At 48.1% G+C, this 236,841-nt stretch overlaps 6 protein-coding genes, 3 long non-coding RNA genes and 1 other non-coding gene across 33 annotated transcripts; 8 read left to right on the top strand and 2 right to left on the bottom strand.

Annotated features, from left to right (window-relative positions):
• Window positions 1-3,981: 3,981 nt before the first annotated feature.
• On the top strand, window positions 3,982-28,701 carry SEPTIN4 (septin 4). 15 transcript variants are annotated; one of them, XM_024980305.2, is made up of 14 exons: window positions 5,288-6,944; window positions 7,588-7,632; window positions 8,827-8,834; window positions 21,776-22,069; window positions 22,453-22,546; window positions 23,222-23,308; window positions 23,779-23,902; window positions 26,841-26,975; window positions 27,089-27,206; window positions 27,297-27,398; window positions 27,598-27,694; window positions 27,788-27,950; window positions 28,110-28,209; window positions 28,474-28,696. In XM_024980305.2, the coding sequence occupies exons 1-14, from the start codon at window positions 5,369-5,371 to the stop codon at window positions 28,531-28,533; spliced, it is 3,003 nt and encodes a 1,000-aa protein (XP_024836073.2). In that variant the 5' UTR covers window positions 5,288-5,368; the 3' UTR covers window positions 28,534-28,696. The 15 variants fall into 15 exon arrangements, with proteins under 15 accessions (XP_059734155.1, XP_059734154.1, XP_024836073.2 ...); XM_024980312.2 differs by lacking the exons at window positions 5,288-6,944; window positions 7,588-7,632; window positions 8,827-8,834 and adding exons at window positions 16,818-16,906; window positions 18,583-18,806; XM_059878174.1 differs by lacking the exons at window positions 5,288-6,944; window positions 7,588-7,632; window positions 8,827-8,834 and adding exons at window positions 16,818-17,381; window positions 18,583-18,806.
• A 1,688-nt stretch (window positions 28,702-30,389) lies between these two features.
• Window positions 30,390-55,216, top strand: MTMR4 (myotubularin related protein 4). 5 transcript variants are annotated; one of them, NR_198899.1, is made up of 19 exons: window positions 30,390-30,438; window positions 31,600-31,638; window positions 35,542-35,631; window positions 35,982-36,098; window positions 36,602-36,684; window positions 39,454-39,614; window positions 39,707-39,803; window positions 40,006-40,119; window positions 40,924-41,120; window positions 41,361-41,492; window positions 41,991-42,102; window positions 42,603-42,798; window positions 43,035-43,220; window positions 43,297-43,467; window positions 43,617-43,771; window positions 49,195-50,596; window positions 52,343-52,453; window positions 52,594-52,735; window positions 52,958-55,216. NR_198899.1 is itself a non-coding variant. In NM_001435087.1 (19 exons), the coding sequence occupies exons 2-19, from the start codon at window positions 31,636-31,638 to the stop codon at window positions 53,133-53,135; spliced, it is 3,594 nt and encodes a 1,197-aa protein (NP_001422016.1). In that variant the 5' UTR covers window positions 30,390-30,438; window positions 31,600-31,635; the 3' UTR covers window positions 53,136-55,216. The 5 variants fall into 5 exon arrangements, 4 of the variants coding, with proteins under 4 accessions (NP_001422016.1, NP_001422017.1, NP_001422018.1 ...); NM_001435087.1 differs by having other exon boundaries at window positions 52,647-52,735; NM_001435088.1 differs by having other exon boundaries at window positions 30,390-30,981; window positions 52,647-52,735.
• Window positions 55,217-56,131: 915 nt separating this feature from the next.
• On the top strand, window positions 56,132-108,962 carry HSF5 (heat shock transcription factor 5). The gene is made up of 6 exons (XM_003587377.5): window positions 56,132-56,821; window positions 63,943-64,317; window positions 72,873-72,970; window positions 77,477-77,998; window positions 79,830-80,007; window positions 106,688-108,962. The coding sequence occupies exons 1-6, from the start codon at window positions 56,203-56,205 to the stop codon at window positions 106,756-106,758; spliced, it is 1,863 nt and encodes a 620-aa protein (XP_003587425.1). The 5' UTR covers window positions 56,132-56,202; the 3' UTR covers window positions 106,759-108,962.
• A 3,265-nt stretch (window positions 108,963-112,227) lies between these two features.
• RNF43 (ring finger protein 43) lies at window positions 112,228-178,927 on the top strand. Of its 2 annotated transcripts, XM_005219941.5 has the most exons (10): window positions 112,228-112,736; window positions 113,788-114,424; window positions 161,428-161,550; window positions 168,038-168,112; window positions 168,224-168,355; window positions 168,919-169,023; window positions 171,538-171,699; window positions 172,603-172,705; window positions 173,533-174,888; window positions 177,529-178,927. In XM_005219941.5, exons 2-10 carry the CDS (start codon window positions 114,173-114,175, stop codon window positions 177,570-177,572), a joined length of 2,352 nt encoding a protein of 783 aa, XP_005219998.2. In that variant the 5' UTR covers window positions 112,228-112,736; window positions 113,788-114,172; the 3' UTR covers window positions 177,573-178,927. The 2 variants fall into 2 exon arrangements, with proteins under 2 accessions (XP_005219998.2, NP_001178123.1); NM_001191194.1 differs by lacking the exon at window positions 112,228-112,736 and having other exon boundaries at window positions 114,173-114,424; window positions 177,529-178,251.
• Window positions 178,928-180,444: 1,517 nt separating this feature from the next.
• On the top strand, window positions 180,445-186,211 carry SUPT4H1 (SPT4 homolog, DSIF elongation factor subunit). Its single transcript, NM_001034792.2, is given in 5 exon segments — window positions 180,445-180,542; window positions 180,951-181,057; window positions 184,106-184,161; window positions 184,439-184,492; window positions 184,927-186,211. Coding segments are annotated over 5 exon segments (354 nt in total). The 5' UTR covers window positions 180,445-180,473; the 3' UTR covers window positions 184,995-186,211.
• Window positions 185,959-191,596, bottom strand: LOC132343000 (uncharacterized). The gene is made up of 2 exons (XR_009491635.1): window positions 191,018-191,596; window positions 185,959-186,934 (listed from the first exon to the last, which is right to left on the bottom strand). It is a non-coding gene; the product is annotated as an uncharacterized lncRNA (long non-coding RNA).
• Window positions 191,597-198,221: 6,625 nt separating this feature from the next.
• LOC132342998 (uncharacterized) lies at window positions 198,222-199,561 on the top strand. The gene has a single exon (XR_009491633.1). It is a non-coding gene; the product is annotated as an uncharacterized lncRNA (long non-coding RNA).
• Window positions 198,222-228,147, top strand: TSPOAP1 (TSPO associated protein 1). Of its 5 annotated transcripts, none has more exons than XM_059878388.1 (30): window positions 198,222-203,017; window positions 203,804-203,911; window positions 204,198-204,326; window positions 204,881-205,060; window positions 205,617-205,802; window positions 206,930-207,007; window positions 207,093-207,176; window positions 207,421-207,510; window positions 207,677-207,799; window positions 208,032-208,136; window positions 209,742-209,792; window positions 210,102-210,122; window positions 210,827-211,031; window positions 211,611-211,786; window positions 213,001-213,116; window positions 213,360-213,469; window positions 216,814-217,644; window positions 217,813-217,964; window positions 218,356-218,733; window positions 218,826-219,065; window positions 219,397-219,537; window positions 220,134-221,042; window positions 221,696-221,795; window positions 221,880-222,034; window positions 222,639-222,807; window positions 223,183-223,254; window positions 223,958-224,061; window positions 224,145-224,216; window positions 224,423-224,533; window positions 227,037-228,147. In XM_059878388.1, exons 1-30 carry the CDS (start codon window positions 202,688-202,690, stop codon window positions 227,214-227,216), a joined length of 5,706 nt encoding a protein of 1,901 aa, XP_059734371.1. In that variant the 5' UTR covers window positions 198,222-202,687; the 3' UTR covers window positions 227,217-228,147. The 5 variants fall into 5 exon arrangements, with proteins under 5 accessions (XP_059734371.1, XP_059734370.1, XP_059734369.1 ...); XM_059878387.1 differs by adding an exon at window positions 225,147-225,208 and having other exon boundaries at window positions 216,814-217,964; window positions 227,037-227,127; XM_059878386.1 differs by having other exon boundaries at window positions 216,814-217,964.
• On the top strand, window positions 199,130-199,216 carry MIR142 (microRNA mir-142). The gene has a single exon (NR_031362.1). It is a non-coding gene; the product is annotated as a microRNA mir-142 (primary transcript).
• Window positions 216,154-216,834, bottom strand: LOC132342999 (uncharacterized). The gene is made up of 2 exons (XR_009491634.1): window positions 216,744-216,834; window positions 216,154-216,566 (listed from the first exon to the last, which is right to left on the bottom strand). It is a non-coding gene; the product is annotated as an uncharacterized lncRNA (long non-coding RNA).
• Window positions 228,148-236,841: the final 8,694 nt, after the last annotated feature.

Raw genomic sequence — 236,841 nt, 5'->3', positions numbered from 1 at the left:
GGCGATGATTTTTTGGTAATGACACCAAAGGCACTGGCAACAAAAGGAAAAATAGCCATGTTGGACTTAATGAAAATGTAAAATTTTACTATCCACAGAGTAAAGGGGCAACCCATAGAATGGGGAAAATCCAAGATACCAATGCAAAAGTTACAGTGTCATTATGATCTAGTCTCAGTAACCACTTATCATCATTTCTGTTATATTCTACCAGTCACACAGGGAAAGCCCTGATTCAGAATGGGGACGGGCTGCTGTAAAAAAGCGTAAGTGCTGGGAGGTGAGGATCCCTGGAACCATCTCAGAGACTGGCTGTCCCAGAACCAATTAACCAAGTGGCCATCCCTGAGCTCACTACATGTCTTCATTCAAAATAAAAGAGTATATTATAGCGTTTACACCTGTCTCATCGCCTCTTACCTTCATACTGCCAGTAGGGAGAGCAAGAAAAGTGGGGGTCATCCTCAAAAAACCCATCTGTGTATCAGGCTAATAGAAGCAAACATTTTGTGATGAGGAAAGTGTCAAGATTCTGTGTTGTATCTTGCAACATTTTTGCTAAAGTCACCCTTTATCTTCACTTGTACCTAAATTGAACACCAAAAGGAAAATATTTATTTCTCCAACATTCAGTTCAGTTCAGTTCAGTTCAGTCGCTCAGTCGTGTCCAACTCTTTGCGACCCCATGAATCACAGCATGCCAGGCCTCCCTGTCCATCACCATCTCCCGGAGTTAACTCAAACTCAGGTCCATCGAGTTGGTGATGCCATCCAGCCATCTCATCTTCTGTCGTCCCCTTCTCCTCCTGCCCCCAATCCCTCCCAGCATCACAGTCTTTTCCAATGAGTCAACTCTTCGCATGAGGTGGCCAAAGTACTGGAGTTTCAGCATTAAGAAAATGCAAAAAATTGTTCAAACAACCAAGCTGATTTTGGTAAGATCAGAGAAGTGAGAGCACACAATGTTACATGTTGATAGGGAAATTCAAATTCCAAACGTGCAAAGAGAAGTATAATCTTCCTAGACAAACAAGTAACCATCATATTTAAAGTAAAATTTCATGAGAAAGCTTTATTCAAGTCAACCAGTCTCAATTTTATGATATGACAAGATATCAAATAAGCATAATCAATAACTATCTTCAATCTGGTTTACCCTTAGGGGCCTCAAGATGGCTGACTTGTAAATACCCTTACACTTCTTTTCTATAAAACAAGATCAGTTCAGTTCAGGTCAGTCGCTCAGTCGTGTCCGACTCTTTGCAACCCCATGAATCGCAGCACGCCAGGCCTCCCTGTCCATCACCAACTCCCGGAGTTCACTCAGACTCACGTCCATCGAGTCAGTGATGCCAGCCAGCCATCTCATCCTCTGTCGTCCCCTTCTCCTCCTGCCCCCAATCCCTCCCAGCATCACAGTCTTTTCCAATGAGTCAACTCTTCACATGAGGTGGCCAAAGTATTGGAGTTTCAGCTTTAGCATCATTCCTTCCAAAGAAATCCCAGGGCTGATCCCCTTAAGAATGGACTGGTTGGATCTCCTTGCAGTCCAAGGGACTCTCAAGAGTCTTCTCCAACACCACAGTTCAAAAGCATCAATTCTTCGGTGCTCAGCCTTCTTCACAGTTCAACTCTCACATCCATACATGACCACAGGAAAAACCATAGCCTTGACTAGACGAACCTTTGTTGGCAAAGTAACGTCTCTGCTTTTGAATATGCTATCTAGGTTGGTCGTAACTTTCCTTCCAAGGAGTAAGCGTCTTTTAATTTCATGGCTGCAGTCACCATCTGCAGTGATTTTGGAGCCCAAAAAAATAAAGTCTGACACTGTTTCCACTGTTTCCCCATCTATTTCCCATGAAGTGATAGGACCGGATTCATGATCTTCGTTTTCTGAATGTTGAGCTTACTTCCACACCAGTTGAAGAAGTGTATGTGTACCCACGGAACTCTGCTCAATGTTATGTGGCAGCCTGGAAGGGAGGGAAGTTTGGGGGAGAATGGATACATGCACATGTGTGGCTAAATCCCTTTGCTGTCCACCTGAAACTATCACAGCATTGTTCATCAGCTATACCCCAACACAAAATAAAAAGTTTAAAAAAACTGTATGTGTATCAAAATGGAGAACTTGACCAATTGAATACATCTGGACTGGTAAGCTCTTGATAGAGTTCATAAAATGAGTTTGGGAGTTGTATACAGTTGGATTTTTTGGAGAACTTTTTACTTCAACAGTTCTTGAGACTCACCATATTTTTGTCTTTCCTGAGCTGTTTCATTATTAAGCAGTCCAATCAGCTTCTCTTTTGCTCTTTTCTCCATGTTTCACAGGACTCAGCACTTCTCTCACTGTGTACTTTTTTCCATTAACCTATTTTGCATTTGATTAACTTGCTTTGGGCAGCCTTTCATGAGTCAATTTTTTGACTGTTTGGAGTATGCAGTTACACCCTCTCCTCTAGTGGAAAATTCCAATGACCTTAAAGGTATTCATTCCACTTGTGTTCAGAACTGTCTTGAGCACTGATAGTTTGTCTTTTCCTCATATTCATCATATGGTGAGTTATGAGTGTATGCCAAGTACTAGGCTATTTCACCTGTTCCTTTGTGAGCATCCAAGTTGATAAACTCTTAAGTCCATTATGGCCTTTATTAGGATTTTCCAGATACTGTTTGTGGTTCTCAGTGGGACAATACCTGTAGGAAAAGCCATAATCTGTAAGATAAACCCTATCTGGATTTCTGTAACCCGGAAGTAGATTCACTGCTTTTGTATCACTGTGAGCATATTCATTTTCATGTATATTTTCCAGTATATCCAACATTTGGATACCTAGCTGCAAGACAGTTGCCTTTTTTAAAGTACCATTTTAGTCTGAGATCTTCTATGAGTTCACTTCCCCTGGAGGAGGGCATGGCTACCCATTCCAGTACTCTTGCCTGGAGAATCCCATGGACAGAGGAGCCTGGGGGGCTACAGTCCATAGGGTTGTAAAGAGTTGGACATGACTGAGTCACTAAGCTCAGAGCACAGTCTTTCCATTACCATAAATCTGTAACTTCTTCCCTTGAATTCCATAATACCAGATCTGTAAAAAGAGGAATTCCTAAATAAGGATGTAGTTTGGTTCTATCCACCTTTTGATAGTATTTTGGGGGGAGCTCTTGAAAAAATTTAAATTCTTATAACAGCCATTTTCTTGATATTCTGCTTTTATTATGTATATCCTGTATCTGGTTTACTTGTGCATACACGCTCAGTCGCTTCAATTGTGTCTGACTCTTTGAGACCCTGTGGACCATAGCCTGCCAGGCTTCTCTGTCCATGGGATTCTCCAGGCAAGAATACTGGAGTGGGTTGCCATGCCCTCCTCCAGGGGCTTTTCCCAACCCAGGGATCAAACTGATGTCTCCTGTGTCTCCTGCATTGCAGGTGGATTCTTTACACACTGAGCCACCTGGGAAGCCCAATTTCTTTGTGGGGAAAGTGAAATATAGCAAACCAAATTCTCCAGAGCCAGTCATCTTGCTCAGTACCCATTGTTCTCCTTCTATGTCATACAGAACCTTGCCTTTTGGAAGTGGAACAGGCATTTGTATCTCCCATTTCTTCTTGGTGGCATCACTTCAACCACGGAAGCAGGCACCAGGGCAGAGCATGGTGTCTCACTCCGGTGCAGCTCCTCCCTGAGTCTGGGGCACAGGCAGGCAGCAGGGACCAGAAGTGAGAGAAGGACCCGGGACTCAGGAGTGAGAGAGGGCCAAGCAGTCCCTTGGGCCCCCAGCTCCAGGGGCCTGGCAAGTTTGAGGACCAGAATTTTATATTCTTGAGACCTGTGTGACTAGCTCAAAGTTCCTCAATCTATTGAGATACCTGATATGTAAAAACGTTTTTTTTTTTTTTTGGTTTGGGGAATTCCCTGGTGGTCCAGTGATTAGGATTTGGTGCTTTCAATGCCACTGCCTGGGTTCAATCCCTGGTCAGGGAACTGAGATCCTGCAAGACCCACAGCGTGGCAACAACAACAAAAAAATTTAAATTTTGACTTTATGTCTCTAATCAATTCTGAATATAAAGATCCAGAAACTGTGATCCTAAACATCCAATAACTGTCATGACCCTTCAGAGTCAACAGTGGAATGCTGGATACCGTGGGCTCTGTCTCAGAGAGGGAGAGAGAGAACCAGCATGCGAAAGGGAGAGAAAGATGACTGTGTTTCTCTCTTATCCAAAGCCATCATCCAAGGACTTCCCTGGTGATTAAGAATCCATCTGCCAGTGGAGGGGACATGAGTTTGAGCCCTGCCTCAGGAAGGTCCCACATGCTGTGGAGCAGCTGAGCCCAGGCACCACAACTATTGAAGACTGCGCTCCCCAACAAGAGAAGCCCCCACAGTGAGAAGCCCACGCACTGCAAGGAGAGCGTAGCTACAACTCGATGCAACTAGAGAAAGCCCACAGGTGGCAGCGAAGACCCAGGGCCACCAGAAATAAATATGAATAAATAAATGGTCATCCAAGGTGGAAAGTCTTTCTGCAAATGAAGAAAGGACTGGAGTCAAGCTGATCAGGATAGCTGAGAGGAGGGGCTTGTGAGAAAGGAGTACCATGTATTGTGTGACATGCATCTACCAGGCAGTGGTTTCCGGATGAAGAAGCCAAGTCTCAGGCGAGTCAAGTAACTTGTCCAAGGTACACAAATAGCCATTTGTGATTGAAACCAATGACTGACTCCTACAAGCCTACGTGCACTCCTGGGCCAAGAATGTGTGAGAATTTATGATTTGAGCAACCTGGATTTTCACCCCACGGCCAACCAAACCACCCCCAAAACCTGTAGAAAGCTGGGATTCTATTTTGTGACTTATATTCAGTGCAGCTCCAAACCAAATTGGGACAGTTTTGCACCTTGCATCTTATTAAAATTGGGGCTAACACAGTGGGATTGATTTGAGGAGCCCTGCCTTCGTAGGATATTCAAACTGGTTCCTTCTCTCTGGATGAGTCTCTGAGAGTTCCTAGAACCTGGGGAGAGTAAGGGAGGATCTAGAGCCTTCGTTCTACACCAGGAAATCCTGGATTTGCTAAGAACTTGGTCAAAGCTTTGGTGGTGTCAACACGAAAGACAATCCACAGTTGCCGTTACTGCTTGAGAGTCTGAAGAACTGTGTCTGTATGCCAGAATATTTAATAGGAGGCTCCTTCCTTTATGACATCACCAGGCAGGTAGCTAAGGGGACTAGTAGAGACACCTGGAGAACAACAGCCACTTTTGTGGGAGTGCAAGAACAGCAGCTTTTAAAACTGAGGATAAATATTCAGGCTTTCTTAGGACCCTGAATACAAACCAGCTGGTAAAATATGGGCTCTACCCAAAGAGGCACAACGTATCATGTGGTCAAGACAAATAAAACTGGGTCCAGGGTAGCAGTTTCAACACAGAAAGGGGCCGAGGTTACTAGCATGACCCCTCAACGGGGACAGGGGTACCTTATCTCCTCGAGCCAGCGGAGTGGTCCAGCCTCCACGATCCCAATAGGCCATCGAAGATCAGAAGCTGGGCACGCCACTGCTCTCCATTTATCATCAGACTACCTTCGCTCTAGCTCCCCTCAGTCAGGGCCAGGCCCCTCTGGAGCACCCAACCCTCGAACCGAGACCCGATCCAGAACTGATACATCCCGCCAGGCCTCTCCTTCTCGAAAGCTGACTCAGGGCGAGTCGATGCTCTACACCGGTCAGGTGCAGCAGAATGTCAGTCCGTCCAGAGAGGAAGCAACTAGAAGAGGGGTTGAGATCAGGCCAGGACGCGACATCAGTAATCGTTTCTCGTTAATTCCAGAGGCCAAATCCTCTCGCCGGTTGAGTTTTGTCGACCAGAAGGATGACTTCACACTCTTAGAAGACGAGCCACCCTCCAAGGTCCAATACCCACAAGGGGTCAGAGTTCCCCGGAGGCCTTTGATTTGCCCAAAGGATGAAGCAGTCCAAACTGAGCCCATTCGAAAGAATATGACTGCTGGGGATATCAGATTGCCAAGGAGACCCCCTAGCCCAGAACGTGGCGGCAACCGCATCTATCCAGACTCTCGGTCAACCCAGAGAAGAATTCCTGGGCCAGAATCTGACACGGGCCGTCAGAACTCAATTTATGCAGAACCTAAGGCCTTGCGTAGAAGTGTGAACTTGGAATCATCCCTCACACTCTCTGTCCTTAAAGATTTGAACAGTGGACACAAGGCTTCGATGCGCCCTGAGCCTGAGCCTGGCCACAGGCCCTCTGTGTACAACGAAATCAAGTTCTCCCCAAAGGTTTTAATACCATCAGAAGTGGAGCCCAGCACGAAGCCCTCAGCGCGCGGAGAGAGTGAGGGTGGCCGTAGGGTCACCATCTCCCCCGGGGCACAGTCAGCTTCCCGCAGGACATCTCGAGCAGCATCTGAGAGTCCCCGCAAATCTTCTGTCTTGGCCACTCCGGAGCCCGAATACAAGCAATATATCGCAAAACCCTCAGACAGTATCTATGAGTTCCCACGACCCACACTCAGGCCTCCGGAGCCCTCTTCTAGAAAGCACTCTGTCCGTGTAGAGCTGGAACTGACCCCTCGGCCCTTGCCCCCTCGGTGCTTACCGAGATACGGGCCAGACTCCACGTGGTGGGCCTTACTCAGCCCTGACGGTGAAATGCCCAACAGTCGGCCAACAACACCTGATATCGAGCCCAAGTCCCCTCCTCCCCCAGACCCTTCACTGCCTTTTTTTGAAATGGAAACCAGCCCTTTCTGTGAGGATCTGATGTTCCAGAGAGAGAAGGCAAGTCCATCTCCACTATCATCACCAAAGGAGTCTCCGAGCCCGTCACCATTGAGGGAAGTGCTGCAGGCCCCCAAGCACACCTCCAGACACCCCACTCAAAGGTTTAGTGTTTTCTTCATGGGTATGTGCAGAAGCGGACTGCCCAGGTGCAGCCCCGATTTAGTGAGGTGGGACGCCGGGGTGGGAGAAAGGTCCCCCTCCTCATTCTGGGCCTCAGAGCTGCCCTCCCGCCAGTGCCAAAGCTAGACCCATCCTTGAGCCCACTGCTCCCTTCCTTCCCCACCAGCTTCTCTGAGCTCCAAGCTAATGACGCCGATGACGATGCTTGGGCCGGCGTCAGGCATTGACTCTTCCAGGCAACGCTGCTTAACCTTTCAATGGAAGGTAGTAGAGAGTGGTCTGCAGGGTGGGAAGCTACTTCCCAGGGGTGGAGACGAAGAACTGAGCTGGGTGAGGGCTGGTAAAGAGAACAGAGGTCCTCAGGTAAATATTCTGGCAACCAAGTGGAGAAAGTAGGGCGTAAATGAGCTGGGACTTAGGCTTCTGAGAGGGGGCACGAGGGAGGGGGGGAGAAGGGGGGGCAGCAGGACAGGAACGCGGCATTTGGTCTTAGGTCGGAGGAGCCTCTTGGGGAGAGCGCCAAGGGCTGAGGGCAGCTTTGGGTGGAGAAAAGTAGAGCTAGGAAGGGAGCCGTGAAGTAGTGAGGGGCGGGGGGCGCATCCCACAGAGAGAAAAAAAAAAGCAACAATCTCTGTTACTTTCAGATGTCTCTGAGGAAATGTACAATCGTGTCTTCTGGTGGCTAAAAGGTCTGTGCTTTCCCTCCCGTGGGTCCTCTTTGGGGGGCTGGGGGGCAGGAGGACAGGTGGGAGGGTGGCCTCTGAATCCCAAAGCTTGGCCTGTCAGCACGGTGCCTGCCGGGGCTCTGACCCCAGGGGCAGAGGAGCTCCTCACCTTGCCTAAAATCCTACCATTAGAGTCATTCCTTTGGGATTTGGAATCTCTTTTCATTTTCAAGAGTCTCCTTTTGATGGGAAGTAGTCACGTTGGGAATGGAGAATGATGTAAGCCCATGGCCTTTCAGACAAGCTGGTCTTAACCTATCGTGTGATTAAAAAGCAAATGTCAAAAGCCCCACTAACACAAACTGCCTGATCATGGTCTTACTCAGGACTAACTCCAAACTAATGCAGCTTGAGGGGTCTCCTTGTGTGTCTCTCTGCTTCCTCAGAACCCTCCTCAAGACCCCTACCCCAGGACCGGGGAAGTACTTACTGGCTGTGGGCAAAGCAGGATCTCCAGGGATGTCTAGGTGAAAGCCTTTAAGAACATCAGTGGGTCTTCAGCCAACTGGAGAACCCCCAGGAGCTGAGCCCACCCCCTATTCACTTTGTGCTCTTGACCTCTTTGGTGGGAGGGAAGGCCAGGGTCAATCTTAATACCGAGTATCTTAGTGCCGAGGAATTCCTGCTTCAAGTGTTGTGGACAACAGACTCTAGCCTGTGAGCGTGAGGGAGGCCAGGGCTCTGGATGAAGACATTTCTAGAGAGGGGAGAGCCCTGGGATGCAGTCCCAGTCCCCCCCAGCAGCTCTGCCCCTCAGAGGGAGCAAAGCTCCACAAAGGAGAGGTTTTTAGAATAAGGACTCGAGCTATATTACTGCGTGTGACCCCTGGTCTCTCTATTTTCTGACTGTGACCTTGGGTAAGTCATTTTACCTTTCCAGGCATTAGTTCCCCCATCTATTATTGGCTTCCTTTGAAGGTTCTTGCAAGGACTCGCTAAGCTATTACATGTAAAGCACAGTGCTCACTGTGCCTGGAAACACATGCTAGCTGTTTTTATTTGGGCCATTTTGGATTAGGAAGGAATTTGGGCCAGGTTATGCCCAAGTCCACTGGACGTCTTTAGTAAAATTCTCTTTTTCCCCTCCTGTTGGCACTCTCTGAATTCCATTTGCTGCCCCCTGGGAATGCCTGGCTTCTACTCTCTCCATTATGACAGATGAGGAGGTAAGAACGCCCCCGGGAAGTTACTTCCAGTCTTCCTGTGCTCCCCCTGATCCAAGTCCCCCTCTCACCCTTTCATGGAAGCAGATATGAAAGCAGACAGACAGAGGTGCTCCCTGTGGTTGGGCAGGTTGTTCTTTGCATGTGGGTACCTGGCAGAGAGGCAGGGGCTGAAGTGTTCCGCTTGCCAACCTGGGCACCTATGGGGTGGCGTCTCCAGAGAGACATTCACACGAAGGCACCAGAGCTCGCTGCAACACTGGAGAGAAAGAGTAGAGACCTTTTGGCAAACGACAAATCCTTCCAGGTTCTCTGTGGGAAGACTGTCTGGGGAGCCATAGGTTGGATCCATCCCCACTGGCTGTCCCCTCTCTGGCCTAGGGCTCTCCACAAAGGGGCTGCTTTTCTGGGTTACGCACTATTTGAGTCCTTAACTTGGAAAGGGACAAGGTGAACTCTGCTCTCGGCAGCCCCGTGTCCTGAATTTGGCAAAGAGTGTCCTGATTTCACAGCGTGTTGTTCCTCTAAGTACTTTCATTCTTCTTGACCCGTGTCTGATAAGACAGTCCAAGCCCTCTTGCCTTTATTCTTTCTCTTGCCTTATCTCTCCCTTATCCAAAGCCCAGCATGGCCTGTAATGGGTCCCATTCGTGGACTAGCCCAGGATGGACCGTTGACTGCAGATAGAAAACAAATGAGATGTGTGTGTATATAAAATTGGGAGGCAGAACAGCCTGAACTCTGATAACGGCACAGCTGCAGGGGAGGTGCCAGGAATGGGGTTGCCACCCCCTCTGCCGTGCTGCTTATCTCGCCCTCTACCCTGAGCTCAGCTCTGGGTGGGAGCAGCTTCTTTTAGATTATCTCCATGCAAGACAGTACTCCTTCTCTCTCTCCTGCCTTTATCCCTCCCTTCCTTCCATCAGCAATTTTTATTAGAAGCTTAGCACTCTGCTAGGCACTGTTGGGGAAACCATCGAAGCCGTACAACACGCACGTTCTTTGGCTTACTGTCTGGATGGGGAGATGAGACATGGACAGGAAATATTTCAACAACAATACAAAATCACCTGTGCTCAAAGGTCCAAAGAAATGCAACAGACTGAAGAAGTGCTCTTGGGAGGTCTTAGGTGAGAGGGAGTCAGCAGGGAATTCGGTGGGGGAGGTGGTCAGGTTACTACTCTTTCCCATAGCCAGGGCTCGGAGAGCTTAGCAGCCAGCCTCTTGATCCCCCTTTGATGCAAATCTACCTCCGGGAAGGGGTTATATTTCCCCTTATTCTGGATAGGATGCTTCTGACAGAGTCCCTCCCTGTTGGTCTTCACCCTCACCCTCTTCTTTGTGCATCTTGTTTTAGTTTAGGAAGTCAAAAGCCTTGGCAGCACGACGGCTCCTTCCCAAAATAGCTCTTATCCTGTCTCCATAATTGCAGCTCTCCAGCCCTGCTCAGCAGCAGAGCTGTCCCCAGAAGCCGGCAAGAGAAGGCTTTCCGGCCGGCAACAGGGCCTGCCAGTCTCCTCCGGACTCGAAGTGGGCGACACGGAGGTGGGCCTGGTACTCTCCCTGCAGGACACGCACAGGCGAGGCCGGCCTCAGGCTGTCCCCCAGCAGCGTGGTCCCGGGATGGAGACTCTGGGGAGCTGGTGTCCTCTGGCCCCTCTCCTCCAGAAGCCAGGCGGACTGTGGAGTCTGTTCCAGATTCCACTCCCGGCAGGAAGTCTCTGGTGGCCCCACCACGGCGCCGGGCTCGTGGACGGCAGCCTGTTGTTGAGCTTCATGAACCCTCCAGGGTCTGTAGCTGGGGACAGAGCGTGATTCTGCCTATCTGTCTCTCCATGTCAGTCTCCTCCCAGGCGGTCCCTCAAAGTTTTTATCTGAGGAGCAGGACCGACAGATGCTTCTCATCCTTGGGCTGGGACTTTAGGGATGGAGTCTTCTGGAGGAGGTTATGCTGGACTAAGAGAAACATTCCTGAGGGTTTGTTTTTTTTTGTATCAGCACTAGCAGCAGCCTAACAGGAAGGTCCTGAGGGTGCCTCTGGGGTCAGCGGGGGCTGTCTTCTCACACAGCCCTGGGGGAATTCCCTGGAATAAAGCAGTTCTTGTTGGGAGAGGCTGCCCTGGTCCCAAGAGCCTGTGTCCTTGAGGCAGCTAACTGACTTGCTCTTGGATGTGCCTTCTCAGGCTGTCAAGGGACAAGGGGGTTTACTCCCTGCCACATCCATCAGTCAGGCAAGGAATCAACTCTGGAAAACAGGCCAGGAACCAGAGGAGGCTGTTTCAGGGTTCCCTACGGTAGACTTCAGTACCTTTAGGGAGCCGTGTCATTTGGCCTTGGGGATGGGATGGCCAGCTTCCCATCGGCTCCGGAGCCGCAAGGAAGCTTTGCTCAGGTAGAGCAGCACAGGAGGCTCTGTGTTCCTGGGGATGTTAGCAGAATCCTCGGATATGGGCCCTCTGAAAGGAACCCCAGAACCATCTTTTTGCTCGCCTCATTTTCTCTTGCTAAGTACAGAGGCTCAGAGTTGAGAGGAAAGGGGGTTGTTGAGAGGATGGAGCAAAGCTGCTGAAAATGGGGCAGGACACCTTGGGAGGCTTTTTATGGCAGCCTGACCCTCCCCACCCCGCTGCTTTTCCTGTCAGATGTTACCCTGTTCATTGCAGCTACCACGGGCAGCCAAATTGAGAGCAGGGTGGGAGGCTGGTGACCTCCGGCCCAGACTCGCTATTCTGGGGACAGGCTAGGTTGACCAACTCCCAGGGTTTGCCCTGGATGTTCCTGACTTTCTCACTGAAAGTGCTGCTTCCTGGGAGGTCCCTGAGTGCTGGCCGAACCTGGACAGTGGGTCGCCCTAGGACAGGTGGTGTGGCACCTCAGTGAGCGCCTCTGGCAGCACAGGGCAGGGGGATAGTGCTCTACCTCCCGTGGGAGACGCAGGCAGATCACTTCCTCTGTCTACAAAGTGAGGGCAGGAAGATGCTCTGCCTTCTTCCCCAGCTTGATGGCAAAGTCCTTTTATTCTTATAGTTCCGCCCAGAATGAGCACACATAGGGAAGAATCTGCCACATCCGTTTTGGACTTGCTAGTGCCTTTCCAGAAGCTACTTGGTTCCCTGCCTGGAACCCATCTCCAACATTACACATTTCTGTTGGAGTGTTTTGGTGGTATTTGAAATGGTGGATTTTTCAAGGAAGATGAGAGGCAGTGGACCCCAGCCGACTAGGGAGCTTCGCTTCAGATGCCCACTTGGATGCAGAAGCAAGTCAGTAATGCAGAAGCCATCTGACAGCTGTTCAGCCAGAGGAAGGCTGCCCAGAGCAGCAGAAATGACCATGCCCCTTCCCCGCCTCTGCTCAGCTGCCTTTGGCCCAGCTGCTGTTGGTGGGGGGAGAAGCAGGAGACAGCTGCCCCTTGGGGGCTGAGGGCAGCCTGGAGGAGGGGACAGGATGGAGGCAGTTCCTGAGGGGTGCGCTGACTCCTACCCTGGGTGGGGGCGCTGGGCCAGCCAAAGCCCTTTCCTTGGCACACCTACCGCTGGCAAAATCATCTCGCTCCTGGGATCTCAGCAGTGGCTGTTTTGGGGAACTCAGTTCAGTAAGTCTGAAACCAAGACCTGTTCTCTAGAGATAGAGCGTTGGCTAACTGGAGAAGCTGCCTCCACAGTTGGTGGCAGTGTGGTCATTCCAGTGTCACTTGAAGGCTTTTCTCCCATCCCTCTACACCCATTACACAAGCATGTGCCTAATTCTTTGGAGGGAAGGCATTTGAAATAGTCACAGTTGACAGTTGCTGGTGTGGTGTTGATAATTTTGGTGTTAGCTGAGATAGTAGGCACCATTCATTTCAGTGATGCTCCCAACACTACATGCGTTGTCTGAGTAACTCTTCATAGCAAACCTATGAGGTAGACTTTTTCCTCCCTGTTTCAGAGATGAGGACACCAAGGCTCAGAGCTTGCTCAGTCTCTGGGGAGCATCTTGCCTCAAGGGTTATGTGGTATATAAACCCTTTTTCTGTAGTCACATATTCCTGGAAGATAACTGGTGATATTTCAGCAGCACCTTTAGATATCAAGAACTGTGAGAGCAAAGGTTGTAGTAGGGGTAAGATCTGTGTCTCTGCATTTGAACCGAGAGGCTGGGAGGTGGGTGTGAGCTGGGAAACTGCCAGATTAAAGGGCAGGCTATGGGTCAGCAAAGCCCAGAGCCTTGGGGCTTGTCTGTCCTCCAAAATCAGAGTGGAAACTAATCAGTGGATACTCTCAGTCCATCCATATTGATCAGACATCTCTTGGGGGCAGAGGCCTGGTCACCTAGACAGACATCACATGGCGTATATGCTGAGTGGAAATGAGTAGAGGTTAAAATAGAAAATATTCTCCTGTCCTTGAGGGGCTTGTGGTTGACCTGGAGAGAAAAGCATACAGATGGGTCACTTGAAAGGAAGTGAATATCAAAGGACAAAGTCCAGGGCAATGAGTCAGCAAAGCTTCTAGCACGGAGGCACTTGGAGGGGAACGACCAGGAGGAGGCAGATTTTGGCTCAGTAATGAAGACCTTGGTAATTCACCACCCAAAGATTGAAGGGCAGTTGTTAAGAGTCAGTGAGGGTTTGACCAGGGAAGATATTTAAGCAGAGGCTGGAAGGTCAAGGGAGGGGGGCCTTGGAGGGTTTGAGACACACAGTGGGTAGCAGTATTAGGAGGCGTGTAGGTCTCTTCACCCCTGGGCCTCCTGTGCCCTGCCCTGCTGCACAGAGAATGTTGGAAGGGCTCTCTGGCTGGCTACTGTCCCTTGCTGCAGCCATTCAGCAGGTGCCAGGAAACACCATGTTCTCTGACCTTGCCGCCTACATCTCACGCCTGTCCCAGGATCATGGAACACTGGGGAACAATGAGAGAAGGAGTGGGGCTTAGGGTGTTTTGGTTTCTTGCCTCTCTATTCAGACCTTGATGTACAGACTGGCTAAGGTTTCCTTGAAAGATACAACCCAGAGATAGATAGACCTTCGGCTCCGCCAGGGCTCACTGACTTAAATTATCACTGACTCAGCACCTCTGGGGCACAGGTACTATTAGCTCTTGCACCGCTTAAAGGAAACTGCTACCGAGAGACTAAAGTGGCCTTTGCCAGTCAGGCAGATCTGAAATCCTGATTTCTGGTGGTAATTACTCTTTAATCTTGGCTTTGAATCTGGGCCCTGCCTTGGCCCAAGTACAGCATCCCTGTTTGACATCTCTGGGCTGTGCACCCTTCACCCAGGGTTGGGCAGCAAAGATCCAGTGGAGGCGGGGCCAGGAGGTTTCCATACAGACCATGTTGGCCCGGCCTAAGTGGAAGGAGCCCAGGACAGCAGGCTGGGGCTGTTTTTGCAGATACAAGTTTCCCAGAAGAGTTACCCCCGTGCGAGACAAGTGTCTAATCTCCAGACACTTGGTTTGAATACCTCACTCCAGCAGTATCCAAGAAATGTTACTCTAGTCAAGGACGTCAATGCCTGGTGGGATATTGGATTTCTTTTTCTCTTTTCCTGCCTGCATGGCTTGCGGGATCTCAGTTCCCCAACAGGGGTTGAACCCAGGCCCCAGCAGTGAAAGCGTGGAATCCGAACCACTAGGCCGCCAGGGAACTCCCAGGATGTTGAATTTCAAGAGGGAGAGAGAGCCAGAGCCCCAGGAGCTGAGGGTACTGAGGCAAGGTTGGCCAGGCTACCTGCTGGCTGGAGGTGGTACTGAGCACTCAGTGGTCAGTGACTCGTATGAGGGCTGCTGTATCTCAGCCCTGCTTCCAAGTGTCCAACTCCACCTGTCCCGACAGAACATGAGAGTTGGTGTTGAGGGTAGAACAGTCCTCTCTTTCAGAAACACAGGGAAGGGAAGGGAATTGCAGACATTGAGATAATTTTGGCAATTATCTCAGGGACTTATTCACAGGCCAAGTTCTCACCGAGACTCCTGAATTTCAGCAGGGTGAGCGTGTGGGGTTGTGTAGGTAGAGTGACCCAAAGTCTGTCTTAGGCTTTTATTTTTGCCCAGCCCATGCCTCATGCTGGGCCTATGGCCATCAAGACCCCAAGATTCTTGGCTTAGAGATGAGTTTCATGGTTCCCAGTCTCTCTTGGGGCTTCGCTGCCTTCCAAGCAAGTGGGCACCAACATGTCTCATGAAACAGGGCTCTTTGGGGTCTGGGCAGCCAGTGCCAGAGCAAAGCCTGGGGTTCCAGCTGCAGCAGAGGGTGAGCTGCTAGCTGAGATGTGTCTGTGTCCATGCTTGGACAGCAGCCAGAACCGGGGTGGCGGGGAGGAGGCACATTATGATTGTGAAAAACAAGGCTCTGTGATGGGGCCTGTCCTCCTTGATGTAGGCTTTCTCCCTTGGGCCCAGCACCCCCAGCCCAGGCCTCGAGGGCTGAAATACTGGAGAGGTTTCCTATGAGGAGTGCAGACATGGTAACTAGTGGCTGCAGCTAGATCCCAACAGAGGGGCTTTGTGCAGCTCGAATTTGACATTTGGATCCAACGGCAGCAAGTGCTGCCGTTTCTGCAGACTTCCAACAGACACTGGTTTCTCTCGAAAGGAACTCCTTTATGTATTTGTTTTCCTGAGTAGAGCTTCATATCTCCTGATCTGCCCTGGACCTTTTCCAGGAACCTCCTATATTTTCAGAGGTTGCCTCTCATTGGAGCCAATCTGCTGGTCTCTAGCTTAGTTTAATTCCCTCATTTTGAGGTATGGGAACTGAGCCTAGAGAGGTGAAGTGAGGTTACCCAGATAGAAAGTTTTCTCTTTGACTTGCTGGCTCCTGAATGCCCTGACTTCTTTAAGGAATGACACCCCTTCTTTCCTCCCTCCCACCACTGCCAGATATTTAATGGCAGCCCCATGTTTTCTGAATCTGATCTCATCGGGGTACCCAGCTGAGTTTGACAGATCCCTCTCTTTTGCTGCGTTTGACGGATCTCAACCAAGATCACCAGGCCGTGAATCAGACCCAGAGTGTAGGCTGGCCTCTGGCACTCCTACCAATAGAGGGGACCATGTGTGGCCTTAGTTTTGTCCAAAGTGTACTGGGGCCTCCCAGTCTGTCCTGGAGGAGGACTCTTAGATGTCACAGAGGCGCATGCTTCTGGAAACTTCTACAGAAGCCTAACCAGCTCAGACCCGTATTAGCTCAGGAAATCCCCACCAACTCCCCGCCCCAAGCGTCTACTTTCTGCGAGCTGCTGCTCACCCTCCTGAGCCTCTAATGCCTCTAAAGCTGCTGGAGCATCTGTCTCCACAGCATCTCACCTGCTTGCCCAGCCTGGCCTCTCCTGAGGCCCCCTGCACCTTCCACAGCCCCAGGCAAGGCTTCACTGCCCAGAAAGGCCACTCGGCCTCTCCCTTCCACTCTTCCAGCAGATGATCCCAGGATAGTTTATGCAGCAAATCCTCTTTAATCTTTAATCTAGGGTCCTGCACGAAGGGAACCTCCTGCCTCTCCTTCACAGCTTGGCTGGAGGTGGGGACTCTCTGACGTCCACCTTAGGAGGTATACAGAGGGTATGGACGATCAGTAACTTGGACAGCAGCTGGGTTCAATTCCCACAAACCTTGTGGACTCTCCGGGGTAACTGTTTCTCTCTAACCCACGGGGCAAACTCCCCTGTCCTTCCAAAGGCTTCTCTAGGGGGTGCCAGGTGGGCCCTTCCTTTTTCTTTGGGGACCGGCTCAAGCCCCCGCGGTGCTGCGCCGCCTGGGCAGGCCACTCTTGAGGGGCTCAGGGAGAGCCAGATGACCAGCGAAGCTCTGTCTGATCGCCTCTCCGCATCCTGACTCCGGGGGTCGCGAGCTGCAAGGCCCACCCGCAGGCCAGAGTCCCCCGGCTCAGCCAGCGCGAGCCCGCGCGCAGCAAAGGTGCAGGCCCCGCCCCGGGGCCGCCCCGCCCCGCCCCCGCTGCGGGCCCCGCCCCCAGCCGGTCCGCTCTCGGGGCGGCGGGAGGGGGCTGGCGGTGCGGCGAGGTCGGCGCGCAGCTCCGGCCGCGGGTCGCTCGGGCGCTGTCCAGGCGGAGCCGGCCAGGCCCGGGCTGCAGCCATGGTAAGGCGGGCGGGCGCGGGGCAGGGCTGGGCGCACAGGGCCCGCCGCTCCCGGGCGGCTTCGCTGAAACCCGCGGCGCTGCAGCCCCGGCTGCACGGGGCTGGAGGCGCTGTCGCCCGCCGCGGGCACCGGCAGGCTCGGGTGGCGGACGGCACTGCGTCGCTGCTCCCAAGTTTCTCCTCCTGATCCGAGCAGACACGGAGTGGGCCCCGGCCCCGGGGTGCTGCCCGGTTCTTGGGCGAAGGGATGGGTCCGTGAAGGGTGGGGAGAGGGCGCCGGTCGAGACGCGCAGGTGGGCTGGGGCGAGCGAGTCCGGCAGGGGCAGAGTTGAGGGTCCCCGCCCTTGCCTGGGTCAGCTGTTACCTGGGTGACCCTTTCTCACCCCCACCTAGCCAGGGCTCAGGGACCAGCAGCAACTTCCTTTGGAAAACACACAGGAGGCTCACAAACACTGCCTGCCTCCCCGAGAGGGCTGGTGAGACGCTTGGGCCCTCCTCCCCACCGCCTGGGAAGGGGCCGTTCCTAGGCCCTTCCCACACCACCCTCTGCCCAGGGACCTCTGAGAGAGGGCGGCCCAGCCAGCACCCTACGTCCCTCTGCCCCTGAGATAAGGACCCTAGGGAATCTTCCTCCTGCAGCATCCTACCTGGCCCCCCCCCCCCACCCCTCCAAACCAGGTCCCTCTGCAGTGATGAGGGGTGGAGGGAACTCATTCCTGCCACCTGCCTGCGATGGGCGGAGAAGCAGTAACCCCAGCCCGACTCTCTGGAGACCCCCCAGGTAGGAAGTGTTGAGGTTTGACTGAGGATGCCAGCTCTTGTCCTGCCCTCAAGGCCAGAGCCTGCCACAAACACACTGTGCTGGGTGTCAGGGCCTTCAGGCCCTGTGCCAGCTTCTGCTCCCGGTCTGGAAGCCCCCTCGCCTTTGCCCTCTGCGTGGGAGGCATGGGCTGTTTACAGCAGCAGGAGGTCTGTCGCCAGCCTGTGGGGCAGGATGTTGGCTGTGGGCAGCCTCCAGAAAGGAGCTTCCCGGGCCCTGTGGAATCAGGAGCTTCCAGGTCTAGACAGGCCAACCTTTTGGTCTCTCCTCTGTCAAGCTGTGTCCAGGCCGAGGCCCAAGTCTTGGCCAGGAAGTCTGGGTGACATTGTGACCTTCCCCAAGGGGGGTTCCTGGGAGAGGCCAAGTGGTGCCTGCCTTTATCCCTGCCTGCATCCTTCTCCCCACGTGGGGACAGACAACTTATGGTACCAGGGTGGGAGCCGAGGGGAGCTCTGATTGTTCGTAGTGCCAATTGTCCCTAGGGCAGGGGCCAAGGGAGGCTTTTTCTGCCACACATTAAGTTCAGTTCAAATGAGGTCTTGGGGCTTCAACTTGGCTGAGTTGTAATTGGCCTGTTCCTCTGTAATTAAAGACACCCTATCACGACCAGAGTCCTCGGCCTCAGGCCCCTGGCCTCAAGCCAGCCTGGTCTTTAGGCTGACGTGTTTGTGACAAGCCAAACTTGTCTGTGAGGGTCTCTTTGTGAAAGGAGATGAGGGACCCAGGTGCTTGGGAGATCAGTGGGGAGAGCTCCCCAGCCTGGGAGCCTCCCAGGAGGGCTTAATTGGCATACAGAAAGAATGACCGGCTCATGTTAAAAACCATCCTGTGACCTGAGCTGTCCCTTCTCTCCCCAGGTTCAAAGCAGCTTGAGGTGTACCTGTCATCTGGGTGTCAGCCTTCCTGGGACAGGGAAGGGCCACTCACATTTGGACATTAAGGCCCTGAAATTAAGACACTGTTCAGAATCACAAAGGGTGTTTCTAGCCAAACCAGAAACACTGGCCTGCTGTCTGCCAATCAGGTGCTCCACGCGTGCACTCCCAGCCAGGTCCCTCTCTATGCGTCTCCCGCCTGATAGGTAACTTGGAAGCCTGTGGGATGCCAGCCTCTCCTCCACCTGAGGTCATGCCCCACAGAGACCAAGCGTTAGCAGCTGACTCCCTGAGACTGACGGGGGGGGGATGGAAGGGATTTGGCTGAGTTGAGAGGGCAGGTATCCCAGGATGGAAGGCGTCTGAGTGGCAAAGGCCCCGCTGCCCCTGGGGCCCTCCGCAGGGAAATCTCTGAAGACAATTTCTGAAGGTAGTGCAGTTCTCTGCTGGGAGGAACCCACAGCGACACTGGGAAGAAAAGTGGGTCCATTCCCATGAGAACCTACACGCAGGGGGCTTAGGACACCCCACCCTACTTCAGCACTGCTTGAAGTTAAGGTGAAAAAGAGAGGTCAGAATCCTTTCGGGATGATGTCTCCTGGACCAGGTCACTTTGGGGACAGGGCTCAACCCCCCGACAGGCCTTGGCGTCCTTGGGGGTTAACAAGAGAAGCCAAGTGGATCAGGAGCCTGCAGACGGACTTGGGAAGCTGGTGCTGTGCCCACCAGGGCAGGCAGCGGGCAGGCCTCATGGGGAGCCAATCAGAGGAGGATGGGACTGCAGAGGAAAGCAGCGGTCCCGCTGCAGCTGAGCTGTCCTTGGAGGGTGGGAGCCAAGGGAAGGGAGGAGGGAGGGGGTGGGGAAGGACATTCCACAGGCTTTTTTGGCCCCTGACAGAGACAGGGTGGTCAGAGAGAAAGGGAGAGGAGCAAGTCAGGACGCCGGGTTACAAAAGCATCAAGACCAGGCGTTTCTGTGCGTGAGGAACTCTGCCTGGCAGATAAAATTAGACCTAGAGCTTGCTGACAGGGAGTCTGAAGCGTGGGACATGGACCGTTCCCTGGGACGGCAAGGCGGTTCTGTCCCTGAGGAGAGGGCTGAAGCTGGGGTAAGGCTGCTCCGGGAAAGGGTGGACCTGCCTCGTCTTCTCCCTTGCGTTGGCTGGATCGGAGCTCAAAGGCAGAGAAGGTTTGGGTCTGTGGCAGAAGGATTGGGTCCGTGGCAGAGGTGGGGGCCGACGAGGCCCCTGGCGTCCTGACCCCTTGGTTGGAGCTCTGGTGGGTCCCTCCCATGCTCGCTGGAGGGAGAGTGGTGCTGGCGGCTCTCCTGGAAGGTTTGCAGGAGGCTGGGGGTCCCCGTCAGGGCCTTCCTTCCTCCCCTCCCTGCTGCCCCTCTGCTCAGTGCTCCTGGTGGAACCAGGTGGAGACAGTCCCCTCTCTCCCACCCTCAGTCTGCCCCCCAGACAGACTTCTGGGTTCCTGTAGGGTTGTGCAGAGGGACAGGATTTCCCCAAATTCCCCAGACTCCTGGGCTGCCAGAAAACAAGACCTGTCACACACACTCCGCCCGCCCTCCACCCACATCCCTTCCCCATCGCTGTATAATTAATCGTCTGAACTGGGACCCTTTTAGGAGTGGAAAGGGGCAATTCTGCTATGACAGCAAACATAAACCGGAGTGAATGGTCACCCCACTGGCCCCCAAAGATATTGTGGGTGAGAAAAAGCCAGTTGGGTCAGGCCTGCCTCAGGACAGTCTCTTCTGTCCATTTGGCCCCCACACGCTGGTTCCAGTTTCAGGCTAAACGGGCAGTTTCCTGTCCAGGCAAGCCCTGGAGACTGTGGCTCTAAGCTGGCAGGGGCACTTGAGAGGCTATAGCCCAGAAGTAGCTCTTAGGCGGCTTTCCCCTCTAGCCCCCTTCTAGTCCCTTCCCTCTGCAGAAAGCTGGCAGTGCGTAGGACTGCATCCCTCCGTTCTTCCCGCTGTAGCCGGGAACCTGCTGAAGACGGTGGCTGTCTTATCTCCCCTGACTGGGACTCCACAGTGGTCTGGGGTAGCCCCCACTAGCTTGGCCGATTCCCAGGGGGTGAGTCAGCCTGTGAAGCCGGCCCTTGTCCATTGTCTGGGGGTGGCACGTGGGTATTGTAAGGCAGAGCTGAGCCCAGCACCGCCAGGCACTCCACGAAGGGGGCCGGCCCCCAAAGGAGAGAGGAAGCTTCAGGGTCTAGAACTGAGGGTCAGAGTAAGGGGGACGTGGCCTGTCTTCCCAGCTGGAGATGGTGGGGGAACAGGTCTCCGCAGAGGAGCCAGCCACTGTCTGCCCACCCGCCGTGTGCTTCACCGTCGAGGCCAGACCCCCTCTGGTACTTCCGGCTGAAGCCTAGCTCGGGGCAGGGGGCAGGGGGCAGCCGGGGGTGCCTCCGCCTCTACAACCCTCACGGCTGGGGGCTGTCTGCAGTGTCCTCCCACCCTCCCTCACCCGGTTCCTCACGAGCATCCCTGGCACGTTTCCCCTTCGCCCCTGGAGCCCAGGCTCAGGGTCTGGAGTCAGGGGTCTCAGGTCAGCTGCTCTGCGCTCCGGGAGTGAACACCTCCGGGAGAGTCGGCTCCCAGTCCCGGAGCTCAGAGCTGCAGCGGCCGGAGGTGAGGAGCCCCCTGCTGGCTCCTAAGTTGCCCGGAGCTGGAGGCTCCCTTCTCCCCGCCCTGGCTCCCTCCCGCCTCCCGCCCCTACCCGTCCTGACGGTCTGCACTCTCCTTCCGTCCTGAGCCACGTTCTCCTCTCCGCTCTAATGCCTCTGTCTGCTCCGCTCATTCGGCCTGGCTTCCTGGCCTCTAGGGCAGTCCCTGGCCCTGGCGTGGAGGGGCAGCCTCGACCAGCACCCTGCTGCGAGGGAGCATGGAGACCGGAGCTGCTGGGTCCCCAGAGCGGCTGCTGGGGCGCCGGGGGCTGCCGCTGCTCCCTGGGGTCTCTCCTGCTGTCGGGACCCTCGGGCCGGGAGGCCTGTAAGCAGGGGAGGGTGGCGAGCGCTTCCTCTGGCTTGGCCGCCTGTGCAGCTCCTTTCCCTTCTAACCACACGTGCTTTCCTCTCTCCCTCTCGCCTTCTCCTATCTTGCTCCTTCCTTCTTCCCTTCCTGCCACCGACCCGCCTACCCCACCCCGCCCCTGCCCCTCAGATCAAGCGCTTTCTGGAGGACTCGGATGACGCAGAACTGAACAAGTTCGTGACGGATTTCCCAGGAAGCGAGACCTACCACCCACCAGAGGCCAAGACCTTGGTGCCCAGGCCCCAAATCCAGGAGCCGAGGCCCCAGGCTTCAGACCTCTGCCAGGATGACCTGGAGTTCAAACCCCCCTCGTGGCCCCAGCCCTCTGACAGCCAGCAGTACTTCTCTGCCTCAGCCCCCCTCAGCCCCTCAGCCCGGCCCCGCAGCCCGTGGGGCAAGCTCGATCCCTATGACTCCTCCGAGGTAGAGCCTCCAGCCCCCGTCTGTGCCATGGGCTGATGCAGGAGGACCTGGGGAGGGAGCTGAGGGAGCCCCAGAAGTGTGTGTCTGTGTGTGTGTGTGCGCGCGCGCGCGTGCGTGTGCACCCACATGTGGCTGGAGACGTGCTCTGTCCTGTGTTGGCCCCAGTTCTGTGGGGTCACCCCTGCGCCCCCCATGCATTGGAACCCGACAGTGTCAGCAGGGACAGGAGCCCAGCTGGTGGCCCCACCTGGGGCCTCAGAGGAGTGTGGCAGTGATCCTGGAAGGCTGGGCAAAGACCCAAGAGGCGGGGAGAAGGCTGGCATTGGGTCCTGGGGTCCTTCTGCCTCTGCTCTAATGCACTCTGCTTTCTTGTTGTCCCCCAGGATGACAAGGAGTACGTGGGCTTTGCGACCCTCCCCAATCAGGTCCACCGGAAGTCTGTGAAGAAAGGCTTTGACTTTACCCTTATGGTGGCAGGTAGAGCAGGGGCCGGGCAGAGCTGGGCAAGAGGCGTTTCAGGTGGGGATGGTCTGTGTGTGTGTGTTGGGGGGGTATATGGGTGTTAGTTGCTCAGTCGTGTCCAACTCTTTGTGAACCCATGGACTGTAGCTCGCCAGGCTTCTCTGTCCATGGGATTCTCCGGGCAAGAACATTGGAATGGGTTGCAATTTCCTTCTCCAGGGGTGGAACCCAGATCTTCCCGACCCAGGGGTGGAACCCAGGTCTCCTGCATTGCAGGCAGCTTCTTTACTGTCTGAGCCACTGGGGTATGGCCAGGGCAGGAGAAAGCAGTAAGTGGCTGTGCCTTTTTGCAGAAGAGCCAGAAGCTGTAGGTGGCCCAAAATCCATATCCTATCCAAAGTCTGTATCCTATGTGTTGTGGGGGAGGGGTCATTGACAAGGTCCAGAGAACCCTTAACCCTCAGGTTCCTAACATTTGCCTTTTACTGTGTGACCCTGGGGAATCCCTTATCCTCTCTGGGCCTCACTGGCTGGATGAGCTCTCATCTCTGCTTGCTTCCAGCTCTGCTGTGTTTGGGTTAGTCTCTTCCCAATGAGATAAGCAAGAAGCTCCTCCACACACTCGGCCCAGTGGGGTGGCCTCTTGATGACCGCTGTGACTTGGTGCCTCTGTCCTGTCTCCCCCGTCAGGAGAGTCGGGCCTGGGGAAGTCCACGCTGGTCAACAGCCTCTTCCTCACGGATCTGTACCGGGACCGGAAGCTCCTCAGTGCAGAAGGTGAGGGAAGGAGCGTGAGGACAGGCGGGCAGAGCTGACCTGGGAAATGGAGCTCACTTGGGGTCTGGGGGATACAGGAAGCTTCGGCTTCCTAGAGAGCCTGCCACATCTCTCCAGAGGGCTGTCCAGCCTGGCAGCCCACCAGCAAGCTCCCTAAAGACTTGGGTGCTGAAGCAGGGCAGGGGCCAGAATCCTCTCTGACCCCCCAAAGGATTCCAGGAATCCGAGAAAAGAGGCCGGAGCAGAGAAGAGGCTGGGGCCGGAGCCAACAGCCACCGGCATTTCCTGTGTTGGGAAATGTGCTCTTCGCTGGTTCCCAGAGAACAGACAGGCCCCAGGCAGCCCCAGGGGGCGGGGAAGGGGCAGGGTGGGTGAGGCAGCCTGGGCAGCAGGGCTGGTTGGGATGGGCCATGTCGTCCCAGTGGGCAGGTCCTTGCCCCAGCCCTGGCCTCAGTTTCCCCCTTCTCCAGAGCGTATCATGCAGACGGTGGAGATCACTAAGCACGCTGTGGACATAGAAGAGAAGGGCGTGAAGCTGCGGCTTACCATTGTGGACACACCAGGTTTTGGGGACGCCGTCAACAACACAGAGTGGTAGGTCTGACCAAGCACAGAGCCTGCCCCCAGCCCGCCCATTCCCTACGCTCGCACACAGAGGTGCAGACATATCCCCGATGTCAGGAAGCAGGGCTGTGTGCCCTCGAGCCTGCCCCTGCCCCTTACTGGACAGCTGTCTCCTCTGTCAGGTGAGAGGGACAGCCTTGGGATAGATGACTTCTAGTGTTCCTTTGACTCTGACCTACAGTTCTAGAATAGGGGTGAGGGCACCCCCTCTTTGGAGGGAGGAGCCTCAAGAAGCAAACATGTGAAAACATGTAGCAGAGGACCTGACATAGAGCAGGTGCTCAATAACGGCCCCCTTCCCTCCATCTGCTCCTTTCACCAGCAACGTTTTAGGTGCTACAAGCAAGTTATTAAAGGGGTGAGAGTGCCTGGAGGGGTGGGGGAAGGTGAGAAAGAAGAGGCAAAGGAAAGTGTGGGTGGAACTGCGTTTAAACTCCAAGCACCCTCTGGGCTACCTGCCAAAAGAAAAGTGGCTACTCGCCACTCCCCACCCCTCCGTCAAGCTTCCCTGGTGTCTCAGTGGTAAAGAATCTGCCTGCCAGTTCAGGAGATGCGGGTTCGATCCCTGGGTGGGGAAGATCCCCTGGAGAAGGAAATGGCAACCCACTCCAGTATTCCTGCCTGGGAAATCCCATGGACAGAGGAGCCTGGCAGGCTAGGTCTGCTGCTGCTGCTGCTAAGTCGCTTCAGTCGTGTCCGACTCTACTCGACCCCATGGAGCCCACCAGGCTCCCCCGTCCCTGGGATTCTCCAGGCAAGAACACTGGAGTGGGTTGCCATTTCCTTCTCCAATGCAGGAAAGTGAAAAGTGAAAGTAAAGTCGCTCAGTCATGTCTGACTCTAGCGATCCCATGGACTGCAGCCTACCAGGCTCCTCCGTCCATGGGACTCTCCAGGCAAAAGCACTGGAGTGGGGTGGGGCTAAGTCTATGGGGTCTCAAAACAGTCGAACACGACTTAGTGACTAAACAACAACACCTGCCCACCTCCCCAGTCATCCCTGACATTTTTTTTTTCAAGAACTAGAAAGATGCTTAGATAGTGGTCTGACCTAAGGGAGTAGATGAGAGGAGAATGGGGATAGAAACAGGGGAAAAGGTGGTGGTGCCTTTGTTAAGAACATTAGGTAGGGTGGCGCTGAGACTCCTGGACTGAGAACTCAGATCCTGATTCAGCATTAAGTAACTGCGTGATCTTGAGCGAATGACTGCATTTCCATTTCTTTAGTTGAAAAATGCTGGCTTTACCAGTTGATCTAAAAATCATCCCAGAAAGATGCATGTAAATGTGCATTAAAAACTGTTAAAGGCTGTGTACACAACACTCATGAATTTAAAGACGATAATTGCAGGATTAGTGCAAAAGAAAAGTGTGGGGTCCCTTGTTCAAAATGATAAAGAATTTCAAGATGGCCACAGCAGAGAGTGAACCAGGTGTGGCCCCTCTGAGCTCAGGGCCCACATGTGACTGCACAGGTCACACGCCCAGGAAGCTGGCCCTGGATGGTTGCCTCCCAGACTGATCGGAATCTTACAGATCCTTCTGTGCTCTGAACCCGCCTCACATGCTTTATCATTACAACATGAGACCTTGGCTCAGCACGCTGGTTCACCTTCAGCTTCTTGATCGAAGCCTTGAGGGGAGGGCCACTTCGTACATTCTTGCCATAGCGCTGGGCTAGTACGTAGTGCATGGTCCCCGTAAATACTCCTGCTGGACTGAGGTGGCCTCCATGTCATCACCCTTCCTAATCCAGGAATATGTCTCAGCCAACTGGGCTTGCCTTGAAATTCTAGCCCCAACCAACGCCTGTTTCCTGCTTTAGCAAGTAGCGCTTCCTCCTTCAATCGGTCTACTTACTTCCTCTGACATTCCATACTGTAGTAATAATTCCCCTCGCCCGGCCCCTCCCAGTTTACAGTGTATCCGCACATGTGCCCATTTAGTCAGCGGCAAGAATTTACTGAGCACAGATTAGGTGTCCAGCCCATGCTGTACATTTTAAGGGATACAGAGCAAGTATGAATAATCCTTGTCACTGGGAAGCTTACAGTCTAGTGGCAGTGGGAGAGGAGAGGGGGCAGGTCTCTGGCATGTGTGTCAATCAGGCAAAAACTTAGGTTAGTAAATGGGTCAGGCAGTGTAGTGGCAAACACACTGAACTAGGAGTCAGAGCCCAGGCACTTGGATGGGTAGAGAATTTGCTGGCTAAAATGATCTGCATTAAGTCTCAGCTGCTCTGGATTTGACTTCTTCATGTATAAGATGAGAATAATGATACTTACAATGTCCACCTATCAGGGCATCTATCAGTGAAGACAAAACTCAGGAACAGCAGAGCAAGAGACTTGAAAACTGAGGTTCTTGAATATATATGTTGAATATACATATGGATGATATATACCATAAATGTATATGACCTTCATGTGTGGTGAAGGGAAAGGAGAGCAGTGTGCATTGGTATAGTCACAGGAACCTTTGTGGAAGAGATGGTTCTTGGACATGGCTTTGAAGGACGGAGTGGGCTTGGAGAGGTGCAGGAGAGGCTGGACCCACTCGAATAAAGGCCCTGAGGCTGAACTGTGAACCTGACTTAGGGCTGCCCTGGCCTCCAGTTGGTTTTCACCGCATCTTGCTAGTCTTACTGCTTTGTTTGGTCACCTGGGCTCTCTTCTTCTCATCAAACTAAGGGTTTAATGACCTCTGCCCATGTGCCTAGTCTGATTTTCTATCAGGATGTTTGAGATGTACCATGACCCACCCAGGTACCTCCCTGAAGATGCGGTAAAGCAAGTCGGCGAAGAGCAAAGTCTTGCAAAGACTGCCCAGGGCGTGGACTCCTTGTAGCCCCAGAGCTCACTAGGCAGTCCTCACTTGCACAGTTTCTCTGCTTGTGTCCCTGCCCCAGCTGGAAGCCTGTGGCCGAATACATCGACCAGCAGTTTGAGCAGTATTTCCGAGATGAGAGTGGCCTGAACCGCAAGAACATTCAAGACAACAGGGTGCACTGCTGCCTGTACTTCATCTCGCCCTTCGGCCATGGGTACGGTCTGAGCCTGGTGCTCCTGGCCCCACCAGGCGCTGCCAAGGGGACAGGCCAGGACTACCCAGGGCAGGGCTGCCACTAGCAGGTGGTCACAGGTTCCTGTTCCCCAGGCTCCGGCCATTGGATGTTGAATTTATGAAGGCCCTGCATCAGCGGGTCAACATCGTGCCTATCTTGGCCAAGGCGGACACACTGACACCTCCTGAAGTGGAGCGCAAGAAACGCAAAGTGAGGGCAGCTGGTGGGGGAGGGGAGCAGGTGGGCTTCTGGAAAGGTTGGAGTCCCTCCAGAACCATGGGCCCCTCGTGTGTTTGCCAGATCCGGGAGGAGATTGAGCACTTTGGAATCAAGGTCTACCAGTTCCCAGACTGTGACTCTGATGAGGATGAGGACTTCAAATCACAGGACCTGGCCCTAAAGGTGGAGCCACCCCAGGGATCCCTTTCCCAGCTTGTTTCTTCTGGGCGGAAGAGGGAGTAGAATTCTATGCAACGGGGAGGGGCTCTTGGGGTGGAAGAGGACCCTGGTTTCCTAGAACGAAGCAGAGGAAGATGAAGACGCAGGCACAAAGGAACAGGTGAGAATGGGGGTGTTGAGAAACACCCCTAACTTCTTCCAGGAAAGCATCCCATTTGCTGTCATTGGCAGCAACACTGTGGTAGAGGCCAGAGGGCGTCGAGTTCGGGGCCGGCTCTACCCCTGGGGCATCGTGGAAGGTAAAGCTCTGAGCTTGTGACCAGGGTATCTCCTTGCCCTCCATGGGTCTCCTCTACCCATGCCCCTGGCTGACCCCTAGCCTTGCTGTGCAGTGGAAAACCCAGGGCACTGCGACTTTGTGAAGCTGAGGACAATGCTGGTGCGTACTCACATGCAGGACCTGAAGGACGTGACGCGGGAGACACATTATGAGAACTACCGGGCACAGTGCATCCAGAGCATGACCCGCCTGGTGGTGAAAGAACGGAATCGCAAGTATGGCCAAAGGCCAGGACGGAGCTGGCAGGGGTGGGGTCCCAAGCGCCACCTCGGATGAGACCAAGCCCTTCCTTTGTTCCGCAGGCTCTGGGCTCAGTCCAAGCAGGTACTGGGGTTCCCCTACCCTTACCAACCTCCTTTCCCCCTTCCCTTCAGCAAACTGACTCTAGAGAGTGGTACCGACTTTCCCCTTCCTGCCGTCCCACCAGGGACAGATCCAGAAACTGAGAGGCTGATCCGAGAGAAAGATGAGGAGGTGAGGGTAGTATGGGGTGGTAGGGGTTGCCGGCCTGAGAGGACCCCTGTTTAATCATAAACCTGTCTGTCTTGGTTTGGGAATAGGAATATCCCTGAACCTGGTACATATCTGGACCCTGGATTGGTGGATTAGTGGTTCTACCCAAGGACCCCATCACACCCCAGGGCTACCAAGGGCCTGACTGAAGGGATTAGAGGGGGGCATTTCCCTAAATCTGTAGGACTCTGAGAGGCCCCACTTTGATGCGTGTGCCTGTTCCAGCTGCGGCGGATGCAGGAGATGCTGCACAAAATCCAGAGACAGATGAAGGAGACCCATTAGCTGACTTTCAGCCCTGAATATTTAAACGCCGCTTCTTCGTCCTGCCTATGTCGGCCCCTCCCAGCACCAGCTCTGCTCAGGCCCCTGCAGCTACTGCCACTTCGCCTTACATCCCTGCTGCCTCCCCAGAGACTCAGAGGAAATAAAGTTTAACAAATCTGTAGGTGGCTTCTGGTGTCACTGTCTGTATCTTTCCCATCTCATGGAAGCCAAGATCTTAGGACCCAGTTTTGAAAGGTTGCTGGAGGAGGGTGCTGGTTTCTGGCTTTTAGTAGGGGCAGGAGAACAGGAAAAACTTTCCCCTCCCATGCCAAGAGTTCAGTCCCTGCCTAGAATCCAGCCTGGCCAGTCTATCTTCCTGACGGTATCTGTCCTGCCTCTGTTATCTGGAGCCCATCATCTTTCCCACATATAGTACTGAGAATCCCACAGACGTTTTAGAATTGATATCCGCTCTCAAGAAAACATGGTATTAATTGCATGCAGCCTCCCAACTTCGTATTTCCTCTGTTTTGGGGAAAGGATATGCAGAATTAAACTCTGCACTCTAGGAAGCCTGTGATAGAGCACTGAACACATGTTGAAACCCCTGTAATCACCAAACACTATAGTAAGTGCTGGGAATGGAAAAAGTACAATCGTCGTCCTGTAAGAATTCAGTATTCATTTAACAAATAATTTATTAAGCATCTGCTAGATTGCAGACTCTATTTTAAACCTTGGGAGTTAACAGTGAACAGAGGTATGGTTCCAGTTCTCCTGGGATTTACTAAATATGGAGTAAAAGCGCCAATGCCATTTGCAAAAGAGCAGTGAAGACATTTTGGTCCCAGGACCTGATATTAAAGCATTCAGGTCCACTCTAACTGAAGCTGTCGGTTGAGAATCTGAACCAACTGTTCTCCATTTCTGTCGGGTTGTATCTCGGGGCCAGGGCGACCTCCAGCGGCCATCCTCCGCCCTGCTGCCCGCTCTGGCTCCCCTGGGCAGAGAGGAAGGGAGGCGCCAAGAGCTGGATCTTCAGGGGAGTCCGACTCCCCACACCCTTTACAGACCAGAGAGTCGCAACTAGCTCGTGGCATTCTCAGCCCCATCTCTCAGGTGAGAAAGCTTCTCAAAACGGAAAGCACCATTCATTCAGGTCACGAACAGGGCTTGCGTCGGGCTCGCCGACGCAAAGGGAGGGTTGGAGGAAGACGTCAGGGTGCGGAAAAGGAGACTCTTCACCCCCACCAGTCGAAGACCGAGACGGAGCCTCAGGCCCAGACCGTCCCCCTTCTCTCTCAGCATTCAGAATCTTTCTCTCCCTTCTGGCTTTGCGACGCACGACCGCAGCGAAACCAAGCGGAGAACTGGATAAAGCTTAGGTGCCTCCCGGGATTTCTCTGAGGTGTAGCCCTAAGGCGGGCTGGTCACCGGAAGTGGATGTAAAGCCCGGGCCCCTACGAGGCTCCGCCCCCCCCCCCCCCCCCACTGCTCTACCGGGAGGCCACGGGCCGCCCCCACTTCCGGTCCCTGGAGCCTTCGCCTGCAGCCCCCCTTTTCTGCTCTCCCATTGGCTACCGCAGGGACGCGCTGTGATTTCCCATTGGTCGCGTCTCTACCCCGGCGCCGCACCTCCTCCCTCCAGGCGCAGCCCCGTTTCCCGGAAGCCGATAGGCTAGAGGCTGGGAGGGCGTCTGCTCCACTGGACCAACGAGCGGCGCGAAGAGCGAGGGCGGTGGCTACGTAGTGGGGGCAGGGCGGGACTCGGCGTGGCTATTGGCCAGGGCGGGCACGGGCCGGAGGTAGGATTGGTTGGGCCGAGGGGCGCCGCGGTGGGTCGGAGCTGCGTGGCCTCCGCGGCTGCGGGAGACGGAAGTGGCGAGAGCGCGGCCTCCGGAGGGTCGGGCGGACGCCGGCTGGGTGAGTCACCGTGCCCCGTGCACTGCCGGTCTGGGAACCGCAACCACCGCGTCTTGCCCGGCCCCTCCCCGGCCCCACCGGCTTTCGTGAGCCCCGCCTTCTGTCATTCGGGGCTCCACCTCCGAACCTTTAGGCTCCGCCCCCAAAACCTGGGCACCTGGGTTCCCCTGTCAGCCTGACCCGCCCCCCCCCACCCCGTGACTAGATCCCCGAGGTCCGGACACCCTGGGCCTCCCAGGCCTGTCCTTTTCTCGCTCGCCCTCGCTTTCTCTGAGGCTGCTTGCCAGTGGGCGGTGAGGCAGCAACCCCGGACTTGCCGCCTCCATGGGAAAGGGTGGGCTGTGACCATGGAGGCGGGGAGGGCCACGGATGGAGACATATCCACACAGCCTTCTTCGGGGTACTGCTGGACTGCCCCCTGAGCTCGGACAGCAGGCATGAAGAAAACTGTCAGTGAAACCTGGGCCTGGTTACCTCAGTGGCTCCCTAGGTGGGCCAAGGAGGCCCATCCTGACATTCCTGTTGCTTGGGCCCACTTGACAGGTACTGACTCTGAGGCCTGCACTTGCCTGATTCTGTCCCTGTTGTGTGGCCTCCTCCCACTAACCTGCACCTCATTTGGAGTCAAGTGCCCTCAGAGGGACATGTCCAGCCCTGCTGCCTTCTGATCACAGGTTGTGGTCCCCTCCCTCTTGGCCTCTGCTCTGGACTCTGCCCCCAGTAAACAGGTCAGGTGGGTGCTGCTCCCAGACTCAGAGGCTGGCAGAGTGCTCTTGTGGATTCATGTTTCCACCAGGACCAGAAGTGAGCCCTGGTTGGGCATCCTCCGTCTCTACAGAGCTGGCGGTTCTTTTGCTTTCCCGCAAAGAACGGGGTTCGGAGCATTTTAATTCTCTTTCTGGGATTGGGAATCAGGACTCTTGAGTCCTGCTGCAGGACTTCGTGGCTGCCTTCATGCCCTGCAGAGTCCACTTGTTGCTTTCTCCCCACGTAGGTCCCATTGCCTCTCTCTGGCATGCTGACTTGTGGAGAGGCTGGGTTCTCTGTGAGGGAGGCAGATAAGCGTTGTGGGGAACTTCGGGAGTAGTTGTGTGGCATTTGTTGATACTATGGTGATGTTAACCGTGCTCTTGACTCCTATGTTTCTCTGTCTCCTTACAGTGAGAAGCAGGCAGCCAGGACCCTCACCACGGTAGAATGGTGAGTACTCTTTCCTCAGACTGCAGTGTTTTCTGTAATCCTGGTGTCTTTTTCCATGAAGCTGCCCGCCCCTCCTGGACCTTGAGCTCCAGGCAACTCTGTTCAGCAACTAAACAGGTTCATCTGCCCTGGAGATAAATTAGGGCTTCTTAGGTTGCAAAACATCAGCTGATACACAGCACTGGGAGGGGAGGCCTCTGGAAGTCTTTTCCTGCACGTGCTCTGACGTGCTTTCCCCACTGTCTCTCTTAGTTCTTCATATTGGCCCTTGTCTTGCTCCTCCTGGTCCTTGGGTGAAGCGCTCTGCTTTGGTCTGAAAGTTAGACCTCCTTTATATCAAGACCCTTGTAGTTCCTACTGAGTCCCTGAAGTACTGTGGGTGCTACATCAGGAGTGACCCCTCTAAAACTGTGGGGCTTCTCTAGCTCCAGAGTGCTGCTCTCCATTAAGCTACTATAGGCAGCCACTGACTGAAGCACCCTCAAGGTGCCCAGAATATCACTGGGGGCTGTGTGTGTGTGTTATAATGATCCCATACATTCTCCACTAACTGCCATTCTTTTCACCTCAAATACAAGGAACCCCTTAATCCCTGAGGGCTGGGAGGAGGAAGTAGTGACTTGAGAAGGGAGTGGAGAGCTGCAGGCCCGGGTTCAGACCAGGCCCTGATTCTGGCTGTATCTCTTTAGTTCTTTCATGTGTCCCCAGTGCTTAGGGACAGGTCAGAGCATTCAGGTGAAGAGAAGACTTGCTCTTTTCCCTCCATAGACATGTGGGTGTGTGGTGTGTATAGTATTGTTCTGGTCTCTTCTCAGAAAGCCTGCTGGTCCTGGCCCCCACCCACTGATAGCCCCTGTCCTTTTTCTTCTCAGTGATACCATGAAAGGAGTCAGCCTGATCTAATTTTGAATCCTGGCACCACCACTTAAATACTTGAGGTGAACTGACTTTCTCTGTAAGCCTCAAATCTCACAAAATTCTTTCAGAGTTGAATGGTTTTAGCCAGATAATGTTTGAAACATGTCTGGCTCATAGTAGATGCTTAATAAAGTGTCAGGTTTCTCCTATTCCTCCCTTCCCCCAAGACCAAAACCCAAACAAAAGCCCTGGTTTCTGAAAGCTACCAGGCACTGGGAGTGTAGGGTTTCAAACAGTTCCTCCTGTGACTCTCAGTGACATTTCAAGCGTCTTATCACTGCCCTTATTCTCTGGCCCTCTACGCAACTCCCTCCATTCCCCTACCCTTGGGTTTTGAGTTTTGTGTTTGCATAGCTTCTGTGGTTCATAGTTCCAGCTCCTCTCTTTTAGTCTAAGAAATTTCTTAGGACTTTCTTACCCAGAAGACAGAGGATGTGAAACAAGGGGAGAGATGGAGCTGAAGGAGTAGAGCTGGGCAGGGGCCTTAGGATAAAAACCCCCGAGAATTTCCCTTTCAGGAGTGTGCAGTGACCCAACTGTCATTAGACCTGTGTCCATTCTAAGGGGCAAAAGGGGAGTGGGATTAGTGAGGTCCGGGGATTGGAAGACACTGATGGACAGGGGAATGGTGAGTGGTGGTTTTGGAGGGAAAGGAAGGAAGCCTAGAAACTGGAAAGGGCCCGCGGTGGAGGGAGGTGAGATCCATCTTGGGACTCACAGCAGGATTTTGGGGGGACTCAAGACGGAGGAGCCTGGTAGGCTGCAGTCCATGGGGTCGCTAACAGTCGGACACGGCTGAGCGACTTCACTTTCACTTTCCACTTTCATGCATTGGAGAAGGAAATGGCAACCCACTCCAGTGTTCTTGCCTGGAGAATCCCAGGGACGGGGGAGCCTGCTGGGCTGCCGTCTATGGGGTCGCACAGAGTCAGAAACGACTGAAGCGACTTAGCAGCAGCAGCAGCAAAGAAGGGAGGGCGTGGGGACGGACGTGTGAAAGAGGGGTGTGGGGTGGCTCACTTGAGAAGAAGGGGAATGAAAAGATGTAGGCGGCCTCGCCGTCCCCTCCCACGCCGTCTGGGGGGTGGGGGCGCAGTCGCTCAGCCCCTCCTGAGAGACCCCAGAAACCCCCGAGGACGCGCTCCTAGGCCGCGGAGGGGCGGTGGGGAGGGAGGAGCCGGGGCTGTGGGCGGGGCCCGGGGCGCCCCTTCCGCGCCGCCCCGCCTCCGCCCTCCCCGAGCCGCGCGGTCGGGGCGCTCCCCTCGTCGGGTTCCCCTCCCTTCCGCGCTCGTGAGCGAGGGCGGAGCTGGGCTCGCTCCATTGTGGAGCGGAGGGGAGAGGCGCGCGGGAGCCGCGCCGAGCCCCGCCGCCCGCGCTCGCCTCCTGGCCGCCGCGGCTGCACCTGGCCGGCCCCGCAGCCGGGATGCGGCGGGCGCCCGGGACGGGCGGGCAGCGCAGCGGCTCCGGGGACATGTGCGCTGGCCCAGACCGCCCGCGACCATGAGCCTGACCGCCCGCGTCTCCTGCTCCATGCTCAGCTGCTTCGTAAGTGCCTGCTCCGCCTGCGGGGGGCGGGGGGGGGCCGGACCCCGACGCCGGCTGCACCCGCAGCCCCGCCCAGGGCCGGCCCTCGAGATTCCGAATTTCAACCCATCCCCCTTCCCAAGGGCCCTGGCAGGGAGAGGGGATGTTACCCCTTTTCTTTACTGGACTTGCTTTCATCTTTGGGTGCCGAGAATTGCTGAAGGCCGGGAATGGGAATTCTGTGACCCATCTTGGCCCCAAAGCCGCTGCCCTTGACTGCAGAGCTTGAGGCCCCGCCCTGCGCGAGTACCTCCTCTACCTCCGCCTCTCGGTCTTGGTCCCGTCCGCCGCATCCTTGCTTGGGGGTGTGGGATATGGCCAGTAGGCCTTCTGGGATGTTCGGGGGCTGGTCGGGGAGCACAGGATGTCTGAGCCGTCTCCCTGGCCCCAGTCCCCTCCCCCTTCCACTACTCCACCCCTCACCTGACGCGCCAGTCTTTTCTCCTTGACTGTCCCCCAAACAGCCTCTCTTCTCCATCTTCCCTGCCACTCTGCCTCTGCGGGCCTCCGTGCCTCTGCATCATTCCCCGCCCTCCCCTCCTCCCCCTTTGGCTTAATGCTGCTTCCCAGCTTCTCCCATCTGTCCGCTCAGATGTTCCCACCCCTCCCCTCCTCACCGTCCCCCCCCCCCCCCACGCCCCCCTCCCCCATGACTGCCAGGCTTCCTCTCTCTGTCCTTGGGTCTCCTGGTTCCTCCCAGGCGCCTGATCCCCTCCTCTCCCTGCCCTCCCTAGTGGCTGGGAAAGGAGTTACTTCTGCTTGCTGTGGGATTCCTCAGGAATTCCCCTCAGATCGTCAGGCAGGGCAGGTTGCTTGGCAGGTGGAGGGGGCTTATTAGCAGTGAGGGCCTAACTGGAAAGGAAGCTCCACTCCAAAACACATCCTCCTTTTGAAAGCATCCGTGAAGGCCCTCTAGAGGCATGGGCCTGCATCCCGCGCCTCCCTCCTCTTTGTCTCCTTCACCCACCAGATTGAAGCCTCAGAGGAGTGGCCTGGGCAGCCTGCATCCCCTCCTGTCTCTGTGACCAGCTTGCACACCTGGTTCCTACTCCTCAGGGCAGCACTTCCCATTTCCCACTTCTGTCTTACCTTTCCAGTTCGCCCTTTTTTTGCTTTGTTTCCTCTCCTTTGTTTGGGCAGTTTGGGTTCTACAGGAGATTCCCTCTTTAGGGAGCACAGATTCCCAGTGACTCTGTGGACCTTGCTCTTCTCTTAGGCTTAAGAGGCTTGAGTTCCCCCTCCACTTCACTCCTCACACAGCACGCCGGGCCTCTCTCCCCTCCTCTGGAGACCAGAACCTTTTTAAAGGGTGTATGTGGGGTTATTGTGGGGAGGGGAGCAGAATGAGGCCTGATGGGCCAGGTGGAGCCTGATGACTTAGGGTTGAGGCCTTCCCCACAGGGTGAGGAGGGGCCCCCCAGCCTGGAGTACATCCAAGCCAAGGATCTGTTCCCCCACAAGGAACTAGTGAAAGAGGAGGAGAATCTGCAGGTAAGGAAGAGCTGGGGGCCCGAGGTGGGTAGAGCTCCCTGCCGGGTTCAGAAAACACCCTTCCTTTCCTCCCCCCACCTCCAAATATCTCCAAGGGGATCTGTTATGGGAGCTCTGGCTTCCTGCTCCTGGGTCTCTGGAGGGAGGGGAGTCTGTCTGTTGTGGAGCCTTGGGCCCTAGGGAAGGCAAGAGCTTTTCTGTATGGCTGTTGCCTGGTGCTGTTACCATGGAGAAGACTCTTGTCCTGCCTTGGCCCGGCTTTTCCAGAGGGGGTCTTACAAATCAAGGGTTGTAGAGGGGAGTGAAGGGGTGACTCATTTCTGGACTGAGGTCCCGCTGCCCCCTGGCAGGTGCCCTTCACAGTGCTACAGGGCGAGGGAGTGGAGTTCCTGGGCCGTGCAGCTGATGCACTCATTGCCATCTCCAACTACCGGCTGCATATCAAGTTCAAGGACTCTGTCATCAACGTGAGTTCCCGTCTTGTTCTCCCACACCCAAGCCACAATCCCTGTGAAATTCAGGGTGGGACTGTGTCAGTGCTCCATTTGGTAGTATCTCCAAAGAGTTGGGGTTCCCTTCTTTTTCTTCCTGTCTCCTAGCGGAAGGTCTGTCTTTGTACCTCTTTCACTCTCCTCCCCCTTCTTCTCTCTTCCCTTGATTCTGTTGCTGGCCCTTCTAGGGACACAGTGACTTGGTTGGAAGAGTGCCACTTACCAACTGTGTGACCTTGATCAATCACTCAGCTGAGGTGCAGTTTCCTCCTTAATAATACGGTGTGCAAATACATGCCTTGAGGTTTCTGGTGATTTTTAACTGGGGTCACATATGTGGAGGACCCAGCACAGTTACCAGGCCCTTAGCAGGCCGTCTGTAAATGTCGGTTTCCTTCCTTCTGTTGCTACATCAGCCTCTGGGCAGAGGTGGGTGAGGAGCAGGGGGATCTGAGCACCAGTCTGCCCTTCCTCTACAGGTCCCCCTCCGGATGATTGACAGCGTGGAGAGCCGGGATATGTTCCAGTTGCACATTGCCTGCAAGGACTCCAAAGTGGTGAGGTGAGAATGGCGGGCCCTCGCTCAGGTCCTCTTACCTTAATCTTGTTGAGACCGCCTGCTGCAGGGTTTCTCTGGAGCGAGAAGGGAAAAATACTGCCTCCCCTTTCCCATTTGGAACAAACAGTGAAAACCCTGTGTTAGTTGGCAGAATCAATTTTCTGACGCACAGTGTCTTGACTAAAGAAATAGGGATAATGCCCCCGGGGTTTTCATAAGGGTTAAATGAGATGACACACTCGAGAACACCTAGGGTGTTACCTGGCACAGAGCTCTCACCTTGGGATTTTCCTGGTGGTCCAGTGGTTAAGACTCTGAGCTCTCCCTGCAGGAAGCCTGGGTTTGATCCCTGGTCTGGGAACTAGATCCCAGATGCCACAACTAAGACCCAGCATGACCAAGTAAATAAATAGTTTTTAAAAAGAAAAAAAAGCACTCACATTGTTCTTGACTCATTTATTTATCCATTTAACATGAATTTATTGAGCACTTTATGCCAGGCTGTTCTAAGTTCTAGGGATATAGCAGGGAACAAATAGACATAATTTTCTGCCCTCATAGAGCTTGTATTCCAATGGGGAGATATGAGTGGTAAATATTAAGTGAGTAAAATACATTGCCTTCCCAGGTGGCTCAGTGGTAAAGACCCCACTTGCCAAGGAGATGTGGGTTCTATCTCTGTGTTGGGAACATCCCCTGGAGAAGGAAATGGCAACCCACTCCAGTACTCTTGCCTGGGAAATGCCATGGACAGAGGAGCCTGGTGGGCTACCGTCCACGGAGTCGCAAAAGAGTTGGACACAACTTAGCGACTAAACAGCAGCAGTGGCAGAATATATTAAATGGTAGTGAAAGTCGGTCAGTTGTGTCCAACTCTTTGCAACCCCATAAACTGTACAGTCCATGGAATTCTCCAGGCCAGAATACTGGAGTGGGTAGCCTATACCTTCTCCAGGGGATCTTCCTGACCCAGGAGGTCTCCTGCATTGCAGGCAGATTCTTTACCAACTGAGCTATCAGGGAAGTAATGTAAAGGTAAAAAGTATAGCAGGGAAAGGGGATATTGAGTGTTATGGGGGTGAAGGTTGTAGCTTTAAACAAAATGATCAGAGAATGGATGCAATGAAAAGGTGACGTTTGAGACCTGAAGAAAGTGACCTGTGGGTATTTGGGAGAAGTGTGTGCCAGACAGAAGGACCAGTGCGTGCAAAGGCCCTGAGGCGGGCGGGAACCTGGCACAATGGCAAGGAGGCTAGCATGGCTGGAGTGGAGTGCACGTGGGTTAGGATAGGGGGATACAAGGTCAGAGAGGTTGGGAGGGTGTCAGGCTGTCATAATGATTGGCTTTTACTTGAGGGAAGTGAAAAAACCACTGGAGGGTTTTGCACAAAGGAATGACATGGTCTGATTATGGAATCACTCTGGCTGCTGTATTGAGAGGAGATGGAAGCAGGATGGGGGTGAAAGCTAGGGCAGAAGCTGGGAGACTAATTAAGAATCTGTTGCAGTTACTCCAGGTGGGAGGTCATGATGGCTGGTCCAGGTTGGTAGCAAACAAAATGGTGAGAAGTAGTCAGAATTTTGAAGGTAGAGATGACAGGGTTTGCTGACAGATTGGCTATGAGAGAAAGAGGGATGACTCCAAGGATTATTAAAAGGATAATAAGACTGATAACCTACTCTCCAGCACAGGAAACTCTAGTAAATACTCTGTAATGACCTATACGAGAATAGAATCTAAAAAAGAGTGGATGTATGTATAACTGATTCACTTTGCTATACACCTGAAACTAACAGCATTGTAAATCAATTATACTCCAATAAAAATTAACGTTTTAAGAAGAGGACGCCCAGTTTAGAGCTTGCTGTGCACTTAGGACTGTTGGCATTCAGAACAGGAATTCGCATTGCCCTTCCCTTCAGGGAGATTAAAATCTAGTTGCGAAAGGAAGACTTAATCTGTGGGAGAGGGTCTTCCATCTACTCTCATTATAGTAGCCAGAGTGATTCTATAATCAGACCATGTCACTCTTGTGTGCAAAACCCTCCAGCTCAAGTAGGCTCTGGGAAAACTTACTGTTTAATTCTCCCAGCACATTAAGAATAACAGAGGAAGGGATCTGTGGAATGGGTTAGGCTGGGAAGGCCTCAAGGAAGAGGTGGGCCTGCAGCTATCTTCAGAGTATCTGGAGGACATGGCTAGGCTGAGAGGAGACCATTAAGTGAAGTGAAAACACCAGGAGACAGGACTTCCTCCCTGAGACAGAAGGCTTGTGCTGGGGAGTTGTGGGAGATAATACAAGGGGTAGCAGACATCCAGGGCCAGAGTTTTAAAACTTTTTTTATTTTTAAAGTCTTTGCTGATTTTTGTTACAATATGGTTTCATTTTTATGTTTTGCACTTGGGCCATGAAGCATGTGGGATCTTTGCTCTCTGACCAGGGATCGAACCCACACCTCCTACATTGGGTGGCAGGGAAGTCCCCCAGGGCCAGATTTGATAGCGTTTGGATTTGATATGAGAAACAGTCAGGCTCCACTAGAGGGGATTCTTATGTCTCAGAAACAGGAGTTCTTGGGAAGAGAATTATCACCCTATGACAGTGTCTCTGGGGTGTTGGCCAGTTTCCCTGGTCCTCCCCGGGGTCCTCAGGCCTTAGCTCCCGCTTTGCAGTCTCCTCTCCCCACACCGTCCCGGGGCTGGGTCTTTGGCCCTCCTGGCCCCTGCACACACTCTCCTCTTGCCTCACTTCATGGCTTCTTGCCTGGCAGGTGCCACTTCTCCACGTTCAAGCAGTGCCAAGAGTGGCTGTCGCGGCTCAGCCGGGCCACAGCGAGACCCGCCAAGCCCGAGGACCTCTTTGCCTTTGCCTACCATGCCTGGTGCCTGGGGCTGACTGAGGAGGACCAGCACGCCCACCTGTGTCAGCCAGGTGAGGCCTGCGGCGCTCACTCCTTATCTCCTGCTCCTCCCCCCTCTTGCCCCCGGGCCCTTGATGCTGACAGGCGCGGGGCTGTGTTGCAGGCGAGCACGTACGATGTCGGCAGGAGGCCGAGCTGGCGAGGATGGGCTTTGACCTGCAGAATGTCTGGAGGGTCTCGCACATCAACAGTAACTACAAGTGAGAGGGCTGGGGGGCGGGGAACCCAAACCCCATTCTGGACCCAGACCTTCTCCCTGGGTGGGTAGAGCAGGGTGGGCGCAGCTCCTGGCTCCCTGAGGGCGGGGGGCTCCTGGTCCCTCTCCCCACAGAGCCATCCCCGAGGACCTTGTGATCACAGGTCTCTAATCAAGCTCCATGACCCGCTCTGGTCTTTCCGCAGGTTGTGCCCCAGTTATCCCCAGAAGCTGCTGGTTCCCGTATGGATCACAGATAAAGAGCTGGAGAACGTGGCTTCCTTCCGCTCCTGGAAGCGGATCCCTGTGGTTGTGTATAGGTGAGGCAGTGGGGACCGAGGCGTCAGTGAGACGTTCTTCGTGCAGGAGGAAAGTCAGAGGTGGAGGTCTGCGGTAGTGTGGTTAACTGGGAGCTGACACTCTTCAGGAAGTGGCTGTGGAATAATTTTATAAGAAAAGCTGCTTTAGTTGTTGTTTTCTCCTAAGGATGAGGCTTTTGGGAAATCTATTCACTTTTTTTTTTTCTTTGCTCTTTTTGAGGACGTGTGTGTGTGTGTGTGTGAAATATCGCATTAAAACGGGTTGATAAACCATGGCCTGTGAACCAAACCGGCCTATAGCCTATTATATGTTTAGCCTGTGAGCTATGAATGATTTTTACATTTTTATTTTAAAATTAAAAATTTTATTTTAAAAAAGAAAACATAAGAATACGCAACAGAGACTGGCTATGACTCCCAAAACTGAAACTTTATTGCCTGGTTCTACACCAGAAAACATTTGCGAGGCAGGCTGCAGCCAGGAGGTTTGGAGCTGTTCATGCTCTGGGCTCGGGCTTGTTCCCCTGCTAGAGGTTTCTATCTGGAGCAGGGGCTGTGTAGACGTGATGAGTCAGTGTCACCGTGGGAATACACAGCACATCTGAGAAATGTATGTGACCATGCTTTGTACACTGTAAAGCTCTCAAGAGATGTTAAGGGCTTTTGGTTCCTCTTATTGTGGGCTGGATGATCGGGTGGTCCCCGCTGGCTCTGGAGATCTCGGCTTGGCCCCCTGAGCTCTCAGCAGTAGGCCTCTGGGGGCTGTGAACACCAAGGGCATGATCGTTTGTTCTGTTTTGTCAGACACCTACGCAACGGGGCTGCCATTGCCCGCTGCAGCCAGCCCGAGATCAGCTGGTGGGGCTGGCGCAATGCTGATGACGAGTACTTGGTCACATCCATCGCTAAAGCCTGTGCCCTGGACCCAGGGCCAAGGACCAGTGGGGGCTCCCTCAGCACCGGGAGTAGTGAGGCCAGCGAGGCATGTGACACTGACTTCGGTAAGGTGTGGGTGGTGCTAGCCCCCTGGGGAGTAGGCCCCCATCTTGGCCTCCTCAGCTCCCAGGGAGACCCCAGGGCAAGAGGGAGAAGAAGCAGACAACATACAGGGCGTCTGGGTTCCTGCCTTTCAGGAGGCAGGGGTGGTGGTGTGAGGGATCTTGTGAAAGGCAGTGGCCTGGGCAGGGTGCTCCTGGGCGCTAACTGACCCAGGGTCTTCCCCCTGCCCTGTGTGTATGCAGATTCCTCCCTGACGGCGTGTTCTGGAGTAGAGAGCAGCACGGCTGCCCCCCAGAAGCTGCTGATCCTGGATGCCCGATCGTACACGGCGGCGGTGGCCAACAGGGCCAAGGGTGGCGGTTGTGAGTGCGAAGGTATTGCTGTTACCCACGTCTGAAGCCAGCCTGGGTGCAGGGGCCTCGGGGGCAGCCTGTGCGTGGAAGCAGCCAAACAAGCCCGGCCTGGGATCAGGACCCCACTCACTTGCTGTGACTGTGCCAAAATTGCTTAATCTCTCTGAGTTTTCTTTTCCCATGTGCAAAATGGGGATGGAACATCCCTCACAAAGTTGTCGGACGATTAGAGGTTACACGTATAAAGTTCGTGGCACAGAGCAGCCGCTGTTTGTTGAGGATTTACTGTCCCTTGTCATTAGGAGTCGTACTTACGCATCATCGTCATTTGTGTTGTTGTTCCCACTGTTAGTATATGGCACTTGAGAGAGAAAAAGGTATTTAGATTCCCAGGCTACACTGAGCTCCAGCCTGGAGCGGCCTGCCCTGCCAGGGGAGCTTCACCCGCCGGGACCGCTCCTGTCCTGGAGGCCTGTTTCCAGGATGTCCTCACGCTGCGCTTTCCTTGTGTGTGTGCAGAGTACTACCCCAACTGTGAGGTCGTGTTCATGGGAATGGCCAACATCCACGCCATCCGGAACAGCTTCCAGTACCTCCGTGCTGTGTGTAGCCAGATGCCGGATCCCAGCAAGTAGGTGTGCCCAACTCCGATTCTGTCTGCCCTCGAGCTTCATCCCTTACCCAGTGCTGCTTGTGCTGGGAGGATCCGGTGGGGAGATGGGAGTTGTGACGTACCGGAAACTCCGGGGCCTGTGTGCGATGGGCCAGTTCCAAGAACGCTTCTTCCGTTTCTCAGCCAATGCTTTGGCGCGGCTACAGGACACTGGGTTCCTTTTATTTGAATTAGTTGTCCTCCAAGAACACAGAGAACTGGGAGGCAAAGTGGCTGGAAGCACATGTGATGTTTCCCAGATCCTCTGTTGATCGGCTGGCTAGATGTCTGCCAGCCGACAGACATTCTGTCTTCCCTACCATCTCGCTAGGTGTCTCTTGGCAGGAGGGTCCTGGGCTAGTCCTCTTGGCGTCAGCTCTTGCAGGGGACTTTGTTACGGTGTAGGGGCCGGGGCTGGCAGAGAGACTGCTGCAGCCTCGGCCCCCTTAGTGACAGATGTGACCTCTGCCCTCGCGTAGCTGGTTGTCGGCTCTGGAGAGCACCAAGTGGCTGCAGCACCTGTCGGTGATGCTGAAGGCGGCGGTGCTCGTGGCGAACACGGTGGACCGGGAGGGCCGGCCCGTGCTGGTGCACTGCTCGGACGGCTGGGACCGCACGCCACAGATCGTCGCGCTGGCCAAGATTCTCCTGGACCCGTATTACAGGACGCTGGAGGTATTGAGAGGGGTTGGGCGGGAAAGAGCAGGAGGAGGGGAATTTGGGGAGGTACTGAACCCCCTGCGTCTGCCTGGGGATCTTTCCCTGGAGAACATGGGTGGCTTGGAGTCCTCTTCCAGGTTTGGGCCTGTTCTTCTCTGAAGCTGCCAGCCCCCCTGCTTTGGGCATCCCTGGCGGGGAGCACTGCAGCCTTCCCAGAGAGGCCCTCTACTCGAACCCCTTCTTGGTTGCAGGGTTTCCAGGTGTTGGTGGAATCTGACTGGCTGGATTTCGGGCACAAGTTTGGAGACCGCTGCGGCCACCAGGAGAACGCAGAGGACCAGAACGAGCAGTGCCCCGTGTTCCTGCAGTGGCTTGACTCCGTCCACCAGCTGCTCAAGCAGTTTCCCTGCCTGTTTGAGTTTAACGAGGCCTTCCTGGTAAGTGGCGCACCCGAGGCGGGGGCAGAGGCGGGGGTGGGCGGCCTGGCCCGGTGCCAACTGTCCCGCTGTCTAGGTGAAGCTGGTGCAGCACACGTACTCCTGCCTCTACGGCACCTTCCTGGCCAACAACCCCTGTGAGCGAGAGAAGCGTAACATCTATAAGCGGACCTGCTCCGTGTGGGCCCTCCTGCGAGCCGGCAACAAGAACTTCCACAACTTCCTCTACACGCCTGGCTCAGAAATGGTGAGTCCCGACCCTTATCCCCCAGGTGCATCTCGGGGGCCTGGGGGGCACTGTCCCGAGGCAGCGGGAAGAACAAGGACCCAGAGGCTTGGGAAGGAAGGGGGACCTGAGACATCTCACAGAACCTGAGTATGGGGCTGCTTCCCTAGGTCCTGCATCCCGTGTGTCATGTCCGGGCGCTGCACCTCTGGACAGCCGTGTATCTGCCGGCGTCATCTCCGTGCACACTTGGGGAGGAGAGCATGGATCTCTACCTTTCCCCGGTGACTCAGAGCCAGGAGTTCTCCGGCCGCTCTCTGGACAGGTAAGAGGGGCTTCTCTCCCCTCTCCGCTACGAAGGCATTGGCTGCTTTGTGCCTTGCCTACATGCTGTTTTCTTCCTTTTATGAAATACTTTAAAGTAACTTCTCGAGTCATTTGAAGGCAAAACTTGGCTCAGGGCTGTTGGCTAGCTTGGAGGGCACTCTGTGTGTTCTCAAGGCCCTCTCTTAAGATAAGAGTAGTTACCTTTTTTCCAAGCTGCCATCATCCTTTGTGACACACCCAGGGGAGAGGAGAACAGAACTAAAAGGAGTGTTTCAGGAAGGTTTGTGGGAATGGTCCTGATTTATATTAACTGATAGAAGAGATGCAGAGCATGCTAGCTCCCTAATAACCTTTGCTGTGTCCAGAGCTCCCAGCAGCATCTGGCTCTCAGGGAAATGAGTATCCTAAAGGGGAACGGCCTTCACATCACTCCCTCAGAATTTAAAGGGAGACATAAAAATTAAAGTTACATTCTGGCTGACTATCTGGGGGGAAGTAGAATGGAGATTGGTTGAATTATAAGAGTAATATCTTTTTTTTTAAGCCAAACAATATAAAAGTAGAAAATGACAGTCCCCCCTGCTCCTTGTCCCCCCAGTGTTCACTGTTGCCACTTTGGTGCCTCCCAGATGTTTATCTCTCCTCAGACATATCCACACTTTCATATAAAAACATTTTTTAAAATACAATGACCGTATTTTTCACATTGTTCTGAAAATTGTTTTCCCCACTGTGCATCAGGATGTCAACCATGAAAGCACATATAAAGCTGCTTTATTGTTTTTAGTGGCTGCATAAGTCGAAAAGTAGAGTGTATGGAAATTTACATAATCAATTTTCAATTGATCATTTAAGTGATTTCCATTTTTTAATCATTATAGGGAGTGTTTTACTTAACATATATTTAAAAAGTTTTTTGGTACAATATACACAATATTTGCTTCCCCCGTGGCTCAGCTAGTAAAGAACCTGCGTGCTAGTGCAGGAGATGCAAGAGACATGGGTTCAATCCCTGGGTGGGGAAGATCCCTTGGAGAAGGAAATGGCAACCCACTCCAGTATTCTTGCCTGGAAAATTCTGTGGACAGAGGAGCCTGGTGGGCCACAGTCCATGGGGTCACAGAATCAGATATGATTGAGTGCATGTACACGCGCACACACACACAATATTTACCATCTAAACCATTTTTGTACATGGTAGTGTTACCATATACCTTGCATTTATGCTAGTGTTTCTGCCAGATACGTGCTTAGAAATGAAAATACTGGGTTCAAAGGATATGTGCATTTCAAATTTTGATCTTTGTTTATTGGTGGAAGGTTTTTAAAATTAAAATATAACTTAACATAATTGGTTGAATATTATAAAGGAAAACAAAACCCCCAACCTCCTAAGCTATAAATTTTAGGTCTTTGGAACTGAGTCCATTGTCAAAGGCCTATAGATAGGCTTCAGGAATTCTGTGATATTCCGTGAACTATGCAGAATGGGGTACCAGTTCATAAGTTTCCTTTTCCAGGAGAGGGGCCATAACTTTTTATCAGATTCTCAGCACATTCTGTGACCCATTTAACAACCACTGCCTTAAATCAATATCTAATTTTTCAAATCAATAAATGTTTTTTAAATACCTACAAGCTGCCTAGGACTGTACTAAGTTTTACATGCTGTACGAAAGACATAGCAGATATTCATCCTATTTAAGATACTTTTTAAAAACTGTGAGATAAGGCATAGGACAGCTGGAGGACAGTTCTAAATTAGCATCTAAGTGGATAAATAGAATGTGTCTTGTTCAAAGCCATTAGAGAAATGGGAAGTAAGAAATGGGTCATTTGTGGAGAAGGAAATGGCAACCCACTCCAGTATTCCTGCCTGGAAAAGTCCATGGACAGAGGAGCCTGGCTGGCTGCAGTCCACGGGGTTACATGACTGAGCATGTGTGCATGAGGGTGGAGGGTCACGGGTTGGTAGCAATAAACTGGTAGAACTAAAAAAAAAAAAAAAAAGAAATGGGTCATTTGGTGACTGTTAATGCAGAGGTTTTTGTGGATGACCAAGCAGGAACCATGGCTTTTTTTTTGGTTTAAGTTTATTTTCTTACTTATTTTCATATTTATTTATTTGCCTACATCTGGTCTTAGTTGCAGCATGTGGGATCTAGTTCCTTGACCAGGATTTGAACCCAGGGCCCCAGCATTGGCAGCACAGAGTCTTAGCCCCTGGACCACCAGGGAAGTCCCAGGAACCATGGCTTTTTAGTGTCCCTTGTACCTGGCTCAGGGCCTAGAACATAATAGGTGCTTTAGTAAATGCTTAAATGAACAAGTGAATGGAGTAAAGGGAGTTATAAGCTTGGTAACAAGGTTAGTGGAGAGGGGTCCAAAAGAATAGGATACATAAGAGAGAATTTCTTTTAAAAAGAAGCACCACCGCTTTGGAGCTAGAGCTGGCAGGGATTGGAAAGGGGCATTTTAAAAACAATATTTATTTCTTTACCTCTGGCTGGGTGTTGGGTCTTAGTTTCAGCATGGAGGGGAGGTCTTGGTTGCAGCGTGCAGGCTTCTCTCTGGTGGAGGCGTGGGCTCAGTAGTCGCAGCGCACAGGCCTAGTTGCCCCAAGGCATGTGCGAGCTTATCTTAGTTTCCTGAGCAGGGATCGAACCCGAGTCCCCTGCATTGGAAGGTGGATTCTGAACCACGGGACCAGCAGAGAATCCCTGGGAAAGGGTATTTTGAAGAATAGAAAGAAATAAACAGGATAGTTCCTTGAGGGCTTTTATACTGAGGAATTTATTTTGATTCAGGTGTCAGTAGTAAGTCATTGTGACCTAGTGACAAAAGGATTTTTCAAGAATTAACCAGTGAGCAGGGTAGTTGGAAGCACGGAGGCCAGCCAGGACTGTTGTAATTCAGATAAGAAGGGAAGAGAAAGAATTAAATTCAGATGTTGTTGAGAAGTCATTAGCAGTCTGTGGTGTTGACTGAATGTTGGAAGGTGGAAGTGAAGAGTTAAGAGACCAAAGTCAGGTCCCAAATCTCTGAGCTTAGAAACCAGGAGGATATTTGTACCATCTGTAGAAACTGAGGGGCTTCCCAGGTGGCTCAGTGGTAAAGAATCTGCCTGCAGTGTGGGAGATGTGGGTTTGATCCCTGGGTCAGGAAGATCCTCTGGAGATGGAAATAACAACCCACTCCAGTATTTTTGTCTGGAAAATTCCATGGACAGAGGGGCCTGGCGGGTTACAGTCATGGGATCACAAAGAGTTGGACACGACGGAGCGACTGAGCACGCCTGCACGTAGACACTGTAAAGTTGAGAAGATGAGTCAGTTCGGAGAGATGGAAGAGATACATGCAGGTTGGGACTGAAATATCTTGACAACAAAGAGGAGGTGTGCTGTAGGCAGTTCAAGGTGGAGTTGGATTTCATGGATAAGGGTTTTAAAGGAAATGGTTTCTCTCACAGCTGACCTGACTCACCTTCGGTTCTACCTTCCCCTAGATCAAAAACATCCTGCTCTCTTTCCTCTTCTCCATTAAAGTCCAACACATTCTTCCATCCCCAGCTCAGATTCTGTCCTCTGTGCGTAGCTGTCCTTGACCACATTTGCTGGATAAGTTCTCTCGTGGTTCCAAACTCCTCAGACATCGTTCTTGCTCCCCTCATTGTTAATTAGACCTTTGGTGCACACAGGACTCAGCTGTGGAGGACAGCAGGCTGTTGCTATTGGTGAGTCTGACTAAAGAGTACATTGGAATTCTTCATACTTTCTACTTCTTTTGTGTGTTTGAAAGTTTCATAATAAAAAATAAAACAAAGAAAAAAACTAAAAAGTTGCCAAGCTGAGATTCAAACTTGGACTATGGGACTCCAGAGGCTATGATCATAATGTTGTTATTGCCTTCTTGGAATCTGTTAACCACACTGACACACAGCAATCAAAATCGATCACAGAGTAAAATCAAACACAAGAGTAATTTTATAGAAGTACTAATAATTTTAAAAAACCAAACACTTAAAAAAAAATCAGCTCTATTGTAACTGTGTTTGAAGGATTTTTCAGTGTGGGCTTGGCTGAGTGAGGCCTCTGAAAAAGAAAGTCCAGCAAATTCTCCAGTTTCTTGGCAAAGTTTCCTCAGTTTTGTTGCTCTGAACACTTTATAGAACTGTATTAAAAATTAGGGTGGTCATTCTTTTTTTCTTCAACGTTTTATTTTATATTGGAGTACAGCCGATTAACACTGTTGTGACAGTTTCAGGTGGACAGCATAGGGACCCAGCCATGCATATACATGTATTCGTTCTCCTGCAAACTCCCCTCCTATGCAGGCTGAGGGCAGTCATTCTTGAAAATGTTGGTTGCCCATTTGGTGTACACGGATGTCTCTAGAACTGTATACTGGGGAAGTTTCCATGGTGACTTGGGCCTCAGAGGAGTACGCTGCCGCTAAATGGTTGTAAAAAGCCATGCTGGTCCCTGCTGTGATGGAGGGATAATTTATAATAAGGAAGGTTATAAAAATGAGGTCATGAGTGAGGCCTTAATAAGTTTGTGGTTGGTTGCCTATACTTTGAATCCTCATAGCATCTCGGCAAGGTAATTTATCGTCATTTTATAGAGAAGAGAAACCAAATGTCTGAGAGGTTAAATAGCTCACTTGAGTCATGTATCTATAATCAGTGTCAGAACTGGTATCATCCAACTCCAGGACCTACCATCTTTCTGTCTTGCTGTGTGTAATAGGGGCGGTTGCATGTAAGGTTTGAGGCCGAATTGTATTCCTGGCTGGAAGGGTAGATTGGAAGGCATCAGCTTATAAGGCAGCTGAGGTTATGGGAGTGGTTGAGGATTCAAGGGAGACTGTGAGGAAAGACTGATGAAAACTGAGGACAGACCCTGGGTTGGGTTCCTGAGGAGGGGGTTCAAGTCCTCCACTTTTGCAGAGCAGACTCTTTACTTTTTTGTGGCCATGCTGAGTCTTAGCTCCCAGACCAAGGATTGAACCTACACCTCCGGCAGTGGAAGTATAGCACCTTAACCACTGCCAGGGAGCTCTAGAACAGACTTTTGCAGTGAACATTGGCTATTTGTATCTTTCTTTAAAGATTGATTTATGTATTTTATTTTTTCGGCTGCAGAGGGGCTTCCTATCGCTCCAGTGGCTTGTCTTGTTGCAGAGCACAGGCTCTGGGCAAACGGCATGTGGGCTCTTCCTGGATGAGGGATTCAACCTGTGACCCGTCTCGACAGGCAGATTCTTAACCACCGGACTGCCAGGGAAACTTGAACATTGGTTATTTGTAATCTTAAATGTTATTTCTTGTGAACTCTGGCTTTGATTGCTTTGGTGACCCAATTTTGTCTGTTGGAGGTAGCTCTCAGTTCCTGACCTGGAGGTGGTGTGTTGTCTTTGCAGATTACCTAAAACGAGATCTATGGATGATCTTCTTTCTGCCTGTGACACAAGCAGCCCCCTGACGCGCACATCCAGTGACCCCAACCTGAATAACCACTGTCAGGAGGCCAGAGCAGGCCTGGAGCCCTGGCATGGCAATCCCGAGGCATCGCAGACTGCCTTCGTGGAGTCTGGGGCCGGAGGTCCCCAGCAGGCTATAGGGGAGATGGCGGGTCCTCCCTCGCTGCCCAGCAGCCAGAAAGACTACTTGAGCAATAAACCTTTCAAGAGTCACAGAAACGGTTCTCCAGGTTACAAACCGCTTGGTGCCACAGTGCCCCAGGAAACGAAGAGCAGCACTTCTGAGCCTGAGACCAAAGCCCTCACAGAGACTCAGGCCCCAGCTCCAGGCCCTCCTGCCCAGGACGAGCTGGATAGGACTTCGGATGGCACAGAGGAGCCACCTGAACGCTGTCCTGAAAAAGCAGCTATCCACACACTCTCTAAAGTCGTCTCGGACAAGCGTGAAGGAACCGGTGACTTTCCTGAGTCCTCCCAGAACCCCCTCCCAGGGGCCCTCCAGCAGGCCCAGCTGGACTCTCTGCTGGGCATGCCCTCCAGACGTGCCCCAGATCATGGTCTGGGCACCCTCTGCAACCCACCGAGTGCTACCTACCAAACTCCTCCAAACCCCAGTGCTTACGTTCCCAACCAGGACCCCCCGGGGTGTGCAGCAAGTGTCGCCAACCAGGAACCGCCTAGTTCTGTGCTAGATACGATTCACGGGGAGGAAGACACAGGCAAGAGAGGGAATCATAGGAACGGGCAGTTACTGGAGAACCCCCGCTTGGGAAAAGTGCCATTGGAATTGGCCCGAAAGCCGATTTCTCAGAGCCAGATCAGTGAGTTCTCTTTCTTAGGGTCCAACTGGGACAGCTTTCATGGGATGGTGACTTCACTCCCCAGTGGGGAGACCACCCCTCGACGGCTGCTTTCCTACGGCTGTTGTAGCAAGAGGGCGAGCAGTAAGCAGACGCGGGCACCGGGGCCCTGCTTTGGGGGCCAGTGGGCTCAGAGAGAAGGGGTGAAGTCGCCGGTCTGTTCTAGTCATTCCAATGGACACTGTACTGGTCCAGGTGGAAAAAACAACCGGATGTGGCTGTCCGGTCACCCAAAGCAGGTCCCCAGCATGAAGCCTGTCGCCCTGAGCTGCCCTTCTCCAGTGCCTCCCCTCTACCTGGACGACGATGGACTCCCCTTCCCCACGGATGTGATCCAGCACAGGTTACGGCAGATCGAAGCAGGGTACAAGCAGGAGGTGGAGCAGCTCCGCCGACAGGTGCGTGAGCTTCAGATGAGGCTGGATATCCGCCACTGCTGCGCCCCTCCAGCGGAGCCCCCCATGGACTATGAGGACGATTTTGTAAGTACTCACGGCCTGCCCCCATCCAGCCTTTCACCCGCCCCACAGCCATTCACTGGGTACTTGCTGCGTGCCACTGAGTTAGGGGGTGGGCTGTAGGATGAGAGACCTTGCTCTGCTCTCAGGGAGCTCACAGTCTATTGGGAGAGTCAAGCCCACCATTAGAAGGCTGTTCTTAAGTGACATGATGGTCGGAAGCGTCAGGTATCAGGGGCCATAGGGGAGTCAAAGGTCAGGGAAGGCTCTCCTAAGAAGATAGTGCTTGAGCCGAGTGCTGAAGGATGGGTCACTTTTAGCCACACAGACAGTGAAAAAGGAACCCCATTTCCAGAAGCATGGAGGTATTCCAGGGGGTGTAGCTTGAATAAAGAGGTGTATGTGTTTGCACATGTGCATGCATGTGTGCACACTTGTGCTGGGACTGTGAGGGAGGGAGTTAGTAGTGTGGTGGGAGGTGACATTGGGAAGTGGGAAGGGATTAGAAAGCTCAGCTTGAGAGCTCGTTTTGTGTGGATTCTACCTTCAGGGCAGTAAAAGTTTTGGCTAGTGAGTCGTAGGATCAGAGTACTGCCCCAGAGGGACTTCCCTGGTGGTCCAGTGGTTAAGATTCTGAGTTCCTAGTGCAGGGGGCCTGGATTACATCCCTGGTCAGGAAACTAAGGGCATGGCTTGTCCCCCTCCAAAAAAAAAAAAGAGTGCTGAAAAGAGTACTACCCTAGCACCAGTGTGTCAAGTGGATGAAGCAGTTGAAAACCAGGGAGGCTGGTTAGGACCTCTTGGAATAAGCCAGGTGAGAGATGACGAGGCACAGCAATCCTCAGGGAGCTTCTTGGAAGAAGCTCTAGAACATTCCCAATTGCCTGCTGCATACTTCTCTGCTGGTGGGATGGTCAGGGCTAACAACTTATTTCTTACTGTTTAGAGTGATGGTTTAGAACAGGAGTCAGCGGATTTGTTTGGTAAAGGGCCAGATAGTAAATAATTTAGGCCCTGAGAGACGTATCGTCTCTTTACAGCTACTAGGCTCTTCTGTCAAAGCGCAGAAGCAGCCATAATGACCATATGTTAATGAATTGAGTGTGGCTGTCTTCCAGAGAAACCTGACTTACAGAAGCAGGCAGTGGGCCAGTTTGGCCTGTGGGCCAGAGCTTGCAAACTCCTGGTTTAGAATGTAACAGGAGAAATATTCTTTCCATACTGTGATGCAGCATGTTGGTCAAGAGCATGGGTCTGAAGCCAGAATGCTAGGTCCAAATCCCACATTTACTGCCTATCAGCTCTTAATTCTCTCTGTGGCTTAATTTCCTTGTTTGTAAAAGTGGGGATAATAATAGCATACATTTATAAGATTGTCAGGAAAATAAGTTCCTGCATGTGATCGGAGAAGGCAATGGCACCCCACTCCAGTACTCTTGCCTGGAAAATCCCATGAGCGGCGGAGCCTGGTAGGCTGCAGTCCATGGGGTCGCTAAGAGTCAGACACGGCTGAGCGCCTTCACTTTCACTTTTCACTTTCATGCATTGGAGAAGGAAATGGCAACCCACTCCAGTACTCTTGCCTGGAGAATCCCAGGGATGGGGGAGCCTGGTTGGCTTCCATCTATGGGATTGCACAGAGTTGGACACGACTGAAGTGAGTTAGCAGCCTGCATGTGATGTACTTAGAAACGGTGCTTGACACATAGTGAACAATAAATGTTAGAGATGATGAAGGCGCTGGTGGTAATGCCTTGGCTTTTTCTTTAGACGTGTTTGAAGGAGTCAGATGGCAGTGATACAGAAGATTTTGGCTCTGATCACAGTGACGACTGCCTTTCAGAAGCAAGCTGGGAACCTGTTGATAAGAAAGAGACTGAGGTATGTCCAGGCAAATACGTGGCAGGTCCTTCTGCAACGTAGGGAGTTTTCATAATTTTCAGAGACTAGTCACATGTTCTCCCCCAGTTGACTCTCTGTAGGCAAGTAGTAGCCACCTAGACCTTGTCCTTTTCTTCCAGGATGCTTTCCTTGCTGCAGTGTTGCTGGAATTTTTCCTTTTGCCCTCTGTTAGGTGACTCGCTGGGTTCCAGACCACATGGCATCACATTGCTATAATTGTGACTGTGAATTCTGGTTGGCCAAACGCAGACACCATTGCAGGTAACGTGTTTTGTGTGATTCAGTAGGGCTTGAAAGCCATAGAGAGGGACGTAGATACGAACTAAATTGAGTTAATCTGATAACGGAGATACCTTTATAGGAACTAGTTTTGTTTTTTCCCAACTTTTCTTTTTATTTACTCATGTAAGGCCTTTTAGAGTATGATTCATTCCCAGTATGTCGGCATCTCTGATGAACTCTTCCTTCTTCATGCTTTGGCAGAAATTGTGGAAATGTATTTTGTGCTGGCTGCTGCCACCTGAAGTTGCCCATTCCTGATCAACAACTCTATGACCCAGTTCTCGTCTGTAACTCATGTTACGAACATATCCAAGTATCTCGGGCCAGGGAACTCATGAGCCAACATCTGAAGAAACCCATTGCTACAGCTTCCAGTTGAATGCCAGAGGAGAAGACCTGTCCAGTTTTAGCAGGTTTGAAGGGAGGATGTGCTTCAGGTGTAGTTTTTGAAGGTTCCTTGGTGTGGCTCATGAAATCACAGAGCTCAAAGATACAGTCTTGAGAAATCCTCCTTGGTACCATGAGACTGGAGCAGAGGAATTCCAATCTGGCGGGAGTCCTCTCCTGGTGAGACTCTCACCTTGGGAGTAATGGTCCTGATCCAGACCCAGAGTCTGGAAGCTTAACGTTGAGTTGGTGACTCCAGTTTCTTTCTCCTGGGGTCACAGGATGATGATTTCATAGATACTGCCTGGTGATGTGTGCCCTAAACAGCAATAGAAAGGCATATGTATAACCAAACTCCAAGTGATAACCAGATCCATCTCTCCTCCACCTTGAAAAAAGCAGATTATAGTATATAAGATAGGAATTCCTATCCTATTTGAAATGAACTATACCCTGTACCTCTGTGCTCTGTGTCTGTGCATGAAGGCTCAGTCTTTAGAGGCACTCCCTCTAGTTGCATTAGTTCTGTCTTTCTGTGGAGTTTGGTTTTAAAGACCGGTCCAGCTAGTGGAGGTTTTGCTGTATTTTTCACTTGGCTCATCAGCCAGCATCAGTGAACATTCAGTTTAGGGGGACAGTTTTAGGGAGTGAGACAGACCTTTTCGGGAGCAGAGAAAACTCTGCTGATGTTCAGTTCTGGCAGACATCAGTTATTTGGAGCTGTGAAGGCAGTAGTCTTTGTTACTCAGTGGCAGCTCTGGAGGTAAGCACTGTGAAGAATGAGAAGGGAAAAGCAGAAATTATCCTTGTGAAATATTTGCTGATTGTGCCCTACCCTTTGCGCCTGACTTTTCCTAGTTGTCCTGGTGCTAACACAGGAGCTACACCTTGATCCTCTCCTGGCATGAAAATAAAACAATGGTTTTTTTTTTTTGGGAGGGGGGGTCTTTGTTCCATTGCCCACTTCCCACATGTTGTCTTTCCCTTGGCTGCTGCCTCCTCTGGGTCACACTGCTTCTTATCCTGAACACTTGACATGTTGAGGGTAGAATTTTGCGTTTGGTTTTTACCTCCTAGAATATGCTGTTTGGTATGTGAGGGTTTCAGTACAAATGCTGCTGTCTATTTCTGTGCACTTAACAATGGAACCCAAACAGAAGAGAATAAAGCCTTGATACCAAAATTGGGAGAAAAAATGTGTCCATTTGGACCAAACATTGTTTTTGTTTTGTTTGTTTTCATCTTAGTATGTACCAGTGGCACTTAACCAAAAGATACAGTGATATTAGCCATGTGCAGTGGTTAGGACAGATACAGTCTCCTTGACTTATAATGAAACCACTAGGATTTCCTTATACGTTTTCCTTGATTCATTGGTGTAGAAAAGGTAAATTACACTTAGGCTCAGCCTGTTTTAAAACGATGGTAGCTGTCTAACTGCTACTTGTTCATGTTGCTTCCTGGAAAAAACGTTTTTCCTTTGAAAATACTTAGGATCTGCATTTAGAACAAGAAATGTTATTTGTCCTGACCTTTTCTTCAGCCCTACAGAGAAGCATCTGTGCTTTTTATACTTGCCATGGATGTAACCTAAAAAGTTTTGGTGTATCTAGGTCAGTCTAGCAGAACTTTTTTCGTTTAAATGGAGTTGAATAATGGAGAATTTGTGTCTGGGAAATTCCTGAATTCATTGAAAAAGTAACAAACTATTCCTTGTCTCCAATACGTAAAATAAGCATTTTCTCAGTCATTACAATTTACTGCCAGTTGTGAGTGGCTTTTTAATTAACTCGACTTTCATTGCACTTCGATTGGTGACATTTGAGGAGACTGTATCTGTCTACTTTGAATGGCTGTTTTGAGGGACTGTCCCATCAATGAACATACTGCATGGCCTTGGAGAGAGACTCTGGGCTCTTGGCTCAGATGTATTCATCAAATACTCCTTTCAGAGCTCTTGTGGGTGTAAGTGACATGATGTGGCCAAAAATCCAAACTGTGCAGTTGCGTTGTGACAAACATGCAATGTGCTGTAAAAACTCAATACAATTTAAATAAAATCTCTATATTAGTGCTGCTTTGTTGGGTCTTTTTCTTCATTTTTAACTTCTAAGAAAACTTAACACTCATTTTTTTCTTTTGACCCTGAGAAAGGACTGAAACATTACTCCATCTCCCAGCTATTTCCATGTTTAAAATGGCCCTCTCTTTTTTATCAGCACAGCTCCTGCTGTATTGTCATTTATTGATCAGATAGGCCGTTTTCCTTATGGATACTATTGAATTTGTTTCCGTCTGATGTAAGCTTTATTTCTCTTTGTCTAAAAGTTCACCAGCTGCTTGATCAGTCACACAGGATTATACTTATCTTTGCCCCGTTCCCTCCTCATAGGCTCCTGTTTTCTTTCCACCTTGGGTAAATGGTCTTGAGCAAAGCATTGGCTGAAGAGAGTATATTTCAGAACAGATAAAATGCCACTCTTTTCAATTTGTGCACTCAGGGTATCGCCGTTTTTATTTGGAGAGACAATCAATTCAACTGTTAGGACTAATAAGAGCATAGAATGTGTTTTTGAGAATGCCCGGATTTGTTATCACCCACTTCACACTTCCTGAATTCTAAAGCCCCACAGCCCCGCTGCCGGTAGCGGTGAAGTACACAGGTCTCCGCATTCCGCCGCGGATACCCCAGCGGATCTCTCTGCAGTACGGGACACCGGCCCGCGGGCCCCGGGCCCCAGCGCCTCCGGCTCCCTCGGGAGGCCGCCGAGCGAGCGCAGAGCGAGCGTACCTTCTCCGTGGTGCACGTGGCGCGGGTGTAAGGGGCGGGTCGGCTCGCGCCAAGTGCTGCCGCGCAGCGGCAACTCGAGGCCCCATTGGCCGCGCTGGCAGGCGCCGCGGGGGGGCTCGTGCGCCAACGGTCCCCGGGTCCGCGACGGCGGGGTGCTGGTTGGAGGGGGCAGGGCGGAGCGAAGGCCGCGGAGGGGGGAGGGGGGAGATCGAGAACGGGGTGGGAGAGCCAGGCTCGGCGGGGCGAGGCCCAGGGCCCGGGCGGGGCGATGGAGGAGGCGCTGCTCTCCACCCCCATCAATCCCAACAACTTCCCCGCCAAGCTGTGGCGGCTGGTGAACAGTCCCCGGTACCGCTCGATCCGCTGGGACGGCCGTGGTGAGGGGCTGCTCATCGACCAGCCGCTCTTCGAGGCCGAGCTGCTCAGCCCGCCCGGGGCGGGGGCCGGGGGCGGCGGGGCCGGGGGCGCCGGCGGCGGGGGCGGCGTCGGGGGCGCCGGGGCCGAGCCCGAGCTCTTCAAAACCACCAACTTCACCAGCTTCATCCGCCAGCTCAACCTCTACGGCTTCCGCAAGGTGGTGCTGGGCGGGCCGGGCGCGGCGGGGCCCGGGCCGGGGCCTGGGGGCGGCGGGCCGGCGGGCGACGGGCCGCTCCACCACTTCCACAGCCCGCACTTCCGCCGCGACCAGCCGCAGCTGCTCGTGCACCTCAAGAGGCTCACCAGCGCCAACAAGGCCAAGCTGGCGGCCGGCCTGGAGGTGCCCTGCCGCCCGCCCAACCGCTTCCAGAGGCTCCTCATCACGTCGGCCTCGGCCTCTGCCTCCACCTCCCCGCTGCAGCACCAGGAGCCGCCGCTGCCGCCCTCGGGGCCCCGGCCGGAGCCACAGGGTGAGTCCCGTCCCTCCTGCTCTGTCCTCAGCCAGCGGCGGGGCGCTCGGCCGTGAGGGGGCAACTGCCACGCCCGCGGGCATTTCCTTGGTGGTGTCAGGGAAGCGCCCGGGAGCCGCTGTCAGCCGTGCTTACCGAGAAGTCGGCGCGGCACTGGCATCACCCCCCTTCCCGCCAGCACCTCTCCTGGACGGGGCCCATGGACGATGAGGCCCTTCTGTGTCCACTGGCGGTCACGGGGACCTCCGCGTTAGGCTGGCTTTCTTGAGTCTTCTCGGAACCCTCGTGGGCTCCAAACCTCTATCGCCAGGTATCTTCTCGAGACCCGGTCTTTTCACAGCGAACACCTAAAAATAAGTAGGCCTTTGTTGAAGCCCTGGGTCTGGAAGAAACAGAACTGGCTCCTGCGTTCTGATAGGAAGCAGAACAGAGTTCCTCTACAGGGTGAGGATATGGCAAAGGTCAAGGTGGGAAGGAACAGTCGCAGCCGAGAGAATGTAGAACAGTTATGCTAGCCCAGGGAAAGTGGTGATCAAGGTACCTTGAGTGAGTGTCTGTCCTTGATGAGCCATGCCGTCTTCCACCCATTGACACATCTAAGAAATCTTGGAAGAAGTGTTCTCACAGTGATCATATTTTAGGTTCCGGAGTAATGTGTAGAACCGTAGGCGTTGTTTATATAACTTGAAAGCAAAAATATAATAATATATTTTCCTGTTTTTACCAGGTATTGCTCATAGGTAGAATGAATTGGCTAAACAGTTCTTTCATAGTAGCTGATTAGACCCAATGCTTATTTAAGGTGTAATGGTTAGACACAGGTAAAACCAAATTTGTGTGTGTACAAATGTCCAGTTTTGGTTTAAAATGCTATTATAAAGCTCATGTTTACAACCTTGGAATTTTTCACTGTTGGCTTCAGTCTTTCAGTTTTGAAAGAAGTTTCTATGTGTAAGTCTGTATTTTGTTGCTGTTCAGTTGCTCAGTTGTGTCAGACTCTTTGTGACCCCATGGACTGCAGCCTGCCAGGCTTCTCTGTCCTTCACCATCTCCCAGAGCTTGCTCAAACTCATTGAGTCTGAGATGCCATCCAACCATCTTGTCCTCTGTCATCCTCTTCTCCTGCATTCAGTCTTTTCCAGCATCAGTCTTTTCTAATGAGTCAGCTCTTTGCATCAGGTGGGCCAAAGTATTGGAGCTTCAGCATCAGTCCTTCCCATGAATATTCAGGATTGATTTCCTTTAGGACTGACTGGTTCTTGCAGTCCAAAGGACTCTCAAGAGTCTTCTCCCACACCATAGTTCAAAAGCATCAATTCTTCGGTGCTCAGCCTTCTTCACAGTCCAACTCTCACATCCATACATAACAGCTGGAAAAACCATAGCATTGACTACACAGATCTTGGTTGGCAAAGTAATGTCTCTGCTTTTTAATATGCTGTCTAGGTTGGTCATAGCTTTTCTTCCAAGGAGCAAGCATCTTTTAATTTAATGGCTGCAGTCACCATCTGCAGTGATTTTGGAGCTCAAGAAAAATAAAGTCTGTCACTGTTTACATTGTTTCCTTCTCTATTTGCCAGGAAGTGATGGGACCAGATGCCATGATCTTAGTTTTCTGAATGTTGGGTTTTAAGCCAGCTTTTTCACTCTTTTCTTTCACCTTCATTAAGAGGCCCTTTAGTTCTTCTTCGCTTTCTGCCATGCTGCTAAGTCACTTCAGTTGTGTCCAACTCTGTGTGACCCCGTAGACGGCAGCCCACCAGGCTCCCCCATCCCTGGGATTCTCCAGGCAAGAACACTGGAGTGGGTTGCCATTTCCTTCTCCAATGCATGAAAGTGAACAGTGAAAGTGAAGTCGTTCAGTCATGTCTGACTCTTAGCAACCCCAAGGACTGCAGCCTACCAGGCTCCTCCATCCATGGGATTTTCCAGGCAAGAGTACCGGAGTGGGGTGCCATTGCATAAGTATGATGTAATCTGCATATCTGAAATTATTGATATCTCTCCCAGCAATCTTGATTCCAGCTTGTGCTTCATCCAGCCCAGCATTTCACATGATGTACTCTGCATATAAGTTAAATAAGCAGGGTGACAATATACAGCCTTGACGTACTCCTTTCCCAATTTGGAACCAGTCTCAATTTGTTCCGTGTCTGGTTCTAAACAGTTGCTTCTTGACCTGTATACAGGTTTCTCAGGAGGCAGGTCAGGTCGTCTGGTATTCCCATCTCTTGAAGAATTTCCCACAGTTTGTTGTGATTCACACAGTCAAAGGCTTTAGCATAATCAATGAAGCAGAAGTAGATGTTTTTCTGAAATTCTCTTTCTTTTTCTATGATCCAGTGATTGTTGGCAATTTGATCTCTGGTTCTTCTGCCTTTTCTAAATCCAGCTTGAACATCTAGAAGTTCTCGGTTCATGTATTGTGTTGAAGCCTAGCTTGGAGAATTTTGAGCATTACTTTGCTGGCATGTGAGATGAGTGCAATTGTGCGATAGTTTGTACATTCTCTGGCACTGCCTTTCTTTGGGATTGGAATGAAAACACCTTTTCTGGTCCTGTGGCCACTGCTGAGTTTTCCAAATTTGCTGGCATATTGAGTGCAGCACTTTCACAGCATCATCTTTTAGGATTTGAAATAGCTTAACTGGAATTTCATCACCTCCACTAGCTTTGTTTGTAGCGATGCTTCTTAAGGCTGACTTGACTTTGCACACCACGATGTTTGGCTCTAGGTGAGTGATCACACCATCGTGGTTATCTGTATCATTAAGATCTTTTTTGTATAGTTTTCTGTGTGTGCTTGTCACCTCTTCTTAATATCTTCTGCTCTGTTAGGTCCATACCATTTCTGTCCTTTATTATTGCCCATCTTTGCTTGCAAGTCTATGTTTACTCAAACTTAAAAAACTCTCTGTGATAGAAAAGTACTTTGACTTTTAAAACTATTTTCAACTGGATTTCTAATGCCCTCCCCCTTCTTCCAGGAAGGTGAGGGTGGCAATATTTCCTTTCCTTGTTTAAAGAGTGGGTGATGTGTAGCAGCATACCAAGAAAGCAACAGGATATGATTATGAGAATTCATTCTTTACCTTCAACCAGGAGAGTAATAGAGACGTTTTCATCGTGTTAACAAGAGATTTAACAGAAAAGTGTCTGGCTTACTTTTCACTTATGGGAAAATTTTAAATATACAAATAAAAGTAACACTGTGTTCAGTTTAATGTAAGCCCAGGGTTAGGAATGAGCAATCTTCATTTGGAATTTAGAAGATGGATTAGGTTGTGTATCTATGGAGTTTAGAAGATAAGGGATTAGGTTAGAGTTCTAGGAACTAGTTGGAAAAGTAGCAGTGGCATAGGAATGTTCTAAAGGAATTCTAAAGGAATATTAAGCCACTTACTTCCATGTGATGTCCATTGATTTTTGTGGGGAATCAAATGGAGAAAGGCAGTGGATACAATACCTTGTCATTCATTTAGATACTTGTTTTTTCAGATTGTGTATCTGGTGGGCATAAGGAGAAAAGACTGAAAATGTGTTCTTGGGAAAAACAGGATCACTACTTCAAAGAAAGAAACACACATGCATACATAGAGACCAATTCTTGCTCACTTTTTCCTCTTCTCCGATTTCTTTTTTCCCTGCCCTATCCTACACCTAGTTGTAAGTATAGAGTTCATTTCAGTTGAAGAAGCACAGGGGCTATGTAGAATCTGATTTTTCTCACTTATAATTCAGTTGGTCAGCATTTTAAAGATTACTTGTTGAAAAACATAAATGTAATTCATACTTTTTTGGTATAGCTAATACATAAGTTCATATTACCTCCATTATCATAGTTTTCATACATTTCATACATCCTGCCTGTTGGTATGTATAGAAAATATGTCAGGTGTGGATTGTCCACAACATAGACTTGGTTCATTAGGAAATTGTGTTACTGACTTGGGTGGAATGTAATTCTAAGTTTAAGAATACAGGTCCAACTTTGTTTTGCTTTATCTCCATGTTCTAAGTCCTTGGTTCTCTTTTGGCTCACTAATTTTTATTCTGCTTAATTCTTGATTATATGCCTGACTATACTGCTCCTTCTTCATTTCCTTTTTGTGTTCTGTGTCCTACTGCAGCTTCTGATTTAAATACTTCTCTTTTGCAGTAGAATCCTCTGTGTTAGGACCTGGTTCTTTTACCCAGGTCCATTGAGCCAGTTGTCCTGTTCACCTTCTGAGAATGTTGTTCAGTCGGTAAGGCGCGTCTGACTCTGAGACTCTGGACTGCAACATGCCAGACTTCCCTGTCCTTCACTGTCTCCCAGAGTTTGCTCAAACTCATGTCCATTGAGTCAGTGATGCCATCCAACCGTCTTATCCTCTGTCACCCCTCTGTTGCTGCTGCTGCTGCTAAGTCGCTTTAGTCGTGTCTGACTCTGTGTGACCCCATAGACGGCAGCCCACCAGGCTCCTCTGTCCCTGGGATTCTCCAGGCAAGAATACTGGAGTGGGTTGCCATTTCCTTTCCAATGCATAAAAGTGAAAGTGAAGTCGCTCAGTCGTGTCCGACTCTTAGCAACCCCATGGACTGCAGCCCACCAGGCTCCTCCGCCCATGGAATTTTCCAGGCAAGAGTACTGAAGTGGGGTGCCATCACCTTCTCCGTCACCCCTCTGTACTTGATAAGAAATGTGAGGGTCACATGTTTTTCCTGTTTTTGTTTGCCCGCTATTGTTATCTTGTTTTTATTGGCAGTTTATTTCATAATATTTGTTAAAGCTTTCTAAACTAACTCTCAAGAACCAAGTTTTGGGAAAGAGGCAAGTTCTCTCCTGGGGACTGACTAGCTCAGATTCACTTTTACAGATGGAATAGAAAGAACAACAGAAATTCAGCCTACCTTACATTTTTAGGATCCTGGATTTAAGCTTTGCCAAATATATGTCTTAGATGTCCTAAAGACATGTAGGTGATGTTCTATAAAGTTGGTAGACTAGAACCCTGCGAAGTAACCTCTAACAGAAGAATAAGAGCTGGACGTGTTTTAGTTCTTAATTAAAAATGAAAACAAATGTCCTTCTAATTTGTGTCCTGTGTCCTTACATTAGCAGTATCTAAAATATTTAAATATTTGGGCATCACTCAGAATTTATCATAGTAGAAGTAGAAATGTATTTTAATTCAGATCTAAATTTGAATTTGAGAAATCAGGGTAGAGTATTCTTTAATTATCTATTGTTATTGACAGTCTGAAAATTCATCAACAATTTAACCTTAAAGAGGGTAAAGAAGGGTTAGTGAGCTATTTGACACTCTAGCAATATAAAGTTTTATCATCCAAGAAAGAAAAAAAAAACAAACAAGTGATGGGCAGTTTGGGACCTCACAAACAAAAAATTTTTCTTTAAGTCTTAAAGCAAAGAACTGTCAGTGGTAGTTCAAAGTGTGTATACATGTGTTTGCTAGTCAGCATAAAAACTATTTTGTATTTTAAAAGTAGTTTTTAAAAGGTGTATCATTTAAATACATTTAATCTTCTGAAGGAGAAGTTTTTTTGTCCATTAGATTTTTTTCTCCATTAGCTCTTGATTTCCAGAATTGTTTTTTGTTTTCTTATTTTAACTTTTTACTTTATATTGGAGTATAGCCAATTACCAATGTTGTGACAGTTTCAGCAAATAGCAAAGAGACTCAGTCTACATGTATCCATTTGCCTCTAAACTCCCTTAGCATCCAGATTGCCACCTAACATTGAACAGAGTTCCCTGTGCTACAGAATAGGTCCTTATTGGTTATCCATTTTGTGTGTACACGTCTGCCCCAAACTCCTATATTTGTTTATTTTTGGCATTAATGCTTTATTCTTTTTAAATTTTAAGGGTTTATTTGAGCAAAATCAATTTGAATCAGGCAGCACCAAAACAGAAGTGATTATGAGCACTTCTTAATGCTTCATTCTTTAGAAGAAATCAAACATTATAGGAATACTAGAACAAAAGATGTATAACATTTAAATATTTGGAAAAGTAGGTGAGTGCCATCTTTAGCAGATGAGTAGCACGTAAATTAGACTTTCCCTCTGTTTTATAGATTATAGGTATAGTTTATATATATATTTTATTTATATAGATATAGTTTTATAGATATAGCTTAATACAACAAAAACAAATTGAAAAGCCTTTGTGAACCACAAAATTTAATAGGTAAAATCCTTCCTAGGAATAAATTAGACTAGCTTTATCTTCAAGAACCACAGTCTTTAAAATAAGTTCAGCTTGCAACTTTTATATTTTCCTTTTCTTCATTATGTAGTATTGCTCTTTCTCTCTCTTCCTCATCTCCACTGATTAATTCCTTTCAACCTTGCAAGATAAGAAAAAGCAAATATAGGAATCTCTTGTCTTGAGTGTGTGGATTTTTAACAGACTCTCTAGGTGATTCAAATGTAAATCAATGTTTGAGAGCCATTGATATCTAGGAAGGGACTAGAGATACTCTGAAGAAAAAGAGACCATGGAAAATTTTTGATTCAGGAATGACCAAGTCAGAGTTTCCAAGCTTGACTTTTCTGCAAAGATTGTTACTAAATTTTTTTTAAAAATTGAAAGGGAGCATGAAATTTCTTACATGAAATTTCTTTTTCTGGGATAATTTTTATTTTTTCCATACTTATATCTTTCATGAATATGGTTGAGTGCTTATTTTTGTACCTATTATTAAGATTCCTAAATGATTTAAAAGACCAAATGGAATTTCTAAAACTTCTAGGAAGTACTGATAGTTTATAGATTGGGAAAATCTGGGTCAGTCGGTTGAGGTGACAGGTAAGATGACATTTAACCTTTGATTTAATTTGATTTAATGTTAGAGTTTGGCCACTTTGTCTCTTATCACAATCATATTAACAACCAAACAAAATTTGTTTGATTATTTTTTCAGCATTGTATTTGTAATTTCATGTTGTGTATTCTGAACTTGTTTTTACCAATAAATTTCTGTTGTGTTGAGAATGGCTGGAAACTCAGCATATTCACAAGTGAAGAGTAGTGTATGTTTTGTGACTTTTGGTTTACTACATCTGGTGGTGTAATATAAAATTAGTAAATGTGCTCTTCCTCTTTTATGCAGGACCAGTGGCTGTAGGACAATTTCACCGGTCGTTCCGGCGAGATAGTTTGTCTCCTTACTCCTACGTATCGACTTCATCCCACAACCACAGTACTTTTCCTCTGAAAGGTTTAGATCGGACCCCGATCCCTCCTAGAACATGGCAGAACTCTCTTGGAATGCACCCAGGACAAGTGGAAACGTCTCCTACTTTTTCAGATAAAGGGGTTCCATTTCCTGTACTACAGAGGTTTCCAACTGAGGTTACGTATACCCTGCAGCCCAGTGCCACATCTGTACACGTTCAGCAAGGTCCTCAAACAATGGTCAGCTCCTCCCAAAAATATAGTAACTACACACCCTCAGCGCAGTACTCCCAAGCCTACTATCCAACAGGTATGAGAAATTCAAATTCAGTGGTTTCTTTTAAGGTACTTGATAATGAGAACTTATATTTTTTTAAATGCATTTTTGTATGCCTAAACAAAAATAGGAATGTACACCTAAGAAATGTCAAATATTTCTCATGAATACTCATTTTTTTAACAATATGTGAAATTTCATTATGTTCTTAAAGGCTGTGAAAATTGTTGGAGCATAGAAGTGTATATTTTAGTGAAACTTTGGTATCCTCAAAATATGTTCTGGTAAGACTTAGTACACCAGATCTTGGTATAACACTGTTCTTGGTGTAGTAGTTTTTTTGGGTTTTTTCCTTTTAGAAAAAAACTACTTATATTACATATTGTTTATTTTTTAGTTATGTAGCTGAGACTACCTCATAATGAAATAATCTTAGTATCTCAGTAATGAAGTTTAATATAAGAGCCTACTCACCATCTCTTAAGACTAAATTATATTCTTTTAATAAAAATGTAATGGTGTGGTTTGGCAGTGCAATCCCTGCAGGGTTAATCTCAGCCAGCGAACAGCTGGGAGTAGCTGAGAGAAGAGCCTGACAATGACAGCTGACCTAGAGCTCCGCCAAGGGCGTGGAAGACCTGCCAGTAGAGCTCAGGCCACTCATTGGGAATCCATGTGATAGTGACCATCCATTTAGCTTCTTGGGGCCAGGGGATGTTTTTGCGGGGATACATTTTTGCAGAATGATAATGTTACCATTTAATTAAAAACAATTTATTGTTTTGCAGAAGCACCATAGAGGTGATATGTGTTTTCATTATTGTTTACACAGAGTGATGAAATGGGGCAATAGAAAAAAGTCAAGGGTCAAGGCTTTCAGAAAAGACCAGGAAGAGAAAAAAGGGGGCAGTCCTTTGCCCTTTGAATTAAGAGTGTAGGCATATTAATTAAGTACAGCTGGAAGCAGTCTCCAGAGGTATTTTTGTTAGACCACTTTTCCCAGGCAGGCTGAAATCAAAAACTAAAATGAGTGGGAGGCATGTAAATTAGATAAGGGGGTTAAATGATTGGTTGTCTTTTAAAAGCTATAAATTTGAAAACTGTTCCGTTTATAATAATGCTGGTAATATGCAACCATTTTTATTTATTATTGGCTCATTGCATTCTACCTAAATACAGACAGTAAAAGGGATTGCTTTATTTTCTCAAAGCACTTAAGTTCAATAATATTAAAATAATAAAACCAGAGGTTAAATTAGATTGAATTCTATAGATTTTTGGAGCTGCTACTGTTTTGGTGGATGGAGAAGGATAAGGGGAAGAAATTATATGGAGTAAGATGATATAGCACTTTAATTGTTTGCCTACTAGAAATTTTAAAAATCTTTTTTTTAACCTTATATATAAAAAAAGTGGAGACCTAATTCTCTTTTTTTCAGACTTTCAGCTAATTCTTTGAAGAACAAAAATATCTGGGTGATCTTGAAAGCTAGAAGATGACATTTTATGTTATATATCTTATGTATAGCAACAAATAGTGTCAGATCTTTCCTGAGGGATTTTTAATCAATATTTTGATAAATTAGGCATTTCTATCTAAATTATAATTTGGCTGCATTCCATAAATGCATAGAGTATATATATATGAGAGAGACAGTCTATATTTTTCTTATACTTGCTTTACGTTCTATAGCCCATCAATTGGACAACACCCCCGTCTCTCTTCCTTTTAGCAATGAATGTTTCTCTTTCTTTTCCTAACCTCCCTTAAACGCCCCTCCTCTACACTTCTAAAGACTCAAAAACTGGGGAGTTGAAATTTAGGAGGACTACAAGAGAGAGAGAAATGTGCTTGGCCTTCTAACTTGGAATTTTGGAGAAATTTTCCTATGTACATATTAGATATGGTGCTTAGGTTCCATATTACGATTAGTGCTGCAGTTAAGGTACGGATGGTTATAGTCTGGCTTAGGAGCCAAACTAGCCTGTATGATGATGTTTCTACGGGAAAATGTATTCCAAGTTCCGAACAATCCTCTTAGAAACTCCTAGTTCTAAATTTTATGAGAACTAGTTGTATGATATTAGAAAATACTACAAATTTATTCATTTGTTATAGAAGTACTATTTGTTAAATTATTATAATTTAGGATCTGTGTCATTTCAAAAATATTTTGTGTTAGCTTGGATTTAAATTTATAAATAAACTTATTAATTTTATAATTACATTGAAAATTGTCTCCAGGAGTCCAAGATAAGGACTAGGAAAGAGACACATTAAAAGAAGAAGTGCTGCTGATGTTTTGATAGTATAGAGTGCATATGAAATAGAATCTTGTATTATCTGAATTTTTGTTTTGTCTTCTTTGATATGGATGATTGAAATTACTGTGAAGGTTCTGAGGTTATGAGAAAAAGAAAGAAATCTCATGATTTCATAATGAATTCTAATATATAGAGTAGTTCTATGATGTAATGTAGGAAAATTGCTTTGAACATTCTGAAGTACTATAGAAATAAAAAGTTGTATTGTTAAATATGAAAGACCTTCTATGGAAGGGAAAGAAAATGCCAAAGAAATAAGTGTACAAGTACTTAATTCCTCCAAATCTTAGGTGAAGGAGGCAAGACATAGTGAGCAGTTTAACCAATATTTAGTGAATACCTGTTTGTGAAGGGCTTTACAAATGACTTTACCAAAGTTAAGTAAAATACTACTCTCAGAGGCAGGATAATAATCACTCTCAATCCGGCTTTCCAAATCCTAATAAAGTAACTAATTTTGGAATAATGATCATACTTGAATCCTTTCAAAGTGAATTATATGACTTGAGATTTGGATCAAATTTTAGTAAAAAAACAATACTCAACTTCATTTAAAAATCAGTTATATTGAAAATAAACTTGGATCTGGTCTTCATGTGGTATAACCAGTAAAATTTGTGTTTTGTAATATTTCATAAATTATTTCTCTAGTAAAGCCAAACTTTGAGACTAAAAAACTGCTCTCAAGACTGACTCATAAATGGACTCACATGAGTTGTTTCTCACATTTGCCCTTCCTCTCTTGAGGCATCTGTTTTCTTTGCCCTGCTCGTTTACATTTTTTCCACTCTTAACCCCTTCTTCAAAGGCAAAATGTTATAGGTCCAGCATCAGTGGACTCTTTTTAGTCTTGCCCTATCTTGAATTCAGTTTTCTTCTCTAATGCTGTTTTCAGGGTGCTACTATAATTTAATTTCCCTTTTTTATAAAAAAAACTTTATTTTAGACCTTTTTGTTTTGCTCATTCTGTATGTATTTGAACATACAAAAGAATATTAGTATATTCATATTTATATATAGAATCCTGTATTGAGGAATTGTTTTCCTTTGACTCATGTTGTAATGCTGAACTGATTCAAAGTTAACTTTGACTTTTTGCCCAAGTTAAGTTTTAAGCTCAAAGCAGTGATTGGTGATTTGTAGCTGCCCTTTGTCTCGTATATTTGTGTAGCAGTCACTGTGACCAGGTACTATGCTGAGTGCTTTCCAAATATTAATTCATTTAATCCTCAAAACAACTTTATAAGATAGGGAATGTAGTTATCCTCATTTCATAGATTAGAAGCTGAAGCACAGCTCAGCACAGGCAGGGCTAGGAAACAAATCTAGGCAAATTCTCTCGAGTTCATTCCTTCGGCCATTGTGTTCTGCTTGTTGCTGCCGGCCTGCTTGTAATACAGAGAGGACGTTTTGTTTGTTTTGTTTTTCTTCTGAGAGACTTTTTCCTGGTATACCTCTTCCCCAGAGTTAGTTCCTTCTAGATAGGGTAGGTGACAGATACTGGTCAGGGGGACCTCGCCTTCTGTGCTACCGACGGCAGGGCACTGACCCTGGGCTGTTGACTCTGCTCCAGCAAAGAGACAGACTCCATCCAGCTGCTAGAGTGGGACATTCAGTCTGCAGCTGTGTCTAATTCATTTCTGTATCCCCCTGCACCTGGTGTAGTGCTTGGCCATAATGGGCTCTCAGTAAATATTTATTGAGTAAACGAAGTAATTTTAGCCTCAGCTCTGCAGTTAGTCATATGATGGACATTGTGACATTCTGTGGATTATTTCATGTCACTCGGTTTCAATTTCCCTTTCCAAAAAGTGGCAGTAATAATTTGGGTCTGGGATTAAATGAATTAATGTATAGAATTTGAATAGACTTCAAAATTTAAAACACTTAAAAACTTTATATTTACATATAAAGGATAACATATTTTAAAAGCTGTATTTCAGATGAGCCTAGCTACTAACACTTTAAAGGCTGACTGAAGTGATTTAAAAGAACATATCCTTCTCACGAAGGTGCATGTGTTTTATTATTTTCTGAACTGACTCTTGGGCAAAGAAGGTTGATGATTACTGTTTTGAAGTACATTAAATTTTAAACATTTGATCTTTAGGCTTTTCATTCTACATAATGTACATAAACAAGTATAGAATATGAAGTTATAAGAACTTTCTGATGCTCTGGGAGCCTGTATTGTCAGTTTCTCTGGAAAGGTCTGAGTTTGTTCTTATGGAGAGAGGGACTTGGCGTAGATACATTAGGAGGATTTTTAAGTAAAAGCACAATTATATTTTATTTTCATTGCAGTAAAATACATATAGGATTGACCATTTTAGCCATTTTTAAGTGTATAGCTCTGTGGCATTAAATACATTCACATTGTTGTACTAGCATCACCACCATCCTTTTCTAGAACTTTTTCGTCTTTCCCCAGCTGAAACTCTGTACCCAGTAAACACTAACTTCACATTGCCCTCTCGCCGTCTTGTGGCGACTGCCGTCCTGCTCTGTCTTGAAGAATCTGCTAACTCTAGGAACCTCATGTGAGGGCAGTTGCGTATTTGTCCTTTTGTGATTGGCATCTTTCACTTATTCCGAGTCATTGATATAGTGGGATGAGTCAAATCTCCTTCCGTTAAATGCTGAATGATTTTCTGAAACTTCATATGCATGGACCACATTTTGTCAGTTGGCCTGTTGATAGACGCTGGGTTGCTTCTACCTTTTGGCTATTGGTGCTCTGAACTTGGTTCTACAATAACATGTTCTGCTTTCACTTCTTTTGGTTATAGACTCGAATACCATTTCTTTACCTCACTGTAGATGAGATGTTGGGGTTCTGGTTGCTGTCGTAACTTACCTTGAAATTAACTTTACTATTAGGATATTTTTCCTTTTAAGTATTTCTTTGCTGTTGATACTGTACTATTCCAGAGTAGCTTCAAGTCCAAAACATTTTATTTTTATTTATTTTTAAAAACGTTTAAATTATAAATATGAATTACCTACATTGGATAAAGTATATGAACTTGTTTTCCTAACCTATAGTGGATGTGAAAATTTTTACCTTTAGATAAATTTTTAGTAATCTATTTTTTACCATAAAAGATGTCATCAACTCTTATATATGAAATAGAAATTGTTCACTATTTCCAGCTTTTTATTCATTCAGTGCCTTAAATGAACACTGCCTTCAGAAAGATACTGAAGGATCTTTATGGAGATGAATGTGTCTTCATAGTGATAAACTCAGTTTTAGAAGTGTTAGTACTTTCACAGTGCTTTCCTAATACACACTGGATTAATTTTTCATGTATGAAGCACACAGTTGTATTTTTATAACTAGATTTTCATATCCAGTGAACTTATTAATACTTTACTTTGTTGTGTTTTGTTGGCTGTATGAGGTGGGACTGCTCTGGTAAGGAACTAGCCATTGAGGGGTCTTTGGATTAGCTGTTCACCTCCCTGTCTTCATGCAGGCACCTTTCTACTTCCCATTTGTAACTGGACACTTTAAAGGACAGTCACTGCTTTGCTGTTTCCTTAGATACCAAGTCAGCTATCAACTATATATTAATATATTCTTGACTTGTATGTTATATTTTATTGCTGTATATTCTATGTTATTTTTTCAAGAAACTTATTTTAAGGTACACTTTAACAACTATTCAAAATATGTAAACTGTGGCATCAGATTGATTATAGCACTATCAGAAAAATAAAGCTAATACCTTTCATTGATTTATTTGTAACAAAACACTTTTATGGTGCCCTGATGGGTGAAAAGATCCCTTGGAGGAGGAAATGGCAACTCACTCCAGCATTCTTGCCTGGAAAATTCCATGGACAGAGGAGCCTGAGGAGCTGCTGTCTGTGGATTCACAAAGAGTCCAACATGACTGAGCACACACACACGCGATAGGGGGAAATCTTACTGAGTCCTTTCTGCCACTAGGGGGCTGTTTTTCTTAGCTGTTAAAACTGGAAAAAGATCCCAGTTTTTTTCAGTTTCAGCAATCCCTGCAGACCCCTCCTTAGCTTTTTGGATTTAACTTATTTCCCAGGGTATTTATGCTTTTAAATATTCTGGGAAACCAAATTCCAATCCAAAAATTTTTTATTGTGTATTTGAATAATCTCAAAGGATATGGGAAGTGACAGCTGCTTGAATTTTATATGGCCATCCTAGTAATATCTGGCTTTTTAAACCACTGGAATTGTTAAAATTATGTAATTCAGAAAACATCAACCCTTATGTTCTTACTTGAACTAGAATTCTATCCATTATTTTTTTATTTCCATGTGTAAAATTTAATGCCTTAAAATGCACATGTATAATAAAATATTTCTCTTATACCTTTATGAACTTCTGACATTTTAAAAATCCATAGTCAGTAATGGATAAAAGGGAAGCATTTTGATGAATTTTTGCAATTGTTAGACTAATTTATTTCAAAGATTATAGAATGAGATTATTTAGTAATTTTACTACCGTATTCAGAATATGAGAAATGTGGACCAAAAATGTTGCCACCTATAAATAAAGATACCTTAAAAATATTCCACAAGTGGAGTTCTAGTCAAATTAAAGTATTACATCTTAGGAAGAAAGATTAAGGAAATATCGTGATACATTAAAGAGCATGTACTTTGCAGTTTGATGATTGCCTCTGCCACTATGAGCTTTGTGAACCTTCAGCACATTTTTTAACATCCCTGAGCTTTAATTTCCTGATTTTTGTAATGTTAATATCTCATTCAGTTGTTTGGATTAAATGAGGCAATACATGTTAAAGGACCTTGGCCTGTGCCTGGAATATGTTAGGTGCTCAGTAAATCTCATACTCTCTTTAATCCAAAGGTGTGATGTTATAACTGATTCTCATTCGTTCTGGAGATTCTCTCTCTGGAAAAGAGGAGACTCAACCAATTATTAAGGCTGCATCTGTAAGTATGGGGACTTCCCTGGTAGCTCAGCTGGTAAAGAATTTGCCTGCAATGCAGGAGACCCCAGTTTGATTCCTGAGTTGGGAAGATCTGCTGGAGAAGGGATATGCTACCCACTCCAGTATTCTTGGGCTTCCCTGGTGGCTCAGCTGGTAAAGAATCCTCCTGGAGTGTGGGAGACTTGGGTTTGATCTGTGAGTTGGGAAGATCCCTGAAGATCTCCTGGAGAAGGGAATGGCTACCCACTCCAGTATTCTGGCCTGGAGAATTTTGTGGACTATTCCATGGGGTCACAAAGATTGGGACACGACTGAGCGACTTTTAACTTCACTGTAAGTATGACTATACCAGTACAAAGAATTCAATCTTTTCAAGGTATCCTAACTATAAAGAGGAAGTTTGGAAAATGTATTTCCTTAGCTAAAATCATTAGCTTTTTGTATACTGATTGCTTACTGTACGCCAGTGTTGTTTTTAGTAGGTACTGTTATTATTCCTATTCTATTAATAATAGGATACAGAAATGGAAGCCCAAAGGGATTAACCTTACTCCAGTTTATGTTCTTGTTGTTTAGTCACTGAGTTGTGTCTGACTCTTTTTCAACCCCATGGACTGTAGCCCGCCAGGCTCCGCTGTCCTTGGGATTTCCCAGGCAAGAATACTGGAGTGGGTTGCCGTTTTTTTCTCCAGGGTGTCTTCTTGACCCAGGGATTGAATCTGCATCTCCTGCGTTGGTAGGCAGGTTCTTTACCACTGAGTCACCAGGGAAGCCTCAGGTTTATGTAGCTAGGCTCCAAAGGCAGACAGTCTAGTTTTAGGTCTGAATTCCTAACCACTTGGCTAAATGAATAAAACACTTTTTTCCATAGATTTAACTGGATGCATTGTATATACAGTAGGAGTGTTTGGAGAGTTTTTATACTTATTTTATACTTAAAAGCACACCTTCCTCCAAATGTTTGTTGCTATTAAAATGATTGAAATAATTATTTTAGAATTTTGAATATGTTCTGATATTTTCAATAAAAGGAAATTACTACTTTCAGTAAGAATAGACTTTTGATTAGAAATGTAGCAAAATATTTAGGTGCTGAAGGATTCATTTATAAAAGTAGAAATGACCCTTTCAACTGACTTTTAGTATTGCTTTATTACTGTTTGTTTTCAACAAATAATGGCACCTCATTGGACTAAATATATTGCACCCACAAAGGGAAACTTTGGGAAGTTTTTGCTCCAGGTTGAAAGAGAGGTGCGCCTTGAAGGTCGTGGGGCCGCACGTGGGTTGATAGCTCTCTGTGTCTGTCTGTTGCAGCTGTGCTGCAGTGCTGCTCGCCTCCCACCCGCATGGACGCGCTCAGTAGCTGTGTCACGCCGCCTGCCGCCTCCTACGCACACTGCAGCTACTTTCAGGTAAGAGGCTGGGAGCCATGGACAGTCTCTGCATCAGGAACAGTACGGTTGACCAGTTGACCACGCAGAGTTTCAGCGTGTAGTTTTATCTTAATGAGTAGCCAGAGGTAAGCTGTGGATTATGGCCTCAGTTTTTCTCAATTCTTAAAAAAAAAAAAAAAGAGTTGATGTAACTGTTAGGCACACTAGCCACATGTAGGCTATTTAAATAGAAATTAATTAAAATTAAATAAAATTTAAAAATCGTTCCTCAAGTCACTAGCCACATTTCAGATGCTTAATAGTTTTGTATGGCTAGGGGCTACCGAATTTTATAGCGCACAGAACATTTTCATTATTGCTGACAGTTAGTTGAAACAGTGTTGTTCAACTAACTGTCAACAGTGGTAAAACTGACTACCGTGGTAAAATAATTCATTTTTCCAGGTAAGTGCTAAAAGTATATAAATCACCAAATGACAGATCCTTCCAAGATAGCACAGATAATTACTTTTTTTTTTTAAGGAGAAAGGGAAAATGATGTAAAAAATGAGAAACCCCTGTGTTGTAAACACCACACTTCAATCATTTTCTCATTATTTATTAGGAGCAATTTATTTGATTGAAATGTTGTAGACTACCAGTTTTAGGATAAAATTAAATCCTGTTTGTATTTTTATGTTGCAGTTGCTTAAAGATGGAATTGTTTTCCTTTGATACCATGTAATCATGATAGTTTCCATTCTTAAGAAAATAACTTAGTGGCATTCCAGTACTCAAAAGAACATTCCTTTTTTCCTTTTTTTAATTTAGAAAATATACATTGGAAGTCAAATTATAATCAGATTGTTGTTTGGAGAGCACAGAATCCAATGAAGGGGACTTAGACGGACATATTTAATGGCAGATATCATCAAGCATGTTAGTCTCGCTGTTTCATTTTCACTGGAAGGACATGTCTGTCTCACAAATTAGATGATCTTATCTGTAGATTCAGGGATTCTCTCCCCTGGGTCATACTAGAGATACTCTGTTGGTGTTTTTTGATTATATTTATGTTTTAAATTTGTTAAAAGATAAGAAAACCTTCTTCAGCGATCAATGCAAAGAAATAGAGGAAAACACAGAATGGGAAAGACTAGGGATCTCTTCAAGAAAATCAGAGATACCAAAGGAACATTTCATGCAAAGATGAGCTCGATAAAGGACAGAAATGTTATGGACCTAACAGAAGCAGAAGATATTAAGAAGAGATGGCAAGAATACACAGAAGAACTGTACAAAAAAGATCTTCACGACCCAGATAATCACAATGGTGTGATTACTCACCTAGAGCCAGACATCCTGGAATGTGAAGTCAAGTGGGCTTTAGAAAGCATCACTACGAACAAAGCTAGTGGAGATGATGGAATTCCAGTTGAGCTATTCCAAATCCTGAAAGATGATGCTGTGAAAGTGCCACACTCAATATGCCAGCTAATTTGGAAAACTCAGCAGTGGCCATAGGACTGGAAAAGGTCAGTTTTCATTCCAATCCCAGAGAAAGGCAATGCCAAAGAATGCTCAAACTACAGCACAATTGCACTCATCTCACACGCTAGTAAAGTAATGCTCAAAATTCTCCAAGCCAGGCTTCAGCAATATGTGAACCGTGAACTTCCTGATGTTCAAGCTGGTTTTAGAAAAGGCAGAGGAACCAGAGATCAAATTGCCAACATCTGCTGGATCATCAAAAAAGCAAGAGAGGTCCAGAAAAACATCTATTTCTGCTTTATTGACTATGCCAAAGCCTTTGACTGTGTGGATCACAATAAACTGTGGAAAATTCTTCAAGAGATGGGAATACCAGACCACCTGACCTGCCTCTTGAGAAATTTGTATGCAGGTCAGGAAGCAACAGTTAGAACTGGACATGGAACAACAGACTGGTTCCAAATAGGAAAAGGAGTTCGTCAAGGCTGAATATTGTCACCCTGTTTATTTAACTTCTATGCAGAGTACATCATGAGAAACGCTGGACTGGAAGAAATGCCAGGAGAAATATCAATAACCTCAGATATGCAGATGACACCACCCTTATGGCAGAAAGTGAAGAGGAACTCAAAAGCCTCTTGAGGAAAGTGAAAGTGGAGAGTGAAAAAGTTGGCTTAAAGCTCAACATTCAGAAAACGAAGATCATGGCATCCGGTCCCACCACTTCATGGGAAATAGATGGGGAAACAGTGGAAACAGTGTCAGACTTTATTTTTCTGGGCTCCAAAATCACTGCAGATGGTGACTGCAGCCATGAAATTAAAAGACGCTTACTCCTTGGAAGGAAAGTTATGACCAACCTAGATAGCATATTCAAAAGCAGACATTACTTTTCCAACAAAGGTTCGTCTAGTCAAGGCTATGGTTTTTCCTGTGGTCATGTATGGATGTGAGAGTTGGACTGTGAAGAAGGCTGAGCACCGAAGAATTGATGCTTTTGAACTGTGGTGTTGGAGAAGACTCTTGAGAGTCCCTTGGACTGCAAGGAGATCCAACCAGTCCATTCTGAAGGAGATCAGACCTGGGATTTCTTTTGAAGGAATGATGCTAAAGCTGAAACTCCAGTACTTTGGCCACCTCACGCGAAGAGTTGATTCATTGGAAAAGACCCTGATGCTGGGAGGGATTGGGGGCAGAAGGAGAAGGGGACGACAGAGGATGAGATGGCTGGATGGCATCACTGACTCGATGGACATGAGTCTGGGTGAACTCCGGGAGTTGGTGATGGACAGGGAGGCCTGGCGTGCTGCGATTCACGGGGTCGCAAAGAATTGGACACGACTGATCGACTGATCTGATCTGATCTGATGTTTTAAATAAGTCATTTAAAACATCTTTAAAGACTTTTTCTTACTGCAAAGGCAATACATGTTGATTGTAGGAAAACAGAGATAAGTAGACATAAAAGGTTTATTTAAAAAACATTTTTAAATTATGTATTTATTTATTTTTGGGTATGGTGGATCCTCACTGCTTGCTTTGCTCTGACTTTCTCTACTGTGACAAGTGGGGGCTACTCTTCCTTATGGTTCAAGGGCTTCCCATTGCTGTACTCTCTCCTGTTGCGGAGGACAGGCTCTGTGCTCCTGGGCTTCAGGAGTTGCAGCACTCGGGCTCAGTACTCATGCCGTGTGGGCTTTAGTTGCCCTGCAACATGTCGAATCTTCCCGGACCAGGGATAGAACCCATGTCCCCTGCACTGGCAGGTAGATTCTTATCTACTGCATCACCAGGGAAGTCTGACATAAAATTTTTAAATGGAAAAAAGGGAAGTGTTTCAGATGCTGTTCTGGAAATAATTGAGTTAAGTTTTGTTGGATTGTAGATGTGGTGACTGTGCATGAATGATCCGTATATTGTAATGGTTAAGAGCAAGAATTCTGGAGTCAGGCAAACCTAGGTTTGAAAGCTGGCTCTGTTAGTTATTTCATTGTGACTTTGAATAAATTATAAAGTTTCTCTGAACTTCAGTTCCACTATTTGGAAATGGAGATTATCACATTTCATTGACCTCTTATGAGGATTAAATGAAATAATGTACAGAAAGCACTTTGTGTATGCCTGGCACATAGTAAGAACTCAATAAATGGCATACAGCTGTAGTACAGTAGCTAGATGTTTAAGCCATTTAGATTTATGTTATTTTGGCATTAGTGGCCTTCGAATTACTGATACAATCTTTGTAGGGTGTTTGGCGACATTGACTCACTACCTATTTTATTCAATTTTAACTTTTCCGTATCTTGTGTTTATAACCTGATACAGTCAACAAACAATTATTGAATACCTACTCTGTGCAAAGCTCTGCATTTGGCAACAACTCATTACATGTTTTGTTTAATCATTACTTCAGAATTCTGTGTTCATAGCTTGAGGTTGTTTTTCATCAGATGTAATTGTGCATAATACTGTGTATAAGAGAATACATCTTGAAGATACCGGTCTAAAAGTGACAGCTATTTTAATCAATTGTTTTAGTATTAAAATAATCTCAACAAGGGACATTCGATATTCCATCCATTTTTTCCCCAGATTATTTGGAACGGAATATCGGTATCTCCCCCTGAATCTATTGAAGCATTGGCGGTCTTGTGAGCAGCCTGTGTTTATTTCCTTACTACATTCCTAAAACAGTGTATGTTTTTGTCTGTTAACCTTTCCGAAAGACTTTGATACATAGACATTTTATCAGCAAATAGGTATTTGGATACTGTAGCTTTTTTTCGATTTTGTATACTTTAACCCTGAGAAGTTTTGGTCCATTCCAATATTAAAACTTAGCATAGTGGTTGACGTATAGTAGCTCGTGTGCTAATGCTAACAATAGAGTTAAAGGTACCACTGCCAAAAACTTGACTGGCATTCAAGTTTTCTTAGTGAACTTTAAGATTAATTTGTTTATGTTTAGCATTCATCAGTGTAAATGTTTTTGCTTTCCTCCTTAATCTCATATTTGATTTTCTATCCAAAGAATCCTATTTTCTCTTTTCCCAGAATCCTCCAATGCAGTCTTCCTATCCAGTTGAATTTCTGCCTTCTAATTGGCCTTGCAGTGCTACTGATGAAAATAAAAAGACAGAAGTAAACCTAGAGGCTGTTTTTCAGATAGTAGATGAGTTGCATTCCTCCCCTAAATTGGAGATGGTCAAGGTGGAGCCTGTTGAGAATCAGTGCTCAACATCCCAGTCTAATAGAAGCCAACATATCCTAGCTAATTCAAACAACAGCAATCCATCTTCCACAAGTCAGGCTAGCCAGCTGGAGCCACTTACTCCTGTAGGCTCAGATATTACATCTTTTGTGGTCGGAACAGAACAGGCAATTACCAGCTCTCTACCACAGTCACCTGAGTACATCTATACCATCCACCCAGCTCAGCCTGTTGAAAATACTACAATGCAAGAGTCTGCAATCAACCAGCAAGCTCACATCAAACTGAAGGAGCAGCTAAGTCATAATCCATCTGCATCTTCAGTAGTATTTGTTCAGGAAGGGCTACCATTCAGCACACACCAGGTAAGAGGCAAAGAAAAATTCCTAGTAATGTTCAGAGGTACCTGGTGCTTCTTGCTAAGGACCGTTGTAGTGGGGACCCTGTCCCAGTTTTATCTGGGTTTAATACGAGTTCATTATGCTTTCCAGAAGGATCATGTCCCAGTGGTTCTGCACAAAGCATTTCAGAAAGAAGTAACCTTAACTGTCAGGCTTGCTCTCACTATGTTATGGTTTGAATGAGCGTGTGGTATAAGACTTATCAATATTTTCATGTTAAAAACATCCTTTGAGTTTCGCTTCCAAATTTAATTTGAATGGACTAGGTGTGCCTGCCTGATTAAATTCCACTTCTCAGATGGATGGTTTATCTCATAGATAACATCAGGACTTTCCTGGCCATTTGTAGCATGGAGGTAAGGAGATGGTTGGAAGTATTTTCATACTTTGTTACAACATTACTGAATTCTAATTTGATTTGAGAGCATACTGTGTGTGAATTTCCTTGCTAATATTCTCATTCCTAAAGCGGAATTCTGACTCTGGTTTGAGAGATATATTCTGAAGGTAGAGACTAGTCCTTGATCACTGCTAGCTTATGACCAGAAAATGAATAAACTCGCATTCTAAAAAATAAAAGTATATCCAAATTAAAATCACTTTTGTGATTTTTTTTTCTCAGTCCTAGTCTGATATATATATGTTTTTCATTTTGGATTTTTTTCTTTAATGGAGTTGAAAATGTCTTCATTTTTAGAGGTTCACAAGATAATTTTTTGGCAGTTGTGTGTGTATCTTGGTCACACCATGTGGCTCATGGGGTTTTAGTTCCCTAACCAGGGATTGAACCTGGGCCCTCAGGAGTGCGAGCATGGAGTCCTAACCTCTGGACAGTGAGTGAAGTCACCTGGGCAGTTTTTTTTTTAATGCATTCTTTTCTGGCTAACTTAAGGGTCAAATGTCTTAAGGTTTCTATCAACTCATTGTCCTTTTTGAGCCCAAACATTGAGACCCAGAGTACTATGTATTAAAATAATATTATACATTCAGTATACCAAAGATAGGCCCTTTGTGTTTCAAATATGCCTGTGAAAAGACCATGAAATGTGTCTTTATTCCTTCATGGTCACATCCAAAATAGATTTCATATTTTAAAATTGCATTCACACAGTTTCTTTAAAAAAAATTTGGATATCACAGCTTTTGAAAGCTGTATTTTGAACTTCTAGCCCTACTTCATTATATAGTTTTAGTTTAAAATAAATTCATTAATAAATAGAATATTTCAGAAATTGGTCAACTTGACAAAGGGATTAGGTATTCTGAAGAAAACATAGGAACTCCAAGAAAGAAATCTATGTATCATAAGCAAGACAGATCTAGATTTTGAATTTTGAAAGCTTTATTAAGACAAAACAAAATTAGTAGAATAAAGTATTCACAGCCCCTCTGACATCATCCAACAGGATCATACCTAGGGCCATTCCAGTATCACCAAGAGAGGAAATCTGATGGAAGAGATGTTAGAATGGGAAAAGATAGTGATATTAACTAGTTATAAATTGTGTGTGTGAATTTTATTAAAAAAATGAAACTTCATGGTGAATCTTCCTCTGGTCATAAGTAAATATTTTAGCTCCATAGGCATTTCAGTGGTTTCTGTATGGGGAAATATATGTCTTACTACCAAAGATTCAGATTAGCTTAGCAAAATTGGATAGTATCATTCATAAAGATTAAAAAGATCATGTTTGTTGGATCATTATTCTATAATACAACTCCTCTGATAAAGTGTCTTAACTTTTAGTAGCTGTTTGGGGAAAATTTGGAATAATGAGTGGTTTTAATATTTTAGATGGATGCCAGTATAAAATGCCAGACCAGTCCACCTGAGAATATCTTGCCTTCAGAACAAATGGGATTCCTTATTTCAGAAATGGGGCCTGCTAGCAAGCCTAGTAAAGACATGAGTTTATCCACTCCAGCCAGATACAGAGAGCGAAGAAGCAACTCACAGCAAGGAAAGTCCCCTGGTAAGGATTGTTGTGCTCTGGAATGCTCACAGTAGAATCATAGTGTGGAATTAATTTCTGAATGCTCTTCATTTATTATTCATAATTATACTTATCACATTGCTGTTTAATATAACTGTAATTTTAACTGTTTTTTCTTAATCATCCCTGTAAAGTACAAATTATATTTCAGTATTGCATGTAAAAATATGAGCTTTTGAAAAGAGAACATAGTAAGTAAAAGCAAAAGAATTTGGATTACTTAACTAGGAGAATGCAAGGATGAAAGACAATTTAATAACTGCTTCAGATGCCAAAGACTGTAATTACAGAAGTACTTGTTCTTTTATTAGCAAAGTATAGTACAAAAGGGCATGTTCTTAAATTGTGGCAAGAAAAAATTAGATGGACATTAAAGATATTACCCTGAGCATATTATAAAGTATGACTCTCTATCAGTGGGATTTTTCTTGTGGTTTGTAGGAGCCCAGAGTTGGTGATTGTTTTAGTACAGTTGGTGTTACTCTTTCTAGAGGTATAGACAGAATCTTTTTTTTTTTTTTAATATAAATTTATTTATTGTAATTGGAGGTCAGAATCTTTTTTAAGAAAATAGTGACATCTAACAAAACATGTTTCTTACATGATCCAAAACCAAGTCATCAAATTCTTCAGTAGACAATGTGAATATTATTAAATTATATGCACGTCAGAGGTGTGCAATTCAGTGAATTAAGCAATCCGGTCAAACAGTCATTTTAACCTATAAAAATCGGAAGAATCTTGGGAACTTCTGGAGAATTTTCCCCAAAAGTAAGCTAATAGTAATATGATCGAGGTATTGTTTAGACTCACAGGGTTCTTTCTGCAAAGTGCCATTTAGACCATGTCTCCCTGTTCATACTCTATGCTGAATGCAGGGTAGGCAAGGTTTGAGCTAAGAGGTTGGAAGAAAACTGAAGGAGCTGTAGGAACTGCAGCTATTTCTTCTCTCCTGGCTGGTACAGTAGCCATAGCAGCAGACATAACATAACCTCCCTCAAGGGCTTTCCAGGTGGAACTTACATATGCTTACAGAACAAAAGTAGTCCATGGCCAAGCAAGTACCTCATGATACACATGCTCGGTGCTATCCAACTCTTTGCGACCCCATGGACTGTACAGTCCACGGAATTCTCCAGGCCAGAATACTGGAGTGGATAGCCTTTCCCTTCTCCAGGGGATTTTCTCAACCCAGGGACTGAACCCAGGTCTCCCGCATTGCAGGCTGAGCCACAAGAGAAGCCCCATAAATGATCTCAGTTGTTACATAATCATTATTCATGAAACGTGGGGTGAGAGAGAGCGTGAGGAGAGAGAGCATGACCACCACCATCTTGGCTTATTTGCTCTTTCCCTACTGACCAAAAACTATCTGGACCACTCGTCTTATTTGGTAAACTTAACTTGTACAGTTGCTTTTAGTTGAGTATATGATCCAATCTGTAATCAGAGATTAAGATTTCTTACCACTGAAGATGTTCAAAACAATGGCATGGACTTTAAAGGCAATTTCGAAAAGGACAGTAGTGAATATTCACTGCATGCTCATTTTTATGCCATACTACAAACTTGATGAAAGTGGTATTGTCATCTACTTAAAGATCAGGACACTTAAGCTTGAAGAGGATAGGGAACTTGTTCAAGATCACATTAATTTAGCTAATATTCTGCTCACAGTCCTTCTGTTGACTGTGTCCTTTGATGCACAGAAGTTTGTAAGTTTGACATTCTCCCGTGTGTCTAATTTTGCTTTTGTTGCCTGTGTTTTTGGTATCGTATCCAAGAAACCATTGCCAAGCCCAGTATGATACAGTTTTTCCACTGTGTTTTCTTTCAGATGTTTTATAGTTTTAGGTCTCATATTTAGGTCTTTAATCCATTTTGAGTTAATATTTGTAGATGATGTAAGATAAGGTTCCACCTTGGTTCTCTTGCATATGGACATCCAGTTTTCCCAGCACATTTGTTGCAGAGACCTTTCCCCATTGAGTGTTTTTGGCATCCTTGTTCAAGGTGATTGACCATATGTATGAGGATTTATCTCAGGCCTCTATTCCAGTCCATTGGTCTGTTTTTCTGTGTTTATGCCAGTACCATATGATCTCTGTTTAACTATTCAGTTCTGCTGTTGTAGCACTAAAGCAGTCATAAATAATACATAAGTGAATGGTTGTGGCTATATTTCAGTAAAACTTTGTTTACAAAAAACAGATGCTGGGCCCAGTTTGACCTAGAGGTTGTAATTTGCCAAGCCCTGAGTTAGACTAACAGCTTATTTCTGAACAACAGCAATGGAAGCCAGAAGGAGTAGAATCATATTTTAAATAAACTAAAAGAAATCTGGAGTCCTGGAAATCTCTACCCAGCAAAAAGATTCTTCAATGATGAAGGCAAAAATGAAGACATTTTCAGATAAACACAAAATCAAGAGCATGCACCACAGCAGATAAACATTAAAGAAAGTTCTGCAGGGTGTTCTTCAGTAAGAAGAAAACAAGGAGACATATTGTAGTTTCCAGGATAATCACCAACATAATAGAAACAATCCAAAAAAAAAAAAAAGGCAGGAAAGGAGGAAGAAAGAAATGAAAAATAAGGAAAAGAGCAAACAAGTAATACAGTGGTTGACCCAAATTCAACCAATACAACTATTATATACATAAATGGTCTTTGATGTCAAAGGCAGAGATTGCTAGAGTAGATTAAAGGGGAAACTTCTACTGTAGGCTGACTACAGGAGACATGTATTGAAAGTAAGTGGATAGAAAAAGAACATGCAAACAGAAAGTATGAGGTGGCTGGTATGATTATTCTTAAATATCAGATAAAACAGACCTTAAGACCTAGAGTGTTTAAAAGAGGGCCACTTCATAATGATGAACAGTTTATCAGGGAGGTAGGACAAAGAATGTTCAAACTATCACATACTTGTGCTCATTTCACATGCGAGCAAGGTAATGCTCCAAATCCTTCAAGCCAAGGGCCACTTCATAATGATGAAGAGTTTATCAGGGAGGTAGGACAAAGAATGTTCAAACTGCCACATACTTGCATTCATTTCACATGCTACCAAGGTAATGCTCCAAATCCTTCAAGCCAAGGCTTCAACAGTACATGAACCAAGAACTTCCAGATGTTCAAGCTGGATTTAGAAAAGGCAGAGGAACCAGAGATCAAATTGCTAACATCGGCTGGATCGTAGAAAAAGTAAGGGAATTCCAGAAAAACATCTTCTGCTTCATTGACTATGCTAAAGCCTTCAACTGTGTGGATCACAACCAACTGTGGAAAATACTTGGAAGAGATGGGAATATCAGACCACCTTACCTGCCTCCTGAGAAACCTGTATGCAGGTCAAGAAGCAGTAGTTAGAACTGGACTTGGAACAATGGATTGGTTCCAAATTGGAAACAGAGTAAATCAAGGCTGTATATTGTCACCCTGCGTTTTTAACTTACATGCAGAGTGCATCATGTGAAATGCCACCGTGGATGCATCCCAAGCTATAATTACGATTGCTGGGAGAAATATCAGTAACCTTAGATATGCAGATGATTCCTAATAGCAGAAAGTGAAGAGGAAATAAAGAGCCTCTTGATGAAGGTGAAAGAGGAGAGTGAAAAAGCTGGCTTAAATCTCAACATTCAAAAAACTAAGATCATGGCATCTGGTCCCATCACTTCATGTCAAATAGATGGGGAAAAAATGGAAACAGTGACAGACTTTTCTTGGGCTCCAAAATCACTATGGACAGTGACTGCAGCCATGAAATTAAAAGACGCTTGCTCCTTGGAAGAAAAGCTGTGACAAACTAGATAGTATATTAAAAAGCAGAGGCATCACTTTGCCGGCAAATGTCCATATTGTCAGAACTATAGTTTTTCCAGTAGTCATATACAGATGTGAGCGTTGGACTATAAAGAAGGCTGATTGTCGAAGAATTGATATTTTCGAACTGTGGTGCCGGAGAAGACTCTTGAGAGTCCCTTGGACTGCAAGGAGATCAAACCAGTTGATCCTAAAGGAAATGAACCCTGAATATTCCCTGGAAGGACTGATGCTCCTTACTCCTACACTTTGATGCAAAGAGCCAACTCAGTGGAAAAGACCCTGCTGCTGGGAAAGATTGAGGGCATGAGGACAAGGGGATGACAGAGGATGAGATGGTTGGATGGCATCATCGACTCAATGGACATGGGTTTGAACAGACTCTGGGAGATAGTGAAGGACAGAGAAGCCTGGTGTGCTGCAGTCCATGGGGTCACAAAGAGTCGGATTTGACTAAGGGACTGAAAAACAGCAACACACCAATTATAAATGTGTTTTGTGTAATAATGGAGCTTCAAAATACATGAAACAAAATAACAAAATTTAAAGAGAGAAACAGACAATTCCTCAATGTACTAGGATATTTTAATACTTTTATATGAGCAGTTGATAGAATAACCAGACAAAATATCAGTTAAAGACAAAGAAGATATGAACAAGGTAACCACCTTGATCTAATTGGCATGTTTGGACACTGAGCGTCCAGTGCTTGCAGAGTATATACATTGTTCTCAAGAGCATACAGTACATTTACCAGATAGGTCATTCACTGGGCCGTAAGACAAGTCTCAATACATTGAAAAGAATTGAAGTCATACAAAGTGTATTTTCTGAATATAACAGATTAAATTAGAAATTAATAACAAATTAGGAAAAGATCAAATATCTGGAAATAAAGTAGCATACTTCTAAATAATTTGTGAGTCAAAGACAAAATCACAAGAAAAATTAGAAAATATTTTTAATTGAGTGACAATCAAAATACAATATCCGAGTTTGTGGGATGCAGCTAAAGCAGTGTTAGAATGAAACATACAGCTTTAAAGGCTAATAGAAAATAAGTAAGACCTAAAATCAATGACCTGAGGTTTTACCATATGAAACTAGAAAAAGAAGAGGAAAATAAACCCAAAGTAAATGTTAAAAATAAAAGCAGAGGGAATTCCCTGGTGGTCCAGTGGTTAGTACTCAGAACTTTGGACTTTCCAAAGGACACTCCAAGGGTGTGGGTTCTATCCCTAGTCCAGGATCCCTAGAACTAAGATCCCACAAGCCACACAACACAGCCAAAAATAAATAAAAGTAGAAGTCAGTGATATAGAAGACAGACAATTGAGAAGACTAACAAATGTAAAACTAGCTCTTTGAAAAGGTCGAAAATTTTGACAAACTCTTAGCTAGACTGATCCCCTGAGATTACAAACAGAACACAAATCATAACTATTAAGAATGAAAAAGAGACTAATACCTCAGAATCTATGAATGGTAAAATGATAATAAGAGAATACCACGGACAGCCTTATGTCAATGAACACAGCTACATAAATGGAATAGACACGTTTCTTAAAAAATACAACTTGACAGAATTCACACAAGAAGACCCGATGAATAGCCCTACATCTTTCTTTTAAAGAAGTTGGTTATCAAATATTTTCCTCACAAGAAGAAAGGAAATTACAGACTAATAATCTGCATGAATATATGTGCAAAAATAATTAACAAAATATTATTAGTAAATTGACTCCAACAATGTGTAAAAATAATGATGGACAAACCAAATAGAATTTGTCTCAAGAATGCAAGACTTGATTGTATTTCAAATGTTAAATGATGTTATTCATCATATTAACAGAATAAAGGAGAAAAACTGTGACAGTTTCAGTAGATGCAAGGAACACACTTGACAGACTTCAGCACACTTTAGTAATAAAAATCTCTCAACAACATAGGGATAGTGGAAACTTTTTCAAACTGATAGAGAAACATCTATAAAATCTGTATAGAAAGGATCATGATCAATAGTGAAAGACTAAGCTGTTTACCCCTGAGATTGGGGACAAGGCAAGGATGCCCACTTTTATGACTTGTGTTCAATATTGTACCCGTGGACCTAGCCATTGCAATAGGCAATAAAAAGAAGTAAAAGATGTATAGATGGGAAAGGGAGAAGTGAAACCGTATTTGCAGATGATATGGTTACTTACGTTAAAAATCTGAGGAATGTAGCAAAACTACTAGAACAAATAAATGAATTAGCAAGGTTATGTCTTACTTAGCAGGCCATATAGTTAATATGCAGACACAATTCCTTCTTTATAAATTAGCACACAACTGGAAAATGAAATTTTAAAAAATCAAACAGTTACAATAGGACCAAAATCAAAAGATACCTAGGTATATACTGAACAAAAGATGTCTAAGACCTCGACACTGAAAGCTACAAATTTTGCTGAAAGGAATTAATAAAAATTAATTAAAGAAATACAAAGATGTGCCATGTTCATGAATTTAAGAACAGCCAGTATTGTTAAAGTGACAGTTCTCCCCAAATTGATCTGTAAACTCAATGCAATCCTAATCAGAATTCTAGTAGACATTTTTTCTTTAATGACAAGCTGATTCTAAAATTTAAAAGAAAATTCTAAGGACACAGATTAACCAAAGCAAGTTTTAAAAATAAAAAGTTGGAGGAGGCTTTACCAGACTTACCATCCTGAATCATTAGGATGATCAAAAAAGCAAGAGAGTTCCAGAAAAACATCTACTTCTGCTTTATTGACTACGCCAAAGCCTTTGACTGTGTGGATCGCATCAAACTGTGGAAAATTCTTAAAAGAGATGGGAATACCAGCCCATCTTACCTGCCTCATGAGAAATCTGTATGCAGGTCAAGAAGCAACAGTTAGAACCGGACACAGAACAACAGACAGGTTCCAGATAGTACATCTAGGCTGTATATTGTCACCCTGATTATTTAACTTATATGCAGAATACATCATGCGAGATGCCTGGCTGGATGAAAGCACAAGCTGGAATCAAGATTGCCGGAAGAAATAACAATAACCTCAGATACGCAAATGACAGCACATTTATGGCAGAAAGAGAAGAAGAACTAAAGAGCCTCTTGATGAAAGTGAAAGAGGAGAGTGAAAACATGGACTTAAAACTTAACGTTCAGAAAACTAAGATCATGGCATCTGGTCCCATCATTTCATGGCAAGTAGATGGGGAAACAGCGAGAGACTTTATTCTTTTGGGCTTCAAAATCACTGCAGGTTTTGACTGCAGCCATGAAATTAAAAGACGCTTACTCCTTGGAAGAAAAGCTATGGCCAACCTAGACAGCATGTTAAAAAGCAGAGACATTACTTTGCCGACAAAGGTCCATCTAGTCAAAGCTATGGTTTTTCCAGTAGTCATGTATGGATGTGAGAGTTGGACTATAAAGCTGAGTGCCAAAGAACTGATGCTTTTGAACTGTGGTGTTGGAGAAGACTCTTGAGAGACCCTTGGACTGCAAGGAGGTCCAACCAGTCCATCCTAAAGGAGATCAGTCCTGGGTATTCATTGGAAGGATTGATGTTGAAGCTGAAACTCCAATACTTTGGCCACCTGATGTGAAGAACTGACTCATTAGAAAAGACCCTGATGCTGGGAAGGATTGAAGGCAGGAGGACAAGGGGACAATAGAGGATGAGACGGTTGGATGACATCTCTGACTCAATAGACATGAGTTTGAGCAAGCTCTGGGAGTTGGTGATGGACGGGGAAACCTGGTGTGTTGCAGTCCATGGGGTTGCAAAGAGTCAGACACAACTGAGTGATTGAACTGAACTGAACTGAAGACTTGCCATAAAGCAATAATAATCAAAATAGTTTGGTATTGGTGAAAAGGGAGGCAATCAGATGAATGAAACAAAATAGGAAGTCCAGAAATAGATCCACACCTGTGTGGTCAATTGAGTTTCAACAAAGGTGCTAAGGCAGTGCAATGGGGAAAGGAAAGTGTTTCCAACAAAATTAACGTTGACGCATACCTCACACCTCACACAAAAATTAACTAACTTAAAAAAAAAAAGAATAAAAAAAGAAACATGCTTTACAGACCTAAATTTAAAACCTACAGCTATAAAACATCTTGGGAAAAAAGAAAGACAAACTTTGCTCCTTTGGGCAAAAATTTCTTAGGACACAAAATATATGATCAATAAAGAAAAAATTGGTAAATTGGATTTCATCAAAATTTAAAACTTTTGCTCTTTGAAAGATATCTTTCAGAAAATGAAAAGGCAGGCCAAAAACTAGCAGAAAATATTGACGACACATAATCAAAACAAAGATAGTATCTCGAATGTGAAAAGAACTCTTAAGGTGAGGCGACAACAGGAGGAGACATTTTTCAAAAGAAGATATACAGATGACCAGTAAGCACATGAATAGATGTTTAATCATCAGGGAAGTCAGATTAAAACTCCAATGAGAGAGACTTCCTTGGTGTCTAATGACTAAGACTCCAAGCTCCTACTGCGGGGGGCCCAGGTTTGATCCCTGGTCAAGGAACTAGATCTCATATACCACAACTAAGAGTTTGAATGCCACACCTAAAGATCCAGCATGCCGCAGTGAAAACTGAAGATCCATTTTGCAGCAACTAAGACCAGGTGCAGTCAAATATTACAACCCAGGGATCCCCTGGAGAAGGGAATGGCAACCCACTGCACTGTTCTTGCCTGGAGAATTCCATGGACAGAGGAGCCTGGCGGACTCCAGTCCATAGAGTTGCAGAGTCAGACAGGACTGAGCAACTAAGCGCACATACACAGAGAGCCCTAGAAACTACTGCAGATGTCCATTAAAAAGTGAACAGATAGATTATAGTATATCCATGCTATCGAGTACTTTTCAGCAATCAAAAGGAACACATTATTGATACACACAAATCATTATGTTGCAGTGGTGGTGGGGAATATGCATGTCTTTGAAGCAATCCAGTTTTTGTTGCCTGCTTCTGCTAGAGTGGACCTAAAGGGTCTGAGGATTACTTCAGAGGCTGAACAATCACACATTTTAACAGGCCAGGCTTTTTATACCTCTGGCATTTTAATTCTTTCGAAAGAACTTGGAAGACTTTTGTTTCTCTTTGGTCATTCCAAGTGTGTGTTAGACTTCTCATCTAGGTAGTTTTTAAGCCTGAAAAGTCTGGTATTTGATTTACTGTTTGCACTTTGCCCATCCTCTTCCCTCAACCTAATGGCACTTTATATTGAGATATCTGAAAAGATGGGTTTGATTGGAAAGATAACACTTTTTTTTTAAGATAAGACTCTTAATCTGATTTTCGTCATAGTCAGAAGTACTTGAGAAAAGCTTAGAGGTACCTCTTACTACTGTTTCAAGTTGGGATATTACAGCAAACCTCACATTACTGAACGCTAGTCAGTTGGTGACCAACCACAGGCAGAGGAATATTTTCTTGCGTCTCTACTTGCATGCCAGCTACCTCTAGCTAGAGTTTATCTTTTTGGGCTTTGCTGAATGTGTCAGGAAACAGCCAACACATTGTGAATGTTTTCAGCCTTTCCCCTTCTGGTTACATACCCATTGGCATGTGGTCTGCTTTCCAGGGTGTCACAGGCAGTGATTTTACCAAGTGTTTTGATGTGGATTACAGAGATCACCAACATTCTAGCCCACTGTGTCTCAACCACCTGCCGTCTGACTGCTGAGCTAGAATCACATATTTTTATTTGAATTACAAGCAGCACCTCACTGTAGATTCCAAATTCCATATTAGTCCACGTATGAATTAGGCTACTGTAAAAAGCAAAACACCAGTGTCTTAAACAATTTAGAAGTTGATTTTCTTGCTCATGTTACAGTCTGAGAGTAAGCTGTCCAGAGGTGCTGTGGCAGCTTGACTTCCCTGCTGGCCCTCAGGTGTTACATGGTTAAAGACGGCTCATCACTTTGCCCTCGTCAGCCAGCAGATTGCTATAAACATCCCTTTCTTTTATGAGCATAATCATGGCTACACCACATCAGTTTGACTAGAACTTGGTCACCTGGTTGAACAGGCTGCAAGGGAGCTTGGAAATATGATCTTTAGCTGGGGGTTATTTGCCTTTTTAAAAGAAGAATAAATATTAGGAGACAACCAGAAGTCTCTGTTTTATGGACTTTGAGAAAATATTTACAACACGAAATATAGAACATTGTATTCATAATACATAAAAGCTTCTACAACTAGAAGAATGCAATCCAATAAAAAGAAATAAAGTTATATTAATGTGTAATTCAGTTGAAGAGATACAAATGACCAGTAAGTGTATAGAAGGATGTTGAACCAATTCAGCAAAATCAGTAATGAGAGAAATGCAAGTACTAAATCAACCAAAAACATTTATTTTTCAATCTGACTGACAAAACTTGAACTATTGATAATATCCAGGTTTGACAAAGATGTAGGATACACTGTTTGATAATTGGAATGTAAATTTGTAGAGCCTTTTGGAGGGCAGTTTGGCATGGTCTGTAAATAACTAAAGTCCTCATATGCTTTGACTTAGAAACTCTACTCCTAGGAATCTTTCTTATAAAGTTCAGTATAGTGTGTTATTTATAGTAACAAACATTTGGAAAAAAGCATAAATGCCTGACAATGGAGAACTAGACAAACTGTGATAAATTCATGTAATGAAATACTATGTAATCATTTAACAAAATAAAGTAGGTTGATATGTTTTTACTTGGAAAGATAGTGTTCACAGTATGTTAAGTGAATGAAGGAAGTTACAGTACAACGTGTCTAGTACAACTTGCTTTCTAGAAGGGAAAAAGAAAAATACTTACTGTAAAATTATATTAAAAAGTCTGAAATGAATAAAACTGATACATGGAACAGTGGTTACCTCTGAGGAAGTAAAATTGGAGGTGTAGAAAGGTTTTTTTTACTTTTTAATTTGTGTATGAGTATACATAATGGTGGGATTATGGGAAAATCTATCTTTTTGTATTTTTCTAGTTTTTTAAAATTGAAAAAAATTTAATATAGTTTAAATACTGTAAAGAGTTTCTTTATACTTTATAGTATGAATTTAAAAAGCCTCAAAATGATAGAAGAGGTCAATTTAAAAAGTGTTTTGAAAAAAATTTTTATATGCCAAATATTAATGTGACTTTTGAGATTTAGATATGATTGACTCAAGCTAACCTTATCCCACACCAAAAATTCTTTTTCAGGATTTCTGAGAACTTCCAGGGCTTACAATGGCTTTTAGTTTTGAGTTTCTGCTTTTGTTTAATTCTCAGTTCATCAGTTTCTCACCGCTTGCTCCTTGCCGGACCACGTGTGGAGTCAGCCCCCTAGCTTTGATTGCCCCCTCCACCCGCCACCCCGCCCACCACTGCTCTGCCCGAAACCCCCAGCAGTTACGTAAGGTATTCATATGTGTTGCACACTGTTGTGATTTGATGGAGTAGAAAGGGTTTGCATTTAAAATATTGCAAATAATTTAAAATGGAACGTTAACTATTCTTTTTAAAAGACCTTCAGTTACTTTACCAGTCTTTCATCTTTGCTTGTTACTAGTCGATGTGGACTCCTGCCATATTATCCTCTTTCCTTGTACTGGGACCATAGCTTCTCTTCTCTGATATCCTTTTTTTTTTTTTTTTTCTGTTCTATCAGTTCAGTTCAGTTCAGTCACTCAGTTGTGTCCAACTCTTTGCGACCGCATGAATTGCAGCATGCCAGGCCTCCCTATCTATCACCAACTCCCAGAGTTCGCTCAAATTCATGTCCATTGAGTCGGTGATGCCATCCAGACATCTCATCCTCTGTCGTCCCTTCTCCTCCTGCTCCCAATCCCTCCCAGCATCAGAGTCTTTTCCAATGAGTCAACTCTTCACATGAGGTGGCCAAAGTATTTGAGTTTCAGCTTCAGCATCAGTCCTTCCAAAGAACAGCCAGGACTGATCTCCTTTTGAATGGACTGGCTGGATCTCCTTGCAGTCCAAGGGACTCTCAAGAGTCTTCTCCAACACCACAGTTCAGAAGCATCAATTCTTCGGTGCTCAGCTTTCTTTACAGTCCAACTCTCACATCCGTACATGACCACAGGAAAAACCATAGCCTTGACTAGACGGACCTTTGTTGGCAAAGTAATGTCTCTGCTTTTAAATATGCTATCTAGGTTGGTCATAACTTTCCTTCCAAGGAGTAAGCGTCTTTTAATTTCATGGCTGCAGTCACCATCTGCAGTGATTTTGGAGCCCCAAAAAATAAAGTCTGACATTGTTTCCACTGTTTCCCCATCTATTTCCCATGAAGTGATGAGACCAGATGCCATGATCTTCGTTTTCTGAATGTTGAGCTTTAAGCCAACTTTTTCACTCTCCTCTTTAACTTTCATCAAGAGGCTTTTGAGTTCCTCTTCACTTTCTGCCATAAGGGTGGTGTCATCTGCATATCTGAGGTTATTGATATTTCTCCCGGCAATCTTGATTCCAGCTTGTGCTTCTTCCAGCCCAGCGTTTCTCATGATGTACGCTGCATATAAGTTAAATAAGCAGGGTGACAATATACAGCCTTGACGTACTCCTTTTCCTATTTGGAACCAGTCTGTTGTTCCATGTCCAGTTCTAACTGTTGCTTCCTGACAGGTGGTCTGGTATTCCCATCTCTTGAAGAATTTTCCGCAGTTTATTGTGATCCACACAGTCAAAGGCTTTGGCATAGTCAATAAAGCAGAAATAGATGTTTTTCTGGACCTCTCTTGCTTTTTCGATGATCCAGCGGATGTTGGCAATTTGATCTCTGGTTCCTCTGCCTTTTCTAAAACCAGCTTGAACATCTGAAAGTTCATGGTTCACGTATTGGTGAAGCCTGGCTTGGATAATTTTGAGCATTACTTTACTAGCGTGTGAGATGAGTAGGCCCTTAATTCTGTGTCATAGGCAGAGAAGGTTAGGTGTCCGTTTCCTAATGAGGCCTCGAGACCTCATCTTGCCCAGCGAAAACAGGATATATTGTCAAGATATATTCTTCAACAGACAGTTACCTCCCCAGGAGGGACTCTGGTACGTGCTGTTAAAATAATAATTTCCTCTCTTTCCCTCCATAATATGGTTGTAACTGATAAGGTAGTTAGCATATTATTTGTTTTAACTCTTAAGTCCTCACCCCCTCACCCCACCCCCCACCCCACCCCAACCCTGCCTCCATTCCTCAGTAAAGCCTAATTCTTTGGTCAGTGGTGTTGATAGGTGAGTGTTAATTGACCTTGGCTTCCTGCCGTGAAACAGAGGAGTTGTGAAATGTTGATATTATTATGACATCTAATGACACTTTCATGTTATTAGGGGCAGGGAGCAAATTACATGCTTCAACTAGAACATCCATGATAAAACGTTGGCTTTTAGAAAAAATATTTATTTTTAAAAATGTATTTATTGGCTGTTGGGTCTTAGTTGCTACCTACAGGACCCTCAGTCTTCATTGTGTCACGTGGGATCTTTAGTTGCAGCACATGGGACCTAGTTCCCTGACCAGGGATAAAACCCAGGCCCCCTGCATTGGTAACATGGAGTCTTAGCCACTGGACCACCAGGGAAGTTCCCAGGAATTAGCTTTTGTAATGCAAATATAAGGAGAAATAGTTGCAAATTATTCTTCCTTGATAGAGCTTAGTCTAACAAACAGTTGGGCTATAAGAACATTGGTACATATAAGGTCCTATGGCATTAAAAGATTTTAACCACATTCAGTGTAAGATTTACATATTGTTAGAGGCTGTACAATACAGTCAACAGGAAGAAAGCTTCTGGTACTAGAAAAAACTAAATTAAAATCCGGACTGTTTACTGAGCCTCAGTTTCATCTGTAAAATGAGGATAATAAGAAGACATATGTTTATATAAAACATATAACTGGCTTAGTATGGTGCCTGATATATAGAAAATACATGGTAGCAATAGAATTTTAGCAAAATTGTTATTTTCATAATAGTTATTACTTTGATGTTTATTACTGTCAAATATTTTTCAAAATGAATGGTCTCATTTTAAATTCATGAGAGCTCTTAGTGTTCTTGGCAGCCCGGTAATATTTCCCTAGTCAGTACACTCCCCATTTTCCAAAGCCACTGTATCATATCATCTCTGCTCCAACTTCCAACACAACTCCTCTCTTTTCATTCTCAGCTTTGACCTTGTTTCTTGTTTTACTGAGAAAATAGAAGCAGCTAGAAGAGAACTTTCATATCTCTCCACCAACAAATCTGTCAGTCTACCACTGTGTAACTCTACACTTTGCCTTTCTTCCTTTTATAATGGGAAAAGGCCAATCCTTCCATTTGTGTACAAAATCCCCTTCTGTGTCTCACAGACTTAGCCCTGAACAGTTGTCCTCCCCTTACTCTTCAATAATCACGTTTTACCTTTTATATTAGATAATTCCCGTTAGCATACACCATGCCATCACACAGGTTCTGTGTTAAAAGTAATTCCTCTCACTTTCCCTTCATTCATATTTTCATCTAGCTACTACATTTTTTCCTCTACCCCCTAGAGAAAAGCTCCTTGAAAGCATATCCTTATCTCAACCAGATTTTCTAATCGGGTTTTCATTCCTGCTACTCAGCTGAAACTGCTCTTATCAAAGTTTTCTATTACTGCCATGGTGCCAAATCCAGTGGTCTGTTCTCAGTCCCCTGCACCTCGGCAGCATTGAACCGACAACCTCAGCCTTCGGTTGGCTTCTGGAATATCACCCTTTCCTGGATTTTCTTCAGCTTCACTGGCCACTCTGTAGTTTATTTTACTAAATCTTCTTTGTCTGCCCTCACTTCTAAATATTGATGAATCCCAGAGCTCAATTCTTGGACCTCTTTTCTCTCTCTAGTCAGTTCCTAGGTTATATCAACAAGTCTCATTGCTTTTATCGTCTTCATAGTGCTGACTCCTAAATTTATATCTTAAGTCTCAATCTTCTCTGAACTCCAAATGTGCATACCTTTTTTTCCCATGCTACCTCTTCATTTGTATGTCCAGTAGTGTCCCAAATACATTGTAACTCCTTTCCCCAGTTTTACTTATTTCAGGAAATAGTACTTCTAGCTACCTCTAGTCAACCAAAAGTCTTGAAGTCTTCCTTGACTCTCTTTGTTCACATCCCATGCATCAGCAAATTCTATCAGCTCTATCTCAGTGCAGATCCAGAATCTGACCACTTACCACCTTTACATGCTGTCACCATGGTCCAAGCCGCTGCATCTCTTGCCTAATCTTTCTTCTTCCACTGTGTGCTCCTACAGTTTTTGTTTTTGTTTTTTTTTCTCCACACAGCAATCAGAGTGATCCTCTTAAAATTATTTCCCTGCTTCAATTTTTCCAGTGGTTTTCTTTCACATTTAGAGGAAAATGTAAAAATTCATACTATGATTTTGGCAACTGCTCTGACTTTATCTCCTACCACCTTCTATCTCCCTCATCTGTTCCAGCCACAGCAGCCTCTTCACTATTCTCTGAACACACCAAGCATGGTCCTGCCTTCCTATTTGGTCTTATCCCTCCCCAAAATTTTTCTTTACCCAGGTAGTCACATGGCTTTCTCATTACATTCAGTTCTCTACTCAAATGCCAGCTCATCGTGGGAACCTTCTTGACTATCCTGTCTGTAATAGGTACCCTATTCCCCGTGGCCTGCCCTCCCTCAGTCCCTATTCTTTATTTATCTTCGTTTGTCTTCTATAGTGCTCATCACTACGTGACATTTTATATTATTTTTCTCTCCCTCTGAAGGTAAGCTCCATGAGGACAAGAATTCTGTTGTGTTCATCTCCAGCCCCTGCAGGATTGCCTGTGGCACTCAGCGTTTATGCACCATTTGATCTTACTCATATGCTTAAAAGATCCTGGGAAAAAATGATCTTTAAAAAAATCGTGGTAAAATACACAAAACAAAGTTCAGCGTCTTAACTATTTTTTAAGTGTGTAGTTCAGTGGCCTGCAGTCCATTCATACTGTTCTGTATCATCTCCACTCTCCAGAACTCTTTTCATTTTGTAAAACCGAAACTCTGATTATTAAACAATTCTTGTTTTTCTTCTCACCTGCCAGCACCTGGAAGACCTATCTTACTTTCTGTCTCTATGAACAGTCTTTAATTAGCCACCAAAAGATAAGTTTTGAACATCTGAGGAGTCAGTCACCCCATAGGTTGCTTTTAATGAGTGCTTTTTAATAACTTCCCTAGGGTCAGTCCAGTGCTAGGGACTCTAGGGATACGGAAGTAGTGTCCTCTGCAGTTCTATTCTGCTGGAACTAAGAACTGCACGTGTCTTACTAAAGGTAAACGTTCTGCATCTCGTTATTGTGCTCTGACAGTGAAAACTGAGATATGTGTGGTTATAAGTTAGTTTTTATAGCCATTTCCTGCTTTCCTCTCCTTTCTGTCCCATCATTTCAAACTGATAGGAAAGTATACATTTTTAGGGGAAATTCACATAACATAAAGTAACCACTTTAAAGTGAAAGGTTCTGTCATTTAGGATGTTCACAGTGTCGGTGCACTGTCTGTCTGGATCCAAGACTTGGCATCACTCCAAAAGAAAACCCCGTTCCTTAAGCAGCCGCCCTCTGTTCCCTCCTCTCCGAAGCCCTTGGCAACCACCAGTCTGTGTTCTGTCTCTATGGATTTACCTATTCTGGATATTTTGTATAAACGAAATCATAGGATATATGACCTTTTGTGTCTGTTAGGTTGGGACAAAAGTTATTGCGGTTTTGGACTATGAATTTTAAATCATTATAACTAGGCTCAGACACATCTTTGTTAATCAAAACAGGAGCCATTATAATCAACACATTTTGGCCAATGAAGAATAAAACTGTTTATTCCTGGAGTGTAAAAATCCATGCTTCAGGATTTGACGAACTCTTGGAAAATATTTTCTACCTCCTGCTGATTGTGGAAGCATTATACCTGCAAATGTTGTTGAGATGGTTGAAGTGGTAGTTGGCTGGCAAGAGGTCAGGTGAATATGGTGGTTGAGGCAAAACTTTGTAGCCCCATTAATTTAACTGGGGAAGTGTTGGTTGTGCAACATGTGGTTGGGCATTGTTGTGGAGAAGAATTGGGCCCTTTCTGTTGACCAGTGCCAGCTGCAGGTGTTGCAGTTTTCAGTGCGTCTCATCGATTTGCTGAGCATACTTCTCAGATGTAATGATTTCACTGGGATTCAGGAAGCTGTATGGAGCAGACCAGCAGCAGACCACCAAACAGTGACTCTGACCCTTTTTTTTGGTGCAAGCTTGGCTTTGGGAAGTGCTTTGGAGCTTCTTGGTCCAGACATTGACCTGATCATTGCTGGTTGTTGTATAAAATCCACTTTGCATCACACGTCATAATTCAATTGAAAAATGGTTCACTGTTGTTGGGTAGAATAAGAGAAGACGGCACTTCAAAATGACAGTATTTTTTATTTTTGGTTAGCTTATGAGGCACCTACTTAGTGAACTTTTTCAACTTTCCAATTTGCTTCAAATGCCAGATGACTGTAGAATGGTTGACATCCATTTCTTTGGCAACTTCTCACATAGTTGTAAGAGCATCCGCTTTGATGAAGGCTCTCAGTTGGTCGTTGTCAACTTCCGATGGCCTGTCCACTGTGCTCCTCAGCTTCGAGGCACTCATCTCCTCTGCAGAACTTCTTGAACCACCACTGCACTGTATGTGTGTGAGCAGTTTCTGAGCCAAATGCACTGTTGAGATTGCAAGTTGTCTCTGCTGCTTTACTACCCATTTTGGATTCAAACAAAAAATGCTCAAATTTGCTTTTTGTCTAACATCATTTCTCTAATCTGAAATGAGTATAAAATAAACAGCAAGTAATGTCATAAGCAAAAAAACATAAAGTGAGAAATGTGCATTTAAATGATGTGTAATATAACCACATTTATTTAGGAATGTATCCCAATATCAAAAGGCACAGTTCAGCAGTGCAAAACGACAATTATTTTTTCACCAACCTAATAGTTTATTTTACTTAGCATGATGTTTTCAAGGTTCATCCACAAGGTAATGTGTATCAGATCTTCATTCCTTCTTATGGCTAAACAATATTATTAATACATTATATGTATATATATGACAGTTTTTTATCCATTCATCTCCCGATGGGCATTTGGGCTTTTTCTACTTTTTGCTTATTGTGAATAGTGCTGCTGTAAACATTGTGCATATATTTAAATATCTTCTTTCAATCCTTTTGGGAGTATACCTAGGAGTGAAATTGCTGGGTCATATGGTATTTCTGTGATCATATGGAATCAAGATTGCCGGGAGAAATATCAGTAACCTAACCCTTATGGCAGAAAGCGAAGAAGAATCAAAGAGCCTCTTGATGAAGTGAAAGAAGAGAATAAAAAAGCTGGCTTAAAACTCAACATTCAAAAAATGAAGATCATGGCATCTGGTCCTGTCACTTCTTGGCAAATAGATGGGGAAACAATGGAAGCAGTGACAGACTTTATTTTCTTGGGCTCCAAAATCACTGCAGATGGTGATTGCAGCCATGAAATTAAAAGACGCTTGCTCCTTGGAAGAAAAGCTATGACCAACCTAGACAGCATATTAAAAAGCAGAGACCTTACTTTGCCAACAAAGGTCCATCTAGTCAAAGCTATGGTTTTTCCAGTGGTCGTGTATGGATGTGAGAATTGGACCATAAAGAAAGCTGAGTGCCAAAAAATTGATGCTTTTGAACTGTGGTGTTGGAGAAGACTCTTGAGAGTCCCTTGGACTGCAAGGAGATCAAACCAGTCAATCCTACAGGAAATCAATCCTGAATATACATTGGAAGGACTGATGCTGAAACTGAAACTCTAGTATTTTGGCCACCTGATGCGAAGAACTGGCTCATTGGAAAAGACCCTGATGCTGGGAAAGATTGAAGGCAAGAGGAGAAGGGGACACAGAAGGATGAGATGGTTGGATGACATCTCCAACTCAATGGACATGAGTTTGAGTAAACTCTGGGAGTTGGTGATAGACAGGGAAGCCTGGTTTGTTGCAGTCCATGGGGGCACAAAGAGTCGGACACAGCTGAGCGACTGAACTGAACTGAATTGATGGTATTTCTATGTTTAACTATTGAGGAATTGCCAAACTATTTTTAATAATGGCTGAACCATTTTACATCCCCACCAGCAATGTACCAGAGTCCTCATTTCTCCACATCTTCCCTAACACTTGTTATTTTTCACTTTTTATCATCACTATAGTCATCCTAAGTAGATTTATCTATCTATTGTAGTTTTAATTCCATTTCCCTCATGATTGATGATGTTAAGCATCTTTTCATGTGCTTGTTGGCCATTTGTAGATCTTCTTTGGAGAAAAAGATATTTTTGACAACTGAATAATAATACTCCATTTGATGAAATATTCTCCTGTTTTGGTTAAATTTCTCTGGATTAAAGCCCTAGTGTGTGCTGTTAGGGCAGTAGTCAGTAAACTAGCCAGTGGACCAAATCTAGCTCACTACTTGTTTTTATATGGCCTGCAAGCTAAGCATGTAGCCTACTCTGTGTCTTACTCCATTCTGCTGCTATAATAAAAATACCATAGACTAGATGGCTTATAAGGGATTCCCAGGTGGCTCAGTGGAAAAGAGTCTACCTGTTGATGCAGGAGATGCAAGTTCAATCCCTGGATTGGGAAGATCCCCCTGGAGTAGGAAAAGGCAACCGAGTCCAGAATTCTTGCCAGGGAAGTCCCATGAATAGAAGAACCTGGCAGGCTACAGGCCATGGGGTCGCAAAGAGTTGGACACAACTGAGCACACACACACCAGGTGGCTTATAAATAACAGTCTCTGTGTGTGTGTGTGTGTGTGTGTGTGTGTTTCCTCACAGCCTCAGAGGCTGGGAAGTCCAAGATCAAGGTGCCAACAGATTCAGTGTCTGCTGAGAGTCTGCTTCCTGGCTCATAGCCTGCCTTCTTGCTGTGTCCTGACGTGGCAGAAGGGGCAGAGGAGCTCTCTGGGTCTCTTTTATAAAGGACTCGAATATCATTCATAAGAGCTCTACCATCAGAACTTAATCACCTCCCCAAAGTCCTGTTTTCTAACACCATCCTATTGGGGGTTAGGTTTTAATATCAATACAAGAATTTTGAGGAGATACAAACATTCAGTCTTTTGCACCCTGCATTAGAAAGTCCTAATTCTTAGCTTCTAATTTTTTCACAGCCCTGATCACTGATGGCCAGAGAAGCCCTTACGAATCAAGAGGGGTCCTTGGTTTGTTCCTGGGTTTCAGCATCCTCCAAAAAAAAAAAGTCAGTAGATACTTGTGGGGAACACTCAAAATGAACTATAGTATTCAGTGTAGTTCTCATAGATGACTAAGTATTTTTTATTTCAGTAGATATTAAATTCCAAGTTTAAAGTATTATTGATAGGAACTAAAAGTAAAATTTCTAAAGTATCACTTGAATTTCAATTGTATCATTAAGAGTATCTTCCCTCAGTGAAGTTCCAGCTTTCACATTATTTATGGTAAAAATAAGAAAGTTTATTAAAATCATCTCTGAAGACTTTTTTGGCCCCAAATTCTGAAGTACTGTGATGCCAACATTAACTGTTAGGATGTCATTATGTTGCTTAGTAGCCCACTGAACTGTGGCATCCTGTATCTCAGAACTTAATCTGAGACTGAACTGAGACTGAATCTGAGACCCTTCTGTAACTGAACTGTTTTGAAAATGTATCTTCTCACACTTTTTCTTTGACTTTTTTTTTCCAAGTAACAGGCTTCAAGTTGATGAGGTGTCCCAATTGTACTGATTTCAGTAGATGTGCGTTTTATTAGGAGGAGGCTGATGAGGTGTCCCAATTGTACTGATTTCAGTAGATGTGCGTTTTATTAGGAGGAGGCTGTTAGCGACAGTCATTGCCATGCCTTGTGTAGGCCGTTTGAACACGTGTTGACTTAAGAAAATACCATTCAGATTAAAAAAAAAATCAAGTACTGAAAATTAGACTCAATAATGCTCGTCCAGTTTCTACACTGATTCTGTGCGACCCCATAGATGGCAGCCCACTGGGCTCCCCCGTCCCTGGGATTCTCCAGGCAAGAACACTGGAGTGGGTTGCCATTTCCTTCTCCAGTGCATGAAAGTGAAGTCGCTCAGTCCTGTCGGACTCTTCGAGACCCCATGGACTGCAGCCTTCCAGGCTCCTCCATCCATGGGATTTTCCAGGCACGAGTACTGGAGTAGGGTGCCATTTCCTTCTCCAACAATCAAATTACCCTAAACCAAATACACCCAGATATTAGTCTTGTTGTAGAAGCTACACTGTCTTATGTTTTGATAGGTTACTTTATAGTTAAGGGAAATTGAATGTTTAAGAGCAACGTTCAGTCCATTCCTGAAGAAAGGACTTCTCATTTTTCTATAGCTATTGCAGGATTCTGGATGAGATTTCATTAAGGTAATAGCCCCCAAGCCCTAGAGAGTGCTCTTAGTAGGAATTTGCATTTCCAGGGAATTCCCTGGCAGTCCAGTGGTTAGGACTCTGTGCTTTCATTGCTGAGAACCTGGGTACCATCCCTGATGGGGGAAGTAAAATCCTGTGAGATGCAGTCAAAAAAAATTCCCAAATGAGTAGATGCAATACTCCTGTCCCTGGAGACCTCTTGGCTCTCAGATCAACTCAGCTGCTTTGATTCTCAAATATTTACTTCTCTGATGAGTATAGAAGATTCTTGAATAAAGTCCTAGAAACCTCTAGTAGCATCAGACTAGTTTCTGTCTTTTTGCATTTTTATTGGTCTCTATGCTCTTCATTCCTTGATTGGCAGCTTTGTTAATGAAGGAAGCTCACCTTAATAATAAAATTATCAGGTTTAGATACTTGTTATTAGAAGCTATGTGCCAAATTGGAGACTTGGGCAGCCCCAAATTGGGGACTGTGTGCCAGCAAATTTGAAAAACTCTGCAGTGGCCACAGGACTGGAAAAGGTCAGTTTTCATTCCAGTCCCAAAGAAAGGCAATGCCAAAGAATATTCAGACTACCGCACAATTGCGCTAATTTCACATGCTAGCAAAGTAATGCTCAAAATTCTCCAAGCTAGGCTTCAATAGTATGTGACTGAAAACTTCCAGATGTTCAAGCTGGATTTAGAAAAAGCAGAGGAACCAGAGATCAAATTGCCAACATCCGCTGGATCATGAAAAAGCAAGAGAGTTCCAGAAAAACATCTGCTTCATTGACTACACTAAAGCTTTCGACTGTGTGGATCACAACCAGCTGTGGAAAATTCTTGAAGAGATGGGAATACCAGACCACCTGACCTGCCTCCTGAAAAACCTGCATGCAGGTCAAGAAGCAACAGTTAGAACTGGACATGGAACAATGGACTGGTTCCAAACTGGGAAGGGAATACATCAAGGCTATATATTGTCACCCTGCTTATTTAACTTACATGCAGAGTACATCATGCTAAATGCTGGGCTGGATGAAGCAGAGCTGGAATCAAAGATTGCCGGGAGAAATATCAGTAACCTCAGGTATGCAGATAACACCACCCTTATGGCAGAAAGCGAAGAAGAGCTAAAGAGCCCTTGGTGAAGGTGAAAGAGGAGAGTGAAAAACTGGCTTAAAACTCAACATTCAGAAAGCGAAGATCATGGCATCCAGTCCCATCACTTCATGGCAAAAGGATGAGGAAACAATGGAAACAGTGAGAGACTTTATTTTTTTGAGCTTCAAAATCACTGCAGATGGTGATGCAGTCATGAAATTAAAAGATATTTGCTCCTTGAAGGAAAAGCTATGACAGACCTAGACAGCATATTAAGAAGCAGAGACCTTACTTTGCCAACAAAGGTCCGTCTAGTCAAAGCTGTGGTTTTTCCAGTAGTCATGTATGGATGTGAGAGTCGGACCATAAAGAAGGCTGAGCATTGAAGAATTGATACTTTTGAACTATGATGTTGGAGAAGACTCTTGAGAATCCCTTGGACTGCAGGGAGATCAAACTGGTCAATCCTAAAGGAAATCAGTCCTGAATATTCATTGGTAGGACTGATGCTGAAGCTGAAGCTCCATTACTTTTGCCACCTGATGCAAAGAGCTGACTCATTAGAAAAGACCCTGATGCTGGGAAAGACTGAAGGCGGAAGGAGAAGGGGATGACAGAGGATGAGATGGTTGGATGGCAACACTGACTCAAGGGACGTGAGTTTGAGCAAGCTCTGGGAGGTGGTGAAGGACAGGGAAGCCTGGCGTGATGCAGTCCATGGGGTTGCAGAGTCAGACATGACTGAGCAACTGAACAACAACAAATCCCAGTCATTAAGGCTAAGAGGGTTTGTTGCTCACACTACATAACTCATTCTGAGGCTGTTATAGAGCCATACCGGCTATTGTTACTTTATTTTTTTAAAACTTATTTTGGGATATTGCCAATTAACAATGTTGTGATAGTTTTAGGTGGGCAACGAAGGGACTCGGCCATACCTATACCATACATGTATCTGTTCTCCCCCAAACTCCCCTCCCATCCAGGCTGACGTATAACATTGAGCACAGTTCCCTGGGCTACACAGTAGGACCTTGTTGGTTATCCACTGAGCTATTGTTACTTTAAACATGCCTATCTGTGATGTGCTCTTGTTCATTATTTGAACCTATCAGTAGGATAAAGTTTTTAATAAATGACAGTTGTCTACTGAAAAAAAGAGGATTTGTTGTTGTTCTTCAGTCTACCTCCCCATAAGAGGTCTGTAGTTGTTTTATAGTCTTAAGCCTTGTTTTATAGTCTTTCCCTTTGTCACCGATTCAGTGGACATGAACTTGGGCAAACTCCGGGAGATGGTGAGGGAGAGGGAGGCCTGGCCTGCTGCAGTCCATGGGGTCACAAAGAGTTGAACACAACTTGGCACCTGAACAACAACAACAGCCTTTGTCATTATCGAGAATTCCTGCTCTGCTTTCAGAAGAGGGCTGCGGTTAGGTCGGTTCATATTCCAAAATCTTGTTTTAGTATTTTCTATTACTACATGCCCTGTCCTCCTTATTCTGATGTGGAGTTGAAGTGTTTAGAGAATGATCATACTTACATATTACTCATTCTGTATCCTTTGATCAGCTTTTTAAAATTCTGATGCCTAGGTTGCACTCTGTACCAATTAAATCAGAATGTATGGGGTAGAAGCCCTAAATCGCAATTTTTTTTTTTTTAAAGATCCCCGGGTGATTCCAGTTTGCAGCAAGATTTAGAAACCATTGGCTTTAGGAATCATCTAGTGTAGAGGTTCTTTCAGTCATCTCTCTGTTACTCAGGATTAATTAGATGACCATATAACTGCATTTCAGTTACTTGAAAAAAAGATGTTCTATAAATTAAGATATAACTGTAGTCATTATCCCTGTTACTTAGACTGTAAAGAAGCCATTTTTGAAAAAAAAAAAGCCATTTTTGTGGTAAAATATATATAACATAAAATTTACCTTTTTAACTGTTTTAAGTGTACAGTTGAGGGGCGTTAAGTACATTCACATTATATACCACCACCACCACCATCCATCTCCAGAACTTTTCTTGTCTTCCCAAACTGAAACTCCATATCCATTACATCCTTCCCTGAAGCCCCTGGCAACCACCATTCTACTTTTATTTCTATGAATTTGACTACTTCATATGAGTAGAATTGTACAATATTTGTCGTTTTGTGACTATTTCATGTTGTAGATCATTCATGTTGAAGACTCATTCATGGAGCATGTGTCATAATTTCCTTCCTTTTTAAGGCTAAATAATACCCCTTTGTATATATCTACCACACTTGTTTTCCCATTCATCCATCGATGGACTCCTGGATTACTTTCACCTTTTGGCTATTGTAAATAATGCTGCCATGGTCATAGATATACAAGAAGCCCATTTTAAGTGATAACTTGATGTCTGTTCTTCTGCAAGATGCTTATCTGGATAAATTGCATGTTCTTAATGCAGGAGACCTGGGTTCGATCCCTGGGTTGGGAAAATCCCCTGGAGAAAGGAAAGGCTACCCACTCCAGTATTCTGGCCTGGAGAATTCCATGGAATGTAAAGTCCATGGGGTCACAAAGAGTCGGACACAACCAAGCAACTTGCACTTACACTTTCTTTTTTTAACTAATTTTTTTTTTTGGCTGCAAGGCACAGCATGCAGGATCTTAGTTCCCCAACCAGGGATCGAACCGATGCCCCCTGCAGTGGAAGCGTGGAGCTCTTAACCACCAGATTGCCAGTGAATTTCGAAATTGCTTGTTCTTCATGGATAGGTTGTACTCGTGTTCACCAGATGAGCTAGTACTTTTCTTTAGTAATTGATCTTCCTTTTACAAAAGAGGGCAAAAATTAAGTACTGTTCCAAGTGCTCTCTAGATTTTCTCAAAGGTGGTGATAGAATTATTGTCTCTCATCTCTCCTGCTCAGGCTGTTGATCAGTCCCACAGAAGTTGTGTTTTACAAATATTGTAACAGAAGTCTCTGTATGTCTAGTAGGAAATTAAGGATTCATTCTGTGTAGTTTAGTTTAACTCCAGAATGCTACTAGGACAAGATTGTAAGCTTAAAAATCAACCTTAAAAAGGCTCGCAGGTCATGTTATTCTGAGTGAGAGAGTGAGTGAGTGAAAGTCACTCAGTCGTGTCCAACTCTTTGCGACTCCATGGACTACAGTCCATGGAATTCTCCAGGTCAGAATACTGGAGTGGGTAGTCTTTCCTTTCTCCTGGGGATCTTCCCAACCCAGGGATGGAACCCAGGTTTCCCTCATTGCAGGTGGATTCTTTTCCAGCTGAGCCACAAGGGAAGCCATGCTATTCTACAAGTTGTGAACTAATTAGATTGAATCTAGAAGCCACGTTTGTTCAGTTGCTTAGTCTTGTCCAACTCTTTGTGACCCCATGGACTGTAGCCCGCCAGGCTCCTCTGTCCATGGGATTCTCCAGGCATGAGTACTGGAGTGGGTTGCTATTCGTTTTTTCAAGGGATCTTCCTGACCCAGGGATGGAACCCACATCTCCTGCTGCTGCTGCATTGGCAGGCGGCTTTTTTTTTTTTTTTTTACCACTGAGCCACCTGGGAAGCCCGGAAGTCACATTGGTTACTGAGGCTGTTTAACTCTGTTTCTATACAAAGCCTTAGCTTTTTTTGTTATAGAACCTAGTACCTGAGCTGAGAGCTCACTTCTTTACTTCTTCCCATTCTTAATGAACCCAATTTTTGTCTCTTGACCTCCTTGAAGGTTATTTTTTTTTTTACAGACAGTTCAGATAGACACTTTTATAAGCAAATCAGCTGCATTAGTCAATAGGTAGAAATTTTATGGAGGCAATCAACTTTGGAAAGGTAGTGTTTACTTAATTTAACATTGTTTTTCGTAAGGCATTACTTCATAATCCTGGAACCTATTTTTATAACATTGAAGAAATGGATTTTCATATGTGTGTTTGTTGTACTTTGATCTTTTTTACACTTTTTCTTAATTTTATACTTACAATAAAAGTCAGTTGAAATGAAAAAAGGCTTAGTGACATCACTAAAAGGAGAGACATTTTAAACTTTGTTAGTCTCTTTGGGTTAATGACTGAGCTGCATCTGTGCTTTAGAGGTACAGAAATGCCCTAAAAATTGAGAATCTGATGAGATAATGTAATTTTAGAGCCCATTTTACAAGTGAAACATGGCAGCTTATTCTTCTTGTTGAAAGCCTTGTCTGTCGAACTCTACAGTTTGAGAAACAGCGTAAACAAACCTTTTTTTTCTTTCTAGATCTTCATCTGCTGGTGGATGTTGCCTGCAAGCAGGAACACTTTCCAAAGGAGGAAGAATTAAGAGAGTGAGGAATGGATGACAAATGTGACATTGTGCACTAGCTGTGGCTGGAGGCAGACTAGCCTTGCACGTGACACACTGTTGGGATTTTTTTCAGTTCTGTTAAGGAAAAAAAAGTATTTTTGTTTTGTTAATTGAGAATTTTGTTATTTGAGAATTGGAATTTGATATTTACTACAGCTGTTCCGTTCAGATTGTTCACCTTGACAAACTACACGACATCTAGCAGTCTTTTGTTTGTTTGTTTGCTGCCCAGATCCCTTTCAAATGAAAAGTCCTGGCCTTCTGTTACAGTCAAGAAGCACCTAAAAACAGCTGCGTGTACGGTCCCGGAGAGTAGTCTGTGTGTGGGTGTGCTGATTTGTCGTCTTGCCACTTTCAAACAGTAGTCAGTGCAGCTCCACTGGGGAGTTCAGTCTATCTGTTTCAAATCGCAGTGTGATCCTTTTAGAGAAGAGTGTGAGAAGCAAAGGTGTGTGAGGTCACCAAGATCACAGGTCTAAATGGGTCAGGAATTCGAGGGAAGAAACTCTGGGGAAGAGTTAATTTTCTAAATGATTAACCAGGAAATGCTCTCACTTCCTCACCCGGCGTTCTGTTTCAAGAGCAAGGCATCTGGACTTGGACCATCCATCACACTTAACAGCCCCTTATTCTTTTCTATTAATGGGAACTTTCTTCTATTTTCATATCTTTCTTTAATTTTAATGATACAGTATCATAAATGGTAAGGTTTTGTTAATGTATCACTTGTTTAATATATCTTCTAAAGGAAAGTATTTTAACTTGTTTAATATAATTGTATTTATAAATGCTGGTAGATTTCAAGTTTTAAAGCTTTATATTTTTATTTATATTGTGGGTAGAAGGATAAAGGATGCCTGTGTAATATTTTTATTTTTAAAGGGGAATGTACAATGTGTGAGCAAAACCATTAAGAGATTTAACACAGTGTTTATACTTACATTCAGTAAGTATAAATTCTCAGCTGTAAAAGATACTGTGTGCAAATTTTGGGACTAACTGATTAGTAGTTACCTAACAGAAGCTATACCTTTAACAGTTTATGTATGGTTTAAGCTTCTGAGAGAAGTTTGGATAGTGGGATAGACTTAACATTTTTATCTCATCCCCTCTTTAGGATCCTAAATTCGAATAGTAGAATTGTGGAACTGGTTTTTAGGAGAGGTATCTTGGATATCCAGTTTCTGTGGTTGATCCCTCACTTGCTCATCCAATGACAGCAAGAAGCTTTCTGATTTTAAAGTTTTCAGTTGACTAGAACTTTCTTATTGGATTCTGCCTCAGTTTTCCTTATAAGCACTGCAGAAACAAAAGGGAAGCCTAGGAATGTGAAACTAGTGAGAAAGGAAAGGCACATAGTGATATGTGACGTAAATACTCTTTCAGCCATGGTGGGTGTAACAGTACATTTTTTAAATTGCGTTGTGCCTTCCCATTGATGTCAAACCCTGGAAGTATTACAGAGATAGTAGTATTTTAGAAAAGGATGAGCTCTGTTTTGGTCTGCAGTGACTCACTTTAGATATGAAAATAGGTTCTGAAAAGTGACCTCTTTGGTCTATCTGATTAGACTAGTCCATGTCGATGTGATGAACATTTATTTATCTTTATCAGCAAGGTTTAAAAGATGAATGGATTATCAAGACTCCTACATCTTTTGGTCAGACTCTGTATTTTGGTAGAGTATGTGAAGAGGAGACCCAGTTTCTAAATGAAGGAACTTTGCCTTTTCTCTGTGATGTTGAAAAAGCTGATAAGTAAAATATCACTAAGTAAGTGATATTCCTTCCCTCAACTATGCCTTTCTTGGCTTCATATATGTTGAAAGAGATAATATCTTTTGAGGAACATGTGTCAAGCAGGAACCTTGACATGGATTTGGTTTCAGTTGTTTTAAGGCTTACTTAATGAAATGCCTTTATCAGCTTTCCAAACTGTTTTTTTATATATTGATACAACAGATTGGGGAGCTGGATCTCCTGCTATACTCACATGCCTGCTACTCATCAGCTAAAGCTGTCATTACTGTCTTGGAAAAGTGGCAAAAGATAACATAAAATCTCTGTGTAAATTAGTCAGTAGGGTCTGATACAGGCTAACAAGGTTCCTGACTAGCACCTCAGTATTTCAGCACCTTATACACAAAAAATTTCAATCAGTCAACAATAAAGTGAGTGTTTCAACTAGACTTGTTGTCTTGCTTGTTTTTACTATTGAATTGGTGATCAATAGAAACCTCATTCATTATGACTAGTCATCATATTAGTAAAGTTCAAAAGGAAATGCGCTCTGTTTTTCAAAGAATCCGACTTAAAAAGTCCTGAGTTTTCTTCATTCACACTTGAATAGAGATTGAATCATTAAAATGCCATTGAGGATAAGGACAGTTCTTAGACATGCTTTTAGAAACCTAGGTTTGGGGAAAGAACCAAAGTCTTCAGTAACTTTAGTCAGTGCAGATGTGAAGGTAGGTCGTGAAGGGTGATCTGTCTCCTGTGGAAGGTTGGTGGTAGGTGTCAGTGTGGGCACTTCATTACTGCAGTGATGCCATCTTTATGGAAGTTAAAACTGCTCAGGGAAGACTCCAAAACTTTGAAGCCAGAGAATAATTTCTCTTGTTTATCAATTCTGCTGACTTTTCTTGTCAATACTGTGTATTTAATAAGCACAATATATCAGTGAACTAAGCCCTGTAGAGCTGTTTGGTTTGATCCTGAGTAACTCGAGGTACCCAGCCTCATGATATCTATTATCGTTCTCAGATCTCAGGGTTTCCTCAAGAGAGAGCAACCACATCTGTATTTTTTTCCTTTCAACTAAGTATCCGTATTAGGCCTTTTAGGTTGGGTATCTTAATTCCTTTGCAGGTTTCAAGCAGGAATAGGCGAGACAAAAACAATCAGTAGGTTACTGTTTGTTTAAAGTTTAAAGATGTTTTTGCATATATCAGATATGTAATAAAATATATTTAAAAGTTTTTGTTATACTTTTATATGGAATACATAAAAACATAAAACCATAGCAGACTTTAAAAAAATTATCTCCAGAAGAATTAGACCTATTTCTATTTTTTAGGAAAGGAGCTATAAAAGGTCTATATTTGTATTATGTTCTTATGGTCCAACCAATAAAGAAAAAGTGCTAAATTAAGAATTTACTTTAGAATTTATCTCTCAGCTCTAGGTGTTATTAGGCCTAAAATGCCAAAACTATACCCATAAACTCTCTTTAAAAATTTATTAAATTTTTAATTGAAATATAATTGAATTACAATGTGTTAGTTTCAGTGTGCAACAAAGTGACTCAGATACACACATATATATATACACACACACATTTTTTTTCAGATTCTTTTCTATTATCGTTTATTCCAAGATACTGAAAATAGTTCCCTGTACTATATAATAGGTGTTTGTTATATAGTAGTTTGTATCTGCTAAGCCCAACCTCCTAATTTACTCCCTTCCAGCACTTTCCCCTTTGGTAACCGTAGGTTTGTTTCCATGTCTGTGAGTCTCTCTCTGTTTTGCAGATAAGTTCATCTGTGTCATTGTAGATTCCAGATACAAGTGATAGCGTATGATGTTTGTCTTTGGCTTGCCTCACTTAGTATGATAATCTCTAGGTCCATCTTTGTTGCTGTAAATGGCATTATTTCATTCTTTTTTATTGGCTGAGTAATATTCCATTGTATAAATGTACCACATCTTTATCCATTTATCTGTTGATGGACATTCAGGTTGCTTCCATGTCTTGGCTATTGCAAATGGTACTGCTGTGAACACTGGGGTAAATGTATCTTTTCAAATTAGACTGTAAACCCTCTTTAGGGATAAAATTCTCAAGGTGACTAGGTCACTCATACCTTTTGCCTTCAGAGGCATTGTCATTTAATCTTGACAACCAAGCTACAATGCAGTTGTTATTCTCCACATTTTCCAGGTGATCAATTTGCACAATTCTTTTGTGCATGTTAGAAATTGTTTTAAATTTTATGTGCTTCTTACCACAATTTAAAATGTACTTTTTACCACAATAAGCATGTAGCATAAATCTTAGCCTTTTTTAAGTGTAATGTTAATCATATTCACATCATTGTTCATTTGTACAGTTTGGAAAGATTATTGGCATCAGGTTAAAAATAAAATGTCTGGCCACAGTCAAATACAATCTGGTCATTTTGAAAATTCAAATTTTAGAAACATACATCAGAAACGTTTGCATTCTTTCTAAAGATAATGTTACTAGAAGGGTTATGGTTCACAAATGTGGTAAAAGTTACTTGTTGCTATTGTTGTTGCTAAGTCACTTCAGTCGTGTCCGACTCTGTGTGACCCCATAGATGGCAGCCCACCAGGCTCCCCCGTCCCTGGGATTCTCCAGGCAAGAACACTGGAGTGGGTTGCCATTTCCTTCTCCAATGCATGAAAGTGAAAAGTGAAAGGGAAGTTGCTCAGTTGTGTTCGACTCTTCGTGACCCCATGGACTGCAGCCTACCAGGCTCCTCCATCCATGGGATTTTCCAGGTAAGAGTACTGGAGTGGGGTGCCATCGCCTTCTCTGGGTAAAAGTTACCAGAAGGATTATTTTTCACAAATGTGGTAAGTAACCAAAAATTAGTTTTCTTTTTGTCTACACCCTTCTTATTAAGCATATATATTTACCCCTTTACTTGTATTTATGATATAGACTTATTTTCAGTTTCACATTGAAGGCCCAGGTCTGATCCATAGTATTATTTCACATCCCAGGGATGTAAGAAGAAAATAACAGATTCCAGCCCTCTGACATCACCTAATGTAAAAGCCTGGTACAGGCACAGTTTAGAAAAGAGCTACTGAATTTAAATTTGCAGGAGCTGAAGCAAAACTTCATAAAATGGACAGAATTCTTGCCAGGGTAGCTGACTTAAAACAGCAATAAATCAGTGAGTGAGAACTACAGCACAGGATCACATTATTCTGGCTTTGTGGCCTTTATAGACACTAAAACCCGGAAGAGCAGACATCACTTTGAACTTATATTTGCAAAACGTTGTGTCCATTATTTTATCTTATGGGTTTCCTTTTTTTTTTTTTTTGGTCTTTATTTCCTCATCCCGCCATCTCTGTCTCTTGGGTGCAGAATCTGCTTACCTATCTGTTCAAGTGGCCTTGATTTACGTGTGGGAACTTGCTTACTCAGAGAAAGGTATTGAGGACTGAACTGGGTGCAGTTTGGCCGTGGCTCAATAGAGGGAGTTGGGGAGCCGAGAGAAGAGCGAGCTCAGGAACGTGTCTGGCGAAGTGTGCGCGCACCGTGCCCCAGGCAGCCAGGAGGAGGGGGCGGGACGGGGCGGCTGCCTCTGGCTGCTCCACCCTCACTGTGTCAGCAGGTAGAGAGCGTGATTGCAGTCCCAGGGGAGGGAGTCCGAGCTAGAACACCAATTACAAACCACAGGCTTCCTGCTCTAGGGAGTTGATCCAGAATTGTCTTTCTGGAAGGGAAGCACTTGAATCCTTCCGAACTTTCCAAGTCTATCCATGATTCAGAGACCTTGCCTTCTCCCTTTGGGATTGTCTGTGTTCCTGGTAGTGAATTGTTGCTGATGTATTTGCTTTGCTCTTTCAAGATCTCATCATTTTTATATGCTGTTTGGGGAGAAAAAGGACTTTTGTTAGAAAGGAGATTTCAGAAATGGTTTTGGATCCTCTCTAAGTGTTTTTAGAATTCTTTGGGGACAGTAGCTCTAACCTTGGAGTAAGTTTCTGCCTTTGACCTGCATGGATTATTTTTTCAGGCTGCGGAATTTCTCGGCTCCTACCTGCAGTGTGGGGCACTTGGTTTGGTTGCAGAGTAAGAAGGTGGAAGAATGAACTGTACTTGGTTAAGCAGTTGAAACCTTTTCTTGAGCAGGATCTATAAAAGCATAATTGAATTTGTTTCACCCCCGTGGATTCCAGTGGGCCCGACAGCACAACAGGTTTGCAGATTTCTTTTGAAATTCTTTTTTTTTCTCCCTCTGCCTCAGCGAAAGAAAGGAATCTATATAACAGGTTCATATTCAATTGCTTGGCTTTTCAGCACTTATTCTGAAGACTTAATAAGATTTTTTAACTTGACCTCTGAACACAGTGGGCTTTGTGGTTGAAGTGCATTTATATTTACTTAAGGGTGCACATTTTGAAATCTTAGAATAAGATTTTGTTTGTACAAAGACCCAAATTCTCAAGTGCGCCTAGAAATAGCACAGATCTACTCTACTCAGGATTATTTTTACTTTTTCAGGGCATTCTACTTAGAGCCTGTAGACTAATCACCTCCTCACTCCCCCTATCTTTTATTCCCTACCCCCTCAAGGAATTTGAAAACGTGTTAGGAATAGTCCTTTGTTTTACTATGAACCCAGAAAATTACAGATTATAAGATCTGGATAATAAAGTAGTTTCCAAAAGCATCTCATGGGAAATCACAGTGCTTGGCATTCTCAAGTAGGAGAATAAAAGGAGGAATCCCTAAGATAGAAAGGAAAATAAAGATAGAAATATGAATTTCAACCGGAAAAGATAATTGGAAAGCCAACCTTTTCAAATATTCTTCGAATTATGAAAATTGGAAAAGATTGTGATGCTCAGATTTATCCTGTGAATATGTGAAGACATAAATTAGCACCTAACTTACTGGCAAATCTAGGTAGAAAATTTAAAACTCATAGTATATTTAAGTTCATGAAAAGTGTTATAGGTTCAGTGGGCCTGGAACTTTGGCTACACTGAAATACAGTTTAATGTTGAAACTTTTATGAATACATGTAGCATCTTTGGCCATCTCTCAAAGTGTGGTCTGAAATATTGTTCCCTCTCCTTCCCCTTAAAAAAGAAGCTCTGTGATCTTTAGTCTTTTACCATTGACAAGTTTTGTAACTTAAAGGGGCCACCTCTTCATTTTCTGAGCTGGAGTTTTTCACTCTCACCTTTGATGCATGGCCTTGGTCGTTTACTTTGCCTTGTTTTGTTCATTAACATTGGGTTTAGTGGCTCGAGGACTTGTTGCATATGGAAGACCAGCACCAGGTGATCTGACATAATAAAAATTCAGGATGTGACATTCAACCTCAAGCAACACTGAAAATTCCAAAGAGAAGTGCGGTATCTTTACTAATCGTAGTGAAGATGGGAGAAAACGACATACCTGAAGCAGAAGTAGGCTGACAATAACCTTCTTGCCTGCTTGAGCAGGAATACCACCTGTCCTTGGGAATATACTTTAGAGAAAGGAAGGGCCAAAACTACGACTCGGCTTTCTGAAACGGACGCAGAAGTTTCTTTTCCTCCATTTGTCTGGATTTGAGAACCTGCGTTTGGTCTTAGCTACTGGAAGCAGTATGTATGGCCGAAGTGCATCGCTGCAGCTGGTAGCATGAGTGGTGGCCACCAGCTACAGCTGGCTGCCCTCTGGCCCTGGCTGCTGATGGCTACCCTGCAGGCAGGCTTTGGACGCACGGGACTGGTACTGGCGGCAGCGGTGGAGTCTGAAAGATCAGCTGAGCAGAAGGCTATTATCAGAGTGATCCCCTTGAAAATGGACCCCACAGGAAAACTGAATCTCACTTTGGAAGGCGTGTTTGCTGGTGTTGCTGAAATAACTCCAGCAGAAGGAAAATTAATGCAGGTAAGGATGACTTTTATTATTTTTCACTTTCCATCTGTTTGAAATATACCTTCCTTGTTTTGTCTTCCAAATCGAATTCCACAGAAGGGCTCTGCTGCCTGGCTTTCTATTTGTTTCATCTTGTTAAACATGTTACTTATTGACATTCTAAAGCAAATTCTGAGTTTATACTCTAGAAGAAACGTAAATGCTGTATTTTATAAGATCATCTGCTTATTTTTAACTCTGGTATTACACTATATTACATAATAAGACCTTTCTTTGCAAGTGATATATTCTGGACACTTTTTTTTTTTTTTAATAGATGATATATATGGGCTTGTATTTAATTAACTCAAAGAGTGTACTTATATCCTGTTTTAGATTTGAGGTGAGCACTAAGGTTGATTTTGATGGTCAGCAGCACCCTGATGTTCTAGAATGCCTTTGGAGCATATTTGATCACTGTGTCACTTTTAAAAATCAGTCAAGCTTGAATGCTACGGTTGGCCTTATACCATGTGTGGCCCCCTATTGCTAAGCCCCAAATGGAGAGGATTGGATTACAAAATGGACACAAGCTGTAAACCTGCCTCCTGACCACTTTAGACTTGTCTACACTTAATTTTATTATTTTCAAAAATTTTAAATTTAACATCTGTGTTTTATTGACCCACGGAGTTTTTCAGACAGTTTCTTAGGCTTTGCAGTTGTGAATTTTGCCTATAACTCATTCATAGCCTGCTCTATATGTGTTTAATTTATGAACTGACTGAGGCCATAGCATTTCATAGATGAATTGCTCATACCCCCTACCCCCACCCTCCAAATGTAGAGCCTGGAGGGCTCTGCCTTTTTAATGTGGCATTTTAGTATCTTATTCTATAAAATTATATTACTTATTGATTAAAATTCATTTTATCAAAGGACATTTCTTGCTGTAGCTCTCGGTCACAGGTGAAAATGTTGTTAAATCAAGCTCAGATTTTTATTGCGTGATATGAACAGAACCAAAATATAGTATAAATTTAAATTTTGGTCCACCCAAAGGGAAAAGCTGAGAAAATTTAACAAATTTTATAGAACTCTCTTTGCCCAACACAGAGTTTTATGTATATCTTAGTGGCTTTTCACGATCACTTCTTGGGCAATGTTTTGAAGCTGGGATAAGTGAAGTGGAAGAAGAATTGGGTGAAAAGGAAGGCTCTGCTATTTAGATAAATAGACAGGCAAAAAGAATATATCTGGAAAAAATAGTGTAAGAATTTTTGGAAAAGAGTCTATTTAATTTGAACTTTAGGACAGACTTAGGAATATCTAAACGTTGAAACCATAAATCATTTTGAATACAAACTTCCTTCCTGACTTTGCCTGGTTAATACCCTGAAGCATGAGGTATGTATTCCATTTTCATTTCTTGCCCTAAGTAATTTCAGGATGGAATCATATTCTGGTAGCTCTGAGGCGTTGGAAGCTGTACTAAACTTTGTGCCTTATTAATATCCTGTGGCAGCATGTTCAATGGGTTAATTATATGCTGCGTTAAATAGTGTCCTCTTTTATTTTAAATTTTTTGTCTTCTATTATAATACGTCTCTACGTAAAGTTTCTGTATATTCATAAAGGAAACGGTATGTAAGAGATATTAGCTGGCATTCTCTTTGCGATTTATTACTTTGTCAATCTTTATCATGTCTTCTCCTATTTTGCCCTTTTTCTCATACTGGTAAGTGTTGCTTAATCCTTTTTTTCCACATATTAACTTTGAGTCTACCATTGTCCTTTAAGTATTGCTTCTTCACTTTGTGAAGAACGAATTTCATTGTTATTTAGCAGGACCTTTCCAGGCTTTCCAGTAGATAGTTGGCATCATTGGCAATTTTCAGTCTTTTCTTTGCCTTTTCTCTCCGTGCAAGCTTCTTCTATGTCAGGGTCAATAATAAATTTGTATACTAGCTTAGTATTAATCTTTGGAGATTTTCAGTATTGGTCCTGGTTTATTGTCTATTAATCAAGTTTTAATCCACAATAATTACTAAATTTTCTTAATAATCTCTAATGAGAGACTTAAAAACTTTTGAATGAGATGCATCAGTTCTTTTTTATCCACTATTTGATTAACTCTTTCAAAGAAGTCTAGCGTGTTAGGGACACATGGTGTACACTTCTAGAATCCATGCTGTTTGTTCCTTATCAGATTACACTGCAACACAGGTTTACTCAACTGTGGTTAACCAAGCCTTCCACTCAGCTCAAGTTCTGTTTAAATGTCCTAGAGCTGTGCTTTGCTGCACTTTAGCTTTCTTGGTGGATATCTGTCCCCTGGTGTCACAAATCCAAAGACAGTTTTCTCTGTTGGCGTTGCAGAATTTTGGATAATTCTATATATCCTTCTACCTATGAATTATTCTAGCTGCCTGTTAAGCTTGATTATCTTCAAAGATACAGTTAAGGCTTTGTAAAATTGGGCATGCAGTGCATTGGGAAATGTGAAATTATGAGGACAATGATTTAAAAAAATAATGATGACTGCGTTATTGTGGTTTCTGTAATTTCCAGAAGTTTCCTAATATCTGACATGTCTTTACATTTTGTTCAGTTATTTCAGTGTATGTACTGTTTCATAAGGACCAAATTAACTGGATTTTCATTTGTATTACAATTTGGATTTTCCTTAAAGAGAAACATCTGTGACAGCGTGCCCCAGATATTATTATTCTGTTTAATAATAAAATAGACCACAGAACTTTTTCCTAAAATTATTTTGTCTGTCTCAGCTTCATCTGATGACTATATATACAAGACCAGGTCTTGGTGAATTTTTGTCCTGATTCTTATTCCTCAGTTTTCTCTTTACCAAGAGTTATATCCATTGTACAGTATATGTTCAGAGTCTTAAATGATAATATTCTCTTTAAAGTACTATAAGAAAGTCAAAATAAAAGAGGAAATGTTGCCTTGCCATATTTCTTTCATTTCTCAAATCGTCTCTTGTCCGTTTGAAAACTCCCATCTGAGTCTTGACCAAATTATATTGTTTTCCTTCCTATTTGGCCCAAGAGCTGCTTCTCTGCACAACCGTATTATTTCAAATCCCTGTGCGGGTTTGCCATTGTCTTTAAAGTGTCTACTTCTTAGCTTTCCTCTATATTTGCCAAAATCGTGTCTCTCCCTCTTCTGATTTCCTGCTCCTTTTTAAATCTGTTTCCCATTTAATGTTTATATTTAGGATAACCTTCTACCATTCTTCCATCTCAGTATTTCCCTAACTAGCCATCAAAAATCCAGGTCCAAAAAAATATTTTTTTTATAATTACAAGTAATGATGGATGTTAACTAAACTTATTGTGGGGATCATTTCACAATATATATGTATGTCAAATCTTATTATACACCTGAAAATAATACAGTGTTATATATCAATTATATCTCAAAGAAAAAGCAGAATGTGGGGGACACACACACACACAAATTCATGTCAAGGAAACTAATTACTTGGCAGTGTGATAAAGACACTGGGAGTGATTACACTATTATTGTTATTGTTTCGACCATTCTTTCGAATATACTCTTTTTTTCTCCTGGTTTATACAACTGTAGAAGGAAAATGAGCTGGAGTTTACGCGCTGTCCCATTGTCCAGCTTTCTGGTTTGTTAACCTCTTATCAACATTTGTTTATATTATTTCTTAGTGATATTGTTGCTACCACTTCTAAAAATGATTACAGTCCTGTTTTCTTTCTCCATTCTTGCTCTTTATTAATAAACGTGACTTAGAGGGACACCCCAAAATTCATTTTCCTTCTCCTCAAAGCAGAAGCCCAAGAGGATCTTAGTGTAGTGCAGGAGAGGTCACTGATTCTTTCACCATCACATTCTTCCTGCTCAGCTGGTTGTCCTGGATTTTCTTAGACTCCAGGTTAAAGTTATGATCAAGATTAGAATGTGCTGCCCTGAGGCTTCAGACCTACAATGGAAGCTGTGGTAGTGCAGCATTTGGCCAGCAGCAGTGAACACCTCCTGCACAAATTCCCCCTTGCGTGGTGTCTCTGCTTGCCCCTCCATTTACCTATTAGTCAACACATAGTTATCCTATCTTTGCATTCTCGCTTTATTTATAGTCAGGGCCTGAAGTGAACGTTTTGGGGAGGAAGAGGAAACTTCATAGTTTAAGTTTTGGCCAAAGCCAGAGAGACAATGCTGTATAGCAAACTTGCAGTTGACAAAGTGATTAAACTGTAACTAAAGGGACTTGACTTTTAGCTCCAATCCTGCCACTAAGTAGTTGGGTGACAAGATAGTTTTTTACCTTTCTAGGCTTTAGATTTGCGTCTGCATAACTGAACTTTAACGTGCCATGCACTTTACATGTATTAGCTCACTGAATCTTCATTATACCTTCAAGAGAGAAATACAGTCCTTTTTTTTTTTTAAGACTAGGGCAGATGTTTTTTAATTGTGTTTTTAACTGAAGTAGAGTTAATGTACAATATTGTATAAGTCACAGGGCTTCCCTCGTAGCTCAGTCGGTAAAGAGTCTACCTGCAATGCAGGAGACCCGGGTTCGATTCCTGGGTCGGGAAGATGCCCTAGAGAAGGAAATGGCAACCCACCCCAGTATTCTGGCCTGAAGAACCCCATGAACAGAGGAGCCTGGCAGGCTACAGTCTATGGGGTTGCAAGAGTCAGACACGACTAAGCGCACACTGGACAGCATATAAGTTACGAATATACAATATAGTGATTCACAATTATTGAAGGTATGACTCCATTTATAGTTATTATAAAATATTGGCTATATTCCCTGTGTTGTACAATATGTCCTTGTAGCTTATTTTATACGTAATACTGGTACCTCCTACTCTTCCAGCCCTGTATTGCCGCTCCTCCTCCCTGCCCCCACTGGGAGAGCCACTAGTTCGTTCTCTGTGAGTCTGCTTCTTTTTTTGTTGTTGTTATATTCACTAGTTGTTGTATTTTTTAGATTCCACATATAAGTGATATCATACAGTAGACATACAGTACTTTTATTTTCACATATTATAGGTAAAGAAACAGAGGATCAAAGTGAGTCTCAAGCTATTTGCCAAAGTCTAAAAGTAAGTGGCACAGCTGGAGCTTGAACCCCAGAGCTCATGCTTTCCTCACTCTAAAATTTTGTACATCTAAAATGCTGCAGATGAACACCAGGGTAGGCCTTATATAAATGATGAATTTATTTCCAGAACAGAAGAGAATGCAGATGATGAGTACTGTTCTCTGCAGTTAATCCAAACTGTATGTATTTCTTCTATTTCTCTTCATTTGTGCTTAATTTACAAAGACATTTGTAAATCAGAATGTTATTTACTTGGTATATCTGTTTTAGTGTAACAATTATCATTACCTTTCTCTTCATTTTATAACAGTAAGTTATCTCACATAGGAACATGAAATAATAAACTTTGACGTAGCATGCATCCAACTGTCATTGCTCAAGTCAGAGCTTCTTGGAAGCAGAGATTTCAAAGATTTTGTAGCTTTGAGGCCAGCCTTTAAAAGAAGTATAACTATTTGAAGTACAGTCAACTCTCAGTTATTTATGTTAGTGGGGGGTGCAGAAAATTCAGTTAATTTATAGTTGACTTTGGAATGTAGTCAGAAGTATACCATCGGATGTAAACCCTCTGTGCACACAAGCAGGCTGAGGTGCTTGCCTCCTGGGATCCCAGCTTGACTTGGCTTTGTTGTCAGAAGTGTGGCACCCGGAAGAGAGAAGGAAGCTGCAGATATTTTTATTGATAGTTTTTCAGGTTAAGGAGATATCTCATGTAAAAGTACCCATCAGACAGATTTGTATAAATAATCGTTCTGTACTTCATGTGGAAATCCCGCAGAGTTGTTGTAAGTTCAAATTCATTAATCTGTCTGGTTGTAGGAAGCAATGACTGAGCTGTGCCCTTGGTTATTGCCCCTGTCAGGCTATTGAGTGTCCTTTGAGCGGATTCCAGGGGTAGGCATTTCCTTGGTTATTGTGGTAAACGGTGTGTGTGTGTGTGTGTTGTAATTTTCTTTATCTACAAATTAGTCATAGTTAACTTTTTACACAGTTTTAAAGATATCCCTGAGGCTCAAGGTTTTGTTTTTGTTTTCAATAAAAAAAAGCCTTTACATTTTATCCACCGAGAAGTATTTATTGGAACTTTTATGTGCTTCCCCCTCTCCCTTGCTGCTGCTGCTGCTGCTAAGTCGCTTCAGTCGTGCCCGACTCTGTGCAACCCCACAGATGGCAGCCCACCAGGCTCGCCCGTCCCTGGGATTCTCCAGGCAAGAACACTGGAGTGGGCTGCCATTTCCTTCTCCAACAGAGGAAAAGGTGTTATAAATGAGCAATGTACTATTATAAATGTTCTGTCAGGAACCAGAATTGATAGCAGGGTATTGTTGTTAGAGAAGTGTATGATGATGTTCCATCAAATTTCTGTAGTGATTTTCTTCCAAGGAGCTTAAAATGATTCACAAATACTTGCAAACCAAATACAGGTGATACTCCATTTTGTAGAAAAGGAAACTTAATGACAGAGAAAGCAAGTTAATTATCTTAGAACAAAGTCACACAGAAATAAATGGACCCTGTGTACTTTGCAGGAGATAGATGAATAGTCCACTTTTTAAGTTATCCAAGGATGTGCTTTTCTCAGGGAAATCCTCAAAAGCTAAAATTCTGTCAATGGTTGAGATGTGGGATATGGTCCCAATATCCTCTATTGGGACCTGTGTTGCTCGATTTGGTGATTCAGCTATTGGTGAAGCAGGGTGCCAACTTTATGTCTCAGAAGCCCTCTGAGCTGACTCTGTGACCTGCATTCATTGTTTCATTGAGAATTGTTGGAGTTGGAGCCAGAGTTTTTACAATGAGCTGTTGAGGACCTGCAGGATCTGGCCTGGCACCTGCACCTCTTGCCTCCTCACCCCTCACTCTGCTCCAGTCGCTGTGACCTTGTTGTCCTTCAGCTAAGCCAGGCCTGCTCCCACCTCAGGGCCTTTCCACTTCCTCATCCCACTTACATCCCAAACACTTTCTTCTCTTAGTCCCTCAAATGTCCGCCCCAAGTGTCAAATACACCTTCTTGGTGAGGCCTTCCTGGGCCTGTTCTGAGGGAGTCTTCCTGTTCCCCCAGGGCTCCTCTTCTCCGCCCCTGCTTTGCTTTGCTTTGTAAACTTCCTGCAGTGTGGCACACTTTTATGCTGTCTCCCCTCAGGAGGCTGTGAGCTCTGTGAAAGCAGGGCTTTCATCTCTCAGTTCAGAGCTGTGTTTTGGGGAACAGGGCTTTAGTGTACTTGGTGCTTTTCCCATAGGAGTAACTCAATAAATATTTATTGAATGAATATAAGGAACATTATGGTGGTGCCGAGTGGCTGTGATTGGTCAGAGATCACTCTAGGATGAAACAGACTTATTTATCTCATCACATTTTTTAAGTACATTTTTTGAAGTCGATTATTGTGAGTGCTTTGGGCTTGATAGAGCATGCTGCACTCTGTTCTCTCTCTGACTTATCACTGACAGCATACTGTCTCCTTGATGGTCATTTTCAAACTGTAAACATGACTTTAAACGATTTGTTTGGTATAATCAATATCCTTTACACAGCACTTACTTAGTTTTAATAACTAGCCCAATCCCTACTTTTTAGGAAATTGTCATTTTCCAAGAAAAATGTCTTGGGGTACTGATGTAAAATCTGTGATTATAAGATGGTGTGTGCATGTGTGCTGTGCTCAGTCATGTCTGATTCTTTGTGACCCCCCTGGGGTGTAGCCCACCAGGCTCCTCTGTCCATGGAATTTTCCAGGCAAGAAGAATACTGGAGTGGGCTATTATTTCCTCCTCCAGGGCATCTTCCCAACCCAAGGATCTTGAACCCATGTCTTCTGCATTAGCAGGCAGATTCTTTACCACTGAACCACCTGGGAAACCCAATTATAAGATATTAGCATGCATCCGAAGGACCTTACCTTCTTAGTCCTTGGGGCTTGTGAATCCCAATTCTGATCTTGAGATACCCTAACACAGTGGCTTTCAATCTTTTTTTTTGGAGGGGGGGGTCACTGGCCCCTTTGAAAATGTGATGGAAGTTATTGACCATATGTACTTAATGTACAATTTTGCATAAAATCCCAGTGGAGAGAATCTCTGAGACACATGTAAGAATCTAAAGATTCTAGGTCAAGAGCTGTTATCCTAGAATAATCCCAGTTATTTCAGAAATGAAACCAAATTCTCAAAACTAACTTACCTTGAGTTTAGTTAATTTGAAAAGTCTTTGTCTACATTAATAGAAGTCAGACAGACAACAGTATTACGGTGCAGTTATAAGAAGGTTGGCCTGACCTAAGATGACCTTAGATACAAAAATTGGTATCTGACAAAGACTGCTTGTGTGTAGTTAAGGAATTGTGCTCTCCAAATATTAAGTGAAACTGCATCAAGAAATGCCTGTGTGTGTATGTATGTGTGTGCTAAGTCCCTTCAGTCAGGTCCGACTCTTTGCGACCCCATGGACTGTAGCCTGCCAGGCTCCCCCCGGTCTGTGGGAATTTCCAGGCAAGAGTGCTGGAGTGGGGTGCCATTTCCTTACAACCCTTCATCATGGTGGTTTCACTCAAAGACACATAAGAATAAAAGATATCTTACTAATTTGTTTTGATATAAGCAGAACAGTTGTGGCCCTGGGTGCCTGTTTGGTCCCTGAAGTCAGAGAACAGAGGCTGTAAAACCAGCCAACTTTGGTGACTTTTCCACACCTGTTTGTCTTCTGTCCTTTAAGCCCCATTGCTTTTCCTGAGGTAGGAGGCCTTGGGCCCTTCAGTTTCTGTTTGCTATAACGGAAAACTTTGAATCTCTTTAAAAAACATTCATTATTTCTTGCATGTTTGTTTTTAAATAACAGATAAGCTACTTTACATACTCTTCTTTTTATCTGGCTTCTAAACATTACAGTTCATTTTCTTTTGATATTTTTAAATATATTTAATGTATTAGAGTTTGTATTTAATTTCAAATTCAGAAACACCAAAATAATCAAAGTGATTTAAATTAGGGTTTTTAAAATGGTAAACACAAAGTCTCACATTTTTCCTGGAGATAGGAAATTATCTTATTTAGATATTATGATCCTGAATCTGAAGCAGTGATCTTTCTTTGGGATGGCGATATAACTATCTTCAAGACCCCTGTTTGTTTTTTAAAAATCTAGAGCACTTCTATTATGATGGAAATCAACCATATATTACTGTAATTTTAAATAGCATAGTCAGTTACCATTACCTATCAATTTTGTGCATGCTAATATATCAAAAGGGTACTATTATGCATAACTAACTGATGATAATTGATAATTGAGAAACTCTGTTGCTTTATTTCTGTAAAATAATTTGGAGAAGACTGAAGACCTTATGTTTTGTGCCTACTAATCTTGCTGTTTCCTAAAAAATGATCATAGATTTCCATTCTTTTTTCTCCTGCTTTCTACAGTATTACAAGTTATCCATTCTTAAAAAGAAATCTTTCACATGCTTCCAGTTTTGAGTTCTTTCGCTGTTATATCTTCTGCTTAGAATCATATTGGCTAATCTAACTTTAAAAATCTTGTGGCCAAATTCTTTTTAAATTTTGTGAAGGACTTTATTGGCCTTTTACTGAAATTAGTTCCTATTCAGTTTTCCTTACCTGGGATAAAATACAGTTCTGGGTGGGAGGGCAGAGGAATAGCCCCCATTTGAAATTAAAATATAATCATCAGATTTCAAGTTAGAAAAAAACCTAATGCAATCATTTCATTTTACAGAGGAAGAAATAAACTCAGATTAGTGCTTTGCCAGTCAAAGGACTGCCAATCTACTGCCATATCTTACTGGCCAGCATTTTTAGCACACCTTATTTATGTATTTTAAACTTCTTTGGGTCATTGTGGGAAGATTAAAAAGCAGATGTTGGCAGAGATTTTCTCCCTGAACATTCCATGAAGAAGATATTATGGAGTGCCGTAGGGTCTCTTTCGTCTTTGATCCCTAGTCAACTCGAAGGCATACTTAAAAACAAGTGGACAGAAAAACCCCTTGCTGCACTCAGCATTGCTTTACCCGTGCCTGTGCGTACAGGAAGTTATGCCAGGGAGTCACTGCGCCAGGCGGCCTTTTGTCCTGGGTTGTGTTTTCAAAGCAACAGAGGCTCTTTATGAACTCCAGGCCAAGATCCTTATTGAGAGTGGGGACTGCTCTGGAGTCTCTCCATGTCTTATACTTGGGGTCTCTACTGTGGGGTCTTCCCTTCCATACTCTGTGGCAGGTCCTATGGGAATACCAAGGCCAGCCCCGTTGCCTAGACCGACTGAGGAGATACAGCTTTAACAGTGGAAAGCAGTGTGTGATGAACGCCAAACAAGAAGTGCAGGCATAAATGCCATGATAGTGCCAGTTTTCATCTTCTCAGGAGGCATTCAAATGACTGTGGTGATTCTGTCTCGAGGTCCTCTATGATTGAAGAAAAAGTAAACAAAAAACGTAAAATTTTAATCCAGGCAACTTCAAGTAGTTGAAATCTAGAGGACAGTTACAGCCCAAACAGTCATACCTTCTAATTTTCACTTTTATCAGTTAAGTATAGGTTATAATATTGCCTGTATAAATATTCCTGTATGTATAATACTCATCAGTAACATTTTCTTTAGAGGTCCAAATAACTAAACACAATGGCTTTCTTTTCAAATCGCAAACTGGCTTTCTAAAATGAGAAGTTTCTGTTAAATTGTAGTAAAATTAAATAAAAAATTTTAGCTTTAAACAGAGTTCAACACATTGGGAATTCTGTTTGAATTGATGATCTCATTGGCTCATTTTAAATCTTCATAAACTGCACAAAAGAAAAAATAAACACTAGGACTATATAGAAGGTGAGAAATATTTTTAAAATTAATTGGAGGAAAAATATTTGAATATCATCTATATTTAGAAAACTTAGAAAAAAGCCTTTAATGCCAAGGCTTTTATTATCATCATTGACTTTAGTCAATATTAACTGTTATTCTCATTCTCTTGGTTTTAGTGTAATTTACCTGTCCGCTATGACAAAAACATTAGGTTATTCTCTACTGTGAACTTAGTAAACTGTATTGTATACATCATATATTTTTATTGTTGTCAGAGATTATTTGAAATTTAGTTGTCTCCCTTAGGACATAGGTTCACAGGTGCCTTGTGACCATTTAAAAGATAAAGGCAAGTCATTTAACCTTTCATCTGTTGGGTTCGGGTTGGTGGGGTAAGTAAATAACCTTTAAGTTTCTTTCTAGCTCTAGACATTTAGAGGTTATACTTATTTCAGAAGTAGACTTATTAAACAAAAGGGCATGTAATTTGCTTATTTTTTTCCCCTTGAGATAAGATTTATTTGGTAGGTGGTCACAGATTTTTTTGGTCCCCAAAAATTCTGACCAAATTCCTTAGAGTCACACAACCAATTAGCAGCCAAACTAAGGTCTAGGCTCAGTTGCACTTTAGTCCTTCGGCCGTATCCTGTGTTTGCACTCAGTTAACACACAGAGAAAGGATGTTTTTGGGGGGAGTTTTAAAATACGTGTAGTAGATTGAGGACCCCTATTCTAAATCTTTCATCAAGGCTCTCCCAGTGACCAAACCACACTGACATCAATGACTGGCTTATGTCTAAGTGAATGTGACCAAACCTTTGGAAAGGCTTGAAAAGGCCAGAGAGAGCCCAGAACCATGGTAGTAAAAGGAAGATTATGAACCTGCTCCTAAAATAATTTGTAAAGTTGAATTATTATAAGTAAGCTGACTAGTTAGACTAATTTCAGAATAGCTGATGGGTGTTCCTGTGTGGAGTTGGGGGTTAGAGCGTTAGTGTGTGAGCATATGGAGGCATTTGGAAGGAGTGGAAGTGGGGCCATCTGATTAGTAACTGTGCCTTGTTATTAAACCGTGACTTTCTGCATTGTGTGTCCCCAGAGTTGGAAAACTTCCGCTGGCAAAAATAAAGAGAAGGGCTGCCGTGCTGTTGCGAGGGCCCTACAGTAGACACAAAAGCGCCTTCTCAGAGGCCAGCAGCGGAGGCGGCTTGTACAGGCAGGCCCGTTCCTCTCAAAGACTGGGAATCAGATTCTTTCCCCAGGGGGTTTCCAACTAGTTTGCACTTCAGAAAAATCTTTTCTTTCTCCTGCTGTTCACGCCCTGCAAAGAATTTTCTTCCAACCAAAGAAATTGTTTTCTAATCAAAGATTCTTGTCCTTAGTTGTTGGACATCAAAGAAAGTTTGGAGGAGACTGGGGGATTATGTGAGTGCCTAGAGTTTATTTTGAATGCAAACTTGCAACATTAGCAAGTTTCCCAAAGAATATACTCATTTAAGGGCTGGGAGAGAGCCTAATATAACCGAGGCTCTGTTTTCCCTTGGTTGGATGTAAGGTACCCCGGTAAGATACAAATGAGCTGAGCAGCTCTGTCAGGACTTAACTCCTGTATGTTTGGTTTTTGACGTTCTTAGCAAGGGGAAAGGTACCTTTATTCCACCTACCCTTTTAAAATCTGGTATTAGGGAACATCAGAAACTACTGATAAACTCGAAACAAAACCCCCTCTTTTTTAACCTTCAGTACTTCAACTCTTAACTTCTCCCAGGACGGTTGATGATATCACCAGTGTTGGGAGCCGCATTCCCTGCATTCCCCCACTGCCTCCGAGGTGTTGATGATGTCATTTTCTCCCACAAAGGAAACCCTCAGCACCCCAGGGCCTGAACTCAGGTCTTGGCAGGTAAATGAAGGAGGAACTTAAACTGTTGGGTTGAGTCAGGCGTAAAAAGGCACGACCATGTTAAGCACCAGCTTCGTAGTCTCATCTCTGGGGCCTGACTAGGGAGAATTTATCATTTAGGGAAAATTAAGACTGTAACTTTAAGAAATTATTTTCTGGGTAAGAACAATGATTCACTTGATATTTTGGTTCTTGCGCTTAGGGACATTTACAGGGTATTGTTCTCAGATTATGGCTCCTTAAATATCCTTCTCTCGAATCCACGAATTTTTTCCAGTTTTTCTGGAACCCATTTGCAGATTATCTTAACTTTTCTTCTAACAACAACAAAAACAAGAATTAGGAAAAATAAAGTGGTGGATCAAGCAGATTTAGGCAGAATTATGCCCTGGGTAAAGTACATTCTTGTTATTTTACTCTTGGCTCTGTGGATATGAACAGAAAAGAATATTGCTCTAGAAGATTTCCAATCTCTTTCTATTCCTTCCTTGCAACCACAAAGTAGTGGTTGGAAATAGAATTCCAGGAACACCAAAAATGCTCTCAGTTTCAGTAGTGGCAGCTACAGTGCCCCCACAGGGTTCTCTGGGCATTCCTCCTTGGGGCCTTCTTGTGGCCTCCTCGTGGTTAGGAGCCTACATCATCAATCACAAAGGCTTGCCCTGAAGACAGACCTGCTAAAAATGTCAGTTATCTGTCCTTGCCATCAGAAACAGTTCTTTATATTTTACTCTGTTCTGAACTAACATGCTATAGTTTTCTTTCTTTTTTTTTTTTTTAAGAGAGAAATACAGCCTCTTTGATGGACTCATTAACTGACCATTCTCACAAAACTTTAAGTACACTAGTTTATAGTACTAGGAAACTCAGTCAGAATGGGTGGGGTAAGCAGGATTTACCAAAGGTTTTTATTCTACTCGGTAGTGCTAACTTGCCTGTGTTACTCCTATGCAGATATTAGATTGTAATTTTGAGGGGTTTTATTTCATTTACTTATTTTTGATTGTTGTAAGACTTTTTTAAATGCTTATGTATTTGGCTGCAGCACATGGGATCTTGAGTTGCAGTATGTGAACGACCAGGGATTGAACTCTAGCACCTGCCACGCTGGGAGCGTGGAGTCCCAGCTAGCGGACCACTGGGAGGTCCCAAGACTTTATTTAATTAGGAGCTTTAGGTTTGGTCTTCTCTGGTGGCTCAGGCCTAAAGAATCCATCTACAATGCAGGAGACCTGGGTTCAATCACTGGGTTGGGAAGATCCCCTGGAGGAGGGCATGACCACCCACTTCACGATTCCAGAAGAGCCTGGTGGGCTACAGTCCATGGGGTTGCGAAGAGTCAGACATGACTGAGCAGCTAAGCACGGCACGGCCCAGGAGTTTTAGGTCACAGCGAAACTGAGAGGAAGGTGTCTATCAACCATACACCCCTGCTTTCCATGCTCGCAGAGCCTCCTCCATTATCAGCATCCTCCGTGAGAGCGGCACGTTTCTCACAGTCGATGAACCCACACATCGGTGTCACCTGCAGTCCATGGTTTATATAGGGTTCACACTATATTGGTTTGAGGTTTTTTAAACACTAAGAATATATGGGGAAAATTCACTGAAATGTGTGTCCCTTTAGCTTATATACAGAAATAACTTGAAATATAAGGGAAGCACCCAACCTGCAGCAGACCCTTCATTTTCGTCATGTCATTTCTTCCCGAGTTGATGTATGATTGAACCACATTAATGTTATTATAGAAAATGCCGTTTTTCAGGCAGTATCAGTCTTCAAGGTATGGAACAGGATTTGGTGTTTTGTTTCCATTTTTATTGTTTTGTTTTCTAAAGGGATGTTTGAATTGGAGCCTGTCTGGCAGGATTCCATACGTCTACCAAAGCACCTGTCCTGGCAGAGACAATGGAATCAAAAGTCAAGTTCTTTATGACTGCACCTGCCTTGTAAATGCTGCCAGAAGTTCTGATTTTCTCCTGTTGCCAACCTCTACCCAGAAACTACAGTAGCTGACACCCAAACAGTGGGTGCATACACCCCAACTTGGGACTTGGATGTTCCGGTTCAGGAAGACTAATGCTAGTTCTCCTATTGACCTCTAAGGTAGTCTTTGCACAGCATTCAGTGGTTACTGTTACAAATGGAGGAGATGTAACTCCCTGGTCCACTTGGTTTTCAAGATTTTTGTGAGGGTTGATTAATGATGATGAATCACTTGGTAATTTATCATTTGGAAGTTCTCTTGTGCAGTTATACACCTAGTAAGCATGAAGGAAGGTATGATCTACCCGAAAGGTAGCAGGCGCATGTCTCTGAAGTCAGAACGCCAGGCAGCATTTCCAGGAGTGAGGAGTCGCCATTGTCCCTGCTGCTTTTTCTTTTTCCCAGAAATGTAAATTACCCCGTGGGCCACCTGTTGAATGCTCCCTGATTAGGCAGTTGTTGTGGAAGCAATCCAACTCCCTTGATGAGGACTTTTCTCCTTTTGAATTATCAGAGCATTTCTTGGGTTCCCTTAGGGTAGAGTTACTTCATTATCTTCTAACTTTATGTATAACTGGAGACCTTCTGGCCTAAGTGCATAATTTCTATCACCAATCAGGTAATTGAAGTTAATTATGCCCACCAAATAGTGCTCTTTGCACAGTATCCACATATGATGATATAATATGATAATAAGGCATAAAGTACATTCTAAAATGAGTGGCAGCATCCTAGAGTGAAAAGGGCTCTCAGTAATCCTGTGTTCAGTCTCAGCTCTGGTCCTTCTAAGCTTTGTGACCTTAAGGAAACTTGCTTAACCTCTTTGAGTCTGTGTCTTCATGAGTAAAATGGGGATAATAGTAATAAATAGCCTGCCTACTTGAAATGAAATAATATATGAGAATTGTCTTTGAAGATTGCAAATGTAAGGTACTATTATCAATAGTAATTTGACGTGAACTATTTCTTATTCACCTAATTACTGTAAGAAATATTAAGTTTGAGGGTTATTGATTTGGGCTCATTTGACCTGTTTGAATTCAATTGGCATTATCCCGAAGTAACTAAGCAAGACCATTTGTGTTTTTTATGCAGCTAAGAAGACTAAGCTTTAGATTAAAAATTTTGTGGGCCAAAGAGCTGATTAAATTAACCATAATAGTAACAGATAGCCATGGTGACTTAGAGAGTGACTGATAATGTGGAGGTTCTAGGGTGGGAACCGAAGTTCTGTAACTGCCTTCCTTGTGCCCTGGTGAATCACGTGTCCTCCCTGGACCTTTGCACACTGCTAAGCCCATTACCATCCCGTGGTCAGTGAGGTGATAATCACGGACACGGCGTACAGCAGCTACTGTCTTACATTTTTACTTCTCAGAGTCAGAGGATCCTAGAACCGTATTACACATCACTTTTACATTTTCATTTTTGAACTTTTTAGAGTATTGTTTTAATGACTGCTACCCTGGAACGGCTGCTCAGATTGCTGGAGGTTCAGCTGTCCAGCTTTGCAGCAGTTTCCCAAGGGCTGGAAGAAAAGGAGTTCAGATTATCAAGGGAACCAATTCACCCAGATCTTCATACGTGCGCTGTGCTGGTCTCAACATGCAGGTCTCTGAAGCTCAGCAGATGAGGTTCTATAGCCTGCTTGGAAGTTATCCCACAAGTCCCTGTGACTCCCAGCCCCCCATCTGAGAAGTACTGGATCAAAATGAGAGTAAGCAGTTTCAGACGTAGCAACTGTCAAGTACTTGTGGTCTAGAAATCATTTTCAGGTAAAGATCATCGTTGAGCCATCTCAGGGACTAATATTATGCAGTATGGAAAATCTGTATTCCATCCTGTAACTTTACCAATTTGAAACCTCCCCCACAAATAGGTAAATAATGGGATAAGTGTAATTATGGGTTTTCTCATCTTTTCTACTTACCTGTTCGCTGTTATGGTTAAATACACATAGCTTCTAACTCTTTTAGAAACAAACTCACTTACCATTATTATCCTTTCAACACTTGCATGGTATTATAATCCCTTTCAATTGCAGTGTGACATAGTGGGAGTCCGGAGGCCAGTGTGTTTGGGGGATGATGGAAAGAGGCAAATGTTTTCTCTTCTATTGGTTTTGGGAAGCATCCTTCTCTGAAGGTACTTCTTGGGGAAAACTTTTCTTCTCAAGGCCTAGTAAAGATTAGTGAGAGATGTCTACAAAGCGTTTGAAGCTCTTTGAAATAAAGTCATGGATAAACACTCAGTATCACTGTTATTATCATTAAAAAGGAGAGCCCAGCATGTGATGTTTTGGGTCAGTTCCAGCGGTCTTGTTTGATGTTCTTAGTTCCTTTTTTGACCTTTACCTCTTGATATCTTTATACATTTATTGAGGCTGTTGGACAAAGTCTTGAGATCCTAAGCAATATGGTGTGTTAAGAATGAATGAACTGCTAGCCTCCATTTTTTAAAATGTGTTTAAAATGAACAGTAGAGATTTCTATTTTGGACACCTGTTATTCAAGTTTGACAATCTTGGTAGCAAACTTAATACCTCATACTTTGATTTTTTTTTTTTTTAATTTCCAATTCTATTCTTTACCTTAGAACCAGAGTTTTAAAGGAAATTTTTCATTAAATAGAATAAACACCAAATTAACTAGGTTTTTTTTCTATTCTTTGCTTATGAATTAGAGATAAAAGAATGAATCAGATATAAAAGATCTAAAAAACAAATACTATAAGAACTTCTGGAAATAATATAAATACTTTCTAGGGATCATGTACATTCCAATGTCCTGTACATCAGAATGTAAATTATTTCATGCTAAAAATGACCATAATGATATCCTTCTAGTGTTACAAGATATCAAAGATACTAAATAAAGGCTAAATTATGCTCAGGATAGTGTACTTAAATGGGAAAGTGTACCATTAGACTTCATTTCATTTATTTAGGCTGCACCATGGCTTAAGGATCTTAGTTCCCCAACCAGGGATTGAACCTGGGCCCTGACAGGGAAGTCCCAGTACCCACACATTTGAGAAAAGGTTTCAGAATTTCTCTGGTGGCTCAAGTGGTAAAGAATCCACCTGCCAGTGCAGGAGACAGGTTTGATCCCTGGTCTGGGAAGATACCCACATGCCATGGAGCAAGGAAGCCTGTGCACCACAACGGCTGCGCTCACACCTAGAGCCAGGAACTGCAGCACTGAGCCCACGTGCTCTAGGACCTGAGCTCCGCTGCAGGCGAAGCCCACGCACCGCAGCTGGAGAGCGGCCCCCGCTCGCGGCAGCTGGAGAAAAACCTGTGCAGCAACCAAGACCCAGCACAGCCCCAGAGAAATAAATTTTGTAAAAATTTAAATTAAAAAAAAAAAAAAACATGAAAGGGTTTCATTAGTATGAATTGAATTTAAAAGGACTTCCTTCAGGTCTTCGGAGGGTTGAATAAATCACAAACTTTTATTTTGTGCCTTCTATCTTCAAGAACTTGTGCTAGTCAGAATATCCTGTTTCCTGATTGACAGTTCTTTTTGAGAACTGAGTAGAATTATCAATTATTATCTCTTTCTTTTTTTAAAATGCTGCTAATCCTTTTTTATTTTTTGAGTTTGTGGGGTTTGTATGTTTTGTAAAGTGGACACATTCTTCATAACTCTAGTTAATTAGTTAATGAATTATTTTTTAAAATACTTATTCTACAGTCAAGTTTGCTTATACACGCATATATTTTTCCCCCTCTAGTTTTTCAGTTGAGTTGTTTTTTTCTTTTTTAGTCCCCACCCTAATTTCAGCATCTCTGCATAGACAGGTTTTTTTTTTTCCCTAAGCTTAGATGTCACCAAATAAATGTAAAGATGGAAAAAGAATTGAGATTTCCATCAGAACCAAAGGAACTCAACAGAAATTGAAGATGAGGATGGTGTTTGTTAACCACTAATAGAAAATTATGTGAAATTAACATCACCTTTAGCTGTATGTAAAAACAACCACCCTGAATCTACTATGCTAATATATGTGTTTGTATGATACACTGAAAATGACTGTGTATTTTCAGTCCTTTAGGGAAAACTCCTTCCTTTAAGCAAACCTAGGATCAGTGTCTGAAAACAGCTGCCTTTGGAGACCCTGCAGCCAAATTAATCACCTGGCCTTTGAGAAATTTTGCATATTGAGAAGATGGTCACATCTGAATGGATACATTTAGTACACTCCCCCCCCCCCCACCCCTTTCTCTTTCCTGAAATCCCTTCTTCCACTTAAGATTTTAGTTAATATCACTTAGCAGCAAACAATCAGGTCTAATCTCTCCACAAATAGACCTCCTTCTCTGTTTCAGCCTTGTCTCAGATTCAGTGTGTGGGAGCTAAGTTTCTAAGTCTTGCTCCCTCATCTCACCCAGGTTGCATTGGCTGTCTTGCTCCTTAAAAATTTTAACCTACATGATGGTCCTTCTGTTTCCTTTCCCTCATTTGCATCTCATAGCCACTAAAAAAAAAAATCTGTGCCCACTGTCAGATCAAATGTCTCTTCTCACTATGGAAAGTTGTCACTTCTGTTTCCTCCATATTACGTTGGTCTTACTCAGTTGGCATTCCGATGAGCAGGTCTGCTCCCTCCCGTGTCATGTGCTGCACGAGGTTCACTGTATGTGCTCAGGGGATGTCAGCAAACACCCACCGCTTTGTTGAACACATCAGCGTGCTGCTGCCGTGGTTCACCTGGAGACTGCTTTCTGCAGGCTGCATCAACAGGCGACAGCATCCCAGATGGCATGCTGACAGCTGTGCCTTCCCATCAGAAAAGGACCCTTTTTCCCTCCCTATCAAATGAAAGCTTAGATTTTAGAGAAAATTACAAAATACAGAAAATGAGAGAAAAGAACTGAAATCACAGCATCTGCGGTTTTCTCTATCCTTAATGGTTAGGCAGCTTCCTGGAGGATTTTATTGTAATAGGTTGAGGAAATGTTTATAGTCATCCCTTTGCAGTTGTTTAGAACGTAATTTCTAAGCAGAAGTTCCTGTATCATCTAGAAAACTTTTAGCGAGGGAAACCACATTTCTTTTCTTTCTCAAGCTGCAAAACCAGTCTGTTTTTTTTTTTTTTTTTGAGTATAACACTTGATCTTTATGGTGAAAGACTTAAGTTATATGATCTTCCTTGCAAAAGGATGTTTCTCAGATTTTTGTGTTTTATGGCTTTCTAATTTCACTGCCATGGTCGATTTGCTTATCAGGGAACTGTGACTATAGGAGTTCAAGGGTACATGGCAATAAACTGTCCCTCGAAATAAGGAATAATTTCACAGCTATTGCTATGATAGTGGGTTTGGATGCATCTTACCATGGGTCCAGATCTCTGGAATAATTGAGTCATGTGTATATTTAAAGTTAGGGAACTTACCATAACATCCTGTTTAATATTTGCCAGTTTTGCTAGGTACCAAGGCAAAGAGGTTGTAGTAGTATTCTCATGAAGAAGGAAATCAGTATTTCTTATCTATTTTCCATATATTGTTAATCTGTCCAAACAAACCTACTATATGGAAACCTGATACGGAACATTGTTTTCCTCTTGATATACTTGCCTACTCAGCGCCAGGCCCCACTTTGGAGAACCCTATGGCAAAGTTTCAGCTCTCTAGATAAGGCAGAATATCTGTAAAAGAGCTGAACCATTGAGCCTCCATAGATATTTCGAAACCCTGAAGGTGAGAGGATTTGGAAGATGAACAGGTGCCATTTCCTTAAAGAGCCCTAAAGTTCAAAGATGCAGCTGGCATTGTGGAGCCAGTGTATCAGCAGCGGCCCAGTCGCTGGAACGGTAACTGTCGCCCCATGGTCTTCCGTTGTTATCCTCGAAGGTATTCATCTAGGTGGCCCTTGCCCTTCCCTGTGAATCACTTCCTCAAGTTCTTCTATCCTTTCGCAGCCCTGCTTTGAACTTCCTGTGTATTAATCTCCCTTACAAAGTAAGTGCCCTAAGCCGGGGGTAGTAAATGCTCCAGATAGACTCTCAGCCACAACTCTGTGAAGAGGATTGCCCAACTGTCGTTTTCTGCATTTAAAAACTGTGAAAGAAAAGTTCTTTCTCACTTGATTTCTTCTGTTTCCCTAATAATTTTCTAATGATGTCTCTCCATTTGTATAATATCCAGTGCATTACTTTTTTTTCCTTCTAACTGATGTCAAGTCATTTTTAACCACCAGTATAGGGAAAGACTGGAGACGTGTTCTGTTCCCTTTTTGAGGCTGTTTTTCTCAAAGTGTTTGGGGCTAGATTCTTTGGGATCGTCTGGAATTTCTTCATAAAATTCACCATCAATGGAGAGGTTTTATTTTTGTAGTTTTACTCAAACTTACTCCTGATGCATTTTTTCCCTACAGTTTCAGTGCAACCAAGATTAAAATTTGTATTTTAAAACTTAACATGAACTCTAATCTTTCCCTAGGAGAAAAGGGTACCCTCACTAGGTAGGAGTTCAGAGAATGTTGGAAACACTACAACAACACCCGCTTGTGTTTCTTCTCAAGGGACGGTGTGAGTAAATGCTCGTTTCTGTTGCAGAAAGTATAAAACATTAGAATGAATCTCAAAAATCAGTCAGTTTCCTGACCTACACTGTAATCAAAATAGCAATGTCAAGTTCATCTCCACCTCAAAGTAGATAGTCTGAAGAACTGTCTTTGAACATGAAGGGCTATCTCCCACTACACAGTGTGGGTCACTCACTGTTCCGTAACAGCAGCATCACCAGCAAGTTAGGACGGGAGAAGAAAACAACCATGGCCAACGGAAGCAGCAAAGGAATTCAAGGAAGCACCATGTAATACTGATCTCATACGTTATTATCGTACACACACGGATAGAAGAGCATGAATTGCATCCACTGTCCCCAGGGTTTTTTGTGAAAGCATTTTGTGATATTATACAGTATCTGTTCCCTCGACATCAGACCAGGTATGGAAATTAAAAAGCCATAAATCTAACCCTGCCTTAGAGTTTGAAAATAGGTATTCCCCTTTGAGAGACTTGTAGTAATAATTTTGGAGTAAATATGCAACTATCTTACATATTGGCTTATATTCAGACTTATAGGTCTCCGTTTCCTCTGCTTGCAAATGTATTCAGAGGCCAATAGGTACTTAATAAAGAAATAGTCAAAGTTTCTACTCTTCTCCTTTGAAGTCTATAAGTTAGCATATAATCAAAGATAATTAGACTCAATGTTCCCTCAATAGTTCCTTTTACTATTTTCTGACCCCAGAAAGCTTTTTTGGCGTTATTGGTGCTAGGTCTGTTTCCCCATCATAAGCTGGCTGGTTTCCCGTTTAAGTCACGATTAATACTCATACTGAAACTCATTTGTATCTGTGTAAAAAACATTTTCACAGTGTTCAAACAGATGCCAGTCTCTTGGGAGTTACCCTAATGAAGAGGGTCACCTTTAGCTTCCAAGTTTATTTACTATCATTTTTGAAGTCTCTCATCCTATCTTATTCTCAAGGTGATATTCTTTTTCAACTTATACATTGCTCTCAGAAAAAAGAAAAAGAAAATACAACATACTGTCCCCCCTCCTGCGTCTGCTACCCCCCAATAATAAACCCAGCCTTGCAGGGCTGCCGTCCCCCAGGTTTCTGTGCGTGTGGCAGTAGCCTTGCAGGGCTGCCGTCCCCCAGGTTTCTGTGCGTGTGGCAGTGCGGATTTCTGCTTCACTCCAGGTCTAGGTGACCCACCCCCATCATCCTCTAGCTGTCAGCCGTGAAGACTCCTGCCTACACCTCCTGAACTGCTTCGAAAAGAATCTGGTTCTTCTGACCCCAGAGCTGACCTTGACCCTTCCCCAGCCCCGCGCCATCCTGGAGCTTGGGCCCTCAGTGCCTGCTTCATGCTCGGTACTCTGATTTTCTTACTCAGGCCCCAAGAGAGAGAGCACATTCTGAACACTCCTCCTTTTGTGTCGGCATCCCTGTGAGGTGATTTGGAAGGACTCCAGTCAGGCATGCAAGGGCTCTTTTGATACTATCTGATGGGTGGGTAACAAATTCGGGCGCCTGGCCAAGGTACACATTGCCTGTAATCGTTAACTCAGTCTGTAAACAGTTCAAACGGCACCGAGAGGCCGTCAGTTATTATATTAGAAGAAGCCTTTCATCTCTCTTGCTCAGAAGCCAGGCGTCCAGCGTTGGCCCTACAGTGGCCACTGGAGCCCGGAATTCTCTGCACAGCCACCAAGGCCAAAGCCACTGGGGATGGACACTGGAGACTGCTCCAGTGACCACCTTTCAAGCTTTCAGCACTAGAGCAGCAACTAAACCATTCATTTCCTTTTGTTCTACACCTGAATGATGCTGGAAGGACAAAAGAAAAAAAGAGGCCAAAAAACCCCGCAGAAAACCCTTCACCGGGAATAAAATAGTGAGGAAGGAATTATATTATCTGGGATCAGAAATTTATTTTTCAGCTCAATTTTTTAAATCCACATTCATGTTTTGAAAGCTTTATAACTAACTAACCATTGACCTTTTTATTACCCCTTTACTCCAAACTGATTTTTTTTAAAAATATATTTATTCATTTGGCTGCACTGGGTCTTAGTTGAAGCTTGCGGGATCTCCCTGACCAGAGATTGAACCTGGGCCCCTGCACTGGGAGTGTGGAGTCTTAGCCACTGGACCACCAAGGAAGTCCCTCCAGACAGATTCGCAGTTTGGTCTTCAGTGGACCTCATGCCTCCAGTTAAGTTTTAAAGTTATTCAGTGTTACTAGATCCCAAGTGCAAGCCACAGTGCTGAGCCCAAAGGAGCATGAAAATTACAAGCATTCCTGCCCTCAAGGTGCTTACTGACTGAGACTTGAAGATGATACCAGACATATACTAGAGGTAAATACCAGTGCTGAGCGTGGTGTACACCGAGTCTCTACTGGTGTTCATAGCAGTGTGAACAAGGCTGATCTGGGAAACTCCTTTCCAATTCTGTGAGGAAACTGTTTTCAGTGCTTAAAAAAAATTAACCTCTTTCCCTTCATCTTCTCATCCATTGACTTTTTTGCCGTTTTCATTAAATTGCATATTTATGCTAGGCACACACTGAGTGCTTTAGGTATTTAGTGAATGAAATCACTAAGCCTCTTTTAGAATTATTCTGATAAGTAGAATTTTACAGAGGTGGAAATACGGACTTGTCTTCCTATTGAGCATTCTGGTACTAGAAGACAGCTGGAAAACCGAAAACCAAGCGCAGCTTATTCTAAGCATCTTCATTACAGAGGCACCTTTATTGATGAGTGTATTTTAAGTTTTTCAGATTAGTTGTGAGGTTGCTATTGCTGAAGCAGTTTGTTCGTATGTGTGCATCCTCTCCAGCCTAGCAGTTCTCTTTCTAGATATGGATCAAGAATGTGTGTGCTCAATTGCTCCAGTCCTGTCCAACTCTTTGCAACCTCATGGCCTGTAGATGGCCAGGCTCTTCTGTCCATAGGGTTCTCCAGGCAAGAATACTGGAGTGGGTTGCCATGCCCTCCTCCAGGGGATCTTGCTGACCCAGGGATGGAACCCGAGTCTCTTAAATCTCCAGCATTGGCATGCAGGTTCTTTACCACTAATGCCACCTGGGAAGCCCATGTTCCACAAAGCATAGGAGCAAAATTTAGATTAGGCCACAGATGTTAAGTAAACATGTGAAATAAAATCCTACACTCCTCGTAATCATGGGTGAGCATCAAAGCCACAGGTTATGCCCCTTACACCAGAATCCCAACTATAAAGCAGCTGTATTCTTTTCCTCTACAAAGCAATGTCTTAACACTTGCCCTGCTTAACTTCAACTGAAGGAAAGTGATAGAGCCCAAGATATTCTTCCAGAGGAAAAAGGTATTCAGGGGTGGAGGGGGCGGCCTTATATAATTAACTTGACTGGGGTCCTCATGATTTGTTAGTTAGAAAGTTCTCATCTCATGCCTCTTACTTTCTTTGTTTCGTTTTCCATTTTGCTCAGCTTTCTGGGTCACCTTCTTATCCCCTTTTCATATTTTGGACTTGGGGTTTGCCTCTGTCCTACCACCCAAGTTTTTGATTCTGAATGCAGCTTTAGAAGAGCGTGGATGAAAGAAAAGAGAGGGCATGCCTTGAGGATGTGCACGCTTGTACTCCATCCTGGGCTCAGCTTCTGATCCACCAGCCTGCCGAGGACGAATTCCAGTAAATCCTTTCTTTTACCTAGGTCGACAGTATTTTCAAAGACGCTCTGTCTTAAAGAAATTAAGTCCTTTAGAAGAAAAAAGGCACTAGAGCAAACAAAATCAAGTTTCTTTACCATTTGCTCAGCATTGTTATTTGTTCATGGTAAACAGTGGTTATTTGAAAGGGTGTGTTAAATCACATTTGTACAGTAGAATTGTAGAAATACAAAATGTATAAGGCACTTCTACGAGGAAGCGTTGAGGCACACTATCTGATCCACTCAGTTCAATGCCTTGGTGAGTTCTGAGGTCATTTACAGGTTTAATATGATGGAGAATCATAGAGGAAGCCCCTGCTCTCTCCACCTGACTAGAGCCTGTCTTTTGGGAAATGACCTTAAATTCTGGCTCCCCAGCCTCCTTCCTTTCCTTGGACCTGTTAGTAAAGAAACTTCCTCAAGTTATTTGGCCCCTTGAGGTCAGTGGTTCACAAAATTTAATAAGTAGCAGAATCAGTTTTAGAGAGCTTCCTAAAACTCAGATGGCTGGGCTCTATCCCTGAGTTTCTTATACAGTGTGTCGGAGGTGAGCCCTGAAAATTTGCACTTTTTGAACAAATTCCCGGCTGATAGTGATGTTGCTAGGTCTTAGGGACCACATTTTGAGATCAAGTGTGCTGAGGTTACTGCCTGTTTTATAACCATGATGACTTTAACAGAGATTGACCATCTTCACAGGGCCAGAACATCCAGCTTGTGTTGAAGTGACTGAGGCTTTACTCTCTGAAAGCGAACACTTAGTTATGAGAGATTTTGTCCTCCTTGCAGAGATTAAGAGTGGCCTGAAGGCTGGGTCACTTACCTGCAGGCATCAGGCAGATGGCTTACCACCTCTTCTAAGCAGCAGGTTGCAGATACCAGGTGGGGAGTGTGCTTTTGGAAAATCTACTAGCTGGACTGCAGAACTAATAATATGACATAAGGGGAATAAAACCTATGCTTTTTTTTTAGGTCCATGGATTTTTATAACACTTTAATTTTTATAACTTTTTATTTTGTATTGGGGTATAGCTGATGAACAGTGTCATGATAGTTTCAGATGAACAGTGAAGGGACTCAGCCATATGTATACATGTATCCATTCTCCCCCAAACTCCCCTCCCATCCAGGCTGCCACATAACATTGAGCAGAGTTTCACGTGCTAATATAGTAGGTTAAAACCAATGCTTTTGATTAGTTTCTTTGTCATCCTCAATGAAAAGATTCCAAGGTTGCCTTGCCTTTCGGAACTCTCATTTTTCTTCTTTCCACTTCCCTGATCTACAGGACCCCTCAGGTTTTACATTTGATCATCTTAGAAGCTAAGTCATTCAAGTTTCACTGTAGCATAGCAGCCTACACAGCGTCTGCCCTTGTGGATTTTTTGTGGGTGGACCTACTCAAGGGAACCAACAACCACAAGCTCTACTTTTAATAGGATTCATTTATGCAGTCATTTTAACCTTAAGTGTTTTCATGCATTAAATTTAACATTTAATATGTTACATCAATACTACTATATCTGAAGATACAAACAGTGTTTGGCAAGTTTGTATTAATAGCTCCGGGCCTGTCTTTTCACTCAGACTCCAGGTTTTATTTCAAATTGCTATATAGGATTTGAATGTTCATCTCAGATTTGTCATTCACAAGACCAAATTAAATTTTCCCTGCTCAAAATTAACTTCTTTCCCCAATATGCCTCTTCTGGTTGATGCAACATTTTGCCCCAGTTCTCTAGGCTTAGGAACTTTTAACTCCTTCACCTCTATAGTTCAATCTGTCAGCAAGTACTCTCAACACTTCGGTCATAATCTCTGTGATTCATCCCTTTGCCTTTTAACCATTACCACCAGAGTTCAGGCTCTCATCATGCCAATAATAGGTTACTGGAACAGATCTTATTGGTTTTCCCACCACTGGTTTTCTTTTCATTCCACTGAAGTTTTTACTCTGATACTAAATTGTTGTGCTTAGAGTATTCTTTTGATCGCGAGCCCCCCTTGCTTCAGGATTGAGCATGATTCCTTTTTCACAGATGGCCAGCAGGGTCTAATTCTTGCCTTGTCAGTTGTGGCCTTTGCAAGCAGACCTTACCTCAGCTATCCAAACTGTCTCTGCAGACCTCTTTTTTTTTCAAGTCATCACATCATGTACCTTGAAGACCTGAGAAAAACTGGTCAAGAACCCTACTTTTCCTCTCACTTGGGCCTTGTTTTTCTCTCAAGGTCATAGATGGGAAATTTCCCAAATCCATTTGACAGATGCCTATAGACGTGTCTTTTTGTTGTTGGTATGTCTTTGTTTTTGGCCATGCAGCTTGCAGGATCTTAGTTCCCCAACCAGGGATCGAACCCATGCCCCCTGCAGTGAAAACACAGAGTCTTCACCACTGTACTGCCAGGGAGGTCCCTGACAGATGCCTGTGGACCAGATGCCGCTTGTTTTACTCTTGCAGTTATTTCTCTCCTATTTAAATCCTGTCAACCTTAATAGTACGGAGAAGGCAATGACACCCTACTCCAGTACTTTTGCCTAGAAAATCCCATGGATGGAGGAGCCTGGTAGGCTGCAGTCCATGGGGTCGCGAAGAGTGGGACACGACTGAGCGACTTCACTTTCACTTTTCACTTTCATGCATTGGAGAAGGAAATGGCAACTTACTCCAGTGTTCTTGCCTGGAGAATCCCAGGGATGGGGAAGCCTGGTGGACTGCCGTCTATGGGGTCACACAGAGTCAGACATGACTGAAGCAACTTAGCAGCAGCAGTAGCAGCAACCTTAAGAGTTAGCTTAAGATCTGTCTCCTCCATAAAACTCATAGGACTTACTGGCTGTACTGTGCCATGTCTGCAATGCAGGAGACCTGAGTTCAGTCCCTGGGTTGGGAAGATCCCCTGGAGAAGGAAATGACAACCCACTCTAGTGTTCTTTGCCCGGAGAATCCCATGGACAGAGGAGCCTGGGAGGCTACAATCCATGGGGTTGCAAAGAGTCAGGCATGACTGGGCAACTAACACTTACCTAGCATACCATGTGTCACTTGCTAATAAATCATTTTGTACCACTGTTTAGTTTGTGTGTTATCTCCCGATAAAACTGTAACTCCTGGGAAGGACCTCACACAATTTTAAGAGGGAGATACTTGCCAAGTAAGAGGCCATATTATAGCCCCTTCCTGAAGTATCCATGGGGAGAATCTCCACACATCCCCGTTTAGCATCCTACTCAATAGTAACATCATGTGACTCTGTATCTTGACAAGGAACACTGAGGAGCTGTTTATCTTCCCTGTTATAAATGGTTTGGGGGGAAATTGTAGCAGTTGCTATTTTAGGCAGAAAGATGTCTCCAGAAACAGGCTTGATAAAGTCCAGGCTAAGGATAAATTTAGTGACAGACAGCAACTCTGTGAGTTAAGAATTTGGCTAGGAAGGGAGTTCAGCCTCTGAAGCATCTCAGGTAGGTGTGGGCTTAGCAATGAGATATGCTGCCACTTTCTGAGGTACGCCTACCTAAAGCAAAAGCGTGGCCTGGTGCCTGGGTGCCTGATGACTCCTGCACCGTAAGAACTCATTTATAGTCATCCGCACAGAGGTACCCACCCGAACAAACACTAAGAAGAAGCTAAGGAAAGTGCCCAAGATCTCAGTATAGTCACTGAGTCAACAGCGATATCAGATAAGGTGCTTTTTTTATGGGGGGAGGTGTGGTGGGGGAAGAGCACCGATGCACCTGTGGTTGGTGATTCAGAAACTTGGTGCCACATTATATGGCACCATGAAGCCACCTTATGTTCCCGCCACCCCATGGTGGCTGATGTCGTATAATTACCCATTTGTAACCAAGCCAAGAGGAAATGGACTGGATGAAAGCCAGAGTGAGGCATAGTTACGTCTTAGCTGAGCCACACTCGGAACCTATGAAGCTGGATGGCTTTTCAGGACTCCTTTCTGTACCAGTGAAGTGATTGTCATTGTCAACCTAGTAATGGTTGATTTTTAGAGGTATTATGCATTTTTGCTTGACTCTGAAGATAAATATATGTTCGCATTTGGGGCTTCCCTGGTAGGTCAGCTGGTGAAGAATCCGCCTGCAATGTAGGAGACCCTGGTTCGATTCCTGGGTTGGGAAGATCCTCTGGAGAAGGGATAGGCTACCTACTCCAGTATTCATGGGCTTCCCTGGTGGCTCAGATGGTAAACAGTCCGCCTACAATGGAGGAGTCCTGGGTTGGGAAGATCCCCTGGAGGAGGGCATGGCAACCCACTCCAGTATTCTTGCCTGGAGAATCCCATGGACAGAGGAGCCTGGTGGGCTACACAGTCCATGGGGTCACAAAGAGTTAGACATGACTGAGCTACTAAATACACACATGTTCTCATTTAAATATATTCAAATGAGGGATTTCCCTGGTGATCCAGTGGTTAAGATTCTGTGCTTCCAATGCAGGAGGTGCAGATTCAATCCGCAGTTGGAGAACTAAGATCCCACGTGCTGCATGGCCAAAAAATTAAAAATGAATAAATGCGTTCAAATGGGCCCCCATGGCTCACACAAGTTGCCAAATTATGATATCTCAAGCAGGAACAGGGTCTAGACAATTCCTGTTGGCTGAACTAGGACTGAACTTAATCCTAGCCTGACTCAGCCTCTCTGTTAGAGTTGTTTGAAATTTTGATATCCCGCCAGAGACTGTTTCTAAAGAGTTCTCAGTGTGAAGTATGAATCACAAATGAATGGAGTCTCGGGAGACCAAAAGCTCAAGCTTTCAGTTTTAATTCAGCACACATTTATTGATTGCCTGTTAGGGCACTGTGTTATATATGGGGATATAAAGAAACCCCTGACCTCAATGTGGTAGATGAGAATACAAATTTATGCTGAAGATGTAAAGTGCCTCAATAAATACAAACAAGTCAATTGGGACATTTCAGATGAAGAAGAGAGTCTTCATGAAAGAGGTGGCATGTACATTTGTCCTTGAAGGATAAGTAGGATGTTTGAAAGTGACAGGATAGAAGCAAGAGGCATTCCAAGAGGATATAAGAGGTGAGTGAGTAACACGATTTGGTTTGGACAAGTGGTATAGTATGTTTAGAAGGGAAGTGGAGATAAAGCTGAAAAGGAAGAGGCAAAGAGGAAGGAATTAGTACTTTTTGAGTACCTACTGTGTGCAGAAATGGTTGCTACTTTAATTACATTCATTTCATTTAATCTCTGCAATGATCTTGGGTAGGTGGTGGTACCCACATTTTTTTTTACCCGCAAGGAAACCAAGACTCAAGAGATTAGGCCACCCTTCAAAGTCACACACATCTTGTATGTGACTGAGTTGAGATATGAAACCAAGTTGTCCGATTGCAGAGCCAGTGTACAGCCCTGATTTAATAGGCTGAGTTTAAGTTTAATTCAGAAGGCAGAGAAGAATCATTATGGTATTTGAATAGGACAGTGATACGATCAGGGCTATCTTTAGGAGACTGTATAGTGACTTAGAATAGGGAGACATTGGAGACTAGTGAGAAGTTTATTGTAATTGTTCAGACTCCAGAGACATAGAGAAGGTAGGTTTCCAACTATGAGTTTGAGTGATTGGATACAGTGACTCTGAGGTGCTCAGGCTGGATCTCTAGGAAAATGATGGTGCCATTAACAAAAATGGGTAAATTAAGAGGGCTTACTGGTTTAGGGTGGAGTAGAGGGTACCAGTAAGATGATTAAGAAATAATGTCAAACAGGCCTTTGGAAGTGCCTGAGAATTTGACTTTGGAAGCAAATTTTGGAATTATCATTGAAGATATTGGAATGATAAGAACGCTATAGAGCTGTAATAGAAATCAGAGAATATATCCTTATATTTAAACGAGCAGAAGAAGAGAAGAAAAAGAGGCAACAAATGAGGGGCCCTAGGAGAAGTCGCGTTATATCACGAACAGCAAGTGAAGAAGGGTGCCAAGAACGGGCATCCAACAAATGAGAAGGAATTTAGAGATATCTGTCTCCCTCCAGCCTCAGTCCTTTTCCTTAGGAACCAACTGGCACCACTGGGCTCAGACACGTCCACGCCCACCACCCCACATTCAGTCAAGAGAATTGTCTGTTAAAGACGTGTTTGCTAGTCACAGTTTTGATTGAAGCTAGTGAAAGCTCTCAGTTTTTGTGCTACCAAAATAAAGTAAAAAAATTCAAGTCTTGCCCTAAATCATTGGAGGTTTAGTTCCCAAGAAAGTTCTTACAATTTTGGTGCTTCTGTTCTTTTACTCTGTGATGCTTCCTGTGGTCAATCCAGTCTCCTTTCATTATACATGAAATTCAGGATTCCTGCTTGCAAGCCCAATATGCATTGCGTTGTGTCTTCAACCTAATTTGTTGAAATGGGTGGTAGTAATAAAGGAGAATAAAATAGCTAATTGAAGGATTATAAAGCACTTTGCTAATATAAAATGTAACATCAAAGCTGAATAATAGTCTTAATTTAGGTTGAAGGGTTTGATTAGCAGAGTAAAAATAAAAAGGACAAAGGGTAGTGTTGCTTTGTACCTTGGTAATCAGTGTACAAATCAGAAGTGCTCCTATTGATCCTTACTGCCCTATGAACTCTCAACCCAGGAATCTGGCTCACCTCCCTAACTAAGAACTTCCCTCACCCACTCAGTCTGATGATGGTACCTCCCCGCATCTCCTGACAAATGCAAACAGGACTTGTGTTCAGCAGAGCTAACTTGATAACTGAGAGGGTTCCTCTTCCGTTTATCAGCACTTTGATTATATTTTGGTATCTCTTACCATTTGCACTTAGCAAGAAAAATAAAGAGGTTTGGGCAATTATGAGGTAACAAAGAACTTATAGTTCTCAAAGAGCAAGTCAGGAGATGTTGGAATATTTGAATACACAGTCACATTTGGTGTGAGGCAGCCTCATGCCGTGTCTTCAGGGCCAGCATAGACTGGACAGCTGATCGGGCTCCCGGGAACCTGAAACGAAGGCAAGGGGGCGGTGAAAGCAAATGGCCCCTCAACTACAGTCTTTACGTTTTGGGCTTCAGATACATCAACTTTGTAGGGTATAAAGAAAAGAGAGGGACTTCCCTGGTGGTCCAGTGGTTACGATTTCGCCTTCCAAAGCAGACGGCACAGGTTCAATCCCTGGTCTGGGAGCTCAGATCCCACACGCCTTGTGGCCAAAAAACTAAAAACATAGAACAGTAGCAGTATTGTAACAAATTCAGTAAAGACTTTAAAAATGGTCCACATTTTAAAATGTCTTTAAGAAAATAGAGAAAAAAATATAATTCATCCCTCATTCCACTAAAGGTAAGATAAAAGAAACCACTCAGAAAAAACATGGAATTCTGTTGAGAGTAAGTCAACTCTGAATTTTCCATGCAGATCACTGGTCCAAGTTCTTGTAAAATCTTAGTAGAGATTAAAGCCACCAGAGATACTCAGCCAACACTGTGGGCTAAAGCCAATGGGAGGCAAAACTTTGAGTCATTTCTGGAGGGGTGATAAATAATAGAATTGTTTTTAATAGTCTCTAAACGGCTCCTGCCCTGAAACAGCTTCCGGTCAGATCTAGGGCACAGACCAAAGGACCCGAAGTGACGGGATCACCTAAAGTGACATAGTGAGAGTAACAGTCTCCACGTTCATGTCACGCGCTCCCTGCATGTATGTGCTGTGCTCTGTGGATTTACTTTCCCTGTGTATTGCTTCACAGATGGCCTTGGGATTCCTGTACATGAGTGAGTGTATACATGGCTATAGATCTACTGTCAGATTTTAGTCTTTTGAGAGCAGAATCTAGTCCCTTTTTTGGGGTAAGGCAATGCATTAAGGACCATGCTCATTTCTGCACATTGATACTGAAGAAAGACAATAAATAAGAGTACCTGGGGATGGGTTATTAGCAGAAAGTTCTTCCTAAAATAAGTGATTTTGTTCAGGGTTATAGAGATTTAAGCATCATATAAAAGGGAAAGAAGAGAACTATCCCCTGCTTAGAGGTCAAAATACAATAAAACTGGCTTTAAAATGTAAACTTACAGGGAATATACAGAAGGTTTCTAAAGAGAAAGCAGAAATATGAAAATAATCATATCCTGATCAAATGACAAGGCAACCACCAAACTTATTTATCTCAAATATGGTAATTAGAACAGATAATTCAACATGCATTTTTCTTAACATCTAGCATGTACAAGTCCTTCTTACTTGAAGGAGCTCAGGGTTGACTTTACAGGAAGTGAAGTAGTTTCGTCAAACATCTCTTAAGAACCAGGTGTTCTCCTGGAGGAAAATTGGAGAGAGGGCGGGTCACAGGGGAACACTGATACAACTAATTGTAAGAGGTAACTGTCATTTAAGAATTTTGAATATATCACTTCAGGACACTCCACGTGTGTGTTAGTCACTCAGTCACGTCCCACTCTTTGTGACCCCCTGGATGGCCCACCAGGCTCCTCTGTCCTTGGAACTCTCCAGGAAAGAATACTGGAGTGGGTAGCAAGGCCCTTCTTCAGGGGATCTTCCCAACCCAGGCCTCCCGCATTGCAGGCAGATTCTTTACTATCTGAGACAGCAGGGAAGCCCAGGAGACTCTACGGGAGAAAGTAATTGGGGGGACTGAAGGCTGGTGAGAGCGTTAGAGAAGGGCCCCGTTGGGCTGGGCTGCAAGGTCAAGGATAAAAAGGGTGGGGAGCTGTAGGACTTAGATCTCGGAGCCTCTGGCTCACAGGAGAATGGGAGGTGCCACTTGGGTTTTTTTTGTAGAGCCAAGGAGATAGGGGAAAGGTTCACGGGAAGAGAAAGTAAAAGGAATTTATTAGCGAACCAAACTGCTTTCCCATATTATACACTTCCTGTAAAAGATTTCTTAAAGCAAAGACAGTGTTTTTCTGGTCTCATTCTCTTTCATGTCTAGAACTCTGCTATAAGAAGCCATTTCGATATCTTACTTTATAGTTCCTAGGAGCTCAAGAGATGCTATTAGGAATTACTGAAGTATTCAGAGAATGGAAATACCAACTGGCACCAATGCCAAGATGTTCAGGCTCCATCCATAGAAATGCCGAGCCCAAGTGAAATGCCAGTGAAATGCCGAGCCCAAAATGGTAGTCTCTCCTAGGCGCTCATGATACCCTCTCTCACTTTTTCTTTTATCCCCTGCCTAGAAGGCTGCACTGTGGGTGGGAATAAAAATCGACTCTCCCATTGCATCCAGGCAGCTGCCAGCAGTCTGTTTGCCTTGTTCTTTGCTGGCAAATCATTAAACAGCGCCCCCAGAGCAGGCCTCTTCCCCAGGGCCACCCTGTGGACGGGGGTTCAGAGCTGTGGCCAAAGGACGGTCAGCAGGCAGGCTGGAGCGCTCGGGCTGTCTCCAACACAAGCCTCCCCCGGCTGCTGCCTCTTCTGAACAGAAGCCTCTTTGGCCTGATCTCAAACCCCAGTGGCTTTCGAGGAGAGACTCTGGGCATCTGTGTTGGCTGTGGCCTGAACCATTGTGTCCTCCTCCTCCTGATGTAATTTCTCAAGGCAGCTACCCCTGTATTTCCTCTGCTGTTTCTTTATATTGAAGCACAGGGCCCATAATCCATATTTTTTTCCACTTTGCAATGTAAATGGAACAGGCTGTGACTGCCCAGGATCTGGGGATTGGGATCAGCCAAGCATACTCCCTAGCTTCACTTCATCCCCACTCACAGTATGGCCATTAAAACTGGGCAGAGGGACTTCCCTGGTGGCCCACTGCCTTCCAACGCAAGGGGTTGTTCAGTCCCTGCTCTGAGAGCTAAGATCCCACCTGCCGCTTGGCCAAAACACCGAAACATAAAACAGAAGCAGTGTTGTGACAGATTCAATAAAGACAAAAAAAAACAATACGAAAACAAACAACAACCACAATAAAACAACCTGGGCATGGATTTGGTGACCTGGCCCACTTGAATACAATTTTTTGTTGAGTCACTCAGTTGTGTCCGACTCTTTGCCACCCCATGGACTGCAGCACACCAGGCTTCCCTGTCCTTCACTATCTCCCGGGGTTTGCTCAAACTCGTATCTGTTGAGTTGATGATGCCATCCAACCGTTTCATCCTCTGATGCCCCCTTCTCCTCCTGCCTTCAATCTTTCCCAGCATCAGGACCTTTTCCAATGAGTCAGCTCTTTATATCAGGTAGCCAAAGTATTGGAACAATATAGTATTGAATACAATATCCACCCTCAGAGGGCCTCCAAGCCAGTCGTGGAAGACAGCAGTGTGAAGCAGAGTTTGCAGGGCAGCTGGAAGTCCCTACAACCTCTGAGCAGAAAAACACGAAAAGTGTGTGTGAAACGGCCAGATTTATGTAGCCATTTCACACACTTGCACTGAAATCACTGAACTTAGCAATGCTTGAGTAGCCCTGCTGATATTCCTGATACACCGATGGCATATTTAAGTGAGTAATCTGACTTCCTCAAATTTCATGTCTTTGGTCTTTTTTAAAAATTTTTTCCACAGGGACTGTTTGGTTTTAGTCTTTGGCCTTTGCAGCATTAAAATCTGAATCTAAATAATTACTTAAACACTGCCTGCTTCCAGCAGGTTTCTAAATTCCTTCCATCTCTGGCATGCATTTGGCTAGAACAGAAAAGCAAAGTAATAAAGCAGACTGTGTCAAGGCTGTTTGCAGACAGCACATTGGGTTAAGTGTGAGAGTTCAGTGAACTTTCACGTGTGGGAAGAGTGAAGGCCGGGCCTGGGAAGGGCCCTGACCAAAGCCTCTTTAGACCCTTATCCGGGAAGTATGCGGAGCAGGTATTAAACCCTTGTGATGCTGCCACCCATGTCCAGACCTCAGCCGTCCTGCAGGGACTCTTTGAACAAGACCTGGCTAAATGAGGGGTCTCGGTGCCTCCTACAGGATGGAGGTCAGTGTGGGCATCAAAATCTCCCACGACAGTGGTCATTAGCTGAGCAGCAAAATGCAGCTGACATGTCAGATCTCTTGGTAGGATTGTTAGCATTTGAGGCCAGGTAAATTCGTCCCCTGGTGGAGGGAGAGACTCCAAACCACATGACCAAGGTGTCTTCTAAGGTCTTGACATTCGTGGGCCTCAGAGCTTTAGTATTCTATTTCCGAGCCTTCCTTCCAAAACACACTAAAATGATGTAACTAAAATGACATTTGATGGGCTCCTCCCTCTCATTTGCTCCCAACATCATGCGTAGCTTCTTGGTGCCCCTGTAACTAGAGGTCCTTCTGGACTGAGTCAGGACAAACTGTTTCTCTATGGGAATATGATGGACAAACACTCTACCTCTTGAGGGGCTTCCCTGGTGGTCCAGGGTTAGGACCCCACCTTCCAGTGCAGGGGGCATGGGTTTGATCCCTAGTCAGGGAACTAAGCCCCGCACATCATGGGGTACAGCCAAAAATTTTTAAAAACCTCTACCTTATGGTGGTTGCGGTTTTTCTCCTTTCTGATTTCCACCAAATAAGGTTTCTTCTCTGATATCAGCTTATTTCAAAATCAACTCAGATAGTCCTTTCTTCTTTCTCCGCCCTTTCTTCTTCCTTCCTTCCTGCTTAATCTGTAAGATATATTTTAGAAATTACAGTTTGGGGAGTTCCCTGGTGGTCCAGTGGCTAAGACTGTGCACTCCCAATTTAGGGGACCTGGGTTCGATCCCCGATCAGGAAACTAGGTCCCACATGCCACAACTAAGACTTGGTGCAGTCAAAATAAATAAATAGATTTTTTTAAAAATTACACTTCGTATCTATGTAATACGTGTAACTTTTTAAAATGTGTGCACGTGTCATTTTAAAATTCCAGAAAGATAGAGCAACACTTAATATTATACCTCCTCCTTGTATGTATTTTATTAAAAGAAATTACAGATAGGTGGTGATAACCTTGGCTTTTCAGGTGATGCAGTGGTAAAGAATCTGGCTGCTCATGCAAGAGATGCAGGTTTGATCCCTGGGTTGGGGAGATCATGTGGAGAAAGGAATGGCTATCCACTCCTGTATTCTTGCCTGGAAAATTCCATGGACGGAGGAGCCTGGTGGGCTACAGTCCATGGGGTTGCAAAAGTGGGACACGACTGAGCAACTGAGCATGAGCGTGCATGACCCTGTGAACCACAAGGATGCCAGGCAGAGGGTGGGGTCAGGAAATGCCCACCATAGGACCATCGTAGGGTAAAGGAGTCCAGTCACATCATGGAGCTTGGACACGATCTGAGACAAGGGGAGGTAACTTTTTTACTTGAAGAATGAAGACTGTAATGTGGGAGGAGAGAGTGAGAGAGGTGGCAGTCTGCCTGAATGTCCATTATCTGGGTCTGAGCTTGTGTGACCTCTAATTTCAGGACACACCTTTCTCATCCTAGACAAACATGGACGATTCATTGGGAAAGCATCTCTGAGCAGCGTCTGGGTCTGACTTTCTTGTTGTGGCTAGGAGAGATGAGATAAGCCCTAGAGGGGAAGAAGAAAGCTAAGACTGCTGGGCAGAGAGAGCCTAGGCCCAGAGGGAAAAGGAGCAGACGGCTCCTGTCTTGTTGTTAAGAATGATTCAAGTTGGAAAATTCTAGAAATGTAGATCCTGAAGCCTTCCGTCCACGCATTCTAGTACTCAGTTGATGTTTGTTATACCACACAGAATACTTCCCAACACATAGACCTGGAGGCGAAATGGTATAATATTCAGGGAACTGGGGTTGAATTTAGGAGACTTCAGCCTCCTTTAACTCCCTTATGTAACCATGGGCCGTCTGGAGCATGAGGCTCACATTCCTTGTCTGTGTAAAGCAACTTTTAAAGGCACCGTACAGGTCTGAACCAGGCTCAACTGTTAGCAATTCACATCTCTTTTATAAACTGTATGGCAACTGGATTCAAGTTTAGTTTTATTCATTCTTTCGCCAAATATGAAGGGCCTGTTTTTCTTGCTGTTCAGTTGCTAAGTCGTGTCTGACTCTTGCATGGACTGCAACACACCAGGCCCCCCTGTCCTTCACGATCTCCCGGAGTTTGCTCAAACTCATGTCCATTGATTAGGTGACTGCCAGGCTCCTCTGTCCATGGAATTCTCCAGGCAAGAATACTGGAGTGGGTAGCCATTCTTTTCTCCAGCAGATCTTCCTGACCCAGGGAACAGACCTGGGTCTCCTGCATTGCAGGTGAATTCTTTACCATCTGAGCCACCAGGGAAGCCCACCAAGAGCTACCAGATGCAGAGCCCCAGACTGGACCCTCAGCGAGCTCAGCTCCTCACTTCAGACTGCCCCTGCCTTCTGCTGGAAGCTGGCAGGTCCTTTCGTCTCTTCTCTTATCAGCCCTCTTACTCACCAGCACCCCTGCCCCCAGGAAGTTTTCTCTGGATCAAGCAAGAGATACTGGAGGCCTCTATCATCCCTCCTGTCTCTGCTAGTCCCTTTCCATCAAGGGTATGCTTCTGTTTCTCTCCTCCCACCAACGTTATTTTCTTTCATACCTTTAAAAAAAAATCACACAATCAAGTAGGAATACATTTTCCTTGTAAAAGCATTTTAACAAATAGATAAAAGGAAACTCCTCTTGACAATCCTCCAGCCTCCCAAGTTAACTGATTAGGAAACTCAGCCACCCCAAAGAGGCAGAGATGTAGTCTAAGGATGGATGGAAATGCAGTCTAGAAGTTTCCAAATCCTAAACAATTCCCGTTAGGATCTACCCTGTAGAGGTGAGCATTGCCCTCTTTAAATAACGGGCAAGATGCCCACACTGGCCCTCAGAGACTACAGCAGCAGCAGCAGCAACTCCAGGCCAGTCTGCTTTTCCCAACGCCCAGCTCCAGGGGCGTGACTTTATGATGCTCCTGGGTCCTGTCGCCAGAGATAAAAGTCAGGTAGTTCCAAGTTCAGGTAATGGAGGTTGCACGGGAGACAATGATTATAAAATCTGAAAAGAGGAAATGGGGAGAAGGTGCCTTTGATGCCTGGCCAATGTTCCTGATTACAAAGGCAAAATTGTAGCAGGCAGTAAAGTTACCCGTCCAAGGCCTGGGTGAAGGTCTGTGAGTGGACTCAGAGAATAAGAGATGATTGCGGCTGAGCTGGGCGGGGACGAGGGCGGCTGGGGAACAGGAGACAGCAGAGAATTGCTTGCAAGAGCACACACCCTGAGAGGAGGAGATGCCGCGGATTAAATAAGACCCGCGTCAAGTTCGGGGCTCAGTTGAGCCCTGGAATGCCCTTTGTGAGGAGGTAATGAGATCACATGAGAAGGAGGCGGGCTGAGAACTGGAAGAGCTTGTTCAGTGGGGTTGGAGGGCTGAGCCCAGGAGGGAAGTGACCGTGGATAACGAGCTGTCCCAGACTGGGCTGAGGGGAACACTGGCATTCAGAGCTGCTGTGACGACCGCCAGGGAGAAGCTGTCAGAACAGGCTTTGTCCCTTCCAAGAATAAGAAGGCATTTTACTAGTGCGGATGCAACGGTGTCAATAAAAATAACGACCATTTAATGAGCACTTATTGGAACAAGCCTGATAATCCAGGCGCTAAGACTTGGTACTTGCAATGCAGGGGAACTAAACCCCGCATGCCACAACTAAGAGTTTGTATACTTCAACTATAGATCCTGCAGGCTGCAAATAAGACATGGTGCAGCCAAATAAATACATACATACAAGTAAATATTTTAAAAAATAGTAATGAGCACTTAGTGAGTGTTGGGAGGCTCCGTGCTAGGCACTTAGGGCCATTGTCTCCAGACTTCATGATAATCAGGAGGCAGTTTTTATTCCATTCTGAACGTGAAGAATGGGAAGTTCAAGAAAGCTAAGAGACAACCTACCCCAGGTCACACAGCTAAATGATGAAGTCAGAAAATGAACCTAAAGGCTGGGAAGGGAATGGAAAAATCAGAACAAATAAGGTGGTGGAAGACAGAAACATACAGACCAGAGCAGGAAATACAGCACACACCAGCAAAGACCTACGCCCTTACCTCGGTGCTTAAAGTGTGTGTGCAGAGTTGAGTTCTCAGCCGGAGTGGCCTGGACCCTATGGAAGAAGTCCTTGTAATTTGCTCCTCTCATAGCAGTGTCTGGAATTGGGCATTGGGTCTCCCGGCCTTTCAGCAAGTAGTCCTTAAGCTGGCTTGGGTTCTAGGAGCCCTCCCAGCCACACCATCCCCAGGTCCTGCAAGCCCATTTCTCTTGGTCCTCTCCTGATATCACTGACCAGACGGGGGGGCCAATGTGGAAATCGTGTTTACATCTGCGTTATTAGGAGACATTGCTTCCCAAGGAGGCGGATGCATTTAGACCTGCTTTTTTCTCAGGCGCCCTCTTCCCAGCTGAAGATTCCCTGGAGGAGAGGGTAAAAACAGCCCCAGTGTTATACCCCGGGGTGTAAGACCAACCCTGCCTTGCTAGGGAGTTGAATGACCTTTTCTTGGCTTTTGTTTTTAAACTGAGAATGCGCACTTGAGAAACTCTCATTGTAAAGGACTCCATACATAAGCACAGTCAGCATGATTTTCATGCCGCAGATATGACTCTGCAAGAAATACCATGGTACTTTATTTTTTTCAAATGGAATTCCTGATTTAAAGGTCCTATCCCATTTTGCAGGAGACCCAGGTTCGAACCCTGGGTTGGGAAGATCCCCTGGAGATGGGTATGTCAACCCTCTCCAGTATCCTTGCCTGGAAAATCCCATGGACAGAGGAGCTTGGGGGGCTACAGTCCATGGGGTCGCAAAGAGTCAGACATGACTGAAGCGACTGAGCATCCCCCTCACAGAGCAGCCAAAACTGAGATAACTAATACTTTTTAGTTGTCCACACTGGTCGCCACCAATGTGACCACTGTCTGAGCACAAGTGTTCCCTTGGAGTCCAGGTGGGCACAGCATCTTTGCCAGGGTTGAGCCTCCAGGGTCCCTCCTTCTGGGGCACAGGCTGTGGATTCCCAGCACGTGGCACTCTCCAGGCCCCTCCCCATCCTCCAGATTCTGGGGACTCTGACTACCCGCTACCCCCACCCAGCTCCGCAGACAGACTCCTTTCTGCCCTCAGGATACTTCCTTGTCCTCAGTGACTTCTGTCCACAGTCTTTCTCCAAAGTCAGGACGAGAGACCTTTAGCAACTTTTGCTTTTGGTAAATGCCCCCCAAGGCAAGGAAATAGAACACAAGGCTCTCTTCTTGGAATGAGGGGAGAGAAAAGACAGGAACAGTATATAAATAGCTCTCATTCTTTATTCTTCCACAACAACACAAAATAAAACTCAATATCTTTTGCACATTGTCCTATGATTGAAGTACTCAGAGAAAAACACCAAAATCTCTTCTCCATCTCCTCTCTAATTCCTCTCCTAAAGCCATGGTTATCAGGATTTTGGTACATCGTGCTGTCTTCATAGGTTACTGTCAGTTATCTGATTGTAGGCATTCAATATTTAATTTTAAAACCTATGTAGCAGGGACTTCCCTGCTGGTTCAGTGGCTAAGACTCTGAGCTCCCAATACAGGGGACCTGGGTTTGATCCCTGGTCAAGGAACTAGATCCCACATGCCATAATGAAAAGATCCCGAATGCCGATACTAAGACCCGGCGCAGCCAAATAAATACTTTCTGAAAAGAAATAAATAAAACCTATGTAGCAGGCACTGGAGGGGCAGTGGAGGTCTGTCACAGGCTGTGGGAGGGAGGGAGGGAGGGAAGTGAGTAGATAACTAAAATACCCTGGGGTAAGTCTCTGTGTGTGTGCTTAGACACTCAGTTGTGTCTGACTCTTTGTGACCCCATGGACTATAGCCTGCCAGGCTCCTCTGTCCATGGGATTCTCCAGACAAGAATACTGGAGTGGGTTGCCATGCTCTCCTGCAAGGGATCATCCCCACCCTGGGATAGAACTTGCATCTCCTGCATTGGCAGGCCAGGGTAAGCCTAGGCCTGGGGAATTACAGTACTCTTAAGGGCCTATGGACAGAGGAGCCTGGCAGGCTGCAGTCCGTAGGATCGCAAAGAGTCGGACACCACTGAAGTGACTTAGCACACACATAAGGGCTCCGAGGAGGGTCTCCAACCTACCTTGACAAAACAGCAACACCAAAGTTTTTGAAGACATGAAACAAGTTCTTTCTGGAGCATGGGCTGCCAGTGCAGAGAGGTGTTGGAAGGGTGGTAAGCCATGAGGAGGCATGAAGGCTTGAAGTGGAGTGGGCAGAGCCTTTTAAGCTGTGTTTATAAGTGCAGACTTTATTCTAAGAGCTATGAGGAGCCTTTTTAGCTCCTAGAGAGAAAGAGTGAGTGAAAGTGAAAGTCGCTCAGTCATGTCTGACTCTTTGCAACTCCATGGACTATACAGTCCGTGGAATTCTCCAGGCAAGAATACTGGAGTGGATAGCCTTTCCCTTCTCCAGGGGATCTTCCCAACCCAGGGATCGAACCCAGGTCTCCCGCATTGCAGGCAGATTCTTTACCAGCCACAACGGAAGCCCAGGAATACTGGAGTGGGTAGCCTATCCCTTCGCCAGAGAATCTTCCTGATCCAGGAATCAAACCAGGGTCTTCTGCATTGCAGGTGGGTTCTTTACCAACTGAGGTGTCAGGGAAGCCCAGAGAGGAAGAGAGATGCCCACATTAGACTACTTTGGCTTCAGTATAGGGAACTAACTGAGTGGGGTGGGTTGACCCCAGTTAAGTGGTTAAATTGGATGGTGGCTTGTGTTAGAATTAGTATGGGAATGGCAGAAAGAGGACAAAGAATAGAAATGTTTAGGAGATAGAATTACTAGAATTTGATGACTGGGGACTTCCTTGGTGGTCCAGAGGTTAAGAATCTGCCTTGCAACGCAGGGCACAGCTTCAGTCCCTGGTCCAGGAACTAAGATCTGCATGCCTCATGTGCCCCAGTGAAGAGACAATGCGCTGCAACTAAGTCCTGACACAGCCAAATAAATCAACATTAAGAAAAGAGTTTGGTGATCAGTTGTTGGAGGTGGTGGTAGGAGATGAAGGAGCTCAGAGGAGACTAGGAAGTCATCTAACTTGAGTAATAGGTGGATGGTGGTTCCAGTCCCTCAAATAGGGAACACTGGAGGGGTAGTTTTGAGGCATAAAATGATTAGTTTAATGGTGAAATGCTGAGTTTGAGGTGTCTCATTTAAGGTTCTTCCAGAGAAGGCAATGGCACCCCACTCCAGTACTCTTGCCTGGAAAATCCCATGGACGGAGGAGCCCGGTAGGCTGCATTCTATGGGATTGCTAAGAGTCGGACACGACTGAGCGACTTCAGTTTCACTTTTCACTTTCATGCATTGGAGAAGGAAATGGCAACCCACTCCAGTGTTCTTGCCTGGAGAATCCCAGGGACGGGGGAGCCTGGTAGGCTGCCGTCTATGGGATCACACAGAGTTGGACAAGACTGAAGTGACTTAGCATAGCACAGCATAGCATTTAAGGTTCTTCAGGGCAGAAATGCCCAGGCCCCTCTTGAGGGTCTGGAACTCAAGAGAGGTCTGGGCTGCACTTATGTAATTAACCACCTCATTGTGGAAATCAAAGTCGAGGGTTTGGCTGGGGTCACCCAGGGGGACCATAGAGCACTCTTCACTAAAAGAGAGCCTGGAATATTCCTGGAAGTCACCACAAGTATTTCAGGGACTTGTGTTTGGGTCGTATGCTTTAGCAATGTATAATTAGGAAGGCAGATTTTCTTGGTTATGAATTAGGGGAAGGTACCATGTTTTCAAAGTCAAATGAAGACTGTTCTTTTTTTTAAACTTCATCTTACTTCTTTCTATCTCTCTAATGGTCTGCTCTCAGCTATGTAATCCTGGGCATGTTCCTTAACTGTTCTGTGCTTCTGTTTCCTCATTTTTAAAATGGAGATGATTTTAGGGTTGTTAGGAGGATAAAAAGAATACACAAAAGTGCTTAGGACACGGGTCCACCGTGCTTGCTCAACACACGTGAACTCTCATCGTCATCCTCATCGTTGGATGGACAACGGCAGACTCACTGTGTGTTTCCTTTCTTTTTTCTTTTTACTTTGTTTACGGCCTCGCTGGGTCTTCGTTGCCGCGGGCTGGCTCTCTCTAGTTGCGGCAAGCAGGCCTACTCTGTAGGAGCCTTGTGCCGCGCTGGCTGCTCACTGCAGTGGCTTCTCTTGTTGCAGAGCGTGGGCTCAGTAGTTGCGGCACATGGCTTAGTTGCCCTGTGGCATGTGGAATCTCCCAGGACTAGGGATAGAAGCCTTGTCCCCTGGATTCCTAATGCCTGGACCAGCCCGAAGTCCAACTATGTGTCTCATTTGGAGTGGAGTCAGGCAGAGCTGGGTTCTAATCTAATCAGGATTTCACTGAGCCTCAAGCTTCTTCCTCCAAGTGGGGGTGAGCACACCTACCTGGTAGTGAGATAACATCTGCAGGCTCTGGCAAGCCAAAGGCGTTTACTGATGGCTCATTTCCTCTGTCTCCTCCTTCTGTAGCTGTTAGTTCAGGACCAGGGAAGCCTGGTGACACTGTACCATATTTCCCCTCCATCTCAGCACCTTCTGTTGAGCACTCTAGGCGAGGGCATGTTGGTTCCCACCCCTGCAAGAAGACCTGGGGGCAGTGTGGTGGTTACATTTTCGCAAATCCTTCTCCAAAGACTGCTCCTCTCCAAAGTGACTTTCTCCTGTCCCCCTTGACCTCTGGTCAGGGAGAAGCATCTTGGAGTCATCTTGAGAAAGTTGGACTAGCCATACCACCTACGTGGTAGGTAAGATCCTACGTGCATGCCCTGCGTGCTTGCTCAGTCGCTTCAGTCATGTCCAACTCTTCCCATCCCCATGGACTGCAGCCCGCCAGGCTCCTCAGCCCATGGTTTCTTCGGTTTGCAGTCCCTCCCAACCCTCAGCACAGGCTGCTTCCTCTGCCACGAAGCCACCCTCCCCCTTGTTGTAGGTCCACTGGGTGAACACACATCATTTAAGTCCCCAAAGGAGCACAAGTCACTCTGCCCTCCCCCGTGGGATTGTAGGTCCCCATCCCCAGGCCCTCCAGGGGGCCCTTGAAGGAACCTGCATCATTACAGCACAGTACTCTTGTATTCTGAGCTTCTTTGAGGCAAAGAGCCTACCGTATTCATTGTTGACTCCTCCTCCATTCATTGAACAGTGCCTGGCACCAGGAGGGCCTTCGGTGTTGGTAAAATGAAGAAATGAATGAGCAGATGGACAGACTAGCAGAGCTTGTTGAGATGGGGCTACAGCTTCACTACAGCCCCCAACTTTATGCCCCAGACCATTTCTGGGGGCTGGGGGATATAGAAACTTTCTCACACACTAAATCTTGATCACCACCGGCCTGATAGTCCTTAATTTCTGGCAGCAAGAATGGAACTCACTCCTCTCTCAACATCCCCTGCTCAGAGATTTTTATTCACAGGGATATAATTCAAAGTGAGCTAGTGCATACTTACTGAGAACCTACTATGTTCAGGCGGCTGCAGTGACACAGTATGAGTGCTTTCAAAAAGTGATTGTGCTTTTAAATCCAGATTGGCATTATCATGTTCATAAACATCTTCATAAATTCAAATTTGTCTCTGGTTCCTGTGACCAGATTCTCTCTGGCTCTTCCTGGAAGTCCTTTAGACTTCAACAGCAGGAGCCAGGGAATCATGGGCAACTCCCTAGAAAGAAGTCCCATTCTTGACAGGATACGTTGGGTTTCTACCATGTGGGAATCCCTGGTCCATAGCATTATGCTTTGCTCTCACAGTACTCTGGGAAAATTAGGTTTGAGTGGGTATTAGAATCACCCTGAAGGAGGGACTTCCCTGGAAGTCCAGGGAAGTTTGGTTAAGACTCACACTTCCAAGGCAGAGGTAGCAGGTTCAATCACTGGCTGAGGAACCTGCATGCCATGTGTGCGTGCTCAAGCGCTTCAGTCGTGGCTGACTCTTTGTGGCCCCATGGACTGTAGCCCGCCAGGCTCCTCCGTCCGTGAGATTCTCCAGCCAAGACTACTGGAGTGGGTTGCCCTGCCTTCCTCCAGGGAATCTTCCCAACCCAGGGATTAAACCTGCGTCTCCTGCATTGCAGGCGGCTGAGCCACCGGAAAAGCCCTGCGTGCCATGAGGTGTGGCAAAAAAAAAAAAAAAAAAAAGTCACCCTGAAGAAGAAGAGAGTGTGCAGATGGGCAGTTTCATCCCTTTGGCGCGGGGACCTGTAGTCTCTGTTCGGCCTGTTGGCCTGCTTCCTCTGAGTCACTGCTCTGCACCAGCCAGGCTGGAGGCCCCAGGTCTTGGCTGGACCTGCCATACCCTCAGAACAGGTGGGCAGAGCAGGCTGCATCCTCCTATCCACTCTTCCAGGTTACAGGATGAGCTCCTAGGAATTGTGCTTCCAGGAATTTGGCTAAGAGACTTAACTCTTAGCCAAACCTTATCCCCAAACAGTTCTCCTCTCTATCAGCAACCTGCTTACTCCCAGGATAGGCAAAGGGGGATGTTGAGGGGAGCAAGATAGCACCCAGTGAGAAGACCCAAACCACAGGAGCGATGGGCATCTCCATGGCAACAGCTGCCGTAGGGACAGGAGGCACCAGCGGTGCCCAGCACTGCCCTTGGAGAGCAAGGGAGGAAGGCAAGATTCTGAGTGCACTGAGAGAGGCTCTGCACCTGGGGTCTTGGAGCAGAATTAGGAGGTGGGAGAGGCTAGGGCCAGGAGGGCCCTTTGCAGCTGACCCATTTGGAAAAGCAGGGCTTGAGGGTTGCTGGAGCAGCTTTGCAACAGGCTTTTCACTTAGGTGCCCGTTTTGGACAGCCCTCACTCGTGTGCCCCCACCTCCGAGCATCCTTGGTCCAGGGGCTCCTAGCTTGCTGTGAGACCATCTGATAGGAAGCCTCCTCTATTGTGGCACCAAGAGGCCTGCCAGGCCCCTGTGAGAACAGTGAGGAAGTGCCCGGCTCTCCCAGCTGTGCCTTCTGCTCCCTAGAACCTCCTAACCTGTCTCTCTCCTTCTCCCTGCAGTCTCACCCCCTATACCTGTGCAACGCCAGTGATGACGACAATCTGGAGCCTGGGTTCATCAGCATCGTCAAGCTGGAGAGTCCCCAACGGGCCCCCCGCCCCTGCCTGTCACTGGCCAGCAAGGTAGAGTCACCCTTGACTCCCACACACTCTTCACCCAGCTCTGGGCTGTGAGAGGTCCTGTGCTTGTTGTCTACTCGTTTCTCGAGAGTGATATGCTCAGCTGAGGTTTTTATAGCCCATGACGGGTCTAAGAGACGTGGAAATGCAGCCCCCCGTCCTTTCCCCACCAACCATGTAGCAGCAGAACCTCCTGGAGTCACCTAGGGCTTGGACCCTATCCTGCCTCCTCCCTGGCATGTGGACGTTCCGACACCCTGCCCCCTGCCCAGCATCAGTGCCAAGAAGGGGTCAGCCAGAGGGCTCTTCCATCTTTCGGATATACTCACTGAGCACCATGCAAAGAGAGCAGAAACAGAAGCCAGTGCCCCTTAAAATACTGTTCCTCTGAGATTGCAGAGTGGTGGGATGCACTTCCATGGGGCGCCCCTGGCTGGAGCTGGCAGCCGCTGCCACCTGTCCACTGTCACGGGCTCTCTGGCTGGCACGCTGCCCACCGGCCTGCCACCTCATGGACCCGCACACATCTGCGGTCACAACCCCTGCTTTCACATCAGTGACTGTTTTCTTTGTGCTGATATGAGGGTGGGACCCAGCATAGATACTTCTTGCATATTAATTCTCATTTACGTTCCACAACAATCAGGAAAACTAGACATTGTTATCCTCTATTTGATGTAGAAGACAAGTGAGGGTCAGAAAACTTGAGTAACTTGCCAGAGGACGTAGTGAGCAAGGGGCGGAGCTGAGATTTGAACCAAGCCTCGTCCAGTTCTCAGCCCCGCGTTTTTAATCCCTGGCACAGGGATTATTGCCTCCTGTTCTGGATGGGAAAACGGAAGCTCTGTGGCACAATTCTCATGCTGACACAAGCCAGAGTGTAGCTAGGTTGTGGGCAGCTCGGTCAGGCAGACTTCGGGGCGGGGGTCCTGCTCCCAGGGTGGAGGTGAGAGAGGAGGGTGACAGCCCCACCCTGTGGGCCTTCTCCTTGTGCTCAAGCCCGGGCCCTCCCGGGGGGGTTCGTGGTCCTCCTGAGGGCTGTTTCCTGGGCCAGGAGTCTCAAGGGAAGAGCCTGGGTTCTTTGCTGATTCCCCAGGGGAATCAGTGGGCAGAGTGTGGTGCCCATGGATGGGTGAAGATATTCTCTGGTTATGCTGATGCCGAAGGGGCTCCCGGGGAGGGGGAGATGGGGGTCAGGACCCACCAGAGGCACTGGAGAGTGTGGTGTGTCTGCAGGACGGTGCAGGGCCTTGCTGGCAGCAGCGTTTTGTTAGGCTGAAGCTGCCCTGCTTCTGGCTATTTCATTTCCATCGCTTGACAAAGTATGCCAAATATCACTCACTGTTCATTTGGTAAATGACTGCCTGCTGTCAGGTAGGGGAATGTGAGCAGGGGGTCGGGGGATGGACGGATGGGGAGGACGGGTTCTGAGACGCCCTGCTGTCCCTTTGAAGCAGAGAGTGACTTCACATGCACGTGGACACTCAGCAATCCGTCAGGATGCGCCCACGTAGGACAGGGGGCTTCCTGTCGCCCTTAGAGGACTAAGTTTCTGTAGGAGACATGAGCCATGTGCAGAGACACTGGGTCATGAGGGACATCGGTTAGTGCTCTCTGAAGTACTTAAGTAACCTGGTTGGGCCTTTGTTTCCACTCCCATAAAATGGGACTTTGATTTCCTACCCCGGTGACCAAGGTGAGGTTGAAAGTAGTGTCTGTCAAGTGCCAAGTAGTGCCTAAGCTAAATCAAATGCCAAACCAACAGCTCAGGAGAAGCACCTTGACCTCCCAATATTTTAAACATCACACAGGCTTAACTGAACTCTTCAGTGTGTTGTTTTTTTTTTTTTTTGCTTTTGGTTGGAATTCTATCAGTTCCATATGTTAATACAAGTTTTCTCATAGGAAAATGAATTGTGCCTAAGAAATGCAGTGTGCGACCCCATAGACGGCAGCCCACCAGGCTCCGCCGTCCCTGGGATTCTCCAGGCAAGAACACTGGAGTGGGTTGCCATTTCCTTCTCCAATGCATGAAAGTGAAAAGTGAAAGTGAAGTCACTTAGTCGTCTGACTCTTAGCGACCCCATGGACTGCGGCCCACCAGGCTCCTCCGTCCATGGGATTTTCCAGGCAAGAGTACTGGAGTGGGGTGCCATCGCCTTCTCTGTAGCTTGGTTAAACATATTTAAAACTAGGGTCATGGGAGGAATAGGGGAAAGGTGGCTCTTTGGTGAGGAAATTTGAAAACCACTGACCTCCATCAGCTCTGCATTGGTGTATCAGTTAGTGTCGGGGGTGCCGTCACAATCCCCAGAACTGGGGCTCGGGAGCCAGGCAGCCCTGTGCCTGGAGCCCGGTGTCTCCACTGCCCTCAGTGTGACTTGAACATTTCAGCTCTTGGAGCCTCCGTTTCCCGTCTGTAAAAGGGGAATAATGATGGGGCTGATGTCATGTAGTAGTTAGGAGGGGTGGAAGAGACAGTGCAGATGGAAGCTCTTGCCCTGTGCCTAGCACACAGCGATCACCCAACAAATGATTGCAGCAGTCACTGTGGCCCTGGTCATCGGCGTCTTTCTCCTGTGCTGGTTATCAAGGTTGGTCTTTCTCTCTCACTGTCCTCGCTCTGTCTCTGAAACCCTCACTGTAGTTCTTCTGGACTTTCATTCTTGTCAGCACCACCACCTTCCTCCTCCTGCCCAGTCACCGAGATTGGTTTCTTCTTATTTAATGTTTTTTTGGCCATGCCTCACGGCATGTGTGATCTTAGTTCCCCAGCCAGGGATCAGTTTGGAGCCCCCTGCGCTGGAAGTGTGGGGTCTTCACTACTGGACCACCGGGGAAGTCCCCGTCTCTGTTTCTCTGTTAGCACCCTTGTGATTCCCCAGGCCCTTACCACCCTGTGCCTGGACCGGAACAGTGGCTTTTGGCCTGGTGGAAGGAGCTGGCTCTAGAGACAAAAAGATGGATATAAGCCCCGCTTCTTTTACGATAGAGACCACCCCCTGGTAACCAGGTACTCAGAAGGCTGAAATCCTGGGTGGGAATTCTGCTTCCACTGCTTATCAGCTGTGTGACCCTGGACAAGTTGTTCAGTCTCTCTGAGCCTCAGTTTCCTCAATTCAGAAGTGGGGCTGGTGACTGTCTTATAGAGTTGTTGTGAGGAGCAAATGAAATCACGCACGCAAAGCACATGATAATAGCTAATACGATAATAACACTTACAGAACACTTACTCTGTGCCAGGCACTTATTATAAGGCTTTACATGGATTAAATTATATAGCCCTCAAAACAACCCTATGAAGTAGGTTCAATTATTACCCCTAGTTTATAGAAAGGAAAACTGTGGCACAGAGCAGTTAAATGACTTGCCCAAAGTTTCACAGCTAATAACTGATAGCAGATTCAGTCTGGGCAGAGTGGATCTCAATAAAGGTGTTATCCCTTCTACTTCCTCCTACTCTCACTTTCAAGCCAAGATGAAGCCCACCTCTTCTACTGAATCTGTTCTGGCTGACTCAGCCCAGCTAGGCCACTGAGAGCAGAAGCCCTCACCTCCAGGCATGCTCCCAGGGTCTCTGGCCATGCTTTCACACCAGACTTCATGAAAGGGCCTTGTCCAGGGCTGGGGTGGGAGCGGGGAAGCCAAGGGTCCTTCTTACCCCCAGTCCCACCCTCAACCTCAACTCACTTTTATCTCTTTTGTGTTGAAGATTTGTCAATGTGTGCGTGCATGCGTGTGTGTGAGTGTGTGTGTGTGTGTGTGTGTGTGTGTGTGTGTGTGTGTGGTGGTGGGGAAGATGGAGCAAAGGGCTTTCTGCAGTGAAAAAAGGTTTGGAAATGACTGGTCTGTTTCATTTATTTGTACTCTAGAATGTTATCAGCATTATAATTTTACATATATGCCTTGTCTCCACAGCTAGATTATGAGTTGTTCTGGAGGGCTTGGCCTTCCCCGGCTTGGTGTCCTGGGCACAGTGGGTGCTCAGTCAGTGATGAGGGGGAGATCCACAGTGATGTTTCTGGAGAGGAAGATCTAAGGTGCGGGGCAGTGCAGAGCGTAGACGTGCCCGAGTCCTGGGACACACTGGCCTCCCTGCTCTAGGCAATGGGCAGCCTGCTTGCTGCTCTTAGAAGGCCGGCTGCCTCTGCAGCTCCCAGAGAGGCCTCTGGGATGTCTTTCTAAAGCTTATCTATCTTGAGGGCCTGCCCATCCTCTCTCTTCCAGGTTCTCGTCTCTGAAGAAGTGCTTCTCTTCCTCCCTCCCTCTTGCTCGGGTGCAGCAGGGCAGCATGGGTAGTCCCCCGAGGGGACAGCCATCTGGCCCTATATGTTGCTTTTTGATTCCTAGAATTCTGGACATGGACACCCACTGCCTGAAAGTCCTGTTTGTTTTCCCTGTTGGCCAACCCTCTCTCTTTGATCACTTTTACAACTTTGTAATTATGGGCTGTATTCGGCTGGGGTGTTTGAACATCAGGGTAATTACCTTCCACTGTTCCTACCCCAACCCTTCAAAGAGAGAGGGGTGGGGAAGTCAGAACATCTCTAGAGGAAGAAGTCTGTGCCCTTCCCTCCTGCTCTTCCCGGCTCGGCTGGGTTCAAGGTCTCACCCTGGGGATGAGAAGCAGAAGGCCTTGGTGGCACTGAGGATCCAGGAGTCTCAGTTCTGTGACTGCTGGGGTGACCCCCACCCCACCTCTTGGCCCGTTTATGGACTAGGAGATTAGCAGGAGTCCTTCTCCTATTCCCCTGGGGTAGCTCCCATGCTGTGGTTTGGAGGCCTCTGAAGATTGGACAACTTTTTTTTTTTTAATTTGGTTGGCCACCTTCACAGCATGTGGGATCTTAGTCCCTTAACCAGGGATGGAATCCACGCCCCTTGCATTAAAAGAGCAGAGTCTTAACCACTGGACCACAAGGGAAGTCCCTGGACCACTTTTATTTTTTTTCCCTGGGGTCACCTAGATGGCCTAGGGGGTCTCCTAGGGGAGACTTCCAGCGCATAAGCAGGCTAGAGGAGGATGAAAGCTGTGAGCTCTCCGCCTCTTTAGCAGTTCGCACAGGGACAGCCTGGCGAGCCTGGGCCTGGGCGCTGGTGGAGGGCCCGGCCCAGCTCCGCAGGGAAGGAGTAAGGGAAGGGGGAAGTTGTCCTCCAGACCGAAAAAGCCCCGCTTGAGTGTCTCCACCAGCCTCCCGGGGCGTCCCTGCCTGTTCTGAGGGGCCCCTACGGCTGCCCGGGGAGTGGGGAGCAGGGAGCAGCAGCCGTGCCCCCGGCCGGCCCTGCGGGAGACCTGTTCGGAGACCTGCCCTGACAGGCTCTCCCGGGAAGGGAAGCCGAGATCAAAGCGCTGGGGGTGTGAGCGAGTGAGTAAGCCCGGCGCGGGCTCCTCTTCCTGCCTCCACCGTGTGTGGAGCGGTTAACTCCTTCAGCGCCTGCAGGAAGGCCCCGGCCCCAAGGCCCCAGCCCCAGGCCCTCAGCAGGCCCCGGGCCCCCGAGGCCCCAGGCCTGCGGCCTGGAGGGCGTGTGCGCCCGAGGGAGGCCGCAGAGGGCTCCGTCTGCCGGTCCTCTGCCCGCGCGCCCCAACCGCAGCCTCAGCTCTCAGCTCTCGCGTCTTCCTGCACCCCCAGAGCCCCTCGACTCCCGCTTCTGGTTCTCTCTCTGGCTTCTGGTTCTCTCTCTGGCTCTGCCGTCTGCTTGTCTGCTCGCCCGCTTGGCTCGACTCTGGGAGCTTGGCGAGCGCGCCTGTGGCGTCCTTGTGGGAACAGCCCCTTGGGTGCCTCCCCAGCCCAGGCTCTGTCGCCCCCTTCAGGGAGGGGTGAAGGGCAGAAAGCACCGGCCGGGGGCCTCCAGTAAGGCCCTGAACTGGAGCCGAGGGGTAGTTGGCCAACTGGACAGCGGCGGGGAGACAGAGATGGGCTGAGCCCGGGGCTGTCCTTGACGCCGGGGGAGAGCAGCGCCCCGGGCTCCTGGATCGGCCTGCGGAGGCGAGGGGATGCCCTGCACCCTCCTCTTCTCGGGCAAGGCTGGACCCTGGAAAGCCCAGTTCTGTTCGGAAGGAGCTCTCCGCCTTTCTGAACAGGGGACCGGTCACCCCCAACGCCCCGGGTTGGGGGACTGCGATCACTCCCTGCTCTCGGTTCTGACCCTTCTTAGCAAAGGCAGACTAGAGGTACCTCCATGGCAGGGCCATCTTACTTGTCCCCAGGCCTGGAGCCTAGTCCACCCCCTAGCACCTACTAACACCTGTTAAGGGTTTGCTCCCTTACAAAAGGAAGGACTGAATGTGATCCTTGAAGGCAGTGGCCCTGGGTGAGCTCAGGGCGGGGCAGGGAGACCCTAACCACACTGACCCCTTGCATGTGTTAGAGGTGAGCGTGCAGAGGTGTGGGGCACGCCTTAGGCAGGGGTGGATGTGTGAGGGGGTGAGGCTGGGGTGTGGACGGGCTGTGTCTGACCCTCGCCAGACCTCTGCTGTGTGTCTCTGCAGGCCCGGATGGCGGGGGAGCGGGGCGCCAGCGCCGTCCTCTTTGACATCACGGAGGATCGCGCTGCTGCTGAGCAGGTACCCTGGATGAGGGGTGCTTGAGGAGGGGGCTGGAGGGAGGAAGAGAGAGGTGCTGCAGGAGCAGAAGTCAGGACACAGCCGCCCTCGTGGGCACTTCCTCTCCTGCAGCTGCAGCAGCCTTTGGGGCTGACGTGGCCTGTGGTGTTGATCTGGGGTCACGATGCCGAGAAGCTGATGGAGTTTGTGTACAAGAACCGAAAGGCCCACGTGAGGATTGAGCTGAAGGAGCCCCCGACCTGGGTAAGCGGGCCAGGTCTCCAGCCCTGGCCCCAGCACCTGCAATCACTACCCCCTTTCCCTGTGTGACTGTCACCGAAAGCCCTCAGACTCCTGGAGCGCAAGAGACCTTAGAAGCCCCCCAGGCCAACTCTATCCCCTTTCTTCCCCACTCTGGGCTGCATCTTCAGGATGAACAGATTGGGCCGGCTGAGTTCTGAAGTGGTTTTTCAGCATCTTGGTTTCATGGAACACAGTAGCAGAGCCAGAATGAACCCCTGGGCCCCCTGACGCCTGGCTGGTATTTCTCCACCCACTGGGAAGTTCCCACCTTGCAGAGGGGTTGCTGTCCCCTTTTCCCCAAGCATACAGACCTTGAGATCGTACCTCTCACAATTGGCATCTGGAGGACCCTCCCCAGTGAGTGTCTGTGGGCAGAAAGGGACCACCTAACCCCACCTGCGACCTTACCCCCTCTTGGAGACTCAAGGGGCCCCCCTGTTCTCTGTGTGTCTCCTGTGTTTCTCCCGAGTTGGCCTCTCTCCTTCTACAGGTGTGACCCTTTCTCTCTCTGCTCACTCCCCCAGCCAGATTACGATGTATGGATCCTCCTGACGGTGGTGGGCATCATCTTTGTGGTCATCCTGGCCTTGGTGCTGCGTATCCGGTGCCGCCCTCGCCACAGCAGGCCGGTGAGCAGGGTGGGCTTCCTGGTGGAGGTGGGCAAGCGCATGTGTCGGGGAGGGTGGGGAGCAGGAAGGGAAAAAGTAAGGAAAGAAGGTGCCCTTATGCCCATGAAACAGTTTACATCAACCCCCCTTCTGTCCCCTCCCCCACTCCCTGCTTGCAAATGACTTCGTTAATTTCCAGCAGTCTCTCCGCACAGGTGTCCTCATTTGTTCATTCATTCAACAACACATTCAACAAATAGAGAGCTCCTGTTATGTGTCAGGCACGTTCCAGGTGTTGGGGCTCCTGCAGTGAGCAAAAGACAAAAGCTCTCTCCCCTCAGGGAGCTTTCATTCTAGTGGAAATAGACAACAAAATAAGTAAAATATAGAATACCTTAGATGGTGGTAAGTCCAGGGAGAAAAATAAAAAAGGGGAAGGAATGCAAAGGGAGCAGTATTAGTTTTTAAAAGCAAGGCCAAGGAAGGCCTCATTGAGAGGATGACTTTACAGGAAAGACCCTCAGTGGGTGAGGGGGTGATGCGTGCAGATGCCTGGAGAGAACGTGATTGAGGTGAGAAATCAGGACACTGCAAGCCCTTGAGACAGAAGTGTACCTGGTATGTCTGAGGATCAGCACGAAGGCATGCGGTGGAATACAGTGGGTAAGAGGGCAGGGCAGGAGGTGAGGACAGAGTTCATGGGGGCCCAGTGGTATTGGACTGTCTAGGCTGTTGTCATGAGTTTTTTTTTTTTTCCACTCTGGATGAAATGGGAACCATGGGATGGTTTTGAGCAGAACTAGAGCCATGATCTGACTTAACTTTTAACACGATCACTCATGCCACTGAGGTGAGACCAGATTACAGGGCAGCAAGGCTGGAGACAGAGCAACCAGCACAGAGGCTATTACCAGATTCCAGGTGACAGTAATCGTAGCTTGGCTCAGGGAGGAGTCAAAGTGATGAGAATTAGATTCTCCCTATACTTTGAAGGCAAAGCCAACAGGTTTTCTTTTTCTTTCTTTCTTTGAAATAAGAGAGTTAGTAGTACTACTTTAGTAAACTAAAAAGGAAAATGCAAAACCTATAACTTTGGAAGAAAAGTTATGACCAACCTAGATAGCATATTCAAAAGCAGAGACATTACTTTGCCAATAAAGGTCCATCTAGTCAAGGCTATGGTTTTTCCAGTGGTCATGTATGGATGTGAGAGTTGGACTGTGAAGAAAGCTGAGTGCCGAAGAATTGATGCTTTTGAACTGTGGTGTTGGAGAAGACTCTTGAGAGTCCCTCGGACTGCAAGGAGATCCAACCAGTCCATCCTAAAGGAGATCAGTCCTGGGTGTTCATTGGAAGGACTGGTGCTGAAGCTGAAACAGCAATACTTTGGCCACCTCATGCAAAGAGTTGACTCATTGGAAAAGACCCTGATGCTGGGAAGGATTGGGGGCAGGAGGAGAAGGGGACAATAGAGGATGAGATGGCTGGATGGCATCACCGACTCGAAGGACATGAGTTTGGGTGAACTCTGGGAGTTGATGGACAGGGAGGCCTGGCGTGCTGGGATTCATGGGGTCGCAAAGAGTTGGACATGACTGAGCGACTGAACTGAACTGATAACCCATTCAAGAATCGGAGACTCTTATTGTAGTTAATGAATCTATTTGATAAAAAGATTAACTGAGTGTATTTGGTGCCAGGATTAGGAAGACTCCATCCACCCTAATGGATCATAACATTGTACAACACAGCCTTCCCTTCTATAGATTTCCATAAAACGGGTCCACCACACCCACAGTTACTCCCCTGGTGTTCAAAAACACAAGATCCCAAGTGCCCATCAGATGGCAGCATTCCAGCCAATCCAGATCCCCCTTAGCATTCCTTAACAAGTGATCAAAACCATCAAAGTCTTACCACCAGCTATTACCCATGCCCAAAGCATCCTTACTCCACGGTATGAATGGATCTTCCTCCATAGGGATTTTCTTCCACTCTAACAGTAAAGTTCTAAATTGGCAAAATATTATTAGGAGAAACAGTTAACTCCTGGAACCATCACTTCTATAGAACCTCAGGGCCAACAGGTCTTCTAATGGATTGATCGTGGAGGAATCAGTTGAGAATAGTAAAGAATGACACCATTATTTTTGGCCTGAGCGGTTAAAAGAACAATTGCCATTTACTGAGGGGAGGAGGACTGGGGAAGGACAAGTGTGTGGTTGAGGTGATTCATGGCATTAGGGGTGTGGGGCTTGTGAAGTTGGACGTGCCTATTAGATATTCAAGATGCCATGTCAAGGCGGGGCAGTTGGGAGAAAAGTTCCTCTCCTGGGTCATCAAGGGAAGGAAAGGTAATAGTATGCATGGGGGAATGGGATGAAATGCTTACAGGGCCGTGGAAGGACTCCGAGAGTACAAACTCCCTGGGTGGTCCAGTGGTCGTGTGATCTAACTGCGTGACAGGGAACTGAGCACAGGCCAGGGTGCAGGGGGAGGAGCCCTGGTCCCATTCTGGCCCACTGTTCTCCTCAGGACCCCCTTCAGCAGCGAACAGCCTGGGCCATCAGCCAGCTGGCCACCAGGAGTTACCGGGCCGGCTGCCGGGGCGCCCGGAAGGAGTGGCCAGACTCTGGGAGCAGCTGCAGCTCCGCCCCGGTGTGCGCCATCTGCCTGGAGGAGTTCTCCGAGGGCCAGGTGAGGCCAGGCTGGAGAGGGAGGTGGGTGAGGCTAGTGTGGGCATCCGGTCTGCATCTGTGTCCTGTGTATCCTTCACGGACAACCCTGAAGTTTGGTCATTTTCCTGGTTTTCCAGGGAAAGAGAACTTCTGTTTGTTGAGTGTGTACCACATGCCAAGCTCTGCAGTGAGTGCTCTAGAGGCATCTGTCACCCTCTTGACAGTGAGGGGTCGGGGTGGATTAGTTTTTTAGCCTCATTTTACAGCAGAAAACTGTTCAGAAACTTGCCCAAGGTCATATGCAGTGGCAAAAGTCTAGATTCTCTTGATACCAAAGCCCATACTTTTTCTGTTGTGCTAGGAGGTCTTTGAAAGCAGGTGTTGGCAATAAAGGAGAGGCCAAGAACTTCTCTGGTGGTCCAGTGGTTAAGAAACCTCCTGCCAATGCAGGGGACATGGGTTCAATCCCTAGTCTGGGAAGATTCCACATGCCACGGGTTCAACTAAGCCCACTCCACAGCTTCTAAAGCTTGTATGCCCTAAGGGCCAGTGCTCTGCAACAAGAGAAGCCACTGCGAGAAGCCAGTGTACCGCAACAGGGGAGTAGCCCCTGCTCACCATGACTAGAGAAAGCCCGAAAGCAGCAACGAAGACCTGCTGCTGCTGCTAAGTCGCTTCAGTCCTGTCCGACTCTGTGCGACCCCATGGACTGCAGCCCACCAGGCTCCTCCATCCATGGGATTTTCCGGGCAACAGTACTGGAGTGGGGTGCCACTGCCTTCTCCGAACGAAGACCTAGTGCAGCCCAAATTAAACAAATGAATTTTTAAAAGGGGAGGGCTGAGGGAGTCAGGGATGCCCTGCTTCCTAGCCACTGCTGTAGCTGCCGTCAACTTTGGCTCTGACCCTTTGTTTTCTCCAGGAGCTCCGGGTCATTTCCTGCCTCCATGAGTTCCATCGTACCTGTGTGGACCCCTGGCTGCATCAGCATCGCACTTGCCCCCTCTGCATGTTCAACATCGTAGGTAGGAGGTGGGCCAAGGGCTCCCCTGTGTGCAGGCAGATGGGTAGAGAAGGGGCTTCCTTCTGGGCAAATGTTTTGCCTTGAAGTGGAGCAGAAGGCAGGACTGACTCAGACGTTCTCTAAGCTGTGCCCTTGGGACTTCCGTCGTGGTCCAGTAGTTAAAAATCTACCTTGTAATGCAGGGGATGTGGGTTTGATCCCTGGTCAGGGAACTAAGATCGTACACGCTTCAGGGCAACTAAGAAACATAAACCCAAGCACTGCAATGAAGATCCAGTGCAGCCAAAACAACAACAGCAGTTAATAAAATTTTTAAAAATAGAAGTTGTGCACTGGTTGAGGGTACCTCCCCTGAGCCGGGCAGACAGCTTTTCTGTGTATTTTCATGACAGCTTTGTTGATTCTAAATCAGGCCGGTGGGTATATTTACTACTCCACTTTTCTGGCAATAAAGTATCCTATTCTAACAAAACCAGGATATTATGACCATAGTCTAAAAGATGAAAGGGAAGTATCTGGAGGAAAGAGAGCCTTTTTATAATTCACCCAAAAGTGCAGTGTGGGCTCCGGTGGACCTGGGTGAAAGTCCCCAAAGGACCGTTGATGGGAGGAGCCGTGCTCAGCGGAACCCCCTAGGGGACAGCTGATGGGACGGGGCAAGGGCGTCCCGGGGTGCAGGCAGGTTAGGAGCATCCTGGGTGCTGCAGACTCTGACGGAGCTTGTGGGCGACTGCAGGCCGAAGATGTGCAATAGAGCCCCATTTTCCTGAATGCACCCTCCTTCGGCCGGTGGAGTCAAACACCTATGCTCTTGGTTCTTTCTTCCAGAGGGAGATTCGCTTTCACAGTCCCTGGGACCCTCTCGAGCTTACCAGGAACCGGGCCGGAGGCTACACCTCATTCGCCAGCACCCCGGCCACGCGCACTACCACTTGCCCGCCGCCTACCTGTTGGGCCCTTCCCGGAGCGCCGTGGCTCGGCCCACCCGGCCCGGCCCCTTCCTCCCGTCCCAGGAGCCAGGCGTGGGCGCGCGGCACCACCGCCAACCCAGAACCACACACCCCCGGGCTCCGGGCGAGCCCCAGCGCCTGGCGGTGGCCCCGCGCCCCTACGCGCCGGGCTGGGGCCTGAGCCACCTCCGCTGCACCTCCCAGCACCCTGCCACCTGCCCCGCGCCCCCTCGCCGGACCAGGCCCCACGACAGCAGCGGGTCCGGAGAGAGCTACCGCACAGAACGCAGCGGCTACCTGGCGGATGGGCCAGCCAGCGACTCCAGTTCGGGGCCCTGCCACGGCTCTTCGAGCGACTCGGTGGTTAACTGCACGGACGTCAGCCTGCAGGGCATCCACGGCAGCAGCTCCACCTTCCGCAGCTCCCTGAGCAGTGACTTCGACCCCCTGGTCTACTGCAGCCCCGAAGGGGAGCCCCCGGGGAAGGCGGCTCAGCCTAGCATGGCCTCCCGGCCCCGTTCTCTGGACTCAGTGGTGCCCGTGGGGGAAACGCAGGTTTCCAGCCACATCCACTACCACCGCCACCGGCACCACCACTACAGAAGACGCTTCCGGTGGCACGGCAGGAAGGCTGATCCCGAAACTGCAGTCCCCCCATCCAGGCCCGCCGTTCCTCGGACACAGCTCCAGCCGGAGCCGCCTTCGCCCGATCTGCACGCGACCAGGTGCAGCCCAGCAGCCCTTTCAGGGCAGCCCCCCGCCCCGCAGCGGCCCCGGGCCCTCACGGAGCCAGCCCCCGGGCCACCCGACGCCTCCAGCTCCAGCCCCGCAGCCAGCAGCCTCTTCCACTTGCAGAAATCCAGCCTTTCTGTCCGACACCCACAGAGGAGACGGCGAGGGGGACCCCTGGAGCCCACCCCAGCCTCTCGATCCCAGGACTTGACTACCCACCCAACTTGCCAGATTTTCCCCCATTATGGCCCAAGCCTGGCACACCCTTGGTCCCCAGAGGCCCACCCACTGTTCTTCGGCCATCCAGGCCTGGAGAGGAGGCTGCTACCAGAAGCCCCAGGTCCTACATACCCGAGTTCCCAGCCAGTGTGGTTGTGTCTGACTCCACGCCAGGCCCTCGGACCACACCCATCTGGGGAGGGGCCTTCCGCATGGAGTTCTGGCAACCCGGAGGGCAGGCCATGCCCTTATCCACACTGCCAGGTGCTACCAGCCCAGCCTGGTGAGTTCTCAGGGGAAGTGGGCCTGGTGGGGAGAGGAGACTGGAGCTGGATATGGAGTTATCCAAGGGGCTGATGGAAGCTGAGAAGGGCCCCACGGGGTGACATTTCAAATACTGGACAAATACTGGCGTAGGGTGGGATGCTGGCTTGAATGGTCTGGCTCTGCCAGGTGTTAATCCTTCAGTTGCCAGATTGTAGGGAGGTCTAGGTGAGGTCCGAGTGTGGCTGAGACACCACAAAACACTTGGGGTGGTTTGCGGCAGCAACTCAAACACAAGTGTTTCTTTTTGTTCATTTGTTTTAATAATTTATCTATTTTGGCTGTACTGGGACTCTGTTGCTGCATGTGGGCTCTCTCGACTTGCTGCAAGCAGGGGCTGCTCTTCATTGCCGTGCGGGCTGCTCTCGTTGTGGAGCACCGACTTAGCTGCCCCCTGGCATGTGGGATCTTCCCAGACCAGGGATCGAACCCGTGTTCTAAACCACTAGTCCACAAGGGAAATCCAAACACAAGTGTTTCAATATTTTAAAAATTGGTACAGCTATACCAATGCATACAGCTCAATATTAGTTGTAAATACAAAGGAAGCCAAGAAGAGTATGGACAGATAGTTACTGAAAAACATAATTCCAGGCTATATGAGATCTTATAGGAGATATAACTAGAGATAACCACATTTCTGGGCTTCCCTGGTGGCTCAGATGGTAAAGAATCTGCCTGCATTGTGGGAGACCTGGATACGATTCCTGGGTTGAGAAGATCCCTTGGAGACGGGAAGGGCAACCCACTCCAGTACTCTTGCCTGGAGAATTCCATAGACAGAGGAGGCTGGTGGACTACAGTCCATGGGGTTGCAAAGAGTCAGACACGACTGACTAACACACACACACACACACACACACACACACACATATTTCTGGGCTATATGAGAAGAGTTATGTGAATGATAGGGGAAAAGTGGAGAGAGATCACAGGTGGTTTCCAGCAGCCCTGTGATTTTTTCCTTTCCCCTGGGTTAAAGGAACTAAAGGAACTAGGGCTTCCCTTCTGTGTACCTTTGTTGATAAGACCAACATTATTCTCTTGGGGACTCCATGCATCCCTGTTACTGTATTGCAGCCAGTGGTGAGAATGTAGATCCTCAATTTTAACTTGGTGTTTATTTGCTCAAATCCTCCCCTTCCTCTTCCCGGTCCCCCAACTCCAGTTCTTCTCCATCTTTTCCTATTGTGTGGATGACAGTATTCTTTGCCATTGCTAGGAGGATGCCTCCGCCCCTAAAGGGGCCCCGAAAGTCCTGAACTGTAAGATTTCAGGGTCTAGGAATTCCACAGGCAGGACCTGGGAGCTGCTGTCATCCATTCATTCATTTCTTCCTCCCATTTTTCTTTCTGCATTATACGCATGCTATGTGCTAGGTCCCAGACTCTCAGGACATGGAACTTGTCAACCAGGAGACCCAGGTCTGTGGAGAGACGGGCATGCAAACCGTTATCATATAGAAAAGGGTTGTCCCCATAGGGCCACGTGACGTAGACTTTGACCCTGTGTTTGATGGCGCCAATGTGGATCCTGTCACGTGTATACTTTCGCTGCTGCCACTGCCAGACCCACCAGCTCCTCTCTCCCCTAAACTCATAACTGGTTTCAGTGCCTCTCTTTCCCCTGCCTTTGAGATCCAGTCCACCCCAGGGTCTGTTAACCGTATCTCTACCAGCTTTACCATATTCTTTTCCAGTACTGCTGATCCCTGCCCATATCTTAGGTGCAGCCTAAAGATCAAGGTGGGAGCCTCCTGGGTCCTTCCTTCCCTCTCACAGGGCCATGGAGAACAGCCACAGAGCATCAGTGTCCTGTGCTGTCGAGCCATGCAGCACAGTGACCCTGCTCACCTCCCCTCCCTTCTGTGGCCAGCATCCTCCTCAAATACACTGTCCAGAAATCTTCAAGTGTTCTGTTTTGCTCAGGGTAAAGAAAAATCCGAACTGGTTTGACCTTCAAGGCTCTAGTACCAGCTAGCCCCCATCTGCCTTCCCAACCTTATTTTCCACTCTTCGCCTTTCCTTCCCCTGCTCCAAGCTTTAGCCAAACTAGGTAAACACTTCCTGCAGTTTCTGCAGCCCAGAATATTCTGCTGCCTTCCTGTTCCCATAGATGGAATTCTTCCCTACTCCTGCAGGACCAGCTCGTGTATCTCCACTTTCAGGAAGCCCTTCCTGACGCTCCACTTAAGACATGGTCTCTCTCCTTCCTTGATTCATCTCTTATAAGCCCAGTCTGGCCCCACTGGCATAATTACTAAACGCACAGCTCTCCTACAAGGTTGCCAGGGCCCTGCTTAGTCTTTTTGTCTTCTATTTGGCACACGGTTGCAGGCCAGATCCACTAGTGCTTAATAAATATTCATTGGGTGAATGAATGAATAGTAAGTGTTGGTAACACACTGGTTGCTATATATGTATCTTACTCTGGATTTGTTTTTCTCTCCCCTGTGTCCCAACGGGAGTCGCTTTCAGTTTTCAATCTAATCACCCCTTCTGGACCCATTCCCTGCTCTTGCCTCTCTCTTACAGGTAGAACAAGCAAGAGGCTGGCCTGGCCCTCAGTGACCTGTCTTCTCCCCTCTCTCTAAACGCAGGCACAGAAGAGGAGCTGGAGGAGCTGTGTGAACAGGCCGTGTGAGATGTTCAGTCCTGGCTCCAACCAAGAGAGCTCGCCGGATGACTCGGGGCCCTACCTGGCACAGAGTCCTGCTCCTCAGAAAAGAAAGGACTTCAGAAAACAACCCCCCCTTTTCTGGGCCATATTCCTGGAGCCAGTGGCAGAAGGTGGTGATGGTGGGTGGCAGGTGTCCTCTCCTGCTCCCAGCTCCAGACCTTGTTGGCAGAACCACCTGTGTCCAGCCAGGCAACCAGCTCCCACTGGTGTAGGTGGGCTCCCTTGCAGGCTGCACTTTTCTGAGAGCAGGAAGCTAGGCATGGGTAGACAGGTGTGATAAAGGTGGTGCTCCTTCCCCAGCCTGAGCACTTCTCCTTCATCCCAGGCCTCATGTTCATACCAGCAAATGGGTTCAGCCAAATGAATGAACCCTGCTCACCTCCTTCCTGAAGACAGTCTTGCACACCAGCTTTGGCTTCCCTTCGTAAGGCTGCTGCATCAATGGCAACCCTGGTTCTTATCGTTTTCCTTCTTTGCAAAGAGATGATGGGCTTTGCAGCTTCACCAGGCAGGGCCTGCCCTGGTGCACAAGGAGTTTTCCCTCCTTGTCCATATTTGTCAGCTTCTCTATATTCAGTCAGAGGAGAAGCCAGGGTGTGCAGTCCCTGAGGTGGTGCAGCACCTTGAAGAACCTGGGTTGAAGCCTCTGATCTTCAGGCTCCCTTGTTGTTCCAGCAGCTCCAGTCCCTCTGGGGGAGCGTGGTGGGGGTAGTGGGAAGGGGCTCACTCTTCCTTGGAGATCGCTTAGCTGAAAATCCCAAAGGACATGGAAGATGAGGATTTCTGCGGGACTTTATTTAGGAAGAGGGAGGAGGAGATGAAGGTAGAAAAGGCTGAATTCCAGCTGAACAAGGAATCTTCCTCTGGGTGCTTCCTCTCAGAGCAGGGAGAGGGAACGGGGGAGAACACGGGAGAAGCAGTCTGGGGCCCTTGAGATTAGATGGCCCAGAGGCCCAGCTTCCCAGTATAAGCCACGCAGGTCAGATACACAGTGCGGAGTAGGGTCAGAGAAGGAAGTCTGGCCCGGGGCAGCTGGTCCCAAGTGGGCAAGAGCTGAGGGGCCTCCTCGGGGCGATGTTCGCCCTAGAGCAGCTGGACCACCGCTGGCCCCCTCAGGCGTTATCCCATTTGGAATGTGAATGCGGGAACAGAGTGGGCACAGCACCCACCTGGAGATCCTCTTCCCTCAGAGTCAGTGGGGAACTAGCACCTAGGCAACCCACGTGGGTATTTATATCTGAACAGGCAGAAAGACGCTTGAATCAGGCACTATGATGAGAAATGTATTTATTTGCTAATATATTTATCCATAAACTTGATCTGGTCTCATGGTTTTCTTCTGTCATGACTGTCACTCGGGGTAACAACTTCATCTACGTGGGCAAAAATATTCCTGATATCAGAGGCTAGGCTCTGATTTATGAAAGGACAGAGTAGCATGGTGGTCTCGGCAACAAGAACTGGCTGGTAAGCCCCTAAAAGCATTGTTCAGTGAGATCAGGGAGAGAGAAAGTGTGACTGGATTCTCCTTGTGGTTCAGTGTGCCATTTGTACTATTACTGTATGTTTACTTCATACTCTATAATGCTTCAGGGACTTTCTTTGTGACCCTGCAAAACACTGTTGCCTCACTTTTCCACTCATGAAATGGGCCCACTTCACAGAGTTGTTGGAGAGCTCCCCTGGGACAAACAGGGTGAAGTGTGTTTCAAAGTAGAGAGTATGCAGTGATAAAGAACATCCTAACCCCAGTCCCAGCGCCCATCTGAACACAACACGGGACGGGCCCCAGGCACAGACCAGCCTTGAAGAAGCTCCGTTTCCATTCAGGAGGCCTGGTTGGGAACATAGAGCAGCGAGGCCTGAAACCATCTATATCCCACAGTTCCAGTCTAGATAAACACAGATGAACGTCCTCTGCCTACTCGTGGGACTACCGTGAAGCTCAAGGGAGCTGGTGCTACGTGGGTATGGAGATTTCCATAGAGCCTGCAGGGGCTTATCCTCTTCTCACAAAAAGCGTTTTCCCTTCCTGCTTCATCGGGAAAGGTTTGGTAGAGGTGGGGGTTGTCTGGTGCCAGTTTTGAACCAGACAGCAAGGCATTTGTGCACCCTATAGGAAAGAACACGATCTGAAGTAGAGGAACTGGATCTAAACGCTAAAAGCTGCACAAAGCGTAAATTATCAGTTGGAACGAGGAAACTTACATAAAGAGTTCTTAGAAATAAATACGCATTTTTTTTTTCGGAAGTCGGCTCACAAAACAGCATTCCTGTGGACGCAAAGGGAAACCCAATCACTCGCTGGCAGGAAACCCGATCACTTGCCGTTAGGAAACTCGATCACTCGCAGGTAGGAAACCCAATCACGCTCTGGCCTTTAGGAAACCCAATCACGCTCTCGCTGCTAGGAAGGAGGGGGGCGGTCCCTGAACTTCTCATCTCCGCTGAGATAATCCAGAGGGAGACAGTGGACTCTCTGGCCCTCCACTCTTAAGACAGGAAGACAAAAAAACACCTCAGCTGTCATCCGGGACGCTCCAGGGGACCAGCGGTCCAGGTCAGACCTTCCGGCCCGCGGCGTGCTCCCGCGCAGGCGCCAACCGTGCCGCCCCGCCCCTCGGGCCCCGCCCACACGCTCGATGGCTGCGCACTCTCGCCCCCGCGCCTGCCCAGGTGCCTCTCGGCCGGCCCCGCCTCCTGGCGGGAGAAACCATATCAAAGGCGGGGGACGGGGCGGGGCCGCCGCGCCGGAAGGGGAAGTCTGAGGCAGAGGAAGTGCAGGTATTCTGGGTAATTTTTACTATTTATCCGCAGGGAGAGGTGATTGTGGCTCATTCCTTCGTTGGTCTTCGTTGCGAGAGGATGGCCCTGGAGACGGTGCCGAAGGATCTGCGGCATCTGCGGGCGTGTCTGCTGTGTTCGCTGGTCAAGGTGTCTGTCGGGGACCTGGTTGTACTGGCTGACGGGAGACCAATCTGGGGGAAAGAGGGCGGAACAGATGTGAGGGAACAGTGAAAAAGAAAGTCGGATCCAGGGCCCGGAGGGTGGCAGAGTGTGGGAAGGAGCAGGAGGCCATCGTTTACTTCAGCAGGGACATTGCTAGGTTGTGCAGCCGTGGGCAGGGGCCTCTCACATGCCTTTGCAACTTCAGCTTTCAGCAGAGGCGTAACTATAACAAAAGGGGTGTGAGAATGGAACTTAGGCAAGGGGCTGTAGGAATGGTGGGTGCGGGGCATGATGAGACGGCCAACATAGGGAGCTTTGTGCTTCAGCAGGCAGAAGTATGGAAAAGTGTTTTTTCTTTTGGCTCAGCTTTCTTTTTTTTTTCCCTCTCCCAAGACTATAGACCAGTTTGAATATGATGGCTGTGACAATTGTGATGCATACCTTCAGATGAAGGGTAACCGAGAGATGGTTTATGACTGCACCAGCTCTTCTTTTGATGGGTAAGCCCTTTGGATTGCTACATTCATTCTTTATATTACCCCCACCCCACAAAGTAAATTTGGACAGACTGTTGAGACTCTTAATATGAGTTGGTCTCAGTTATTTTGAGACATACTAGTGCTGTGCTGTCCAGTACATTTTGAACATACTGGTTTAAAGGAACTATATTACTGAAGTTAATTTAGTTTTTGTCGTTACTCCTTTAACATGGCTATAGAAACTTTAAAAACGAATTGTGTGGCTTTCATTATATTTCCACTGGACAGTTCTTCACTAGACTATTAGGGAATTTCTGGTAGGAATTGTATTTGTCTCGTGCACTGTCAACCTGGCATAGGGCCTTAATACATGTTTATTAAATGCAGGAGGATCTTTTTTGAAAATGAAGGGTAAATTTTGGCCCCAAAGCTGATACTTTTAGATATGTCTAAGAGGACCTATGAGAAAAAGTTTTCACTTAGTGAGATTATCCAGTGGGGGCAGGGGAATGAGAGAAACCTAAGTTGGATGGGTCTCAGTTTTCCTTCCCTAAGGGAGGAGCCAGGAGGCAGTATTCTTTGGGGTTAAGGAGGGCCTGTTAAGTTTCTTTTGGTCTCTAGGCCAATGAAGGGTTTATACATGAACTGGGCCCAAACCCGTGCTTGCTAAAACTACTTCAAGGTGGGCCCACTTCATTCTTCTTTGTTTTCCTTTAAGGGAGAGTAAAGGATTGGGCAGAAAAGATGTTTCATGGAACCTTTACTTTGTACATGTATAGACATGCAGGTACACGCTCAGATACTCCAGTTCTTTCGTTTGTTTGTTAGCACATCTCATTTCTTCTCCTCCCAGCCCCTGGCAATCACCATTTAACTTTCCTGTGAATTTGATTACTCTAGGTACCTCATATAAGTGGAATCATACAACATTTGTCTTTTTGTGATTCACTTATTTCACGTAGCATGATGTCTTCAAGGTTTATCCATGTTCTAGCATGTGTCAGGATTTCCTTTTTAAGTGTAATGCTATCCCCTTTTAGGTATATACCAAATTTTAATTATCTGTGTATCTATCGATGGACGCTTGGATTGCTTCTACCTTTTGGCTGTTAGGAATAATGCTGCCATGAATATGGGTTTACAAATACCTGTTTGAGTCCCTGCTTTCTTCCACTTCTTTGGGGGTATATGTCCAGAAGTAGAATTGCTGGGTTATTCTGTTGAACATTTTGAGACGCTGCTGTACTGTTTTCTGTAGCAGCAGTTTTACGTTGCCACCAGCAGAGTACAAGGGTTCCAGTTTCTCCACATCTTTGTCCTCACTTGTTGCTTTGTTTTTGTTTTGGTTTTGGTAATAGGAATCCTGTTGGGTGTAATGTGGTTATCTTATTGTGGTTTTGATTTGCATTTCCTTAATGGTTAGTGAGGTTGAGCATCTTTTCGTATCTTTATTGGCCATTTATATATCTTCTTTGGTAAAATGTCTCTTCAAGTTTTTTACCCATTTTTGATCTTTTGTTATTGAGTTGTAGGAGTTATTTATGTATTTTGGTGCATATTAAGATTTGAAGAATAAGTATATCCAAGGCTAAAGAAGATTAGAGGAGGGCTTGATAAAGTCAGCCAGAAGTGGAGGAGATAAGCATATGAATCAGGCTCTTAATAAAGAAAAGAAGTGTAGGATTTTTGAGGAGGTCAAGGTGATAAAAAAGAAAGGGATTGACTTGGGCAAAGGAATGGAGTCAGTAAAGCAGGGTATGTTTGGAGAGTGGTGGGGATTCTGATTAGATTAAATCATCAGATTGGATTAACAGGCACTGTGAGGCTGGAAGGATAGATTTTGAAGGACAGAAGGACAGAGGAAAATACACATTTGGTCATGAGAACAGCCTGTGTACATGCCTACCCCAGGTTGGTCTGCCAGGCCAGAGTGGGCCTTACCCTACTTGCCACCTCTAGAGATGAGGTCAGTTCCACTCAAAGCATATGACTGCGAATATAGGATTTGGATGGGGAGGGAGGCTTCCTAAGTAAGAATCCAAGATTGTTAGCAAGAGAAGGAGAAGTGGCTACTGAGGAGGCAGTCAACAAACATCAGTGCAGGTCTGTCCCAGGAGGCAGTCAGTAAATAACCTGATTGAATGAGGGGGGTGACAGAAATGACCTCTGTAGCTTCTGAAAGCACCTGAAGCTTACCTGTCATGCTCAGTAGCAGGCTTCTGGCCCTTTCTGTGGCCTGTGCTCTGGGTTTACAGCTACCCTGGGAGGAATGATTAGGATAGTAAGGAGAGCTAATGTTTATTTAGCATCTACTCTGTGCTAGGGCTCTTTGGTGTATTAGCTCACCCTTTTAATTTCATCTTAAGTTCTGAGGGAGCTCTTCATATGCAGGTCAGGCTGGACAGCTCATTAGAGGCAGAGCTTGATTAAATCTAACTTGTTTCTACTAAGGGGACCTACTGTTTAGACTCAGCCTCCCCTTTGCCCTGGGCCCCAGCCTTCAGTGGTCGTGCTGGTTGTAATCAGCCATCTACCTCGAAAGCTGTCCTACCCCCTGGGGCATCAGTCTTTTCAGGGGGGCGACTGATGACTGACCTGTGACTGGGAGCCAGGGACTTAAGCCCAAGCACTCTCAGTACTAGCTCTTGAGTCAGTCCCTTCCCGGGGCGAGTGATGACTGACCTGTGACTGGGGGCAGGGACTTAAGCCCAAGCACTCTCAGTACTCATCTACCTCGAAAGCTGTGCCACTCCCTGGGGCATCAGTCTTTTCAGGGGGGCGAGTGATGACTGACCTGTGACTGGGGGCAGGGACTTAAGCCCAAGCACTCTCAGTACTAGCTCTTGAGTCAGTCCCTTCCCAGCACTAGAACTGTGCAGAGTCTTCCTTGCTTCCTGGTAGAAGCTCATTTCTGGGCTTTTCCTGAGGTTTCCTCTCCCAGAACTGCTGTGCTAGCTGGGAACGAGGTGAAGGTGGGCATGGGGCCCGGGGTGGGCTGGGCAGTGCCCTCAGCCTCGCTTTCTCCAGTGGAGGCGGCTCAGGCTGACTCTGTTTCTTTCCCTTTCCTAGAATCATCGCGATGATGAGTCCAGAGGACAGCTGGGTCTCCAAGTGGCAGCGAGTCAGTAAGTGTCTCCCTTTGTCTTTATCCTGGCCTAGATGTATTGTCTGGGCTGGGTTGGGGGAGTCTTCAATCAACGGGTAAGTGGCCCCAGAGTGAGAAAGATGGGGTCGGAGGAAAGCCACGAAAAGTGTCCTGTGCCCTGTCATTTAAAGCTTGTAGCCAAAAGAAGCAACTGCTGTTCTCTTAGAGTTGCAGCATTTCTTTGATTTTTAGCTTAAGGTTGTGTGTGGTCTTTTGTCGTAACTGACTCTTAACCGCAGTTTCTTCTTCTCTTTCAGGTAACTTTAAGCCAGGCGTGTATGCAGTGTCCGTCACTGGTCGCCTGCCCCAAGGTAATAATAATTATAGTAACAGCCCTTGTTCATTTATTGTGCCAGGCTTTATGGAAGTTTCTCATGTGAATTAATGCCAGTGCTCATGACTCTCTGAGGGAACCAAAGCTTCAGAGAGGTTAAATAACTTGTCCAAGATCCCCCAGTTGGTAAGGAGCCAGAATTTCCACCCAGGCATTCTGGCTCCAGAACCCTTGCTTTTGACAGCTACAGTGTGTCTCCCGTTGTCTTCCTGTTCTTACTAAGTCATTGACAAGCATGTGCCTGGGTCATCAAGGGGGTGACACTCCAGCCATGCAGTTCTGATGAGCAGTCCAGAAATTCAAGTTTGCCTAGATCGTACCACTCCATCCCCTCACCATGTGGGAGCCAGGGGACCCTCCTTGTCTTCTGACTCTTCTCCCCTCACAGAGCTGTTTCTCTTCCCACTGCAGGAATCGTACGGGAGCTGAAGAGTCGAGGCGTGGCCTACAAGTCCAGAGACACGGCCATAAAGACCTAGGAAGGCGCATGGCTGCCAGCATCTTGCCTCCTCATCTCTGCCGCCGTTTGTTTTCTGTCATGGAGCTAAATGGGCAGAACTTGAAACACATCCCGCCCTCCGATATTAAGACTCGGCTGACTCAACAGATCAGCCCAATGTGTCCTTGGGCCATTTTTACCCTCTTTGGACTACTGTGGGGGGTGGGTAGAGACTGAGTTCCGTGGGGAGTAGGATGCTAGTTTTCCTACCTACAGCCCAGGGCTGCACCCTTGCTCATAGGCAGGACTCTGGGTCAGATGGCAATAAACATGAACCCCTAGAAATGTTCTCAAGCCCACAGCAGAAGCCTTCTTGCCCTCTTTCCCTTAGCTAGGCGCAGTAAGAACGCACTGCCCAGTAGGCATCTTCCCAGAGCAGCAGAGCCCTTCTGCTCTTCGCGATCCGTCTCTGAGCCTCCAGGGTTGTAGCCTTTCAAACGTGCTTCCCTGGGTCTCGGAAGGTCTGCTGTCCTGAGTCTAGGCAACCGTATCAGCCTGGTATCCTGGTGTCTGTGGTTGCCGCCTTCTGCCCTCTAGACCTGGCACAGCAGGTATCCCTTAAAATCCTGAGGGCAAATAGTACTTGTGCAAGTACTATTTGCCCTTGACCATGTTTAATACCTTTTTTCTCTTCTTTGTTCATTTCTTCCTATACTTCAGGCGCACCAGTGGCACCCGTGACCTCCCCCTGCCCACCTTCCCAATGTTCCCCTAATTGGAGACCCTCAGGTTACTGTTGGGTCCTGCTCTGGTTAGTTCGGGCCTCCCCAGGAGGTGGGCCTCTCCTTTTGTCTCTGGCCTAGTAGGGGTTCTTGAGTCACGTCATGCTACTGGCCAAGGTGAATTATTTGTTTTAGAATTAAATATTTATCATAAATTCTCATCTATTTAAATTTCTGTAATAAATCCTGTTAGTGTCCCCATTTTTGTTGTTACTGTTGTCATTTATTTGGCTTCTCCAGGTCTTAATTGTGACATGTGGGATCTAGTTCCCTGACCAGGGTTTGAACCCAGGCCCACTGCATTGAGAGCATGAAGTCGTAGCCACACGACCACCCGGGAAGTCCCAGGGTCCTCATTTTTATTTCCCTAAGTTTCTTGCTCCCCATCTGTTCAGAACGAAAGTGATTACATTTCATTTACTTCACGATTTTTGTGATTATGAAAATAAAGTGATGTGAAAATTCTGTAACTTCAGTTTTATAAAAGGTAACATTCACTCTTTTATTAGCCATTCTTAAATATATATCCACAACATGTGTGAAAGTCACTCAGTTATGTCAACTCGGCAACCCCATGGACTGTAGCCTGCCAGGATCCTCTGTCCATGGAATTCTCCGGACAAGAATACTGGAGTGGGTAGCCTTTCCCTTCTCCAGGGGATCTTCCCAACCCAGGGATCGAACCCAGGTCTGCATTGCGGGCGGATTCTTGACCATCTGAGCTGTATACAGTCAACCAAAGTAGCGGGGAGTACTGTGTGAGGGCTGGCACGGAGGCTGAGCTCTGACTCAGGAGCCGAGGGGCCTGCACTGGGGCTGTGTCTCTTAGCCACCTGGTGTTGCTAGTGAGTCAGTGTCTCTCTCTTACCTGTGACCTGGAGTGTGTGGGAGGGCGGGGAGGCGCTGCCTCACCAGTGACCCTCCGCATCCCTTGTGCTCTCTCAGGCCCAGGGAAGGAAGCTGGGCGCGACCCGGCTGCTCACGTCGTCCGCCCCAGGTCCTCTTCCATCTGGAACCATTTTCTCTGATGCCTTCGAGCTCAGGGAGTGTTCCGTTAACTCCAATCCCAGCTGAGTTTTTCTAGGACTTCCCCAGCCCAGCAAGCTGACGGAGCTCCAGGGGTAGTGGTTTCTGTTCTTCGGTTTCAGTCTGAAAGGGGCCTTGGGAAGCAGCCCCACCAGGCCGGAGCTGACATGTCCTGCAGGGAAGAAGTGGGTTTTACCAAGAGTGCCCGGGCCGTGCAGCCAACGCCCCACTTTCACTGGCGTTCTCAGAAAGTCCCTTGGAAATCCCCCGGCAGCCGTCCTGCGTGTCTGACCCGGACGTAGCTGTTCTGTGAGAATGGAAACAGTTGGGCGGGGGGTGGGGCAAGGGGAGCTGTGCACAAATAACCGCACTCACGCTGCCTCAGCTCCACACCAGAGGGGCCCTAACTGTCAGCTCCGCAGGAAGCCAGAGACACAGGCGCTGGCGGTTGTGGGGGAGGGCCGGCCCATCACGGTGACCGGATTTCACAGACTGGGGTGCCAGCAGCCTCTTCCTGGGAGCTGCCTCTGAATCCACCTTCTGGCTTTCTCTGGTCCTGGAACCCACTCAGGAGCCCAGACAGGCGAGGAGGCGCTGGAGGCTCATCCCCTGTCAGGAACCTAACAAAGCTGGAATCCTGACCCAGGGATGGAACCCGGGTCTCCTGCACTGCAGGTGATTTAGTCTTCCCTGTGGGCTCAGACGGTAAAGAATCCGCCTGCAGTGCAGGAGACCTGCGTTTGATTTCTGGGTCGAGAAGATCCCCTGGAGAAGGGAATGGCTACCCACTCCAGTATTCTTGCCTGGAGAATTCCACAGACAGAGGGGCCTGGTGTGCTACAGTTCACAGGGTAGCGAAGACTGGGTCTCCCCAAAATGGAGGGGTTGACTGACGGTGCATGCAGGCTTCCAGCCCAAAGCAGGGATAGGTAGCTGATAGAACAAGGGTCAGAAGACTCTGGTCTTGGAGGGAGCAGTTTCCCTAAGAGTAGTGGGATGGGCTGGTGAGGGCCTAAATTCAAACCATTCTCTTCAGGTTTGGGCACCGAGGCCTCACTCCTCTGGCCTGGTCGTTACCTTCATATTCCCAGCCTGTCCGTGACCTGCCATTCGGTCCTCAAGTCCCTTCCATGACACCTGGTTCGTGTGTGTGTGTGTGTGTGTGTGTGTGTGTGTGTGTGTAAAAGAGTCAGGTAGAAAATGTTTAAGAACAGCTTAACATCTCACTGTCTGGCACTCTGGTTCATATTTAGAATCAGTAAAGTCTTTCATTTAAACAGCCTTTTAGGGACTTCCCTGCTGGGGCAGTGCTTAAGAATTCACCTGCCAATGCAGGGCACATGGGTTTGATCCCTGGTCCAAGAAAATCCCACCGGCCTCGGGGCAACTAAGCGCGTGCACCACGACTGCTGAGGCCGGGCGCCTAGAGCCAGTGCAACGGGAGACGCCACCACAGTGAGAAGCCTGAGCGCCTCAATGCAGAGTAGCCCCCCACTCACCACTCCTAGAGAAAGCTTGCACATGGCAACGAAGACCAAGAACAGCCAAGAAAAAAAAAATACCCAGTCCTCCCAAAATACCCCCCAAAACAAAAAAAATGGCATTTTACAAGCTGACAAAAGGGCTTTCACATCCATTATCTTATTTAATCCCCGACAAAGCCCCCTGTGTCATGGTTAACATCCCGAGGGAACGATGAGGAGACGGAGGCTCTAAGAAGTAAAGGGACTGGGCCACGATTAAGCGGTGGAGCCTTAGCTCAGGAAATGCATTGCCTACACCCAGTTTAGGGCTGTGTTCTGACACGGTTCTCCCCAAACGCAGCAGCTTTGCTCCCCTTGTGATTTTTCCACAAACCAGCAAGTTACATGTCCCTGCACATGGAGCCGCCGCAACCACCCTACTCTCACTACCTACCTCTCTAGTCTTCAAATCTAAAATTGGCCAGGGACGGGGAGGAAGTATGGGGAGGATGGCCCAGGGAGGAGATGCTTGGGGGTTACAGAAGGATCCCCGTGTGGAGCATTGGGAAACTGGTCCAGGCCTGCCGATCCCGCCTGGCCGCAAACTCTGTTCTGTCCATCCGCTCTCAGGGATCCGCTGCCCTCTGCCAGACCCTCTCCAGCCTCCCCTGCCTTTTTTCTGCTGGCTGCCACCCTCCATCTGCGCAGGGTTATGGCAGCTTCACCCTCCACTGGAACCAGGGGCGATGTCGCTGCCTCCCAGCCCTGCTGCCTCCACCGCCCACTAGCCCTGACCTTTCTAAGTCACTTGACTTCTCCAAAAGTAAGTTTCCTCTTTATAAAACGCAGTTGACAAAACCCTGGTCTCAGGTGACAGGACAGCGGTTCCTTGTGAAAGGCGGGGTTGGAAGAGGGCACAGGGGCCCCTGAGGCGCTGGTTATCGTCTGTGTTTGGATCTGGATGCTAGTAACACAGGTCGATTCTCTTTCTGGAAATTTCCCGAGTTACACACTCACCATTTGTTCACTTTTCTGTTTGTAAGTTATAATCAAAATACTGAAAGATGAATCGGCAATTCTTATCTTAGGATAGTCTTAAAAATCAAATGTAAGCATTCAGGTAAGAGCAATTTGAGAGCTGTGACTTCTAAGGCTGTACATGGGACTTCCATGTAAAGTCATCCCCCTCTAGATAAGTTCTAAGTAAGAATGTCATCACTCTAACCTTCTTGGGCAATAGATCTTCAAGTGTATCTATCATTCACAAATTTATCAAAACTGCAACATTTTCCTTCAAGTACCATGGCTTTTTATCTTAATCTCTTTGTTCTTTCAATTTTTATGACCTACTTTGTATTTTTTTTAAACATATGTACTTCCTTTCTATTTGGATCTGAGATTGTGAATGTCATTTAACCTCTACTTGGCTTTGATCATTTGTTATAAGACCTCCATTTTTGTATAATGTGATGAAATGACTCTGGGACTAATTAGTTTTCTCCTCTTGGATCCATGTCAGCCTGTCAGATGTAACTTTTGCTGCTCATGAGTGGCTGGCCCCTTCAGTTTGTTTTTTTTTTTTAATTGTTTATTTATTGGCTGCTCTGGATCTTCATTGCTGTGTGCGGGCTTTGTCTAGTTGCAGTGAGCAGAGGCTCCTCTTGGCTGTGGGGGGCGCAGGCTTCTCATTGTGGTGGCTTCTCTTGTAGCAAGGGCTCTACAGCACGGGCTCAATACTTGTGGTGCTTGGGCTTAGTTGCTCCAGGGCAGGTAGGATCCTCCTGGACCAGGGATTGAACCAATGTCTCCTGCGTTGGCAGGCGGATTCTTAACCACCGGATCACTCGGGAAGTCCTTAGTTCAGTTCAGTTCAGTCCCTCAGTCGTGTCCGACTCTTGGCGACCCCATGAATCGCAGCACACCAGGCCTCCCTGTCCATCACCAGCTCCCGGAGTTCACTCACATTCAGTCTTGTTTGAACTAGGAGAACAGATAGCCTCACTGATAAAAACTGCTGCTGTGTGAGCCAGTAAGACTTGGACTGAGGAAGACAGCACATGGCCCTTGGGGCTCAGAGGCCTTCACCACTGGGAGGTGGAGGTCCAGGGCATTGTGGCAGGGGAAAGAGTGAAGGCAGGTCACGCAGAGAATGCGCGGGCTGGGAGAGTCATGACAGGCCTCACTGTATGGACACAGAGACCGAGCCCCGGAGTCAGGGCTCAGCCTGCCCTCAAGAGGGGCCACTGCGACTTTGTATGTCCTCCACTGCCCGATTCAGCACCTTTCACCTATAGATACCGCTGTTTTTCTTTGCTTTAAGATTTCAGGAAGCAGGAACTGAGTGCAGAGAAAACGCTACCCCGGGCTGCTGGTACCTCGATGCTAGAACCTCTGAGCATACGATAGAAACCATCTCCCCTGTAGACCTGGGCATTCCTAGTCTCAGCACTGCCCACCCCTGAGTGGAGCGCAGGCCTTACAGGAGCATGGACACAGGACTTGAAGCCCTGGCTTTCCTTGGGTGGCCATCCCACAGCAGAGGGAGGCCTGTTAGAAGTCAGGGAGCCAAAAGGCTGCTTCGAGTCCTTGTGCGGCTTCCTGACTGCTTCCTCTCCCTCCTCTGCACTAAGTCTTGTGCTCCAGAGAGAACTGGGTCGGGGGGAGATAAGGAACAGCTTTGGACACCAGGGTGGGGAGACCCCAGCTCCTCTCCAAAATGGAGGCCCTATCCCTTCTTCCCCAAACCCAGCCGCTGCCGCCCTTTCAACCCCTCCCCCGAGCCCGGAAAATACCTGAAAGGAAGTGGGTGCTCTGGGCCAGTAGCCGGAAGAGGGGGTTTAACTGTCACCTGGTCCCTGGGGGGCTTGAGTGGCAGAGGGCAGAGGGGAAAATGCAAATCTATGCTTGGGAGAGAGAAGAAGTCCACGGGGAGGTTGAGGCTGGCCGCCGAGGCCCAGCCTTCCTCCTGGGCTTGTGGTCCCCCTCTGGGGCCTGATCACAGGCCCGGGAGAAGCCAGCAGCTGCCTCCACCCACCCTGGGCAGGCACTTTCTCTGGGCATCTGAGTAGACTCACTTCCTCAGCCCTGCACCCTGGGGGAGCAGGAGGAGGGAGTGGGGTCTGGAGCTCCTAGAGCCAGGCAGACGGTGAGGAGCTGGAAGGGGTCCAGGTGGGCACTGACTCACCTGCTGACAACCTGGGAGAGCGCCTACTGCGTCTGCAGCAGGGGGCCAAAGCTCAGACTGGAAGACCCCTCCACCCTGCAGCAGGGGGGCCTAAGCTCAGACTGGAAGACCCCCCGCCCCGCCCCGCCCCTGCAGCAGGGGGGCCTAAGCTCAGACTGGAAAGACCCCCCCACCTGCCCGCCCCGGCCTCCGCACTTCTCCTCCCCCTACCAGAGGCCAGAACTGGGGACCACGTGGTGTCCCAGGCCAGGGATCTTCACAGCCACTGGGAGGCAGAATAAAAGGAAGAAGCGGCCCTCGGGCTAGAACTTCCACAGTCATAATTGGTTCTGTAGGGATGACAATTACTCGGTTCAAAAACTTGGCCACCTGCATGATCGCATTTGCTCCTCAGTACCATCCTGTGGGGCATTATCTCCCTCTCACAGATGGGAAAACTTGAGTTTCAGGGAACATGGTTTGCCCAAGGTCCGTGGCCAGGCAAGGCTGTACGGGGGGTTGGTTTTCAGCCCAGCTGTCCTCAAGGCGCCTCTTCGGTTCCTCTGCGGCAGATGGGGACCCAGGCACAAAACTGGGGCAGGGGTGAGAGCTAGTTCTTCCTTTCGCCCCCTCGAGCCCCAGTCTGCAGGTGCGGGTCTGCCGACTGCAGTACCAAGGTCTTTGGGGACAAGGCGTCCACTTCACTCCTGGGCTCACTGGCCCATGGACCCCTCCTGGAGGGCCTGGGCCCCTGGCCCTGTCCCCACTCCCCGTTTGGCCCCAGGACTCTCCCCAGCGCCCCTTCCCCCTCCCTGCAGCCGCAACCCCAGGACACAGCGGCCTGCGCCCCATTGGCCGGCCTGGGAGCATTTGCCCTTATTTGGCCAGGCTGCTCCAGGCGGCCTCCACCCCCAGGCCAGCCCCCGCAGGCCCGTCTCTCTCACTTCGTCTTTTTGAGGTTTGGCTCTGGGGCCCTGGCGGGCGTCGCTTCAAACGCACTTTCTGGTTGAGTCACTTTTTTAACGGCTCCAGGGCTGTGAGCTGCCGCAGCGGCCACTGCAGAAGCAGCTTCCAGCCCTGGTGGTCACCACCCCCCACCCGACAATTTTAACGGGTTCTGAGGGAAGAAGCTGGGGTGGCCCCTCGCTGTTGACCACTTGGGGACCCACTTAGACCCCTCTGTACCTCCCCACTCCCGAGCCTGGGGCCCAGGAAGTCTGCCCTGGGTTCCTCTCCCTGCTTCTTTTCCAACCCTCTTCTCTGACTGGGCTGGTGGGGAGGGAGGCAGGCTGCCTCTCACTGTCCTGTTGAGTGTCCACACTGAAGTCCGTGTGGTCCCCTGGGGGACACTTGAACGGAGTTCCTTAGGGAAACAGAAATGGGTTGCTGGCTCTTGGCTGATTTTCAGGAAGGTGAAACTTAACCTCGCTAAGTTTCCGGTTCCTCATCTCTGAGATGAGGATACTCTCATTTACATCACTGGGTCAGCATGATGATCAAATGAGGTTTTATAAAGTTCTTGGCTGCTGTCCTTCCCCACCCCCCGCCCCTCAGCTCTGTGCACACCGTGGAGGTGAATGAAGAAACAGCCCAGAGCAGCTCACAGAGCAGTCCTCACGAAGCTCTCTGTTCTTTCCACCCGTTCACCTTCTGCTTCTCCAGCTGCCCCTGGGATGTGAGGTCGGCCCCAGAGGGCAGGATGCAGGCAGGAGGGAACAAATAGGCAGAGGAGACCCCCAGCCCCCTGCCCCTGTTCTCAGCCACCAGGAGGGGTGGATTCAGCTCGAGCTCCTTTCCCAGCCACGGCCGTCTCTGAGCTATGGGAGGTCTGCCTGTGAACTCAGTGGGGAAATCCACGGGCAGGTCCTGGGACACAGGCCTGCTGTTTCTTCCTCCAAGGGCCTTGGGGCCCCTTGCTCTTGGGGACTTCCTAGAGTACACACAGGTCCTTGGGTCAATCTCTTCTTCAATTTTATAGATGAAGAAACAAAGGCTGGGGGTTGGGGGTCAGATTCAGGGATGGGTCCAAAGTCACACTGTGAATAGCCCCAGGGTGGGGACTGGACTCCTGGTCTCCCACTTCCTGGGGTTACCCTCACTTTCGTGGTCCTGATGTTGGGGGTAGGCAATTAGCCCAATGAGAGACCATAGTGGGTTCCAGGCAGGGATGAGCTGACCAGCCCCACTCTTGGGACACACACACACACACACACACACACACACAGAGTTTATTTGTAGCAATTAAAACTGGAGCAGGTGCAGATCTGCACTGAAACCAGGCACCTTCGTACCTTTGTGTGGAGGCAGCCGGGAAGGTGTTTTTTCCAGTCCTTCCTGTGTCCCTAGGGGATCTGGTGGAGGACGTGTCTGGTTCCATGGGCACTCCCACGGCAGTGGTCAGGGTGGTCTTCCTCCTCACACCCACACCCTCTTTCCTACCCAGCCCACCCTGCCTCTTCCTGGATGATGGGGACAAAACCCTGAACCTGGCCCTATGTTGCTTTGTGACCTCGGGCCGCCTTTGGCCTGTCTCTGGTCTTGCAGCTCCATTTCCTCACTCAGGTCAGTTTGCTGCCTGATCCTGACCTCCTCCCTGAGTGTAGCTGGCCTCCCAGGGTTCACCGCACCTGCCTCTCACAGAGCAGCACAGGAGAGCATGAGGTTAAACTTGGAGGATGTCCGGGCTGTGCAGGCAAGGCCAAGGGCAGAGGGTGCCCACCCTCCTTGTCTGGAGGCCGCTCAGCTCTCCTGGTGCCCCTTCCCCTGTCCCCCCAGGCTCTGGGCTGAGACACCAGCCTTCTTAGGTGCTGCAGCGTCCTTGGGGACCTGGCCTGTCAAAGGGCTTTCTTCTTTCAGCCCCTGCTTCCCTTGGCAGCCCCCCCGCCTCAGGGAGCGTGACATCCTAACATTTGGGGCTGCCGACTCCAATCGCCCTTAGCCCCACTGTGCAGCACCGGGGGCTCCATCTCCCTCCTTTGTGGCCAGGCCCGCCCCCCAGCCTCGCCCGAGGGAGGGCGGGCCGCTCTCCCCTGACTTCCTGTTTGTGCAGCGGGCCCGTGGCTTCTCTCTTGTTGTCTCCGCACCAGGCAGGTTATCTGGGCTGCCATCTTTGCCTGTCTGCTGAGTGAGGGCCCTGGGCCTGTGCAGCTGGAGGGGAGGCTTGGTTTTCTTCTCTACTTACCTGTGCAGACAAGACCCTTGAATTTCTCCCACCCTTGGGGTCCATTCTCCCTTGCAGGTGTTATGCCTTCAAAAGGCTGTTTGCTCCCCGTTTCTCCTTGCCCAGTCAACTGCTCCTTTCTCTATCTCCTCACCTTCCAATCCTCTTCCATCTGTGCTCACTTCCTCCAGGAAGCCTTCTCTGATGGGCCCCAGCCACTTAAGCATCTGTCAGTCCAGCCCCATGGGCCCCTCAGCGCCACTCAGAACTGACATGGTCTCGTTGCTACCATTTTATAAGATGTCGGCGTATGTGAAGGCACGTGGTGTGTCTCCTCTCACCCCGCAGATTCAGCTCCTGCTCAAGCAAGAGTCCTGTGTCCCCATTAGGCCTGAAGCCTTGCTTCAGGTACAAGCCACTCACTCACAGTGACACGTGATGCTCCCATGCCCTGCATGTGTATGTGTCCTGGCTTTCAGACTGGGGAGCCCTGAAGACAGGGCTGTGTCCTTTTCTCCTCGGGGACACCTTTACCTGCCCGCAGCCTCAGCCTGGCACACAAAACAGGCTGTCCCCAAGGTCAGCGAGGTCGGGTGGGGCTGGAGATTGTGAGCCTGGCGCCCTCCAGGAGGCCGGTCCTGGACCCAACAACCTCAGGGCCCTGCCCTGGTGGAAAGGTTGGTCTCGCTTTGTTTCTGATGTCAGCGGCCCCATCCCTCCTCCTTCTTAGCTTGGTCCTGACTCCTTTTCCCCTCTTGCTGCCTCTGAGCGAGTTCCAGGAGTGTCAGAACTGGGAAGGACCGTGGAGGACACTCTATAGCAGAGTCTTAGTGAGCCCAGGCTGCCCACTGAGTGCCTGGCTGAGCCCAGACCTGCCAGCCACCACGGGGTGGAGTTGGAAGAATCGACTCAAACTCCTCTCTCCTTCACAAAGAGAGGCCTCCTGTCTCGGCCACCTCCTCAGTCAGCCACTGGCCATCAGCAAGGCTGTTTTCTCTCATCCCGGGGAGCTCTGGAGGCAGGAGTGGGAGTTGCTCCTCTCTTAAGGGCGCCGGTGTCCTGAAGCTACCCCCACCTCCGCACAGTCACCCTCCTAAGCACAGGCCTCAGATTCCCAAGTGAGCTTCCTCGGGGTTTTTCTAAGGAGGAGCAGGTTGTGTCCGGGGGTGTGCAAGGGGCCTTCCTCAGAGTGTAGGCCTGAGCTGGGGTGTCACTTGCAGGGCGTCTGTGTGGGTCTGAGCTAGCTGTGCCTCTCTAGACTGGGGACTGTGAGCCTTCTGGACTCTCCAGGCCCTGTGTGTATATGTGCATGCTTGTGTGTGTGTGTGTATTTGTATATGTATGTGTGTGTATGTGTATATGTGCATGCATGTGTGTGTTTGTATATGTATGTGTATATGTGTGTGTGCCCATGCATGTGTTTGTATATTTGTGTGTGTATGTATGTGTCTATCCGTGTGTGTACATGTACGTGTGTGTATGAGAGTGTGCATGCGTGTACATGCGTGTGTGCAGGCCTGCGCTCAGTCATTCACTCAGGCCACACCTATGGGCTGTGCAGCACAGAGCAGCCCAGCACTCCTGTTCGACTCACCTGGGTGGTTCTTACTGTCTCAGTGTTCTTATCTCAGACCCTGACCCTTCCTTGTCTTTGACTTTGTGTCTGGTGTCCACGTTCTCTTCCTTTGAGGCCCAGCAGGGCTGGGGGAGAAGTCCAGGGTATGGAGGTCCTGACCACCCCCGCACCAGTTCCATGCGTCCTCAACCCCAGCCTCAGGATGGAATTAGGGAAAGGCCCAACCCGTCCAGAAACCGCCAGACCCTAGAAGCTCTGTGGTTGGAGAGGCTGAGCCTCCAGCTCTCTCCTTAAAAAAAAAAAAAAAAATCAGTGGTCCTTGGCCTAGAGCATTGAGGTCAGACAGGGAAAGCAGCCTCTGTTGTCACAGAGGGGCAGGCATAAGGGGTGCCCCCCACCCAGCTCGGGTCAGGAGAGAGGCCAGGCTGGGGTTGGGGTCTGTTGAGGGACAAGCGTGTCTCTCAGAAGGAAGCTCAGGTCTGACTTGCCGCAGGTCACACGCTGAGGGAGCCTGCGGCAGAGCTGGGCCCCAAAGCCAGGCCCCCTGGCCTCCAGCCTGTGACTCGTTTGCTGGGACGAAACACCTCTAAGGTGATGACTCTAGTGATACTTTAGACAGAAGCGGGGTGGCAAGATGCTCATGGAGGAGGAACCCTGAAGGGTGGGAGTCTAGGAACCCAGGTTACTGCACGACTCTGATATTCTTATCCTCTTATCGCCTGGGGCAGCCACTTCCCCTCCACCCAGGGTCTGCTGCAGTGGTCTGTTAAAGGAGCACTGTCCCATTTCTGGCCAGCTCATCTTCCTCGCCACTGTCCCTTCAGGCCTGCAGGTGAAGAACCGTGTTTGCCCTTCTCTGTCCTATTTATGGGCCTGGAGGTGGGTAACTATTTTCCAGGTTGAGGGTTGCCAAGCCTGAAGGAAAAGATGCAAGAGAGTTTTCTCCCTTGCTGCCTCCCCAGCAGGCCAGTCCTCTTCTGGGCCTTTGAATCAGGGAGTTCCCGCAGTCTGTGCGTGCCTGGCCTGGAATGGGGGACCCAGAGAAGATGCCCATGGGAAGGAGTCCCTGGGTGATTCTCGTCCATCCTACCTGCTCCCTCACCTCCTTGGCCCTGGCCCAATCCACCCCTCTTGATGCCAGAGCCAAGCTCACTGAGAGGTTTGGAGAATCACTCACCCTAGCCCCCCACCCAGCCCCACACCCCGTTTCCCGCTCCCCCCACCCCCAGCCAGGGGCCCTGGGATGGGCAGCTTCCTGCCTTCCCCATGGGGAAAGCGGGGGTGGCATGCAGGTGGGCGGGCCCTGTGCCCACATCCGGTAGCAGCTTAGAACCTCTGCTCTCCGAGGCTCTCTCCCTCCAGCCCTCCAAGCCCAATGATGCCCAGGCCCTGCCTGAGACCCCAGACCTCATCACTGCCCTGCCCTGCCCTCTTATCCTGACAGGCCCTGCGGGGCATGGGAACAGCAAGTCTAGGGCCAACAGGCCCGGTGCGACCCCCACAGCGTGCTGAGGGGGTCTGGTCTCCTGCAGGCGGTGCAGGGGGAGGGGTGCTTTGTGGGGTGCTGGGGGCAACCTGGAGGTTATCGTAATGTGCTGCTCTAGACCCCCATTGGACACCTGTTCCTCAGTGGCCTCTCTGGGCAGCACGTACAGGAGCCGTGGCCCGGTCTGAGTTCCACTGCTGTCCCAAAGGGAGGGGAGTTTTCTGGGCTAGGGTCGGTGGGGGTGGAGCTCAGAGAAAAGGTTCTTCTCTTGTGCTAGAATTTAGGCCCTGAGAGGCAGCCCTTACGTCCTGGAGTCACTCCCATGGCAGCCCCCGGACTTCTGAACTGCCCCCCATGGCTGGTGTCAGGGGGGAAGGGCAGGCCTGGGGTCCCGGAAGCCACCTGCCAGGGTGTGTGCCATGGTCTCTTCAGCCCCCTCCCGCCAATACCCAGCCTTGTCTCTGGTTTCCTGTCAGTCTGTCCTCCCCAGGGAGGGGAGGGGCAGCTAATCGGCACCGCAGTGTGGGGGCGGGCTCCAAGACCGTTGGGCGCCCTGAGATCTGACCCACGTGGCCTCGGGGTTATAAGCCCTGCCCGCCCTGAAGGGAACCCCACTTGGGAGCCTGGAGCACAGGGCTTGCGCCCTTCAGCCCTGCAGCATTAGGTAAGGATCTGAACCTTCACTTCAGCCCCAGCTGGGGATCCTGGACTTTGGGCCTCAAGGGGCGAAGAGGGGCTTGGGCTGCAGGCTTTGGGTGGAGGCGCTGGGGAGGGGCTTGGGAGGCTCTGGTGCCAAGGCTTCCAAGCGGAGCGCTGGGCAAAGAAGGGCAAGACCCCTCAGGTCTACAGCTTCTGTGGTAGGCCAGCACCTCAAAATCCTTGACTTCTCTCTAGACAAGGGAAATGAAAATGGCTCCTAGCCCTCAGTGAAGAAAGAGGGGTCCACGGCTTCAACGGACAAGGGCGGGAGAATAGGGTGGGGATGGCAGAGGGTGAGGAGAGGCTGGAAAGGGGGACTTGGTGTCACGGAGAGGTGCTCAGGTCTCCCTCCACCCAACATGGCCACCATCTCTGTCAAGACAGCCTTGGGCTCCTACATGGGGAGCCACAGCGGTGGGTGGTGAGGGATTCCGGCCTTGGGCTGGAGAGGAGGCCGGGGACCCAGGCCTCTGGTCTGGCTCTGGAGGGCATCACGCCAGGGGTCAGAACCGGGGACTAGGGTGAGGCCTCCTGAGTGGCCACGGTCTCCACCTGAGTGCCCCCGAATGTGGGGGCGATGGGGTGGAGCCGGGTTCGTGGTGGGGGGGGAAGGGAAGAGGGAACCAAAGAGGAAGTGGGGGGAGGGAGGCCCGGTCTGGCGCCATGCTGAGTCACCGCCCACAGGGCCCGGGCAGGCAGGGTGCCGGGCCAGCGGGCAGGGAGCCGGGGTCTCGGGGCGCAGGGGGAGGGCTGGGGGGCCATCGGGCTGGAGCCTGGAGGAAGAGCCGGCGGCCTGAAGAGCACCGCAGACGGACAGACAGACAGTGCAGTCACCCATAAAGTAGAAAGCACTACTAACAGCACTGGAGGGTGTAGTGTTTCCTACTTTATGGATGAGTGTACTGTGGGCTTCGGAGACCACGCCGCCGCCGCCTGCCGTCGCCGAATCCCCCGCCATCGGGACCGCGTGGGACAGGTGAGCCCCGCGGGCGCCCCCCGCACGCCGCCCGGACCCCTGAACGGCCGCCCCTGCCCGCCGTGGCCCGCGCGGAAACGCGGCCTGGGCTCCTCGGCTGCCCCGAGGGCCGGCAGGTGGACGTCTGGACCCGATGCAGCCGGAGAGGTGCCCCTCGAGCGGCCCGGGCGTCGGCGGACGGATGCCGGATGAGCAAGAGGCGGGAAAGGGGGGGAGACGGCATGGAGGCGGGAGCGGTGCCCGGGAACCCGACGCTAATAAAGAGTGGACTCCTTCTCTCTTGTCTGAGACTCTTTTGCTGGGTGCGGTGGAGCGCATGGGCTTAGCAGGCACATGGATGCGCAGAAAGGCCGGAGGGAAAGTCACTCTCTCCTGAGAGAAATAGGTTTGGCTCTGCCTAAGAGACCAGAAGGGGGCTCTGGGCTTGGTCGGCTGGTGGCCTGCGGAGGGCCATCCCCGAGGGAGGACCTCCCTGCAAAGGAGGAAAGTGGGCAGGACGTCAAGGGCAGGGCTCTGAGGACCTCCTGCCCTTTACCCGAGCTCCGACCTTGCGCTGCCCTCCACCTGCTTTTCACACCCGCAGACGAAGGCTGCCTACCTTTAAGCTGTAATCTCAGAAAGTCTAGGGGCTCCTTGGTAGTCTAAGAATTGGGAACAAACTCACTGTGGCTCACACACAAAAAGCATCTTATACATAAGACAAGGGCACAGATGCTAATATACAAAGCACACACCAGCACATGAGTGCAATCACACACATGGCCCCATATACATAAGCTATCAGTACAAACTGTATAGGGATTTCCCTGGTGGTCTAGTGGTTAGGACCCTGCGCTTCCACTATGAGGGTGGGGCAGGGTTTGATCCCTGGTTGGGAAACCAAGATCCTACAAGTTGTAAGGTGCAGCCAAAAGAAAAAAAAAAATTGAAATGGTACCTATACATGGCAGCATGCCACACAGTGACACACAGGGATATACCCACACTCAGGACACACATATATTCAATAGTAAACACACATGCAATGATACAAATACATATAATATGTGTCACAGAAGAGCATACAAATACACATATGGTGACATTCACATAAACACATTGCTTCTGTACACATGAACATACAGTGACACGTTCCTACACAACGAATATACAAGAGAGACGTGGTGATGTATATAACTACACATATAGATATAAATAAAACCACGCCATTGTATGTCATTACAGATCCGTGACTGTATGAGAGGGTGCTATATCCATATACATTTAAGATGACTCACATGTTGTAATTTATACACTCACACAACATAGCCTCACATACATATCACACACGTGGATGACGTGACAAGTATATATGCAGTGGCACATACACAGAAACATGCATGCGTGTATACCCAGGGAGGCCCACAGACCCATAATAGCATACACGCATGCATACTTGTATGCGTGTGCCTATGTATATAAAGCAACACAATGCCCACATACACAAAGTTATGTCCTATATATGTGTACTACACATACGCATGCACATGATGGCATCTGCATACACCCTGCACGTATGGATCTGTATACTGATTTAGGGAAGTGAGGATGACACGTCTTCTTCATGCTTCCCCACCACCAAGAGTTCCATCAGCTCTGGCCTAGGTAGAGCCCACTGTCAGGGGCTCTGTGGCTTAGCACTGCTGGTGCTATCCCCTGGGGCTGCCACACGGGGGCCCCCTCCCTTAGGAGAGACTGGCTTGAGCCTCAGGTTTGGAGGGACTGAGTCTCCGGTCCTGAGGCCTCTCTGAGGTCCTTCCCAACATCCGTGTTCCTGGGGACTCCATCTAGGTCTCTGCGGCCACATAGAGGCTGGTTTAAGAGTGGAGGAGTTCCACATCCTTGTCCCCAAAATGCCATTTTACCATAACAAAAAGGCTTAGGATGAGACAGAAGGTGAGCTTCCTGACAGTTTGGGGCTAAGCCAGCCTAACGAGCCACGTGGCCTTCCCCGCTGGCCTGAGATGGCCAGGTTGCCCCCAGGAGGAAGCAAAAGCAATTATCTCAGCCTATTTCCACCTCTGTCTCCTTGTTTCTCTCCTCTTGTTTTCATTATCTCGATTTCCCTGTCCCTCTTTGTTTCATCTTAAATTCCGTCTTTTCTATTCCTGCCATTCTCCGTGGCTGGATCTCTGTCATGCCAACACCCTGTCTCTGTCTCTACCCGGCTTGGACTGGGGCAGCTATGGAGACAGCCCCCCTGTCTGCAGCCCCCCGCCCCCCATCTCCGTATCCCGGAAGACGTGGGTGTGTGTGTGGGAAGGGTGGGCGCTCACACGTTGGGGGCACTGGGTCGACATCCTAAAGAACCTGTTCTTCCCTCTGTCCCAGCCCTGCCTGCCGGTCCAGCCCACCAGTCCAGCGCCATCCCCATGGAAACCAGCAGCCGAGTTCCTATTGGTGGGCGGGAAAGGAGGGGGAGGGGGAGGGAAGGGCTGGCTCTCCCTCGCTCACCCCCCTAGTTCTGAGGCTCGGCCCTCCTCCGTGCCCACCATCTCGGGGCTCTGGGACTACAGGGAACCCCTTCAGTCCCCAGAGCTGAGGCCAGCAGGGAGAGAGACTATGAGGCAAGCAGCCCACCGACCCAGGCCTCCTTAGGACCAGCCCAACCGCCCAGCAAGCTGGCCAGCAGCGGCAGAGAGAGGAGCGGGAGATAAAGGACTCCAGGGGACCTTTGGGGATCACCCCCAGCAGCTCCTGTGGACCCTAGCCGGCTAAGGGATCGTGATGGATGGTCAGACTCACAGATGCTGAAACGGACACACAATGACAGCCATGCACACAGCAGCACAGCACTGAGACACTCAGATACAACCAGTGACAGCATCACACACTGCCACAGCCCTGCAGCAGACACCCACACACGCAGAAACAACTGGCAACTCTGAAACAGGCACAGGCAGTGACACACAAAACCACAGCCCCCAGAACACACAAGTAGGATCATCCATCCTCCAGATACACACACACACACACACACACACACACACACACACACTCACACACACACAGCAGTGCTGACCAGCACAGGCCGACCTGGAGACACGCGCAGACCCTCAGCCGGAGCTGCTGTCGGTGGCCTCAGCACGCTCTCCCCATCCCTGCGGGGACACCCTTGCTCCTCCACAGGCTCGTGCACACGAGCAAACACAGCTTGCACACCCCTGGCTCCAGCTCCTCCGGCAGCCCCGGCTCCCGCAGCCTCCTTTGTGGGGAGGAAGCACTCGGCTAACCTTGGATGGAATTTCAGTGAAGCCAAGAGCTCAGAGAGGAGAGGGTCTGGCCTGGCACGACCCTCATCGGCCCCTCCAGCTGGCTGGGTGATGTCCCCCGGCTGGGGTCCTAGGGACCCTTGGCAGAACCATGGAGCAACTGACATCCCTTCCATCGCTGGGGGACCCCGGAAACATGGAGCGGTGGGCACTGCCCGCCTGGCAGAGCTGGACTCCAGGCCGGGGGGGTGATGCTGGAGGTGCATCCCCAAGCATGGCTGGTACCCCCACAGATCTGCGTGTTGGAGAACTGAGGCCTGAGGAGAGTTCCGAGCCTGAGGGAGCCCGAAGCCCGGGGCCTGTGGGGGGCATGGAGCCTGGAAGAACAGGAACTGGGCTGCCCAGCCCTGCGCGGGGAGCCTTGAGCTCCGGACCCGGCTGTCAGAGGCTGGAGGACCCGGAGGCAGAGGCTTTCTCTAAGGTAAGGGAGCTGAGGTCGGCCGGGGTCTGCGAGACTAGGGCTCTCACCCTGCCTGCCGGCCTGGGCATGGTCAGGGACTTCACTGCCCCCTGTCTTCTCCGGGCCTATCTCTGTCTGCAGGTCCATCTCAGTGACTGTCTGTCCTCCCTTCTTTGGGCATAAATCTCAGTGGTTCCGTTTTTCACCATCTGTCTGTCCTTCTGACTTGGCCTGTCTGTCTGCCTTGAACCCTCCCCTTCCCCCTCCCTTTGTGAGTCTCTCTGACAGTCTGTCTGTGTCTGTCTCTCTTCTCTGCACCTCTCTGTCCTTGGGGGCTGGGGGATACTGGGGGAGTGTGTGGGGGTGTGTGTAATGGAATCAGAGTCTGGAGGAAGTGACTCAGTAGAGGGGGGCTCAGTGCTGGGCCAAGCCAGGGAGGATAAGGTTTGGGGTGGGTGTGAGCCGTCTCCTGTAGATGATGAAGGGACCTGGACTTTGGGGGACTCAGGACTTGGGGGAGCCTGGAGGAGTGGGGGTGGGAGTTCAGGCTGGTCTTTCCCGAAAGGCGACGCTGGGCAGAGGTGGGAAGAGCTGGGGACGAGCAGAGAGGGTTCCAGGGTTGGGAGATGTTCGCATATTAAGCAGCCCCTCCTGTACTCCACCCTGAAGGCCTGGGGCATGGGGAAGAACCTTCTTGTCTCCATGTCTCCTTGGACTGTGGAGGGGGAACGCGTCCATACGGAGGGCTCTGATTTCCATAGGTAGGGTGATTCCTGAGGGGCTGCACCCTATCCTTTCCCATGCCAGGGCAAGCTGAAAATGGGCTTCGGGGACAGGCCCAATCTGGAGCTGCTGAGGGCCATGGGGGAGCTGCAGCAGCGCTGTGCCATCCTTAAGGAGGAGAACCAGATGCTGGTGAGGCTTGGAAACCAAGTCCTGGGTCCTGGGGGGGAGGCAGACTCAGACACCCCGGCTCTCTGCTTCAGCATCCTTCTCATCCCATGAACATCCCTCCAAGTGGGAGTTACATGGAGCTGACATCACCCCAAGACCCAGAGAGGGTGAACCCCTACCTAGAGTTGCCAAGGAGCCCCACTGTGAGCCCAAGAGTCCAGCCCAAGGCCCAGGCTGTTACGATTGGGTCTGGGGCAGGGGCCGGGCTTCTCCCCACATGCCCCAATTCTGGCTGACCCCTTGTCAGAGGAAGAGCAGCTTCCCAGAGACGGAGGAGAAGGTGCGGAGGCTGAAGCGGAAGAATGCCGAGCTGGCGGTCATTGCCAAGCGCCTGGAGGAGAGGGCCCGAAAGCTGCAGGAGACTAACCTAAGGGTGGTGAGGATTGGAGGCCACTGGATGGAGGCTGGGCGACCAGGGCAGAGGGGTGCCAGGGCAGTGGGGCTTGGGCATTGTGGACTCTTAGTACCCAGGGACGCAGGAACCCAGCGGCTGAGGTGTAGGAAGGGCCAATGCCAGCCAGGCTAGGGGGCTGGGGGCTTCTGGAACCACAGGAGGGAGAGAAGGGCTGGGTGGGGGGGTGGGGTGGGGTCCCGGGCAGGGAGAGCAGAATTCTGGATTGCCAGTGCTGGCACTCATCTCTGGGTGCAGAGCTGGTTGGGGCAGGGACAAGACCCATCACACTGGCAGCCCTCAATTAGCAGCATCCTTTGGGCCTAAGCTAGGAGGTGGAGTTAACCCTTTCACTCCCTCTTGAGGATTGCAGGGAAGGGGTCAAGCGAGGCTGAGGGTAGATCCGGACTCAGGGTGGAAGCAGGTGAAGGCCACATTTCAAAGGTGTTCATCCTAACCCTTCCTTTGGGAGGAGCTGAGAAGTGGGAGAAGTGCCCCAGCCCTCAGATGACCAGTGGCCTTACCCCTCCCCCGGCCAGGTGAGTGCTCCCATGCCCAGTCCAGGGGCCAGCTTGGAGTTGTGCCGGAAGACCCTGGCGCGCCAACGAGCCCGGGACCTCAGTGAGACAGCCAGCGCCCTGTTGGCCAAGGACAAGCAGATTGCTGCCTTGCAGCGGGAGTGCAGGGAGCTGCAGGCCAGGCTCACCCTGGCAGGCAAGGTGCGAGGAGGCCCTGGTCACCCCTTCCGGCTCAGCCCTACCTAGGGTCGCCGGCCTGGCGGTGTGGGATGCAGACTGAGATGTTAATGAGATGCAAATGAAGCGAGCAGGTGGAGGCTGCTGGGAGTAGGTTCCCCTGGCAACGGCCCAGGTGGGAGCGGGGACCCGGCGCCTGAACCGAAGGGGGTGGAGCCGTGAGTCCCAGACCTGGCAATTTCTGGGCTCCAGGTTTCAGGCTGCAAGCCAGTGGGCTTGGCTGTATGAACTCAAGCATAACCTCACACTGGGTGCAGAGATGTTCGCAAGGCATTGAGCACAGTGCCGAGGACACCGCGAGTGTCCAGTAAACGAGCTCCCGGGAGTGTTTGCACACGGGCGAGCGGAAGCATGGGGCTGTGTAGGCATGCATCTGCGACCGGGCATAGATGCATGGGGAGGGTGCGCACCTGCCCGCGCCCGAGGGCCCCTGCAGTCCGGCGGAGGGCGGGCTCAGCTGGGGACGGCGCGGGTCGGGTCGGGGTTAGGCCCGACTCGGCTCCCGGTCCCCCGACTCCAGGAGGGCCCCCAGTGGCTCCACGTGCGGGACTTCGACCGGCTGCTGCGCGAGTCCCAGCGGGAGGTGCTGCGGCTGCAGAGGCAGATCGCTCTGCGCAACCAGAGGGAGCCGCCCTCGCCGCCCCGGCCCCCGGGCCCCTCTGTCCCGGCCAGAGCAGGGGCGCCCGCCCCGGGGGCCCCGGGAGAGGTGAGCGCCGACGCCAGGGCAGGTGTGTAGGTCTGCGGAGAATGGGGTGGGAGCGGCTCCGGGATCTCCCTCCTCCCCGTACACCGCGCTCAGAGCCCCGACGAGGAGGTGGAGGCGCGCGCACGGCCCGGGCCGGGTCCTCGGCCCGGCCTCCCAGGGCTCGTACCTGAGCCGCGCGCGCCCCCGGGGGCTCGGGCCCCCCTCTCCGCAGGCCTGAGGCCCGCGGCCCGCCCCGCCGCCCCTGCCGCGCCGCCAGTGGTACGGCCCGGCCGCAAATCCCCGGTTGCCCTGGCAGCCGCCCGGGGCCCAGCCCGCGCCGCTGCCTCCCGCCGCAGCAGCAGCGCGGGGACGCCCCCATCAGCGCCTGCCCGGTCCGTCAGACCCGGCTCGGCTCCCCGGGGGCGGCGCGGTGTCCTCCCCGGCTCCAGGTACGGGCGACCCTCACTGGGCGTCGGGCTTAGGCGGCCCCTGGCCCGAAAGCTGGGGACCCCGCTCCGGACCTCCATAACTTAGAGTTCTGGCTCCTCTCCATCCTCTGTCCTGGGCGGCACCTGGGTCCCCCCTCCTTCCGGGAAGAGGATAGGGAGAAGGGATTTGGCCCCTCTGCCTGGTCCAGGGAGGGAGCATTACTCATCAAGACCTGTCCTCCAGAGTTTGCACGGATGGATAACCGGGGCGTGCCCGTAGGGTGGGCTTGGGGAAGCTGGGAGGAGGGTCTGAACAGGTCTGTAGGCCCTAGGCCAAGACTATGGATCCATGACCCCTAGCTCTGGGGACACCACCTCCCTGGGGGCCCAGGCAGCCTCCTAGTTCTCTGCCAGTCGCTGAAGGACACCCAGGACAGTTATTGAGTGCAGAGCAGGGCTGCAAGCTAAAAAGGGAAAGCTTTGGCCTGGATAGAGGACCCATCTCCCAGGGCAATCATGGGTCTCTGGATCTCAAAGCACTCAGGATCAACTGGAGATGGGGGAGAGGGGGCACACAGCACCCCTTCCCCTTCCTGAGCAGGGATCTCTTTGCTGACTGTGAGGTCGGGTGGGAACCCCCTTCGGACAGGCTGGGCCAGGGGCAGGCTGCCCTGAGGCCTTGCCCTCAGGTGCCAGCCCACTGCCCCTGGCCATTTTCAGGCCACACCCCAGGAGGATGTGGAAAACCCTGCTGTGGTCCTAGGGGAGCCAGAGAAACAGCAGAGGGTGCAGCAACTGGTAAGACCCGGGTTAAGGCGCTGGAGGAGACCCTTTATGGGTGGATCTGCCTTCCTGTGTGAGGAGCTCCTTTCTGATCCCGCAGGAATCAGAGCTCAGCAAGAAGAGGAAGAAATGCGAGAGTCTGGAGCAGGAAGCCCGGAAAAAGCAGAGGCGATGTGAGGAGCTGGTGAGCTCTGTGGGGCCTTGGAAGGCCGGCTCCTTGGGTCCATCAGGCCCACCAGGTGGAGGGCTCCCCCAGAACGCCAGTTTCTTCTCTCCTGCCCCGAAAGCACACTTTCCCTCCTGCTTGGTGGGGCTTCCCTTTCCTGGCTGATGCAGGAAGGGGCCGACAGGGTCCCACGTGTGCCTGTGTGGGGAGAGGAGGAGGTGGGCGCTGGGAGCCTCCCTGGAGCTCCCCTCTGGTCTCACAGGAACTGCAGCTCAAGGCAGCCCAGAACGAGAATGCCCGCCTCGTGGAGGAGAACTCTCGGCTCAGTGGGAGAGCCACGGAGAAGGAGAAGGTAGAGGCTCTGCCCAGGTCCTGCCAGGGCCCCGTCCCCGGGCAAGGCACTGCCTCTGCCAGCTCCCCAGTTGGGGAGAGCACGGAGCATCCTGTGGCCCCTGGGAGCGAGGGTGCTGGGGGGGTGAGGCTCACGCTCTCAGCTCCCTGCACTCCCCCCTGTCCAGGTGGAGTGGGAGAATGCAGAGCTGAGGGGCCAGCTCCTGGGGGTGACACAGGAGAGGGACTCGGCCCTTCTCAAGAGCCAAGGCCTGCAGAGCAAGCTGGAGAGCTTGGAGCAGGTGCTGAAGGTGAGGACACCGGGCGGCACGGGGCGAAAGTGGGCTGGCGAAGCACGTGCCCTGCGAGGGGCGCGGGGGTGTAGGCTGAGTCCGGGCGCCCGCGGCCCTTTCCTTCTCTAGCCGCAGTTTCCTTTTTAACAGAGTGTCTGGAACACATGGTGTCTGAGGCGCCCTCATCTTAGATCTTCCGTAGAGACAGTAGAGCAGGGCTCGGGCCTTGACGCAGGCTCTTGCGTTTCAGCACATGCGGGAGGTGACCCAGCGGCGGCAGCAGCTGGAGGTGGAACATGAGCAGGCTCGGCTCAGCCTGCAGGAGAAGCGGGAGGAGGTCCGGAGGCTGCAGCAGGTGGGGGCGGCGTCCGGGGAGGGGTGGGTGGAAAGGGGGGGGCTGCCAGACCCCAGCTGTAGATTCTGGACCCTCATCCAATGTGGGCATTTATAGAGAACCCCTGGTGATTCAGACGGTCAAGAATCCACCTGCAATGCAGAGACCCAGATTCCATCCCTGGGTGGGGAAGATACCCTGGAGGAGGGTATGGCAACCCTCTCCGGTATCCTTGCCTGGAGAATCCCATGGGCAGAAGAGCCTAGGGGGCTACAGTCGGTGGAATCACAGAGTCGGACTCGACTGGGCAACTAACACTTATCTAACCAACACACTGTGTGCCAGGCACTGTGCCAGGCCCTGGAGGGACTGTGAGGGGCAAAGGCCAGGTCCCTGACCGAGCAGCACATAAACAGATTCATGCGTGAGCTGATCGCAGGCATTGACAAGTACAGTGGGGAAAGTTACCAGGGTGATGTAACACAGGGTGGTGGGGATGGGGTGAGGGGCCTCTTCAGCGAGCTTGGCAAGGAAGGCCTTTAATACTTCGAGGGTCACAGGGAGTCAGCTGATGAGCATTCTGAAGAGGGGGCACACTCATGCCGAGGCCCTGTGGTAGGGAGAAGCTTGAGGGGTACAGACCAGTGTGGCTAGCCTGTGGTAGGATGGACGGGATGGCAGGAAGGCAAGAGCCAGATAGCATCAGACCTTCAAAGTCAGGGGAGAAGTTTGGGTATTCTGCTGTCTGAGTCGTTTGAAGCCGTCCAAAGGTCCCGAGCAGGGGAGTGGCATGGTCTGATTCGTCATTTAGAGAGTCGCTTCGGCAGCACTCCAGACGATGGACAGGGGCGTGGGCAAAGAAGCAAAGCATTCAGGTGTCGGGTGGCCACAGGGGTCCAGGTGGGAGATGATGTCTGCCTGGGTGAGAGTATAATCCATGGCAGGGAACAAGTGGGCAGATCCGAAGTACATTGTGAACAGAGAATCGACAGGACTCACTGTGGGCTTCCTACTGAGTGCCCCACGCCTTCACCCAAGTGCTGACTACATGGATGGTTGGGCCTTTCACCCGCCAGGAGTGAGGGATGACGGGCAGCAGGTTTGCGAGGTCGGGCATCCTGAGTTCTGAGTTCCATTTCGGCCAAGTTTGGGCTGTGTGTTAACCACTTGAGTGGAGAGCCCCATAGACAGCTGGACTTGTGAGTCTTGGGTCCTGGGGAGGTCGTTCTTGGGGACAGGTTTTGGAGTATTCAGTGCATCTGGTCCTGCGACTAGATGGGAGTCTAGAGAGAGTGACTGCGGGCCCAGCACTGTGCCCTGTGGGGCCCTCACACACGCAAGGGGAAAAAGATGAGCAGGCAGAGGGCATCGAGAGAGACAGGAGGAGAAAAAAACCCCAAGGGGGAGGGTCTGGGAAGCAGGAAGCAGTCCCAAGCCCCTCTTCTCGGCCCCTTCGCCTTCGAACTCGAGGTGCGGTTCAGAATGGGAGCCGGAGGGAGGCACCCACAGCCGCTTCCCAGCCCCCTTCCCTCTCCTCTCTCCTCCTTCATCCTGCCTGCCCTCCTCCCTTGATCCCACCCCAGTCCTCACCCCTCTCCTCCAGCATTTGCCTCCTCCCACCTGTAGGCCCAGGCGGAAGCCCAGAGGGAGCATGAAGGCGCTGTGCAGCTGCTGGAGGTAGGGTCCCTGGAGGTGGCCGCCGTGCTTCCAGCCGGGGGGAAGTCTGGGGCAGTTCAGAGAGTGCTGCAGGGGGTTCCCGGGGTGTGGGTGGGGATGTGGGCTTGCAGGAAGAGCCCCTAAATGCTCTGGGGGCTGGGGCGATCCCCTCCACCTTTGGCCCTGAAATATCTTTCCAGTTAGCACTTGCTTAGTCAGTCCAGGGAGCTGACTGAGCTGTGTCCACTTGGGCCCCTCTCTCCCTCTCTGGGTAATGCCCCCTGGGTAAGAGTTCTAACCTCTCCTCTGGGCTTTCTTTTCCCGCCACAGTCTACCCTGGATTCCATGCAGGTACAGCCTCCTGATCCCCCACCTCCCTGGGGAGCAGGGGCGGGGGGCTCTCCTCAACACCCCTGCAGGCTGGCTGAGCTGAGTCTCCTCCCTCAGGCCTAAGCGGTTCCAGCCCTCCTGTCCGACGACAGGGGTGTGACCCGTCACAGGCTGAGACTCTGTAGATGGGCTGGGATTCTCACTGCCCTGGCCCCAGACCTGCCACTGTGCCTGGCACATACAGGCCCTGCCCATCTCTGAGACCAGGAGGAGGTTCCAAAGCCAGCCAATTAGACCCACGAGCCCCTTGATGGGGACTCTCCTGATCTTTGAGAAAAACTCCTGGGATTTGGCTCACTCCTGTCCCAACGATGTCCCGAGCTCTGGGGTCTCTGGGGACATTTCTGTGGGCAGGGATGTGGGTCACTGGCTGTGGGAGGGTGATGAGCCATGGAGCGGAGAGAACCCCTGAAGTGATACGGTGGTGGTGATGGGGTGGGGTGACCCCTTTTGGCCCAGAAAGTGCTACCGCCTGGGGCATGAAGCTGAGCTGGAGAGGGGGTTGGGAGTGACGGTGTCTCGACCCTCAGCCACCCTATGTTGGGGCAGCCGGGCGGCCAGGCTGAGGGTTCGTGCCCGGCCCTCGGGCCTGGGCGAGTGTGATCTGAAGCGGGCCGGCCCAGACAGCTCCGCGGCCCGGCGGCTCACCCTGCCTCTCGGCCCAGGTCCGGGTCCGGGAGCTGGAGGAGCAGTGTCGCAGCCAGACTGAGCGCTTCAGCCTGCTGGCGCGGGAGCTCCAGGCCTTCCGCCTGCACCCTGGCCCCCTGGACCTGCTCACCTCCGCCCTGGGCTGCGGTGCCCCGGGGGACAGCCCGCCACACCCCTGTTGCTGCTCCACCCCGCAGCCCTGCCGCGGATCCGGCCCCAAAGGTGAGGTAGACCCCCAGCGCCGTCAGCCTGGTGCTTTTGTCCCGAGCGGAGTTCAGGGTCAGAGAAGGCTAGCAGCTCACCCAAAGTCACACAGCAAGTTAGAGCCCGTTCTAGCTTGACCCAGGCTCTGGGTGGGGGAAGGTGGGGAGGGAAACAGCTGAGCCCACTGGAGAATCTCAGGTAGCTGCTCCTCCCCCTCCTCTGTGGTCCTGGCTGGGAGGTGGGCACCAGGAGTCAGTGGCAGGCAGTGTGGGCTGGCGAAGAGCCAGCTGGGCATCGGTCAGATCAGGTGGTTCCGGCTCCACTCACTCAGGGAGTGATGCTGCTAAAGCTGTGGGCCGTGTGTCCTAGGCTCTGAGACAGGGGCGTCCACTACACCTCATCGAGTTGCTCTGAGGATGCTGTGATATAATACATGTAAGTCACCTCCATCTCCACTCAGTAAGCTCCCCCAGGATTTCCCTTCTCGTAAGGGAACTTGGCCACGGAGGGCCTGATCGCTAGCTCCAAGAGGACACGTGGTCACTGGTCACTCCTTGGGACACCGACCCCCAAGGCCACGTGTCATCTTTCCCGTAGACCTCGACCTCCCACCAGCCTCCCCGGGACGCTGCACCCCGAAGTCTTCCGAGACTGCCTCTGCCACCCTTGCTGGGGTCTCCCGAAGGACGCCAGCCAAGAGGGCAGAGTCTCTGTCCAACTCCTCTCGCTCTGAGTCTATCCACAACAGCCCCAAGTCCTGCCCGACCCCCGAGGTCAGTGCTGGGGAGGGGCATGGGCTCCAGCTCTGCCTTGGTGGGGGCGGGTGGAGGGAGGGGGTGGCCCAGGAGCTGGGGGGCTGCTGGCCCGTGTCGGGGGTCTAGCCAGGCCCCGGAGGAGAGGGTCCCGTGGATTCCTCCTGGCAGGCGGGGAGCTCCGATGGGGCCTGCCCTGCCTGCCGGTCCTGCCTGCTGTTCCTACTCAGGGGCTGCCCAGCCCGCCCCTCTGGGGCCCAGCGAGGCCCAAGAGTCTTGGGCTGCAGGGAGGGAGACCCTTTGGGGCCAGGACCCACATCATGAGGTTGGTGGCGAGTGTGTCCATGGCAGAAGCCGGTGGCGCTGTGAGGAGGGGCACCGGTTCTGGGATTGAGGTCCCAGCTGTGTCTCAGGCAGGTCGCTGACCCTCTCTGGGCTTGGGTTTCGCTGTCATCTGAGTTTTGAACTAACAAACCTGCCCGGTGAGGTTGTGGGGAGGATGACGGGAAAACAAAACAAGGACGGAACCTCCCGCCATGTGGGGCACGCAGTAGATGCTTAACATATGGCAGCTGGTATTACTGCCAAGTTCTTTGGTATCACTCACAACCGCAGCCCTCTCTCTCTCTCCCTCCCAAACCCGAGAAAGTGCGAGGGGCGGGGGTGGGGGGGTGTGGTGCAGGATGGGGATGTCTGGAGCAGCCCTGCAGCCTTGGGTGTGGGAAGCGGTGGAGCCCAGCTGCGGCCTCTACCGTCCCCTTGTGGGCATGAGTGGAGGTGCTGGCTTTGGGTGCCCCCGCTTATCCTGGCAGTACCTCTGTCCCAGGGACTTCTCAGCCCCTTCTGCCCCTTTGCTTCCAGCTAGAGTGCTTTATTGCAGTTTTTTAACCTTAAAGACACAGACTGTCATTGGGTGCCCCCTTGCCCCTCGCCACCAGAGTGGCTGCCCCCTCTGCGCTGGGCACGGTGGTCTCATTTACTGAGCTGGTGCAGCAGAGGCCGGGGCTCAGGGAGGGGTCACTGTTGACCCCTGTCCCTTGACCCAGGACCTCTGGGCTCCACCAGGCCCCGAGGGCTGATGTTCTGGTTTAGAAAGCGTTGGCGGAACTCACCGCTGCTGGCCTCGTCCAGCATCTGCTCTGTTTCTCGTCTCAGGACAGCGGGGCCTCCCCTGACGAGTTTGCGGTCGGCCCCAGAGTCCTGGAGAGGACTGGCCCTTTTCTGCTTGCCCCTAGGTGGACACAGCCAGTGAGGTGGAGGAACTGGAGGCAGACAGCGTCTCGCTGCTCCCGGCAGTGGCAGAGGGTGGCCGGGGCGGAGCCAGGGTTCAGGTCTTCCTAGCTCGCTACAGGTGGGCCCTGACCTCTGTGCCCCGGCCCTCCGGTATTTGGGGTGTGTGGGGGGAACGAGACGGAGGGGGCGTGGTGGGGGTCACGGCGGGAGAAGTCATCTTCGCCTCCTTGGGCTGGGGTGGGTACAGCGGGCGCTCCCTGTGGTTAACGGTGGACAACAAAGTGTCCCCAAGGCCAAGTGACGGTGGGGAGGAGACAGGATGTTGGTCACCATCCCCCTCCTCCTCCGGGCCTCCCCGCAGCTACAACCCCTTCGAGGGCCCCAACGAGAACCCAGAGGCTGAGCTGCCGCTGACCGCCGGCGAGTACATCTACATCTACGGCAGCATGGACGAGGATGGCTTCTTTGAAGGTAGGAGGTAGCGGGGACCGTCACATCCATACGTTTACTTTGAAGCTCCTCTTCCCAAAGCCCTCCACCCATATGCACCCTTTGAGCCCACCATCACTTTTCAGACTCGGGGGAAAGGCATAGAGAGACCCGATGGCCTGTGGGGAAAGGGTTCTGCGGGCAGCTGGTCTGACTCCACGTCTGTCCCGTGCAGGACAGGACAGGGCCCAGCACAGTCCAGAGGGCGGACAGAGCGTCACAGGGAATTTCAGCTACATTCGCTTTTCTGTTGGCAGACAGGGCATTGCAGCGCTGAGCACTAGTGACCTCGAGGTTGGGCACGTGGTGTATAGATCTGATGCTGAACCCAGTGAGTGTGGGGAGGAGGCGTCGGGGTCCAGGGCCTGGGAGAGGATGTCAGCAAGTGGTCAGCAGTTGCCAGGGCCCAGGCAGGGCTGCGCTCCAGGGTGGTTCTACAGTGCCCAGGGCAGTTCTGTGGTGCCCGTGGGGTGATCAGGTCACTGAGGCAGACACCGCGTTAGTGACTGGGCAATAGGGCAGGGTCTGGCAGACTCTGCAGGGTGCCCTGGCTGGGCACCAGGCTGCGTCCTTTCACAGCATGGAGGGCAGTGTGGTATGGAGACTAGCATGAGGGGTGGACAGGGCAGGGCGAGAGCTGCAGTGGTGTGTGCAGATTCAGCAAAGTGCTCGGGTCTGGGTCTGTATCACCCAAAGCTTTGGTTTGTGGGGCCTGCTCAGTCTCTCCTCCTGGGGCCCCATGCCTGTTATCTGAGCAGGTGCTGGGAATGATGGAAAACAACTAAACTCTCTCTAGGGATGGACGATGGAGAGAAGTAAATAGCTCCCAGAAAAATGGCTTTTTTAATAAGAAAAAAAAAATCTAAACACCAACTTTGTCCAATCCCACGGACAGAGGGGCATGGCAGGCTACAGTCCATGGGGTCGTAAGAGTCGAACACGACTTAGTGACTAAACCACCACCATCAGCACCAGCAACAACATAAATATTAACTAACCCCAAGTTACTAGAATTTGAACTATGCGATCTAGGATGGCTGGAAAGGCATGCAGGCAAGTGGGTGTCAGATACCCTATTCCTCTTCTTAACTTTGGTTGCTTCATCAGTATCTGATCCCACAGCTGTGCCGCTCTCAGCGACAGGGGCTTCCAGACCGTGAGCCTGACTGTGGCCCCGGCTCCCGCACCAGCCTTGCAGGGCAGCGGACCTGCTTAGTGTGATGTTTCCTCCCATTAGCATCACACCCCGCAGTGTTAGTGCCTGGATGAATTTCTTAGTGCTGCCGTAAAAAGTTTCCACCAACTCGGTGGTGGCTTAAAGCAACAGAAATGTGTCCTTTCACAGCGTCAGAGGCCAGAAGCCTGAAAGCAAGGTGTTGGCAGGGCCACTGTGCCTCTGGAGGCCCTAGAGGAGATTCTGCTCCTTGTTCCGTGCAGTTTCTGGTGGGGTCCAGTTGTTCCTTGCTTGCGGCTGCATCACTCCAGTCCCTGCACCTGCAGTCACGTCGCCTCCTCCTCTTCTCTCAGTGCCTCTCCTGTGTGTCCTCTTATGAGGACACTTGTCATTGAGTTTAGGGCCCACCCAGATAATCCAGGACAGTCTTTATCTCAAGCTCCTTAAAATTGCGTCTGGGAAGACACTTTTGCTGTATTTACAGGGTTCAGGGTTTAGGATGTGGACGTATTTTGGGAAGGCCACCTTTCAACCCACTACTTACACTGTTACCTAACTTATTGAAAGTCTCTTGTTTCTCTTCATTTTCTTACTCCCCCCACCCCCAACTCCTAGCCTAAGTAGAGAGAGATGATGTTGGGGAAGCTTCCACGTTCTCCTGCTGCTCAGGACCGCCTACACCCACCCATGGCCCTAAACCTGGCCCTTGTTCCCTTTTCTTCCCAAGAAGGCCCAGCAGCCGCCAGCTCCTCTGTGCCCTGGGACTCTTTTTCCTTTTCCCAAATTAGCTGTGATATGATAGGCCGTTTGTCCAGGTTCTTTGATCCTTGACATCCCACAAACAATCTAAGAAATGTTTTATAATGTTCTATTACCAAGTGTTCAGGGGAGCTGGTCCATTTCCTGCAAGCGCTGTCAGAACTGACTGACAGGCACCTCCCTGGTGGTCCAGTGGTTAAGAATCTGCCTTGCAGTGCAGCGGATGTGGGTTTGATCCCTGGGTGGGGAACTAAAATCCCACATGCTTCGGATCAGCTAAGCCTGCACACTATAGCTAGGGAGTCTGTGTGACACAAATCCCTACCCTGCCTGCTTTAACTAAGACCGATGCAGACAAATAAATGTTAAAAGAAGAAGTGACTGCTGGTCACGCTCCTAGACCCAGGCCTGTGGATCTCAGTGCCTTCTAGAACCCACAGGGGGCTCTTTCCTCTGGCATGTATGTCTTTTGTCTCTAAAGATTCCTGCCTTTCTTCTAGCCAGACGGGACCTCACTCTCCCTTTGAGGATGTCTGCTTTCCACACAGGAAGGCTGAGGGGTGCCCTTGCCCTCACTCCTCAGACCCATGTAATATGACAGGTTTCAAACAGACAGAAAAGTTAAATCGTAAAATGAATATCTAGGTACTCACCTCCTGGATTCAACAATTATTAATATTTGGTCATAATTGCCTTTTCCCCACCTGGGTTAAAAATAGGATTGAAAAGCAAGTTGTTGACAGATGATATTTTATTTATTTTTAATTGAATGGATTAATTTTGGCTGCACTGGGTCTCTGTTGCAGTGCATGGGCTTTCTCAAGTTGAGGCGAGAGGGTAGCGCTTGTCTTGTTGCAGAGCGCAGGCTCTAGGCATTTGGGCTTCAGTAGCTGTGCTGCACGGGATTGGTTGTTCCGAGGCAGGTGGAATCTTTCTGGCCCAGGGATCGGACCCGTGTTCCCTGCGTTGGCAGGCAGACTCTTAACCACTGTGCTCCCAGGGAACTCCGACACACGATATCTCACCTAGATACACCTGCATGTGCCTCTCCGTAGAACCTGGACATCCTTCATCCCTGCAGCATCGCCTGGGAGCTTGTTCAAAGTGCAGAATCTCAGCCCTGTTCAGGCCCAGCTGAGTCACAATCTGTATTTTAACAAATCTCCAGGTGATTCATCTGCCCGTTAAAAATTAAGACGTCTGTCCTGTAGAACTACAGTACTGTTATCACACCAGTGAAAATTAACAATAATTTCCCAGTCCACATCTTGACTGCTCTTTTAAAAGTGCCAGCAGGTGAATCACATGCTTCGGATCACTCACCAAGCCTTGCTACAATGCATTGATCGGGCTGTGTTTTTCTCTGTCTCCTCTCTTGTCTTCCTCTCCCCAGGGGAGCTCATGGATGGCCGGCGGGGCCTGGTCCCTTCCAATTTTGTTGAGCGCGTGTCCGACGACGACCTGCTGGCCTCCCTGCCTCCGGAGCTGGCTGACTTGTCCCACAGCTCAGGCCCCGAGCTCAGTTTTCTGAGCGGTGGCGGAGGCGGCAGCAGTAGTGGGGGCCAGAGCAGCGGGGGACGCAGCCAGCCCCGACCAGAGGACGAGGCGGCCGGGGAGGTGCCCAGCCCGAGCCCCCCGCCAGAGGGCCTGGGGGAGCCCCCTGCCGTGCCTTACCCCCGCCGCCTGGCCGTCCTGAAGCAGCTGGCCCACAGCGTGGTGCTGGCCTGGGAGCCGCCTCCTGAGCGTGTGGAGCTGTGTGGCTACCATGTCTGTGTGAATGGGGAGCTGCGGCAGGCCCTGGGGTCCGGGGCGCCCCCCACGGCTGTGCTGGAGAACTTGGACCTGCAGGCGGGGCCCCTGCGGGTCTCTGTGCAGGCCCTGACCAGCCGGGGTGGCTCCGACCCTCTGCGCTGCTGCTTGCTGCTGGGGGCCCGGGCCCGCGTGGCTCCTAGCCAGCTGCGGGTCCATCGGCTGACCGCCACATCTGCCGAGATCGCCTGGGTGCCCAGCAACAGCAGCTTGGCCCACGCCGTCTACCTCAACGGGGAAGAATGTCTCCCTGCCCGCCCCAGCACCTACTGGGCCACCTTCTGCCACCTGCGGCCTGGTACCCTCTATCAGGCCCGAGTGGAGGCTCAGCTCCCTCCTCGAGGGTCCTGGGAACCAGGCGGGGAGAGGCCAGAGCCACGGGCTGCCACCCTGCAGTTCACCACGCTGCCAGCAGGTAGGCGGGCACAGGCGCCAGGTGTGTGTAAGCCCTGGGGAGGTCAGGCCCGGGAGGGTAGCCCCAGGGGCACACTGGCTGCTACTTGCATCTTTAGGGAAGTGGCAGAGCGGGCTGTCCTCTCTGGCGGGAGTGCTCCAATCCTGGGTCTTGTGCCCCCTCCCCTAGGCCCACCTGACGCCCCCCTGGATGTGCAGGTTGAGCCAGGGCCCTCCCCTGGGATCCTGATCATCAGCTGGCTCCCAGTGACGATTGATGCGGCCGGCACCTCCAACGGTGTCCGGGTCACAGGCTATGCCGTTTATGCTGATGGGCAGAAGGTACAGCCCGGGGGTGCCCACCTGTACCCTGGGAGCAGGGCGTGGGTCTCTGCCTTCTCCCATACCCTGGGAGTGGGGTATGGGTCTCTGCCCTCTCCCGTACCCTGGGAGCGGGGCATGGGTCTCTTTCCTTTCCACACTGAGAGGCCTTGTCTCCCTGGCCTGGCGTGGAGCTGCCCGCCCCAGGCATCTGGGCACTGGGTAGCAGACTGGTTAAGAGCCTGGGCTTTGGTTGCCCACGGACTAGGACTCTAGCCCTGAGACCCCGTGGCCAGGAGGCTCAGATGAGACCAGGCACCCGAGGATGCAGCTCTCGGCACAGTGCCAGCAGCCAGTGGGGGCGTCACTGCAGCCCCCCTTTCCCTTGCTCTGTCCCTACCCCCCCCCGCAGATCATGGAGGTGGCCTCGCCCACGGCGGGCAGCGTGCTGGTGGAGCTGGCGCAGCTGCAGCTGCTGCAGGCATGCCGTGCAGTGGCTGTGCGCACCATGTCGCCCCACGGCGAGTCGGCGGACTCCCTCCCAGCTCCCGTCCCCCCCGCCCTGCCTGAGGCCTCCTGGCCGGCCAGGGTCCCCTGTGCCTGCCCACGACCGGGCCCAGAGGCCAGACCGCCCCTTGCTCCAGCCTCCCCGGGGCTGGGGGATCCCAGCTCTCATCTCCGGTACCCCAACCCCCGTGGAGCTCAAGAGCCCCCGGGCGCCCCTCCAGCCAGCCCTCCCAGAGAAATGGCAGGAGGATCCTCAGAGGAGCCCCCAGCGCCTGTCTCGCAGGTACCCGGCCAGGGAGGAGGGCGGCTGGCGGAGGCTGGGAGGAGGGTCTGGGCTCGGAGTGGGGGACCCTTCCTCAATGCCTGCCGTTCCAGGAGCAGGCTGGGGCGGCTGTGCTGGGTGCCTCTGGGGATGGGAAGGCCAGTGAGCCCGTCTTGGGAGAGTGCGTTCCTGGCCCTGCCACCTCCTCCGTGGCCAAGGAGGACACTGAGCAGACCGCGGGAGAGGCCTGCCTGGCACCCGGCACCACCCAGGGAGCGTTGGCCCAGAGGCTGCCCTGTGCCCAGGCCTGCCGTGGAGGAGACGCAGGGTCCGGGCTGAGGCCCAGGGCTGAGGTACGGAGCAGGGGCACCCCGGGCCACCACAAGGAGTTGAGGGCCTCCTCCCTGCCTCTGCCAGCCCAGAGCTGGTTGCCCACTCTGCCCGTTCTCCACCCCACTCTCGCTCTGCTCTGCGCTGTGTGTCTGGCTGTTTGTGTTTGCCGCTTTGTCTTCCAGGTTTCTTTTCCCACCCCGCACAGTGCCTGTGCCCCAATTTGGGGGCATGCCCCTCTCTCCTTCTGCAGGGGGACCCCCCATTCATCCTGGCTGGGGCTGACCCTGTTGGAAGGTCCCCATGTGCCCTTGCTCACCTCCCCGCTGTCCTCCCACGTCTGGCCTCTTGCAGGAGGATGCAGCTGAGCTGGGGGTCCGTCCGGGGAACTCCCTTGTGGACCAGGGCCGCAACTCGGATCTGTCAGACATCCAAGAAGAGGAGGAGGAGGAGGAAGAAGAGCTGGGTGTCATCACCCGCTCCTTCCCGAAGCAGGTGGCTGGCCACAGCATCGGGGGGCAGGGGGCCAAGGTATCGGGGTGAGGAGGGGCTGGGGGGCCCCTCAGGTTCCCGTGGCCTCCGCCCCCAGAGTCAGCAGCTGCTTCGGTGTGCCAGCAGCATTCTTGGTGTGCGGCCTGGGCCCTCTGCCGGGCGGCAGCTAGGAAGTAGCTCAGGCCCAGCCTCGACCCTCCTGAAAAGGAAGGGGGGACCGAGGCGCCCCGTTCTGTAACTTCTCCCACTCAAGCCCGCTTGATGCAGCGCCCTCTGAGACCCTCGCGGTGCTGGGAGCTTCCGAGGAGGGGCTGGGAGGCCCCCCATCATCTCAGGCCTGGCCTGCTCCCTACACTCAGCCCCTCTGCGCACCCAGTTCTTGGGCGGGCTCCTTAGTGCTCCCCGTGGCCCTGCCCTGGACACGCTGTGTGACTCTGGGCCAGACTCTCTCTGGTCTTGCTTCTTGGAGGGAGGCGACTGGGGTTGGGGGGCCGGGCTTTGGGTTACCTGAAACCCCTGCCCTCCTTTGAGGGCAAAGGTCACAGCTCTGTCCTTTCCCCACGGACCTCTCTTCCCTGCGCCCGCCCCCGGACCCCCAGCCCCAGCCCCAGCCCGACCCCTTCTGTGAGACCGACAGCGACGAGGAGATCTTGGAACAGATCCTGGAGCCGCCCCTCCAGCACTTCCGCAGCAAGAAGCTGTTTAGCATCCCCGAGGAAGAGGAGGAGGAGGAGGAGGCGGAGGAGGAGGAGGAGGAGGAGGAGGAGGCCGAGGCCGGAGAGGCCGTGAAGGAGGAGAAAGGGCCAGGAGCAGGGTCTGCGTCCAGAGACCCCGGCCCGCCTGCACCCCTGCCTCCGGGTCTGGGCTGCGACGGCGCGCGGCCCCGCGGACCTGGCCTCTGCGCTTCGTCCCCCCAACCCTGTAGGGCTGGGGACCGCCCAGAGGACCCGCTGGGACTGGTCGGTGGCAGCAGCTGGAGGAAAGGAAGTGGCTCCCCCGAAAAGCCCCCTGGCCGCAGGCGGTCCCCGGATCTCCGGGAACACTGCAGCCGGCTTCTCAGCAACGGCGGCGGCGGGTCCCAGGCCCCCGGCCGAGCACCGGGCCCTGCACGCGAGAGGGGCGGCCCCGCTGCGGCCGAGGGCCCCAGGGCTCCGCCAGACGCCGGCGGGAGGGCGCGGCCCGCCCCCTCGAGGAAGTGCCCCCGGGGACGGGCCCCGGAACCGGAACCGGGCCTGGCCAGCTGCCTCTCCCCCAAGTGCTTGGAAATCAGCATCGAATATGACTCTGAGGATGAGCAAGAGACGGGCGGCGGGGACATGAGCATCGCCAACTCCGGCTGCCTCGGAGATGGGGAGGCCTGGGGTGCAGCCCCCGTGGGAAGGCCCAGGGCACCTCCGAAGGCCGGTTCAGGCCCCCACCCCTATCCGTACTCCCCGGCCTGGGAGAAAGGGGAGCCGGAACGGAGAGGCCGCAGTGCGACCGGCAGAGCCAAGGAGCCGCCCCCCCGGGTCCGTGCCTTCTCCCTGCCTGGGCAGCCCCCTGCCTACCGCCGCCTGGTGGCCCTGCTTGCTGCCCACCGGCCGCTCCCATTCCACGCTGCCGCCTCCATCAGCAGAGGTGGGGTGGGGCCTCGGGGCTCCCTCACCTGCCTCCTCCCACCCACATTCCACTGCTTTGCTGCTTCTGCCGATCGATCGGAACTGGGATGCGCCGATGTTCTGTGGCCATAAGTCGCCCATTGCTGCCAGCAGGCCCCCTGCCTTTGGGGCACGTGACCCTTTCCTCCGCTTAGCTAGTGACAGCTTCAGGACCCAGCCTGCGATGTCCAGCATCGCCCAACCCTGACACCGAGAAGAGGCCCTCCTCTCACACGCTCCTCGGCCAGCTCTCAGATCTAAACCTTAGTCCCTCTACTGCACTCATCTGCTAAGGTGGTCGGAGCCGGGGCCTCCCCTCCTGCCCTTCCTCCACCCGTGGGGGTGTCCGATGGCTCCAGTGAGCTTGGGCCCGGCTCCAGGAGAGGAATGTGTCCCTGCTCTGCTGTGCCGCTTCCGCCGACGGGGCAGAGCTGGGGGGAGCGCTCCTGGGGCCCTGCCCCTAATGAGGCGCCCATCAGAGGGGTGGTGCATCACTCCTGCTGTCTGTTGCCCTCTCTTTGCAGGCAGCAGAGTCTGGGGAGCCCAGAGGGCTGGAAAGCCCAGGGCAGAGCGGCTCCCAGCGGAGAAGGGGCTGGGCCCCCAGGCCAGGCTCCACAGAGCTGGGTGAGCCTCTGCGGGGGCTGGGCCAGGCCAAGGGGTCCTCTCCCGCTTCCTTGGCCAGAGTTGATTGTTGTTTCTCCCGCGCAGCTCCCCCGAGGAGCCCTCCAGAAGCATCCCTGGCCCTCCGGGACCTCCCTGTCAGGGTCTTTGTGGCTCTGTTTGACTACGACCCCGTGTCAATGTCACCCAACCCTGATGCTGGGGAAGAGGAGCTCCCGTTCCGGGAGGGCCAGATCCTGAAGGTGACTGACTTGCTGTCTGGTCCTGCTTCCTCCCTCCTTTCCTGCCTTGTCCTGGAGGGATCATAGCCACACCCGGGTGGGAACGCAGCTTCTAGAGCCAGGTGATGTGGAGTGGGGTCGCGACAGTGCCACTTCGAGCTGTGAAACCCGAAGCAGATTCTTTCCTTTGGGCCTCATGGGTAAAGTGAGGATCACGTGAGTGTCTGCCTCACAGGCTTGTTTGAGGATTAGAGGATTCAGTACCCACAGGGCGCTGAAACTGCCTGGCACGTGGCACAGCGTGATACTGCTGCTGTTAGCATGACGACCTCTACTGAGCCTCCAAGGATTTCCTGAAGGCTTTGGGCTAAAACTCTGAGGTCAGGGAGATCCAGTCTGGGGTGGACTGGGGGAATGAATGTGAGGATCGTGAGTGATGATCATACGGATAGAGCTGTTTTCTGTCATCCCTCTGATCCTTCTTCTTGGCTATTTCCCCCTATTTCCGGTTCCATGAAAGGTAGAGCATTCTTCTGCAGTCCCGGGTTGGGGGGCGCTGTGGGCTCGGGGTGCAGGGAGCATGCAGAACTGGCCTGCTGACACAGCTGGTCTCTTCTGCTTCCAGGTGTTTGGAGACAAAGATGCAGATGGCTTCTACCAGGGTGAGGGTGGGGGCCGGTGGGGCTACATCCCCTGCAACATGGTGGCTGAGGTGGCCGTGGACAGCCCTGCGGGGACACAGCAGCTGCTCCAGCGGGGCCATCTGTCCCCAGAGGTTCTCGCCGAGGGCTCAGGTATGACTAGCTCTGGCCCCTCGCCCACTGTCCCCCACCCCAGTTCCGACTCAACACCCCCTAACCCCAAGTAATTGGGACGTCAGGAGCATCCAGGGTATCTGGTTGATCCAGAGACTGGCAGAGTCACTGGGGCCCTCAGAGACTTGGGCCCGCGTGGCCGCAGTAGTGAGCTTGCCACGCGGCACGGGGGCCGCTGCAGGGGGACTGGCCATGTATTTTGGATCCTGGAGGTCAGGGATGGGAAGGGAAGAGTGGTCTTAGAGGCTTGAGCGCAGGAACCCCAGCACAGCCCCAAGAGGAGACCAGAGTCACTGTCCATCTCGCTCCCTCACCTCAGTTTCCCTCTAACGTCTGCTTACCTGTCTGGATCAGGGAACGGCCTCTTCGTCTACTCTGCAGCCCATACTGCCGGGCCTCCCCCCAAGCCCCGCCGCTCCAAGAAAGGTGGGTGTGATACTCTTCTTCTTCAGGGCCCCTGAGGATGAGGAGGGAGGCAGCGGGGGCACTGCCTGGCTCTCGGGAAACACATGCGAGGTCTGTCTTGAGCAGGTGGAGGGAACCAGCCCCACCTTCACCCACAGCCATGCGTCCCATAGGGAGCTTCATTCTAATGGGGACGGGCAGTGTTTTACCAGAACCTCTGTTCTAGAAAGCGTCCTTGTCTTTATGTCTCCTGCATTGGCAAGCGGGCTCTTAACCCCTAGCACTGCCTGGGAAGCCCCATTCCAGAAAGTACCTGGCTATACGTTCTGTGCAACCTGGAGCAAGTCACCGACCCTGTCTGGCCCTTAGTTCACTGTGAAGACCACAGGGCGGGTCTGCTCTCGGGCTGATGGTCCTTCTCCTGCATCTCTCCCTGTGTGAGGCTGAGCATCCTGCCTGCCCAGTACCAGCCCCCCGCCTTCTCCTGCCCCCCAAGGGGAGGGACAGAGGGGCAGGGCTCACAGGCCCCTTCTCTCCGCAGCTGAGTGGGAAGGGCCCGCCCAGCCCTGTGCAGGTGAGGGGCTTCCCTGCGCCTCCAGCCTCCCCTGGAGCCACAGCTGCTGTGGAGGTGGTGACTCGGGTCGGCAGGTCTCCAGCGCCGAGGACAGGAGAGGGGTGGGAGTGCCTAGAAAGAGTCCCGAGTCGTCTTCTCCTCCCCCTCCAGGGCCCCCTGCGCTGGCCTCTTCTGCTGGCCTGAAAGCTCCCCATTCCATGGTGGCCGCGTTTGACTACAACCCCCGGGAGAGCTCTCCCAACGTGGATGTGGAGGTGAGCCCCTTCAGAGCCCAGCCAAGGCGAGGTGGTGACCGCGCCTGCCCCGGCCTGACTCCTGCCTCGTGGTCTCTCCGTAGGCAGAGCTGCCCTTCCGGGCAGGGGATGTCATCACTGTGTTCGGGGCCATGGACGATGACGGTTTCTACTATGTGAGGATGTGGTGGGGGGTGTGCCCAAGGGGGCTCTCCTGGAGCCATGGTGGGGAGCCAGGTTCCTGATGGAAGCCCAGAGGGACAGGCCAGTCGCCTCCCACGATGGGAACGTCAACCCCAGGCCGTCCCCCCCGGGGCTTCAGGGTCCAGGGGGTGCTGTTGAGGCCCTTCCTGGTCTTGTCTCACCCGCATCTCCTCCCCAGGGGGAGCTGAATGGACAGCGGGGCCTGGTTCCATCCAACTTCCTGGAGGGCCCTGGGCCTGAGGCAGGCGGCTCAGACAGGGAGCCTGGGGCAGCCCCATCCGAGGGCCAGGTCAGTGAGGACCTGGGCTCCAGGCTCAGCAGTTGGGTCTCTATGCTGCGTCGTGGGAGGGGTGCAGCTGCGTGCAGCGGTCCAGGTGCCCATGGTGCCCAGGAGGGGGTTGTGCCCACGGCCAGAGGGAACCAGCCAGGGTGACTCTCCCTGCCCCCCTCCCCCTAGCGTGTGCCCCTTTGCACAGTGGGGCAAGGCTGAGACCTTGATCCCCATCTCATCTGACCCGGCTGTCCACACCCCTGGCCAGAGCAGGGGAGGGCCCCTGGAAAAGGGACCTCAAGCTTCCCACACCTCTCGCCATCACAGCCCCCATCACAGGGACCCTCCCTGATCCCCTGCTGCAGCTCCCCGGCTCCCAGGAGCTTTTTAAAGCCAGATGCCCAGCAAGGCTCCAATTCCTGGGTGGGTGGAGTACACTTACAGGCTCCCAGGGCACGAAGAGGATGAGGGGGCCGGGCCCCCACCAGAAAGCCCTGGGCCTCCATCTGCGCTAGTTCCAGAGTCAGGGGCTGTGCAAGCAGGACCTAGTGACCTGGGTGACCTGGAGACTGGGTGGAGAGCTCGTGGTCTGCCGGTAACCCGTCTCCTGTCTTTGTTCCCTGTTCTTCAGAGAACGAGGAGGAGAAGAGTCCAGTGCTAGATGGAGATAGATATATGTAGAGAGAGCGACATGTAAGTGGGGACTGACCCCCTGGGTCCACGTCACCCTGTTCCTCATCGCACACGATCAGATAGTGCTCCTTGTCTCAGACACGGGCTTGTCCACCTTCTTCTAGGAACAGGGGAGGGAGCTCTTGCCGTGAGCCCGCTTGGGCACTCGGATCCTGCCCCTCCCCTTACCTTATTCAGGGCAGTGCCAGCTGCCTTAGGAGCACATGTCATCCTAGTGTGTACTGTCCCACGTTAGCTGACTCTCCGTATTCTATAGCACATGCGGCTCATAGAATTTTGTGTGACATCCACATTGTGGCTCATCAGTGTATTATGATACTATATGACTATGGTATTATAATATTGTGATTATTATTGGTGACAGAAGAGTGATCCTAACGCCACCAGTAATAATAGTCTCCATCTCCCCACCCTTGTCCTCTGTGTCATGACCTCTTAGGGGCATCAGAGGCATGATTTTATGTCCAACTTTCCATTTTCTTGCTGGGGGCGGGTATAAAAGAGGAGGTTTAAACAGTCGGAGTCCATGGATAACCTCAAACCATTCATTTCTGGGGCCCCTCCGTGTGTCTCCCCAGCAAGCCTTCCCTCCCGGGAGCCCTGGGCGGGAGTGGTAAGGGTCTCTGATCTTCTCCCCACCCTGGCCAGCCATCAGCCCTGGCTAGTTGGAAAGAGATTCTTTGACCTCTGGGTGCTACCTTCCTCCAAGGGATCTTCCCGACTCCAGGGGTTGAACTCACGTCTCTTATATCTCCTGCGTTGGCAGGCGGATTCTTTACCACTTGCGCCACCTGGGAAGCCCCCTCTGGGTGCCAGCAGACCTCTTTGCGGGCAGCTCTGCCAGATCACCAGGGTCTTAGGTGGAGGCGGGCCCCAGGCTGGGCACCCAGCACCTGGGCTCTGTGATTGGTTGTGCTGGTAGACTGCCAGGCCCTGGTGGGAAGGGAGTAGGGGGCGGGGGTGGAGAACACATAGGCTGGTAGGACCTGACGGGGCTGTACCAGGCACAGGAGGTCACAGAGGGGACGTTGGAATTCAGCGGGTGGGGGGACACTTCCTCGTGGCTCTCTCGTTTGTCCAGTCCCAGTTTTTAGGCCACTTACAGCATAGTCTGGGTAGGCGGGTGGCAGAGGGAGCCACTCATGGTGGCTCATAGAACGAGGAGATTCTGCAGAGGGGGCATGCTAAGGGCAGGGAGGGGCGGGCGGGGAGCAGCTCTCTCTGGAGAGAGCTCGTGGTGAGTGTGAGTGCCTCTGGCCCTGCCTCCCTGCAGCCCTCTCCGGGGCCATTCAAGGAAAAGTCTCCACCTTCCCCCCGTGGAGTGGGCACTCCTCCCCTCCCTGAAGGCCCTCAGACACCATGTGGGCCTGCTCCTTGTCTGTGCGGTGGTGCAGGAGCCACCTTCCCTGGAGTGTCTGGCTCCTTCCAGCATTCCTGTCCTTGCTCTCCCTTTGGCTGGGAGGGGATGATGGGGTGGGGGGGAGTGTTGGAGCACCCATTCCAAGGGTCAAGTCCAAGGGCTCTTGAACTCCATCAGCCCAGCATCCTGCAGAGAGACCCAGAGGAGGGAAGGGATTCGCCCCCGTCCAAGAGAACTGAAGCAGAACTGAGCCTCCTTGTCTATCCCTTCTGACTGCCTGCTCTGTGCTCCCCCATCTTCATGCCCACTTGGTGCTCTGCATGGGGTGGCGGCTGGACCATGGGTTCTGGTTCACGCCTGTGCTTCTGTGATGACCTGGGGCCTGCGGGCTCCTGAGGTCGTGGGGTAAAGGAGGCAGGGTGGGGTGGGGGTCAGTCCTTGACCTTGCCCTTTTCTCTCACTTTCTAGGACTGGGTTAGCTCAACCCAGGGGCCCCCAGCGCCCCCAGGCTGGCCCTGTGCTCCTGGCCCTCGCCACTTCCCCAAGGTTGAACCGGAGTTGCCACAGGGCCCAAGCAGGAAGGTGTGGGTTCTCCTCTCCAAGGGGAAGCAGCTCCTCAGGAAACTGGGCTCGGGGAAGAAGGAGTGATGCTGTGGCCCAACCGAGGCCCCAGCTGCGCGGGGAAGACCCTGGACTCTGGTTCTCCCCAGTTAGCGCCGTGGCGCTGGGACAGGACGCAGACTCAGTGAAGGTCAGAGCTAGAGGAGGGGCTGGTCCTCTGGATGGGCATCGTCTTCTTACAGGCGGGGACCCTGAGCCCCGGCGCGGGAGTGAGTCCAGGGGCTGAGCACCTGGTGCCTGAGCTGGCCGGGGACACGGACTTGTCACTCCTGGTTCACCCGTCTGCGCCTGCTGTCCACCGCGCTATGCCAGTCCCCTCTCGGCCTCCACATGCTTGGCTCTGGGAGATCCTGTTCCCTCCGACGGCGCTGGCCGTCCTCTTCATGTCTTCCCTTCCTGAAGGAAAGTTTGCACTGGATTCTGCCGAGCCCCCCACTCCGGGGGTGGAGCTGTGTATATAGATGTACATACTCAGTGCCTCAGCCCAGCTTCCTCCCTCTTGCTTCCACCGCACAGGCCCGGGAAGGAGAACGGCCAAGCCAAAGCGGGCCTGACCCCGCCCCACAGCGCCCCTCCGCACCCCACTGCGAGACCTGAGACCCTAGACCCTGGGCCAGTGGGCAGAAAGCAGGAGTTGGGTTTGCCTTATTTTGCTCATCGGATTCAACTTCTCTTTTGCATCGTTTTCCTCTGGCCCCTGTTGGAGTCTGGGGGCTGGGGGAGAGGACAGATTTATGCAACTATTTTCATACATTCCCTGTTCAGAGTGGGGTGGGGGTTTGTCCCCCTCCTCCCCTTTGCCTCACTCTCTGGCTGGGTGAGTGTCTCTGCATGTTTCCATTGCTGTGGTGGGAGACTGTTTGAACTCCCACCCCCACCTTGGTCTCCAGGGGTGTGGAATGGTGGGGGCATTTGTTTAAAAAGACATTTTATTATAATAAAGTCTATTTTCACAAAACCCATGCTGGGCTCTACCTGGGATGAAGGACCCCTGAGGGGTGGGTCATGGTGGGCTTTGGACTCCACTTTAGAATCCAGAAGTTAACATCTGAGGGTGACCAGGGGTAAAACTAATGAGCACCAAGAAGACCAAGCAGCTCTGGAATTGTTTTCTCAAGAAGGTTTGGGGCTTCTTGACTTCCTGATCACCGGGTCAGGTGTTGAGAGTTGGGTCAGGATCCTGGAGGAAGAAAGAGACCTGGGAAGGGGGTGCGGAGACAGGAGGAGAGAAGGTACCAGTTTCAAGGTGGTGGACTGAACTGATTACATACTACAATCTTGGTTCTCCTGGACCAAATTCGTAGGAATGATAGAGGTAATAAAAACCAGCCAAACACCCAAATAAACAACATACATAGCTCCATTTGAAGAAGGGGGACTCCCACTAGATGAGAAACAGCAGGATTTCAGAAAAGACAGAAAACAGATGGGAAGGCTTCCCTGGTGGTCCGGTGGCTAAGACGCCAAGCTCCCAATGCAGGGGGCCTGGCTTTGATCCCTGGTCAGGGAACAAGATTCTGTATGCCACAACTAAGACTGGGCACAGCTAAATCAATCACTCAGTTTACAAGAAAAAAAGAAAACAGATGAGAAATCACATTCAGAAACCTCAAAGCAGAGCTCGGGAGACTTCTGCACAGCTCTGCGCCTAGAGGAGGCACCAACAGCTGAAGGACCACAGGGGCTGTGACGGCATGATTAGTTGGGATTCCACGTGGGGAGCCTCCAGGCCGATGGCTGCACATTCTCCTCTCCATGGGCCAAGGGGCAAAGGTGAGGATGGCTGCCTTTAATGAAAACAGTGGGAGTGGCAGCTTGGACCAGAGACCAGATGGTAAATGGCTGGCAGAACCCTGGCAGGAACCAGAAGCATCACTGCCCAGGGAAGGCGCCACCAATGTGAGCACAGTGTTCCCACCTCCCTCTCTCACTGAAACCCTCCAAGTCACCAACAGTACCCACCCAGGTGTTTTACAGGGACTCTCAACTACTAAGGCAAGGAAATAAGAAACACACGGATCAATTTGGGAAGAACTGACATTTGAATGATGTGAACCTATGAACAAAGTCTATCTCTCTGTTTACGTATGTTTTTAATGTCTCTTAGCCATGTTTTGTAGTTTTCAGTATAGATTGTGTACATCTTGTCAGATTTATCCTTGATTATTTGATATTTTTGATACAATTATAAATGGTACTATTACTTTAAGTTCCAGTTTCTGATGCTTTGTTGTTAGAAAACAGAAACACAAGTGGTTTTTGTGTTTTGGGCTTGCACGCTGCAACCTTACTAAACCCACTTATTAGTTCTAACAGTTGTTTTATAGATTCCTTAGAATCCTCTACACATGTGATCATACTGTGTATAAACAAAGACAGTTTCACTTCTCCCTTTCAAATTTTGATGCATTTAATTTCTTTTGCTTGCCTCACTGCACTGATAGAACTTCCAGTACAACGCTTAATAGAAACACAAGAAAAGGACACACTTGCTTTGTTTCTGGTCTTACAGAGAAAGCCTTCAGTCTTTTACCATTATGATGTTAGTGATAGGGTTTTTTGGTAGATGCCCTTTGTCTGGTTTGAGGAAGTTCTCTTCTATTCCTCATTTGCAGAGAAGTGTTTTTTGTTTTGTTTTATTTTAAAGAGAATCTACATTAAATCACAACTGCAATGAAGTATCACCCCACACCCATCAGAATGGCCGTCATCAGAAAATCTACAAATGATCAATGCTGGAGAGGGTATGGAGAAAAAGGAACCCTCCTACATTGTTGATGGAAATGTAAATTGGTGCAGTCACTATGGAGAACAGTATGGAGGAGGTTCCTTAAAAAACTAAAAATAGGATTACCCTGGTGGTCCAGTGGTTAAGAATCCGCCTGCCAGTGCAGGGGACACGGATTCGATCCTTGGCCCTGGAAGATTCCCCACGACACGGAGCAACTAAGCCTATGCACCACAACTCCTGAAGCCTGCATGCTCCAGAGCTCAGGCCCCACCACAAGGAAAGCCACTGAAGTGGGAAGCCCACACACCACAACAAAGAGTAGACCCACTCACCGTAAATAGAGAAAGCCCCAGCGCAACAATGAAGACACAGTGCATCCATAAAAATAAAGAAACAAATTACATAAAAAAACGAAAATAGAGTTATCATATAATTCTGCAATCCCACTCCTGGGGCATAGATCCAAAGAAAACCATAATTCAAAAAGATACATGTACCCCAATGTTCATTTTAGCACTATTTACAATATCCAAGACATAGAAGCATCCTAAATGCCTATCGACAGAGAAAAGTATAAAGAAAATGTGTGTAAAGTTTTAAAATAAAATAAAATTAAAAAAAAAATAAAGAAAATGTGGTATACACACACACACACACACACACACACAATGGAATATTACTCAGCCGTAAAAAAGAATGAAATAATACCATTTGCAGCAACATAGATTGCTGCAACAGGACCTAGAGATTATCATATTAAGTGAAGTAAGCCAGCCAGGAAAAGGCAAATACATATTAAATCACTTATATATGGAATTTTAAAAATGATACAAATGAACTTACTTACAAAACAGAAACAGACTCAAACAGAAAAAAAATTTATGGTCACCAAACGGGAAGTCGGTGGTGGTGGTTTAGTCACTAAGTTGCATCTGACTCTTGAGACCCCATGGACTTTAGCCTGTGAGGCTCCTCTGTCCATGGGATTCTCCAGGCAAGAATACTAGAGTGAGTAGCCATTTCCTTCTTCAGGGGATCTTCCCGACCCAGGGATCAAACCCGGGTCTCCTGCATTGCAGGCAGATTCTTTACAAACTGAGATAGGAGGCATAAAGTAGGAATTTGGGATTAACATATACATACTATTACATATGAAATAGATAACCAATAATGACCTACTGTATAGCAAAGGAAGCTACACCCAATATTTTGTAATAACCTATAAGGGAAGAGAATCTTTAAAAAAGATATATAACTGAATCACTTTGCTGTGCACCAGAAACTAACACAGCATTGTAAATCAACTATACTTCAAAAAATTGACTAATTAATTAAAAAGAGAATCAGTCTTAATTTATTTTTATTTTTAAATATATATATTCTTTTTCAAGTTCTTTTTCATAATGGCTTGTTAGAAGATATTGAATACAGTTCCCTGTCCTATACAGTAAGAGCTGGATGTTAATCTATTTTATATATAGTAGCTTGCATTTGCTAATCCCAAACTCCTAATTTTTCCCTCCTCAGATTTCCCCTCTGGTAACCATGAGTTTGTTTTCTACGTCTGTAAGTCTGTTTCTGTTTTGCAAATAAATTCATTTGTATCACATTTTACATTCCACATGCAAGTGATATCATATATTTGTCTCTGTCTGACTTACTTCAAGCTTAGCCTAATAATCTCTAGGTCTACCCAGGTTGCTGCAAATGGCATTATTTCATTCTGTTTTCTTATGGCTGAGTAATATTCCATTGTGTATACATATTATATCTTTATCCATTCACTTGCCTATGGACATTTAGGTTGTCTTTTTCTCTTGACTATTGTAAAAAGTGCTGCTATGAACATTGGGGTGCACATATCTTTTTAAAAATTATTTTATTTTTTCCAATTTTTTATTATTCTACTTTTCTTTTTTTAAAATTATTTATTTTTGGTTGTGCTGGGTCTTTGTGGCTGCACTTGGGCTTTCTCTAGTTGTGGCGAGCAAGGGGTTATTCTTCATTTTAGCGCACAGGCTTCTCATTGCCGTGGCGTCTCTTGTGGAGCACAGGCTCTAGAGAGTGTGGGCTTCAGTAATTGTGGTGCCTGGACTGAGTTGGTCCATGACTGTGGAATCTTCCTTCGGCAGGGATTGAACCCCACTGGCAGGCAGATTCTTAACCACTGGACCACCAGGGAAGTCCTGCATGTATCTTTTTGAATTATAGTTTTCTCTGGATATATGCCTAGGTATTACTAGATCATATGGCAACTGTATGTTTAGGTTTCTTTTGGCCAGGCCATGCAGCTTGCTGGACTCAGTTCCCCGACCAGGGACTGAACCAGGCCAGACAGTGAAAACACCGAGTCCTAACTGCTGGATGGCCAGGGGATTCCCTATTTATTTTAGTTTCTTAAGGAACCTCCATGCTGTTTTCTATCGTGGCGGCACCAGAGTACATTCACCCTCCCTCCCACTCCCCAGCAGTGTGTAGGACAGTTCTCTTTTCTCTCATCTGCAGAGAAGCTTTGTTTTTGAACAATCACTAATGGATGTTGGATTTTGTCAGATGCTCTTTTGGCATCTGATGAGAGATCGCCCCAGTTTTCTTAGTTGTGGCGAATCTCACTGATTGATTTTGGAATGTTAAACCAACTTTACTTTTCCTGGGATAAATTCTACATGGTCATGAGCTGGGAGGACGATGAAAGCCTACTCTCTAGGCTGAACCCCTTATGCTGAATTGAGGAGTGTGTACTGGGTAAAGAGCAGTGGCGACGGTGGGAGACTCAACGTGCAAGAGAGATTCTGGGGTTAACATCTGGGCTTATCCATTCTCCGTTTCCTACCTGCCCTCAGCCATGGGTCCTTACCCATTAGGGAGTCTCCATTCTCTGTTAAAGTAAGAACCTCCCCTTGGGTCATGGAACTCTGGTCCTCAGAGCAGGGGAAAGGACCTCTTGTTTCTGAATGTGACCAGGATCCAGCACCACTGTGTAACGCCCTCTCTCACACACTTCTGTTGGTCGCAAGGGGCTTTTTCCTGCCTGCAGTCCCTGCAGAGAGGAGGGCATAACTAGAAAGTTCTCCTTAGCACCACCACCTCTGGAGATGCCTGGTCCTGGCCTTATCCGCTCTCTGCCTTCCCCACCAGGTTCCAGGATCCTTCTGTCTCCCTGGGGGTTTCCCACAGCTCTTGTTATTTTCTTGCTCTACAACAATTTCACTTCCATGTCTCACTTCCATGATATCTCCACGGTCAAGTTTGGCTAATAGATCCTGTAACCCACATTAATTCTGCTTTGTCTGAAATCAGGGTTAGCAGAATTTCAGGAGCTGGAAGTCTACTTGTGACAGAGAACTTGACTGCAATATTAGATGCATAAAGATAATAGAGCAATATCTTCCAAGTTTTGGTGTACTGCAGTCCATGGGATTGCAAAGAGTTGGCCACAGCATACTGACTGAACAACAACAACAAATCTTCCAAGTATTGAAGACAAAGAAATTTGGACTTGAATGCTATACTTAAATTATCATTTATGATACTGAAGTCTCCCACACGGGAGGCCCTTAATCCTAAATGCCATGTGTGCCAAGGTTATCATTTCAATCTTTGATAACATTTGACTTTATTTTAAGAAATCAAAGTAAAAGTAATCCAAAAGCACAGATTATGTACAACAAATCAAAGTTTGCTACTTTGAGGGGAGGTTGAGGAGGAGGGAGAGATTATTAATCTTTTGTGGTAAAATTATATTTTTCCTGGTAAAACTCTCAGAGGGGTATTGACTTTAAAGTAAAGCCTCCACTGCTTCAGCCTTTTCAGTTCCATTCTCCAAAGGTAACCACTGCTAATAGGCTTCTGCGTCTGCTTCTAGAATGTTCTATACATATTTAAAATATGTGTGTTGCCTATACATGTCATGTGAATGTGTGTGCTTTGTATGAATGGCATTATGCATAATGTTTTATAGGGATTCCCTTGTAACTCAGTTGGTAAAGAACCTGCCTACAATTCAGGAGACCCAGGTTTGATTTCTGGTTTGGGAAGATCACCTGGAGGAGGAAATGGCAACCCAGTCCAGTGCTCTTGCCTGGAGAATCCCATGGACAGAAGAGCCTGGTGGGCTACAGTCCATGGGGTTGCAAGAGTCGGACACGACTTAGCAAGTCAACCAATGTTTTATGATTAGTTCTTTCCTTTCAGCAACATCTCTTTCTTTTTTAAACTATCTTTTAAAAAAATTAGTTATTTGGCTGTGTTGGGTCTTAGCAGCAGCAAACTGGATCTTTCGTTGCAGTGCACAGAGTCTCTAGTTGTGCTGCGGGCTCCAGACGTCAAGGGCTTCAGTGTCACAGCAGGTGGGCTTAGTTGCTTCAAGGCAAGTGGGACCTTAGTTTCCGGACCAGGGATCAAACCCCCATCCTCTGAACTGCAAGATGGACTCTCAACCACAGGACCAGCAGGGAAGTCCCAAGGTAGCTTTATTGCTACATATAGACCTCCCTTGTTAGGCTTAAAGTGAAAGTGAAAGTGAAGTCGCTCAGTCCTGCCAACTCTTTGTGACCCCATGGACAGTAGCCTGCACCAAGCTCCTCCGTCCATGGGATTTTCCAGGCAAGAGTACTGGAGTGGGTTGCCATTTCCTTCTCCAGGGAATCTTCCCGACCCAGGGATCGAACCCAGGTCTCCTGCATTGTAGACAGATGCTTTACTGTCTGAGCCACCAGGGAACACAAGCCTTGTTAGGGTTAAAGGGCTGCATAAAAGACTATTATGTAGATGTGCCACAATATGGCAAAAATTTGTTGAGGACATTTGGCTTGTTTATAGTCTTCTTGGTTGTTGCAAATGAGGCTGAAATGAACACTCTTGTGTAGGTATCTTTCTGTTTTCCTGAGAATGCATCTGAAAAGTAAATTCCTTTCTGGAAGTAGAATGTTGAGTCAGAGCAAGTGTACATTTTAGATTTTGACTGATAGTGCCAGAGTGCCATCCCATGGCACAGAGCCAATCTACACTTATTTTTTCACACATTGTCTGGCACTGGCTTTATCCATCCTTTTAAATTTTAGCTAGTCTGTCTGATTGATAAAGATGATGTTGAATTATTTTACTTTGAATTTTGTGCTTCTTATTTTTAGTGTCATTTTGTAGAACTTTGTCTCATGGAAGCTTACCACCTATCCCAGCCCTCTGTCCTCCTCCCCTAACCCCCACCAAAAATCACAAGTATAAAAGGAATTAACTAAATAACCATTAAATATTTATGTAGTCATGTAACTTAACCTATCTTTACTTTTATCATACTATCCTAAACAAATTTGAAAGTCGTTATTTGAAACTAACAAAAGTCTGAATGCTCACTCTTTAAAAATTTTTAATCTTGTTCATAAAGTAGGAAGCGCAACCTTTCTAGAATAGAGGGTTAAAAATGTCCAGTGCTTTTCAACTCTATGAATCTACCGTCTAAAGAAAACCAAAAGAAGTATGCTAAATTCTTTTGTTTAAAAATACTTACACTGAAAGCTTTTAAGGGAAAGAGAATATTTATTATTATAGATTTTATAGGTTCTGTGTGGAAACTCAATGACCAAATTTATATACATTTTTCAAAAAGAAAGCATTTAGGAATAAACCTAGCAAGAGGGTAAAACAATAACACTTCAATGAAGACTATAAAAGTAGACTTAAATAAAATGGTATACGATATTTCTCAAGAATGTAAACTCCACGAGAGCAAGTAATTTGTTAATTGCTATATCCCCAGCGCCAAGAACAGGGCTGGCACAGACATGCTAAGTAAATACATGTTAAATGGATGAATGTGCATGGATGGAAAGATTTACTATCATAAGATGCCAACTGTCACCAAATTTATGCATACATTGAAAATAATATTAATAAAATTCCATTGTCTTTCTCATGGAACTAGACACTCAAAAATTCACAAGAGACCACAATGTTAAGAATGTTGAGGATTCTTTTGAAAAAGAAGAATAAGAAAGGAGAATTTATCTTATAAGAAATCAAAACATATTAGAAAGCTATGGCAACTGCAATGATTAGGTATTGACATAGAAACGGATAAATAGACTAGTATATCAATAGAACAGAATAATCTAGAAACACACACATTTATGGTAAATGATAAAAGTAGCATCTCAGTTCAGTGGAGAAACAACAGATTATTCAGTTAAAGGCATTGGGACAACTGGTTTTCCATTTGGAAAGAAATGAAGATAGCTCTCTCCCTTACACTATTCACTCACAAAAATTCCAGATGATTTAGCAATCTAAGCTCCAATATTTTCGTCACCTGATGCGAAGAACTGACTCATTGGAAAAGACTCTGATGCTGGGAAAGATTGAGGGCAGGAGGAGAAGGGGGTGACAGAGGATGCGATGATTGGATAGCATCACTAATGGACATGAGTTTGAGTAAACTCCAGGAGATAGCGAAGGACAGGGAAGACTGGTGTGGTGCGGTCCACGGGGTCACGAAGAGTCAGACACAACTTAGAGACTGAACAACAACAACAAAGCTTTCAGAAAAATATATAGGAGGATATATAAGTTTATGATTTTTGAAAAAGGGTAGATCCTCTTAAGTCTGAAAAGAAAAATCCATAGAGGAAAAGATTGATAAATCAGACCACCTTAAAATTGAGACCCTACAAAACATTAATGAAAAGTGACAAGACTGTAAAAAAATATTAGCAACACACATGACAGGTGACAGATTACTGTTTATCCAGAGCAGATAATAACTTTGCACTTCAATAAAAAGAGTGATAATCAGTAGGAAAATGGAGAAAACCAAACAGGAAATTTACAGAACTAAATAGAACTAAAATGATGCACAAACTATTAACCAAAGAAGTAAAACCTGAATCCATAGTGTGATTCTGATCTTCGCCTACAAGAATTTTA

This window comes from Bos taurus, chromosome 19, assembly GCF_002263795.3.
Source record: "Bos taurus isolate L1 Dominette 01449 registration number 42190680 breed Hereford chromosome 19, ARS-UCD2.0, whole genome shotgun sequence".
Classification (NCBI taxonomy): Eukaryota; Metazoa; Chordata; class Mammalia; order Artiodactyla; family Bovidae; genus Bos; species Bos taurus.
Note: the sequence above shows the minus strand (reverse complement) of the source record. Positions and strands in the feature narration are given on the sequence as shown.

Coding starts and splice junctions, on each gene's coding strand:
- RNF43 (XM_005219941.5), top strand. CDS start 114,173: ATGAGTGGTGGCCACCAGCTACAGCTGGCTGCCCTCTGGCCCTGGCTG. Junction 169,024..171,537: donor GCCCTCGCCACAGCAGGCCG/GTGAGCAGGGTG, acceptor TGTTCTCCTCAG/GACCCCCTTCAGCAGCGAAC. Junction 174,889..177,528: donor GGTGCTACCAGCCCAGCCTG/GTGAGTTCTCAG, acceptor CTCTAAACGCAG/GCACAGAAGAGGAGCTGGAG.
- TSPOAP1 (XM_059878386.1), top strand. CDS start 202,688: ATGGAGCAACTGACATCCCTTCCATCGCTGGGGGACCCCGGAAACATG. Junction 205,061..205,616: donor GGCTCACCCTGGCAGGCAAG/GTGCGAGGAGGC, acceptor CCCCGACTCCAG/GAGGGCCCCCAGTGGCTCCA. Junction 224,217..224,422: donor ACGATGACGGTTTCTACTAT/GTGAGGATGTGG, acceptor TCTCCTCCCCAG/GGGGAGCTGAATGGACAGCG.
- MTMR4 (NM_001435090.1), top strand. CDS start 34,057: ATGAGCCTGACCGCCCGCGTCTCCTGCTCCATGCTCAGCTGCTTC. Junction 42,799..43,034: donor CGTATTACAGGACGCTGGAG/GTATTGAGAGGG, acceptor TCTTGGTTGCAG/GGTTTCCAGGTGTTGGTGGA. Junction 43,468..43,616: donor ACACGCCTGGCTCAGAAATG/GTGAGTCCCGAC, acceptor CTGCTTCCCTAG/GTCCTGCATCCCGTGTGTCA.
- HSF5 (XM_003587377.5), top strand. CDS start 56,203: ATGGAGGAGGCGCTGCTCTCCACCCCCATCAATCCCAACAACTTCCCC. Junction 64,318..72,872: donor CCAAGCCTACTATCCAACAG/GTATGAGAAATT, acceptor TGTCTGTTGCAG/CTGTGCTGCAGTGCTGCTCG. Junction 72,971..77,476: donor CACACTGCAGCTACTTTCAG/GTAAGAGGCTGG, acceptor CTCTTTTCCCAG/AATCCTCCAATGCAGTCTTC.
- SEPTIN4 (XM_024980305.2), top strand. CDS start 5,369: ATGGGCTCTACCCAAAGAGGCACAACGTATCATGTGGTCAAGACAAAT. Junction 23,903..26,840: donor GCCGTCAACAACACAGAGTG/GTAGGTCTGACC, acceptor TCCCTGCCCCAG/CTGGAAGCCTGTGGCCGAAT. Junction 28,210..28,473: donor TCCGAGAGAAAGATGAGGAG/GTGAGGGTAGTA, acceptor TGCCTGTTCCAG/CTGCGGCGGATGCAGGAGAT.